General features: G+C 37.7%; 4 protein-coding genes and 1 pseudogene across 8 annotated transcripts in view; all 5 read right to left on the reverse strand.

Moving 5' to 3' along the window:
* Positions 1–51,446: 51,446 nt before the first annotated feature.
* Positions 51,447–162,190, reverse strand: LOC137005405 (NACHT, LRR and PYD domains-containing protein 12-like). 2 transcript variants are annotated; one of them, XM_067366277.1, is made up of 21 exons: positions 162,036–162,190; positions 154,373–154,469; positions 149,233–149,346; positions 146,376–146,489; positions 144,976–145,086; positions 142,343–142,456; positions 139,929–139,997; positions 135,761–135,850; positions 133,534–135,261; positions 130,716–130,805; positions 128,280–128,453; positions 126,258–126,428; positions 125,354–125,527; positions 122,308–122,481; positions 119,785–119,958; positions 118,932–119,105; positions 66,866–67,039; positions 65,851–66,024; positions 64,129–64,302; positions 56,110–56,283; positions 51,447–55,664 (listed from the first exon to the last, which is right to left on the reverse strand). In XM_067366277.1, exons 2-21 carry the CDS (start codon positions 154,420–154,422, stop codon positions 55,643–55,645), a joined length of 4,239 nt encoding a protein of 1,412 aa, XP_067222378.1. In that variant the 5' UTR covers positions 154,423–154,469; positions 162,036–162,190; the 3' UTR covers positions 51,447–55,642. The 2 variants fall into 2 exon arrangements, with proteins under 2 accessions (XP_067222378.1, XP_067222379.1); XM_067366278.1 differs by lacking the exons at positions 51,447–55,664; positions 56,110–56,283; positions 64,129–64,302; positions 65,851–66,024; positions 66,866–67,039 and adding an exon at positions 115,724–117,286.
* Positions 162,191–169,677: 7,487 nt separating this feature from the next.
* On the reverse strand, positions 169,678–172,057 carry LOC137005419 (oocyte zinc finger protein XlCOF6-like). The gene is made up of 4 exons (XM_067366312.1): positions 171,921–172,057; positions 171,176–171,314; positions 170,929–170,977; positions 169,678–170,825 (listed from the first exon to the last, which is right to left on the reverse strand). Exon 4 carries the CDS (start codon positions 170,818–170,820, stop codon positions 169,690–169,692), a length of 1,131 nt encoding a protein of 376 aa, XP_067222413.1. The 5' UTR covers positions 170,821–170,825; positions 170,929–170,977; positions 171,176–171,314; positions 171,921–172,057; the 3' UTR covers positions 169,678–169,689.
* An 807-nt stretch (positions 172,058–172,864) lies between these two features.
* Positions 172,865–179,997, reverse strand: LOC137005170 (NACHT, LRR and PYD domains-containing protein 3-like; annotated as a pseudogene).
* A 4,451-nt stretch (positions 179,998–184,448) lies between these two features.
* On the reverse strand, positions 184,449–185,418 carry LOC137005171 (zinc finger protein 501-like). The gene is made up of 2 exons (XM_067365992.1): positions 184,697–185,418; positions 184,449–184,602 (listed from the first exon to the last, which is right to left on the reverse strand). The coding sequence occupies exons 1-2, from the start codon at positions 185,416–185,418 to the stop codon at positions 184,449–184,451; spliced, it is 876 nt and encodes a 291-aa protein (XP_067222093.1).
* A 10,001-nt stretch (positions 185,419–195,419) lies between these two features.
* LOC137005406 (NACHT, LRR and PYD domains-containing protein 12-like) overlaps positions 195,420–288,358 on the reverse strand; it is a 98,561-nt gene continuing 5,622 nt past the window's right edge. Inside the window, exons 3-17 of one of the 4 annotated variants that reach the window (XM_067366280.1) lie at positions 284,547–284,660; positions 284,351–284,446; positions 278,762–278,875; positions 267,288–267,413; positions 266,946–267,041; positions 265,015–266,745; positions 261,519–261,599; positions 252,427–252,600; positions 249,462–249,635; positions 237,673–237,846; positions 215,561–215,734; positions 213,965–214,138; positions 202,835–203,008; positions 196,506–196,679; positions 195,420–195,968 (exon numbers count right to left, since the gene is read on the reverse strand). In XM_067366280.1, the coding sequence (XP_067222381.1) occupies positions 195,959–195,968; positions 196,506–196,679; positions 202,835–203,008; positions 213,965–214,138; positions 215,561–215,734; positions 237,673–237,846; positions 249,462–249,635; positions 252,427–252,600; positions 261,519–261,599; positions 265,015–266,745; positions 266,946–267,041; positions 267,288–267,413; positions 278,762–278,875; positions 284,351–284,446; positions 284,547–284,660 (3,586 nt within the window). In that variant the 3' untranslated portion in view covers positions 195,420–195,958. Of the gene's footprint in view, positions 195,969–196,505; positions 196,680–202,834; positions 203,009–213,964; positions 214,139–215,560; positions 215,735–237,672; positions 237,847–249,461; positions 249,636–252,426; positions 252,601–261,518; positions 261,600–265,014; positions 266,746–266,945; positions 267,042–267,287; positions 267,414–267,651; positions 267,745–270,288; positions 270,399–278,761; positions 278,876–284,350; positions 284,447–284,546; positions 284,661–288,358 lie in introns of those variants that run through there. The other 3 variants (XM_067366281.1, XM_067366282.1, XM_067366283.1) reach the window with 3 other exon arrangements.

The following is a 288,358-nucleotide window of genomic DNA, read 5'->3' on the forward strand; positions in this document are numbered from 1 at the left end:
TTCCAAGTTATTTAGAAAATTATTTTTATATGGTGAGACAACAGCATTCTTATGGTACTAGGGGTAGAAATTTTAATATTTGTCCATGTAATTTTAAAAGTTTGGTAGGGAAGAATACTTTTTTATATACTAGTGCTATTGAATGGAATAAATTACCAGCGTTATTAAAGGGAGTAAAAGATTTTGGGAGATTTAAAAGTTTGGTAAAAAGATGGCTGTTTGGTGATATAAGCTAGCTTTTTTTTTTTTTTGGGAGATACTGTTGCTCTGTCACTTCTGTATGTAGCCTCTATTCTTTATATTAAAATCGAGGGCCGCAATGGAAATAAGCCAGTGGCTTTATTGTGTTTTATCCTCAACAGATTTGTGAAGTGTATGGGATACTTGTTATTTTGTACAATTTTTATAAAAGGCTTGCAAATAAAATAAAATCAAATCAAACAGTTAGTTCAACCTCCACAACATTTAGTCATTTGTGCACATCATAGTAGCAGTTTCTCATTCCTTCGAACGAATTGCAAATGCTTTTGGACATGCATCAATTGCTTTCATACAACTCTCTGCTGTTTTTTTTAACATTATCATTTGCTTATGTCATGTCAGTCAAAATTAACTATACTTGTGAATGCTGAATAGTTATTCCATATAAAACTAATAGTCCTCATTTCATTGCTTGAGTCATTACATACAAAAATGTTGAACTAGTTGTCAAAATCTGTCAAGCAAATTTTACACATTTTTTTAAATCTTTTTTTTCCTGAAGAAGGGGAAAAAAAGATGTAAAAAGATGAGGAAGAAGAGGCCAAGTACATAGGCAGATCCCTGATGAAATCAGGGCTACAATTGTGGATCATGTTGTCAATCACGGCCTTACAATGGCTGAGGCTGGTCGAAGGGTGCAGCCAAATGTTGGGAGAACCACTGTAAATTCAAATATTCAAACATTTCGTCGGGAGAACAGATGTGTATAAATGGACAGTAATTCAGCACTAAACAATCTGCACTGCTCTACTGTCATTGTGTCATACACGAAGTAGTGGGACAAGAACTTGTCACTGTACATTTTACATTTAGTGTATTGTAGTGTACAGTAGAGTTACAGTGGATTTGCCATATGTTCTGCAATATTGTGCACAGTATTGTGTACAGTTGTGCACAGCTCTACCCAAAGGGAGTTTATGTTTGTTGTAAATAAGGGTGTATTTTTTCTTTTGCACAATGCTGTGAACAAATTAGAATTGCAAAGAGCATATGCAGTAAAAATTTGAAACATAAATATTCAGTGTCTTGTACTCAGTTACCTCATTAAATACAGTAATGTGTAACGTTACTGTATTTTTCAAATGTATATAGTGCTGTCTTGAGCATTTTCAGGTAGTGTCACCAAGATCTCACTTTATTGTTGGAAAACACTGACAGAGTAAACTGTCATAATGAAAACATGACAAAGCCATTTGACCATCTTGTTCATAAACAATGGTGCCAGGACTTTTCATCTTGATGACACTGACACTTTCATTGACACGAATACTTGCTTTTGAGGAATGACCTATCCATTTTGAGCAAGTGATATGCTTTTGCAGGTTGCACTATAGTGTTAATAATGCATTATTCATTCGTTCCTGTGTAGTTATTCATTAATGAAGGATCAGTATTCTAAAGTGTTACCGTATTTCAGCAATGTGCACTGCACTCTAATATGGTATGCATGCTATAATCTTAATATTACAGTAGCATCTTTACACTTACAGTATAGTAGGCTAAATTAACTTTATACATACTATACACATGAATACATATATACAGTGTATGTATATAGTCTTGTCTTTTTTTATCACAAGGACATTTTACAGTGATTTGTTGACAGACCAACAGTAAATACAAAACTGTGAATCCTGTCCAGTCTTTTGCAATCAATCTCCCATATACAGTAATTTGTCCATTTGTACTGTTAAAATTGATATATGCCAAACAGACAAAGTGCAGTTTCAATCACTGTCATATTTCACGACACTGTTATATTGACAACATGGCTAAGCATATTGACTATCTTGTTCGAGAACAATGACACAAGGACTTGTCATTTTGATGGCACTGATATGTTCATTGACATAAATACTTGCTTTTGAGAGATGAACTAAGGATTTTGAGCAAGTTAAAGGCTTTTGCAGGTAATCCAATGTGTTGTGATGTTTGTACGAATTGTTTCGAGAAATGAACATACTGTTTTGCAAATTTTAAGGATGATTCGAGAAATGTACCAAAGCAACTGAGAAAAACTGTAACAGCATAATTAATTGTGTTTGTCGCCCAGAATCTCATACCATATGTGTTAGTTGTTGGAACATTCAAGTCACCGTGAAATCAAAATGGACATTTCTTGATTTTTATGGAAGATTTCAGTGTTTATTCATAAAAATAATAATTTATCGGTGCACATCATTGTTTCAAATTCGTGTGGCTCGTAATCTTGAATCAGAATAACTTTCCCTGCCTCTTTGTAACAGTTAATTGTTCCCGGAAGGAATAGGCGGGACCCGGCGAACGTTTCCCAAAACGTTAAATCATATAAAATAAACCAACAACAAAATGAAAGTAAGAGCATGTGTATGTGTGTGTGTGATTAGGTTTTGCACCTCCTGCAGTGAATATCTGTTTCGCTCGTCTTTCTGTCTGTGATCACTCCACTGTAATCTCTCATTTTATTGGATGGGTAAATGTGTCTGAACTCAAACCGCTGTGACAATTTTCACAGTCTATCATAGAGACGCTGCTGCTATTCCTGTCTGAGCTTTACAAACATCCTTACAAGCTTTATAAAGAGAGAGAGAGTGAAAGAAAAAAAGTGTCTCAAAGTATCATAGAAAGGAGGTGCTAAAGCTTCAAATGTTGTTCAATATGTTTTTCATTTATTTGTATCTGCTTCCAAACATTTTATGTGCTGTCAATGTGATTTTTTTTCATGATATCACTTGATTACTTTTTGTTTATTTGTTTCTTTTGCACAATTTCTTATCGCATGCAGCTAAATTGCAAATATTCTGGGGGGGAAAAATGCAGTTTCTGTCATGCCAGTGAAGCACATTAAACCGAAACTGAGACAGAAAGAGTGACAGACAGTGACAGAAACTAATGTGTGAATCTGAGGTGTTGACAGAGATGTTTCTATCAGATTGTTATTGTACCTTCCTCCAAGTGTTTTTAACAGGTTCAGATCCCGAGAACCCTACAGCTCAACCACATTAGTTATTGAATGTATAACCTTGAAAAGCAAATGTAATGAAGAAATGGTTCTAAATGACTTGTTTCATATTTTGAAAGGTTCTATTTGTGACCTTAATGCTTCCTCTAATTGAATCTAAAGTTCTATATGGAACCTTAACTGGAAGTCTTTCATTTGCTCTCTGTTGGTTCATGAGGTCAGAGCTCTGGAGACGGACAGGTGAGCAGCTCAGATCAGAGTGCAGAAGAACCTGCTGTTGTAGATTCAGAGTTTAGCCCTCACTCTGGGTCGTAATGCTGAGACAACGTGTGCTTGACTCGCCCTCAGGCTCTCATAGAGAACAAGAGACAGGACAGGTGAGAAGATTCCAGAATAGGTGTGTAAACCAACGCCTGTGAAGTTAATACTTGTCAACAGGTGATGTCGCTGACAGACCTTGAACTTTTATCCTTTTGTTCTAGAATATCTCAGCCAACAAAAATATGCTTTAAAAACATTATGAAAGTTTTCTCTAAATGTTCAGAATGTCCAGTTTTTAAATGTTTTAAAAACTTTTTTGGTTATGTGAACATTAAGGGAACATTCCATTTGATCATTTTTTTAAACATTATGTTACATTTGAATGTTCTCTCAAACTAATTGTAACATTTAAAAATGTTAAGTGACCATCCATCTAAAACTGAATGTTGTGATTTCCTGTAAACAACAAACTCTGGCCTTATTTACATCTACACCAGCAGTCTGTTTGATTATTACATTGGTTCAATCGTGTTTAACAAAAATGTTGTTGTTTTTTTACCACCATATTTTCATTTTATTCACTTTAAGCTAGAACACAAAATATTCAAATCAAATACAGCAGACCTCAAACAATTTTCACTCAGAAATTGCTAATAAATTTCACAAAGAATTTCAAAGCAACAGCAAATTCTGAATTTTTGAAGTAAAATACTCCAAAAATCTTTTATTTACTTTATTAACTTCTTTAAAATCATTTTACAGTGTTGAGTGATTAAAACTGCAGAACTCAACATATTTACTCTGATAATGATCACTGTAATTATGAGCATAATAATCACAGCATTCTGTTTACATGATCTGCAGCCTTAATCACATTATAAGGGCGCATCGACACAAACTCTAACTTCAGATGCAGTGGCTGTTTTCATCTTACATCAAACTCTTCATAATTGCACGAGCGAAGAAGCTACAGTCTTTTAGATGCATCTCTAACTTTCCTTCGGAATGTGCAACAGAGCTGATGGATTCGTGAGCCTGCTTTCAACTCTCTGAAGCATTACAGATGAGAATGACAGTCCTCATTCAATTATTTCAAAATGTGAGTTCAAAACAATGTGAAATGCCACACAGGGGCTTCTGGGAACATTATTGAGTGATATCTCAAATTAAACGATTTGAATCGGTTCAGTGAGAGAAGAGATTTGATTTACTGAAATGAATCGGACCTCAAAGTGATACTTTAGAGAGTAAGAGAAGGAGGGAGGAGGTGAAAGAAATTATTTGTTATTATGAGCATGAAGATAAAAGTATTCACAATTTTGCAAATGTCATTATCCTGAACGGTAAATTCTTAATCAGAAATTTTGTCTCTTAAAGTTGTGAAAAATGTAAAAGGTAAATCTATTGTCACATTATGAGTCGGAATTTGGCGGCTTGTGAATGTCTTTTCACAAAAAAGAAGAAGGAGGGAGGAGAGCCAGGGCATTCTGGAAGAGAGTATTTGAGTGTTTCTTCGGTTCACTCGTGTGCACAACAATGTGACAAAAACAACATGTGGCATTTTGTCTCGCTACACTGCTACTTGTTGAGAAAAATAAACTGCATGGAAAAGATACATCGTTTCATTTATTTGAAAGATGAGCACTATCACACTTCTGAAAAAAAAAAAAAAAAAATTATTATATTATTATCAGAATCACAGCCTGTGCTAGCCAATCAGAAAATGCCAAAGATTTTTTTTTTTTTAAGGAGACAGAATTAACATCCTTTTTTTTTTTTTTTTTTTTTTAAATAAGAAATCTTTAAAAGGCTTCTTTGAAAAGTTTTAGTGAAAAATGTTTCAACGCCAATTTTTCCAGCCGGGAAAGAGCAGATCATTTCCCACAATTCATTACCTGTTGAACTGCAATTCAGTAAATACCTCTACCCAGGGCTCGATTTGAGGGGTGATGGCATCTCCCTCGTTGAAAAAAATGACAAAAAGCATCCCCTCTGTAAAGCCACCATCCCCTTTAGATTAACAGTGTTATGTACTGTATATTTTGTGAATCTTATGTAAATGAAATGTTAAAATTCTCTGTATGATAATTAAACTATAAATAACAGCGATTGACCAATCAGGACTCAGAGCTTTCGTCATTTTTTGCACTTGTTCAAAAGGATCAGGAGAACAGTGCACATCTTTTGATGCTCTTTAAAAAGAAGAGAACAGAAGGCATGATATTACTTTGATGAGTGTTTTAAGAACACTCCCCTGACACACAAAAAACGAACATAGCTAAAGTGACATACGGGCTTGTTGTCAAGGTGAATTATTGACAGTCATCAACGAGATGATAATGCACACATGCATGTAGGCTATGTTAACTACATATATGTGTGTTTATTTATTTTATTTAATCAACAACTATGGGCTCTGATCCTACTCCACTGTTTAAAACTGCATGAACCATCCATTCAAGACACAGCAAATAAAGAGCACAAACAAAAATCAATTCGAATATTGAAGATTAAAAAAAAAACAAAAAACAAACACAAAGCAGTGACAATGACAAACACGGACATGAGCGATCATTATATGAATCTCAGCAATAGTGACAACAAAATATTCAGATCAACTCTGCACATCACAAAAAGCTACTAAAAGACAGAACAAAAACCACAGCAAACAATAAAAGCAAATAGTTAGAATTAAAGATAATAATAGGGCAATTCAGCTGCATACTTTATTCATGCTGTGATGCATGCTGGGAGTTTTGTACTGGGAGTTGTTCCCAGCATGCATTGCAGCATGAGACTTTTGATTGTCATCTTTGTTGAGATTCATGTGCTGATTCTTGATGTCTTTGTGTGTCATCTTTTCTTTTTTTTTTACTCCATTATAACTTTTCAGTGATGGTCAGTTTTGTTCCTTTACAAGATTTTAGTGATGGTCGGATTTGTTCGGTTACAAGATTTCAAAGACAGTCAGTCTTGTTTTGTTAAGAGATCTCAATGACAGTCAGTTTTGTCCTGTTACAAGACTTAAGTGACCTTTTTTTTCCATTACGACATCTCAATAATGATCACTTTTGTTTCATTACAAGATTTTAATGACGGCCGGTTTTGTTTCATTACAAGAGTTCAGTGATGGTTGGTTTTATTTCTTCATAAGACCTCAATGATGGCAGGTTTTGATCCTTTGTTCCTTTACAAGATTTCAAAGACGGTCAGTTTTGTTTCTTTACGAAATTTCAATGAAGGTTGATTTTGGTCCTTTACTAGATCTCAATAGCAGTCAGTTTCTTTCCTTTACGAGATCTCAATGGTTGACAGTTACAAGATTTCAATGACTGTCGGTTTTGTTCCTTTGCACAATTTTAATGATGGCCTGTTTTTTTTTGTTTTTTTTCCATTATGAAATTTAAATGATGATTGCTTTTCATTGTCAGTCAGTCAAATTTTTATTTGTTCAGTTACAAGATCTCAATTAGCTATGTTTCGTTCTTTTACAAGATTTTAATGACAGTCAGGTTTTTTTTTTTTTTTTTTATCTTCTGATCAGTTTTGTTCTGTTAAAACATCTCAGTGATGGTCAGTTTTTTTCCTTTACAGGATTTTAGTGATGGTCGAATTTGTTCGGTTACAAGATTTCAAAGACAGTCAGTCTTGTTTTGTTAAGAGATCTCAATGACAGTCAGTTTTGTCCTGATACAAGACTTCAGTGACCTTTTTTGTTCCATTACGACATTTCAATAATGATCGGTTTTGTTTCATTACAAGATTTTAATGACGGCTGGTTTTGTTTCATTACAAGAGTTCAGTGATGGTTGGTTTTATTTCTTCATAAGACCTCAATGATGGCAGGTTTTGATCCTTTGTTCCTTTACAAGATTTCAAAGACGGTCAGTTTTGTTTCTTTACAAAATTTCAATGATGGCTGATTTTGGTCCTTTACTAGATCTCAATAGCAGTCAGTTTCTTTCCTTTACGAGATCTCAATGGTTGACAGTTACAAGATTTCAATGACTGTCGGTTTTGTTCCTTTGCACAATTTTAATGATGGCCTGTTTTTCTCTATTACAAAATTTAAATGATGATCGGTTTTCATTGTCAGTCAGTCAAATTTTTATTTGTTCGTGTACAGGATTTTAGTGATGGTCGAATTTGTTTGGTTACAAGATTTCAAAGACAGTCAGTCTTGTTTTGTTAAGAGATTTTAATGACAGTCAGTTTTTTTTTTTTTTATCTTCTGATCAGTTTTGTTCTGTTATAACATCTCAGTGATGGTCAGTTTCGTTCCTTTACAGGATATTAGTGATGGTCGGATTTGTTTGGTTACGAGATTTCAATGACTGTCAGTTTTGTTTCGTTACGAGACTTCAGTGATGGTTGGTTTTATTTTATTTAGGAGATCTCAGTAATTGCAGGTGTTGTTCCTTTGTTCCTTTACGAGATGGTCAGTTTTGTTTCTTTTACGAAATTTCGATGATTTAAAATTTAAATTTTTGGTCCTTTAATAGATCTCAGTGGTTGACGGTTTTGTTTTGTTATGAGATTTCAATGCGGTTTTGTTTTTGTTATTTTATGAGATTTCAAAGATATTCGGTTTTGTTTCGTCACGAGATTTCAATGATGGTCGATTTTGTTGGAACTCATTTGTAGAGTTATTTTTTATTATAAATATTTTTTTGATAACGATCAAACACATCAGTGCTCTCCATAGGCACCATTTTAGGTAGCCTATATAAAGGGATGTATTGTGGGTGTGATAGAGAGAGTCACCATCACCCTTGATTTTTTTTTTTTTTTTTTTTTACAATTTGACTTCTGCTTCTACATCTCATTTGTGTTGTGGCCAGTTCATTTCATATTCACACTTATGAACTCATCAATTCTGAATTTTGTACAACCCTAGATGTGAGTTTGGGCGGTTTGCTTAAACAGTGGGGGAGAGTTTGAGGATCATATATTCACAGAAATTACTTACAGCAGCTGACCTGAGGGATCAGCTAATGTCTCATTCGTTTGTCATTACTATCACATGCTCTTTTCAGATCCTACAGATCTTCCGGCACTGTACGTTTGAAGGGTTATCGGAGCGGCCCAGTATTCATCAGTCTGTTGAGAAGTAAAGAGAGAGAGGACGAGGAAGGCTGAACCGATAAGACAGGGATGAGTGATCCAATTTCTTCAGCAGCGGAAGCGTGTCGCCTTGATAGCCTTCACTTACCACACACACACCTGATGCCCCTCCTGGGGGCAAACGGCAGGACGCCCCATTAGAGAGGCATGTAGAAATGTCACGGGCACAGCAGACATCTATATACGAGTCTGCAGATCACAAATACCTAAAGAATGCTGTTTAAAAAGATGCTGATCTGACTGTTTATAGATTAATTTACAATTTATTTACTATTTCCACATGATCTAATCCAGAAATGCCTTTGTTGTAATTGATTCAGTCCTATTAACCCTTTGATACGCAAATTTCTAAATGATCAACATGATTAAAATGCTCCTGAAAAAGCACACACCTACAGTCCTTCTGTCGTCTGATTGATTTTTAGCAAGTAAAAGGCCTTTTAGTATAATTGTACAAACCTGCACCTTCAGCTCAAGTCTTTTTGCTGTTAAATCTTTACTGTTTTATGAAGTACACGTAAGAATAACTTTGATATTGTATTTCAAAATGAACACTTATTGGGTTAAAGCAACTGTGGTTTACTTGATTATCCATACATATTTTTTGTGAAAAATCATGAGTATCAAATATAATCATTAAGCTTTTGAGGAAAGTTTATTTGTTCATCTCTTAATTGTCATTGTACTGCATTGCATTATATGTTCTAAAACTATAGAGCTTTGATCATAAAACTAAGCAGTTAAATATAATATAATATAATATAATTTTTCAAAGACATATTATTGGCAGATATAGAGTGACAAATTATGTTTATATGAATTTTAAGTAAGAATATGCTATATTGTCATATAGATCTCTCTCATTTACATTACAAGCATGAGAATTGAATCATATTTTTTGTTATAAATATCAGCCTCTGCACCAAACCGCATATTTTTGCTCAGTTTGAATAAAATTGAGCTGTTTTTACTACATATTCTCTTTATATCATACAATATGGGCCCTAAAAGCCTGATATATCAAATATGATACTCAACAAAAAAAATGAATTGATCCATTTAAAAAAATCTGATTTATATACAAATCCTTCTTCTACGCAGCCATTATGTTGTAATTGATGCAGTATGTGGTCTGGCATTGTCATGTTGGAAAATGCAAGGACTTCCCTGAAAGAGACGACGTCTGGATGGGAGCATATGTTGTTCTAGAACTTGGATATACCTTTCAGCATTGATGGTGCCTTTCCAGATGTGTAAGCTGCCCATGCCACACGCACTCATGCAACCCCATACCATCAGAGATGCAGGCTTCTGAACTGAGCGCTGATAACAACTTGGGTTGTCCTTGTCCTCTTTAGTCCGGATGACATGGCGTCCCAGTTTTCCAAAAAGAACTGACCACAGAACAGTTTTCCACTTTGCCACAGTCCATTTTAAATGAGCCTTGGCCCAGAGAAAATGCCTGCACTTCTGGATCAAGTTTAGATATGGCTTCTATCTAATATCATCTTTGGATGATATTATAGATGATGATTAACTCTGAGAAACTCCTTTCTGATATTGCTCCACTATTTTTTGCCACAGCATTGGGGGAATTGGTGATCCTCTGCCCATCTTGACTTCTGAGAGACACTGCCACTCTGAGAGGCTCTTGTTATACCCAATCATGTTGCCATTTGACCTAATAAGTTGCAAATTGGTCCTTCAGCTGTTCCTTATATGTACATTTAACTTTTCCGGCCTCTTATTGCTACCTGTCCCAACTTTTTTGGAATGTGTAGCTCTCATGAAATCCAAAATGAGCCAATATTTGGCATGATATTTCAAAGTGTCTCACTTTTAACATTTGATATGTTATCTATATTCTATTGTGAATAAAATATAAGGTTATGAGATTTGTAAATTTATTCCTTTTTTATTCACAATTTGTACAATGTCCCAACTTTTTTGGAATCGGGTTTGTATATCAAGCTTTACAGGGTTAAATCATATTTTTGACAATTTTTATTTTTTTTATTTTTTGATGCTATTGGTAGTATTGAACTTTAAGTGGAAAGCATTAGGCTACTTAGTGGCTCTTTTTACATACATTCGCTGCAGTGTTTGATAAAGTGGCTTATCAGCGTGGCGCTCATTTTAAAATGCTGCCGAGAGCGTGGTTATTGATTGGGATGGTACTAAACAAGGAGGCAGAAATTGATAGCTTACACATCCAATCTCTGGTGTCAAACGAGTCATTGTGCCGGAGCTCCGCAGCCCCCGGCAGGCGGGATCCTCATTAGCAGCAAATGAGCTTTTGAAAGGGTGTTGAGCGCGATGAGTTGATTGGATTTACTCACTGATGTGTTCTTTTATATTTGCAGTCTCGGAGGGAGAGTGGTTGGCAAACAGCCTGGTTCAGATATGCTGGCAGGTAAAGTTTTGTGCCTGAATGTGTTGGCGTTTTTTTGCACTGCTTTGGCAAGCTGATGGTCCTGTTCTCAGAGCAATTAGCAGTGAGTCACACAAACGGAAGGTCCTGTCTGTTAAAGAGCTCAGCGCTGCCACATCATTAAAGAGTGTGATTTCTGTGACTTTACCGATGAAGCCCATTTCCGCCTCAGAAGACAACAACAACAAAAAAATCATACCTTTCATAATTTCTACTTTTTATGTCATTTTTTAATATAATAATTATGACTCTTTTTGAGTCACAATTTTGTCTTAGTTTGTTATAATTTCAACTTTTCATCTAATAAATATTAATGTGTCGTAATTTCACCTTTTTTGTCACAATTTCAACTTTTTAATATAGCTGACTTCTGACTTTTTCAGCCGGAATTTCCACTTTTCATGAACTTTTAATCATCAACTTTTTATCTCACAATTATGACGTAGTATGTCATAATTTTGACTTTTTAGTATAATAATTGACTTTTTAAGCCAGAATTTTGACTTTTCATCTCACAAATGACTTGATATGTCATAATTTCGATTTTTTTTTGTCCTAATTATGACCTTTAACACCAGAATTTCAACTTTTTTTTCAACATTTATTTAATAAAATTAATTTTTCAGTTCATAATTTCCACTTTTCATCTCATAAATATGACATAGTATGTCATAATTTTGACTGTCATAATAATGACCTTTTTCACCAGAATTTCAACTCATCTTAATTTCAACTTTTTAATATCATAACTGACTTGAAGTTATGTTATATTTTGACTTAGTTTGTAATAATTATGACTTAAGCCAGGATTTCAACTTTATGTCAATTATGAGTCACAAATGCATGTTTTGTTTGTTTGTTTGTTTTTTGTTTTGCCTTTTTTTTTTAGCTTTAATACATTAGCACCAATAAACAAAATAACCAATAATAGATGTCCCAAATACTCCACCGCTTTTTGTCATTGGTCAGACAAACCAATATCCCCACCCCAAACTCACAACATTGGTTGAGTTAGTGTTCAAACAAACAGATTTATGTTTTGAAAGTGCCACAGAATCACGTTACAGAAGTCAGTGTTGGGTTGTAGTTTTACTAATTTATATTTTATGTAACATTGGTTATTGATAAAGAACCATAGAGATAAGCAAGAGAGACCAATCACAGATCAGTTTAACAATATAGACAAGCAAGTCAATCGCAAATTATTTGCATATAGTCCAATGATGTCCTCACTGTCTGTCAAACAATATCAAAGAGAGATTTTTAAATATTAATTTCTTAAAAACCTATGAAATAATCAGAATGTCTCAGAATGTAGTCTGTGTGTGAAGAAGCTTTAAACTGAATTAATTGCACATGTTGAATCATTAAAGCCGGATGTTTGAGGAACATCAATACTGTAATTAAACACATAAAGAGGGTTATGGGAAGGTCAGACAGGTCTGGAGAAAAGGATTTTCTTCTGTCTCACTCTCTCTCTCTGTTTAGTGTGGGAGAGATGAAACTCAGACGGCATCAGATGTGAGAGCACGTCAGTAAACAGCAGCTCCTCCAGGATGCCGTCAGCCTCTCTGCTCATTTCTTGGCTCTTTATGGGCTGTTGAACCTCTGGAGGATGGCGGCCGCTTTCTGCAGCTCAGTGTGACTGTCAAAGTCACTCCTCAACAATCACAATACTACAGACGGTTGCAAAGAGATTTCACCCGAATATAACGCTTGCCGCTCTATCTGTTCCTCCATTTATCCTCCATTAACCCATGCCTGTCTTTTTCTCTGCTTTTCTGCTTTTTAGTTCCTCACTGTGCTTTTCAATTAAATATGTTTGTTTTTTTTGTTTTGTTTTTTCCGTTGACTTTTTTATTGACCATTCTTTCACAATCTGAGCCTGACAAATCTTGACATTGTCACCTTGGAATATGGCCATGATGTGTTTTCCTACATGGTTGTTTAAGGAATGAAAAGCTACACACTCCATCAACTGAGGTTAGAAGAACTGTTCCCAAACATATAATGTAACACCTGGTGTCAAAATAAAATCTTACAAAATAAACAATTCAGGATATTTGATTCAATAGGTTTTGTTCAATAAACTCTGTTCAGTACATTCAGTTTGGTGAATTCAATTCAAAAAGGTTTGGTTCAATGCATTCAGTGCGAGAGTCTCATTTCAGTAAATTCACTGCAAAAGATTCAACTCGGAAAAGATTGATTTTGCAGTTTGATTCAGTACTCTCAGTTCAAAAAGATTCAGTTTGTTAAATTCGACTCCTTAGATTTAGTTAAAATAACTTGATTCCTAAGCATTCAGTTAATTACTATTGGCAAGCGAACAACATTTCAGGAAGTGTGTGCACCCTTGTTCGCGTTTTATCCTGGATGGGGACTCACATGAAATGTGTGTTGTTTGTATGGGAGTGCAGCATGCCCAGGCAGTGAGAACTGAGAACGCTGCGCTCTCGCCGGGCTCTCTTCAAGGAGAGTGGCTCGGTTCGCGCTCCCCAGGGCTCAGGTCCCACTTCTGTTGAGGCAGGGCGGCGCCTTATGTCCTGGGGTTCGCAGATGGATGTAGCAGAGGGGTTAGAGACGGGCCATGCCTTATCTCTGCCCTCACCTGCTGCATCCGGTAGTGTATCCATTCGGAGGCAGGAAGCACGCATTGCGGTTTCTTCCGCTCCGGTGGATACAGACACGTTAATGGCGTCTAGTTTTGAGGAGCTAGATGTGTTAGCGTAGCAACGGGAGAATCTGAAGATTCGCCACTTCAGTCTCCCGCGAGCGAGGAGCTCATGGAGGTGCTTTCTCATGCTGTTGCCAAGTTGAACATGGATTGGCCAGCCGAAAAGCAAGAGCAGCGGAGGAGACGCTTGCAAGCCATCTCTCTCCGCAGGGGGCATCGTCCATCAAAGCCCCGACGTTGCCCACTAAGCCGCTCAAGACCACTTCAACGCTAGTGGGCAAAGCGTACTCGGCAGCAGGTCAGGCTGCTGCATGCTTGCACACCTTGTCTATCATACAAGCATACCAAGCCGACCTGCTGAAGGATTTGGGGGAAAGTGACGAAGTGTGGGCGGATCTCATCCAAGAGTTGCGTCTCACTGCCAATCTCGCTGTCCGTGCCACTAAGGAGATGGCCAAGTCAGTGGGCCGTTCTATGGCAGCCCTTGTGGCTACGGAGCGGCACTTATGGCTTTATCTCACCGAGATTAAGGATAAGGACAAGACGTTTCTCTTGGACACCCCACTCGATCCTTCCAACCTGTTCGGTGATGCTATCTCCACCGTCACCGACAGGTTCCAAGAGGTCAAGAAACAGTCTGCAGCCTTGCAGCAGTTTCTTCCTCGAAGGGCCCAAATCCCCTCTGCTGCTGGGCAAGAGCAGCAGAGACCATGGTGCGCTCTCTCTGCTGCCACGCCAGTTGTTCCCTGCCGGTCCGCTGCTTCAGGGCACTGTGCTGGCTGCTCATGTTCCACCAGAGGCCAGCCTCGAGAGGCTGGTTCCCTTAGTAGATTTTTTGTCAGAGTGGAAAAATCTGTCAAAAGTATCTCAGTGGGTCCTGTGAACTATAAAAGAGGGGTATGCGATTCAGTTCAGAACACGCCCACCCCGATTCAACAGGGTTTTAACCACGGTGGTAAACCCCGAGCAGGCTCTGGTGCTGGCACAGGAAGTGCCGACACTCTTGCGAAAGGAGGCTATAGAAAGGGTCCCTCCTCCCAGCAGGGAGTCAGAGAAAGACGGGGGATTGCGTCCAATTTTAGATCTGCGACAATTAAATCGAACTGTAGCAAGGCTCAAGTTCAAAATGCTGACAATAAAGCATGTCGTGTCACAAATCAGATCCGAGGACTGGTTTGTGACGATAGATCTAAAGGACGCATACTTCCATGTATCAATCCTCCCGCATCACAGAGAATTCCTGAGGTTTGCTTTCGGGGGGGAAGCATACCAATATCGGGTTCTCCCCTTTGGCCTAGCGCTGTCACCCCGCACTTTCACCAAATGTGTAGACGCGGCTCTGACGCCCTTGCGTATGCAGGGCATCCGCATTCTGAACTACATAGATGACTGGTTGATTCTCGCTCAATCAGAGCAGATGGCGGTTCAACATTGAGACGTTGTTCTCGCTCACATGAGAAAGTTGGGGTTGAGACTAAACGCAAAGAAAAGTGTGCTTTCTCCAGCTCAGAAAACCACTTATCTAGGAGTGGTATGGAATTCTGTGATTATGAGAGCCCGTTTATCTCCGGCTCGAATAACATCAATCCTCAATACCATCTCGGACATAAAGCTAGGCCAGTCACTCACTGTGAAACAGTTTCAGAGACTGTTAGGTCTGATGGCAGCAGCGTCCAACGTGATACCTTTTGGCCTGCTGAACATGAGACCACTGCAGTGGTGGCTCAAAACCAAGGGGTTCTCACCGAGAGGGAATTTATTTCGTATGATCAAAGTCACGTGGCGCTGCTTACGTGCTCTGAACATATGGAAGCAACCTCGGTTTCTATCCCAGGGACCTGTGCTGGGGGCTCTCAGTCGTTGCGTCAGGCTAACGACAGATGCATCCATCACGGGCTGGGGGGCGATCATGAGTGGTCGGTCGACATGGGGTCTGTGGCAGGAACATCATCTCACATGGCACATAAATTGTCTAGAAATGAAGCCGGTATTTCTAGCACTGAGATACTTCCTCCCAGATCTCAGAGACCAACATGTGTTAGTTCAATCAGACAACACATCGGTAGTCTCATATATAAATCACCAGGGGGGTCTGAGATCACGCTCGCTCTACAAGCTGGCGAATCAGATTCTCCTGTGGTCCCAAGGGAAACTGCTGTCCCTAAGAGCAGTATATATCCCAGGGTACCTGAATGTGGGAGCAGACATCCTGTCGAGGCAGGGGCCAAGGCCCGGAGAATGGAGACTTCATCCGAATGGGGTGAAGCTCCTATGGGAGAACTACGGCGAAGCCCAAGTGGATCTGTTTGCGTCTCGAGAGACGACTCACTGTCCACTGTGGTTCTCAATGACAAACCCAGCACCTCTTGGGCTGGATGCTATGGTACAGCCGTGGCCAAGGCTACCGCTGTACGCATTTCCCCCGATCGCTCTGCTCCCAGGAGTTCTGCAGAGAGAGTTCGCCGGGACGGGGCCTGTCTCTTATTAGTAGCCCCGTACTGGCCGGCCCAAGTATGGTTCTCGGACCTGGTCTCTCTCCTCGACGGGTCTCCGATGGAGATTCCGATCAGGGAGGACCTTCTCTCTCAGGCGGGCGGGGATGCAGTATTAGATCGAGTTATGGAAGCTGTGGGCGTGGCCTCTGAGGGGGCACGTCTCATAGATTCCGGTCTCTCAACTGAGGTTGTTGAGACCATACTCCAGTCCAGAGCTCCGTCTACGAGGAAACTTGAACTATGCCTTGAAGTGGAAATTATTCACTTCTTGGTGTGAAAATCATCAGTGGGATCCAGTTAACCGCCCAGTTAGTGCGGTGCTGGAGTTCCTACAGGATAGATTTTCTGCAGGGTTATCCCCCTCCATGCTGAAGGTGCACGTGGCGGCCTTAGCTGCTTACCACGCTCCTTTAAATGGGGTATCTTTGGGGAGACACCCGCTCATTACGCGTTTCCTTCGTGGCACTTTGAGGCTTAGACCTGCAGTATGCACGAGAGTTCCGACATGGGTTTTGGCCATTGTATTACAGGGCCTATCTATGGCCCCCTTCAAGCCCATCGAAGAGGTGGCAGAGAAATTTCTAACACTAAAGACAGTGTTTCTTCTTATCATCTCGTCTCTCAAAAGAATTGGGGACATTCAAGCACTGTCGGTTGCTCCATTGTGCTTGGAATTTGCGCCTGGCAATGTGAAGGTGTTTTTACATCCTAAGCCTGGATATGTTCCTAAGGTTCCCACTAATACTGCGAGACCTATAGTACTGCAGGCCTTCTGTCCTCCTCCATTTACATCATCGGACCAGGAAAAGCTTAATCTGCTATGTCCAGTATGGGCATTGGATGCGTATGTCCACAGAGCTGCCATGTGGAGAAAAGCTGAACAGCTATTTGTATGTTTTGGAAATGGTCGAGCACCTACAGATAAACAAGATATTCTCCATTTGTTTTAACCAATACAAAATTACGAACTTCAGACAGGACTTTCTTCTCACGTTAATATTTTACTTAATGCGGGCGTTATTATGTTGAAAAATGTCGAAAGCGCATCAAATGCGCGAGCAATCTCTCCACTCACAGGCGGATTCCCTTGCACAAAACTGGACGCGCGCGCTCTTCGTCAGATATCACATGTGCGCGCTCAAACTTTGTCTTCCTGCATGTGCAGCCGTGAATCTAGAATCGTCTTCTCTCCAGGATTTAATGTCGCCATAAGCGCAACATTATAGTGTGGGCACCCACCGGCAGAAACATTAATCGACGCATATGCCAAGTTTGCCAACAAATGTAAATCAATATTTACATAGTGTAATAGTTGTAAATTTATCTGTCTCATGTGTCCCGCATTGTCCCACAAAATCACATCTACTGTCCTGCAACAGATCAATAGTCAGGTTGTCACCCTAGTCTAAAGTCACAATGAACACTTTTCCTCTTTTATTTACAATTTCCTCACTCGCGGCGGCACTCATTTTCTGCTTACCAGTCGTCGGTTACTGAAGAGGAATCCAGCAGACCAGCACGAGAAAACGATATGGCGCAACCAAAATTGATACTGTTACATGATTGGCTGTTGGTATGTCACTCCCTACGTTGCTAGGTTACCAGAGAACCTTGTTAAGTGCCTTTGTTAATGCAACCAAACTTGCTTCGCAACCTCTGTTTTCTTCCGACGAAGAATAAAAAAGTTTTATCGAACACATTTTTTATTGATATCGATCACGTGTCTATCGCGATACATATCGTTATCGTTTTATCGCCCAGCCCTAGTCGTCGCGTTCAGATAGACTACACCACTGTATCAGTGTCCAGTTTGCACATATAATTCATTTGAAATTTTCATCGACTTGATGAAATATGTGTGCATAACTACACCATGCTGGTTAATGTTTGGTGCAGGGGAATGTGTGAAATAAATACTTTAAACACGGATACTTTATTCTGTATGAGCTATGAGCCACGTGGCTAGTGTTGTTAAACTCATCTCGGAGCTCCGTGCTGAAACCGCATATGATACTTCCTCATGCATAATACCGCAATTATAATCTTATGCATACTACAGCGCAGTGATTGGATTAAATGAGCTTTATGTCATGAATATATGTCGAGAATCGCTCAAAACGGTCTAAGTCAGCATGTTCGACCATGCCCACACTTGGGCTAAAAGTACACGATTACGTCAGATTTTGTGACGTTGCTCCGACTCAGCTTTTCAAACCGGAAGACAGAAATTGCTCTGAAAAATGCAAAAATAACTATTTTTCACTTATGAATAACATTAATGAGTACCTTTAGTGTTTTCAATGATGTGCGGCCTATACATATCGGTTTACATCTCAAAAAAAGTGTTTTGGGGTTTCATGACCCTTTAAATGGCACTTTCAAAGTACTTACGCTAATTAAACAAAGTAACTCATCATCATCATCATCATCATTATCATTGTCATCATCACACAATATGAACATTTAGGACTCATATACATGTTACTATTTACTTCTTTTAACTTAAAATACACAAAAACTCGTAAGTATCATATTGCTAAAGAACGTAACACATCTAATTACATATACAACCATTTATACACATTGCAAAATGTGTAGTACTCACCAAAATACAAAGAAATAAACACATAGATATACGTATTTTATCCTCTTTAACTCCTTTTACTTTTCTTTCTCAGAGTTATGCTGCTGCTCATATCATTAATCTCATGGAGGAGCTAAGATGGCTCTCCCCATTAGCAACTAAAGTGGTGGGGCGGGACTTCTACTTAGACTTAACTTGATTGGACAATCACTGGGATGTCTATCAATTTATTTGAATCCAGTTTATTTAAATTTTATAATTTTATCACATTATTCAGTTCTGATTATTATTCAGTTCAGTTTGTGTTTTTAGTATCATAATTGACTTTTCAAGTCATAATTTCAACTTTGTATGTCATATTTTCAACTTCATCATAAATATGATATAGTGTCAATTTTGACTTTGTTATAATTGACTTTTTAAGTTTTACTTTTCATCTCATAAATATGACAATTTGTCTTTTTTGTAATTTTCATCTAATAAATGACAGTATTTCATAATTTTTGCTTTTTATGTCATAATTAATTTTTTAAAGTGAGAATTTCAACTTTTCATCTCATAAATGACATAAATGTCATAATTATGAGTTTTATGTCATAATTATGACTTTTTTTAAACAAGAATTTTGACTTTTCATTTTATAAATATGATAGTATGTCCGAATTTCCACTTTTTATCTCATAAATATGATGTAGCGTGTCAAGATGTTTTTATGTCATAATTTGAACTTTTTAATATCATTTTTTACTTTTTAAGTCAGAATTTCAATTTTTCATGTCATAATTTTTGTCATAATTTCGACTTTTACTACAATAATTATTTTTAAGGTACTTTTTAGATCTGCAAAATTGTAGTAAATATGCAACATGAATATATAATATTCACTTTAACCAAAGTTTTGAAATGGACAACAAAAGTCAAATGAACTACAAGAATAGTGCAACACCATTTGACTCCACTGACACCGCTGGAATATGAATAATAACTTGGGCCTGTCCCTCATTAAATGTAGTGCACACATCATATGGATACTGGTATGGTGTCTTTGGTCATGTTTAGAAATCATTTTTGTATGGAAAAGAGCTGCTTGAAGATTCATAATCACATCATGCTATTGTTTTGAGAACAGAGAACTTTGAATGAATGTCACTGGAAGAATGTTTGTTCATAACTTTGCTAGAATCTTATGAGAACATTCCCTGTTAGCTGGGTCCCCAGCTTCCCAGATGTTTCTAGTGAGAAAAAGACCCCTAAAATCTCTTATGTGTCTCCTTTACATGCCCAAGAGATTTTAACATCTCACGACAGTCTAGATACCACAGTCAAACGGATGCATTTTAGACCTCTTTGCGTGGATAATCTTCATTTAAGATAACAGGCTGTGACAGGACTAGGACAGTCTTTGCAGACAGACAGGCAATTCTCATCCAGTTTTCTGCCCTTTAGGGAGGGAAATTCTCTTTGCTTGTGATTTATAAACAGCATCTGAATTGTGGAACTCTGCAGCTCATCTTGTCGTTCTGGGAAACAAACTCGTTCTCATTACCTGTCAAGCACATGCCTTCAAGATGCTATAAAAACCAATATACATTTCCAAAGCTTCCCCTCCGGTCCTTTCCTCACGTCGCAAAGCCGGACGTGTGGCATTTCATCAAGCTGCTTGTTATGAAGAACCAGTAAATGTGTGGAAATGCTGTTCACAGGCCTTTGACCTAAAGTTCTTTCACTTGAAGCTACATGATCACATGTCTGTGAACACTGTATGGACCGAGCCCGATTATGCTTGACCTTATCAGTGGGCTGCACACATGTGGCCTTAACTGACTTAATTAACCATGGTGTGATGGATTTACCTGTCACGCATGGCTTCAGGCATGGAGAAAGTTTATCTGTGCCCTTATGAGAGACTTTATTGCTCTGGTTAAATTTAGGAAGTGGAACGACTCTTTCAGGTAATGAAGCATTGAGAATGAAGAGCAAGAAATCACAAAGATCTGCTCCAAAACCTAGTGAAAAGGTACCAAGCAGGGTTATTATGGTTAACTAAAATTTAATTCCAGTTAAACACTAAAATAACACTGGTATTAAGATATCTAATACTGGCCAAATTCTCATGTGTTTTTTTAAAAGCAATCCCAGATTGCATTGAGATGAGAAGAAAAAAAACATCCAAGATGGCAATCAAGATTAGAGAAATTTAAAAATATATAGTTCAATTTCATTTAAAATGGACGATTTAACTTAATGTTTGTGTGTGCTGAGTATTTTATTGCTTTTTTAGAGTATGATTAATTAAGTCAGTTAAGCAATCCCTTAAACGTTATGTGACAAATTGCTTGTGATGTTCCTCATTTATAAGTTGCTTTGGATGAAAGCTTCTTCTAAATGATTTAAAATGTAAATGCACCTTAAAGGAGGAATCATGTAAAAATAGTGGTTGTGTGGCATATTTTACAAATTCTTAGAAGAATTAAGTTATTCTGGAAACACTGACCGATGCATAGGGTAAAAAATAAGCTAATAATCTAGTAAACATGTTTACAAACCTACTATGAGCTACAAGGATGTTAATCAATAGTATTTGCTTCTGTTGAAGCAGTCAGCCTGCATTATTTCATCTTATTTTTGTAATAATCTTGTTTAACAGCTGAATTCCTAGTGAGAAACTACATTACCCATGATGCTGTACAGAAAATTACACCAATCAGAGAGTAGCAAGAAACAACATGAGCCAAAATAGCTCTTTAGCTCGGCCCACTCCTATAAAGCACTGCAAATGACGTAATCGATCTTACACTCTCAAAAAAATTCTGCTTTGTGCTATGCAAAGAAATCCTATTCGTGCATTTCCAAGTTTGTTTGGCTTGAGTATATGACAAAAACGCAGAATATAATAGCCATTTTCTCCAATGTCAAATATAAAACTAACTTAACTGAAGTGCCTTACAAAACTCACTCCCGCTAAATGTTTACTCTTTGAATTCTTGGGAACACCACAAGTCAACATCATTATAATTAAAAGTTTACTAAGAAGTATTTCCTACTTAAGCAAGGTGGTATTTGACTCTGGTAAGCCTATCCATAGCAGACTGGTGGAAGTGGCCTTGGATGGCAACAGGCCCAGTGCATTACAGGTGTTGATGTTTTCCTACCTATTTGGCAAAAGGGAAGACAACAGCCTCTTTCTCTGTTTTCTCTAGTCAGATAGTAGCACCGATTTCACAGCCTTTCTACTGTATAGGCAGCCAAGTTTTTTTCCTGAAAGCCCATTTTGCCAGAGGTGAAGTACTCCTTTTAAATGTTTTTTTTTTTTTTTTTTCCATATGATTTAATATTTCTTAATCAACCTAAATACATAACAAAATATATATTTTTAAATGAAGTAAAACAAAACAAAACAAAAAAACATCTAGAATTGTAGTTTTTTTTACAGTGCATGTTGACTATAGGCAGCAATATAACTGCAGCTGCATACAGTAAGTGCATTCTTCAGGGGGTTCAAGTGGTTGAATTTGTTTCATCATGTGTGTGTGTGTGTTGGCAGAATTTTATAAGCGCACAGTATTTTTGAGCAAAAGCATTCAGAGGACTGAAGTGGCTCCCAGTCTCCCACCAGCTGTCCTTCAGAGCTTCAGGAGACTTCAGGACTCACGGGTTCAGCAAAGACAATCATTTACAGACTCTAATTGGACGTGAGTGAATTACGCAGAGTAGAAACAGAAAACTCTGTGTGATTCTATTTGTAGATTTTCAGCAGTGTCGTGAAACCTGATTACAAGGCTCTAAGAACAGAGAAGTTTATGAGCTCTTGCCAGCTTTAGTAATATACAGCGTTTGCAAAATTACAGTGTATTGGGATCTTCTGTTTCAGATGATGAATGAAGTCAACATGAAATCAGAACTGACTCTGTTTGCTTCCTTAATGCACATTATTGTGAATGATACACTGGTGCATGCTATTTTTAAGTTTGTTGTCATGGTTTTTCATCAAAAATAACTTGCTCAGTTTCAGACTTTTTCAATGGCCTCCCATCCAACATTTTAATTTGTTTATTCAGTATTTATCCTGAATATTCTCATTCACTTGAAAATATTACCTGTGTGTGTGTGTGTGTGTGTGTGTGTGTGTGTGTGTGTGTGTGTGTGTGTGTGTGTGTGTGTGTGTGTGTGTGTGTGTGTGTGTGTGTGAAAATGCAATTGATTGCAAATTACAGTACTTTGATTTTATCGTCAGATTGAAAGCTTGTATGTTTTATTTTTCATTTGGTTGAATGCAAAAAGACATTATAGCTGTCACGGATGCACAAAGACAAGATGTTAGGATCAAAGCGTAGCATTTATTGTAAGGTAATCCAAACACGTAATCCAGGACACAGGCAAAGGTCAAACTCCACAGAAACAGTCCATAAAACAGAAAGCCAGAGATATAAAGTACATGTAACAAAATATAACAAACCACAACCAAGGACAGAAACAACGGAGTATAAATAGACAGACACTAATGAACAAACACAAAACAGCTGAGTGCAATGAAAGGAGGATAATGAGTCCAGGAGGTGAATTGTGGGTAATGAAGTCCAGACAGGTGACAAAAGTCCATGTTGGTGACTAGACAGGGCACTCCAACTCATGATCATGACAGTACCCCCTCCTTATGGAGCGGCTACCAGACGCTCCATGAAACAAAAATAAAACTCTCAGGAGGGAGGTGGACTGGAGGAGGACCAGGGGGAGGGATGGTGGGCCAGGACCAGAGCCCCTGACTGAAGGCCAGGGAGGAGCTGGAGGAACAGACCATGGGGGCTCTAAGGGTGCTTTCACACTTGGTTCGATTGCCTGGACCGAACCCGAGTTCGATTACTCCCCCCTCCCCCTGCGCCCACTGGACTGTGTTCACATTATATTATTTGGGTCCGACTTGCGGTTCGTTTGCGTCATCAAACCAGCAGCTGTTTACTACGTTGCTTAGTAACGGTGGCACAGGAGAAGGCGGCAAAATGCATAACATTGCTCTCCTCACTTTTATATTTTTGTTTTTGAACCGTTGGTTTTGTTCATAACGGCTCTTGCGTCTATCTGCCGCGAATGTGGAATGCTGAAGGCGAGCAAAAATGAAAAAAGCTACGCTACAGCTCTCTGTTTGCAGCACGTCAGTTACTCTCGTTGGGAAAGTGAGTGAAAAACACACACAAACACACATTATCAAATTATACGGCATTAATAATAGTTCACTTCCGCAATTTGGTACGTTTGCATTCATATCAGAAGCGAACCGTACTGGAGTTCACTTGAACCGCACCCCAGACCACCCTTTTTAAATGGACTCAGGTATGGTTCGCGGGTGCGCACCCGAGTTCAGAAGACCGTGTTCACATCATCCAAACATACTGAACTCTGACGTCAATCGAACCCGGGTGCGCACCAAAAGTGCTAATGTGAAAGCACCCTAAGAAGGTCGGGGTCCTGGCTGAATGCCAGGGCGGCGCTGGAGGAACTGACCAGGTGGGTTCCAGCGGGTCTGGAGTCCTGGCTGAATGCCAAGGCGGCGCTGGAGGAACTGACCAGGTGGGTTCCAGCGGGTCTGGAGTCCTGGCTGAGTGCCAGGGCGGCGCTGGAGGAACAGACCAGGCAGGTTCCAGCAGGTCTGGAGTGGATGGCGGCGGCAGGACAGATGGCCTGTGTGACGGCGGCAAGGCTGGCGGCCTGGGCGGCGGCAGCAGGGCTGGCCAAGGGTGCTCCGTGGCCGTATCAGGGAGAGCAGGGAATGGCCCTGAATCACTCACGCACGTCTCTCCCGGACGTCACAGCGACCGCGCTGCCATCATGGACCACCATCTTCCAGCGAAACTAACTCTCAAGTCCTCAATTCAAACCTTCCCGCGGAACGGAAGAAGCCAACGAACTGCACCAGCGCTAAACTGAAATTCGACACGCACAACCAATGCAAGTATACTGCCGTTTCTCAATCTTAGATAATGAAACTGATTTCCGTGCTGGCTCCAAGGACTGTTTTGTAAGTTTTGCTACTTGCCTTCTCTCTTTCCTTCTCTGCTTCCACTCTTGTACATGTGTGTGCATATTCTTGTATATATATTTAGAAGTATAACCTCTGTAGTCGTAGTTTGCATATATTAAAAACGTTATTCACGCTCGATTGTTCTGTTTGTTATTTCAACTGAAGACCAAGTCACTTTAACGTTTTTCAATCGTTTTATGCTATAATAGGAATTTATTCTCATGGCCAGAGAATAACTCCAATCATAATATTCTATGAGAAGCAACGGTTTGCTGGACAAGCTGGTAGTTTCTCTAAATAATTATTGAACCTATACTAATCATATATGTAATTAATTATAATTCGTTGTAATGGATTCACAATATATGTTTAATTCCCCCTTGGGTTGGTATATGCGTCATCATAAATCATAAAGATTTATGATTTATCATATTCATATATCTAACTCATAAATTGATTAATAACTGTACGAACCGCTACATCATTACAGGGCTCTGGAGCGGACTCCCTGGCTGGAGCGGACTCACTGGCTGGAGCGGACTCACTGGCTGGAGCGGACTCTGGAGTGGACTCCGGGTCTTGAGGGATGGAAGCCTTCCTCCTCCTCTTCCTCTTTTCATGTGTGAGAAGCGGAGATGTGCCCACCTCCTCTATGGCCTCTGGAGCGGATTCACGGGCTGGAGCGGCCTCTGGCTGAGCAGGTATTGCCCAATGGATTCTACGGGTGAGATATCTAACAAAGTCCCAAATATCCAGGTGTTGAAGCCCTTCCATCTCCCATTGAGGCAGCGGGTCCCTTAGGCACCCATTAAACAAATCCTTAAGGACCGCTTAATTATACTCAAGCCCCACCGCCATGGTCCAAAAGTACTGTGCGAAGCAGCCTACCTCCCATTCCCCCTGCCACAAGGCCCTCACCGTCCCAAGCAAAGCCACACGCTTCCTGCTCATGGCTGGCCGACGAACCCTGAAGCTCATGCTGCTGGATCCTTGCAAAGGTGGTTTGTTCTGTCACGGATGCACAAAGACAAGATGTTAGGATCCAAGCGCAGCATTTATTGTAAGGTAATCCAAACACATAATCCAGGACACAGGCAAAGGTCAAACTCTACAGAAAGTCCATAAAACAGAAAGCCAGAGATATAAAGTGCACGTAACAAACCACAACCAAGGACAGACACTAATGAACAAACACAAAACAGCTGAGTGTAATGAAATGAGGATAATGAGTCCAGGAGGTGAATTGTGGGTAATGAAGTCTAGACAGATGACAAAAGTCCATGTTGGAGTGCCCTTTGGTGACTAAACGGGGCACTCCAACTCATGATCATGACAATAGCACCTAACAAAAAAATATTCTAAGAACATTTGGTAACATTCACATATGAAAATGTTATTTCTGAATGTTTATTTTTTATGTATTTAGAATGTTTCTTCTTGGTTATGTTGAACATTCCATTTTATCATTTTGAAACCTTAATGAGAATGTTATTTTTGAATGTTCTCTCAATGTTTAAATCACCCATTTTTAATATTTTAACAATGTTTTGTTCTAATATTTACATTGCCTTTAAAAATTGTTAGAGTACGTTATGGGAATGTTTCCTTGCTGGGATCAATCTGTATATGATATTTAACCTGCCTTGTTTAGAATATTAATACCAAAGGAGAATTATATAGAGAATTAGATTTCAGCACATTCAGATATTGGATACGTTCAGCTTATGGATCAATAAGGCACATTTATTTACAATAAATTTTACCACAGACAACAAAAGTAAATAAATGTGCCTTATTGATCCAGAGACAACAAAAGTAACACTCGGTTTCATATAATCCCCATTTCTGCTTGACTTTTGAGTGCTTCATTGAATTCACCTTCTGAGTCTAATAGCATGAGTTGTGTCAGTGTATGAAGACACATACCCAGGAAAATAAGTGAGCCGTTAATTAATTTAATCAGTGTGTAGGAGCCATGGGGAGTCATTAACTTAAACCAGTGCAGAGAGAGAGAATGAAAGAAACAGAGGAGGCAGAGATAGTGTTGTCTGACAATCTCATCTTCTCAGCTGAGCTCTTAAGAGCCGGAGATGTGAAAGGTGGTGTCCGTGACACCTGCGTCTCACCTGAGACTCAGTGTTTGTATTATCTGCTGCTCTCTCCTGAATGTCATCCAGCAGTAGGCAGATCAATGCATTGCAGTGAGTTGAATTTATTGAACCTTGATTGAGCTGGTAACAAACTTCAGTAGAGCTTCCAGAAGTTGTTCAGGTTGCATGTTTACTTAATTTTAACCAACTTTGTTAACACTTTACAATAAGGTTAAAATGCACTAACAATGAACAGCTGTATATTTATTAACTAACATTAACAAAGATTAATAAATACTGTAACATATTGCTCACTGTTAGATAATGAACTCTAATTCCAAATTCAAACTGTTGCTTTGCCATGACAGTAGTTGACCAGAGATTGTTTCCTTTTTGGAAATTCTACTGTTGCTTAGCAACAATCCAAATGAACATTCCAAATGGAGTTATGCTTTCTTAATTTTAATGCTATATGCTACATTATTTTTTGTTGCTGTTTAATTGCAGCGAACATTAACAGGAATGTACAGTGACAATACAGAATGACATATAATAATTAGAATAGTAAAAAAAAAAAAAAAGAAAAGGGCCAGTATATAAAAGAAAATAAATTTTAAAAATATATATTAAAAAAAGAGCCCAAAAGCTAAATTAATTGTAACAGTTCTCAAAAGTTTCTTAGTAGGAGGGACTGAAATCACATTCTGGTACATTTCCATTTCTTTTAAAAAGACATTTCTTTTTTCTTTTCTTTTTTTATGTAAAATTTGCATACTATTATTTGATTTTGTTAGAATGTTCAACAAATTTATGGTAGTGTCACTGTAAATTTGCATGTGTTATGTATTTATTTAAATACCAAATTGTCTTTATTAATTTCTGCATCTATTGTATACTGTTGAATGAATCAGTAGAAAAATGTATGTAATAAATTTTGCCTGCACATTTTATATGTCTGGGGTCTTTCTTCAGGCATCAGCAAATACAATTCTAGTTATTTTTGCCCTTTCATCTGCTGTCGCTGCACAGACCTTCTACAACGGGTCATTTTGTTCTTTTTGTATCTGTGCAGGAAGTGTTGTCTGGACTCGCCAGTGGTTTTACAGGGTAGAAAAACATAATTCTTACAGGACTAAAGTTGGACAGTCATTTGCTGTGACTTTTCCCTCCACGTCTGCATGAGAAGTGACTAAATGGAGCCCCTGTTGTGCTGAAGGAAAGTCAGATAGAAAAGCTTTATCGACAATAAGACAGAACAAAATGGATGGTAAGATGATGTATTCACTCCAAAACAGTGAATTGTGTGCCAGAGCAAGAACGAATTATTGAAATATTGTATTGTTGTAGACAATATTGTGTGGTTCTTTATTAGCTCAAAATATAGTTTTTATATTTAAAAGTCAACTGTGATGAGTTCATGGATAAAACCTGAATTCTAAAGAAATCCTGGGTCATTGGTGTGTGTGTGTGTGTGTTTGTGTGTGTTTGTAGTTTTTGTGTTCCCATTCATTCAGTCTGTCCGACATATATCTAGATGTAACCCAGCGGCTGAGTTAGTTATCACAGGCTTTTTGGATCCTCCTCAGGAGACAGCAGTTCTCAGCACCATTGAATTGGTGCATTTCATTGGTAAAACACAGGTTTGTGTTATCTATAAAATCATTACTGCGCCATATTTACCCAGCCCTTGTGCTAAACACAACCCAAATTGGGTTGTTTTAACCCAGTGCGCAGAAAGTCTGAATATTGTATCATGAGTGCATGTAAAGATAATATATGAAGTAGCAGCCTGTTTTTATTTGTGTTAAAGATAGAAATAACAGCCTTGTTAACCAGATAGAGGAGCTGAAATACTTCCCTTTAAAAGCTAAAAGTTTGCATGAATCATCAGTCTTTAGAAGCTCGACTGTGATTCACTTTCTCTGGGGCCACTTAAATGATGCATCCCATTATTCAGAGAAAACACCACCAACAACAGACAGCATTGCAAACTGATGACTCAAACTAAAAATGGATGGTTTTGTTACACAAGCATCTGGTGTTTGGGTTAGTTTGTACAGAACTAGTTGATTTTTTTTTTTTTTTTTTTTTTTTAACAAAGTGCAGTTTTTCCACATTTGTCTAGTTAAGCTGTCCACAGTTCGCAGGTGGTGGATGAAGTTCCTTGTATGATCTGTTGCTTGTGAGTCGTTGCTAATTCATTACGCGCCATCTGTCCACAGAGCGTTTTGTTTGAATAAACAGAAATTTAAGGCAGCAAAACTTGCATCTCTTTGTTTCTCATTAGCAGGAGTCTAATAAATGGTTGCTAATTTCTTAGCAGTATGCATCAAACACATGTATGATGCATCTGCCCTGCAGCAAAAACCTGAAAATAATTTTAATTACACCCCAGAGACTTGTCGTGCGTTAAAAAAAAAAAAAAAAAGGGAGGAATGCTCTGGGCGACGAAAAATTTATTTAAATTCACACAATAGAGTCTTGTGTGATCTGAAGTGAACCTGGGTTGTCAGTATTAGTGGATGTTTATTTTTGTCAAAACTCAGTGAATACAAAAAAAAAAAAAAAAAAAAAAAAAAAGTGTATTCATTTACTGACCCAAAAAAGTTCCAAATACACAGCTAACAAAAATATATGTTCTAACGTTTTGCTAACATTCCCATTAGGTTATTAAAATGAATGTTCAAAACGTAAAGTTTTTTAAATGTTTAAAAACTATTTTTAATTAAACATTCCATTTCGTGGAATGCAAATATTACACAAATGTCATTTTTGACTGTTCTCACAACGTTCTGAAACATTAGTAGTAACATTTAAAAAACGTTACATGAACGTCCAACTGGAACGCTTTATACATAAATAACATTTTTGTGCCAACTGTCACGTCGTTGCTGGTAAACAGACGAGGAAGACGAAGATACAATCCAACACGTAGTGTAATGAACAGATGATGACAAGCTCCCTGAAGCACAGATGTAGCATGCACGATGGTGGCGCAGACCTCCCCAGTTATGACAGTCCATGGAAAATTTGAGGATGGGAGGATGGGAGTAGAGTAGAGTAGCCAATGAACTCCCGCAACATCGCTGGCTCTGGAGATTTCGGCGATGTCACGGTGACAACTTTCGAAGACAGAGCCAGAGTACCAAAGGGCTGAGACAGAGCCGGTGTGATGGAGGACAAAGGTGACACCGAGGGCAAGGAGGAACCCGCTGCAGCCGTAGGGGTGGAGAGCCGGAGGGCAACGTACAGCTTACAAGTCCGTCGCAGAAGTGGTGTGACAACTGACCAAGGAGGAGCCGGCATGACGACGGAACCCAGAGGAGCCGTAAGTCCGAGGGTCTCCGGTGGAGCTGAAAGTGGGAGGAGGCAAGACGGAGCCGACAAGTCAACAGGCTGAGATGTTACGTGCTGCGCGTGTTTTCGATGTTTTTTTTCTCCTGCCTCTGTTTTCTGTCCTCTGTGCTGTCTTGCTCTCAGGTCCACGCTGATTGGAGTAGGTGACTGTCACTCTTCATTACGGTGTCGTCTCTGCAGCCAATCAAGTGCCGCCCTGGAAGTTTAAAAGTCTCCCGGCGTGTCCTGTTCAGCAGTGCAGTTTGTGTGTGTCTCAGGCGTTTTAGTTAGAGCCTGTTATACTCTGTATGTTTTGTTCCTTTTGGCGTGTGAATCCGACACTTGATTTTGTCTATGTTAGAATGTCGAGAGTTAAGAGTAACTGATTACCTTTTGGGGAAACAGTGAACAGGTAAGCAGGTCGCGCGACATACATATTGCCCGCAGTTATCAAGTGTTAGAAACACCAGGTAAGAGGTGAGCGCCCTTTCTTGTATTTTGGTTTTTATTTAAGGGTAGGTATAGTTATGGCGTCGGGTGCGCCGAAGATCTCGGGTTTTCTTTTCACATTTTTCTTTGGTTAGTAAGTTAGAGGGTTTGAGAATTTAGTTTATGAATTGTTTTGTTTTATTCCTTTCTTTATTTTGGCGCCACCCTAGTTCCTTTTCCCCCAGTAGTTAATTGTAAATTTCTTTATCCATTTTTCTATATAAATGCATTGTATTATAGCGCACTCACACTGATTAGTGGCTTCGGCTTGACGTACCAACATTAAACAAATTAATTGTACCCGCTTTGTGTGCCTGGTCTTTTCTGCTGCCCGCTCCATTACAGCAATGTTAAAAACTAAATGTTGCGTTTCTACCCTAGGCCTTTAAAAGTTCGTAACATTTAATGGGGGCTCGTCCGGGATAAATATCTCCCGTGATATTAAACATTGCTGGAGTGGGAAGTAGAATGGCCATGGCTCTTTGTAATTTGTTTGAAGGGCGACTGGTTAACCGGGTTTGTTTCGGCGTGGCAATGGCCGATTTTGATTTGGATAACTTTCGTTAGAACGCCGTCTGTTGAGCGGCTTAACAAGTGCCGAAAAGATGATTTGCTATGCATCGCTGCTCATTATAAAATTGCGGTTACGAAGCAACAGCTTAAGAGAGATATTAAGAGCATTATCGTACAGAGGTTGGTGGAACTGGGTGTTTTGGTTTGCCTGCTGGAGCAGACGAAGATTCTCTCAGCACCGACGTTCACTCAAATGTGTCTGGTGATGAGGAGCAGGGTGGAACGGCTGAGGTGGAGGGGTCTGAGACCAAGGCTGTTCTGCCGCCCTTTGAACCTTTTTCTCCGATCTCTGTTGGGTCGGTAGGTGATGCCCAGCTGAAAGTCTCGTTTGGCGCGTGTCCAAATGGAAGCGCAGGAACGGGCAGAGAGTCGTCGGGCTGAGATGAAGTTACGACTTGAAGTTCGCAGGTTAGAAATTGAGGCGGAAAAGCAGGTTAAACTGCGTGAACTGGAGCTGAACGCAGCTAAAATTTCACCTGCCCCAGTTGTTCCACCGGTGCAGGCTGCTGGCGCTCCGTCAGGGGCTGGGTTAGCAGTAACCACCTTTGACGTGAGTAAGCATATCTCTCTCGTACCGCAATTTCGAGAAGCAGAAGTCGACTCATATTTTGGTGTGTTTGAGCGTATCGCGTCCGCACTAAATTGGTCTAGGGAAGTGTGGCCTTTACTGTTGCAGTGCAAATTAACTGGTAAGGCACAGGAGATATGTGCAACTCTATCTTTAGAAGATAGTTTAAATTACGACATGATGAAAGCTGCAATCTTGCGCGCTTATGAGTTAGTACCAGAAGCTTATAGGCAACGGTTTAGAGGCCACAAAAAAAATTCCAGTCAATCGTTCGTTGAATTCGCCAGAGAGAAAGGTGTTTTATTTGACAAGTGGTGCCGTCGAGTAAAGTTACAGATTTTAAGACGCTACGAGAACTTATTCTTTTAGAAGAATTTAAGAACTGTATTCCCGAACGTGTCGTTGTTTATTTAAATGAACAAAAGGTGACTTCTTTATCTCATGCGTCTGTCCTGGCAGATGAATTCGTGTTAACACATAAGAACGTATTTACCACCGTCCGTTCTGATAAACCCACGTCCGTTCCTTTGATTAACCAGTCACGACCGAAAGCAGGTGCTCCGAAGTCAAAAGAGGATCGAGAATGCTTTTATTGTCATAAGTCTGGTCATTTAATTGCTGACTGTTCTGTGCTGAAACGAAAGCAGCAGGGCTCTGCGACCAAGAGCGTTGGTTTTGTAAAGGCTGTTGATGTTGCAAATGTTGAGCGTGATGGTAGGCCAGATTCTAGTTATGAACCGTTCTTGACGGAAGGGTTAATTTCTATTACGGGTAAGTCTACAGAACAGGTAAGAATTAAAATGCTCCGCGACACTGGTACTACTCAATCCTTTGTGGTTGCCGGTGTACTGCCGTTCTCTGAGCAGACCTTTTGTGGCAGTAATGTGTTGGTACAGGGCATAGAGATGGGGTCTCCTTAAAGTGCCGTTACATCAGGTGCATTTGCAGTCTGAGCTGTGTACAGGTTTTGTAAAAGTAGGAGTTCGTGAATGTTTGCCTGTGAAAGGGGTACAATTTATCCTCGGCAATGATCTAGCTGGTGGGAAGGTTTTTCCCGTGTTGGAGGTTTTTGATAACCCTGTGTTAGATCAGGCCGATGAGGTGTCCGAGATGTATACTGAAATTTTTCGGCTTGCGCCGTTACGCGAGCCCAGGCTCGTAAGAAAGATGTGTTCGATTTGTCGTCCTCTTTTATTGCACCTATGCTTGCCGATGACATTTTACCGCCGGTGGTAGGTAAGACTGTTGAAGAATTCTCTCCTATCAGTTCGCACTGTTTGAAGTTGCCCGTGACGCGTGAAAAAATTATTTCTGCACAAACAGCTGACTTGACTTTGCGAAAATGTTTCTCTGCGGTTGTTCCTTTGGAGGAAGCACAACAGAGAAAATCTGCTTATTTCGTTGAAAATGGCTTATTGATGCGTAAGTGGTGTTCTGATGTTAAGGATGATTCGGAATGGAATGTGGTGTACCAAATTGTGATTCCCTCATGTTATCGTCAGCAAGTTCTATTCTTAGCTCATGATCATGATTTATCAGGACATTTAGGAATTAAGAAAACATATAATCGAATTCTGAGGCATTTCTTTTGGCCTCGCCAAAAACTGATGTCGCTCATTTCTGCCGCACTTGTCACACTTGTCAGGTTACTGGCAAACCGAATCAGGTAATTCCCCCTGCGCCGCTCGTCCCTATTCCAGTGGTAGGAGAACTGCTTGAGCACGTAATCGTTGATTGCGTAGGACCTCTACCTAAAACTGAAAACGGTAATCAATTTCTTTTAACAATCATGTGTAGTGCTACGCGTTTTCCTGAGGCGATTCCATTGAGAAAAATCACAGCTCCGGTAATCATTAAAGCGCTTGTGAAATTCTTTTCTACGCTTTGGCTTACCGAAGGTCGTGCAAAGCGATCAAGGTACTAACTTTCTTTCTAAACTTTTTTCACAAGTTTTGACTACCTTGAATATTTCTCATAGAGTTGCAAGCGCCTATCACCCAGAGACTCAAGGGGCTCTCGAACGCTTCCATCAAACGTTGAAAGCGATGCTCAGGAAGTACTGCATGGATACAGGTAAGGATTGGGACGAGGGGGTACCGTTGGTTTTGTTTGCGGCTAGAGAGGCTGTGCAGGAAAGCCTTGGTTTTAGTCCCGCTGAGCTTCGTGTTCGGACATACTGTCCGAGGTCCTTTAAAAATGCTCAAGGAAAATATTCTGTCTCTTGATTCCAGCCCAAAAACGAATGTTTTGGATTACGTTAGTAAATTCCGTGAGCGGTTGCATAAAGTTTGTTCTATGGCGAGAGATTCATTGACTGTTGCTCAGGAAAAGATGAAACGTCAGTTTGATCATAAATCGGTTCAGCGCTGTTTTCAAGAAGGAGATCAGGTGTTGGTGTTACTCCCTGTTGTTGGCTCTGCTTTATCTGCACGTTTCTCAGGTCCTTACCAAGTGTCAAAGAAGTTGAGTGACACCGATTATGTGGTTTGTACTCCCGACAGAAAGAGAAAGTCTCGCGTGTGCCATGTGAACATGTTAAAAGCATATCACAGTAGGGAATCTCCCCAAACAGAAGTTTCTGCTGTTTCTGCTGTTTCTGATGTTCCAGCTCATGGTCCAGCTCCTGTAGCTATAGCCTGTGGTGGAGTGACTGCCGCTTGTGATGCTGATGCTGAGGATGATGGTATAGGGTCCCGTCATGCATATCAACAATGTGCTAGACTTAAGAATTCTGAGGTATTAAGCGAACTACCATCTCACTTAAAACATCTATCTGAAGAACAACGAAGTGATATTATGCATCTGATTAACGATTTCCCTTCTCTGTTTAATGACGTTCCTTCTCGCACTTCAGTTCTGCAGCATGATATTAATGTAGGTGATGCCACTCCGTTAAAGCAGCATGCGTACCGTGTGAATGCCACAAAGAGAGCTGTCATGCGAGATGAGGTTGAGTACTTATTGAGGCATGAACTTGCTAAGTTTAGTTGTAGTCCTTGGAGTTCACCATGCCTATTAGTCCCGAAGAGTGATGGCACCGCTCGATTCTGTACTGACTATCGGAAGGTAAATGCAGTTACCATTCCAGACTGTTTTCCCCTGCCGCGCATGGAAGATTGCGTGGATAATCTTGGTTCTGCTCGTTATGTCAGTAAATTAGATCTATTAAAGGGATACTGGCAAGTGCCCCTTACCTCTCGTGTTCTGATATCTCAGCTTTTGTGACTCCTGACAGTTTCTTACAATATTCTGTTATGGCTTTCGGGATGCGCAACGCTCCCGCTACTTTTCAACGACTCATCAATATCGTGCTTTCCGGGGTGCCAAATTGTAATGCTTATTTGGACGATCTAGTGGTGTATTCTACTGACTGGTCAGAACATGTATCACTGTTACGGACTGTATTTGAGCGTCTTGCTAAAGCTTCTCTGACCTTGAATTTGGCCAAGTGTGAGTTTGCTCAAGCAACCATTACTTATCTTGGTAAAAAAGTCGGTCAAGGTCAAGTGCGCCCGTTAGAAGCGAAAGTAACAGCCATAGCTGAATTTCCAACTCCAGCTACTCGACGGGAACTCCGCAGGTTCTTAGGAATGGCTGGCTATTATCGCAGTTTCTGTAAGAACTTTTCCATCATTGCGCAACCTTTAACGTCGCTCCTTAGTCCATCTTGTCAGTTTCGGTGGTCTGACGAATGTCAGCATGCGTTTACGTCGATTAAATCTCTTTTGTGTAGCGCTCCTGTTTTGATGGCTCCTAATCTTGATTCTGAGTTTAAATTGGAGGTGGATGCCAGCGCGGTTGGTGCCGGAGCCGTGCTGTTGCAGGAGGATGCGGATGGAATTGATCATCCCGTCTGCTACTTCTCGCGTAAGTTTAACAAACATCAAATTAATTATTCGACGACTGAGAAAGAGACGTTGGCACTGCTTATGGCCCTTCAATATTTCGACGTGTATGTTGGGTCTAACTGTCCAGTTACTGTATTTACGGATCATAACCCTCTAGTGTTTTTGTCGCGTATGTACAATCAGAATCAACGCTTAATGCGTTGGTCCCTAATTGTACAGAGTTACAATTTGGTCATAAAGCACAAGAGAGGTGCGGAAAACGTGTTCGCTGATGCCCTCTCTAGGGTGTAATTGTGCTACCTGTTTATTGCTGAAATAACAAATATATGCAATTTCATATAGTTTGTTCTTGTGGGCGGGAGTGTTACGTGCTGCGCGTGTTTTCGATGTTTTTTTTCTCCTGCCTCTGTTTTCTGTCCTCTGTGCTGTCTTGCTCTCAGGTCCACGCTGATTGGAGTAGGTGACTGTCACTCTTCATTACGGTGTCGTCTCTGCAGCCAATCAAGTGCCGCCCTGGAAGTTTAAAAGTCTCCCGGCGTGTCTTGTTCAGCAGTGCAGTTTGTGTGTGTCTCAGGCGTTTTAGTTAGAGCCTGTTATACTCTGTATGTTTTGTTCCTTTTGGCGTGTGAATCCGACACTTGATTTTGTCTATGTTAGAATGTCGAGAGTTAAGAGTAACTGATTACCTTTTGGGGAAACAGTGAACAGGTAAGCAGGTCGCGCGACATACATATTGCCCGCAGTTATCAAGTGTTAGAAACACCAGGTAAGAGGTGAGCGCCCTTTCTTGTATTTTGGTTTTTATTTAAGGGTAGGTATAGTTATGGCGTCGGGTGCGCCGAAGATCTCGGGTTTTCTTTTCACATTTTTCTTTGGTTAGTAAGTTAGAGGGTTTGAGAATTTAGTTTATGAATTGTTTTGTTTTATTCCTTTCTTTATTTTGGCGCCACCCTAGTTCCTTTTCCCCAGTAGTTAATTGTAAATTTCTTTATCCATTTTTCTATATAAATGCATTGTATTATAGCGCACTCACACTGATTAGTGGCTTCGGCTTGACGTACCAACATTAAACAAATTAATTGTACCCGCTTTTGTGTGCCTGGTCTTTTCTGCTGCCCGCTCCATTACAGCAATGTTAAAAACTAAATGTTGCGTTCTACCCTAGGCCTTTAAAAGTTCGTAACAAGCAAAGAGGTCAATGGTGGGAGGCGGAGCCACAGGATCTTCTGGATGCTCAAAGAGCGGCTCAATGTCACAGGGACTCCCCAGAGATGGAGCAGGGCTGTGGAGTGGTGGGGCTGGGCGGTGACATCAGAGTGGACAGAGCAATGGTAAGGATGACAGAGTTCATGCAGGTTACTGCAAAGAGGATATCATAGTCCATGTGGTCAATGGTACAGTTCATAAATGGTGATGATGATGATGATGATGATGATGACACCGGGTGGGAGTTGTTATTTCGTAGCTGAAGTCCATCAGCCTGTCCTCATTCTCTGTAGTCGTTTCTCCCTCGTGCGCTGATGTCGTGGGCACATGCTTCTGGTCAGACATGTGATGAAGTTCCACTTCTGGGGTGAGGGGCACCTCTGTCCTCTTTGTCTCGGGCTCTGGCTGATGCGTCTGCGGGGGCTCGCATGAGTACTCTACAGTCGATGGAGGTGATTCGGGCTCGAGGTCTGGTTGTGTTCTGTACCTGGATGTGACGCTCTCCAGACACCGGATGATTGACTTCAGGGTCTCGTCATCATAGGGGCAGGATGTGGCGAGGGAGAAAAACTCAGTGGTGAAACTTTAAAAATTGTGGCTTTTCTGAGCCACTGATGCAAGCTTATTTGCATAGTCCATCTTATTGGTTAAGTATTCTGTCACGTATCGTTGCTGGTAAACAGACGAGGAAGGCGAAGATACAATCCAACAAGTAGTTTAACGAACAGACAGGCGAGCGGGCAGCAACACATACTCTTAACATAGATGATAACAGATCATGAATTTAACTCGGGCAGGAACTTAAATACACAAAGATAAATGACAAGCAGCTGTGAGGATCATTAGTGTCCATGGTGACTGATGAGCGGCAGTAATATGGAACAGGGAACACGAGGCATGAGTGACAACAAACTGAAAGTCCTGGAACTGAACATAATGGTGACACTAATGTTTTGAGAACATTATTAAAAACCAGGTCATTCTAAATGAACATTTATTCTATCTATTAATATTACCAGAATGTTTGTTCATAACTTTGCCAGAATGTTAGCCAAAGTCCTGAGAACTTTCCCTGTTAACTGGGTGAACTAGTTATGAAAGAACAGGCTTGACCAAGTCCAAAAAGTCATATTACATAAAGGTTCACCACACTGTGTTTTAAACAAGCATGTTTTTTGCTGCATTTTCTGTCTAAAAGTGGTTTAAAATCATCGCACCACCTTCTGTTTGGCAAAAGGAAATGAAGGTTGATTGTACCAATTCTGATAAATGGTTTTAGCAATCATCTCTCGTCCCTGAGGTTCATTCACTCACACGGGAGAGAACACAAAAACTAGTGTGAATAAGTAAAGAGACTTTAAATGATGGAATATTTTGAAGCACATAATATTCAAAGACACGTGCCACTGATGAGGAATTTAAAACGTAAAACCAGCAGCGGCAGAATCCACTGAGGCCTCCACAACGGAAAAACTCTAGAGATCGAGATGACAACAAGGTTGGGATGGAGGAGAGGTGAAAAAGCAGAAGAAAGAGCGAGAGGACCAATGAAGGACTGAAGCTCAAAGCCTGAAACACATGAAACAACAACAAAGACACAATCCCGTTCCAGAGGGAGCACAAACTTTCCTGACTGAAATTTTGCCTCATTGTTTGTATTTTGAAACTCTTGATTTATGATTTTTATGCTGGTTTTGGTTGTGTTAGTGATTCACTAAGTTATGTAAGCGATGATAACTTGAAATGGAGAGACTACGGAGCCCCTAAAGGGACATCATGATGGAAAAAAATACGAGATGCTAATTATAATGCTATTTATGAAATAAAAACATTAGTCTGATGTATTTTATCCATTCATACCATTTTTGTGGTTTTTACTGATGTTGATTGTTAGAAAAATCATATCTAAAGGTACGGTAGCCAACACACAAAATATACATGACCGTTAGTAGTCATTATATATAGATATTTGAGCACAAAATCAATCACTTTAAAATCAGGTGAAGCTTATGAAAACTGTAAAGAAAAATATGAAATAGTTTGCATAAATGAAGCTTGTTTTAGAACCATTAAGGCCTTTTGCATTTTTTAAATATTTTTAATGCAAAATATAATGTTATTTATTTATTTATTTATTTGGGATGAAATATGACCTGGACCTTTTTATGAGATGCACCTTTATTAGGGGTCACATTTACTGCAGCATGAAATTGTGTTTTTGAAATCGATTACTGGCAATAAAAAAGGTTCAGGTTAATGAACTAAGAGTTCAGGGTTTAAGTTAACCTTGCTTTCTGGAATACTACACTAAACACTCGAGGCTGAAATGAAAGGGAGTATGTTTCTAAATTAGTCGAGAAGCTTATGCTTGTGTGTGTGTGTGTAAGTGTGTGTTAGTGTGTGTGTGTGTGTGTGTGTGTGTGTGTGTGTGTGTGTGCTTTTGTTTATATTACATTGTGGGGACCAAATGTCCCCATGATGTAATATAAACCTGAGTTCACCTACATCGTGGGGACCAGCCAGCGGTCCCCACAATGTAAATGGGTTTATAAATCATATAGAATGAGTTTTTGTGAAAAAGTAAAAGTTTGCACAGTTTCCTGTGAGGGTTAGGTTTAGGGGTAGGGGCAGGGTAGGGGGATAGAATGTACAGTTTGTTCAGTGTAAAATGCATTGAAGTCTATGGAAAGTCCCCACAATTCACAAAAACAAACATGTGTGTGTGTGTGTGTGTGTGTGTGTGTGTGTGTGTGTGTGTGTGTGTGTGTGTGTGTGTGTGTGTGTGTGTGTGTGTGTGTGTTTGAGTGTGAGGAGGACTGTGTAATTACTTGTTTATTAATCAAGATTACAGCTATGGATTTCTGCATTTTCCGATGTGTCACAGGTTTCTTTTTAAAACGTCTTTGTTGTAGGCTAATTGTGCATCTGAATGCATGATGAATCAAAGGCCTTAAAACAAGTCTATAAACAACAATTAGTCCTAATGAGGGAGTTTTAAGTATATTATGTGTTCAGAGTCACCCCACACTCAAAAATAAGCTTTAGAGCTGAAGTGGAAAGCATCTTTGGTAATTTTTAATTATGGTGGATTTGTTAGATGTCATGCTGATCTATAATCTGTCAGCAGAGTTTCAGCTAACAAAAATATGTTCTAATGTCTAAGAAAGTGTAGCTTATGTTCCCATTAAGTTATGAAAACGAAGATACAAAACATATAAATGTTTTAAGAATATAATTGTTGTTTTATTTCTTGGTTATACGAACGTTCCATTATTAAAGACAAGACAACTCTGAATGAACATTCTATTAAAGTTACTGCAAGAACATTTGTTCATAACTTTGAGAGATTATTGCCAGGAAATTAGCTAAAGTTCTGAGAAGGTTCCCCATTAGTTGGGAGGCCGTGTGCACTGCAGGAGAGAGACGTTGTACCTGTAAACATGTAAATTCAGCTCAAAAGCAGGCCTTTATAAAGATAATCCAATCTAATGTCTGCATGATGTATCTGCTGTTGCTGTTGTGCTGCTGTTCTACAGGATTGAGAAATATTTCATCAACAAATGAAGGAGCTGGAACCCTGCACAACAATTCAACCTTGATTTATGGGCAACAAACTTTAAAGGTAATTACCAGCACTAAACACACTGAAGATGTATGTGCGCAGCATATATATGTCTGTATGTGTGTGAGACCAACAGAGACTCTCTTTCTGTTTGTGTTCTTAAACAGAACAAGTTCATACACTCAACTTGTGTTTTAAGTAAAGTAAAGCAATCATGTTTCTGAAGTTCAGTGACTGTGACTGGCAAAGAATTTTGTTTAATAGTAACACATAAAAGATCATGATGATGGTGATGATGAAAAACATCCAAACTGAAACAATTAATGTTGACATTTTGTTTGTATTTGCATGTTTCTGTTCTTTTTGCTATCAGTTGTTCATAAGTCTCTTTTTTGTATTCATTCATTCTTCAGTTTGTTCACTCTTTATTTGTCCATTTTTTCATATTTTAAAGGTGCACTGTGTAACTTGTTTTGTTCAGAATTAACAACATATAAATAATTAGTCAATACATCATCAATCCTTCTTCCAGAACTTGTTTTTCCCTACTCTGATTCATTCACGCAGAGCTGAAGCACAACCAAAACAACGTTCTTCTGCAAAATGCATGCAGTTTTGTTTTTTAACCGCTAGAGGGCCAGAAGTTACATAATGTTCCTTTAAATTAATTTTCAGTTTCATTTATTTGTTATCTTGTTTTGTCATTTGTTCTTTTCTGTTTGTTCTTTCTATATGTTCATTCTTTTGTTCTCTTCTGTTTTTTTTGTTAATTAAATAGTTTTCTTTGATTCTTGTTTGTTCTTTTTATTTCTACTTTTAATTTTTGTTATTTATTCTATCTATGTTGTTTATTCTACAATTTGTTCATATTTTTGTTCATTCTCTTGTTCTTTTGTACTTTTCTGTTGTTTTTATTAAATCATTCTGGTGTTTATTTATACCAGTCCTTTTCTGTTTAATTTATTCTTTCATTTGTTTTTGTTTTTTGTTGTTTTTTCTTTCTGGTATTTTCTTTATTTGACCTTGTGTTCTCTTCTGTTCTTTTGTTAACTTGTTTCTTTTGTTTATTCTTCAAGTTGTGCACTCACTTGTTCATTCATTTTTAACATTTTTTGTTAAATCAATTTTTCTTTTTCTTTTTCATTTATTATGTTTTGTTTGTTCTTATTTTTTCTTCCATATATATTTTTTTTTTGTTTATATTTCAATGTATACTTTTTCGTTCATTCTCTTGTTCTTTCATAATTTTTATTTGTTCATTCTGGTGTTTATTTATTCCATTCTTGTCCCACAGGCTCAGCACCCTCCTACTTCCACTTCCTCTTAGGATATATATATATATAAAATATGGGTAACACTTTACATTAAGGTTCCCTTTGTAAAGGGTTTATAAAGGTGTTTGTTAATGAGTAATAAGTCATTTACAAATGCATTATAAATCATTAATAATGCAGTTATAACTGCATGAATAAAAAGGCGACTTTAATGCAATACCTGCCAAATAGTGAGCCGTTTTTAACTCACATGTTATAAATGCTTAATAAATGTATTTATTAACATATTTAACTCAAAACCAGATTTCTGGTTTATTTTATGATGCAGCAAAAATTGACTATCATAATTAGACTGAAGGTTGTTGTATTTGTGCTTTCTTATTAATATCTCATGACTGCCACTTGTCTTACTATGTTGCTTACCAGAAGTTTCTGTCTTACCCATGATACTCTCCAAAAAGGTCATGATGCCTATCCACAGAAGTGTATTAAAACAAAATTATTGTTTTTTAAAGATGAAATTCCTTTACTTTGAAAATAAAACAAAAGATAATAACCATTACTTGATTAGATATTAAAGTCTGCGTGAACCGGAAGTTGCAAACGACTCTTCTCCAGTGTTGTGACGTATTTTCAAGTGAAACAGAATATTGAAGAGAGGGCAGAGTTTTACTTTAGTGCTCCTCCTTTTCCATCTCTCGCACTCCTCCTCTCCATATCTCACTCATAGCAGACGAACGGTTGCAGAAGAGTGCTTTACACGTTTTCAACCCAAGCCGTCAAACTGACGTTATCAGAGAAGGAATGCCATTCCAGACCAGAAGTAACTTTTTCAGATTTTGATTAAAGATTACTGTGACAAACAAGTTTTTTCTGTGTTTTAACTTGCACGGATTAATTGTTCACCACAAGACCCGTAATATGACCAGTAATAATATTAATGTAAAGTGAAAACCTGTGAACCATTTATTAATGAGTTATGAACATTAACAACCTATGAAAGGGAACATTAATGTAAAGTGGAAACCCGTGAACCATTTATTAATGAGTTATGAACATTAACAACCTATGAAAAGGAACCTTAATGTAAAGTGAAAACCTGTTAACCATTTATTAATGAGTTATGAACATTAACAACCTATGAAAAGGAACCTTAATGTAAAGTGGAAACCTGTTAACCATTTATTAATGAGTTATGAACATTAACAACCTATGAAAAGGAACCTTAATGTAAAGTGAAAACCTGTTAACCATTTATTAATGAGTTATGAACATTAACAACCTATGAAAAGGAACCTTAATGTAAAGTGAAAACCTGTTAACCATTTATTAATGAGTTATGAACATTAACAACCTATGAAAAGGAACCTTAATGTAAAGTGGAAACCTGTTAACCATTTATTAATGAGTTATGAACATTAACAACCTATGAAAAGGAACCTTAATGTAAAGTGAAAACCTGTTAACCATTTATTAATGAGTTATGAACATTAACAACCTATGAAAAGGAACCTTAATGTAAAGTGAAAACCTGTTAACCATTTATTAATGAGTTATGAACATTAACAACCTATGAAAAGGAACCTTAATGTAAAGTGAAAACCTGTGAACCATTTATTAATGAGTTACGAATATTAATAACCTGTGTGAACCTTAATGTAGTGTGCATCGTGTTTATTAAAGCAGACGCAGATCTCTTTTGTTTTTTTCCTGGTGACATATTTTATTGTTAAAATATTAATAAGCAATTAATAATTATTCTTGATATCATGATAAAGGATACTGTAATTTTTTGGGAGTGCCAGAGCGGTTATTGATTTAATATAAAAAGCTAACACCGCGAATAAACATATAATATACAAACTAACACAGCGATTATTATATAAACACTTGAAAAACATAGTCTGCAATGTCACTTCAGTTAGCTTACCCATCAAATCAGTAACTTTAAACACAAATTTTACTTTAGAGCATGCCCTGGTAACTGCATGACTTCTTCTCATGATAGTGGCAAGGCTTTATTGGATGCTCACTAGCGCCAACTCCTGTCACACGCCAGAACACGCATGCTTAGTGATGTAACCCTGAAAGAGTATATAAGTATACAGAGTATATAAGTATATAAAGAGTATATATAAAGAGTATATATTAGTATAGCCTAATATATTATTGTCATGTCTAGTTTTCTATAACTTTCTTCATAATAAAAAAAAATGCTTCATCTGAATCCTGCTCCCTGACTGCTCTTTACACCAAATGTGACAATAATGTATAATGAGCAATGCATTCTTCTTCTATTTATAATTATTATTATTATTATTATTATTATACGCAGTAGTAGTAGGCTGTATACTTTATTATTCTCTTTTGGGTTCTCATCACTATGCGTGTTGATTCTGGCGTGTGACAGGAGTTGGCGCTAGTGAGCATTCAATAAAGCCTTGCCACTTTTGAGAAGAAGTTACACAGTACTGTTCCAACATGCGTTGAAGGGAATTTGTGTTTACTGATTTGATGGGTAAGCTAACTGAGGTGAAATCGCAGACTTTGTTTTTCTAGTGTTTATATTATATTAGTAATCGCTGTGTTAGTTTGTAGTTATCTTAAACAAATAACCGCTCCGGCGCACCCGCGCATGTACTGTACGGATGACCAAAGCCAAATAACGTACTCAAGTTACAGTGGCCTTTATCATATCAGAAATATCTATTAAATGCATATTAATATGCTGCTAATGTTCTGTAATGGTGCATTAGGTCATTGATTTAATGGTTTACACAACTGTTAATTAAAAAAATACATATTTAGGTGCCTTTATTCAGCTTGTATCAAATATGTTTGGCTTATAGGTGTGATGTTTATTATCTTTTCTGAATACTTGATTGTTTCTCTGAATGTTTTAATTTAAGTTTACCTGCATAAGCCACTTTTCATGAGAAGTCATGCTCTGTAACTTTGTGCTGTAAAAGATTTTTTATTTTTTTCAAGTTTAAAGTTGTGTTTACTGAGACATTCATCAAAAATAAAATATTTCATCTGAAAAAGATATTATCTTCTGTGTACATTAATAATTAATAAATACATGATTAACGTGTGTTCACACTACATTAAGGTTCACTTTAATAGGTAATTAATGTTTATAACTCATTAAATGAGTTCCACTTTACATTAAGGTTCCTTTTCGTAGGTTGTTAATGTTCATAACTGATTAATAAATGGTTCACAGGTTTCCACTTTACATTAAGGTTCCTTTTCATAGGTTGTTAATGTTCATAACTCATTAATAAATGGTTCACGGGTTTTCACTTTACATTAAGGTTCCTTTTCATAGGTTGTTAATGTTCATAACTCATTAATAAATGGTTCACAGGATTTCACTTTACATTAAGGTTCCTTTTCATAGGTTGTTAATGTTCATAACTGATTAATAAATGGTTAACAGGTTTCCACTTTACATTAAGGTTCCTTTTCATAGGTTGTTAATGTTCATAACTGATTAATAAATGGTTCACGGGTTTTCACTTTACATTAAGGTTCCTTTTCATAGGTTGTTAATGTTCATAACTGATTAATAAATGGTTAACAGGTTTCCACTTTACATTAAGGTTCCTTTTCATAGGTTGTTAATGTTCATAACTGATTAATAAATGGTTAACAGGTTTCCACTTTACATTAAGGTTCCTTTTCATAGGTTGTTAATGTTCATAACTGATTAATAAATGGTTCACGGGTTTCCACTTTACATTAAGGTTCCTTTTCATAGGTTGTTAATGTTCATAACTCATTAATAAATGGTTCACAGGATTTCACTTTACATTAAGGTTCCTTTTCATAGGTTGTTAATGTTCATAACTCATTAATAAATGGTTCACGGGTTTTCACTTTACATTAAGGTTCCTTTTCATAGGTTGTTAATGTTCATAACTGATTAATAAATGGTTCACGGGTTTCCACTTTACATTAAGGTTCCTTTTCATAGGTTGTTAATGTTCATAACTCATTAATAAATGGTTCACAGGATTTCACTTTACATTAAGGTTCCTTTTCATAGGTTGTTAATGTTCATAACTGATTAATAAATGGTTCACGGGTTTCCACTTTACATTAAGGTTCCTTTTCATAGGTTGTTAATGTTCATAACTCATTAATAAATGGTTCACGGGTTTTCACTTTACATTAAGGTTCCTTTTCATAGGTTGTTAATGTTCATAACTGATTAATAAATGGTTCACGGGTTTCCACTTTACATTAAGGTTCCTTTTCATAGGTTGTTAATGTTCATAACTCATTAATAAATGGTTCACGGGTTTTCACTTTACATTAAGGTTCCTTTTCATAGGTTGTTAATGTTCATAACTGATTAATAAATGGTTAACGGGTTTTCACTTTACATTAATGTTCCCTTTCATAGGTTGTTAATGTTCATAACTCATTAATAAATGGTTCACAGGTTTTCACTTTACATTAATATTATTACTGGTCATATTACGGGTCTTGTGGTGAACAATGAATCCGTGCAAGTTAAAAAACAGAAAAAACTTGTTTGCCGCAGTAATCTTTAATCAAAATCTGAAAAAGTTACTTCTGGTCTGGAATGGCATTCCTTCTCTGATAACGTCAGTTTGACGGCTTGGGTTGAAAACGTGTAAAGCACTCTTCTGCAACCGTTCGTCTGCTATGAGTGAGATATGGAGAGGAGGAGTGCGAGAGATGGAAAGGAGGAGCACTAAAGTAAAACTCTGCCCTCTATTCAATATTCTGTTTCACTTGGAAATACGTCACAACACTGGAGAAGAGTCGTTTGCAACTTCCGGTTCACGCAGACTTTAATATCTAATCAAGTTATGGTTATTATCTTTTGTTTTATTTTCAAAATAAAGTTGGAATTTTGTCTTTAAAAAACAATAATTTTGTTTTTATACACTGCTGTGGAGAGGCATCATGACCTTTTTGGAGAGTATCATGGGTAAGACAAAAACTTCTGGTAAGCAACATAGTAAGACAAGTGGCAGTCATGAGATATTAATAAGAAAGCACAAATACAACAACCTTCAGTCTAATTATGATAGTCAATTTTTGCTGCATCATAAAATAAACCAGAAATCTGTTTTTGAGTTAAATATGTTAATAAATACATTTATTAAGCATTTATAACATGTGAGTTAAAAACGGCTCACTATTTGGCAGGTATTGCATTAAAGTCGCCTTTTTATTCATGCAGTTATAACTGCATTATTAATGATTTATAATGCATTTGTAAATGACTTATTACTCATTAACAAACACCTTTATAAACCCTTTACAAAGGGAACCTTAATGTAAAGTGTTACCAAAATATGCTTTCACTTCCTTTAATCCCTCTAGCTTATGCTACACTAATCAATGTCTGAAACTTGTATTGTGAGCACTTCTTGTATCTATTTGCCTCTTCATGATGAATCACTTGTATTCCTCACTTGTAAGTTGCTTTGGATAAAAGCGTCTGCAAAATTAATAAATGTAAATCTAAATTGTATTTATTCTTTGGTTCTCTTCAGTTCTTTAGTTAATTCATTTTCTTTTGTTCTTATTTTATCTTTTATATATTATAGTTTTTTTTTTTTGTTTAAGTTCCAATTTGTTCAAACTTTCGTTCATTTTTTGCTCTTTCTTTTTCTGTTGCTTTTATTTGCTCATTGTTGAGTTTCATCTGCCCTTTTTCAGTTTGTTTTATCATATTATGTTTTTTTTTATCTTTTGTTAATTCAATTTCAGTTTTATCATTTCTTTTTGTTTGTTTGTTTGTTCTTATTTTTTAGTTAATTTGATGTTTCGCTTATGTATTCTTTTTCTTTTGTTGCTTATTTGTTCAGTCTTTTCTTTTTCTTCTGCTCTTATTCCATTCGTTTGTTAATTTGTTCTTTCTTTCATTTGTGCTCTTTAGTTTCTGTTTTATTATTTTTCATTTTGTTCAGATTCGCTCTTTCATTCATTCTTTTCATTTGTTCTCTCTTGTCATTTGTTTTGTCTTTTATCTTTCTGCAGAATGCTGACGAATGAATCCAGTGCTTTGATGTTTTTCCCTCTAATTTTTCACATTTGTGTTTTTCATGTTAATTATGTTGTGTAGTTTGTTCTTCACACAGAAACGGATGAAGAGCTAAACTCCCTTATTCTGGATCATTAGACTCTCACGTGCAGTAATCTAATGTGCTTAATGAGTTACACAGGTTGACCGCTGGTCATGTTGTGAGCATGAGATCAAAGCGTCTCTCTGACATCTTTATCAGACTTTCCTCAATGTCCATCATGCGACTTTCTAGGCAAACGTTCAGGATGGTAAAACACACACACACACACACACAGGTTTGTTTCGCTATCAAAGTGAGGACATTATGTGGGCCTCATAATAACATTCCCTGTGATGTTAATGTTAGTTGTTATAGAGAGCGTACCCCCCATATGTCTTTATTTTATTTTGTATTGTTCATTTTGATGGTTATGTTTTCTAAATGTATGATTAGGGTTAAAAATGTTGGTGCAAATGCATAAATCCTGCTTAAAGGTACAATATGTAGAATTTTTGCAGTAAAATATCCAAAAACCACTAGGCTAGAGTTATATATTTTGTCCAGCTGATTACAAACAATATCTCTAATGTTTTCAACTACTTGTAAATCATGAGAAAATTCCCATTCTAAACAGTGACACGGGGCAGTGCAGTCGCCTGTCATTGACGTCAGTTACCTTTGTTACCGCCTTTACTGACGTAGAAACCACATGACAACAGTGCCGTGGACAAATGTGGAAGTAGTGTCTAGCGTCCAGCAAACCACTAGCTTGCTTCAAGCAGTTCCTTATTTACTTCTTGCACGTTTTATGGTGGATTGTGTTACTTATTTATGGAACATAATTACTTTACCATCTGCCGCTGGTTCTGTCGACAAGGACAGCCCCCGTAAACTCATGACCGGAAAAGCGGAAGCGGCGCCGGCGACTGTGTCATAATAAAAGTCCCGCTGCTCGTGAGGCGTGTGTTGATCAATCGCTCCAGCTCCTCGTTCAGCTCCCGCAACACTCGGTCCTGCTCTGCTTCATACTACAGTAACGTTAATAATCGCATCCACGGACATGAGTTCTTCCAGACTCCAATCCCTATTCTTTTGCACCGTCCGTTGAGATGGAGACCACATGTCCCAAGTTTCCGCTCTAAAACTTGGCGTCATCAAACTACGCCTTTGTTTTGAATAGGCTTCTAGCGACCTCTAGCGGAAAAAATATCACAAATTGTACCTTTAATGTGAGTAATGCTCAAGCAGGCATGTTGTTTCAGTGATCAGACAGGAGAGGGCATCCGCGGAAGAAAGGTGCGGGCGTAAAGGACAAGCGAGAGAACTAGTTTTTGCACTGGTTGAAAAAGGCACGCAGAGATTTTGTAAACTATGAAGTGTAAGCATTAAACAACATTAAACAAACCCATCAAACCAAGCACGCCTGGAACTTCATTTATTTCGGCATGTAACAATTCGATAGGCGTAATGGTTTTTATACTGTACAAATTGTACATTCTTTCCCCCTACACTACCCCTAAACCTACCCAATCACAGGAAACATTCTGCATTTTTACATTTTTAATAAAACATTATTTAGCATGTTTTAAAGCTATTTTAAATATGAGGACTTGTGAAATGTCCTCATATTTCATGTCTACATCGTAATACCAGTGTAATACCATCATTATGTCATTATATAAATTTGTGTCCTCATAAATCACAAACACACACACACACACACACATGCACCATACTGCATCGCTGGGTCAGACTTTGAACTTTTTGAGTCCAGTGAATGTTTGTGTTTGTAGCAAATTGCTTTAGATCTCAACCATGATTGTTGTCTTACTCAAAACCCTGATTTTAGATGCTTCACAACAGAAAGTGCTGGAGAATCCTGCATATCCTAATTGGTATCATGTAAAATAGATTGTAGAGTATCTGTGTTTGTGTGATTGCAACAAAACGGTAAGGCAGTTCAGCAGCCGCCCTGCTGTTACAGTGACACCAAAGAGCTATAATTACTGACCCGTGTGTGTGTGTGTGTGTGTGTGTGTGTGTGTGTGTGTGTGTGTGTGTGTGTGTGTTCAAAGACCTGATTAAACCCATCTGCCTCTTTAATAACTGGTTTAAAGCACATTTTCTCTATGTGCAAATTAGCAACTAATACTAACAGTATACTTCTATACCAAGGGTGGCAAACTCTGGTCCTGGAGAGTCCTGCAGAGCTCCAACCCTAATCAAACACACCTGAACAAGCTAATCAAGGTCTGTAGGTTTCTAGAAAGCTATAGGTAGGTCAGTTTTATCAGGGTTGGAGCTAAACTCTGCAGGACTGAGGCTCTCCAGGACCGGAGTTTGCCACCCCTGTTCTATACTAACAGTATATCTATACCATCTTCAACAGTTCATATTAAATTCAGAATTTAAACCACAAGCACTAAACTCAACAAAGAGCAGATGAATGTGCACCACTGGAGCATCAGACAGAAATATTCTGAATGCCGAGTTACTCTTAGAGGGTTTGTGTGTTTGTTTGAGTGTGTTTGTGTGTTGAGATCCATGCATCAAATTCACAACTCTACAAATCCCATCACTACATGCATTCATATGAACACACACAAGCTTGCACACTCTTTGTTCAGTCTGAGGCTCTCTGGAGCCATCTGCTGTTAGTGAAGTTACACCACAACCACACTACATTTTGTGTAATGCCGCAATATTTTTCTGTAAAGCTGCTTTGAAACAATGTAAAGTTGTGTAAAGTGCTACATAAATGAAAACTGACTTGATTTGACTGTGTTTTCATATGATACCAGCCAAAGCATCATGATACCACTCATATTATTTCGTTCAGCAACTACCAGGCAGTGAGTTGAAACTGAAGTTGAAAATAACGTGACATGTAGCTAATTATAGTGCCCCATACTCAGATTTTATGCTCTAAATTTCACTCATCTAAGTGCACACACACAGCAGTTAGTATTGAACATAGAAGAAAGCGCTATTCATTCACTCAACCCACCTATATTTCCTGCCAGTACTGAGGATCAAACCCATGACCTTTGGGTTAATAGTCCAACTCTCTAACCATTAGGCCACAAGAGCCCTCAGTGCCACCTGAGATATTACAAAGTTGTGGAAATAATAATACTGCAAGGCAAATAATTTAAAGGTGCACAATGTAACTGTTTTGTTCAAAAATTAAATGAGTCAATATTTAGTCAATATTTACCATCAATTATTTTTCCAAAATGTGTTTTTGTCTTATCCCGATTCATTATGGTAAGCCTGTTATAAGTGTTTATATTTTAGACCAAGCTTTTTGCCCAAAATTGCACATTTATGTAACTCCATGCATGTTTCTCATCCTTGAACATGTAATCACAGCATTATGGCTTTATCTCGGTGCACATGGTTTAAATCTGAGAGCATTTGAGCATTTCAATCTGAGTCTTGTTAGGTCAGATGTAATCCCTATGGTAGAAATATCAAATCCAGTCCCGGATGCAGGATCTTGTCAAAAGATATTCATTTTGCCTGGTGTGCAACCCAGCAAACCTGTCAACAGAAAGTTTTGTCTGGTACCTCAAGACTCTATTAAGAGTCTTCTATCAGCCTGAGAGTTTGACTGAGAAAACCAGAGAAGAGCAGAAGCAGAAGACAAAGTGATGGTAATAAAAAAAGAGCAGTTTATTTAATAATCTTAGTTGTGTATGTTTCAATGGCCTGACTTCATCTGACCAGTACGATCCCAACAAGTGTTATTATACCAAGGGAAAAACAATGTAAAATTACTGCTTCACAACATCATCCTGTGACAATAGGTTTTACAACAATAGCATGCATTGCAAGAGCAATGAAATAAGTAAACTAAGTAATATAACATTTAAAATCATAAAATGACATAAATGAATAATAATGATAAAATGATTAAATGATAAAATTAATAAATTATAAAAAAAATCAAATAATAATATGAATAAATCGATAACACTTTACAATAAGGTTCATTAGTTAACAGTAATTAACTACATAAGTTAACATGAACTAATAATGCTTACATTTACATTTACACTACATTTATTAATACATTATTCAAATCTTGTTAACATTAGTTAATGCACTGTGAACTAACATGAACAAACAATGAACTGTATTTTCATGAACTAATGTTAACAAAGATTAGTAAATACAGTAACAAATGTATTGCTCATGGTTAGTTCATGTTAGTTAATACATTAACTAATGAACCTTATTGTAAAGTGTTACCAATAAATCAAATGACAACTATATAAATGAGTAATGATTATAAATGATTATGAAGCTAAAGGTGCAATGTGTAAATTTTTGTGGCATATAATGGTGAGGTTGCGAACTGCAACCAACGGCGCTCACCATTCTCTTCCAAAGCAAATAGAGAAGCTATGGTGGCCATCTGGCTGACACAAAACAAAGATGTCATCGTCTGAGACAGTAACTAGTAACTAGTCAAGCAATGAGGTTTTTTATTACTTCTAACAAAAAATTGTCTCTTCTTCTAATAAACCAGACGTCTACTGCTATTACTTCTTCTTTGTGTGTATTCAACGTAGTGATGATGCAATCTGGTTCTAAAAACACAAATTTAGAAGAACAACACAGTAACTAAACATGCTGTGTAGAGTGTATGTCCGTTTAGTTCTGCTGTAGAAACATGCTGGCGCATAATGGCAACTTCCCATGTAAGGCAGAGGTGTCCAACCCACGTCCTGGAGGGCTACCGCCCTGCAGATTTTAGCTCCAACCTGAATCAAACATACCTGAACCACCTAATCATGGTGTTTAGGGCTGCTTGATAATTACAGACAGGTGTGTTGGAGCAGGGTTGGAAACTGAAATCTGCAAGATGGTAGCCCTCCAGGAAAGGGGTTAGACTCCACTGATGTAAGGGGACCCGCGGTGCATGTAGATAGAAATGGCTCATTCTAAGGTAATAATAAAAAAAAAAAAAAAAACAGGTTTTTATACACCACTGAAAACATAGTTATGCATATTATATTGCATTTCTGTCAATAGATCCTCCCACATTTTACACAACGCACCTTTAAATATAAAAATAAAGACAAAAATCTTTAAAAATGATAAAGAAAATAAAACACCAATGTGCTTTCTTAAAGTAAAACAGGTTGTTATTGAAAACCTTTACATTCTTCAGTCTATTAGAGCATATTTTGTCTTCATTTTATTTCATGATGATTTCAACTTTTGCTTTTATATCGTTTGACACATATATAAATGTATATGAACATTTAGTCATGATCAAATTATTTGAAGACTTCAAGGTGTCTCTCCAAAATTTTCTCTCCATGTTTATAACTTATTTGTTTCTTTCTGGTCTGCGCTTTAATCAGCTGGCTAATAAAGTTTCTTTCAGAGATTTTCATTCACTCTTCTATATCTATGGCTCCAGTCCAGACTCATCACTACACTAGTGACTGATCTCCACCTGTCAAACGAACACAGAAGAATTTATTGAATTACAGTATTTATTATTGATGGACTTTGATGATGGATCCTCCCTCTCTCTGTGCTCAACAGATGCTGATCAATTGGGACCAGGTGACTCCCATGACCACTCGTCATTCTTTGTTAGTCTTGTTTGCGTCAAGCGTTTGCACATGTGTGTGTTGACCTACATGTACTGACCAGCCAATAAAATTGCGATATGAAATTAATGTGACATGGCGCTCAAACTTAAAACTGCTTACCTCAAGCTCTTTTCCCTTCCTCTTTCGCTGCTTCCTCTTTTTTCAGCACACATAAAAACTACAAGTGCCAAAGGTTGAATCCCAACTGGCACCCTAAACCCTCACGGGTCCACACTTTTGTGACGTAATTCTGCTTTGACTGCCAGGTAAAGTCCTCTGCTTAGCTCACAAACTTGCAGGCTCAGCTGACGTGAGCTAAAATTATTAATGGGACACACTGTGGTCTTGTGGACTTAACGGACATGCATAGATCGAACATGCCTAGAATTGTGCCATTTGGGATACAGCCAAAGTTTGATTCATCATGGTCTTTTTGTTTACCACTAGCGCATGCTGATGATGTTTTACTCTTCTATAGAAACTTGCATCGTAGCCTACTAGTCAACAGGTGTCATCATCGTACAGTCTACATGCATGTTGTACCCAAGTTTAATAGATCCATGTCACACACTGTAATTTGTAATGATCTTATATGATTGCTAAAATTGTGCAATGTGTCCTGTGCTTAAAGTAAAGGAAACTGTAGGGAGGTGGTGACATTTTCTTTGCTGAATGCTTTTTCATTGTGTTTCTGGATAGAAAGGGAGACAGGAAAGAATTATTCATTTGTTTTCATTTGAGTTGAGTCAGACCCTTCTTCCTAGGTAAGAAACCTATTTATTTCTTGTTTTGGTTTTGCCCCCTCCAGAAGATTTCTAGCTTTCCTAAATAAACTATTTTCCTTGTGTTTAAAACTCTGGGTTGTATTGTGGAGTTCTGAGACAGGTGATGGAACTCCACAATCTCTTTAATTACTCCCCTTAAACCCTAGACTTGTGAGGAAACATTAATATTCTCACAGTACTTTAATTGAGCCTTAAATCAACACTTTAAAAATTTTAGCCACCATTTATGATTAAAAATAAGATACTCAAGTTACACTCAAGTTTGCATTGTGTGTCTTCCAAAAGCGAGCTTGAATTTTCATAATCATGAAAAATAAATCTTTCATTAGTCTTTGTCTCCCTCTGCTGGTAAAATGCAAAGACTTATTCAAACTTATTCAAAAACATATTCAGGCTCTATATTTTCTCTAAATAATACTGTGTGTTTATTAGGGCTGCTACTAATATTTTGATAATTGATTTGTTGGCCGATTATTTCTTCAATTAATCTGATTAAATGCCCATTTTTATTGACAAAACACATTATTCCACATCCTGCCCAATGCTGTCCTTCAAACAAATGTGCCAACTGAATGCTAAGAAAACCTATATAGTGGATATATCTATATCAATGCTATACATTATATGAGTTATAAAGCAAAAGGACCGTTTAAATCTCTACATTAAAAGTGAAGATAATAATAAAAATAATAAAGAAAAACAACACATTCGTTCTTACTGTCATTTATCTTGTAAATTTAAGAAATTTCTTGCATTTATATTTAATTACATGCTGTTATTTACTAGCCTCATAAAATACTTCAATTACATGTAGACTTTTAATTGTCTCTCTCTCTCATGCATGTGTCAGCGCTCATTCATTTAAGTCTGAATTTTAACACAGACTGTCAGGACAAGCCTGCATGCAAAATGGATATACTCGTGTGAATTTGTAACACTTACAGATATATATTGCAGAGAGGAAACATATCACACATTAAACAGCACACGCATCTGTCAAAGTGCCTGACAGGGCAACCCATGTTAAACATTACGCTAATGCATTAGTTTGAAATAAAAAATTTGATCATGTACCTATCACTCTTTTACCTCAGCTATTTTAGATGCATTTTGTCCATAGGAATGCATTATTCTGTGCTTGTAATTTGATGAGACTGGAAATTAATTTGAAGTTTTCCATGCACAATCGGCAGGCGTGACTAATGGATAATGTCATTTGTTTTCTATGATCTTCATTATAGATTATTATAGATTTTATTGATAATTTGTTGCAGCCCTAGTGTTTAAACAAATAAAATGGTAATCTATGAATGAAAAACTGTCATTTGCTGCCCTGAAATCGGTATTAAGTCTTAATTTACTTAACACTGAAGTCACTGTATCTTCAGTCTCTGATGATTCTGTTGACCGTGCATCTCTGTAGTGGATCCCTTTTCACCGTCAGAAGATTATCAGAAGATCAGATGGTCTGATAGTCAGTCCTAAAATATAACACAGTCACATATGTGGTATGAGACATCACGTCTGTCACATCTTTTCATAAGCAAACTAAGCTCTAACTAGATAAGCTATTTCTATTCATTCACAAACATGATAATATAGCTTCTATCTGATGTTCATATTATACAATGTTTAAAGTTCAAAGACCTCCAGAAACTGAAGCTGAATTTAAGTCTCATTATCTGATGATCTCAGAGAAAATGTTCACACACATATGGTATTACTGAACCTGGTAAATTTCCTTTTATTTCTATTGAGTAAAACAGCCATTTGAACTTTTAACGAAAATATGATGGTGAAAATTGCTATATATTATATATTGCTATATATATATATATATATATATTATATATATATATATATATATATATATATATATATATATATATATATATATATATATATATTATATAATTAGAATATTACCATAGTAGCTGCAATTTATAATGTGGATTATTCTTCAGTTCAGAGAGCAGCTTCACTCCTGAGTTTCCTAGTTTATTCCCTTCCAGAACCAGTACTCTCAGGTGTGAGGGGTTTGATCTAATAGCTGAAGCCAGAGCAACACAACCTTCTTCTGTGATACCACAATCCATCAACCTGTAGAGAACAATGACACATTCTTCACTCTCTCAGATCAGCCACACAGATCAGATCAACAAGGACTTTCTCATGATCACATTCAAAGTGTCAAAGTGAGAGCAAATGAGAAAAAATGAATCAATTTATAAATGAATAAAGTCTGTTTCCTCTAAAATCATATTCTTCTTTTTGCCCCTGAACACAATATTCATACATCAAATTCTACTACAGATTAGTAGATTAAGAATAGTGATAAATATAGCTGCAAGCAGCAATTCGGGGCCAAGCCCCAGAAGGGGCAGTAGCGCAATACGGAGCAGGAAGAGCAAAAACAGCAGAAATTGAATGTACATGCAAAACAGCTGGTTCAGAAGGACAGGTGGAAATGAAATGAAAATCAATAGAAGTTCAGAGAATGAACAGGGAATGAACTAAAAACACTTGTATCTCATTCAAGAGGAATAAAGATTAGTACAATGCTTATTTGGATAAAAAAGGTATCAAAATGACTCATTACACACAATTGTATAAAGGAACCCCACACGGGATTCGAACCCATGACCTCCGAGTCCAGTGTCCATTTCTCATCTCATTGCACCACTGTGCAGGTGAATGTTGGCACACCTGCCGAAGTTCATTAGTTCATGTGAAAATGAACTCAAAATGAAGAATTTTTATAAAACTGCACTGAATGTTATATTTAATAACTACTTTAGATCATTCTGCAGCTCATCATGCTGTAGCGCAATACAGAGCAGGAAGAGGAAAAACAGCAGAAAATGAACAAACATGAAACAGCTGGTTCAGAATTATGGGCGAAAATGAACTCAGAATGTACATAAGCTTAGATGAAAATGAACACAGCATGAAACAAAAAGCATTTATTTCTAATCCAAGAGGCAGTAAAGGAATCAAAACACACTATTTCATAAAACCACTCCACCTGGGATTCGAACCCACTATCTTGGGGTGCAGAGCTCATCAGGTAACTGGCTTTACACATTGAGCTACTTGAGGATGCACATTCAACAATCTGTGGAAGAGAACTTTTAGTGTAAGAAAGAATTTACAAAAAAGCATTACTTAGCATGCTAACCATATTAGCATGCTAAGCTAACTTAATGCTAATGAAGCTCATGGTTAACTTGATAGCTGAAGAGCCACATTAAAGAGAATGACAACTGGTTAGCATGCTAAGCAATTAGCATGCTAAGCTAACTAGCATAAGACAACAAACACAAGCAAGGTCACATTCAGAGATGAATATCTTGGGAATGGTAGCGAATATCAAAAATCCGTTCAGTCATTTCTGTGCGGCTCGGTCCAAAGATCACCTGAGCTGATTTTGGACAAAATTGGACAAAAATTGTAGGAGGAGTAGTGAAAAAATTGAATACTGTACTTTTCAAAATGGCCACTACTGTACTAGGTGGAGTCTTAATGTAAGATATTGAATGTGATCAGTATGAAGAGAGGAATCGGTTGTATTGACATTCATTTTTCTGGAACAAAGGGTTCAAAAGTTATAACCTTTACAAAAGTGAATATTTGAACTGGTGGTGGCGCTATAGACTTAGTCCTAGATACTCCAAAGTTGGTCAAATTACTTTTAATTACTATCACTACAAGCATGCCAAATTTGATAATTTTCCTTCTTATGGTTCATTGATTACCATACAGGGGGAAGAAGAATAACTACGAATTTGGACATAAAGGAATTGCATGTGATAGCTTCAGATTAGACCAGTTTTAGGCAGAATGCCTAGAACAGACACAAGTCCTGCATCTTTTCCTGCCACAGTACCTCATGCGGTCTGGGCATGTGTCACACTGAGTTTCGAACCCACGATGCAGAACATTCGGGATTCGTGGCGTAACACATTGAGCTAATCAGCCATGCAAGTTCATCAGTATGCTAAGCAGAGGTTTCAGTGTGAGAAAGAGTTCACAAAAAAAAAAGCTTCATAGCATGTTAACCATATTAGTATGCAAAGTTATTTAATGCCAACTAAGTTTTGGTTAACCTGTTGACTGAAGACCACATTAGAAAGAATAGCAATAGTTTAGCATGCTAAGCAATTACTGTGCTAAGCTAACTTGTATAAGACAACAAACACAAGCAAGGTCACATTCAGAGATGAATATCTCGGGAATGGTAGCGAATATCAAAAATCCGTTCAGTCATTTCTGTGCGGCTCGGTCCAAAGATCATCTGAGCTGATTTTGGACAAAATTTACCAAAATTTGTGGGAGGAGTAGCGAAAAAACTGTTTTTGATTTAATTCAATATGGCAGACAGGTACATTTAAGGAAAATGACAAATGACACATTGTCGAAATCGGCATAAACCAGGGAATAAAATGACATAAAGCAGACAAATTTTGGATAATGTTTTCAAAAGTTATAAGCAATTTTGCAAAAATCATTATATCTGTAGAACACTAGGTGGCGCTGTGCTGAAACTTCTCATGTACCTTCAGGACACTCTGATGGTCATATGTACCAAATTTTGTGATGATATGTCAAATTGTTTAAAAGTTATTGCAATTTATGACAAAATTCAAAATGGCGGACACGTGGTTCATCCGATGTTGACGAATTCGATATCCTCGGATTCGGAATAGCACAGGGAATCCATAGACACCAAGATCTTGATTTTCTAATAAAGTGTTCAAAAGTTATTGGCCAAAATAGCCATTTTTCAGATCTCATGACCTGTAGGTGGTGCTGTTCCCAAGTTCGGCATAGACCCTCAGACCATGGTTCTGATGAAGGGTACCAATTTTTGTTTCGATTGCTCAAAGTTTGGCCGAGATACAGCCTCTATACTAATTTTGGGTCGACCTCGTTAACTTCGTGACATCATAACCTTTGAACAAAGATGAATAAAAAAAATCTGTTCAGTCATTTCTGTGCGGCTCAGTCCAAAGATAATCTGATCGAAGATTGGACAAAATTGGACAAATTTTGAAGGAGGAGAAGCGAAAAAAACAAATACTGTACTTTTCAAAATGGCCGCTACTGTAATGGGTGGAGACTTAATGTAAGAAGTTGAATAGCATCAGCATGAAGAGACGAATCAGATTAACTAAATTTAATTTTTCTATGACAAACCGTTCAAATGTTAAAACCGTTAGAATGTTGAAATTTTGAACTGGTGGTGGCGCTATAGAGTTGGTTCTAGAGACTCCAAATTTGGTCCAATCACTATTCATGAGCATCTCTACAACTGTGCCAAATTTCATCATTTTCTCATGTTCCGTTGATAGGGCTGCCATAGACTCCCATTCGGGAGGAAGAATAATAATAATAAAAGGGAAAACGTACAATTACAATAGGGGCTACAGCCCCTTCGGGGCTTGGCCCCTAAAAGAATAATTGATATTACATCTATAGCTCTCCTAGCAACACACTAAATGCATTTTTTGTGTATACATTTACTATACTTATGGGCTTAAAGTCTGTTAAGGAATTTTTAAATTAATCATAACTAACAATAATTTTTCTTGAAGGATTAACATTTGTATGCTTTTACAAGTAAATAAGTAAATATCCCCAACACTTGGGCCAAAATTAGTGTGTGTTGAATATAATAATAGAGGACACAAAAGTACATGAATGTTATTTCCATCAAAAGGTGCATCAATTTTTAGTAAAGATCTTGTGTTGACAGTCCAGTACTCTGTAAAGTCTCCTCCAGCACAATGGATTTAAAGTCTGTACTCAGAGGAGCCAATTCATGTGTGAAAATGGTTCTTCATGGGATTTCTAATGACAACAGACAGTCAGGACCTCGGTTTACGTCTAATCCGAAGGATGGTGCTTGTTACAGTACAGTGTCTCCGTCACTATACTGGGGCGTTAGGACCCACACAGACCACAGGATGAGCACCCCCTGCTGGCCTCACTAACACCTCTTCAAGCAGCTACCTGGTTTTCCCCCCAGGAGGTCTCCCAGCCAGGTACTAACCAGGTTCAGCCCTGCTTAGCTTCAGTGGGCAACCAGTCTTAGGCTACATGGTGACATGGCTGCTGACTTGTTCAAATCTATCGCGCAAATCTGACAATATATCACGCATAGAAAACACAGCAGCAGATGGCAGTTCATCACGGCTGCTGTTGGAACGCATCCTTCAAGCGTAGGTTAATTTGAGTTATCAGCATCTTCCTCAAATTTAAAGAATCATGCTACGATAAATTTCAGATTTCTGCTTATGATCTGTATATAGGCTAGCTCAGTGTTTCCCAGTCCTGGTCTTGGATAACCCCCAACACTGCAGATTTTAGATGTCTCCCTAATCAAACACACCTGATTCAAACACATCAGCTCATTAGTAGGAACTCCAAGGCAGGGGTGGGCAAACTCAGGCTCATTATTATGATTTATGGCTTATTAATATAAACACGATTAGTCAACTAATCGCTTAAATGAACTACTACTAGTCAACAGTCTTTAACAGTGAAATGTCTTTAAAGGTTAATATTTGCATTAGAGGTCATGAGTGGTAATTTTGATTTGTAAAAATCTGCTCAGCCATATGCATATTTCTTATAGCAGTTTGGAATTATCCTTTTAAAAAAATATTGTTGCAATGTTTTCCTAGTATATAATATTCAAAAACATTTTTTAAAAAAGACAGGGATCCCCGTCATTCAGCAGTAGTTCAGGGCTGTGGCTAGATGTTCCCATTCAGTCAGTCACTTTCAATGTTTGGTCAGACTGATGTTATGGGGTCCCCATGGAAAGTGCTAAATCTTGTACAGATATGTTCAACCCTTGAAGCAAAGCGTAGGAATGGTCTGCATTGTGATAAAATTGAGACACAAAAGTATGCATCCTTCAAGTCGATCGCTGCAAACCAATCCTGGGGTGAACACGCATGAGGAAGTGTTTCTGCATTAGCATCTTCAACAGGAGCTTGTAAAAGGTACAATCCCAGACAAACAGATCCAAGATTGGCCTTAACCCACCTCTATCTTGAGTACAATGAAGGATAGGCCTTATTAATATGAGATGGGAAAATTGAGAAAATGCACTTTGTCGATATCTCGCATCTCTGCAAAGTTTAGCCCTCATGCAGTTGGCTCCATCATGACAGTTCCCTCAAGATATATTACACGCAATACCTGACAATCATGTTGACACATGCTCAGCTAGAATTTGAAATAGCCGGCTATGCATGCAGTTTTACAGAGGACTCAAATGTGAAAATATTTATAGTGAGAGGGACTTGCACTTATATCAGAAAACCACTTCGCACTTGACAGAAGTGCATTGAAGTTTATATACAGTGGGTACAGAAAGTATTCAGACCCCCTTAAATTTTTCACTCTTTGTTATATTGCAGCCATTTGCTAAAATCATTTAAGTTTTTTTTTCCTCAATGTACACACAGTACCCCATATTGAAAGAAAAACAAAGAATTGTTGACATTTTTGCAGATTTATTAAAAAAGAAAAACTGAAATATCACATGGTCCTAAGTATTCAGACCCTTTGCTCAGTTTTTAGTAGAAGCACCCTTTTGATCTGATACAGCCATGAGTCTTTTTCGGAAAGATGCAACAAGTTTTTCACACCTGGATTTGGGGATCCTCTGCCAATCCTCCTTGCAGATCCTCTCCAGTTCTGTCAGGTTGAATGGTAAACGTTGGTGGACAGCCATTTTTAAGTCTCTCCAGAGATGCTCAATTACGTTTAAGTCAGGGCTCTGGCTGGCCCATTCAAGAACAGTCATGAAGTTGTTGTGAAGCCACTCCTTCGTTATTTTAGCTGTGTGCTTTGGGTCATTGTCTTGTTGGAAGGTAAACCTTCGTCCCAGTCTGAGGTCCTGAGCACTCTGGAGAAGGTTTTCGTCCAGGATATCCCTGTACTTGGCCGCATTCATCTTTCCCTCAATTGCAACCAGTCGTCCTGTCCCTGCAGCTGAAAAACACCCCCACAGCATGATGCTGCCACCACCATGCTTCACTGTTGGGACTGTATTGGACAGGTGATGAGCAGTGCCTGGTTTTCTCCACACATACTGCTTAGAATTAAGGCCAAAAAGTTCTATCTTGGTATCATCAGACAAGAGAATCTTATTTCTCACCATCTTAGCAAACTCCATTCGGGCTTTCATGTGTCTTGCACTGAGGAGAGGCTTCCGTCGGGCCACTCTGCCATAAAGCCCCGACTGGTGGAGGGCTGCAGTGATGGTTGACTTTCTACAACTTTCTCCCATCTCCCGACTTCATCTCTGGAGCTCAGCCACAGTGATCTTTGGGTTCTTCTTTACCTCTCTCACCAAGACTCTTCTCCCCCAATAGCTCAGTTTGGCCGGACAGCCAGCTCTAGGAAGGGTTCTGGTTATCCCAAAAGTCTTCCATTTAAGGATTATGGCTCTGAAAGTGGAAGGATCCACTGTGCTCTTAGGAACCTTAAGTGCAGCAGAAATGTTTTCGTAACCTTGGACAGATCTGTAACTTGCCACAATTATGTCTCTGAGCTCTTCAGGCAGTTCCTTTGACCTCATGATTCTCATTTGCTCTGACATGCACTGTGAGCTGTAAGGTCTTATATAGACAGGTGTGTGGCTTTCCTAATTAAGTCCAATCAGTATAATCAAACACAGCTGGACTCAAATGAAGGTATAGAACCATCTCAAGGATGATCAGAAGAAATGGACAGCACCTGAGTTAAATATATGAGTGTCACAGCAAAGGGTCTGAATACTTAGGACCATGTGATATTTCAGTTTTTCTTTTTAATAAATCTGCACAATTGTCAACAATTCTGTGTTTTTCTGTCAATATGGGGTGCTGTGTGTACATTAATGAGGAAAAAATGAACTTAAATGATTTTAGCAAATGGCTGCAATATAACAAAGAGTGAAAAATTTAAGGGGTCTGTATACTTTCTGTACCCGCTGTATATTTTATACGCTGTTTAACCCTCTGGAGTCTGAGGCTGATTTGGGGCCTGGAGAAGTTTTGACATGCTCTGACATTTGTGCTTTTTTCAGTTCTTCATAAACATATTAATGGAAAAAGTGTCATTACACTGTATTCAGCACAAACTAGGCTACAATAATATGTGAGGAACATGTATGTACATGTTTGTGTTTTTGAAGGAATAACATTTATGCATGGTTATTGAAAAAACAAAAAACTTAAAGTCACTGAAATAAGGCCAAAAAAAGTATGGTAAATCTGTGTTCACAAGACTTTTGGGTATTGGAGGTTGTAGACTAGAATTTTTGCTTCAGAATTATGTAAAAATTATGCTGCCTACTCCTTCATATAAAACAATATATTCATTTAGTTTTTGTAAGACACTTTTTGCCAAGAAACACAGTATGCGAGGAGGCGTGAATCACCACTGAAAATGGGCCATTCTCACCTGAGAAGACAAAAGAATTGGATAGTAATGAGCTGAAATGACTTGCATGAAATGCGAACAGAGGTAAAATCCAATAAATCATCACCAAAACATGGCATGAATTTATTTTATACATTTAACATAGCACATATTTACAACATTTTCATTATTTTACTTCTTTTTTCTGAACTGTGTACATAAGTCATAACATAAAGTGGTGTATGAGATAGAGGATCCTCCAAATTAAGTGCTGGGTCATGCTTGTTCTGGCCCAAATTAAGGCCTGGGTCTCGCAATATACTGGTATTGACAATAACCACAATATTTAAAATGAATAGTAGACATATGATAATATGACAAATAAATAAATAATCCAGCACTAGTATCTGATTCACAACCCAAAGTACAGTAGGTGGCAGTATTGCACCTTAACACTGTGTTTTTCAAGCCATCTCGTAAAAGCCATCCTAATTCACTTTGTCCTTATGGTAGAGATGATCTTACCTCAAATTCTCCAATTTAAAGTGAGGGATCTCCAGTACAGCAGAAAGCAGCTTCACTCCTGAGTTTCCTATATTATTCCCATCCAGACCCAGTTCTCTCAGGTGTGAGGGGTTTGATGTCAGAGCTGAAGCCAGAGCAGCACAACCTTCTTCTGTGACACCACAATCCTTCAACCTGTAGAGAACAATGACACTCTTCACTCTCTCTGTAGCCCATATTATTGTCTAATTGATACCTAGTAACGTAATTGATTCCTGTACTGCGTCACACAGCCCTAACCCCCCTTCCGGAGATATCTTATCTATGCAACAGCGTTCAAATTTCCCCTTTGGAAATGTCCCCTCTGGAAAGTGTCCTGACTGTAATCCAGAGATATCTTCACCATGCACCACAGCTCAAATTTCCCCATGGTTTGTCCCCTTATCCAAATTTACCAAATTTTAACCTAATCACAAATGCTTTCTTCCTAATTCTCCCAGCTCTCTCCCTGCTTTATTTTTCCAAGTAGGTCTAACAATAGTATTCAGGTAAGAAACTAAATAAAGAAACCAAGTAATCAAATGTAAAATAACAAAATTAATCTTCATTGTAAAAATCAAATAAAGATTCATCCATTAGTTACACAAGTTAATCAGTCAGTAGAAGTAACTGATTTTTTTTTTGTTTGATTAAAATTAACAGCACAGAGAACAACATGTTTATTCAGCTACTGTCTTTTCAAGACCTGATGCACGCACAGACACATTCTTCCTTAAATGTGTTTACATTAATACTCACAAAGATAGGCATTGTGATATTGTTTGAGTGTATTTGACAATTAATAAGCCTCAAAAAAGAGCTCATTCTGGCACATGTAAGTTAAAGTCAGCTTTATTATGTGTGCGCTTCAGACACAAAATTCATGGGAGGAGAGTATTTAAATGAATCATGCATGGTGATTTACTAAGGCAGTGGTTCTCAAACCTGTCCTAGGGACCCCCAACCACTGCACATTTTGCATGTCACCCTCATCTAACACACCTGATTCAAGTCATCAGCTAATTAGTAGAGACTGCAAGAGTTGAATTGGGTGTTAGAGATGAGGGAGACATGCAAAATGTGCAGTGGTGGGGGGTCCCTAGGACAGGTTTGAGAACCACTGCACTAGGGTTTGTGCTTGCCAATTTTCTGGTGTTTATTATTTACCGCCCAAAAAAAGCATGTCTTAAACCAGACGCTAACTGGTAAATTGCATTGGTATTTATGGAAATTATCACACACAGAGCTTTCCACTCCCATCTGCATTTTTTTGGAATTTTGCTCTCACGCTAATGGAGACAGACACTGAGAAAAGATTAATTTGATCAAAATAAATGTAAATTAAAGACAGCTAGAGATCACTTATTCAAAACAATAACAAAGGCACAGCTTGATGATGCTGTGAATGAGCAAGGATGTATTAAATTTTTATTAATGTTACTGTGGTAGGAAGCAGGGTGGGGCCAAGTGTTGAAAAGTTGAAAGATGTGTTGAAAGTTTTTGTTATTACTCTGCGTTCACTCGGAGGCTGGTATGAGACAGTTGTTGCACATTGCAGTAATCTTATTAATAAAAGATCATATTAATAAAAGCTGAATGACTTGCAGAATGACCTCCCCCCTTCTCCCCAATTTGGAATTTGGTCTGACTATAAACTATTTAAAATATGTCTCTCTGAGCACCAGATCAGAGAAATAATCTTACTTCAGTGCCTCCAGTTTACAATAAGGACTCTTCAGTCCAGCAGAGAGTAGTTTCACCCCTGAGTCTCCAAGTTTATTCTCAGTCAGTTTTAGTTTTCTTAGGTGGGAGGGGTTTGATCTCAGAGCTGAAGCCAGAGCAACACAACTTTCATCAGTGACACCACACTGTCTCAACCTGTAGAGAAAAATGACATTACAGATGACAAATATGACACATTCTACACCCAGGTGAAAAATAGTACATTTCTATAATATACTTAAAGTGATCTATTTTTTTGCACTAATATTATACTTTATATACTAAAAATTATTCTTTAGTACTTCTTCAGATAATCTTTAGAACATCTAAGTGTACTCAACTGTGCTATTTTGAGACAGCACAAAATATGAACTAAAACGTGTTTTTAATACATTTAAAAAATGTATTTAGATACAACTTATGATACATTTGAACCCAAAGTTTTAAATACAGAGATAGTGTATCTAAAGCACATTTTAGTTCATATTTCATGCTGTCTCAAAATAGCACAGTTGAGTACACTTAGATGTTCTTAAGATAATCTTAGGAAGTACTAAAGAATAATTTTTAGTATATTAAGTACAAAATTAGTGCACGAAAATAGAGCAATTTAAATATATTATAGATATGTACTTTTTTCAGCTGGGCACCCTTTTCACATCCCATTTATGTTTTAAAGACTACTAATAAAGCATATTTTATATAAGTAGCTATTCATCTAATCATGTTAACACTATTAGTGTTATAGCTGGAGACAGACACAAAATATGACCGAAACTAACTAAATTAGATTCTTTGTCAGTTAATAGAAATTAATATATTCTGAATCATCATGTTTATTGTTAGTGTTTGTTTGTTTTTATACCATTTTTATTTCTATTATATACTGTGTATTTGTGTATATATTTACTATTAGTTTAGTTGTAATCCGATGATAAACTATTTAAAATGTCTCCCTGAGCACCAGATAATATTCCTATCAGAGAGATGATCTTACCTCAAAGTCTCCAGTTTACAGTAAGGGTTTGCCAATCCAGCAGAGAGCAGATTCACTCCTGAGTCTCCTATATTATTAAAATTCAGATCCAGATCTCTCAGGAGTGAGGCAGCTGATCTCAGAGCTGAAGCCAGAGCAGCACAACCTTCAGCTGTGATACCACAATTACTCAACCTGTAGAGAACAATGACACACTCTTCACTCTCTAGGATCAAATCATGCAGCACCACATTTCCCAAAAGCAACAAAAAACATAAATCTAAGTAACATAACTCTTAGAAACAGTTGTATGAATCATCCTAAAATTACAGTCAGTTCCCTAAAACCAGTGGTGTAAAATATTTATATGTAATTAGTAACTGTACTTAAGTTTTTGTTTTTTTGTTTTTTGGCTACTTTGTAGTTTTACTGAGTATCAAAAAAAAGATAAGATATATAAGGATATTGATGTACTTTTGAGCACACTGAGCTTTACTGAGACTTGAGTGTTTGTAGATGTTTAAGAGGCTGTTGTACTGACCTTAATTTGCATGGTATGTCTCTTATTGGTTGATAACTAGTGCATATTTGAGCCTACATTCAGTCTGAGTAAAATACTTAAGTACAGATACCCATATCCCCAGTTTTACAGACCAGGCTTAAGCCTAGTCCCAGAGTAAAATGCCTGTTACAACTGTTTTAACTGAATGTAACTTGCACTGACCAATTTTAAGATATTCTGTCCACTGTTTTGTCTAAACATGTACACCAGTAATGGTTTATTTTTAAGGCATGTTTATACAATAATTGAACTGAGGCTTAATTCTGCAGCCTTTGCAGGAAGGCTTTGCACTAACTCACTCACTCACTCACTCACTCAGACAGTTAAGACAGTTACTTGCTGCCACCTACTGGCTGTTTAGTTTTATATTTAAAGTACATTTTAATTAAAACGTTTAAATTAGAAAAAAATCCATATTTAAATACTGAATTAAATTTATGTAGACAAATTGTAAATGCTGTGTAAATATATTAATGCTACTTCTCATTCTGTCACCTCTGTATTGCAAAGATTGTGAATTCTTTTGGCCACAATAACCATGATTTGTAAAATCTAATATTGTGACATTCCTAAGTGATAGACAGCTGTCTTTCCTCATTGAACAGGTGTTTGGATTTCATGTGCTTTCTCATTGTGGTGGTGATATTATAATAACTTGGTTTCATTAATTCACTTGATCAAAAGTAATTCCATTTTGTAAGAACATGTAGTAAGATCATTTTCATCTAAGTAATTACAAATTTTGCGAGGTAGACATAGACCTTATGTTATCGTACAATAAGATTGTGTGGTCTACAGTTTCAAATGCCTTCTGAAGGTCCAGCATAACCATTCCACAAAATGTGACTGTCAACTAGGGTTGTAACGGTATGAGATTTCCACGGTATGATAACCGTCTGAGTAAATGTCACGGTTTCACGGTATCACAGTATACGGTATTAAACAATCAATAATTATTTATACCATCAATTAAAATGACCAATAATTTAATTAAAATGTTTGTTTTCTTTATTCAGATTTCAATAATCAAAAACAATCAAATACATTTAATAAATTATTATGGATTAGAAGATCTTTTATTAATAATTAAAATTCAAAATTCTGCTTTGACTTCATTCTTCTTTATTTTTTAATACAAATATTATCAAAAATTATGTAAATGAAATTAACTTTTTTATTATTATTTTGAGAAGTACATTCTATTTAACAATTATAATAAATTTCAGTTTCGAGTTAAAAACTTCGGGTTAAAAGCGGTCTTTTATTTTGACGGGATGTAATGAAGAGCTTTGAGTTTCAGTGTATTTGACAATGGTTTTTCTCAAATAAAATGATGAAATGCTCATTAAGCGCTATCTCAGAGCAATCTTGAATATGTTTGTGTTCATGTCCTCTGATAACGAGACTTCAAACACTGAAAAAACAATAAGAGCGTCGCGCATACTTAAGTATGTAGTACAGGAAACTGCGCAGCTCATTCACACAGGCAGACACGCAAAACAAACGGATATATTTATACAGCAGTCTTTTTACGCTTTAATATTCACAGATACCACCTAGGCCATTTGATTTATAGTACAGCTCTGCTTTCGTTTTATTCATCAGTCCAACAAATCGCGCGTTTTTACCTGACATTGCTGCGTTATACTGTACATTCCATTTTCATGACTGGATCCCGGGATTCCCTCTCCATCACGCACATCATACGACCTAAGTTATAAACGGAACATACCTGCATCTACACGGATGGTGTTCTCGAATATTGGTGAACATGTTCGATGTGTTTCCTCCTTTTGCAGGTAGGCCTACTTTGCGCCCGCATTGTTTTTGGATATCTACACTCGAGGACAGCCCCGTGTTTGTTTAAAGTATTCCCGTACTACAAATTGTAACTTATTTTTCAACGGGGCATAGAGAGGTAGCAACTTCTGTCTCTGACATTGTCTGCTGTATGTGTGGGTGTGGAGCAAGTTTAGAGTAGTGAAGTGGAAAGTTGTTGTCTATGCGCAAGTGAAATTCTGCGTCTTATTATTATTGTTTTTTTTTACAATACCGTAAATAAGCAAATGTACACGATATGATAATCGTACGTGTTCATACCGTGATATATCGTCATACCGGTATATCGTTACAACCCTACTGTCAACAGCTTTCCTTCTTTTGTCAGTCATATATAATATACACGTCTCAATGGAATGTAAAGGCTTAAAACCTGACTGAAAATCATACAAAATATTTTATGTTTTTCAACATTTTGACATTTTTTCTTTTTAAGAAAAAATTGACTGTCATAGACTGATCACAGTCAATAATTTTCAATATCTTAGACAACACATCTAAGACAGAAACAGGCCTATAATTAACCAGGCCTACCTTAACTCCTTTTATATAATGGTATAACTCAATTTTAAACTAACTTGGCATTTTTTGTTATTGTTGTTCTTCAATTGATACATTTAACATATGTGATACAAAAGAAACAATCTTTAAAGTCATAAAAAAATTAGCAAGAATATTATCGATCCCAGGTGCCTTATTTATTTTTACTTATTTTTACTTATTTTTACTAATACATTTAAAAACTTCACCCTTGGTAACTGGTTTTAACCTAATGAATTATGAACAAATCCACATTGCTCATAAAAAGATTGCACTTGCTTTTCATTGTAGATATCAGGCCACCCTGGAAGTTGATTATATAATTTATTGTCCAACAATATGAAATAATGATTAAAAGCCTTAGCAACCACCTCTGGATTAGAATTTAAGTTCCATTCCACGTTTAGGTAAATTTTTGAAGCCTTCACATTTGCAGCATCCGAATAACCTAAATTCTTTAGCACTCCCCAAAGATTTTTTGGTTCATGTCTATTTATGTTTATATTATCCTTGAAATAATTCACTTTTGTTCTCTTATCGTATCCCTAACCTCATTTCTTCTTGATTTATAAAGCTCAAAACTAATAATCTTTTATATATATATATATATATATATATATATATATATATATATATATATATATATATATATATTAACTACTTTATCTTTCCTAAACATTTTAAATCTACCACTCCTTAATTTAAGCTGCCGTAGTATATCAAATGCAATCCAAGGTTTAGATTTTTAAGTCTTACTCTCTTATATGGTGCTTCCCTATCTAAAACCTTAACCAAATACTGTAATTCCTTAAAACAAACTAAAGCTTTATCAATGTCTTTACAACCTAATACATATGAACAATCAACTTTATTCAATTCATCACAACATCACAAAAAAATCTCATTTTAAGTAACAAATGTTAAAGGTAAGTAAGTTTTAAATCAGTGATGATTGATTCCAGCGTTACTTACACAACTGATCTAGTTGCTGTAACCACAGGCAGCATCTTCTGTAGAACTTCATCTGGTGTATTTTGTGCATTCACGTTGACAAATGCATAACTATTAAAAAAGTAAATTATTAAATGCAAACGTAAATTATTAATGCTAATAAACATAATTTTATATATATATATATATATATATATATATATATATATATATATATATATAATATTCATATTCATAATATTTTAGACTGCTAATAAGCTAACAATAATATTTAAAATAATAATATAAGTATATAATATAGGTATATAATATCCATATTCATAATAATATTTTAGACTGTAATGATTGTACAGAATGTTACTTACTTATTTTTTTCTCCAATTAATCTGTTCAACTCAAGTTGATACTTCCCCCACTCTGAGGTCATCAACACAAAAACTACAGCTGACCACTGAGATGAGGAACGTTTCACTTTACTCAACCCTCCATAGCCCAAATTAAGGAAAGTTTCGTTCACAAGTGAAAGATCACCCAGTTCATCCAGACAGTGAAACAGATTGATGTATTTATCTGGAGAGGGATTCTCACTGATCTTTTCTTTAATATAGGGAACAGTTTTCTCATTGTTGTGAGAGCGGTTTCCTGTCTGTGAGATTAGTTCTTGTAAGAGACTCTGATTAGACTTAACTGACAGACCCAGAAGGAAACGAAGGAAAAGATCCAGATGCCCATTTTTGCTGTCTAAAGCCTCATCCACAGCTCTCTGATGGAGATCTGATAGTGAAACTTTGGTGTTCTGGTCAAACACATTGATGTTATTGTTTATGAAGGAGAGATGCACATATAGAGCTGCTAGATGTTCCTGAATGCTCAGATGACCAAAGCAGAAGACTTTCCCTTGATACAAGCCCAACTCCTCTCTGAAGATCTGAGGGCACAATCCTGAGTACACTGATGCTTCTGTCACATCAATGCCACACTCTCTCAGGTCTTCCGCATAGAAGATCAGGTTTCCTTTCACAAGGTGCTGATAGGCCAGTTTCCCCAGTTTTAAGATCATGTCTTCATCTTTCAATTTATTCTCATTGTCCTTCTCATGTTTGATGTTGGTCTGAAGTATCAGGAAGTGTGTGTACATTTGAGTGAGAGTCTTGGGAATCTCTCCACTCGCTGCTTCACTCAACATCTTCTCTAGAACAGTGGCTGTGATACAACAGAACATTGGGATATGACACATAGCAAAGAGGCTCCTTGATGACTTCAGGTCTCTGATGGTCCTTTTGGCCAGACTCTGATCACTGATTCTCTTCCTGAAGTATTCCTCCTTCTGTGGGTCACTGAAGCCTCGTACCTCTGTCACTCGATGGACACACTCAAAGGGGACGAGATCAGCTGCTGCTGGTCTGGAGGTGATCCAAATGAGAGCAGAGGGAAGCAGATTCCCCGCAATGAGGTTCATCAGCAGCACATCCACTGAGGCTGATTCAGTCACATCACACAACCTCACATCACTTTGAAAATCCAGAGACAGGCGATACTCATCCAGACCATCAAAGATGAACAACACTTTATATTTATCACTGGATATTTCCATTTCTTTTGTTTCAGGGAAATAGACATGAAGAAGATCTGAAAGACTGAGTGTTTTGTCCTTCATCAAGTTGAGCTCTCTGAAAGGAAGTGGAAATATGAGCTGGACGTCCTGATTCTCTTTCCCTTCAGCCCAGTCCAGGATGAACTTCTGCACAGAGACTGTTTTTTCAATGCCAGCGACTCCCTTTGTCAGCACAGTTCTGATGGGTTTGTCTTGTCCAGGTAAAGGTCTAAAGATGTCATTGCATTTGATCGGTGTGTCCTTTGTTTCTAATCTCCTGGACTGTGTCTCAATCTGTCTCACCTCATGCTCATTATTGATCTCTCCCGTTTCACTTTCTGTGATGTAGAGCTCTGTGTAGATTTTATTCAGGAGTGTTGTGTTTCCCTGCTTTGATATTCCCTCATACAAACACTCAAACTTCTTCCTCAGATTTGATTTCAATGTGTTGAAGGCTTCAGCAAGTTTAGAGTCATGGCTGTAAGAATAAAACCAGATTATTACACAAGTTAGAGAAGTAAATAGATATAAATTACAAAATGGATATATAGTTTGTGTTTCTGGTGTAGTATCAAACATTATTTATCTTAATTTACTGTAGTATGTTGTGCAGTGGAAGATGTTGAAGGCAAACAAAAAAACCTATAAGATACATAAAAGAGGAAAGATCCATTCTCGCTCAGCATCACCTATTGTGCACATGACTTCGATACGATACCCAACGATACGATACCGATACTTAAACTATACTATGGCAAAAAAACCTAAAACAGCAGGAAAAGTAAATAAATAACATATGACAGAACTTCCTTCTTCACCAGTGTGCAGGTTGATAATTCTGGATTTGAGCTTCATTGCTGTGAAGTTAGAGTTAGATTTAATATCATTTTTAATGTTTGTTATTTTCATGCTCAATAAAATTGTAAATTATTTGCTGTTATGCTTTTTTTATACATTAAGGTGTTTTTGACAGTAAGATTATTGTAAAAATTATATTACTGTAAATAATTAGAGCAATGTTATTAAAGCATAAATTGGTTTAAAATAACTGTATATACCCTTCACATATTTATGTATTTTTAAATTAAATTATTTAAATGAAGAAGCTTTTGCCGGCTACCATTTTAACAATAATAATAATAACTACGGTCTTGCGTGATATCGCGTTGTTTCCTTGTCACAACTCACGTGTGTTTGGTTGTGAAACGTAGTTTGCATGCCAGATAGAGTTGTCGGCGATTCTTCCTATTGTAAAGTCATGCAGTGTGAAACCTTCTGTTGCCGATCCATCATGCATGTATAACTTTTGGCAATATTATTGGGTTTGATTCATGTTTTTTTGTAAAATTAAAAAAAATATATACATAGATAAAATAGGCCATGTTTGGTACCAAAATAACTGTTTTAATTTCTGTTTAAATAATGTTGAAATATAGTATTATAGTAATCCGCACAGTATTATTGCTATAAAGGATGAGTTCTAAAATTGACTCACAATTTATGACATGCAAATTGTCTTGAAGACAAAGAACCTCTTTGCCACCTAAAATTGTCAGTAGCAGGATTGAATCTGAGTGACCCACTTAGTGACTGTTGTTCACCTTTCATTGAAAACCCAAAGACTAATGTGTTTTTGTGACGGCTGGTAAAAGAGGAGGAAGCAATTGCAGGCAATCAGAAGAAGTTTATTGAAATCAGAGTCCAGAATGTAGGTAATGGCAACGAAGGTCTACGGTGGCGTGAGAAGAGCTGGAAGGTGAAGTCGCAGGTGAAGATGAAGACGGTCAATGGATGAAACCAGGAACAGACCGGAACACTGACACGAAGACGACAACACGAATACAATCCAGCACACGAACACGGAAGACGGTAAACCAACTAGGCAGTGGAGACATGAATGAGGATCTGACAACAGACAGAGAGATGAGTGAGTATATGTAGCTGAGTGGAGATGAGGATCAGCTGGAGCGAGACAATCAACACACAGGTGACAACAATCAACCAAACGAGCACATGGAGACTACGTGAGTACAACAACAACACAAAACATGACACGGAGGAAACAATGGATTTCCTACCGTGACAGTACCCCCTCCCCTAGGACGTCACCTGACGTTCCCAGCCTGCTTTACCTGTAGATTGTAATCATCAATAAGGCGGTGATCCAGTATGTCCCGAGCAGGAACCCACCTTCTCTCCTCCGGACCGTAACCTTCCCAATCCACCAAGTACTGAAATCCGCGTCCCCTCCGTCTAGAGTCCAGAATACGATTAACCAAATATGTGGTTTCCCCATTAACGATACGAGGCGGGGGGGGGAACCGGGGCAGGCGGGTTAAGACGGGAAAAAATCACCGGTTTAATTTTGGACACATGGAACACGGGATGGACCCTCCTGTACGCCGGAGGAAGGCTAAAACGCACTGTTACCGGATTAATGATTTTGGTAACAGAAAACGGGCCAATAAATTTGGGAGCAAGCTTATTCGAAACGGAACGCATCTGAATATTCTGGGTAGAAAGCCACACTCTTTGACCGACGACGTAACGGGGAGGCTTCGACCGGTGGCGATCGGCCTTAGCCTTGGTGCGCGACCTAGCCTGGAGCAGAGCTCTGCGAGCTCTGGTCCAGGTGCGGTGACACCTCTGGACTAGTGCGTGTGCGGAGGGGACCGAAACCTCGGATTCCGTACTGACAAAATTAGGTGGTTGGTACCCTAAACTACACTTAAATGGAGACATGCCCGTAGATGACACTGGTAAAGAATTGTGTGCGTACTCCACAATTGAGAGTTGCTGACACCAGGACGAAGGATTATTGGAAGCCAAACATCGCAAAACCCTTTCGACATCCTGATTGGCTCGCTCGGTTTGACCATTGCTCTGGGGATGGAACCCGGAAGAAAGACTAACAGTCGCTCCTAACAATTTACAAAATTCTCGCCAAAATTTGGACACAAATTGGGGACCCCTGTCAGAAACCACGTCTGTCGGAAGGCCATGTATACGGAAGACGTGGTCAATGACAGCTACCGCTGTTTCCTTGGCTGATGGTAATTTGGGCAAGGGAATAAAATGAGTCGCCTTCGAGAACCGGTCCACTACGGTTAAAATCACCGTATTGCCCTTAGAGGGCGGGAGGGCGGTAATGAAATCTAGCGAAATGTGGGACCAGGGTCTCGAAGGGACAGACAGCGGTAAGAGTAACCCATCTGGAGGTCGATTGGAAGTCTTACCAATAGCGCAAACTGAACAAGCCAAGACGAAGTCGTGGACGTCACGAGCCATACCAGGCCACCAAAATCGTTGCTTGACTAGAAACCTCGTTCTACTAACCCCTGGGTGACAAGCAACACTGGAACAATGACCCCACTGGAGAACGTCTGACCGTAACCCCTCCGGCACAAACAATCGGTTCGGTGGGCAACGAGTCGGGGGCGTTACCCCTTCTAAGGCAGTCAACACCTTCGATTCGACCTCCCATCTGAGCGCGGAGATAATGATGGTCCCCGGTAAAATGGGCTCGGGAGTAGCAGTACGATCGGAACGCTCAAAAAGACGGGATAAAGCATCGGGTTTGATGTTTTTGGAACCCGGCCGGTAAGAAAGTGTAAAATCGAAACGACCGAAAAACAATGCCCACCGAGCCTGCCTGGAGTTAAGTCTTTTGGCGGTTCTAATGTATTCGAGATTCTTATGGTCCGTCCATACAATGAAAGGTACACCCGACCCTTCAAGCCAGTGATGCCATTCTTCCAGTGCAAGTTTGACTGCCAACAACTCTCGATTGCCAATGTCATAATTAACCTCTGCAGGAGATAAACGGTGAGAATAATACGCGCAAGGATGCACCTTTCCGTCTGAGGATGCGCGTTGGGACAACACTGCTCCTACCCCCACCTCTGATGCGTCGACCTCCACTATGAATTGACGTGAGCGATCAGGGGTGACGAGAATGGGAGCTGAAACAAAGCAGCTTTTCAGTTTGGCAAACGCAGCCTCGGCTGCGCTTGACCACCTGAACGTCAAACTAGGGGAGGTCAAGGCGGTCAGAGGAGCGGCTAGTTGGCTGAAATTGCGAATGAAACGCCGGTAAAAATTGGCGAACCCCAGAAATCTCTGCAGGGCCTTGCGAGACTCTGGGGATGGCCAATCTACCACAGCCTTAACCTTCTCAGGATCCATGCGAACACCCTCAGTCGAAATGATGTGTCCTAGAAAGGAAACAGACTGTGCATGAAAAACGCATTTCTCCGCCTTGACAAACAATCCATTCTCTAGCAACCGCAGAAGCACTCGTCGTACGTGTTGCACGTGTTCCTGGAGAGACGAAGAAAAAATCAATATGTCATCCAGGTAAACATATATGAACAGATCGACCATGTCTCGCAACACGTCATTGACGAGTGCTTGGAAGACTGCCGGCGAGTTCGTTAGCCCGAAAGGCATCACGCAGTACTCAAAATGGCCTCTAGGGGTGTTAAAGGCAGTCTTCCACTCATCCCCCTCCCTGATACGGACCAAATGATAAGCATTACGTAAGTCCAATTTAGTGAAAACGGACGCTCCCTGCAACCTCTCAAAAGCTGAAGACATAAGCGGCAAAGGATAGGTATTCTTTACCGTTATGTTGTTCAGCCCTCGGTAGTCAATGCAAGGTCGCAAGGATCCGTCCTTCTTTCCCACACAAAAGAACCCCGCCCCCGCTGGAGAAGAAGAAGGGCGGATGAACCCCGTTGCTAGAGAACTGGATATATATTTCTCCATGGCCGCCGTCTCTGGAATAGACAAAGAATATAACTTGCCCTTAGGCGGAGAAGTTCCTGGCAATAACTCTATCGCACAGTCATAGGGACGACGAGGAGGAAGAGAATCAGCCCGAGACTTACTGAACACCTCCTTCAGGTCGTGGTACTCCGCGGGCACGTTAGCCAAATCCACTGCTTCCCCCTGAAACACAGACTCAGAAACATTAACACCAGCAGACAAAAGACAAGACAAATGACACTCCTCGCTCCAGCTAACCACCGATCCGAGGCGCCAATCGATCCTGGGGTTGTGTTTCTGGAGCCAGGTGTGACCTAGAACAATGGGGGATTGAGGTGAGTCCGTGATGTAAAATGAAATCTCCTCCGTATGGTTGCCAGATGTGATGAGAGAAACCGGTACAGTGGTCTGTGTGATGACTGGCAGTCTGTGTCCGTTGAGTGCAAAAGGTGCAATGGGGTGTTTGAGGGAGGTGAGAGGAATGTTGAGTTTAGTAGCCAACTTACAGTCCATAAAACTACCCTCTGCCCCAGAATCCAACAAAGCGTGATGATCAAGTGCGTGGGTGGACCACCGTAGACTCACCGGAAGGAGTGTCGATGTAGATGAGGTCTTCCTGGCAGAGATCCCACCCGATAGTAGCCTCCGTTTTACTATCGGGCTTGGTCTTTTACCGGACAGCGCTGGATGTGATGTTCTTGGCTGCCGCAGTATAAACATAGTCCCAGGGATCTCCGCCTGATCCTCTCCTCCCGGGAGAGCCGAGCTCGCCCCACCTGCATGGGTTCAAGATCTCCCGGTGGGCTGACCGCAACCTCTGAGCGCTGACGCTGAGCCTCCGGTCTGGTCGCGAGAACTGCTCTCCCCCTCCGTCTGGCGGCTTGGTCGAGTCGGTTGTCTACTCTGATGGTGAGGTCGATCAGGCCATTGAGAGAAGTGGGGAGCTCGACGGCGCGGATCTCCTGTTGGATGCGGTCAGCCAACCCATGCAGGAAGTGATCCCACTGCGCCTCTTCGTTCCACTTACACTCCGCCGCCAGGGTGCGGAACTCAATAGAATAGTCGGCTACGGACCTGTCTTCCTGACGTAGGTCCGTGAGAAGTCTAGCCGCCTCCCTCCCGGCGACGGAGCGGTCGAAGACCCGTCTCATCTCCTCCGAAAGGGCGTGGAACGAGGCACAGCAGCTGTCTTGGTTCTCCCACACCGCCGTCCCCCAGAGGGCAGCCCTCCCCGTCAGTAGTGACAAGACGAATGCCACCTTCATTTCCTCGGTGTGAAACGTGCGGGGCTGCAGGGCGAAGTGCAGAGAACAATGAGACAGAAATGATCGACAAAACTTTGGCTCACCCGCATATTTCTCAGGGATGGGGAGGCGTGGTTTGGACTGGGAAATCCCTCCGGAGACGATCGGCGGTGTGGGTGGCGTGGGAGGCGCAGCGGGTGGCGGTTGTTGTTGTCGCTGTGCCTGGAGAGCGAGCTCGGACACCTTCGTCACCATTGCTTGGAAAGCTCGACCCATCTCATCTATCGCCTTGTCTTGGTGATCCATGCGATCAACGGCTCTCTGCAAAAACTCCTCTAGATGAGATGGGGAGCGATCGCCTGCTGCTTCCATGATGGTCAGATCCTACTGTGACGGCTGGTAAAAGAGGAGGAAGCAATTGCAGGCAATCAGAAGAAGTTTATTGAAATCAGAGTCCAGAATGTAGGTAATGGCAACGAAGGTCTACGGTGGCGTGAGAAGAGCTGGAAGGTGAAGTCGCAGGTGAAGGTGAAGACGGTCAATGGATGAAACCAGGAACAGACCGGAACACTGACACGAAGACGACAACACGAATACAATCCAGCACACGAACACGGAAGACGGTAAACCAACTAGGCAGTGGAGACATGAATGAGGATCTGACAACAGACAGAGAGATGAGTGAGTATATGTAGCTGAGTGGAGATGAGGATCAGCTGGAGCGAGACAATCAACACACAGGTGACAACAATCAACCAAACGAGCACATGGAGACTACGTGAGTACAACAACAACACAAAACATGACACGGAGGAAACAATGGATTTCCTACCGTGACAGTTTTGCATTTTGTTAGTGTGTCTTAGTCAGTAAAGTTTTGTTGCAAGTTTTGCTTATAATGTGCATTTGAAAAAGCAACACGCGTCAAACATCTTCCCAAACTTGCAATGTGAAGCATCCCTAAACCAGTTGTCAAACATAAGACAACATGGTACGACGTGGCAGTCGTGTGTATATTGTCTTCATGTTTAATCATTCAAAGCATTTCTATCTTCTTTTTATTCAGCTACAGTCAGCGATAACTGTATAATGTATTTCTTGGTATGTCATATTACTTCTCCAAGGCAAATTTGTAGTTTCTGCAAGAGTGCGCACTCTAGCTTCCAGTATGGATGAAACAGATGTGTGTTTAGCACTCGGTTATGGTCACTCCATCCTATTTTGCGTTAAAAAAAAGGAAAAATAATTCTTCTCTCTAAAGAAATATAAATAATCCAAGTCTTCCCCATGCATAATCAGAATCAGAAATCAGAAAGAGCTTTATTGCCAAGTATGTTTGCATACATAAGGATTTTTTTTTTTTTCCGTAACAGAAGAAGCTCTCAGTAAACAGAGACAACAACAGTACACGGATAGTAAAATAATACATAGAGATTAAAGATATAATCAATAATATACATACCTTCTGGGAAAAAAAAAAATATTATTGTCAATTTGTTATAATAATATATTTTTATAATAAATCCTTAGACCTTTATAGTCATAGGCTGCATGTTAACAGGTAACCCTCAATTTTTTTGTAAAACATGTTTTCTGCAAATTATTATTACTTTCTTTTTTATATATTGTTATACTTATTATTAAATACTTTATTTGTAATAGTGAAAGTGTTATTATAATAGTAATATTTCTATTTAGAAATAATAATAATCATAATAATCACAAAACCTAAATTGGGAGTTCCACAAAGACTTCATTGTCAAAAAAGCCCAGCAGAGACTGTACTTCCTTTGTCAGCTGAGGAAGTTCAACCTGCCACAGAAGCTGCTGATAGAGTTGTTCTCTGCAAACACTGAGTCTGTCCTCTGCATTTCTATAACAAATCAGATCTCAAAAGATTATAGTGGACAGTGCGGAGCGAATCACTGGTACAACCCTCTCCACTCTCCAAGAACTGTACTCACCCAGAGTGAGTAAAAGGCCTGGCAAAATCATCCTGGACCCCTCACACCTAGGCCACTTCCTCCTCTTTGAATTGCTGCTGTTCGATAGTGCAGAGCACTGAGGACCGGAACAGCAAGGCAAGTTTATTTCCTCAAGCAATACATCTCATGAATGAAAACTTCCATGCAGGTGTGTAGGAATTGAACATGTACCCCCGGTTTCTCAGACAAGGCTTAAGCTAGTCCTAGACTAAAATGCATGTTTTGTCATGGTACGGAGAATTCAAAGAGGTGAGGATCTAAATGCAGAGAGATTTTAATGGAAATAAACAATCAGGAACAAAATAACACTGAGAAAAACACAGAAAGCACAGGGAATCACAAATACCTTTAGGACATCAAACAATGACCGACAGAGAACCAGTGGCCTGTTGCACAAAGCAGGTTATACTGAAAACATTTTAGAGACAAAATTGCACATCTTTTGCTGCTGTTTATTTATTATATTTGTATTATATGAATTAACTATGTATTATTCATACAATAGTATATTAATAATTATATTAATTGACAATATTAAACTTTGTTTTTAAATTGATATAATGCATGCATCGATACATAAAGCTTTTAAACAAATTAAGCTTATGTGTATTCATTTGAGCTCTTTGTTAAACTAATATATTATATTAGAAAATAATTAGGCTTAATTCTTTGATTCACATGCATTGATATAGTCAGATTTTCTTTCGCTGCCTTTTACTACAGCAGTGTTTATTCCTGCCTTATTCCTTATTCCTGGCTCTCTCACGAGAAGTGAATCAAATGGATGCTCTGCATGTCCTGTGTGATTGGCTGTTTGCTGAATGTGTCACATTTTCAGGTGCACCTGCTTCAGAGTTAATCGCAAACTCAGAGAAAGTTTATACCGAGTGTTGTGCAACAGCTGATCCTGATCCAAACCAGGTTGGATTTATCTGAATTTGTCAACTCTAAACCTACTCTAAAACTCAGAATTTGTTCAACTAGATTCATGCAACAGGCCACAGAGAATACAAGGGCTATTTATACAGAGGGGTTAGTGAGCTAAACAAGGGAAACTGAAATCTAGAGCAGACTAATGAAAATGGAAAAAGAATTACAAAACTATAACCTGGCAACAGGACACAGGATGGGAAAGAACACAAATTAGGCACAGAGAAACTTCAACATAAAAGTCCCACAGAGCACAAGACAGAAGCAGATCTGACATGTTTGAGCTGTTTTAACTGAAAGCGACTTTAAAATACGTCAGTGCCACTGTTTTGCCACTTAAGATGCATGCCAGTAAGGTTTTTTTTTTTTTTTTTTTTTTTACCCCTAGGGTATGTTTATAAAAGATACTATAAGGGTTAGTTCACCCAAAAATGTGGAACGACATGAGGGTGAGTACTTATTGACAGAAGTTTCAGTTTTGGGTGAACTAACACTTTAAAGGCCCTAATTGAACTAAGGCTTAATCCAGGCTTAGTCTAAGTCCTGTCTGTGAAATTGGGCAGTAGAGGAATAAACACCTTTGAGCTATGGCCATTACTATAAACTATAGCATCAAGTCCCAGGTCAGGTGATTATGCCGGCGACTACAACTCAATAGGTTTGTTTCAGATGCAGTGGAGAGAATATGACCCTTATGCTTCTGAATCGCTCTCGTGGTACTTTGATGCCATACACCAATCGGTCTGTGCAGTGCCAATGCATCTCAAACAAGCCTAATGTATGATCAATGCCAGCATTATCAGGAGGGTGCTTCTTTCTTTTTTTTAAATTGTCCATCTACTAAAGGAGCAATGTGCTCTGCAAGCACTGATGGATGCAACACATGGGCTCTGTGTAAAGTATGACATTTTTGCTCATGTTCATGTCTCTTGCACTTCAAGAAATCTGTCAAATGATTTTAGGAAATTCCTAAGAAACATTACTAAAACAAGATGCATTTTTAAGAATGTAGAAAAATAGATGCTTTATTCAAAAAGTTTTTAATGTATCTAATTACAGTCAGAAACAATACAAATCAAACACAAATAAGCATGCAAACAAAGCAACAGAGAAATTATATGATAGATGCACCATTGTTTGAAACTGTGCTAGAGAAATCATGTATGTCAGGTGCTTTAACAAACAAGCATCAATTAGACTCCTGAGAAGTGCACATGCAAAACCAAAATGGGCATTTACCAATCAGTGGCCAATTTCAAACTACAATTTTTCAACAGAATTGCTAAAATCATGAGGGTGAATTACACTTTAAAAATTGAAATGTCAATCTCAACCAAAATCATGGTTTGGGTCAAAACTCAACATTGATCAATGTCACCATGCTATCTGGGATATTACTACAAACCAGTGGTGGACATTTTTAAGTACTAAAGCATTTTTAAGTACTAAAGTACTTAAAGTATCTGTACTTTACTTGAGTATTTTTATTTTGAGCAACTTTTACTTCACTACATTCCAAAGCATGAGATCATACTTTTTACTCTACTACATTTCATAAAACATATATACTTACTCCTTATTTTAAAATGAAGAAATCTTCACATGCTCAGAGATGCAAAAGCGGTCTGATTTGTGCACGAGCTGATTCTTTTCAATCATCCTGTTAAATCGGTTCACAAATCACATCAACAATATATGTTTGAATTGGACTGATCGTATTGCAGCTGTTCTCGAGTCAACAACTCACTGATTCAATGGTCCGTTCAGAGCGACTCTCCAGTGAATTAATTCACAAGCCAAGAACTGGGTGATCCTCTGAGTGCGCGCACGACTGATGGTGAAAAGCAAGTCAGCCTACTAATGTTGAATTTTAGGATGAATTATTGTAACTGAAAATCATATTTAGGTTAGTTGTTTTTGAACTAAATCTGCTGTAAAGGGCGATCTGTTTAAGCCCACTGAAATGCTTTAATGCGACACGTCTACATCAATAAGTCTACAGATCTCGATTCAAACAGATCAAATAACATTTTAAAACTAACTTGCCACTTCAAATAACGGTTGTATCAATTACATTTTTATGCCACAAGGAGGCAACAAGTGACTGTTAAAATGTATTTGACATTGAATGATTCATTCAAAAGATTAGTTCAAAAACATTGATTCATCCAGTAATGAAACAAGTGAAATAGTTATGAATGAGTCATTAAATCATTCATTCAAACCCATTTTTTAAAATTAATTAATTAAATATTTTTAAATAGACTGCAGCAATTAATATTTTGTCCTCTGGTAAATAATAATATGTTATTTTGTCTATTCAGATTCATCGGAGAATCATGATTTCTATTTGAAAGTTACAAAGATCTTGATTCTCATTTTATCCAGGATCGTGCAACTCTAACACCAATTAAAATAACACATGCACTTTCATCTTCCCCGCTGCTGGAGCAATTTTTTTTTTATGTTATGTATTTGGTCTGTTTTTATATTGTTTGTCAACACACATAACATTATGTATCTGCATCCACTAATCTTCCATCCATACTGACTAGTGCTGGCTATTTGACAATTCATAATCATTCATAATTATTTTGAGCAATAGGATTATATAAAATATCTCATATAAAATTTAATATGTGGCCTCTATATAATTACAAAATAAACATTCATCAATCTGTACTTTTTTTACTCAAGTACATTAAAAATCAAGTACTTTTGTACTTTCACTCAAGTAAAATTGAAAGGGAGCACTAAATACTTTCACCTGAGTAATATTTTATGATACGTATCTGTACCTTTACTCAAGTTCTTGATTTGTGTACTTCGTCCACCACTGCTATAAACAAATTCATCAAATTTTATGAACTTTTTATTTAATATTTCATGTTGATAAAAGGACATTATGCAAGTTTCACCGCTAGAGGTCATTTATTTAAAACAATAACAAAAGGCATAGCTTGATGATTCTGTGAATGAGCGTGGAATCAGGGAAGTTGTGGTCTCAGAAATCATGTTCATGGATGTATTAAAAATGTATGTTTATAAATGTTACTGTGGTATGGTACATTTTACTCTGTTGTTTTTATTATGCCTTTATGCTGCAGTCGGCCACTGCCACTCCTTTCATTTTGTTGATTATGTTTATTTTAAGATTATAGTAATGTATCTTGAAGCATGTGTGATATCAGACCAATGGAACATCATAGGTGGGTGACATCATGACGAGAAAGCTATAATGTGCCCTCAGACCAAATGTTTGTTTGTCAAACAGCACTGTCCCTCCATGCCCTCACTACATTATAGGGATGGACGATTAATCGAAAAGTAATCGAAACCGAAATTCAGAACCTCTAACCAATGTAATTTTCCCATGTCGGTTATTTCGTTTTTTTAATCTTGTTAATACTAAAAACATACTACCGCGTGTGTAGCCATGTGACTCGGTGAGTGGTAAGCCTTGCGTCTTCACTAAACTTTGTCAGTTGTACAACTTTATTTGTTTTAGGGTTTGCCAGTTTGGACATTCAAGTGATTTTAGACAATCAGATGTGCATTATTATATCGAGCTACCATGCTCGCGCAGCTGCATTGTGGCACGAACACTACAAACAATAGCTCCACAAAACGTGAAGATCGCGTGCACTGACAGTAGCAGAACTAGTTGTCAGTGCTGTCCTGTGATTTGAGTGGGTGAGTGGGGATTCACGTGATTTATGTGTTGTTTGTTTGGGAGCGAAGCATGCACGTCAGTTTACCAGGGAAAAGTATGCACTATCAGGAGTTTTTAGCTCTGCTCCTGTTGGCTTTCTTCTTGAAGGAAGAAAGTCTTTTGCAAAGTGGCTCAAATTACAGAACTGCAATAAAGAATCTAGTGGCTCGGATCTTGCAAAACGTAGATTACAGGTCTGCAATTTATATTTATAATGCAGAAGGAACTAAGCAGACGGGTGTTTCCTTTTTTTCTCTTGTTCCTATACAAACTAATTATGTGTGTTTGCAAGCTATAATTTTATGATTCTTTTTGTATTTGAGACTATTGTAATATGAATATTCAGCCTGTCATTTAGACTGTGTACTTGTCAGGTTGTTTCTTGGCTGCATTTAATTTTGTGAAATTAAATGAAATATTTTTCTGGCTTTGAGAATTTAGATGCCTGCATGAAAATTGTATGGTTTATCTTTGGCTGCCTTTATTTTGAGTAATTAAAGGATAAATACCATTTTTACTTGTCTGGTTGATATTTGGCCGCATTTAATTCTGAGGTTATGACTGTAACCTTGGTTCCATGAAAAGGGAATGAGACGCTGTGTCATCCTGCCATACTTCCACACTGCCTGGGATCGAATTGCTTCAGCCTATCAGAAGCTGACATTGTTTGGTCTGATGGCACTTTATAGCTTTCTGGTCATGATGACACCCACCTATGATGTTCCGTCCCGCCATTTGAATGATTTCACACATGCTTCAAGACGCAATCACGCAGAGGCATTCCCACAGCGCCATTCTCGACACAGCATCTCATTCCCTTTTCAGGGAACCAAGGTTGCAGTCGTAACCGAGATCATTTAAAAATTGTTAGAAACATTTTGGATAATGTAAGTACATAAGTCAACAAAATATAACATTATTTTAGTGTTTTTTTGGAAATTTAATCCAAAAATCTTGCATATTGTGCCTTTAAAACAAAAAACAAAACAAAACAAAAATATAGCTGCAAGCAGCAATTCGGGGCCAAGCCCCAGAAGGGGCAGTAGCGCAATACGGAGCAGGAAGAGCAAAAACAGCAGAAATTGAATGTACATGCAAAACAGCTGGTTCAGAAGGACAGGTGGAAATGAAATGAAAATCAATAGAAGTTCAGAGAATGAACAGGGAATGAACTAAAAACACTTGTATCTCATTCAAGAGGAATAAAGATTAGTACAATGCTTATTTGGATAAAAAAGGTATCAAAATGACTCATTACACACAATTGTATAAAGGAACCCCACACGGGATTCGAACCCACGACCTCCGAGTCCAGTGTCCATTCCTCATCTCATTGCACCACTGTGCAGGTGAATGTTGGCACACCTGCCGAAGTTCATTAGTTCATGTGAAAATGAACTCAAAATGAAGAATTTTTATAAAACTGCACTGAATGTTATATTTAATAACTACTTTAGATCATTCTGCAGCTCATCATGCTGTAGCGCAATACAGAACAGGAAGAGGAAAAACAGCAGAAAATGAACAAACATGAAACAGCTGGTTCAGAATTACGGGCGAAAATGAACTCAGAATGTACATAAGCTTAGATGAAAATGAACACAGCATGAAACAAAAAGCATTTATTTCTAATCCAAGAGGCAGTAAAGGAATCAAAACACACTATTTCATAAAACCGCTCCACCTGGGATTCGAACCCACTATCTTGGGGTGCAGAGCTCATCAGGTAACTGGCTTTACACATTGAGCTACTTGAGGATGCACATTCAACAATCTGTGGAAGAGAACTTTTAGTGTAAGAAAGAATTTACAAAAAAGCATTACTTAGCAAGCTAACCATATTAGCATGCTAAGCTAACTTAATGCTAATGAAGCTCATGGTTAACTTGATAGCTGAAGAGCCACATTAAAGAGAATGACAACTGGTTAGCATGCTAAGCAATTAGCATGCTTAGCTAACTAGCATAAGACAACAAACACAAGCAAGGTCACATTCAGAGATGAATATCTTGGGAATGGTAGCGAATATCAAAAATCCGTTCAGTCATTTCTGTGCGGATCGGTCCAAAGATCACCTGAGCTGATTTTGGACAAAATTGGACAAAAATTGTAGGAGGAGTAGTGAAAAAATGGAATACTGTACTTTTCAAAATGGCCACTACTGTACTGGGTGGAGTCTTAATGTAAGATATTGAATGTGATCAGTATGAAGAGAGGAATCAGTTGTATTGACATTCATTTTTCTGGAACAAAGGGTTCAAAAGTTATAACCTTTACAAAAGTGAATATTTGAACTGGTGGTGGCGCTATAGACTTAGTCCTAGATACTCCAAAGTTGGTCAAATTACTTTTAATTACTATCACTACAAGCATGCCAAATTTGATAATTTTCCTTCTTATGGTTCATTGATTACCATACAGGGGGAAGAAGAATAACTACGAATTTGGACATAAAGGAATTGCATGTGATAGCTTCAGATTAGACCAGTTTTAGGCAGAATGCCTAGAACAGACACAAGTTCTGCATCTTTTCCTGCCACAGTACCTCATGCGGTCTGGGCATGTGTCACACTGAGTTTCGAACCCACGATGCAGAGCATTCGGGATCCGTGGCGTAACACATTGAGCTAATCAGCCATGCAAGTTCATCAGTATGCTAAGCAGAGGTTTCAGTGTGAGAAAGAGTTCACAAAAAAAAAAGCTTCATAGCATGTTAACCATATTAGTATGCAAAGTTATTTAATGCCAACTAAGTTTTGGTTAACCTGTTGACTGAAGACCACATTAGAAAGAATAGCAATAGTTTAGCATGCTAAGCAATTACTGTGCTAAGCTAACTAGTATAAGACAACAAACACAAGCAAGGTCACATTCAGAGATGAATATCTCGGGAATGGTAGCGAATATCAAAAATCCGTTCAGTCATTTCTGTGCGGCTCGGTCCAAAGATCATCTGAGCTGATTTTGGACAAAATTGACCAAAATTTGTGGGAGGAGTAGCGAAAAAACTGTTTTTGATTTAATTCAATATGGCAGACAGGTATATTTAAGGAAAATGACAAATGACACATTGTCGGAATCGGCATAAACCAGGGAATAAAATGACATAAAGCAGACAAATTTTGGATAATGTTTTCAAAAGTTATAAGCAATTTTGCAAAAATCATTATATCTGTGGAACACTAGGTGGCGCTGTGCTGAAACTTCTCATGTACCTTCAGGACACTCTGATGGTCATATGTCCCAAATTTTGTGATGATATGTCAAATTGTTTAAAAGTTATTGCAATTTATGACAAAATTCAAAATGGCGGACACGTGGTTCATCCGATGTTGACGAATTCGATATCCTCGGATTCGGCATGGCACAGGGAATCCATAGACACCAAGATCTTGATTTTCTAATAAAGTGTTCAAAAGTTATTGGCCAAAATAGCCATTTTTCAGATCTCATGACCTGTAGGTGGCGCTGTTCCCAAATTTGGCATGGAACCTCAGATCATGGTCTTGATCAAGTGTACCAATTTTAGTTTTGATTGCTCAAAGTTTGGCCGAGATACAGCCTCTATAGCAATTTTGGGTCAACCTCGTTAACTTCGTGACATAACTTTTGAACAAAGATGAATAAAAAAAATCTGTTCAGTCATTTCTGTGCGGCTCAGACCAAAGATCACCTGATCAAAGTTTGGACAAAATTGGACAAATTTTGAAGGAGGAGTAGCGAAAAAACGGAATACTGTACTTTTCAAAATGGCCACTACTGTACTGGGTGGAGACTTAATGTAAGATATTGAATGTGATCAGTATGAAGAGAGGAATCAGTTGTATTGACATTCATTTTTCTGGAACAAAGGGTTCAAAAGTTATAACCTTTACAAAAGTGAATATTTGAACTGGTGGTGGCGCTATAGACTTAGTCCTAGATACTCCAAAGTTGGTCAAATTACTTTTAATTACTATCACTACAAGCATGCCAAATTTGATAATTTTCCTTCTTATGGTTCATTGATTACCATACAGGGGGAAGAAGAATAACTACGAATTTGGACATAAAGGAATTGCATGTGATAGCTTCAGATTAGACCAGTTTTAGGCAGAATGCCTAGAACAGACACAAGTTCTGCATCTTTTGTAACACATTGAGCTAATCAGCCATGCAAGTTCATCAGTATGCTAAGCAGAGGTTTCAGTGTGAGAAAGAGTTCACAAAAAAAAAAAGCTTCATAGCATGTTAACCATATTAGTATGCAAAGTTATTTAATGCCAACTAAGTTTTGGTTAACCTGTTGACTGAAGACCACATTAGAAAGAATAGCAATAGTTTAGCATGCTAAGCAATTACTGTGCTAAGCTAACTAGCATAAGACAACAAACACAAGCAGCTGCCATGGTTCTGATGAAGGGTACCAATTTTTGTTTCGATTGCTCAAAGTTTGGCCGAGATACAGCCTCTATACTAATTTTGGGTCGACCTCGTTAACTTCGTGACATCATAACCTTTGAACAAAGATGAATAAAAAAAATCTGTTCAGTCATTTCTGTGCGGCTCAGTCCAAAGATAATCTGATCAAAGATTGGACAAAATTGGACAAATTTTGAAGGAGGAGAAGTGAAAAAAACAAATACTGTACTTTCAAAATGGCCGCTACTGTAATGGGTGGAGACTTAATGTAAGAAGTTGAATAGCATCAGCATGAAGAGACGAATCAGATGAACTAAATTTAATTTTTCTATGACAAACAGTTCAAATGTTAAAACCGTTAGAATGTTGAAATTTTGAACTGGTGGTGGCGCTATAGAGTTGGTTCTAGAGACTCCAAATTTGGTCCAATCACTATTCATGAGCATCTCTACAACTGTGCCAAATTTCATCATTTTCTCATGTTCCGTTGATAGGGCTGCCATAGACTCCCATTCGGGAGGAAGAATAATAATAATAAAAGGGAAAACGTACAATTACAATAGGGGCTACAGCCCCTTCGGGGCTTGGCCCCTAAAAAGAAGAAAAAAAGCATGCAGACTTTTTTTTTTTTTTGTGATCAGTAGGAGGGGAAAATAACTGTGATCTTTTTCTGTGATGTGATACAATATTTGTTGAAAGTACCTGCATCTGGATCCTTGTGAATCAGCCATGATGAAGCTGCAGGTGAATCCAATGAGTTCTATCTCCTCCACTGACTCTGCATGAAAAAACATTTAGACACAGAATTAAATGATTAAGTGAAACAACCTACATAACTTTTAGCTGAACATATCATGCGACTGCGTTAACGCAAGCTCAGTCACACGTTTACACATATGCATATGATGTTAAACTTCTAAAGAATCACAGACATCACATAATACAAAAGAAACCCTGAAGTCAAGATGAAAGAAACCCTTTATTAAATATTTTATATTAAATAAACAATCACTTAAAATGTCCTCCAGAGGTTCACATTAATATGAGGAAGCCACCACAACTATTACAAGATACAGCTTCTCAAATCCTCCTGTCTCAGATCAAGCTTACAAATAGGCAATATACACAACAAGCTTACGTTATAAATATCTTTTAGCAGAAAACAAACAATATGTGTAAACTAAAATGTAAAAAAAGCATTTAAGCTCAAGCAGAGCGAACAGGGAAAAAAAAGCAATAATAAAGCAGACTGCGCCAATTATTGTACAGAATGTACATATCATATGGTTATCGTGTTTATATTGCTTCACATGTTCATGTTGAGAAAAACAATAACATCCACATCCTCAGGTGAAAGTTGGCTCCACAGTCTGAAAACATTATAAGGCCGGCTGCAGAGAAAACATGCCACTCACTGCTTTTGACTGAATAACGTGTAGCTTTAATAAAAATTCATGTAGATTTTAATGCAGTTAGAACTGTGAAGTGTTTGATAACTGCTTTGACTCTGGATATTTCATACCCATTAGATCAAATATATACTATTTTTATGTTGTGTCTACAATTGGAGATTAAATATTACAATATAAAAATATAGTAAAATTTGATGTTAGGTGCGATTAATCGAGATTAATTACAGAAAAATGTGATTAATTTGTTATTTTTTTTAATCAATTGACAGCAGCAATATTTTAATGATTCAATATCTGCACCCCATTCCACTACTGCGAGGCATTTAACACATAATGTTTAACACATTTTTTACATTTATCCTCCATATTACTTATCGGTATAATTATCACTTCCTTCCTTCTCCCATAATAATGTTCATTCTTATAATTTTCCTTTCCTCTTAGAGTCTCCATATTTTTTTATTTGATGTTTTCTCTGTGTAACGAAGCGGGACTGAGGCAGAGATCCATGTGCAGCTTTTATTAAAGTGAGAGTGGTCGTACAGGCAGGGTCAAACAGGAGCAAACAGGAACAGCAAGGGACAGGCAGAATCGTGGTCAAGGAACAAGCAAAGGACAGGCAGATATCACTCACAGGTCGGTATACAAAGCAAGGGTCAGGACAGGCAGCAACGGGTCAGTAAACAGTAAACAGGCAGGATCAGTAACAGTAAACAGGCAGACAATAAACACAGGGAAACGCTCGGAAATGATACACTGGGTAATCAAGACTTCGCGGTGAGGTGGTGTGTGTGAAGGTCCTTTATAGTCCTGGTAATGAGCTGCAGCTGGGTGTGGTGATCAGTGATTAGTGTGAAGTGTGTGCAGGTGAGTGGCAGAGAGGATGATGGGAGATGTAGTCCGGGAACAGTGACAGGAACAGACGTGATCGTGACATAACGCCCCCCTCCCGGAAGGCGCGTCCTCACGGCGTAAATGAAACAGCTAGGGAGGGGGGGTGGGTGCATTGGAGATCTAATGGTAGACGGGAACGGATCTCCAATGCAGGTTCCAGAGACTTGGGCAACCACGGAGGGTCAGGAGCCTCGGGCAGCCACGGCGGGTCAGGAGCCTCGGGCAGCCACGGAGGGTCAGGAGCCTCGGGCAGCCACGGCGGGTCAGGGGTGTAAGGAAGCCATGGCGAGTCCAATGGCTCAGGCAGCCACGGCAGGTCAGGTGGCTCAGGCAGCCACGGCAGGTCAGGGTCCATAGGTGACCCCAGCGGATCATAGTCCATAGGTGACCCCAGCGGATCATAGTCCATAGGAGACCCCAGCAGGTCAGAGTCCATAAATGACCCCAGCGGGTCAGAGTCCATAAGTGACCCTAGCGGGTCAGAGTCCATTGATGGCCGTAACAGTTCAAAGGCCCATAACGGCCATGGTCGAGCAGGGTCCCCACCCACAAGCTCCCCACCCTCAGGTACACTGCCCCCCCCCAAAAAGTTCTTGGGGATTTCAGTGGAGCCCGTAGCGGGTTTGTGGGCAAGGAGTTCGGGTGGTTCCGGCAGGGCAAGGTGTTTGAGTGGCGCCGGCAGGGCTGGAAGCTTGGATGGCGCTGGCAGGGCTGGAAGCTTGGGTGCTTCTGGCAGGGCTGGAAGCGTGGATGACGCTGGCAGCGCAAGGAGCTTGAGCGGTGCTGGCAGAGCAAGGAGCTTGGGTGGCGCCGGCAGGGCGAGGAGCTCAGGTGGCGCCGGCAGGGCGAGGAGCTCAGGTGGCGCCGGCAGGGCGAGGAACTCAGGTGGCGCCGGCAGATTGAGGAGCTCAGGTGGCGCCGCCAGAGCGAGAAGCACAGGTGGTGCCGGCAGGGCAAGAAGCACAGGTGGTGCCGGCAGGGCAAGAAGCACAGGTGGCGCCGGCAGAGCGAGACGTTTGGGCGGAGCAGGAGAGACCTCTGGAATGGTCCCCAGGCCCACAGCGGCCTCTTGAGGAGAGGAGGACGCCTTCTTCCTCCTCCTCCTCTTTTTCCGAGGGTGAGTCGATGATTCACCGGTTGGAACGGGTTCAGGAGCAGACTCACTGGCTGAAGCGGGTTCTGGAGCGGACTTAATGGCTAGAACGTCCCCTACCTCTGTGAGCACCGAAAGGGCGGCCATCTTGCCCGTAGGCACTGGCAAAGCGGCCATCTTGTCCATCGCGTCCAGGGCGCTTGAGAGCGTTGCAACAGGCGAGCTTGAGAGCGTAGCGTCCGGCGAGCTTGAGAGCGTAGCGTCCGGCGAGCTTGAGAGCGTAGCGTCCGGCGAGCTTGAGAGCGTAGCGTCCGGCGAGCTTGAGAGCGTAGCGACCGGCGGGCTTGAGTGCGAAGCGACCGTCGGGCTTGAGTGCGAAGTGGCTGGTGGATGCTTAGGAATGCCAGCCGCTCGAGCTGAAGTCATCGGTGGATCTGCCACATTGCAACGCAGTCCTCTCCGCTCCCTGACTGATCTAGAGACGTGACGTGACTCTGGACGATCAGTGGCGACGTGACTTTGCTCTGGGCGATCAGCGAAGGCGTGACGTTGCTCTGGCAGATCAGCGAAGGCGTGACGTTGCTCTGGCAGATCAGCGAAGGCGTGACGTTGCTCTGGGAGATCAAATGTGGCTTGACTTTGTGTTGTTGTTGTGACCGCCATTTTGTGAGTGTCCTTTGGCGCGGCAGCCATTACATGATTAAGCGTGGTGTCGCATTCCTCCGCGACACCCACAGTAAACAGAGAGCCAACAGTCAATAAAGCATAATCCAGGAAATGACTAAGTGAAGCACGGGGTCCCTCACGAATCAACTGTGACTTGAGTGGCTGATTAACGCCTTCACAGAAAAAGTCTATGAGCACACAGTCCGGCAGGTCTGAACAATATGCAATATTGAGGTATTCTGTGATGTAATCCTCCAGTGAACGTGTGCCCTGCGTACTCCATAGCAACAATTGATCAATGTCCATACCGTAAACATGTCCTCCGGGGAAGCTGCTGGATCGAGGTGGCAGCGAAGTCTTCTGTAACGAAGCGGGACTGAGGCAGAGATCCATGTGCAGCTTTTATTAAAGTGAGAGTGGTCGTACAGGCAGGGTCAAACAGGAGCAAACAGGAACAGCAAGGGACAGGCAGAATCGTGGTCAAGGAACAAGCAAAGATCAGGACAGGCAGATATCACTCACAGGTCGGTATGTAAAGCAAGGGTCAGGACAGGCAGCAACGGGTCAGTAAACAGTAAACAGGCAGGATCAGTAACAGTAAACAGGCAGACAATAAACACAGGGAAACGCTCGGAAATGATACACTGGGTAATCAAGACTTCGCGGTGAGGTGGTGTGTGTGAAGGTCCTTTATAGTCCTGGTAATGAGCTGCAGCTGGGTGTGGTGATCAGTGATTAGTTTGAAGTGTGTGCAGGTGAGTGGCAGAGAGGATGATGGGAGATGTAGTCCGGGAACAGTGACAGGAACAGACGTGATCGTGACACTCTGCCTTTTCTTCCGTACTCTGACAAATAATATATCATAAATCACTATTCCTGCAACCTAGAGTTTTTTTGTTATGTTTGATAAGCTATTTTTTGCATGGATTTGGAAGGATTACATGTACAATATTTAATAACAACACATGAATTATTAAAAATACATGATCTGGTTATTTATTGATATTCACTTTGATCAATTAACTACAGTATTTTCCATTTGACTGCAGGCCATTTTGAGATAATATTGAGTTCCATGTTCATTTTGTAACAAATACTAAAAGACAAAGTGTATGGATATATGCAAATATACTTTTTATTCAAAAAATTCAAAATAAACATTAACATGTGCAACATACTTCATGTAAAAAGACAATGGTATCACTTTACAATAAGGTTTCATTTGTTTCATTAGTTAACTACATTACTTAAAGAGATAGTTTACCCAAAAATTCTGTCATTATTTACTCACCCTCAAGTTATTCTAAACCTATATGAGTTTCTTTGTTCTGCTAAACACAATAGAAGATATTTTGAAGAATGTTTGTAACCAAACCGTTTATGGTCCCCATTGACTTCCATATTTATTTATTTTTTTCATAAGTAATTGTAGAATGCTTATGCACGTTGTTTGTATGTGTTGTTCTTGTATCATCGAAACTGAAAATTAATTATTTGTTCTGTCCAAATTGATATGTAAAAGAATAGTACTTTAATTTATAATTTATCAGAGGAGGAAAGGAAATGCAGAGAGAATACCAACTCATTAATATAATACTCAACTATTGTTATGTTTGTTTGTTTTTTACAAATTTCCCATATGATCCCTCCCACATCTAGCACATCTTCTGTTTCAAATTCTTGCAGTTATATCATCTTACAGGCTTAGTAATGTACTCCCTTATTTTATGATTAATGAACCCAAAGTATAACTCCTTAGGTGGATCACTTGAGTCAAATTCAATCAAAATGGACTCCCTCTTCCTTTTCTCAATTCTCCCTGTCATTCTTTTGGCATTTTTTTTAACCAATTTATTTCGCACCCTCAAATTCTCTACTGTTTCTTTCATATTGATTGTAAGAGAAACTCCAGATAAACTCCCTTCCACTTGTACCACTGTTGCTACTTTTTTGCTACCTAGACTATCTGTATCATTTTTCTATCTCTGACATGTAGCTGTCTTCTTTATTGTATTCCCTTCATCACATCCTCCCATTCTCTTTCCTTTCCTCCCATTCAGTTTCCCTTCTCTCACCGCTATTTTCACCCTCTTGATCCCTAAATTCCATGCAGTTATTATCATCTCCTGACTAACTTCCTTGTTGATGTAGGGGAGAAGTAGCACTACCAGACCAATACAGGGTGTTTAAAATTTCTGCTCCTATTTTAACTTCAATAGATCTTCCTATTAGAAAGTCCATGAGAAAACTTTCCCTCCTATTCCCGTCTTGTGAAGTTTAATCATTACCCCATCTCTCCATAACATAGCATATGCCTTTTCCACATTAAGAAATACTGCCACCACACACTGTAAAAAATCCAACTTGCAAAAAGTTGTAATAACTATCATCTATTAGTTAACTGGACAATAAAACTAAAAAAAAGTCGACTTAACAAGTGGAAATAAGTTTGTTCAAAAATTGTCTGACCAACTTAATTTGAATTGTTGACTGGACATAAACATACAAGTTTACAAGCACACTTGTTGGTTTGGTGGTTGGACCATGCACGCTGTAACATGCAGACGTTGGAGCTCACGTGGAATAATAGCGCCATTTTGATCATCAGTCAAACCAGCAGCACGAGATCACGACAAACTTCATCTTTTAAAATAAGTATCTTTATTGTTTGGCCTGGTTTTGAAACTAAAGTCATAAGTAAGTAATGTAGTGTCACCGGGCATTCTTATTTTGAATCAATCTTGCACGAGCTCATCAAGGAGAAAATATGTTGTAATCAAGGTTTTTATATCTTGCACATCTAACGTCATGTTTTGCAATACTGGCTATATTTATCAGTTATCTGAAATAATGTGCGATTTTTCACAGACTTGACTTAAAATATAATCCTATTACGTCACAGAAAACGCCGTTGGAGCTCACATGGACAGATAGCGCCGAGATCACGACAAACTTTATCTTTTTAAAATTAATCTTTTAAAGTAAGTATCTTTATTCATTTTATTATATTCATTAGATTGTTAAAATGTTTGTAAAACATCAGCTTGACTATTAAGCCTTGTTTGTGACATGTAATCTAACATCTAGCAAATCTAATTTCATGTTTTGCAATCCTGGCTATTTTTATCAGTTATCAGAAATAATGTGTAGATTTGTCATAAAGACGTGACTCCGAATGTAATCGTGTTGTTTATTACATCACAGAAAAACGCCGTTGGAGCTCACATGGAATGATAGCGCAATTTTTGATCGTCAGTCAAACATGCAGCACGAGATCACGACAAACGTCATCTTTTAAAGTAAGTATCTTTATTGTTTGGCCTGGTTTTGAAACTAAAGTCATAATTAAGTAATGTAGTGTCACTGGGCATGCTTATTTTAAATCAATTTTGCACGAGCTCATCAAGAAGAAAATATGTTGTAATCCCGGTTTTATATCTTGCACATCTAACTTCATGTTTTGCAATCCTGGCTATATTTATCAGTTATCGGAAATAACATGCAATTTTTCAAAGACTTGACATAAAATATAATCCTATTACATCACAGAAAACACCGTTGGAGCTCACATGGACAGATAAGTTAGCACCATACAGTACGAGATCAAGACAAACTTCATCTTTTAAAAATTCATCTTTTAAAGTAAGTATCTTTATTCATTTTAATTTAATCATATTTATTGTTTGCGACATGTAATCTAACATGCAATCTAGCAAATCTTATCTAATATTGCAATTCTGGCTATTTATCATGGTTATTGGAAATAATGTGTGATTTGTCATTATTTAATTCAATATATAATTGTGTTGTTTATCAGTATCTTTATTCGTTTTATTATATTCATTAGATTGTTAAAATGTTCGTAAAACATCAGTTTGATCATTAAGCATTGTTTGCCACATGCAATCTAGGAAATCTAACTTAATGTTTTGCAGTCCTGGCTATTTTTATCAGCTATCGGAAATATTTAAATTTGTCATATAGACTTAACTCAAAATATTATTGTTTATTACATCACAGAAAACACTGTTGGAGCTCACGTGGAATGATAGCACCATTTTGATTGTCAGACAAACGTGCTGCACGAGATCACGACAAACTTCATCGTTTAAAGTAAGTATCTTTATTGTTTGTCCTGGTTTTGAAACTAAAGTCATAAGTAATGTAGTGTCACTGGGCATGCTTATTTTAAATAAATTTTGCATGAACATTCTCATCAAGAAGAAAATATGCTGTAATCAAGGTTTTTATATCTTGCACATCTAACTTCATGTTTTGCAATCCTGGTTATATTTATCAGTTATCGGAAATAATGTGTGATTTGTCATATAGATTTAATTCAACATATAATTGTGTTGTTTACCACATCACAGAAAACGCCGTTGGAGCTCACATGGAATGATAGCGCCATACAGTACGAGATCATGACAAGCTTAATCTTTTCAGACTTCATCATTTAAAGTAAGTATCTTTATTCATTTTATTATATTCATTAGATTGTTAAAATGTTTGTAAAACATCAGTTTCATCATTAAGCATTGTTTGCTACATGCAATCTAACAAATCTAACTTTGTTTTGCAGTCCTGGCTATTTTTATCAGCTATCAGAAATAATGTGCGATTTGTCATATAGACTTAACTCAAAATATTATTGTTTATTACATCACAGAAAACACTGTTGGAGCTCACGTGGAATGATAGCGCCATTTTGATTGTCACTCAAAAATGCAGCACAAGATCACGACAAACTTCATCTTTTAAAGTAAGTATCTTTATTGTTCGGCCTGGTTTTGAAACTAAAGTCATAAATAAGTTTGAGTCAATTCATTGGCTCATTAGTAGGTGTTTTATTATTTTACAAATGAAGCATGCATGTAAACCCATACAGCTCTGTGCTTTGGCACACAACGTGATACTACATAACCTATCTTTATCAATTGTTTTTATTTGGTACCTATTTTTCAGACCTCAAATATTGTGAATCACAGAAAGCAAGCAGTTCTGGAAGGTCTCCCTTTGTTTCTCCATGAAGATCCTTCTGCATTTTTCAGAAAATATCTGGTGAGTATGTTTCATTAATTCAAAACATTTATTAAAGGATTAGTTCACTTTTAAATGAAAATTAGCCCAAGCTTTACTCACCCTCAAGCTATCCTAAGTGTATATGACTTTCTTCTTTCTGATGAACATAATCGCAGAAAAATTAATAAATATCCTGATGCATTCGAGCTTTATAATAACAGTGATGGGGCTCAATGAGTACGAAGCAAAACGATGTGTTTGTGTTATAAAAATGCGGAATATGGAAGGCGGCCTGTGTAGAAGCTAGATATTTTACTTCATAACTTGTTAAATATGGATCTTTTCTTACACAAATGCATCGCTTCGCTTCAGAAGGCCTTTATTAACCCCCCGGAGCCGTGTGGAGCACATTTATGATGGATGTGGATTGAGACACTTTCTACAACTCATACTCATGAACCCTGTTCACTGTCATTAAGCTCAGATGCGTCAGGATATTTATTAATCAGAGAAATATTATGTTCATCAGAAAAAAAGGCATATACACCTAGGATTGATTGAGGGTGAGTAAAGCTTGGGCTAATTTTCATTTTAAAGTGAACTACAGTAATCCTTTTAACATATAAATGGACAGTTGAGTTTGTACATTGCATTTGTATCCACATCTTATCCACATGCATGATAAGCAAAGTGTGTACCCTGAAATTGTAAAAAAAAAAAAAAAAAAAAATCATAAACCATCCACACTAAAACTAATGTATTTGGTTGTTTATAATTAGTTGTTTTTCAGAAGAAAAAAAATTATAAAACTGAGATCAGCTGATAATGATGTATTTGTTTCATTAGGACACATCTAAAGCAGACCGACAGACCAGAGGGATGAAAATGGGAATTCTTGCTATAACTGAGGATGTCCACCCTAGTGCACTGCCTACCTTTACAAACTTTGCTGTTCTTTTGGAGGAGGCAATTGTTCTGATAGACATTTCAGACCTACAATCTGCTGTTTCTTACCTGTTTGGCCTTATCTTTGCCTTGGATTTTGAATACCCAAAAGAACTCAAATATACTTTTGAGGCAATTGAGAAGGTGTTTGTGGAAATGGGCACTCACTGCTCTGAAATATTACACTCCCTGAAAACTCTTGCTGTGAATGTTGAAATCTTGTGTGAGCATCTTTGAAGTTAAACAGACATTTCATGACTGTTTCATGTCATTATTACTTTTACTTTTAGTTTTTTTTTTTTTTGTTTTTTTTTAATGGAAATGGACACTTTCTGCTCTGCAAGGGTACAGTTCCTGAACAGTTCTTGCTGGGAATGTTGAAATTTTGGTGATCATCTTTAGAATTAAACAAATTTTAGCATCTTAATGTTTAAATGTTTATTAATCAAAGGGATTGTTAAACTTAGTTGATGAAATGTGAATATAATGTCTTACAATGTCATTTTTTATTTGTTTTTTTTATTTTCATCTTTTCAGTTTCTTTATTGTGACATTTGAATTTCATTTGTATTTGTACCATTTGTTTTTAGTTCAAAGCCTTTACACATTAAAAGGTTAAAAGTGAATCTTCATTTATCTTTTTTTTAATTGATATTTTCCAGTATTTTATTTATTTATTTTTATTTTATTGACTTTTTTCCTGTTTTGTTAGGAAGTATGGCTATTATTTGACCTTGTTTGTATTTCTTTCAACATTCAAGATAATAAAACTTGCATAAATAAAGCCTGCAGTTATAGTTTTATTTTATAACACTGTGTAAATGCCAACTAGAACAAAACATCTTTGTCCATAAAACTCACAGAAAAAAGTTCACAACATAATTTTTTGAGTCACATTGGAAAAGAATTAGTTAAGTCTTTTTAACTAACAAAACTGTGTTAGCTGAACAAAAAATAGACCTCTGACTTTACTCAGTGATTTGAGTTGAGTGAACAATTTAGTCGAAAGTTGAGTAAACTCAAAAAAGCTGTGCAGCGAGTTGCCTTGAAATTTTAAGTTAAGTCAACTTTTTATTTTTTACAGTGCAGACTTATGTACTTGGGCTTTTCTTCCTTCATCCTCTGAACACAACACTGCATCCATTGTGTCTCTTCCTCTCCTAAATCCAGATTCCGTTATCATGCCTCTTTTCTCCAAGAAATACATTATCCCTTATAACCCAAATAATACTGACCATTCTTTGGGGTTCAGCCCTAGTTTGTACATAAACCAATCATAACATTTTCATAAATTTGTGGTTATTGTTCAGCAGTGTATTGGATTTCTCTGCAAATTAATAGCAAGAGATCAGAAAAAAGAAAAAAGAAAAAAAAAAGATCAGAAAAAAATAGTATAACACTGACATTTCTGCCCCCCTCACTTCTGAAATGATGACTAAGCCCCTGCTTCCAGATCTCAGGGAGTTTCCCTTCTTCCCATACTTTATTAAGCAACTTCTTTTTAACCTCTCTATATTTAATTTTTTCAGCATAAAAAAAGTTGTTTTCCTACTTTTAGCTAATGCTCTTTTAAATTCTCCCTTAATAAAAGGGACATTTTGTTGTTCATCCTCTCCTCCGTATTTTTTTATTTGATGTTCTAACTTTTCTTACCTCCTCTGACAAATTATAAATCACTAATCATTTACATAATGAATACATTATAGCATTCACAATGACGTTTTGCTCACTTGTTAATGACAAAGGAGTCTGCGTGACTCATAATCTCTCTCGGGTGGATTTCTTATTAAAATGCTCGATTATTTCTTGATATGCAGATATCTAATCAATCTTAAACAATAAAGGAATAATATTTAACTCACCTTTCTCGAATGGACGCACACAGACTTTGATAACACCTCAAACACTGCAGCACGACTTCTCGAACAATCCTGCAGTGCAGAGCTCAAGTTGTGCAGCTGTTTGATAAAACGAGCCACAAGTTTTTCAGCCCACAGCTGCACACGTAACAGACTGGAAGTGAAAGTGAACCATATATGGTCATTTGGAGCAAAAGTCACAGTTACATCACTTACAGCTGCGCGCATGATGGTTGCAGAAAAATAGCCGTAACAAGGGGAGGAAAATGAGCAAAACATTTTTGGAGAAAAATGTCTTGTTGTGCCTTTGGATGCCAGATTCGGAATGCAAAATATATAGCCTTAATTTTTATAGATGTTTATATTGCAAATCAGTTGCCCAAAGTGCTTTACAATCACAAACTACATCAATACATAAAAATACATTAAAATAAATACATAAAAACACAAACATAAAACAGATACCAGAGATTCACACAGCGTTTGATTTTAACCTCAATTTAAAAGTGGTTTATTTAAAAAAAAACAATTTTAAAACATGATTAAAATCTACCTGCCTACCTGTCCAAAAGAAATATACTGCAACCATGGCATCACCTTTCAGACCCTTTGACTCCCACAGTTGTCTCCAGCATGAAAAAGCAAGGCCGATATTAATTCGTTTTAGCTCTCTAATGATCCAGCGTTTTTTTCGTTATAGCCCTTTCTTTTGGCCGATACTTTTCCAGGGGCACTTGTTGTCGGTTCAGAAGGAAAGTTAGGTGCTGTTCGCCTGTCATTCTCACCCTGACAGCATACAAGAAACGCACTGATGTTTGTCGAACGGTCCAATTGAATGAACATTTTATGGTCCTACGCCTTCATCAGTTGATAGACATTTATAAAAATAAATAAATAAAAAACATTTAGACCTCTTAACATAGTGATTGCTATCAGGATATGAGGAGACTTTCAACCAGCATAACAAAAAAAATGTTTCTAAAGACAACGGTTGCACCTTTAAATTGATCAAAAATGACAGTGACAATAAATAAATAAATAAATAAATAAATGCTGTTCTTGAAATTTATATTAATCAAAAATCCAGAAAGAATACAATTTTAAGCAACTGTTAATAAACTGAAATGTTTCTTGAGCAGCAAATCATCATATCAGAATGATTTCTGAAGGATCGTGTGATGCTGAAGACTGGAGTAATGATGCTGAAAATCAGTTTTGGTAACGGGGAATAAATTACATTTTAACATATATTCAAATAGAAAACATATTTTAATTTGTAATATTACTGTTTTTACTGTATATTGATTAAATAAATGCAGCCATGGCGAGCATAAGAGACTTCTTACAAAATCATTAAAAAGGTTGTAAATTAGCACTGCATTATTCATATAGGAAATGCCAGAGCCATATAGAGAGAGAGTTGCGACAACTCCATAGACTCCAATGGAACAGTTTTTTACAGCAATGGCGGCTCGTGGAGCCTCTCAATAGTTCCCAGAAGTAGCAGCCGCGCCGTAGAGTTACAGCAGAACAGAGTTTGTAATGCACTTTTAAATTATAAGATTTTATATTATCAGTACATCTGAATCAAATTAACTTGTGTATTAAAGCATACTAGCTGATATTGCTCACTAAATAAATAGTTTCAGGGGATGTTATCAGATAGTAGATTAGACAATTGTTTAAAACAGATTTATTCATTGTGCAATTGGAGGAAAAAGCTTCTAAACGGGGTTAAATATAACTTTGGGGCTTGTGGTGGGTGAAAGTGGTAAAATGAGAATATTCTTATTCCTTATTAAATGTACAACCCAGGTGAAAAAAAATACTATAGTAAATAGTATAGTGTCTTTGAACCATGCTGTAGTAAATTGTAGAATACTGTATATATCATAGTATTTACAATACTTTGTTAATGAATGCTACAACATACTGCAGTATAGTGAACTGATACTGTAATAAATACTGTAGTATACTTTAGTTTTTTACTACATTGTGATTCTGTTAACTGTCTATTATGTGTCAAGCTCAGCTGATTTTTGGACTGATGGGGAAAGGGAAGTTTATAAGTTTATAAGTGAGATTAAAAAACAATGCTTAAAAGCAGCAAAATAATAATAATAACAATAATATATATATATATATATATATATATATATATATATATATATATATATATATATATATATATACACTAGGCTAAATGGGAAATCATACTAAATACCAAAACTGTATATTATATACTATTACTGTATTTAATTTCTCCCGCTTTTGTCTCCTTTTATCTTGCTTTCAATACAAGCACAAGGGGATTCAGATCCTGAAGACTCCATGCAATGATGCTGTCGCCGCCAGTCTCTGCTCCTTGGATTTTGCAAGCTTTTTCTTGCACCTTATTTTTAATAAACCTTTAATAAACATAAAAGGTCCCAGTGTTGTTTTATTGTTAAAAAAGGCAGATACACCTATATATGATTAACACACAGCTTGGCGCACAATCTTTAGCTCTATTTAAATTGCTCCTGCTGAGTTGAACATAACTTTCTCCTTTCCGTGTCAGTGGGGAAATGCATTCATACTGCTTTCTCTGACTGACTGGATCATCCTCATGCAGTACTGCAAACGGGAGACTACAAAAACATGTCGGAAAGGACAGATGAAATGCTTGACATGCAGTTTATTACAAATTTATAAATCCATTGTACTAAATCAGTGCAAAAGTCAATGTGTGTGTATAATTATGTTTTGTCTTAGAATTGAATATATTGTGCAAGAATTTATATAGTAATAAGTGCATAAGAACTGTAAACATTAAGTTTAATTAAATTTTATATTTCACTTGTTTGCAATGGGTTTTTTTAAGGCAATCACCTGTCACCTGCAGGTCTCCTGTGAAACCATAGTGAACATGACATGATTGCCCTTCACTAACATACAAGTTTAAAAACATAAAAATACTACTTCAACACGGTCTTTAACAAGGTAATGTTAGCCAGAAATATGTTAACAAGGCAGGCAGCGCTGGTTGAAAACACTATATTAGCAGGTTTTTATCTTTTAAAAACAACATTGCTGTAACTAAACACATACTACAGTCACATGTCGGTGTATTACAAACATATTGTAAACCGATGCATTTATTGACTACAAATGACCAAAAATCACGGTTCTGTCTCTCTAACCCTATCATTTGAATTGCCGCCATAGCACTTCCTGGAACTATCTGAAGTCTACACGAATCATGTGACGATCAAACGTTTTGAACTTCCGTTGTCGCAACTCTCTCTCTCTCTATGGCTCTGGAGAATGCAAACCGACGTCATTTTTTTGTTGCATGTCGGGGCGGCGCCACCATTTTCACATGATCGCCCCCTATTACTTGCACTGAAGTTAATACTGATACATGCTTACCTTTTGTTTTGTTTTTGCCATTAAGTGGAACGTTCACATTTTTAATGGTATCATTTGCAGGGAATAGAAGCTATTTTATCGCATCACATGATCATTTTATTTTTTCCACTTAAGTTTTGTAGAATTTTGTTTACAATGTTGATCTGTTTACCATGTCGCAGCCATCATACTTGAATATCCAAATAAATCGATGTGTTCAACAAGCTGAGAGAAGTTGATTCAATTATTTGTTGTAAACGTTTAAATGACGCCCAAACAAGCGTATTGAGTAGGCCTACAACTGTTGTCATTGTAAATATTGCCCTTTTCCACGATCACAGAGGAGGAGAATCAGAGATTATGGTTCACATTCAGCGGACAGACACGAACACACTGTATTTTTATATTGATTTCAACAAAATAACAACCAAAATCAAAACCCTTAGGAGCTTGTGAACAGTTTAGTAGAGGCTCCCTGCAAGGGGACATTTTAAAAAGTGTACTAAGACAGTGATATTAAAAGATGTGCAGATGAGCCTTCAATATGAATGCAGCGCATTTAATTACAGCAATTTCCTCCCTTTATAAAACCGTTATGAAGAAATTGCTTAAAATGGTTTAGGCATTTTAAGTGACATTGAAAGTTTATCATTTGGTCTCATCTATTTTTCTGCACATATCAGTCTAAGTGCATTAAGCGTTTTCTTTACATGAGTGGAAACTGCTTAACATGTAAACATGTTATGTTTATATTTTGGGCTTATATCTGTATCTCCACACAGTATGCTTTAACAGATATGTATAGAATTTAGTGTTTGTCTCTGTGCATTAAGCCACATGAAGCGTTTTTCTTGTTAAGCATTTTAATGCCCCCATTCAAGTTCTGCTCATTCACGATCGGAGTGAGAGTCAGACTCACAAAAGGTAATAATGTTAATTATTAAACCAAACAAAATCAAAACTTTCAAAAACACTTAGCAATTTAATTTTTTTATTGAGTGATAAGCAGTGGGTTTAATCAGTGCCATTACTAAAAGATTTGCCATCCGGCGTATTCTCATCATCTCCTTGACCTGCTTCCCTTGGTGTTTTTATGCATAGAGAAGGCGAAACATTTTTCAGTGTCCAGTTTTCTCTCAGAACGACGATTTGAGTTACTATCACCATTATTGATTCAGCATTAATGACATACAATGGTGACATTTTTCACAATCATGAAATTCAAACAAATTACTGCACTAAACTCAATGACAGATGGCTGCGCGATCCTGTCAATATGGCGGATAAACAAAGAAGTTACCCAGAACTCAATGCGGCTTGATGTCAGATTCGTATTATCTATACTTTACTGTCAATAAATACCCTGAGATGGCTTGAAAACACACATAAACCATATCTTGTCACAGTCGTGTGTTTATTGTATTCACGTTTCATCAGTGAATACATTTCTGCATTTTATTTAGCTGCTGCTATGATGAATAGCTAAATTAGCTAAAACCATTTTGGACTTTCTGTGAGACAGCGTCCTCCAGCTTCAAGTATGAATGAAACATCTATTACACAAGAGTGAATGCTCCATTATGTATAGATTGCCTTTTTTTAAAAAAAGTTTTAGCCAAAAATACTTGTAGAAGCATCAGAATTTTTTAACTTGACTTCTACCATTCGGGGGCTAGTATCAACAAGCAAAACATAGTATCAACATTTAGAGTTTATTTTCCATTTTGTATGCACCAGCATGTACGCACATTTTCACAGCTGTTGAAAACTGATTCGCTCCCCCTGAAGCCATTTCCAGTTGATACTTAAATGTGTTTCACCAGAGGGGGACGCCAACGTTACAAATCCACCAATAAAAATAAACAGGAATATACATAAAATACAAGTAAGTATAAAAGTAAATTATACAAAAAGAATATAAACAAATAATGATCATGGTGGCCATAACAATACTCTTCAGATTGCTCTCAAACTTCTGGCTTTTTTTTCTTTGAGTTTGGCCCTTTATTATGTAATAAAGGGTGGAATTCCTTGTACGGGCACTTCCCCCGGACATCCATCAACGTGCTTCGTTTGGGTTACGGAAGTCGTCAATAGCCCTGTGTAGAACTTGCTCAAGAAAGATTTGTCATTTTGTTTTTAGACAACGAAATCAACAATGCCACCAAAGAACTGTTTTTGGTTGTGAGGGAAAGATAACCTTGTTTCCCAAAGGACCCAGCGTTAAGAGGAGCTGAGAGATTTGTGCTCACGCATTACATTGATGCGCTCTCGATAATTATCATTAAAATAACCATAGAAACCCCCTTAAATTAACTATCAAAATAAGGATAAAGTTTCATCTTAAAGTTGCAGTCAATTTTTTTATTGGTTAAAATAAATGGAGAATATCTCATTTTTCCGTGGATGCTTGAGCCCTCAGGAATGGCGCTTATGGTTTTATAAACAAGGCCCAGTTCTACACTGGATTTACAGATCATTTGAAACTAAAAAAGATGGAGCGGTCACAGCGATAATGATCCCAGTCATGAGTGGGAACCACAGGTGGTGAGTAAAATTGCTTTAAATTTCTGTTTTTGTTGGCAATAGGCACCTAAGTGCATATAATGTAAACAACACAAACGTAGTGAATTCATAAATTCATTATTCATCATTCACTATACATTATATTCATTATAGTGTTTCAAAAGATATTCATGGATAATGCGATGGTGTATTGTGTGTGTTTAAATACATTTGTTTAGATGCCCATTAATAGCTTGCAGACAATCACTATGCAAAAGATGCTCTTCAATCTTTAGCTTCACTCACACGCCTCCAGTAGCTCGGTTGTTTTCGGAAAGACTCTGTACAGCGTATGTATCTTTTATAAATATGATAAAACTAAAGACTTTTCAAGAGATATGAAGGATGCACTACTACTCTATAGGTACTTGAGATTAAAATGAGATTGGCAGAAACTGTGCGTGATTTATCATTTGAAATGAGTTATTTTTGTATTTTTCAGTGCGATTTCTGTCTTCCGGTTTGAAAAGCAAAGTAGGAGCAACGTCACAAAATCTGATGTCATCGTGTACTACCGGCAAGATCCGGAGTGCTGGCTGGCTCCAAGTATGGGCTGGTCTAACATGCTGACGTCAATGGTTTCTACATATATTCATGACTTAAAGCTCATTCAATCCAATCACTGCGCTGTAGTATGCATAAGATTATAATTGTGGTATTATGCATGAGGAAGTATCACTTCTCTCGCCTCGGTCTCTTGTCATTCAGAGACATATCATTGGTGCTCGAGCACCTCAATGCCTTTCCTGCGACGTGACCAGAGCAAAAGCTTGGGTGCATGTGGTTTGTTTTGCTGTAATCTACCAGCACAAATGGAAAATATGTTCACATAAGATCGCATTACAGCTGAGAATTTAAATGTCACAAAAGTGCTATTCATTCACCTCTGCGTTCGGACTATGTGAATATAATACTATAATGTATAGGCTGCACATCATTGAAAATAATACTAATGAAAGTATTATTAGCCCTTTTAAATATTCTTTCACATTTCTCCCTTGTGCTTGGGAGTTTGTCATTTTTCTCCGGGCTCATATATTAATATTCATTATTGTTTATAATGAGTGTGTTGTATGTCTCTGTTTCATTGGTTGTTCTCTCCCCTCTTTAGCCCCCACAGGGGGGTTTCATGACCCTTTAAAGTCATCTCTGTTTGAAAATAGACTTCTCGCATTTTACTGAAGGAACATTATTATTATAAACCCACTCATGCCGAATCCTCACTCGACTATACATTGAGCTCATATCTGACTTATTCCCACTTTAACCCTATTAAATCCAAATGATGCACTGCTGCTATAATCAGAATCCTTCTGGTTTGGACCTCATCTCAGACATTGCATTTAAAACCCCTGCTATAAAAGCAACTAACTTTTCTTCCAAAATCTTCCTCAATTCCTGCTGTTCACACGCAGGTGAAAAAGACATAGTATTAAATGTATTAAAAATATACTTAAGTAGTATGTTAATAATAAATTTGTTTTCCCAACATGCTTATTTGAAGTGCATTAAAAATATACTGAATTGCATTTTAATAAATTTCGAAAAATACATACTGTTACGCCCCAGGTTTAAGGTTTGTCTAGGGCAGGGGTTGGCAAGTTCGGTCGTAGAGAGCCACTGTCCTGCTGAGTTTAGCTCCAACCTAAATCAAACACACCTGAACAAGCTAATCAAGCTCTTCAGGATTACTAAGGCTATAGGCAGCTGAAAGTTTTTTTCAGGGTTAGGGCTAAACCCTGCAGTACAGCGGCTCTCTAGGACCGAACTTTCCTACCCCTGGTCTAGGGTAAGGGAGTAACAGTAAAAAAAATATGGAATGTTGGGGTGAGTAAGTGTGCCTGTCCCCTGCCCTGCACAGCAGACATAAAATTAAAGCTCAAAAGGTTTATTAACAAAAGATATTTTAGACAAAGTAAATCCAAGAGGAAGCAAAACTACAGGAGGGTAATTCCAAAAAAATAAACAAAAAGTACCCTCTGACTAGTTAAGGAGTAAAAACTACTTAAACTACCAAAGAAAACAAGAGAAATGTACACCAACTCCCCAACTAGCCAAAAACAGGAGAAAAGTTAATACAAAAATTAAATAGGCACCCACCTCCCTACAGCTTCCAGCACATTTGAGCATGAAGATGATAACAATGAGCTGATGGTAAAACTCATTAGGCTACTGTTGTGAATTCTCTCCTTTTAAGTTTAAGTTCATTATGTGTGTGATGTTTTAAATTATGGCTTACGTAAGTAACGTAGTGCAGTGTTTCCTGCATGTACAAGTTCAGCGTATCTGCCTATTCACTATCACTCCAGCGGAGCAGTCAGATCGCACGCTCTCACTAAAGTGCAGTGTTTATGCACAAGAGAAAGTTAATGCCAAGTAAGTTAATTCAATGTATATTGTTATTAATGTAGATCGTTACACTGTATTGCAGCAGTATTAGTTTTAGTTCATTATATCCTTTATGCTTCACGAGCGGATTTGTCCTGCTAGCTTCGCGGCTAATATCGTTAATGTTTACTAAACTTATTTGCTCAAAGTTTAATGTTACTCAGTAAGATAATATAATTCTGTAGACGCCATTATTACTGCCTGTATTAATAATTTCCCTATATCATTCATATTTTGTGGGTTTTGTATTCTTTATTACATTGCAGCTTAATATTGCTGACTCATGCTGATATTACTGTCATATTTATATATCAGTTCATTATGTAAAGTTGTTCATCATTCAGTTTGTAATTGTTAAATTGTTGATTATATTTATGGTCTGTATAGACAGTGATGGGATGACTGCTACCACCAACATAAACTTCAAAGTGTTGCAAAGCTAACACCAGGGCTAGGGCTTCCTTCTCAATCGTACTGTACTTTTGCTGAGGACTGGTTAACTTTTTAGAAAAGTAACTTTCAGGATGTTCAATGCCACAAGCATCTTCCTGCAGTAACACTGCTCTGGCACCTGAGGAACTGGCGTCTACCTGCAGCTTAAACAGGAGAGTGAAACAAGGAGCAAAAAGTACAGGAGCACTACTTAAGAGATGTTTGACAGTGTTAAAGGCAGACTCACTTTCATGGGACCAAAAAAATTCTTGGCTGTACCAAATAGGCCAGTCAAAGGAGTGACCACTGTAGCAAAGTTCCTACAGAAGCTCCGGTAGTATCCTACCATTCCCAGGAAATCGCCGCAACTCTTTTATTACGGGGTGGAGAAAATTCCAAGATAGCTGCTACCTTAGCTTCCACAGGTTTAACCCTCAGGGGTCTGAGGATTTTTGGGGCCCTGGAGAAGTTTTGACATGCCCTGACATTTGTGCTTTTTTCAGTTGTTCATAAACATATTAATGGAAAAAGTGTCATTACACTGTATTCAGCACAAACTAGGATACAATAATATGTGAGGAACATGTATGTACATGTTTGTGTTTTTGAAGGAATAACGTTTATGCGTGGTTATTGAAAAAACAAAAAACTTAAGTCACTGAAATAAGGCAAAAAAATATATATTAAAACTGTGTTCACAAGGATTCTGGGTATTGGAGGTTGTAGACTAGAGTTTTTGCTTCAAAATGAAGTAAAAATGATCCTTCCTACTCCTTCATATAAAACAATAGATAGATTTAAATTTTCTAAGACACTTTTGGTCAAGAAACACAGTATGCATGGAGGCGTGAATCCTCATGTATAATGGGTGATTCTCACCTGAGAAGACAAAAGAAATGAATAATAATGACCTGAAATGACTTGCATATTAATGAGGCCTTTCAGCCAGGTAGGCTGTGAAAAATCCTCTGTGATCATGCTGATAACAGGATTAAAGTCCACTCAGGACAAAAAAAATAAATAAAAAATTTTGCACATGATATGAAGAAAATTTTGTATAGGTCTATGTTAAATTACAGTACCAGTCAAAAGATTGAACACATTGCCATTATAATGTTTTTAAAAGAAGTCTCAAGTCTCTAACCAAATAATGGTTTTCTATTTTAATATACTTTAAAATATAATGTATTTCTGTGATGCAAAGCGTCTGAACATTCCTACCTCTAGGGCATTTCATATAGGCTACTATATTTGTTATATTATTGAGCCTAAATGTTGATGTGCAGTTGACAAACTATACTGTACATCATTAAAAAGATCTAAGACTCAAGCTTCACATTTTGACTCTTGACACTGCCCTACCTTTTTACCTAAATAGGTAACAACTGCTTTAGCAAACTCACATTTAAGCAGGATAAGGGTTAGTGAAGCATTGGCCAATGCATTAAACACTTTATCAAGGCTACTAAGATGCTCTTCCCAAGTGTCAGAGTAAATTACATCAAGTAGGCTTCACAATTGGGGATTTCTGACAACACTCGTTGCATCAACCTTTGGAATGTTGTGGGACCATTGCGCATCCCGAAGACCATAACAGAATACTGCAGCAGATTATCAGGAGTCACGAAGGCAGAGATCTCAGAGGGACAGGTAGTTAATGGCACTTTCCAATAACTTTTCAGTGGGTCAAGCTTGGTCACAAAGTGTGCACTACCAATTCTATCTACACAATCAAGGCTTTGTCACACTATTTACTTTGCGATAGTCTGTGCAAAAACAGAATGTCAAGTCTTGTTTAGGCACTAATAAGCAAGGAGAGCTCCAAGGACTATGGCTAGGTGTGGCAAGACCATGCTTCAAAAGATACTTAACCTCCTTTCTCATTACTTCACGTTTTTGAGGGTTAACACGGTACAGGTGTTCCTTTATAGGGGGTTAATACCTACATCAACATCATGTTTTATTATAGAGGTTCTGCCAGGAGCATCAGAAGAGAGCAAGGGGTACTTATTAATCAACTGAATAAGAGCTTCTTTTTGACCCTGAGGCAGGTATGCAATGTAGTCATCAAGTTCTCAACATGGTTGAATTCTGGAAGCGTTCAACAGGTAATTTTCCCACATCCGGGTCATCAACAGGAGAGCAAAGAGCAGCAGGCACCACAGCAGCAGGATTAACAGACACATCTTCCCTATTAGATGTAACTTCTGCTTCACACTTACCTACATAAGATTTTAACATATTAATGTGACAAACTCTGCTCTTTCTCCAACGATCTGTGGTAGAAATGACATTGTCTCACTTAGCTTTTTCTCAACATTGTAGGGACCAGCAAACATCAGCAAAGGCAAACCTTCTGCCCAGTCCTTGCCAGTACTTACACAGTATGTACGGAACATAGACTTTAGATTCTGGTGGAAACGCTCTAATGCCCCTTGTGACTCTGGGTGATATGCGCTAGACATTTGGTGAGAAACTTCTAATTCTTTCAAAACTTGAGCAATCAGCTTTGAGGTGAAATTGGAGCCCTGGTGAGTTTGAATGGCCTTTGGTAGTCCAAACGTCGAACAGAACTTGATTATCTCTTTGACTATGACATTAGCTTTTAGAGAACGCAAGGGAACAGCTTCTGGGAACTGTGTGGCAGCACACAGAGTTAGAATATACTCATGCCCCGATTTTGACATGGGCAAGGGTCCAACACAATCCAAAAAAAGTATCAAGCCTTCAAATGGCTCACTCATCACTGGTATAAGATGAAGAGGAGCAGAGGGAACAGTCTGGTTAGGCTTACCTGAAATTTGGCATTCAAGGCAAGCTCGACAGTACTTCACTACACAGTTCTTCAGCCCAGGCTAGAAGTAGTACTTTAGTCAAGTCAAGTCAAATTTATCTATATAGCGCTTTTACAATTGGTAATTGTTTCAAAGCAGCTTTACATATTAGAAGCACAGAAAAAAGGGAAGTGGTTAAAAATAAACTGTACAAACAAGCGTGGTAATATGTAACTTTAAGATGCGCTTATAGGTTTTGGTAATGCCAAGGTGACCAGACAGGGGGTGCTCATGCGCCAGCTTCAGCACCTGAGGGCGGTAAATAGAAGGCAGAACAAACTGATGCACGGCTAACACAATTAACATTCACTTGTGGTCGCCAACATCTCATGAGTATACCATCATCTCAATAATAAGTAACTGGACCACCAGGGGCTTTTTCCAGATTGACAGCAGCATCTAGACAGAATGACAAAGATGGATCAGCCTTTTGTGCAGCAGTTAAACTCTTCTTTCCAGCTTCTATGGAAGTTGTGGCCGATTCAGAGTTAGCATTTTCATAAGAGGAAGACAATTCAGATTTAATGAACAGTGCGCACTCTGAAACATCTGACACAGGGTTCATAAATGAATCAGTGAGGTTCCCAACATCATCCCACTTTTGAGCTTGTGCTGTTACTCAAGCACACGCAGGGAAAGCAGCAGGGAAATGAGCAGCAACATCTGGCTGTCCTGACACATCAGGCCAAGGGAACACTTTATCTCCAGCCAGGGCATTTCCAAGGATGAGACTTATGCCTTCCACTGGCAGACCTTACTCCAATGTGATCAGGACCTGTGACCAAGTCAGATTTCAAGCAGACAGTATCTAACAGTACTTTAACAGTTTTGGGTGAGAAAGGTAAGGTGTCTGCTAGAATAAATTACTGAGCTGTCCCCGTATCTCGCAAGATGGATACAGGTCGGCCAGGTAAGTCAGCTGAAAGAGACACAGAGCCAATTAACAGGAAGGGTTGGTAACCAGAATTCTGGAGCTGTGGAAATGAGTGGTCAGAGACAGAACCAGCTTGAGCAAAAGCTACACTTTTCTGCAGCAAACTTCTGTTTCCACGCTTTGCAGTCAGATATCAGGTGACCTAGATCTAGGCAATAAAAACAGACACGTTTGCCATCTGAGCGTTTCAGCATTGGCTTCTCTTTCTCTTTCTCTGTTTTCTCTGAGGAAAGAACAGGTGACATCATTCTTTCTGTTTGCTCACTCCCAAAATTCCGACATCTAAACTGACGGGTCGAAGAAAATACTGACTTCTGTGTAAGTGCAAACTCATCAGCTACCACTGTGGCTTCAGAGAGAGAACTTATCTTTTGCTGATGATTATTGAAGTTCAGATGAACTACAATATTCTCAGGAAGGCAGTTTTTAAACTCTTCAAGCAAAATGAGTTCTTGCAGTTGTTCAAAACTGGTAACCTTACTAGCCAGATGTCACTTCTCAAACAAGACTCTCTACTCTCATGCAAACTCAAATGTTATTTTGGCTGTTTTTGTTGTATCTCGAAAACACTGACAATATGCTTCGGGGGACCAGTTCGTATGCACGCAATACTGCAGCTTTTATGATGTCATAATCCAAGGACTGTTCAATTGGTAACGCAGAGCATACCTCCTGGGCCTTACCCACAAAATTACACTAAAGCAGTAAGCCCCACATATCTTTTGGCCATCCTAGTTTTGAAGCAATGCACTCAAAGGCTATGAAGTAAGCATCTACCTCAGCTTCTCGAAATGGTTTGACATACTTCGCTACATCAAAGTTAGTCTGAGCATCATTTACACCATCAAAATTAACTGGTGTGAACAATAATCTCTTTCTCTTTCTCTCTCCAGCACCTGGTAGAGCAGCAGAGAGATACACAGAGAAAAGGGGAAAAAAACAGCACACAGAACAGAATACACACTACCATATTGCACAATCATGGAACATAACAATACTAGAAGTATATTGATAATAAATATATGCCTAATTACACTTTTAAGAAATATGCTAAACATTGGCACACTTTTAATATATTTCTAAACAGTATAACAGAAGTACATTGTTAATAAATATATGCTTAGTTACACTTACACAGCTAAACACGAGCATACTTTTAGTAAAGTTAGTCTATTTACAGAAAATATATATTTATGTTACTCTTAAAGTATATTTTATGTGTACTTTAAGAACATAGCAAAATGATAAAGTTTTTAGTGGGTTTAAATGTACTTTATAACCATGTGTAAATCTTTTGAAATATATTTTATATATTTTGAAAAACATTTTAACATTTACAATGTACCAACTTATAATGTATTATAAACATTTGTCAACTATTAAGTATTGCCATAAACATACTTAAAATGAATGTAATTCAGTTTTTTACTGTATTTGTAAAAGGTTATGCTACTTAAAAGGCTGTTGTCCATTACATGATAAGTTCATTGTAATAGGCTACTACTAAAATTCCCACAAGGATTTCAACGACATATTATTTAAAATGCATCATAAAACATTTTTCCACAGATGCTTAAAAAATCCCTAGTTGTGTTGCTCTTTATTAGCTCAAAATACAGAATTTATATATTTAAAAGTAAACTGTGATGAGGTCATGGATATCTTAATGCCTTAAACCTGCACTCTAAAAAACATCCTGGATTATTTTTTCAACCCAAATGGTTGTTGACCCTGTTGGGTCATTTTTTGTGTCTGTGTGTGTGTTTGGGTAGTTTTTGTGTTCCCATTCAGTCGGTCTGTCTGACATACACTACCAGTCAAAAGTTTGGAATCTGTATGATTTTTAATATTTTTAAAATAAGTTTCGTCTGCTCACCAAGGCTGCATTTATTTATTTTTATAAAAATACAGTGTCACATGATCCTTCAGAAATCATTCTAATATGCTGATTTGCTGCTCAAGAAACATTTATGATTATTATCAATGTTGAAAACAGTTGTGTACTTTTTTCAGGATTCCTTGATGAATAGAAAGTTCAAAAGAACAGCATTTATCTGAAATACAAAGCTTTTGTAACATTATACACTACTGTTCAAAAGTTTGGGGTCAGTTAGATTTTTTATTGAAATTAATACTTTTATTCAGCAAGGATGCATTAAATCGATCAAAAGTGACAGTGAAGACATTTATAATGTTACAATATATATATATATATATATATATATATATATATATTTACATATTTACATTTATGTACACATACATACATATATACACACATTCATTCAATCTGAACATGAACAAACACAAACAGTGAAGCAGGTAATGAAAACAATTGTGAAAATTGTCTTGTGCAACAAAAATACGAACAGTGCAAATGACTTTAACAAACTATAAGTATTTACATAAACACACCAATCTGGGCACAGGGGTGGGACTAAGCATCAACAATTGTTCCTGTTTGGCTCAGAGGAAGAACCCAAGTTTTTTGACAAATCAATGCTGATCAAAACAATCACATTCACTATGGAGCCGTTGAATGTCAGACAAACGAGATACCTCAGAAAAGTTGGGAATCTCCTCTTTAAGACTTTTTACATTTACATTTATGCATTTAGCAGACACTTTTATCCAAAGCGACTTACATTGCATTATACTATACATTTTTATCTGAGTATGTGCAATCCCTGGGATTGAACCCACGACCTTGGCATTGCTAGTACCATGCTCTAACCACTGAGCTACAGGAAAGCTCAGTGAAATCATACAGATTTTTAAATCATACAGATTGGATTAGTGGTTCAAATGTTATTAAACATTTAATAACAATAGTTATTTTTGACGTAGACGGCTGTCTCTGTCTTTAAGGGTTAAAGCTACAAAAGTTGAAAATAATTTCAAAATTTTAAAGTTCAAAAGCATTTGCACAAATACTAGTGTACAAAAGTAACACTAGCCAAAGGATGAAAGAAAAAACAGATGCTGCATTAATTGTATTAAAAATATTTAATGCAATTAAGTTAAACGGAAAAAAAATTAATAGCATGCATTAACAAGTTATTTCTGACAGCCCTATTAAAAACACAATGTATACACTTAAGTTTCCATGTGTGAGCTTGAACTGACATTTTTTCTTTCTTAATCATGAAAAATGAATCATTCATTAGTCTTTGTCACCCTCTGCTGGTACAACACAAACATATTCAGGGTCTATATTTACTCTCTAACAAAACTCCAACTTTTCTGAATTTATACTGTGTGTTTGTACAAATAAAATGGTAAATCTGTGAATGAAAAACTGTAATTCACTGCCACCTCATCAGGTCTGTCACAGGATTGTTGAAATTTATATAAAGTCTTAATTTATGTGAAGCCACTGCATCTTCAGTCGCTGTTAATTCTGTTGACTGGGAGTATCTGTAGTGGATCCCTATTCACCATCAGATGATCATGAGAAGATCGGACTGTTATTTAATACTTGTCCTAAAATAAAACAGACAAACAGTCACATGTGCAGTAATGAACATTACGTCTGTCACATCTTTTCAAAAGAATATTTAGCACTAACTAGATGAGCTATATTAATTAATTCTCAAACATGATAATATTGCTTCTATCTGATGTTCAAAGTTACTCTACAAAATCAAAAGGACATGAAAGGTAACTTTCACACAACAGACAGCTGATACAGAACCAGCAGAAATGATTATACTACTCCACTACAAATTTGTTATCAGTTAATGACAAACAGCCCAAATCTCAGATTATCACACATATCCAGGCATTTAAAGGGGTAAAAGCTGAAAATGACATTAAAGGGGGGGTATAATGCTATTTCATGTATTCTGACTTATTTACACTGTTAAAGAGTTGGATTCTCATGTTAAACATGGCCAAAGTTTCAAAACATGAGTTGGACGTATGACGGAGTATCTATGTTCCAAAAATTCTCTTCCAAATCGTCACAGCTTTCGGATTTTGTTTTACGAGCATCGGTCTGAGTGACATAAACGGGGGCGGAATTCCTTGTACAGGCACTTCTCCCGGAAGGGCGCGCGCACAAATGTCGACCAGAGCGAGAGAGCAAGGGCACGCCTATCAACGCGTGTTCGGGTTTATGGAAGTCGTCGGCAGCACTGCGCAGGTCACAGGACTGCGCAAAATCAACAATGTCACCAAAGAAGTGTGTTTTTGGTTGTTAGGGAAAGATAATCTTGTTTCCCAAAGAACCCAGTGTTAAGTGGAGCTGATAGTTTTGTACTCATGCAATACATTGATGTGCTCTCAACATTTGTTATTGAAATAACCATAGAAACTGATAGTTACAATCACTTTTTTATTGGTTAAAATGAATGGAGAATATTTTGTGTTTTTCCATGGCTGCTCCAGTCCTCAGGATCGTCGCTTATGGTTTCATAAACAAGGCCCAGTTCCACACTGGATTTACAGATCATTTGAAACTGAAAGATGGAGCAGTCACAGCAATAATGATCCCGGTCGAAACAGCAGGTGCTTCAAATGTCTGTTTTGTTGGCAATAGGTGCCTGAGTGCTTATAATGTAAACAACACGAACGTAGTGAATTAATAAATCATTATTCATCATTCATTCGCTATATTCATTATAGTGATTCAAAAGTTATCCAGGGATAATGCGATGGTGTATTGTGTGTTTAAATACAATTGTTTAGCTGACCAATGAAGCTTGTAGACTATCCCTACACAAAAGTGTACACGTGATAGCTCGTCATTCTATCTCTGCTCACAATGACACGCCTCCAGGCACTCGGCTGTTTTCGAAAATACTCTGTACAGCATATGTATCTTTTATAAATATGATTAAGACTTCTACTCTATAGGTACTCAAGATTAACATGAGATTGGCGGAAACTGTGTGTGATACCTCCCCTTTAATATTATTTTCACAGTCACAACACTGTGAAGAATTAAACTTGCATCAAACAGTTTAAATTCAGAGATCTTAAAGAAACTGAAGCTGAATTTAACACTCATTATCTGATCTCAGACAAAATATTCACATACATTTTCTGTACAATTTCCTTTTATTTCTAACACAGCCATCTAAACTGAAAATGAAAATATGTGAATTGTTATTGTTGCTGATGTTACCATAGTGTCTCCAGTTTATAATGTGGATCATCCTTCAGATCAGAGAGCAGCTTCATTCCTGAGTCTCCTAGTTTATTCCCAGCCAGATCCAGTTTTCTCAGGTGTGAGGGGTTTGATTTCAGAGCTGAAGCCAGAGCAATACAACCTTCATCTGTGACACCACAAATATACAACCTGTAGAAAACAATGTCACACTCTTCACTCTCTCAGATCAGATACACAGATCAGATCAACAAGGACCTCTCATGATTATATTCAAAATAACAGTGATAAGGTAAGAGAGACATGAATAAAATGAATAAATTTATAGATAAATTAATTTACTCTGAAATAATATTCTGCTTTTTGCCCCCTGAACAGATACTGACATCAAATTCTACTACAGATTTATTATAGTGATTAAGAATATTTGATATTACATCTATAGCTCTCTTAGAAACACACTGGTGTGAGAATCACTCTAAATACATTTTTCTACAAACAGAACATTTACTATACTCCCTCCATTATCCCCCAATAAAGTATGGCCTTATGACCAGATCATGTGACTCTCAGAGGCCCAATTTACACCCGTTTTAAGATGCGTTTGACGATGATGTTTTTCTTTCATATTGCAATTATTAATTTCTTGGTATTTCTGGAAATTATTACATTTTAGTTTACTAATTGATTTTAATGAGTGTTTTGATTGGGGTGAGATATATATATATAATATATATATTCAGATGAACCACACACCACATTTCTATTGCAGTTATACAATTTGAGGCAATGCTCATGCTTTTGGACTGTTTGCACGGGCATTATAAGGTCATTTTATTGACACCAAACATTTGTGCTTTTTTTTTCTTACCACAGTTCCTCCAGTTTACAGTGTGGATTCTCCAGTCCATTAGAGAGCAGCTTCACTCCTGTGTCTCCTAGATTATTATATGACAGTTTCAGTTCTCTCAGGTGTGAGGGGTTTGATCTCATTGCTGAAGCCAGAGCAGCACAACCATCATCTGTGACACCACAATCCAACAACCTGTAGAGGACAATGACACACTCTTCACTCTCTCAGATCAACAGACTTCATTATCAAAGAGAAACCAATAACATAAGCTCAAATCACCATGTTAGATAGATCTTGGTTTGTCACAGAGCACAAAACATTATCATAACACACATGCTTCTATTTATTCAGCTACAGTTATAGCATGATGCCAATAGTGATTTCCTGGAACTACGTGCATTACATCTGCTGGGCAAATTTGGAGTTTCAGATGGAGTTCTCAGGTTTTAGATGAAGCAGCATTTAGCCGTTCTTCACTGACAAGCTGCACATTTAAATAATAATAATAATAATAATAATAATAAAGCCTATAAAAAGCCATTTGTGGTAATTTACATAAACCAAAATTTTAAAAGGCTTTAAAAGTATTGTTAGGCCAAGTTATGTTAACTAGTGTTGGATACTGTTAATGGCTACACAAACTACACAACTACACAAACACTATTACAGTGTTCCAGGTACATAACATACAATGCTTCAATGGATGGACTACCCTAGAATATCATGCACTTTTCCAACTAATCCTAAACTAACTTTTCTTAATGGAATAGTAAGAAAAGCCCTCTTTGTTCTCTTAAATTATAATATTTTTGAACAAAGTGTCTTATGCTTATTAAGGCTGCATTTATTTAATAATAAAAACTGAAAAAACAATAATATTGTGAAATATTATTACAATTTAAAATGATGGTTTTAATATACTTTAAAATATGATTTATTACTGTGATGCAAAGCTGAATTTTCAGCATCATTACTCCAGTCTTCAGTGTCACATGATCCTTCAGAAATCATTCTAATATGCTGATTTGATACTTAGTTATTATCAATGTTAAAAACAGTTGTGCTGCTTAATAATTTTTTTGGAAGCTGTGATAGTTTTTTCAGGATTCATTGATGAATAAAAGGTTAAAAAGAACAGCATTTATTCAAAATATAAATCTTTTCTAACATTATAAATCTTTACTATCACTTATTAAATTGTATTAATATTTCACAGTATTATTGTTTTTTCTGTATTTTTGAAATAAATGCACTCTTACTGAGCATAAGACACTTCGTTCAAAAACATTGAAAATAGTAATGTTTCCAAACTTTTGACTGGTAGTGTATTTCAGTGTTGTTAATGTTGTTTCAGCAGTTTCCTTTGCACATTCAGTTTAACAACATTAAGTTCATAATTTCATTTATCATTCATTGGAACTGTGCAGTTAGACAGTTACATTATGTTTTCTCCATCCATGCAATAAATGAGCACCCTTGAATAAGCAGGGATTTACTTCAACAGGTAATGAATGATATGACCGTAAAATTTCCGGAAAACATCAGTATATTATCTTGTAAAAAATAACTGTGACGTTTCCACGCAATAAAAGCATTTTATTTCAACAGTAGTGACCACACAATGACTTGGCAGCTTTATCAATGGCTTGAACGGTTTGACTCTTGACAACTGCTGTCATCTGCTCATGTGAATAGCAGTGGCCATCCTGAGGACAGTTAAAATGTGGGCTGATGAGAGCTACGGATGGAGCATGACCACAATAGTGAAAGGCAGTAAAGAGTGCAGCGCGAAGGAGAGCTGTAAGGGCGCGAATGACGGTGCAACATCTCCACCAGTTAACATTTAATGTTTATATATTTTAAAGCACTGAATCACTATAGAATTGTGATTAATCCAATTCTTAGCATTTTACATTGATTACTGACCGAAATTAATGATTCACAATTCAAAAAACATGTTTTAAGATCAATGCATATGCATCGTCATGTAATCAATGCATCGAGAAAACAAGTAAATAATTATAACCCAAATCACAGCCTATTGCTAAATCGTATTCAGTTTAATTTTGATTAATCGTGCAGCCCTAATCCCAGGTGCTGTCGTCTTAGTGCTGCTCTTGTCGATTTCACAAAAGACAGGCATTTGTGATTATGGTGGCATGGGTATAAACATTCCCACAGTGTCAATTCTCGACACAGCGTTAGTTCCCTTGAAAGGGAACTTCTAGGTTATGACTGTAACCTTGATTCTCTGAAAAGGTTAAACTTCCTTCTTAAATTACATTCTATCATAGAGTTGCTTGGTTTGCGCCATTGGACTGATCACACGTGCTTCACAATGCAATCACACAGTGTTTCCACAGCATAAAGTTTCATTCCTTTTTCAAGTGACCAAGGTTACAGTCAAAACCAAGACCATTTGCTTGTAATAAATGTAATATTTTGTTTCCCCTGCATTTTATTCTATTTTGATGGAGAGATTATTGAAACTGCAAAATTCACAGAAACTTAGTTTCATGTGTGAGTCTCATATAACCTTACCACAGTCTTTCCACTTTGCAGTCAGGATTCCCCAGTACATCAAAGAGCGGCTTCACTCCTGAGTCTCCTAGATTATTCATAGCCAGATACAGTTGTCTCAGATGTGAGGGGTTTAATCTCAGAGCTGAAGCCAGAGCAGCACAACTTTCATGTGTGACACCACACTTCATCAACCTGTAGAGAACAATGACATATATTTTAAAGATGACTAATAAATCATCTCTGTATAATATAATGTAGCTAATATTCATTGAATCACGTTCACACTAACAGTTATAGATAGAGACAGACACTGAGAAAAGATGAATTTGATCAATATAAATGTGAAATAAAAGGCACAGTAAGTGTAAGTTCCACCCACTGGTCCAACAATGGTGTCCAATGATCTGATTGAAGATATTCTGTGTGTATGTCTTTTCTGGTGCTTCTGTAAAAATCAACTTAATTTAATAAAATTTTGGTTGCTAAATTAATTGATAATTAACTCCATGAATAATTTAATCTGACTCCAAATTTAAATGACTTCTAATTTTATGATGTTTCCAATGTAACAGCTGATCATAAGATTAGTTGTGATTTAATTTGGATTTTTGATTATTCTGGGTATCTCATATTTTCAAAAATGTGTTCATTATGGACTTGATATCACATAGAAAATTCACATCAGCCTAATGTGTTCTCACAGACACAAGCTTATCAGTTCTGATCCTTAGTGAGAGGGTGCAGAGTTTATTAATGTATTTGAGTTGAACCGCTCCAAGCTTGTTCATACAAAACCAGTTTTCTTAGTCACGATACTGCAACTTGCTAAGATAGTGATAGACAGAAATCAAGAGGTCCCACATGCTTAGGGTTGGGAATCGTGAGAAATCTTTTGATTCTGAATGAGGTTCTACTTAATGATTCCTGTTCCATTAAAATAATTAAACAACTAATAAAAAATTGTAGAAAGGGAAAAATGCACAACACTCAACTTAACCAGCCCTTTTTGTGTTTATTATTCTTGTAAAATGAATTTAACAGACTGTTAACTATATTAACATGAACTAATAATGAACTGCGTTTCTACAGCATTTTTAAAAAAATCTTTGTTAATGCTAATTTTTACATTTACTAATACATTATTAAAGTCAAAAGTTGTATTTGTTAACATTAGTAAATGCACTGTGAAGTAACAAACTATGAACGGCTGTATTTTTATTAACTGTGTTCAAGCATTTTTTGATTCATAAAGACTTGTTTCTAAAAGAATGATTCAGTGATAGACACATTTTTAACAGTAAATCTGTTGCCACCAAGTGGCGTAACAATGCAATCGAAACAGTTGTTACTTGAAGTCCAGTTACTTTCAGAAGGTAATTTACTATACATAAACATTAGTTTCTATGTGAATAATAAACTTATGTATTCTTCTGTTATAATTGGAACAGGCCTATTTGTCACACAGAAATAATAATACTGTGCATTTGAAAAGATCGTTTGTGAAGCTGCTTATATCTACACGATAACTCTTTAGATCAATGGCAGCGCAAATGCAGATTTGAATAGAGATGATATTGAGCCAGATGTTATCCTGTGCTATTTCTCGTACATTCTCTCTTAAGATTAGTGAATTTTGTTTTATTACAGGATAGGAATCTTGAATTCATTCTTGGTAAAATCCATCCCTACATTTGTTTCAAGAGGTCAAAATGAATACTGATTGAGAGACACCTGTGCAACACACTTGTACATAATAGTCTCATGAAATAGCTTCGGAGCTTTTATTATGCTTATATGCCACAGTCGGCCACTGCCGCTCCTCTCTTTTTATGTTTTTTTTTTTTTTTTAATTATGATTAAAGTTGCGTTTAACAGCCACCTCTTTCTTCCCTGGAACTTGATCTTTGTTAGTTACGTTTGATCACTTAAAATCACATAATTTTATTTAATTCTAATGAAATAGCTGCAAGTGCTGGAATTTGTTGCTTTTTGGACATTCGTCGAATGCGTAAGGCTGTCACACTTGAAGCTTGTTATTTTATTTAATAAAGGTTTAAATAAGGATACTTATTTTACACAAACACATTGACTCATTAAAGACCTTTAATAAATCCCTGGAGTTGTAAGGATTAATTTTTTTTATGAATGGATGCATTTCTTCTTTCTTCAGAATTTGGGCTACCATTCACAGCAATTATAAACCTTGGAGGACTAAGAACATTTTTAAATTATATCTCTGATTGTGTTAGTCTGAAAGAAAATAATCATACACCTAGGATGGCTTAAGGGTGAGTAATTCATGGAATAATTTTTGGGCGAACTATCGCATTAACACATAAGAATAATTGTACTTTGACAATTGGGAATGGGTTGGGTGCAGATATCTAAATAAGAGAAAATTATAGCTGTGGGTGGGTGGCAGATGGATTTGTTTTTGGCTGCAGATTTGAGTAATGTTACAGCTGAACCTTGCATCCACTCATCAGACTTTTTGTCCAGGGCTGAGTTGTGCACGCTCATAAATCATCTCATTATAACAAAGTGTAGACACTATGTAAATATCAAATTCACTGTGCAGTGTGGAGAGCTTCACTGATTTGTAATTACTTTGTGAGATCATGATCGTGATGAACAAAGATGAGTGGCAGCTTTTTAGTGATTATAGGGGAACACACACTTTCTAGGGAATATATAATCCATTCAGAATTTGAATAAATTTATTTACTGCAAAGTTTTGAGAGAAGCATCTGCTAAATTCATGTATTTGAGCAATTATTATTGTCATTTATGCATGATTTTTCTCCTTTCTTACAAATAAATAATTTTGTGTCTCATTTGATTGAGTGGAGCAATCCTACCACTGATGTGATAAGCTAAAACTGATTTAATTAGTTTTCACTCTTAAGATATCATACACATTAACGGTGAATATGTTAAATGTGATTCAGGCAAAATCATTATTAATTACAAACGCAAACACTCTGACTTGGTATCACTATAAACTACGTAAAAAAAATGTCTCTCTGAACACCAAATTATGTGACTATCAGAGAGATAATCTTACCTCAAAATCTCCACTTTACAATCAGGATTCCCCAGTTCATCAAAGAGCGGTTTTACTCCTGAGTCTTCTAATTTATTCCCAGACAGATCCAGTTCTCTCAGGTGTGAAGGGTTTGATCTCAGAGCTGAAGCCAGAGCAGCACATCCTTTATCTGTGACACCACAATAACTCAACCTGTAAAGAAAAGTAAAAACACTCTTCACTCTATCTGTAACCCATATATATATTAAAGATTACTAATAAAGCATTTCTGTATGATAAATGCAGTTGATATTTATCTAATCATGTTCACGCTGTCATAGACACCAAGAAAAGATGAGTATAACCAATATAAATGTGAATTAAATGAGGTTACTCTTCAGTTATCAGAAATTAATATTCTTAATTTTGCTTATCTTTCTGAACCTATTTTTTCCATCATGTTTGTTGTTGGTGTTTATTTGTGTACTATTTTTTAATTTCAATAGTTTAGTTGGCAACACTTTACAATAAGGTCTCATTTGTTAAAACTAGTTAATGCATTAACAAACTAACAATTATAAATATATTTGTACAACATTTATTAGCCTTAGTTAATGTTAGTTAATAATAATGTTTGTTCATGTAGTTCACAGTGCATTAACTAATGTTAACAGATACAACTTTGTGTTTTAATAATGTATTAGAAAATGCTGAGATGAACAATATCTTTCATAAGATCTTATCATAAGATTTCTAAGTATTAAGTATTGTTCATTCTTAATTCATGTTAACTAACATTGTTAAATAATAATTAACAATATAGTTAATTAACAAATTAAATCCTATTGTAAAGAGTTACTGTTTAGTGTTGGTGTGACTATAAACTATTTAAAAATGTCTCTCTGAGCACCAGATCATGTGACTAACAAAGAGAGGATCTTACCTCAAAATCTTCAGTTTGCAGTGAGGATTTTTCAGTCCATCAGAGAGCAGCGTTACTCCTTTGTCTAGTTTATTATCTGACAGTACTAGTTCTATCAGGAGTGAGGGGTTTGATCCCAGAGCTGAAGCCAGAGCCTCACAACATCCATCCGTAATACCACACTTCCACAACCTGTAAAGAAAAATGACACTCTTTTCACTCTCTCAATATCCCATATATGTTTTAAAGATTACTAACAAAGCATCTATATATGATATAATGTAGTTGATATTCATCTAATCATTTTGTGACGTCTCGGGGACATATAATATGTAGGGATACACCCTAATAGTCGACTAACAATTAGTCGATGAGAACTTTACAAATAAGCTCGCTCTAACGTTAACCTTAATATTATTTGGCACAAGTGTTCGTGTGGAGAGCGCGCTTACTGCATGACATGAGACGCTGGTGCGATCACTTGCATTCAACTTAACATACTCTGTCATTTTTGGTTATACAGAGACAATTATGACAAGCTTAGCCTATTTCTTCAAAATATCTTCAGCACCAACTTCAAGATCCTGCAGATCTATGTGTTCCAGACTGTCTGAATCTGCACTAACTTCAGAATCTAAGGATCCTTCTGTCTGCGTGTTCTAGAGAAAAAGGATTGTCTGCACAGACATCAGAACTTTAAACTTCAAGGCTTCTTCTTCTGCGTGTTCCAGGAAAAGGACCTTCTCTGTGCTTCAGAAATTCAACATTCACAAGTACTTTGTGTTCAAGGGTGTGAAACAGATTCCAACTCCTTCCCACTGCAGCTCAACAAGTGGAAGACATCTCCACTCAGACTCAGCACATCACCAGACAGAACGTAAATATCACTTACCAAACCTCTTTCCAGAGACCTTGGCATTAGTGTATATTGTCAGCATATGATTATCTAATTTGCATTAGATCTTGCATAGCTGATATCAGTTGATAACAAATAATTTCTTGATTTTTTTGTTGAATTCAGAATAAGGTTTACCTTATTTCTTCTAGAGAGAAAACTGTTTTTCCTTGTGTTGATAATACAGTAAAAGGCTCTACAAATTAACAACATTTCACAAATCCTTCCTCCAATTTATATAATTGTAATTCAGTCAACAATCTTCCATGATTGATTTTTATTGTAAAGGTAAGATTCCTTGGCTGTTGCCCCAAAATATTGTAAGGAATTATCTGATGCTTTCACACTCACTTTAGGTGATGTGTGACCAAAAACTCAATATTAATATTTATGACCATAAATGACTACATTTGTGGTGCCCAGTTTAAATCATTGGTTTTCAACTCCAGTCTTCAGAACCCACTGCTCTGCACATTTTGTATGTCTCTCTTATCTGACAGTTTAGTTCATGAGCTTTTTCGTAAAGAGATTATCTGAATCGGGTGTTAACCCCTGGAGTCGGGGGTATCGCCGGCGATACCACCTTGCTTTTTTCTTATCAGTATGAAAGAGACTCAAAATACTCTGCCAATTTTGCAAATACAATTAAAATTTATACTCCATTTTAATCTGTGAAATATCTTCTTTTATTTGTGTACACTCAGAGTAAAAACAAAATGTTGTGCTTTTAGTAAAATAAAGAAAACTAACATGATGCGTGATCTTTAGTCTCCCTCTGAATGAAGTCCATTCTGAAAATTAACTGTAACTTAGTAAATACTAATCACAAAAAAATGAGACTTATGTCTAAAGAAATGTTGAAATGTCAGGTTCAGACATACATTATATACATTATATTTTAAAATATTTTTTTTAATACTTTTAACACTGAAAAAAACAAGAATTTGATCAATATAAATGTGAATTAAATGAAATTACTCTTCAGTTATCAGAAATTTATAAACTTCATTTTGCTCATCTTGCTGTACCTATTTTTTTTCCATCAACATGTTAGTGTTTGTATAATTTTTTATTTCATTAATTTAGTTATTGGTCTGACTATAAACTGATTGTCACAAATCATGTGACTATCAGAGAAATTATCTTACCTAAAAGTCTCCAATTTACAGTGAGGATTCTCCAGTACAACAGAGAGAGACTTCACTCCTGAGTCTCCTACTTTATTCTCAGACAGATCCAGTTGCCTCAGGTGTGAGGGGTTTGATTTCAGAGCTGAAGCCAGAGCATCACAACCTTTGTGTGTGATACCACACTTACTCAACCTGTAGAGAACAATGACACACTTTACTCTTTTAGATCAAAACACACAGGGCCACATTTACCCAAAGCATCATAAACCTAAGTAGACTCTGGAAACAATTTTATGAATCATCCTAAAATGAATGAAAAGGACATGAAAACTTATGCATCTTGAAAATGGACAGCAAGCAAGCCTCTTGACAACTGTGCAACACCACAGATCCCCTTTGAAAAAAATTATAAGCTCTGCATGCGTTCTTAATTCAACTCGCCTTCAGTGGACATTGTTACACCAAAATGACGTGTTTTTCATGAGTCTCAGTCCTCAAGTCCAAGACAAGTCTCGAGCCACTCATTCATGAGTCCAAGTCAAGTCGTAAGGTAGATGAAGAATTGCAGGTGTTTCATAAATTATATGAGGATGTGACTGTAGCCGAAACCAGAATGTCCAGTGCAAGTAGGCTTTTTGAAGACTTATATTGAATACATTTTTCGAAGGATACTTTTTGGCATAAAAGAAAAATCGATAATTTGACCCATACAACGTATTGTTGGTCTTGTGGTCCAGGGTCACATATAGATGTAACATTTTCTTCATTCTATTTATTTTTATTTATTTATTTATTTATTTATTTTCATTTAACTTTTTCATTCACAATGCCCTGTTGCAACTTAATGGGCTGCACTTTGTTCTGCACTGTGTTCCGCCACTTTAAAACAAAAAGGATTTTTTGTGTTTTCATATTCAAGAGATTATAAGCTAGATGCAGCTTTTTTGGGTTTGCATCGAATGTTCTTCGACTTCTATATATAATAAATGTGCTTATGAATAGAGATTGATCTGTTGAAAGCAATTATTTTGAGTTAGATGCCAAATGTTCTCCTCCTATTCAAATTTGACAATGAAAGGATGCTTACAACATATTTGCCCACCTGCAACTAAAAAAAAAGAACCTGGGGAAAAAACAAGCAGAACATGTTCACATGGGACATTATTAACACAACTATATGCATGAAACCATTTAAAAAATGTGGGCACAAATGGGTTAAGCCGCAAAAACACTGTTTAAATATGAATCCTGCATGTTCTGTGTCTCTGTGTGAATGATTATTGGCTTTTCCTAATTTTGTTTTTTTAAATCGACTGAAATATGTAATAAATACTGAAATAAAATGTGTTAGCAACATATTGAATATAAAAAATAAGATACATAAAATGTCATAGCAATATGAATGTTTAGACAATATTTCTGTTGACCTGTTTTGAACAGATTATGAAGAGTTTACTGTAAAATAGCATATAATGCCACATCAAAGACACTTTTGTTCGCAAGGAATGATGAAAGCTTTGCATCACAGAAATAAATTATATTTTAAAGTATAAAAATAGAAAACCATTATTTAAAATTGTAATCATATTTCATACTATTGCCATTTTTTTCTGTATTTTTGATCAAATAAATACAGGCTTGATGAGCATGAGACTTTTTTCAAAAACATTATAAATAGTAAGGTGTCAAATCATTTGACTGGTACTGTAATTTAAAATATAGGCCTATACAAAATTTATTAACAATGTGCATATGTGCATGCATGAGATCACAAAAATCATGTTTTCTGTTAAGAGAGGACATTACATTACATTAATACAATAGCTGATATGATCCTGTATTAGCATGCTCACAGAGGGTTTTTTTTTTCCTTTTATCTCACAGACTTGAGAACCATAGTAACCATATATTGGCACACATTGGACTGCATGAATATGATACTGTGATCACTGACGGGAAAGTGTTTTTTTCTTTCTTTCTTTTTTTTCCCTCCAGTGCAGAAACACCAAATGCCAGGTAAGTCATGTTCACATATATCTTTGAACAGGATGGGCTCCCTAACCAAAAACTGTCTTAGAAATTTAAAATCAATACATTGTTTTATGTGTTCGAGTAGGCAGAATGATTTTTACATCATTGTGAAGGTGTGAAGAAAAATTCTAGGCTAAAATATACAGTTTCCAAAAGTCTTGTGAAACAATATTAAGTATGTGTTTTGAGGCCTTATTTAAGTGACTTATTTTTTTAGTTTTTCAAAAAACACGTATATACGTAATTCTCTCAAACATACAAACATGTACATTCTTCTTGCTCACATAATATTGTAGCCTAGTTTCTGCTGAATACAGTGCAATTAGAATTTGTAATTAATATCTTTATAAGCAACTGAAAAACCCTAAATCAGCCTCAGACTCCAGAGGGTTAACAGTGATGATTGTTCTCAGTGTTACTTACTCAGCTGATCTAGTTGCTGTAACCACAGGCAGCAGCTTTTGAAGAACATCATCTGCTGTATTTTCTGCTTTCCGGGTGACATATCCATCACTATTTGGAAATATAAAATAAAGTTATTTAAAGTTAATTATTAATACTAATAATCATTATTTATTATTTAATTATAATTATATAATTAAAGCTGCAAGCAGTGAACAGTGGGCAATAGGGCTGTCAAAAAGGCACATTCGAATGTAAAGCCCATGCATGCAAATTTTTGCTGTGTCAAGAGGAGCGCAAGCCATGATGACGTAACTGATGCAACTTGTTTATTGTTAGGTTATCCAGTACAGTGCGGTGCGGGGTGCATTACTGTGATAAATATAATGGAGGAGTCAAAAAGTGAGTGTGCCGCCAAGGGCAACCAGTTCGACGGCGTATGCAGTCAGACCCTAAGCAGAGCTGAAGAAGGCATCAGGCCTTTAGAGGATGAGATGGATATATGAACAAGAAGCTATGCTACCCGCTGACAAAAACCCTCTCAGTTGGTGGCAAAAACCATGCGGTATGTTTCCACATATTGCACAGCTGGCAAAGACATACTTGACCATAACTGGCACATAGGTTAGGGGTGCGTTTCCCAAAGCGAACTATGGTCGCAAGTTCCGTCATTACCAATAGAGTTCAATGGGACTTATGACCATAGTTGATTATCGATCCTTTCGGGAAACACGCCCCAGAGTTGACCACATGTTTTCATCAGCTGGAAACATTGTCAAAAAAAAAACAAAACAAAAAAAAAACACACCATCTAGTGTTTTGCTGAGCAATATGTAGATGTGTAGTGAGCAGATTGTTTCTGAATGGCAGGTTGCTATTTTGTGTTCATGTAGTACAAACATTACACTGTTAAAGCGTGTTTTCTCAGGTTACTAATGTACTTACACAGTTTTTATGCACTTTTTTGTTACCTTGCATGCACATTGACATATTTTATTTAAAAGCAGTTGTTTGAAAAAAAAAAAAGTGAATGTCATTTAATTTCAATAAAAGATGCAATGCTTGATTTGGTGTATATTTGCTTATTGCGCTCACTTGCGCTCTCTTGTGGGCATAGCAGTACTTTTTTTCCCTCTGATATTAAGTATAGCACCTGAGTTTAGCACCTAAACTCTGGAACAATCTTCCTAGCATTGTTCGGGAAGCAGACACACTCTGTCAGTTTAAATCTAGACTAAAAACACATCTCTTTGCTCTTGCATACACATAACACATTATCAATACATTAACATTTTTTCAAATCCGTTAAAGGATTGTTACGCTGCAATAATTAGGTCGGCCGGAACCGAGAACATTTCCTATAACACTAGATATACCTGTACATCAGAATAAGAATGGCATCTACGCTAATATCTGTCTCTCTGCTTATCCTGAGGTTTGCCGGGTGCTGGATCCAGGCCGTATCCAGATCAGATGGAGAACCTGTGTCTGGACCTGACTACAACGTAGCCCAGGAGACAATGGGCCTACAGATCCAGTTCTGGCTGCATCTATCGTTCAGATTTTTAATCCCTGTATCCGCTTACATATATTTATATATAATCTATTTTTAATTTCTATAATAAAAATGTATAATTCAGATTTTGATCTCCATATCCATTTACATATATTATATATATCTTCCAAGGGGTTTTTTCCCTCCTAGGACTTTTTTCCCAGTGCTAGCACGCTGGGTTTTTCTCCTAGGGGTTTTTTTCCACCCCTGGGAGTCAGCCGACATTGGCTTAATGTAGCGCCATCTTGTATATGTTACATATTACCACGCTTGTTTGTACAGCTTATTTTTAACCACTTCCCTTTTTTTCTGTGCTTCTAATATGTAAAGCTGCTTTGAAACAATTACCAATTGTAAAAGCGCTATATAAATAAATTTGACTTGACTTGACTTGACTATTGCCTTTAGATTTTGAATATAATTCGAATTTTGCAAATATTTCAGAAAGAATTTCGAATTTAGATTTTCAGGCATTTTGACAGCTCTAGTGGACGATATTCATTTCAGCAGATAATAAATAGAGAAGAAATATGGCAAAGTCATTTTGATGCACCACACTTCCTGCTGCCAGCAGGTGGCACTTTGACTATAACTGAAGACTGCCATGTAGATGTCTTCAGGACAGGACTATTATCAAATGTGAAGTTACAACAGCTTTTTCTTTCATGGTGAACCATCAGATTTTGTCAGGCCGCCACGGACATGCCCTTCAGCAAAAGCTCAAGATCTTCGCAATTTAACATCGCTACGGCCTTAAGATTAGACAAACCAAATATGATGTTGATCTGGTTAAATCTCTATGAGGAGTTAATCACAGTGTAAAACATGTCATTTCTTTTTGCCTGCAGGTGGCACTATGACTGTGACTGAATATTGGCATTTAGACGTCTTCAGGCCAGCACTCTAATAAAACATGTGAAGTTTGGGGCAGATTGGGCATTGTATGCCTGAGTTACAACAACTTCTTGTTTCATGGCGAAACATCAAACTTTGTCAGGCTGCCATCTCAAACAGAAGCCTGCATCCTAGTGAAGTTGTCTTTCCTAAAAATGATTTGAATTAAGGATGCAAAACGAAACTGAGATGGCTTTCAGAAGCGATTGATGACATGGCAGTAGAGATATGCAGCCTTACTAGGACACAGCCTCAGTTTGAGAAGCACCCACAAATTACGTAAAATATCCCAGAAATCAATTTTTGCCCCGTGATTTAAAAACCTCTGATCTCTTTGTTTCTCTTTTTTCATGATGTTTTACACTAACAACTGTACTGAGTGTTACTTACTCATCATGTTCTGCTCCGATTAAGCTCCTCAGGTTAAACTCATCCATTGCCTCATCTGAGGTCATCAACACAAAAACTAAAGCTGACCACTGAGATGAGGAGAGTTTTAGATTACGTAATCCTCCCTGTCTCATGCGAGGTTGAGCTTCGTTCACTAGTGAAAGATCACCCAGTTCATTCAGACAGTGAAACAGATTGATGTATTTATCTGGAGAGGGATTCTCACTGATCTTCTCTTTAATATAGTCAACTGTTTTATCATTGTTGTAAGAGCCGTTTCCTCTTTGTGTCATTAGTTCTTGTAAGAGACTCTGATTAGACTCCACTGACAGACCCAGAAGGAAACGAAGGAAAAGGTCCAGATGCCCGTTTTTACTGTCTAAAGCCTTATCCACAGCTCTCTGATGGAGATCAGATAGTGAAACTTTGTCTCCATTAGTTGGTTTGGTAATCTGGTCAAACACATTGATGTTATTATTTATAAAGGAGAGATGCACATATAGAGCTGCTAGATGTTCCTGAATGCTCAGATGAACAAAGCAGAAGACTTTCCCCTGATACAAGCCCAACTCCTCTCTGAAGATCTGAGTGCACAATCCTGAGTATACTGATGCTTCTGTCACATCAATGCCACACTCTCTCAGGTCTTCCTCATAGAAGATCAGGTTTCCTTTCTCAAGCTGCTGATAAGCCAGTTTCCCCAGTTTGAGGATCATGTCTTCATCTTTCACTTTCTTCTCATAGTCCTTCTCATGTTTGATGTTGGTCTGAATGAGCAGGAAGTGTGTGTACATTTGAGTGAGAGTCTTGGGAATCTCTCCACTCTCTGCTTCACTCAACATCTTCTCTAGAACAGTGGCTGAGATCCAGCAGAACACTGGGATTTGACACATAATAAAGAGGCTCCTTGATGACTTCAGGTGTGAGATGATCCTGTCGGCCAGACTCTGATCACTGATTTTCTTCCTGAAGTATTCATCCTTCTGTGGCTCACTGAAGCCTCGTACCTCTGTCACTCGATGGACATACTTAGAGGGGATGAGATCAGCTGCTGCTGGTCTGGAGGTGATCCAGATGAGAGCAGAGGGAAGCAGATTCCCCACAATGAGGTTCGTCAGCAGCACGTCCACTGAGGCTGATTTAGTCACATCACACAACCTCACATCACTTTGAAAATCCAGAGACAGACGACACTCATCCAGACCATCGAAGATAAATGAAACTTTATATTCATCACTGGATATTTCCATTTCTTTTGTTTCAGGAAAAAAAACATGAAGAAAATCTGAAAGACTGAGTGTTTTTCCCTTCAACAAGTTGAGCTCTCTGAAAGGAAGTGGAAATATGAGCTGGATGTCCTGATTCTCTTTCCTTTCAGCCCAGTCCAGGATGAACTTCTGCACAGAGACTGTTTTTCCAATGCCAGCGACTCCCTTTGTCAGCACAGTTCTGATGGGTTTGTCTTGTCCAGGTAAAGGTCTAAAGATGTCACTGCATTTGATCGGTGTGTCCTCTGTTTCTGCTCTCCTGGACTGTGTCTCAATCTGTCTCACCTCATGCTCATTACTGATCTCTCCACTTTCACTCTCTGTGATGTAGAGCTCTGTGTAGATCTCATTCAGGAGTGTTGGGTTTCCCTGTTGTGCTGTTCCCTCAGACAAACACTCAAACTTCTTCCTCAGATTTGATCTCAATGTGTTGAGGACTTCAGCAGGTTCGCAGGCATGGCTGCAAGATTAACATACCAGATTATTAAACAAGTTAGTGAAGTAAATAGACAAAAAATACAAAATGAATTATTTGTTTGCTGTATTATGGGACACGAACATCATTAGGTTTCTGAAATGTTTCAATTATTAATCATGTGTTTGAGCAATGTGTGATGTGCATGGCAACACCTAAAATTAAACAACAACACAAAAAGTCGTGTGCAGAATGGAAGGAGACTACTGGAGGAATAAAATGTGCTACTTCCTACACCAGTCTTGACTGTGATTAAGATAAGAACATTATAAATACCAACAGCTTTTAAGCGTATGAATTTATTAACAATACAATACATATAGCACTGCACAAGGGCACAATGGTAATGAGTAATAGACTGAAACTAGCAGGATCTGAACTTCAAATATTTTGGTTCAAATCATTACACAGCGATGCTGTATATTAATAACAATTTCATAAAAATAACAAATACCATAAGCATAACTTATATAAAATAATATACCTGAGATCAGGCTGTGTGTCTTCACTCTGTGGTAGCTCAGAGCTGGACTCTGGTTTTGATCTCTTCTGCTGTACTGAACTGGTTTGAAAACTAAAAATTAAAAAAAACATACAAAATTATATATGTTGTGCACTTTTACTGGACACCTCTTAGGAAAGACAAGGGAGCGTTGTAACACTTTTGCTTTAATATGCTATTTTAAAGATTCCTCATTTTATTTAGAGGTCTCCTACAACAGATTTACATACATCAAATATTTTTATTTTTATTTTCTCATAATATAGATTGAACATCACCACTAAACTCACTGAAGGGTATGTTTTTGTACTCAAGAGTTTTAATCTTAAATCTCTAAGCAGTCTGTGTCTATACGCCATTTATTCTTCAAGCTGGTAAACATGCTAAATCCCCACTTTTCATTTCGAGAATGATTTGCTGGCTTGTGTGGGTGCAGTCAGTTTTGACCGTGAAAGATTAGGTAATTTGACTGTTGTGTATTTAGGGCATTTTTACTGCTAGAAATACTTGATCAATTTTAATATAATTTTGAGGTGAAGTAGAATTAAATGAAAAGCAAATCATTTTGTTCACGTACTTCAGTTTGAGAGCCACTGCAGGATATCAGCCTACACTTTGGTCGCAGATTTAGTCAGCAAATGAGCAGTGCAATATAGACTGACTGAATGACACTTTAAGTAGAAAATCTCAAATGAAGATTGCTGAACTCCAGCATCAATGAACATTTTGTCATAGTTTTCGTTAACAAAATTTACTGCTATTTTTTGAAACCGGTTCCAGAGTTGAAAACGACACCCTTGTGTTTTCATGTGTACAGCCAATCTGTATAATTTTGTGAAAAGATGATGTTATTACCCCACATCTCGACCCTAGTCAGACACCGCTACATCATGTAACAGCAACAACAACAATCGCAGATTATATGCTTGTGTTCGTGCTGCAGAAGATACTGAGCCTATAGACCATTTCAAGGAAGTAAACAAAAACAAACGCGCTACAATGCTACTGCGTATGTCTGGTCCTTAAGCATTTCCGGTGGCGCCATTTTTAAATCATAAAGCTGTCAAAACAAAATGACTAGTGCATATTTTTTAAGTCTAGCTAAAACAGAACAGTTAAGATATTTACAAAAACTAAAAATAGATAACGTGGAATTACCGGACCCTTTAAATCAAACACTGAAGCGACAACTTTTCACTCAGAACATTAAACGTTTACCTGAAGTAACTTATCCAGACGTGTATCATTATCTAGTTGAGAAAGAAGCAGTAAAGGCATATCGTAGTCTGGATGCTTACAATTACTTCCTTAGCGGAAAAGTTGGAAACATTTGTTCCTAAATGTTAGGACATCGTTTTTGTCTGGTGTTTGGTGAAGTCGGGGCTAGTCAAACGTTGTCGAAAACATACTCTGCGTGGTTCGTTGCTAAGGTGACCGGGGAGGTTATTAGTGGGCATTGCACCTGCATGGCCGGGTAAGTTTGTACGTCTGTGCAAAAAACAAGACGTACTGAATTCTAGTAGTAAACTAATTGTTGTGTTCCATTATTACCTATTACATACGTAATTATTTCATACGTTTCGAAATGTTTGTGGTTAGGTTAGGTGAAGTGTGTAGCCATGTTGCTGCTATTCTCGTTGCTGTGGAACAGTGTGTGAGAGAGGGTTTTAATGCTCCATCTGTGACATCTGAGCCCTGCATGTGGTCACGAATAAACAAGAAGGTGCATGCAATTCAATGCTGGCTAACGTGTTTTTTATTCTAATTTTTATTAAATTCTAATTCATCACATCCTTTGCGAAAATTAACCATGGTTTTACTACAACAGCAAAAAAGTATAATCCCACTTTGTTTTAGATTGATCCAAAACCAGTGGCAGACATTGACTTTTCCAAGCCTGTCAGACAAAGGCCAGTTCAGAGTAGGGAGCCAGTCACATCTACCGTAGTCACACCAGTCTCACCAAGCATGCTTTTTAGGTCCTTGAAGGTAAGGAAACATTTGCAGAAACCTGACAAATTACAATATGTGCAAAACACACGACACTAGTACCGTCTGCGTTAACTGTTGTTTATAATATGCGATCTGAAATTATTGAGTATTAAATAAAAAAACACACACACCCACACTACGTGATGTAACGTTAGTCTATTAGGTTAGACTAGTGCGCTTTTATTGTATATTGTTGTATATATCTTTATTGAAAATTGTCTTTAGAGTGCACGCTTTCACTGTGTGATATAGTCCATTTAAACATTTATAATGCACCCAAATATTCAATATTGTTTTTCGGAAATCTAAATGCTTTAATTTCAGAAAGCAAGTTAGTTCCCGACCTGAGAGAGCATCCAACCACCGAACAACACGATCCTAATTTTAATTTGGACATTTTATTATCTGTAAATTGTCGCAGTATCACCGAACTGAAGCGCCTCCCGCCAATGTTTAGAATGTGCACGCTAACTAACCGGAAACTTCCGAGGACCAAAGACGTCACTTCCTTACTTCGACGAATAGCAGTTGAAATGGTCTATTAGCTTTACGAAAGTAAAGCTTTATTATTACGCTTTACTAAAGTTTGTATAGTGTGCAAGGTTTATGCGCATACTCCAAATATTCTCCATTTGGAATCCCAAGTCTGCCAAAATTAAAAATAAATAAATACACAAAGAAATGTAAAAAAGCTAAAATAAATGAATACATAAATAAATATACATAAAAAGCAAAAAAATAAAAATAATTTATACATTTATTTCCTTATATATTTATTTATTTTGTTTCCACATTTATTTATTATTTTTTCTTTATTTATACATTTATTCATTTCGATTTGTATTTATTTCCACATTTATTAATTTATGTATTTATTTCCACATTTGTTCATTTTCACATTAATTCATTTCTACATTTTTTTATTTTTACATTCATGTATTTTTTTTTTTTTTTTACATTTCTTTGTCCGTAGGGTAATGAGGGTAGGCGAGGGCGAAGCATTGAGGCCACAGTGACACCTTGTGGTGTGCCCGAAATACAAGAAGTGTAGCCTACTGACGTTGATACTGGGATGAAAATGCTTTAAGTGTTATTAAATGCTTTTTTGTACATAGTATACTTTATTATTATGATGTTTAGTGAGTTTGGTCTGTTAATATCACTGTCTTAGTACATTAAGCCACATTAAGCATTTTTTAATCTTTGAAATACGCGTAGTATTTTAAGCGTTTGTCACATGTTGTGCATGCAAAGGAGGAAATATGAATGTGACGTGAATTTGTGGTCTCGTTTCAAATGCAATGATCAATATGCTTGCATTGAGTTCACTGTAGCCTATATGTGTGCTGGTTTGATTCCTTCCATGTTCTGACTGATGCCGGAATCTCAATCAAATGATTAATAATGGGAAATAACACGCAATTCCATTTCAGAGTCCCTGTTATCAGATCTGTTGAAGATGTTGCTGTTCATGTTTGCCAGTGCAGGACGTTTTACAAATCCAGACCAGATGATGTTCTACGGCCATGTCCAGAATAAAGAGTAGCCTATCCATGTACAGTTAGGGTGATATTACTTAACCCGTGATAAAAGATTTTGGCCATATGGAAATAAATACATAAATAAATGTGGAAATAAAAAAGTAAACGTATACAAAAGGACATACATTTTTGTTTTTGCTTTTCTATGTATATTTATATATTTATTTACTTTTGCTTTTTTACATTTCTTTGTATATTTCTTTATGTATTTATTTATATTTTTTTAAATTTTGACAGACTTGGGATTCCATACGTTTTTAGTGTACCTCTGTGGCAGAATTACAGCTTCACATACTGGTCTGGCATGTATACTACATCGTTTTGAGCCGGTTTCAGTGGTTTCGTGTGAACACTGATATTGAGGCAACGCCATGTTTACGGAATTTTTTTCTTAATAAATTAAAAGATTGAAAGATTGGATAGGGAAAGCTCTTGTTTCGTGTGGATGTGGGCTGAATATTTTCGAAAAATCCATACAATTACACACATACTCCATTATATAAAGGTGAAACAACTCTCAGCTTACATTTACATGATGTAATTTCTAGTATTAGACTGACTGACAGATAAATTGATTTTTTTCAAAAATTATACACTGAAATTCAAAAATGATATACCTGGGATTAGGCCGTTTGACTCCACTCTTAAACGGTTGTGGCTCGGGTTGTGAGCTCTTTTCCTCAAACCTAAAGAACAATGAAAAACAAAATGACCTAAAATTAAGCTTGTTTTAACACACAACATCATCTCATTAATAGTATCCTGCTGAGCAAACTCTAAGTCACCATGTAATGCAGGGGTGTCAAACTCAGTTCCTGGAGGGCCACTGTTCTGCAGAGTTTAGCTCCAACCAGCTCAAAAACACCAGCCCAGATGTTTATAATATTCAATGTAGAGTTTGACACCCCTGGAAGTTATGGCCGACTTGACTTCTGTATTGTGACATATTTCTGAGTGAAACAACTTTTCTAATGTGAAAAACCATAGAGTGGGACTTGACTGTATCCATCAAAATAAATTGAACCAGTAACAAGATGTAATCATCTGAAAAAACAGATCTGTTCTCTCTACATTTTCATCTGTGTATTTTGTTTTTTTGTTTTTTTTATGACAGGTGGTTTCAGGATAGATGCCATATTGAATGTTATGCAGATGTGAACGAGGTGGTGAGGGACAGACCTAGAGTCCTTACAATGGCATGCAGTGTGTATTACATTCATAGATCAAAATAACTTTTAACTGTTTTATGGAGTTTTTGGAAAGATGTTTTGTCAGCTGAGCCATTTTTTATGCATTTATTGTTAACACACTAAATAATTGGCAGTTTATTGTATGGATCTATGTTTTCAAACAGATGAATATTTTGTTAAGACTCTTCCCAACCTGCCTGTATATACAATCCACACCTGCATAAACCATATTTCAATGCATGAACGTAAATGTACTATAGTATAAAGCTGTAGCAATAATCAGTATCTAAATAAAAGAAAAGGAAATATTGTTTTTCACAGTGTGGACATGGACTCAAGGCTCAACATTAAGTTTTTCCAGGTAGGTCTATACTAATGAAATAATACAGACATTTAATAAAATAATCAAATATAAAAATAAAACACTGTGAACATTAAATATGAATTGATTCTTAATAAAGCTACCAAGTTCAGTCAAAAGCAGTAAGTGATTTTCGCTTTGTCTTTTGTTGTTTGATTAACAAAAATGACAGACAGCAGCAGCCTGGCTATATTAAGCAACATTTTATATAAATTTTATTCTTAATACCCAAGATTACGCTGAGCGTTTCCTCTCCGAAACATTTTTTTTGGCGAATCCATAGATCTGTCACTTTTCAAAGACACACAGCTGGACACTGGGTTTGGGCTCTTCTGCTGGAATGAACTGCAACAGAGAACACATTCAGTTTAATCCTTTAGATTTGTTAATTCTTTATGATAGGAACCACTGTAGCAAATCAATGTAATAAAGCATCAGCATGTCTTATTGCTCTTTAACAATTTAAAATCACTTGAACGTTTAAACTGACAAAAATTAAAAACATGCATATGATAGATTTTCATGAAGATGCAGTACTGACAAAGTACTGAGTCCCAAAAGCTCGAGTCCAAGTCAAGTCTGAGTAAAAGTGCAAGTCCATAAAAAATTGGACTCAAGTCTGAGCTCGAGAACCCCAACTCTAAAATCTTCCTTATATTCTAATACAAAAATCACATCTTTTATATAAGTGTTATTCTGAGTACCCGAGATCAGGCCGTGTCTCTCCACTCCCAAACTTTTCAGGCGAATCCATAGATCTGTCACTCTTCATAGACACACAGCTGAACTCTGGTTTTGAGCGCTTTTCCTCAAACCTAAAGAACAATGAAAAACAAAATAACCTCAAATTAGGCTTGTTTTAACCATGTGTTTGGTCTCACATCATCTCATCAATAGTATCCTGCTGAGCAAACTCTAAGTCACCATGTAATGCAGGGGTGTCAAACTCAGTTCCTGGAGGGCCACTGTCCTGCAGAGTTTAGCTACATTAATACACTACATTATTGGCAGTTTATTGTATGGATCTATGTTTTCAAACGGATGAATATTTTGTAAAGGCTCTTCCCTACCTGCCTGTATATACAATCCACACATGCATAAACCATATTTCAATGCATGAATGTAAATTTACAATAGTATAAAGCTGTAGCAATAATCAGTATTTAAATAAAAGAAAAGGAAATTTTGTTTTTCACAGTGTGGGCATGGACTCCAGGCTCAACAGTTTTTCCAGGTAGGTCTATACTAATAAAATATTACAGACATTTAATAAAATAATCAAATATAAAAATAAAACATTGCACATTCTACACTGTGAACATTAAATATGAATTGATTCTTATTAAAGCTACCAAGTTATTCAGTCAAGAGCAGTAAAGTGATTTTCTCTTTGTCTTTTGTTGTTTGATTAACAAAAATGACAGACAGCAGCAGGTTGGCTATATTAAGCAACATTTTATAGAAATGTTACTCTGAATACCCAAGATTACACCGTGTGTTTCCTCTCCGAAACTTTTCTGGCGAATCCATAGATCTGTCACTCTTCAAAGACACACAGCTGGACACTGGGTTTGGGCTCTTCTGCTGGAATGAACTGCAACAGAGAACACATTCAGTTTAATCCTTTAGATTACTGTGTTCATTCTTTATGATAGGAACCTTTGTTGCAACTCAATGTAATAAAGCATCAGCGTGTCTTATTGCTCTTTAACAATTTAAAATCACTTGAACATTTTAAACTGACATTTAAAAACATGCATATGATAGATTTTCATGAAGATGCGGTACTGATACAATCGGGCCAGTGACATTTCCATCATCTGTCCTGAGTGAATTTCACAGACAGCGCTGGACTCGGTTGTTCTATGAAATATTTTTTTAAGTCCAAAAGGCTCGAGTCCAAGTCAAGTTTGTGTAAAAATTAGTGGTGGGCATAGATTAATTTTTTTAATCTAGATTAATCTAGATTAATTTTGGAATTAATCTAGATTAATCTAGATTAAAATGGCTCATTTGAATTCTGCCGAAGACATTCAAAATATGTGAGATACCCAAATTGTCCCTGCGCCCCAATGTCCGTACTATCCATCCTAAATAGTATGTGAGATTAAAATAAGTGTGTCCCAAAGCATAGTATGTTGAAAAGAGTATGCCAAAAGTCCCCGGATGGTCTACTACTTCCGGCAGATTTTCGAAGTGTGGATCCGTGCACACTATAAAGGCTAATATTGCCCACAACCCATTGCGCATTGTACGAGGATTCAGTTCAGAACTACAAACACGAGTAAAAAGTGTTAAAAACTACAAAACATGGCGAATATGCACGATCGACGAGGAGAGGTTGTTTGAGTGACTAATAATCAGTTCAAACTGATAGAAAATATTTATTTAATGTTATATGTGTTATTTTTCATCTGCAAATACCAATGTGGACTTTTATAAAGATCTGATTGGCCATTAACTTTTAAATGCCTCATTATGCATTAATATGAGGTGAGTTCTCCACATGAAAGACTCGCGACTGCAGATCAACGTGCTGCATTTCTCTCCGATACGGTAGGAAATTAGCTAAATGAAATGTGGAGGATGTAAGATGATTGACAGGCCAGTTTACGGTGACGGGATGCGACAGAGAGCAAAGACGCAATTGTATGACGTGATAGTATGTCCCAAAGCTTGTCTACTCTTTTGCTACACACTCAAAAGTAAGTACTTTTTGTTCACAGAAAGAGTACATACTTTTAGGGCGTAGTATAAGTAGGCGAATTGGGACACAGCAAATGACTAAAAGTAATCCGCCATTTTGTCCGACAAAGCAGATAGGAGTTAGAAGATTAACCTCAGTGGAGTTAAACTTTTGTATATTATATTTTGTAAATTGACATCTTTCCGCGTTTGAAACAACATTGATTCTCATGTTCATTCATGTTTATTTGATGCTATAAATGGACTCGTAGTAAGAGATGATCGGTTTACGAGCCTCTTGAGCTGAGGCGCTAAAGCAATCTGTCACGACCATGGTCATGACACATTAAAGAGCAACAAAACAGTTTTTATTGTTTGAATTTCTTAAAAAACTACACAGTTTTAAAGCTGGGACTTTGTTTAATATCATAAGTAACCTGCTCTGTCTTGTCTGTCGACGTGTTGTCAGTGTCCTCTTTGCTCCGCGATGCATTTATCACGGTGTGTAGCGTGACAGCGCCACGGCTTGTCGGACAAAGCAACAGTAACTAAGGGGGGGCGGGTCTTTGCGAAGGGTCAGTTCGGCTAGGTATACATCCGCGCTAAAATATCAAGGTGAAAGTCATCATAGCTTGCGTAGTATAGACTCAGCTCCCAACCCAACTTTGAGAATAGATTAACGGCGATATTTTTTTAATCGCCCGATAAGAGTCTCACGTTAACGCAGCACATTAACGCCGTTAACGGCCCACCACTAGTAAAAATGCATCTGAATCCATGACAAATGCAAGTCCATTAAAATTGGACTCAAGTCTGAGCTCGATAACCCCAACTCTAAAATCTTTCTTATATTCTAATACAAAAATCTAATACTACACTGTGTGCAGAATTATTAGGCAAGTTGATTTTCTGATCATATTTTTTTTCCAAGCACATTTTACCAATTCTAATCCACATCAATCTTAATGACTACTATTAATATTGTTTTTAATCATTTATAAGTAATATATAATTGTTCATGAAGGCTGGAAATGAAAAATGCCTTATATTCAGGTGTGCAGAATTATTTGGCAGGTTTTCTTTTACAGGCAAAATGAGCCAAAAAAGAGATTTAACTCAGACTGAAAAGTCAAAATTTATTAAATACTCATGAGAAGGACGCACTAATGCAATACTAGAAATTGCAAAGTTAAAGCATGACCAAGGGACAGCAAAATGCTCATTGGGTCAGCGGGGTCATACAAAAACAGCTGGAGAAGAAAAGACACATGTTAACTGCAAAAGAATTAAGAATTAAGGTGAAGAATTAAGCTGTCTGGAATTGGTAAAATGTGCTTGGAAAAAAAATATGATCAGAAAATCAACTTGCCTAATAATTCTGCACACAGTGTATAAGCACATCTTTTATATAAGTGTTATTCTGAGTACCCGAGATCAGGCCGTGTCTCTCCACTCCCAAACTTTTCAGGCGAATCCATAGATCTGTCACTCTTCATAGACACACAGCTGGACTCTGGGTTTGAGCTCTTTTCCTCAAACCTAAAGAACAATGAAAAACAAAATAACCTCAAATTAGGCTTGTTTTAACCATGTGTTTGGTCTCACATCATCTCATCAATAGTATCCTGCTGAGCAAACTCTAAGTCACCATGTAATGCAGGGGTGTCAAACTCAGTTCCTGGAGGGCCACTGTCCTGCAGAGTTTAGCTACATTAACACGCTAAATTATTGGCAGTTTATTGTATGGATCTATGTTTTCAAACAGATGAATATTTTGTTTTGGCTCTTCCCTACCTGCCTGTATATACAATCCATGCCTGCATAAACCATATTTCAATGCATGTATGTAAATTTACCATAGTATAAAGCTGTAGCAATAATCAGTATTTAAATAAAAGGCTCAACATTAAGTTTTTACTATCCCCACCAGAAAAAAAAAAAAAAAAAAAAAATTATATATATATATATATATATATATATATATATATATATATATATATATTGTTTTGTCATTTGTATGTCAACTACTGCTTCCAAGAAGTTAGAAACATTTTTTTTTCCAGGTAGGTCTATACTAATGAAATACAGACATTTAATAAAATAATCAAATATAAAATAATAACATTCTACACTGTGAACATTAAATATGAATTGATTCTTATTAAAGCTACCAAGTTATTCAGTCAAGAGCAGTAAGTGATTTTCTCTTTGTCTTTTTTTGTTTGATTAACAATAATGACAGACAGCAGCAGGTTGGCTACATTAGGCTGCTGTCACTTTAAGACCTGTATTTTAAACCAAGGACTATACCGAGACAACGTTTGGGTTTGGCCCATCCAAAGAACCGGATTCCTAAACATCAGAGGAGTAATATTGTGTATGAATTTAAGTGCAGTGAGGAATGTGAGGATCTGAATATAGGGGGTACAAAACAGCCACTTTATCGATGCATGGCTCAGCATAGATGACGCTGTATGGACAGGTCAGAGTGCTCTACCTCAGGAGGAGGAACGGTACCACCGTAAGTGGTGAGGAATACCATGGGTTCTTCTAAATATCCCTCCTCATTTCCTCGCCCCTCCAAAACCGGGCCAGTGACATTTCCATCATCTGTCCCGAGTGAATTTCACAGACAGTGCTGGACTCGGTTATACTCTAAAATATTTTTTGAGTCCCAAAATTCATCTGAGTCTGTGACAAGTGCAAATCCATTAAAAATTGGACTGGAGTCCGAGCTCAAGTACCCCAGCTCTAAAACCTTCCCTATATTCGAATACAAAAATCTAATACTATAAGCACATCTTTTACAGAAATGTTATTCCGAGTACCCAAGTTTGCGCCGTGCGTTTCCTCTCCGAAACTTTTCTGGTGAATCCATAGATCTGTCACTCTTCATAGACACACAGCTGGACACTGGGTTTGGGCTCTTCTGCTGGAATGAACTGCAACAGTGAACACATTTAGTTTAATCCTTTAGATTGGTTCATTCGTTATGATAGGAACCTTTGTAGCAAATCAATGTAATAAAGCATCAGCGTGCAAGTACCGAATTCAGTTCTCTTTCGTGTCTTATTGCTCTATAATAGTGTTTCTCAACGGGGGCGGTACCGCCCCCCAGGGGGCGTTCAGAGAACAACGGGGGGCGTTGGAAGCAAGATTTTTAAAAGGGGGCGTTCTGGTGTTCTTGGGGGGCGTTCACGAGTTTACACCAAAGATCCAGGCAAGACAAGATTAAACTTGTAATTACTTGCAAAAGAATTGCCTTTCTAAAATCTGCCAGTTTCACGCAACATGTAAGCTAGGCTATGTGTCGTTTCTTTTGCAACGATTATTTTTCCAGTCATAGACCAGCGCTCAAGCGCTGACAAGAATTCACGTGCACAAAAATGTGTTTCGCGCTGACAACAATCCGGTGGCGGCTTGAATCAGCGCTGAACCACGCAGCGGAGGAATGGAAAGTTGACAAGCCATTAAAAAAGTATTGACTTAAGAACCACTTATATTTTCAAATATTTTCAATAAATCATGTTCCCATTCACTCCGGTGACGAATTTTAAAATGAATGAAACTAAATTCTATTTATAAGGTAAAACTTTTACATTTTTAATGCCTAATGACAAAAAGTTTTATTTGTTCACAAAGTAATTTACTGGGCACATTGATGTCCTAAGACACGAAACGATCGGTTTGTACGAGAAACCGAACAGTATTTATATCATTTTTTACCTCTAATACACCACTATGTCCAACTTCGTTCAGCATCCTGTTAGTGAGGTCAAAAACGCGTTCTGATGACGCAAGTGATGTCTCGCCCATATACTTCAATGAGCGCGAGACATCACTGCCGCTGTCAGAGCGCGATCAGACCTCACTAACCGGAAGCTGAACGAAGTTGGACATAGTGGTGTATTAGAGGTAAAAAATGATATAAATACTGTTCGGTTTCTCACACAAACCGATCGTTTCGTGTCTTAGGACATCAATGTGTCGTCACGAGCCGCAGGGTTTAATTTGGATTTGTCTATGGAAGTTTTTTCGACTCTTATTGTTCAAGTTCCCAATCACTCCTATTATTTGACTGACAGACGGCAGCGGTTGCAGTTAAAAATCATAATTTGCGTTCGACTGAAGAAAAAAAGTCACCTACATCTTGGATGCCCTGGGGGTAAGCAGATAAACATCAAATTTTCATTTTTGGGTGAACTATCCCTTTAACAAAGCGAAAGAAAAAAACTGTGCCCAATAGTAGCCTATATACTGCTGAGTTTGATTTATTTTTGTGAGGCGCGGCGCTCCACAAACAAGTTCAAGGAAAGGAAACTGAGATGGCAAAAAGCGCATCCTGTTTTCTTTATTTTGCAAAAGCATAATGTTCTGTTTTTAGTGTGAGTGTATAAAAGTAAACTTCGCAGTATCGAATAATGTCGTATTCATATCTGTAAATTACGGAGTATTTTTGTTTCTGCTGGTATAAGGAAACAGTTGAAGTGATCGCGCCGGCGCCTCGCGTGCACACTCAACATATTCATTGCAAACTTGACATCGCAGCCTGTTTATTATCAAAACAAAATACCGTCAGCCAATTATATAAAAAATTGCACTGCTCATTTTACATACTCCGTAGTAGCCTATCCTATCTGTGCCGTTCAGCGTTACCACCGCTGAAACTGGTCCTGCCAAACACATTTTTGCTCATGTGAAGAGGATGATTGTTTTCATTGATATTGAAACGGGAGTGAAGAACAAATCCTATCTGACATAATAAATAAAAGTTCAGCATCCAAATACATTGCTAATATGGAAACATTTGAATACGTGCCGAACGAGAGGCTGCTTGACAACACCGGTTTTTAAATTAATTTGTTTGGGCTTGTTTATGGCTACTAAAGTTTTTATTCTTGTTCTGTACATGTATATTATATATTTTAGTACTCTTATGCTTGGCTTAACTTGGTTTGGTCGCGTAAATAAAAAAAACAAAAAAAAAACAAGTCGTTCTTTAAAAAAACGGCCACTGCTTTATATGTTGCTTATGTGTCGGAAAACACAAAACACGGCATGGACCACTTTTGGTGTTAAATGAGAGGGGGATCCCCAAATGAGGTGCCGGATCAGATTTCGGAGGTTCCGGTTCCAGCATGTCCCGGCACAAATTAAGGGCTTCCTGCCGCTGTTCAGTCAAATCAAATCTGTTATTTGGCTTTCAGTGACATGCTTTTTAATTATGAAAGCTGCAGTCCGTAACTTTTGAAACTCTAGCGGTAAATAAACTAAAGGACCTGGATAATGGATAGGGGGCGCTGGCCCAAAAAAGGTTGAGAACCACTGCTCTATAACAATTTAAAATCACTTGAACGTTTAAACTGACAAAAATTAAAAACACATGCATATGATAGATTTTCATGAAGATGCGGTACTAACACAATCGGGCCAGTGACATTTCCATCATCTGTCCTGAGCGAATTTCACAGACAGCACTGGACTCAGTTGTACTCTGAAATATTTTTTTGAGTCCCAAAGGCTCGAGTCCAAGTCAAGTCTGAGTAAAAATGCATCTGAATCCATGACAAGTGCAAGTCCATTAAAAATTGGACTCAAGTCTGAGCTTGAGAACCCTTCCTTATATTCTAATACAAAAATCTAATACTATAAGCACATCTTTTATATAAGTGTTATTCTGAGTACCTGAGATCAGGCCATGTCTCTCCACTCCCAAACTTTTCTGGCGTATCCATAGATCTGTCACTCCTCATAGACACACAGCTGGACTCTGGGTTTGGGCTCTTCTGTTGGACTGAACTGTAACAGAGAACAGATTCAGTTTAATCCTTTAGATTAATGTGATCATTCTTTATGATAGGAACCACTGTAGCAACTCATAATGTAATAAAGCATCAGCATGCAAGTACCGAATTCAGTTCTCTTTCGCGTCTTATTGCTCTTTAACAATGTAACCTCTGTGCATCCTTATGGACATTTTTGTCTTTTTCAGTTGTGTTTTTTTTATCTTGTTGCTTGTGTTAATGGCAACTGCATATCTTTTTGTGCTTGTAAAATTTGTGAGAGAAAAACTCTACTGCAAATCACAAATGCAACCGGTGTGTTCACCAGTGGAGCTTTGCTGGCATCTAATGGGGATGCGCCCAAACAAAATTTTACTGAAAGCTCTTTTTTCTTTTTTTTAGATATCAACCTCAAATTTGAAACACAACTTGTTTAGATTTATGGCTTTGTTTTTTTAGCAGTTTTAGGGTTCAAAATGTTTATATAAAATTTAATATCACTTTTTTTATAAACTTAAACATCTCTAACTTTTTTTTGGATTCACATTTTTACTTCAACAATAATCTGCCAAGGGTCTTCTTAAAATTGAGACCAAACTTAAGTCAGTGCTCCCGAGATTCAAATTATGACATTTTTTTTGACATGGACATTTTTGTCCACTATCCACCTATGTGTAACTTTTTTTTAATTGATGCACAAGGGTTAAAATTACTAAACTGACAACAATTAAAAACACACGCATATAATAGATTTTCATGACGATGCGGTGCTGAAACAATCAGGCCATTATATTATGCTTGATTTATACCACCCCTTGCAACAAAAACTGGGTGTGATTTGCACCTTACAACATCGAGCGGAGAGTATACCCACATTTCCTGAGGCCACAGAACAAGAGAATAACTACATTGAACATGCACTGAAGGACTGTGGTTATCCAGATTGAGCATTTATAAAAAACCCATACAAGACGGAAAAGGAAGATGAAACAATCAAGGGAAAAGGTTTGGTCCACAAAAACCATGTGGTTATTCTGTATGTGGCTGGAGTATCTGAGATGTTCAGAAGGATTTTCTCCAAGCAACATTCCTGTGTATTTTAAACTAAGGACTACACTGAGACATTGTTTGGTTCATCCAAAGGACCGGATTCCTAAACAGATTAGTAATATTGTGTATGAAGTTAAGTGCAGTGAGGAATGTGAGGATCTGTATATAATGGAAACAAAACAGCCACTTTATCAACGCATGGCTCAGCATAGATGAGCTAGATCTTCGGGGCAGGACTCAGCAGTTTACATGCACCTACAACAAAATAAACAACTTACATCACCATGAGGTGAGGATTCTGGACAGAGAAGATATATGGTTTGAATAAGGCATAAAGGAGGTGATTTATGTGAAGGCGGAGCGTCCCTCATTGAATAGAGGAGGGGTTTGAGACATCTTCTGTTCCACGAATATAATGCTGTCTTAGAAACGAAGCCACGTCACTGTATGGACAGGTCAGAATGCTCCACCTCAGAAGGAGGAGTGGTACCACCATAAGTGGTGAGGAATACCATCTACACTGGCAAGCATATTATGTGGTTAACTTAAGTCATGTTACTTGTACTTGTGTGCTGATCATGTGACTGTAGTAGGTGTATATTTGCCACAGGAGTTACTTCCTGTGTTTTTACAACTGAGCACAGTGTTTGGATGAACACCGCAACGTCTTGTCAACTTGTTTTTATGTAGACCAGTGACTTTTAATAAAGAGTTTGTTTGAAACTGGGCCAGTGACTTTCCATCATCTGTCCCGAGCAAATTTCACAGACAGTGCTGGACTTGTATGCACAATAATTTTCGAGACCCAAAGGCTCGAGAAAAAATTGTAATTTCTCAAATGTGTGTACGTGTGATGTTGAAAAAAGAACGTATGCACAAAAAAAAACGTGTATATGCCTCTTTCACATGTGAAATCTACAAAACTCAAATGATCTTGAAATTGTGCGCAGCTGAATGGTTTCAGATCTCCACCTTGTAAACGCCCCCTAATTAATATCATTAGCATATAAAAGAGCACCATTCAACATCCAAATTCTTTACTTGAGAATGGCGAGTGGCAATAAGTGGCAAGAACTGCCTGTTGGCAGAAGTGGAGGTTCGCTTTTTGGGAGCTTCTCTATGGAATTTAACTTTAATGCCATGCAATTAAAAATCATGCAGACTATATATTAGGGTAGCATAGGGTATTCTTTTAATTTATTAATTTGTAAAGTTCTTATTTCATGCTATTTTAAAATATTTGCTGCATGGTTAAGGTACACTAAATATCAGTCAAAACTGTGTTGAGAAAAAAACCCAGAACCTGCTGGTTTACTTTTATTTGTGTACACTCATAATAAAAACTAAATACTGTGCACAGATATTATTTTTTGGCAGATACCGATATTAACAAACAATTATTGGTCGATACAGATACCAATATGTGTCACTTCCTCTCTTTTTTGAAATTTTGTCATCAAAATAGATATAAAATAATTTGATCATATTTTAAATAAGGTTTATTGCTGCATCATCAAATAATTTTTAATAAACATGGATTGGATCCATTTAACATTCAGCAGGCATACATATAAAGACAACAGAACAAAGATATATATGAAATAAACAGTGCTTTTTAGGTAGGTTTAATAGTTTTCAGGTACAGAAATAAAGTAAACAAATGTAAAATAACACTGCATATTCTTCACTGTTTAAAATATAAACATATTAATCCTTTATTGTAACAGCCTTTATTGTGATTAATCTTCTAATTTGTTTTTGTATACATTAACATTTTTTGTAAGTTTAAATATGTATGAGATCTGCACCATCTCCTTTACTAAGGCGGGACTCTTATTTTGACGGGTGTTCTAGTCTACCGTCTGATGAGAACACACAGTTCTTCTGCAGATTTAAATTTTGTCAGTTTATTTAGCATCCCCCGAAAAGGCATAAGATCTGTATTTGCTAACTATTAGTTGTAATAAGTGTAATAAGTTTGAGTAATGTTGATGATGAGAGAGAGAGTTTATTGCGCACTTCTTGTGCTCTGTATTGTTTAGCTTTTGTGGTGATTTGTTTGGAGTGAAAACGGACGCAATAAACTTTATAAAACATCAGTAAAGGTTTGGTCATCATTCGGATGGGGTGCATCCCTACTATAATGTAAAACAATGCCCTCTGTCTCCCTTCTTCTGATGCATCTCTGATCAATCTGTTATACAGTCAGTGACTGTTTATTTTTCCTTGTACTCTGTCCTGCTCTGTGTACACAAATTTCTCTATATCTGTATTATATCTGTATCTGTATCTGTATCTCTCTCTCTCTCTCTCTCTCTCTCTCACTGGTTACAGGGACTCTCCATAGGCATAATTATTTTTATACTGTACAAACTGTATATTCTATCCCCCACACTAACCCTACCCCTAAACCTACTTATCACAGAAAACTTTCTGAATTTTTACATTTTATAAAAATATAATTTCAGATGATGTATAAGCTGTTTTCCTCATGGGGCCCAAAAAAACAAAAAGGTCTAACATTACTGGTATTACCATCATTGTTGGGACATTTTTTTTCACAATACAGTGTTTACCAGAACCACACACACTTTGAAATTTGTGGTCAACATCTAAGATAAATTGCGTATAATTCATTACATTTGATTATCCATATCAGAAATTGCAAATAAGTTCTATAGAATCTATGCCTATAGAATCAATATTTATAGAAATCTATAGATGTACCAAATGATTCATGAATTAACCATTAAGTTCAGTTGTATTAAATAATAGACAAGTGTATTAAACTGAATGAAAAGGGATGCAAATCAAAAGTTTGATAATAGTATTATGAAAGGCAGTAACTGTGAATGAAACATTTATACAAATGAAACACTTATTTTGTGTAGTAAAAAGGATACTTTGTGATTTTGTGTTTTGTACTAAAACAATTAAAACATGCTGAAAAGTTTGAAAAAAAAGCACTTTTGATGATCTGTTGTGATATTAGTACTAAGAGTTTGAAAATTTACAAGTTGCTTGTAAAAATTGCATTAAAGCAATTAAAAAAAACTAACTGCACATAATGTAATAGGCTATTGCATGAGAAATGTATTACATTATGATTACGACTTGTAATGTAATCACAGTTCATAAGGTAATACCAGCACATAATGCATTGGTGAAACAACTATACACTGGCATTGCAATTACAATTATGGCATTGCATAGGTTGTAATTTCAGATTAAAGGTGCAAAAGTTCTTATTTTATTTATCTATCTTTCTTTCTTATTTCACAAAACTAAGCTGTTAACAGGGGGTGTAGAATTTTTATAAACACTGTACATGATTGTAAATTGTACTGTATTTTTCAACATGCCCTCTGATGTACATTCAGATTTTGTTTTTCTGTAACTTGCATTAAAGTGAAGAAATGTTTGCTTAACTTGTGCTCCGTGCTGCTGTTGGTTGAAGCAGATAAACTATCTCTCTCACACACTCACACACACACACCCTTCATTGCTATATTGATACTGTGAGGGTTTTGTTTTGTTTTTGTTTGTTACTGCATTTGTACACAGTGTTGGTATTTAACACTGTCATTTAACAATATGTCTACCTTATGTAAACAAGTAGTTGTTGTAATAATAATAGTAGTCAGTAATCTGGTGGATTTCGTTGGCAGGTTAAGACTGGATTTAGATATTTTGGAAAGGTAGGCTACTATAAAAGGAATTCCGACACTTTATGTTTAATAAAAGAAAACTATAATAAAAATAATGACATAAAATTTAAATCTGTTGCATTTCGCTGGTAGTTTAAGAATGGATTTAGATTTTTTAAAATGTAATTTAAGGAAATACTAAAATTGTTTTATGTTTTTAAATAAAAAAAAAAATGTAAACTGTTTCTGTGATCAGAAGGGGAGAAAAAAATCTGTGATCTTTTTCTGTGATGTAATATAATATTTAACAGTATTATGTAATACAATATTCTTTGTTGAAAGTACCTGCATCCTGGAGAAAAATCTTCTTCTACAGATCCTTGTGAATCAGCCATGATGAAGCTTCACGTCAATCTGATTAGTTTGATCTCTTCCACTGACTCTGAATCAACAAAACATTCAGACACAAAATTACATGATTAAATTAATTAAACAACATTCATAATTTAGCTGAACATATCTCGAGAGGGAGAAAAAGGATCATGTGACTGTTAACTCAAGATCAGTCATGTTTACACATATGCTGTTAAACTTCTGAAGAATCACAGACATCACCAAACACAGAAGAAGCCTTGAAGTGAAAAAAACCTTTATTAAAGATTTTACATCTAACAAACAATCCCTTAAAATGTCTTCCAGAGATTCATATTAATATGAAGAAGTCACACTCGCCTCGATCAAACTATTACAAGAAACAGCTCAAATCCTCCAGCTTTAAAATCATAAAGACATATGGAAATTCCTGCATAAACTCTGATGCTCTGTTTTCTGTATTGTATTCATATTTCATCAGCCTAAAATGGTGACATGAGAACTTACTTTCACTTTTAATATGAGTGAGAGAGAGAAAGAACTCTGGTGAGAGATAAAACAGTCTGATCCAAACACAGACCCAGAAGCTCATCACCAATAACATGCTAGTATTAGCAAATAAATTTGAATATTATAATATAAGACAGTATAACAGTAAATAGGCATGTGTCACTGTAGTGTGTACATTGCCCTCTGCTGACAGAAAACAAGTGAAGAACAATGATCATGTTTGTTCTGCAGAACTGGGCAGGGCTGCACGTGTCACTCCACATGATATGAAATATGTTCGTAATCGGTGATGGATGTAGTAGATGATCAGGAAAATCTGTGCAGTTTCACAAAGGCTTCATTATAATACTCAGAAGAAAAAAATAAACATTAGATTGTATCTCGCAATGTCCCTGAAATTATTGTTTTGCTAAATTAAACTGGTCTTTAGGCTAATGCACAAACAACCCCACAGCATTTAAACTAAAATGTATTGGTTGATTGTCCACAGCAGGGAGGTCAGGTCTGAATTATGAATTAAATGATGAAATGTGATTAGGCCTACTTCATATCACCATAGTATGAGAAAGGAAATGAGAAGTAGGCCTGTATCAGTCTTGTTTTAATTTAAAGGTCCCGTTCTTCGTGATCCCATGTTTCAAACTTTAGTTAGTGTGTAATGTTGTTGTTAGAGTATAAATAAAATCTGTAAAATTTTAAAGCTCAAAGTTCAATGCCAAGCGAGATATTTTATTTAACAGAAGTCGCCTACATCGAACGGCCAGTTTGGACTACATCCCTTTACTTCCTTCTTTAATGACGTCACTAAAACAGTTTCTTGACTAACCTCCACCCACAGGAATACACAAAAAGGGGGCGTGGTCTTGTTGCGCTCCCACGGAGAATAGCAAGAGTTGCGTTTGTAGAGTGTGTTTGTCGCCATGTCGTCGAAACGCTGTTATTTTCATCCCGCAGTCCAATCACCTTTGTTTGGCCTTCCCTGGGACGCTTTACTTAGAGGTCAATGGTTACAATTTATGTAGTGATGGCAAAATGAAGCTTTGTGAAGCACCGAGGCTTTCCCCTCAAGTGTATAGTAAAAAGGTTCATTACTCGAAGCTTTTCAACATAGTGCACGCTAACAACATCTTGTGGTCAAAAGGTGGAAAAACTGCCTTTGTGTCCTAGACGACAGCTATTTTTGGACTGTTTCATGTAATAAATCAGTTATATGTGTTATGAAAAGCGTATAAAACAATGTAAATTATTATTATACATAAAAAAAGTCTTTCACGTGTCATTTCACTTACACAATTTGAATAAATGAGTCTGAATAAAATTTGGGGGGAGAAATAGGCAAGCTTTGGCATATATTATCAAAATAAATGATTGTCATAGAATGAAGTATGAACTGGGAATAAATACAAACTGAACACATGTAAATATTTATTCGTATTATGGCATATTCTTTTGCTAAAAAGCAAATGACACTTCACATCTGCGCAAAGGTTCATGTTATGTGAATCAGAATACAAAGCAGTCACGTGGTTGTGTGCGAAAACGAAGCTTCGGACGTCACCGATCACGTGGTTATGGCAAAACGAATCAAGCTCCGATACAGTGCTTCCACTGTGAGATGTTTGTTTCGTTTTTCTGATACAAGCTTCGAAGCCTCTGTGTCAAACGTCACATCACTAAATTTATGTTTAACTCGGTTCCCGAAAATTATAATCCACATGTAAAACTATGTGCAGCACTGAGCACTTGCATCTCCACGTTATGGTAAGAGGCGTGACCTTTCCGGGCAAGGTTCGCTAAGCTGCTGTCGAATCACAACACAGGAACCGCTGGCACAATCAGAACTCGTTACGTATTTCTGAAGGAGGGACTTCATAGAACAAGGAAGTCATCAGCCCGTTTTTATGACAGTGGAAACAGTGGTATACAGATAAGTAAATTATGTGAAAAATACTGTGTTTTTTTACACGCGAAACATGAACACATGTTATATTGCACACTATAAACACAATCAAAGCTTCAAAAAAACACGAAAAACGGGACCTTTAAAGAACATGGCAATACACACTTATTTCACAGAAGCCATGTCGGGTACAGTTGTATGTTTAAATAACACTGCAACAGACCAATAGACTGTCTGCCTTGTAAAGTTTTATGAACATGCTGTTCCATGTTATTTTAAAGTAACGAAATAGAAATGATCTCCGAAACCCAATAGTGATGTCTGTTTTGTGAGGGAATCATGTTAGCCGATTCTATTAGATGAACATGTTCACAATAACATTGAATGGTTCATTTGTGAATTCGATGATCAAACATGCAGCAGTTAAAAGCGAGTCAATGTTATCCCACTCAAATGAGCCAAGATCCTAGAGAAATATGATATTCTCAGATCAAGTGTCCTAATAGTTAGTTAGATACTTTATTTATCCCAGTGGGAAAATCGCAATTTAATAAGTCATAATAATGTCAGACTGAGTACTAACCTATTTTAGGTCTATCTTTCTTGTGTTGCATTAGAAAAGTCTCTTTTACTGGAGGTAATATTTTATTAGTGTTTCTCTACTTTAACTTACAGATTTTTGTTAACTTTAAAGGATCAGTTCTGATCCACACTGTGAGCGTAACCGTTCTTTATGGCTCTTTAACCGATCAAAAGGCTTATAAAAACGCTGCAAAATAAGTCTCAAAGGTTATCAAAGATGCAACAGTGTGTTCGCATTCAATGCAGAGAACAAAATGTGAATGGCTGTGCATTTATTTGTGTATTAAATTACAGCAAACACCATGTGTATATTGTGTTGCATGTAATAGTAATTTGCAGTGTGCGTTTGTTGGAAGCTTTTTTTATGCTTTTAACAAGAGCAAAATAAAACTGAAACAAAAGCTGTTGCTGTGCTGTCAGTCTCACTGGACAGCTTAACCACGCCCACTTCTGTAGCATTTTTCAAAACTGTGGTGGAAACTGACTGTTGCTGAAACAGGCCGTTTCCTTTAAGAGTGAGTCAAGAGAACAAACATTTTATCTGGTCTTGTCCCACTCAAATGAGCCAAGATCCTAGAGAAATAAGATATTCTCAGATCAAGTGTCCTAATAGTTAGTTAGATAGTTAGTTACTTTATTTATCCCAGTGGGAAAATCACAATTTAATAACTCATAATAATGTCAGACTGAGTACTAAACTATTTTAGGTCTGTCTTTCTTGTGTTGCATTAGAAAAGTCTCTTTTACTGGAGTAATATTTTATTAGTGTTTCTCTACTTTAACGTGTTTGTTTTTGCTTTGTAAGAGTTTCTGCGCCGCACAAATTCTCTTCAATATCAATGTCTTCGACACAAATGCGATTCATCCATATTGTGAGCGTAACCGTTCTTTACGGCTCTTTAACTGATCAAACGGCTTACAAAAACGCCGCAACATAAGTCTCAAAAGTTATCAAAGATGCAACAGCGTGTTCGTAATCGATGCAGTGAACAAAATGTGAATGGCTGTGCATTTATTTGTGTACTAAATTACAGCAAATATGTGTATATTGTGTTGCATGTAATAGTAATTTGCAGTGTGCATTTGTTGGAAGCTTTTATTATGCTTTTAATGAGAAAAAAATAAAACAGTTTGAATCAGAAGCCATTGCTGTGTTGTCAGTCTCCACTCTTCCCCCTCCACTCCACAGCTTAACCACGCCCACTTCTGTAGCATTTTTCAAAACTGTGGTGAAAACTGACTGTTGCTGATACAGGTGGTTTCCTTTAAAAGCAAGTCAGGAGAACAAACATTTTATCCGTCTTGTTGCACTCAAATGAGTCAAGATCCTAGAGAGATAAGATATTCTCAGATCAAGTGTCATAATAAGTCATAATAATGTCAGACTGCGTACTTTAACTTAAAGATTTTTGTTAACTTTAAAGGATCAGTTCTGATCCATTAATGAATTGTATTACCACATTCAGTGTTTTGAAATCGGCCACTATATAAGTCGTTATTTTGTTTTTTTGGTGCACCAAAAATATTCTCTTGGCTTTATAATATTAATATTGAACCACTGTACTCACATGAACTGATTTAAATATGTTTTTACTACATTAATGGATCTTGAGAGAGGAAATGTTATTGCTAGCCTTACTGAGCTATATCGGATTTCAACAAAAATATCTTAATTTGTGTTCTGAAGATTAACGAAGGTCTTACCGGTGTGGAACGGCATGAGGGTGAGTAATAAATGACAAATTTTCATTTTTGGGTGAATTAACCCTTTAAGAGTAATGCATGAATTTACATTGATTCATAAATAAATAAATAAAAAATGTGCCTCCTCATTTCAGAACACCACTGCTGTCTGGGTAACAACTATTCAAATTGTTTTACACCTGAAAGAGTTTTTGTAGGCCTAAAGACGTCACCCTTTAATGTCAGAGAATACAGTTTATGGATAATAGCACTTTATACTGTAAAATCGCATAACTATAGTTGATTTTATAGCATGGGCGAGGCTAGCCCCTTTTTAGGGGTGCTGCAGCACCCCTAAAAAGGAGCTCAGCACCCCTAAAACCTGGAGTAAGAAATGTTGTTATTCTAAAATTTGTTCCGATTCCGAAACCATATCGGTGAGTACTGGAGTCAGTATCCTGAATCACCATGGTACACCTATAATAAGTGTTTATTTTCGGACTATTTTAGTCCAGCGGGTCGCCACCGCTGTGGAGTAGCACAGGACCTGGGTGACTCGTCCATAGTCATAAACAGAGAGAAGTAGCGCCGGTTACAATGTTCTTCCGCAAGACACATGCAGTTCTGTTTATTAACTGCTAGAGCGTGAAACAAAAAAAGCAGCGCAACAAATAAACTGCGTACCTGTGTAGTGTGTACGTGTGTCTCTGTTGTTAAATTTTATCATTAATTTGATACTTATTTTATAGGGCTGTAACAATATGCGATATGAAACCGAAATCGCGATACGCAGGTCCACGAACCTGTATCGCGATGTGAGAAGGCAGAATCGCGACACACCCCTTCCAACTCCCCGAGTTATCCTTCCTGTCCAGATCCAATGCTACCACATTTTTAAATTACTATAGGTATTAGGGGTGTAACGATTTATCGTAGATGGTGTGTCTCAATCAGCTCTCTAGTTCAGTAAGTGTTTCGGGCACACACTGAATCTTGCAAGCAGGTTTAAACGTTTCTCATGTCAGTCTCTTGCATGGTTGCGTGAGAAAAGTCGTGGCTTTCTTTCACCGCAGTGCACAGCAACAGCTGTGCTCACAGAAAAGCAAAAGACGCTTGCGATGCTTTGCTTTAAGAAGTTCTGTGGGGCCGTTCACATATTGCGTCTTTTGTCAAGTCAGTCATTATTTTCAAATGTAGCCGCGCGGCAGGCACGCTCATAATGGGATCGACGCGCATGCAATTCTCAACTTCTCAGAATGCCGCAAGCGCACCGCAGGTCGTGTGACAAGAATCAACCAATCAGCTATGGCCTTTCCGTAACAAAACATCAAAAGCTCAGCCGAACAGCTGATCATAGCTGTACATGGTGGTTTTTATATCTTATCTCCATCAATATATCTCGTAGTAAAACTAATGCAAGGGCTAGAAATCATTTATCCTTTGCAGAAACATCCTGATCCTCTTGGAGAGCTCAGTTCATGGTTGCATAGCAACGACCGATGCCACGGGAGCGCAAGCGCTTTGGAAAGAAGGAGAAGCGGTGCGGCCGCGCCTTCCACGCGGTTTTAGACGCGATATGTGAACGGCCCCTATTCATAATTCTAGAGAACATTGCACTAGTGCAGACTTATATACTGAGGTTTTAATTACATTATTTTAATATAGTCAGCTGTGAATTAAAGTGGGCCGGTCTAAGGCATGAAACTCCAGGGCTGAAAATGAGTCCCAATCCGGCCCTGGTGAAAACAAACGACATATCACTGTATACCACCAGTGAGTATGTGTGAAAACACTCACTGTGGCTTTGTAAATGAATTGTTATTCATTCCTAGATTTATATCTGTTATTTTTCAGTTGTGGCTGACTATCAAACTAGACAATAAAAGAAAGTTTAATGTTTTTCTTCTGTATGCAACCAGATATGTTAGAGATAGCCATTTGTAAATAATTTACAGAAGATTAATTACATTTTGTTGTCCAAATACCTGTTACTTTGTTCAATGACAATAAAGTTGAATCTAATCTAACCAATCTGATGACTGTTTTTACAAAAGGAGGCACTTGGAGTTAATAGTCAGGAAAACCAGCTGAGTGAAGAAGGTTTTGTTTGTTACAGGGGGCGGTCTGTGTGAACTCTCAAAATTAAGCTGGTGTTCTGAAAAGGTCTCAGAGAAAAAAAAAAAAAAAAAAAAAAAAAAACTGGATTTGGAGTTAGTTGAATCAATGTTAAAATGATAAAGTTATTTTTCAATAAACATATTTTTAGTTTTTGTGTGAAAAGAGGGTGGGTGGTGGTAGTGGGGCTCATTGGGTGCTCAGCACCCCTAAAGCTCGAACCTGCTAAAGTACATCATAACTAGAGATGAAATGGTTTGAAAATTTCATTTCGTGATTACAGTGACCAAAATGCACACAATTATCATGGTATCATCAAAACGTGCTGCTATTACACAATTCAATTCACCATTTTATCATTATATGTCGAAAACGAAAATGAAAATGTAAACCAACTCTGTCAACAGCTTCGCTTGCAGAACAGCAGGAATTCCATCGCGAAACAGGGTATTTTCTAAGAAATCATCCTTTATGAAAGGTGGCACATTTCACAAAGACACGGCATTAAAAGCATCATTTGTCACTAAACCACACTCCACCAATTCATTTGCCTTTTCTACAGTAACGTTACTCAAAAAACATACGGCATTGTTCATTAGAGATCACAGAATCAAAATCTGTCGCTAAACATCAGTAACCAAAGTCTACAGATCTATAGATATTATACTGAAAGGGACTTTGACTCTTCTATTCTCACCGCAGACGCCACTTTCACTTCATGACGCAGTATTAAAAAGCTCCGGATGTTTTCGGGAAAAATGGGAAAAGGGACTGCCGCTCAAAAGACAACAACACTTGACTTCAAGACTATATCTATTCTTAGTAAAGAAAAGTTTGCAAACACACCTGCACACTCTCTCTCACACAGCCAAACGAGGACGGAGGAATCGAAAGAATGTAGTGTTCTTCACTTCATCCTTCAAGCAGGGCCAAGTAAGGCTCGCTGCAGCCTGGGGTGAACGTCCAACCCCGCCCACGTCCAGCCGGATCATTTACTGACTCGGTTCTTTGAATCACGTTCATCAAAACGAACGAATCTTTTTTCAAGACATTTCGTTCATTTCATCAGAATATAATTAAAATGTTACGTGATAATAGCCAAATTCCCCAACACATCAACTTGCGCGACGTTTATCACATTTAGAATAAGAAAATAAACTGCAATGCAAGGCCAAATAATGAAAAACATAAACGATTGCTTGGTCTGTCAGTTCAGCACTGGCTCTGGCTGATCAGGAAATACGTCACCTCCACGTGAATACTTTACCTTTTTTTTAATCATTCAAACAACAATAACATACAGTATGTCATGAAACATTGAATAATTTTACCTCAGCATTGCAACACTGGCAGACTGACGCTGTGGCTAGCATAGATGTTTATATTTTGATGGCTTGTGTTATAATAACGTAGTGAGGCAAAAAAAAAAAATATAATAAAAAAATAAAATTATTTGTGTTTTACTAACGTCTACACCTACCCCAACCCTGAACCTACCCTTAAAACAATGCAAATACAGTAATTAAAGGGACAGTTCACCCAAAAAAGAAAATTCTATCATTTACTCACCCTCACCTTGTTCAAAATTTGTATAATTTTCTTTGTTCTGTTGACCACAAAGGAAGATATTTTGAAGAATGTGTTAAACTGAACAGTTTTGAGCCACCATTGACTTCCATAGTAGTTTTTTTTCCTACTCTGGAAGTCAATGGTGCCCCAAAGTGGTTACACACTTTATTCAAAATATCTTTCTTTGTGATACCAGTTAAATAAAAAGATATGGGGAAATAAAACTAACAAATACTTTCTTTGAAAAACTAAAGTCTGAATGTTTATTGTACTGAAATCCTATTGATATGTCACTTGCATAATAATTGCAATATATTTTGATCATTCAAAATCAGCGCTCCATTCCACTCCTGCGAGGCACCTCATAATGTTTAACACTTTTTTTCCATTTATCCTCCACATTTCTAATGTGTGTTCTCCATGTTAATCGTGAGTCAAACCACACCCCTAAAAACTTTCAACTTTTTCCTAAATTGTGTTTAGAGGAGCGAAGGCTCGTGGTCACAGAGAGGCACAAAATCACTCTCCAGGACATTCTCGTTCTTTGTTTCTTGCTGGTGGAACAATCTTCCTGCCTTCATCCGGAATGCAGAATCCCTGGCATTATTCAAAAGTCAGCTGAAAACTCATCTCTTTCGTGAGCACTTAACCTCATCTTAAAAAAACAAAAAAAAAAAAAAACTTCTTATTTCTATCCCTTTCACTTCCTCTAATCCCTTTCTATTGTAGCTTATATACTCTGAGCACTGCATAAAACTTGTATTGTGAGCACTTCTTGTGTCTATATGCCTCGTCATGAAGACTCGCTTGTTGTTTTCCTTACTTGTTAGTCGCTTTGGATAAAAGCGTCTGCCAAATGAGTAAATGTAAATGTAAATAGAGGATAAAGGAAGGAAAGCCCATATACATAAAGAGTCTGTGGTGGCAGTATTTTTTGAAATGGAGAAGGCATACATGTTATGGAGATAACTAATAATTAAACTTTATGGCTTATGGGCTAATGATTGAACTTCACAAGATGGGAAAAAGAGGGAATGGGAATATATACTTTCTAAAAGGAAGATCTATTCCAATTAAAATAGGAACAGAAATTTCAAAAAGGAATTTCGAAAAGGGGAGAATGTGAAATATGTAGGTAAGAAATTGTAAGAAGGAATACAACAGGTTGAAAGGTGAGGGATGGAATGGGAGTTTCAGTTTTCTGTGAAATAATAATAATAATAAAAAAAAAAAAAAGATTTTCTCATGAAAGTAAGGCAGAGATAGTTATATGGAAGTAACCTCTTCTATTCTCACCACGGATGCCACTTTCACTCCATGAAGCAACATCAAAGACCTCTGAATGTTTCTGAAAACAGAAAATGGCGCGCTACACAAAATACAACAATACTTTAAACTAGACTATGCTATCTAATTTTAGTACATAAAAATGGGATAGAAAAGTTTGAAAACACACCTGCACACACTCTCTCTTCTCACAGCCACGATCCACTTGCCCCGCCACACTCGCGCCTGCGCACAGACAGAGAGAGAGAACAGGTCCAAGTACACCTGCTGGCTTGTTTGTTTTGTTTTTCATATCTTTATACTACTGGTATCAGTCTCAGGCAGGTTTGTTAAATAGTTTGTCAGGTCTTAAATGGAGAACCTACTTAAAGAACTTGTTCCACATTATTATTTCTCATGCAATATGGGGAGGAAGAAAGATCTTTCTGAAGATTTAAAAAAACAAAATGAAATGATGCAATGTTATGCAATGAAAACAACTATTATTTTGCAAAAACTGAATGGAGATTATCAAACTATTATAAGATTTGTGAGTGAGTGAGAGCACAGAAGAACTTGGTCGGATAAAGGCTTACAATGGAATGTTTCTGTCAAAAAATGAATTGTTATACAAAAGCCATTGTTGAGCAGCAAACACTCAAAGTGAAAATGAAAGTTCCAACAAGACTGTGACATCTCTGTGGGTGTCAAAATGACTTCTGCAGGGTATGTGGAGTTTATTACTGACTATTTTCTGCTATGGTATAAAAAGATGGATACTAACTTCTGAAATAAAAGTTAACTAACTTCATGCACAACTGTCAGCCTGCATGAAGAAGTTCTTAAAACTCCAGAGACGCCTGTATCTTCAAATATCTGTTTGCTGCACAACACTGGCTTTTTTCATAGCTGTCCTTTTAATACAATTCATGTTTTGACAGAAACTTTCCTTAATAAGCCTTTATCTGACCAAGTTCTCCTGTGCTGTAAATTACTCACAAATCAATCATCTCCATTCAGTTTTCACACAATATTAGTTAGTTTCATGCCTTTTGCATAATAAAATCTTACTCCCCATATTGCATGAGAACTCTGACTTGACCTGGAAAACTAACAAACATGTCTGAGACTGATACCAGTTATCTAAAAAGATATGGAGAAATAAAACAAACACTTTTCTTTTTTTTCTTTTTTTTTGAAAAACTAAAATCTGAATGTTTATTGTACTGAAATCCTAATGTGTCACATGCTTAATAATTTGGAACAAAGTGCATATTTTAAGGATTCAAAATCAGCGCTCCATTCCACTCCTGCAAGGCACCTCATAATGTTTAACATTTTTTTCCATTTATCCTCCACATTTCTAATGCGTGTTCTCCATGTTAACCGCGAATCAAACCACAACCCTAAAAAATGAAAACTTTCATCTTTTTCCAAATTATTTCCACACAACTGTCTGCCTTGAATAGATCTTCCTTACAGAAAGCCCATAATCCAGTTAAAAACTTTCCCTCCTATTCTCATCTTGGGAAGTTTAAACATTAGTCCATAGCCTATAAAGTTTAATCATTAGTTATCTCCATAACATATCATATGCCTTCTACACTCAGAAAATACTGCCACAACAGACTCTTTACGTATTTGGGCTTTCCTTCCTTCATCCTGTGAACACAACACTGCATCTATTGTGTCCCTTCCTCTCCTATATCCACTTTGAGATTGCGTTATCACGCCTCTCATTGATCATTCTTTCCACAAGTTTACACATATGCAAAGTCAATGCTTTCCTGGTTTATCTGAATAATTATTGTTCTTATCTTCCAGCTCTCACAGAGTTTTCTCGTGATCACAGAAGCACCAATGACACCACTTCTGCCATCCATGGCAGGCCAACTTCTGCAGCAATCAGGGAGTCCTGCTTCCCTGTATATAAACCGCAGCTACTTACTGTTTCGTCATTCTCACTCTCTTCCCCGTGGAAGGTTTTCGGAAGCTGTTCTCAGACTTTGGGGATTATTCGCTAAACAGTTTTCAGACGGAGCCACAAGGTAATGTCCCAAATGCAGTACATTCTTGACATTTGTTGAGTGACTTTATCACTTAAGGGTGCAATAACTACCGTGTTAAAGTGAGTTTTCTGCTCTTAAGTTTTCTATTTATTTTCCAATTTTTGGGTGATCACCACGCACCGAAAATAAGGAAAAAGTCACAGCACAGCTCCGTACTCCCTTACGAAAATTTAAATATATTGTGTTCCCTTTCGATACTTCACTCGTACTGCGTATGGGGAAAGGTCTCCTTTTTCCCCGTTACTGAAGCCTTTTTCAATAACGCAGTGTAACTGCATCGTCATTGGTTCACTCATAGACAAGTTGTTGAACCAATGATGGCGCTGCAGAGCAACAGAGCGACAGAGCGCGCGAATATTTCTGCCGAAATGGGCGGGGTTTAGGGCTATATAAGCGGGCGTTTCGCCATAGGATTTCAGTTCTCTCTCCTTCAGCGACGACTTCACATCGCTCCTCGCTGATCTCCGGCTGAAGACACTACTCTGCTTTATTAATTTATCCAGTGTAAAACTTGGACACCACCACACAAATGTGGCTTTTTGGTCTGTCTCCCCAGAAAGCCAGCAGCTCAGCCTCACCCAAGCCATCTGAATTTCAGACCCTCAGGGAGAGGAGGACATTCGGACTATCAGCCTTCCCGTCCCGCTCCACCACAACAGCCAAAAACGTGGCCCCTCGGTCAAAGTCCAGTTTTGTTAAACCGAAACAGTCTTTCACAGCCGCAGCAGCGAAACACCAGTTGGCTGCCCCCCAGTGGAGCAAGAAGATGTGGTCGACCTTCGACGCTGGTTTGGCATCAGGAAAGGTTTGGAGACAGCACTCAGGGTTTCTCTGTCCCATCTCTCCAGAATGATTCCTCTCTACCTCCCGCAGGGAAAAGGAGAAGGAATTTAAATGTGAAACCTAGTCATGTGGACAGTTCAAAGTCCAATGTGTATGGCGGGAATATAGTCCATGTTCCTCAGGTGCCCCGCAAAGATTTGTCTCCCCCTCCACCTATGAAGTTTGTTCTGAGGGAGGAAAGACAAAAGTTCATAAGCAAAAAAAATTAAACATTCACAAATAGAAACGAATGTCTCCTTCACTGGAGCTGTATTCACAACCTTTGCCACTAGCGTGTGTTGTAGCACCGCTAGTGAGCGAAGACGGGAAGGGCATACTGTGCATACACAGTTTATCCCTGGATTTTAACCACCCCTATCTATGCTATCTCGGCATGTCATGTTGGTCTTAACTTGGGTACTATTGGCCAATACCCTCTCGTATGTCGATTTATGAGAGGTGCAAGTAGGCTACATCCAGTATCGAAACCAACTCAAGAAAGTGGTACTAAATGCACTGTCTAAAGCGCCTTTTGAGCCCATTGATAACACTGCCTTGAAGCTGCGTGACAGAACCCTCTCTGGCACACTAAGTTCAAGGAGTGAGTAGTCAGGTGGTCTGGATGGAAATGACAAACAAACAATAATTCAGCTGAACGGATCCTGAGAGTCAGAGTAACAGGATCATGAGACGTGGCGTTCACTCAAACACAGTCATATATTATTAAAGAGAAAACAAAGAGAAAAAAACCCCACAGACAACACAAAACACCAATGACACCACGTTAATTTGAAATAAAATGAAAAATATCTTTGAAAAATATATTTAAAAAATTATTTATGTCCTTCACAGAAAATATTATTACGGAAAACGAAAGTCACCTGTAAAGCGTCTCGAGACCTGAACACTCACCTTGATCAACATAAAGATTAAAAATCTCCTCCACCTTAGTTTTTCTAAAGGTTACTATAAACATTTGATTCTCTAAATACAATCAATTCTGGCTCTTTAAATGGCGAAACATGAACTCTGAACATTTACTTTTATTTGTGAAGTGCTTGATCTCAAGCCTTTTAATGTTTACAGTCATTTGCTTCATATAATGTTAGGATATACAGTAGAGCAGGGCAAATTTGAAGTGCAGTAAAGTTATTTTAGTTTCAACAATTGCTTATGGTGTGTGAGGGACCGTCTGTAAACTCCACACACAGTGCAAAAACAGTAGCGATGTCCTATCGCTCAATTCAAATAACTTGTAAGTTTTAACATAGAGAATATAGCTGCAAGAGGACTTCACTGGGTTTCAAGCACCAAAGGCTCATGTAGATGATACCGTAATATTGTTGTAAGGTAATATGGGTTATTAAGTGTTTCTTTATGGGAATATTCTTAGTGGGCTATTAAAAGAGACAATGTTGTCTCTTAATTTTATTTTTGGTAGGCCAAACATTTAATAATCTTTAAGCATTTTGGAGATCACAGATTTCCGTGCAAACCAATTAAATTTTGTGAAACTATAGGCCTAATGAATTTCTATGCATTTATGTAGTTTTTTTGTGACGTTTGGACACAACTACATATAATTGTGTGCACAAAGTCCAGATGTAACAAAAATAAAAAGTATATTAAAAATGCATAGAAATTGTTTGTGGTTTTTCATGACAGTGCAGATGAGGATTTATCCTGTCTGCAAAACTCTTTCCACACCTTGAATGATAAAAGAAAATATTATGTTCATGGTTTTTTTCTCCACATGAGGGCATGTGTGAGGCTTCTTTCTGAGTTGAATAAAGTCGTTCTTTTGTTTGTTTGTTTTTTCGCACGAAAAGTATTATCGTCGCTTGAGAAACGTACGGTTGAGCCACTGTAGTGGCATGGACTATTTAAACATTTTCTTCACTGACTTTCTGGACGGACAAGTTTGGGCCCCCTTAAAGCCAATGGAGGAGTATTCCACCGCTCATATTTAATCACAAAAATATTAATTTGTGATCCGAAGATGAAAGACAGACTTACATGGTTGTATCAACATGAGGGTGAGTAATTACTGACAGAATTTTCATTTTTGGGTGAACTATCCCTTTAATGCAGCATTTCTGTGTGAAACATTTTCGCAGGTGGCTTTTTATTTTTATCCTGTATAATTTTTAAGGCTCTGCACTTTATTTTTTTTTTGTTAGTGATTTCTTTTGGGGTTTTTTTTTTGGGTGGGGGGTACTGATATTACTTAAAAAAAAGATTTACACATCCCACACAGATCTTCTCACTTTCTTTCTTCAATGTGATAAATGTATGTTTTTGAACCCCCCTTACGAAACATGATGAAGATTTGTCTTTATTTAGCTCACCTTTGGTTTATTTGTTTTTAGTTTGGTAGTTTAGTTTTAACTTCACATCAATCACTATCAGACTAAAATAAAGTTTTAAAATTGGCAGTGCACAGATTTCTCACAGATTATTAATGTATTTCTTTGTTCACATCTTAACAATGAGGCTTTTCGGTTAAAGAAATATGTAGAATAAACGCAAGAATAAAAAAAACATAAATGTAAGAATGTAATGCAATACTTCTGTTTTGCTGCTCCCCAAAATTAAAGAAAAACATCTCTACAAATTCTGATATTTCATAGAAACTGTATTTGAACAAAGTAAAAACAACTTTATCTGAACAATAAAGTAAAAACAACTTTTTCTGAACAACAGAGTGAAAACAACTTTTCCAAACAATAAATTCAAAACATTTTCATTTTCAGAATCTCCGATTATGTATTTGATCAATGAGAGTGACTTGATGTTTGCGGCTCCTCATCACTATGAATATGTATGTGTTTGTTTAAGTGGCTTTTTTGTGTGAAACTTTTTCCACACTGCGAGCAGCTGAACGGTTTTTCTCCAGTGTGAATTCTTTGGTGATTTGTCAGTTGACTCACTGATGTAAAGCTCTTCCCACACTCGAAACACATGTGATCCCGTACAACATCATGCAGTTTTTGGTGCTGTTTCAGATTGTCCGGTCGTGAAAAACTCTTTTCACACAAAGAGCACTTATGGAGCTTCTCGTCTGTATGCACCATCAGGTGCCTTTTTAGAATTGATGACGATGTAAATTTCTTCCCACACTGATTACAATTATATGTTTTTTCTCCAGAGTGACGATGCATATGATAACGGAGACCCGACAACTGTATGAAGCTCTTCCCACACTGATGGCATGTGTGCGGCTTCTCTCCAGTGTGAATCCTCATGTGTTTGTTCAGGTGGACTTTCTCTTTGAATCCATATCCACACTGAGCGCATGTGAACGGTCTTTCTTCAGAATGACTTTTCAGATGCTTTCTGAGATTTTCATGTGTAACAAAGGTCTTGCCACACTCCACACAAGCATGAGTTTTCACAGAATGGATCTTTTGGTGCTTTTTGCAATTGGCCAGCCGTGAAAAACTCTTTCCACACACTGGACACAAGTACGGCTTCTTGACTGCGTGAACTGTCAGGTGTTTGTTGAGATATGATGAGGATCTAAACTCCTTGCCACACTCATCACAGCTGAATGGTTTTTCATGACAGCGCACATGACGACTGAGATGAATCTTTTGTGAAAATCTCTTTCCACACTGTTGACATGCGTAAGGTTTCTCTCCAGTGTGTATTCTCATGTGTCTGTTAAGGTGGCTTTTGAGCATGAAACTCTTTCCACACTGAGGACACGTGTGAAGCTTCTCGCCAGTATGAATTAGTTGGTGCTTTTTAAAGCTTCCTTTTAGTGTGAAACTCTTTCCACACTCGCAGCAAGTGAAAGACTTGTTGGTCTTTGTAGTTCTTCTGTTTTTGGATAAATTCTTTTTTGTGACATTATCATGGTTCTTCTCTTCATTCAGCTCTTGACTTTGCACTAGGACATCCATTTGGTCTAAAATAAACAGATTAAGAATTTTGAATCAGTTAAAAAGATCAAGAGAAAGCAACAGAGGTCAAGTATTAGTTTGAGCATCAAGTATCAGGTCTGCCATTACCTTGTTAATACAATCAAATCTGGATATCAGCTGCGATACAATGGGTAACCTGTGAACCAGAACCACAGACATGATAATAACATCAACACTGTAAACATAAAATACCCAGCCTTTTCATTTTAGTGTATCACTAATCATTTAGATGTATTATCTGTAATGTGTTATTTAATCATTCCAATATGCATTGAGTTCAGTATGCTTGTAAAAAAATACATTTAAAAAAATTAAATATATATTTTTATTATACCTCTAGTCGGGTCATTCAGTTGGTGTTGGACTGGACAGCATCTGCTGGGAATTTTGGGATCCCCAAAATTGATGTTGGAGTCTGTGGCTTCACTGCTGGTGTGAAATAATGTGGCTAAAAGCACCAGATCTGGCAAAATCTAAATAGAAACACATAGTATTTTATTAGGTCATTTGTGTGTTTACTTTGATAAATGCATGTGCTAAATAATAACACTTTTTATGTTCTATATTAATATTACTAATATTGTATGATCCACATTGTCTATGCAAAAAGTTTAAATATATGATACTCTATAAACGGCATATAGTTAGTTCACAATTGTAAAGCAGAACAGGATAAAATCATTGGATAATAAAGATAAATATAGATAGTGAAGAAAAACAAAAGCAGGTCAGTATGTTCTGCAGGAACATGTTACTGTCATTTATTTTTCCTGACTCTTTAAAATCCCATAAATAAATGAATGTGCAAAATCTGGTTATTCAACAACGAATATTTATTAAAATGCGTATTTATTACGCTCAGTCAGTAGATTACTGTTATGATAAACGTTTGTGAAATGAAAATATTCGCATGACGTTAAATTAATTTACAAAATATAGTGTAAAGTTATCTCTCAAGGCATAAAACGCTAGAATTGTCTGTTTTTTTATCAGAACATGACACGATAACGGGACTAGCGGGCTTTGGACAGAGTGGCACGTGAAAACTGCGAAATTGATCTACTGAACAGAAAATTTACCTCCACGTGTGAATCTGCATCCGCCATTTGTCGACGACGCTCCACAATTCACACTCTTTACAGCCTCATCAGCGTCAATATTAACGACCATTTTCAGCTTGAACCGGTCAGAATCTCAGCACTGACTCTCCTGTCGCCTCTTGCACCGCTTTCGAGGCGTGGCTACATGAATCGCTCCGCCCACAACTACTCTCATAAGCTCGTCATCTTTCAGTCATGTGCTCGTAGTTTGTGTAGGTCAGAGCATTGAATGATGATGAGCAAATTAATTCTTTTATGTCGCCCATAGAGCCATCAATAACGCACGGAAAAATATTAGTTCAGGAATCGTAGCCTATTTTGCTATTAGGTCTTTGAGAAGGTGTCGATATCTTCAGTTAAAACATAATGACAGACTGTTTTTTTCTATAATGTAGGCCCTAGCGGAGTAAAAAGTCGGATATTATGCTGTGGATGCAGTGAAAATAATAAGATTCTTTAGATTTTTCTTTCCAGTGTCATTTGGTTCTCATGTAACTGTACAGTGTACACCAACATAGCCAGATACAACAATGCAATATATACCAGACAATATATGGAAATTTAACCATTTAGATGGTTTCTTTTACAGAAGGCAGTTCTTTTCCTTTTAATATAAAGTGAGGAATTAAATAAGAGTCACTGTCGTATCACTGCTGTTTGATGTTGGCTTTAGAAATACTTTCCATCAAGAGGATTAAGTTCATATAGCAGTAATTAACTGTTCAGAGGCAGGAGGAAAAAAAAAAGAAAAAAAGTAAAAGAATGTGAAGATTTAGATGTAAACTTTAATAGATCATCATATACAAAAATAAACCATACAAAATATTTTACAGAAATAAATGTTCAGTGAAATTATTTGCGTAATCTTTGTCGCCGCTCTGCTGGTAGACAAATTTACAACATCTGTCTCCTCTGTAGTCAGACTCTTTAATAAATCTTTTTTTCAACACTGTCTGTATTCTAATGTAGCTCCTTTTCCACCACCAGCTGATCCTGAGGAAACTTAACTGACGTTCAAATACAGAAAGTCCTACAATAAAACACACAGACAGTCACATATGAGTATGAGACATTACTGTGTCACATCACATCACGAGATCATTTCAGAAAAAACACAACAGAGATGTTATATATTCATATTACAGCCAGAGATATGAATGAAAAACTGCTAATAGATGAATAACAGTAAATGATCAACACATCTTAATCACTTACACACAGAGACACTGTAAGAGATAAAAACACTCATATATTCATAGATCATATTCACATCACAGAAATAAACGTATTAAAACAGTTTACATAGACTAAAGTGGAGCTGAATTATTATCTTATATTCTCCACACATAAGAGGCTGTTACTGAACTTCAATTTAAAGGCTTTACATAAAAATATACTCACAATAGTATAATGTCTCCAGTTTATAATGTTGATCATCCTTCAGATCAGAGAGCAATTTCTTTACTGATTCTCCTAGATTATTCCATATCAGATCCAGTTCTTTCAGGTGTGAGGGGTTTGATCTCAGAGCTGAAACCAGAGCAGCACAACCTTCATCTGTGACGCCACAATCGTTCAACCTGTAGAGAACAATGACACAGTTTGAATTGTAGTTCAAGTGTCTGTAGTTTGTTATTCACTCTGGTCTCAGATCAGGAGAGGAGATATAATGATAAGCATTGCCACATACTGAAACTGTCATGTGCTTCAGGACTGAACAAACACAGAGTTGAATGTGAGATATTGTTTCATAGTGATATAAGGATGGTTCTGACTGGAGAAACAGTCTCTTGCACCTCTAATACAATCCTTCAGGAGGACATTTGTTTCACAGGATCCACGTGTTTCCAATACATATCATTTATTATCTCTAGTGATCAAACACATAAAGAAAGAAATGTGAATATCAGAGAGATGATCTTACCTCAGTATCTCCAGTTTACAGTGAGGATCCTCCAGTACATCAGACAGCAGATTCACTGATTTTCCTATTTTATTCTCAGACAGACTCAGATGTCTCAGGTGTGAGGAGGGGTTTGATCTCAGAGCTGAAGCTAGAGCAGCACAACCTTCTTCTGTGACACCACAATATCTCAACCTGTAGAGAACAATGACACACTCTTCACTCTCTCAGTTCAGATCAGATCAGTTTAGCAGTGAATCCATTATTAAAGAGAAAGTACAAACTTAAAGCACAAATTAATGTTTGATGGATCATTAGACTGATCTAAATAGTAATGTACTTAGATCTATAATGTACTTAAAGTGCTCTATTTTCTTGCACTAATTTTGTACTTAATATACTAAAAGTCATCTTTAGTACTTCTTAAGATCATGTAAGTTTACTCAACTGTGCTATTTTGAGACAGAATGAAATATGAACTAAAATGTGCTTTTAACATAATATCTCTATTTAAAAAAAATGTATTTAGTTACCACTTGTAGTACACTATGGGTTGTACTATAATGTACTATAAGTAGTATCTAAATACATTTTTTAAATACTGAGATAGTATAATAAAAGCACAGTTTAGTTCATACTGTCTCAAAATAGCACAGTTGAGTACACTTAGATGTTCTTAAGAAGTACTAAAGATGACTTTTTAGTATATTAATAGAGCACTTTAAGTACATTATTGAAACGTACATTTTTTCACGTGAGAATGAGTAGATCATGTGTTCAATCATTTACAGCTCAATCAGCAGCAGAAAGAGGCTGAACACTTCAAATATACACAATTACATTGTGATTCATGTGATTGTCAAATATGACCTTACCACAGTATCTTCAGTTTACAGTGAGGATCCTGTAGTACATCAGACAGCAGATTCACTGATTTTCCTATTTTATTCCATGACAGATCCAGTTCTCTCATGTGTGAGGGGTTTGATCTCAGAGCTGAAGTCAGAGCAGCACAACCTTCATCTGTGACGCCACAATCACTCAACCCGAAGAGAGATGAAAATCAAATAGCATAATAAATAGTTAAACACAATCAAATAGCTATCCAACAACTTTCAATTCTTAGAAACTTAATTGTTCATCTCACAGTAAAGTTGAAATGTTAAGTTTTAGTCAAATTTAGGCTAAAGATCAAGTAAATGTTTAATCGTCCATCTGACTAATAGTATTAACATGTGTGACTCTTCAATGTTAACCACACATCAAATGTTTTAGGAGATTTGAGTTACTTGATAAATGAGCTGTTTCTCCAATTCTGTTTGGTCTTCGTTTCTTTTATGTCATTTATTTAAAAACAAATATTTAAATATTTAAATTCCTTCTTTATGTGCAAAAACATTCAACTGCTAAACCTGAATTATTTATTCATACACAAATTCTCTGACTTTGTTTGAATGTCTGAAGGAATTTTACATTGTCACGGTTTAGAAAACGCGTAAAAATACTGACCACTAAACTCTGGACAACATCTGCAGCACTGAAGATTTATGAACTTTTATCTTCTTAATGTTTTAACAGTGAAGTAATTGTTCTCAGTGATACTTACTGAACTGATCTGGATTCTTTCATCACGGGCAACAGCTTCTGAAAAACCTTTAGTTTTTCAGTTTTATTGTTTCTTACAACAAAATCATTAAGATCAAACTCATCCAGCTTCTTCTCTGATGTCAACAACACAAAAACTACAGCTGACCACTGAGATGAAGAGAGGTTGGCTTCTCTTATTCTTCCAGATGTCAGATACTGTTGTATTTCCTCCACTAGTGAATGATCACCCAGTTCATTCAGACAGTGGAACAGATTGATGGATTTCTCTGGAGAGTCAATGGTGCTGATCTTCTTCTTGATGAACTCAATGGTTTCCTCATTGCGGTCAGATCTGCTTCTTGTCTGTGTCATTAGTCCTTGTAGGAGAATCTGATGAGACTCCACTGACAGACCCAGAAGAAACCGCAGGAAAAGGTCCAGATGTCCATTTTTACACTGTAGAGCCTCATTCACAGCTCTCTGATGTAAGTCAGATAAAGTATATGTGAAAAACATTGAGAGGTCAGAGGACACACTAGACAAAACCTGTGAATAGTTCTTTATAAAAAAAGAGTTGCACATATAGAGCTGCTAGATGTTCCTGAATGCTCAGATGAACAAAGCAGAAGACTTTCCCCTGATACAAGCCCAACTCCTCTCTGAAGATCTGAGTGAACAATCCTGAGTACACTGATGCTTCTGTCACATCAATGCCACACTCTCTCAGGTCTTCCTCACAGAAGATCAGGTTTCCTTTCACAAGCTGCTGAAAAGCCACTTTCCCCAGTTTGAGGATCATGTCCTCATCTTTCACGTTCTTCTCATTGTCCTTCTCATGTTTGATGTTAGTCTGAATGAGCAGGAAGTGTGTGTACATTTGAGTGAGAGTCTTGGGAATCTCTCCACTCTCTGCTTCACTCAACATCTTCTCTAGAACAGTGGCTGAGATCCAGCAGAACACTGGGATGTGACACATAATAAAGAGGCTCCTTGATGACTTCAGGTGTGAGATGATCCTGTCGGCCAGACTCTGATCACTGATTCTCTTCCTGAAGTATTCCTCCTTCTGTGGGTCACTGAAGCCTCGTACCTCTGTCACTCGATGGACACACTCAGAGGGGACGAGATCAGCTGCTGCTGGTCTGGAGGTGATCCAGATGAGAGCAGAGGGAAGCAGATTCCCCACAATGAGGTTCGTCAGCAGCTCGTCCACTGAGGCTGATTCAGTCACATCACACAACTTCACATCGCTCTGAAAATCCAGAGACAGACGACACTCATCCAGACCATCAAAGATGAACAACACTTTATATCTGTCACTGGATATTTCCATTTCTTTTGTTTCAGGGAAAAAGACATGAAGAAGATCTGAAAGACTGAGTGTTTTGTCCTTCATCAAGTTGAGCTCTCTGAAAGGAAGTGGAAATATGAGCTGGACGTCCTGATTCTCTTTCCCTTCAGCCCAGTCCAGGATGAACTTCTGCACAGAGACTGTTTTTCCAATGCCAGCGACTCCATTTGTCAGCACAGTTCTGATGGGTTTGTCTTGTCCAGGTAAAGGTCTAAAGATGTCACTGCATTTGATCGGTGTGTCCTCTGTTTCTGCTCTCCTGGACTGTGTCTCAATCTGTCTCACCTCATGCTCATTATTGATCTCTCCACTTTCACTCTCTGTGATGTAGAGCTCTGTGTAGATCTCATTCAGGAGTGTTGGGTTTCCCTGCTTTGATATTCCCTCATACAAACACTCAAACTTCTTCCTCAGATTTGATCTCAATGTGTTGAGGACTTCATGGCTGTAAAATCAGAATACCACATTATTACATTCTGTATTATAAGACACTAAGCATATGTTTGGATTTATGAAATGTGTCAGTTACTAATAATATATTTGAGGAATATGTGATGATGCTCTGCAACAAAATCAACAAATTAAAACCCTACAATTTACCTGACACCAGGATACCTGCTTTCATCAAAGTCCTGTAGTTTATTCATAGACTGGTCATTCTTCTTACAGACAGGTTTTGTTACAGCTGATCTGGGTGGCAGGATTGGCCTTAAACATCATGAGTATCAGAGAATCAGGAATCAGACACTATGATATTATCGTAATAATTTTGGCAACAGTTGTTAATTAACTTTTTAACATTGCACTGTAATAAAAACAAACAACATTTTACTTTGTGGTCAATATCTGCTTGCTGTTTATAATTGAATAATTTTAATTTAATGTAAAGAAAAGCTTTACCTGAACATTATTGGATGATCCATAGACACGTCACTCTTCACAGACACACAGCTGGACTCTGGTTCTGATCTCTTCTGATGAATTGAACTATAACAGAGAAAGAAATAAGTGAATCCTTTGAATTACTAATATTCATTTATCATTAAAAAGACTTATGATATTTGTGTTTACGCCACGTTGATAAAAAACCTGAACTGAACTAAGCAATTTCATGTGTCTCTGCTTAATATCTAATATGAATACATCAGCATGAATGTATACAGTGTTACATTATAATTGTAACGAAGCGGGAGTCATGGTAAGATCCAAATGCAAGCTTTATTAAGAATGTCGTACAGGCAGGGTCAATCAGGAGCAGACGAGAACAGCAAGGGACAGGCAGAATCGTAATCAGGAAACAGGCAATGGTCAGGACAGGCAGCAACAGGTCAAGAAACAGGAACAGGCAGTGGCAGTAACGGTAACAGACAGGCAGACAGGAATAGTAATGCTCGGAAATGACACACGGGGTAATCAAGACTTCGCGATTGGATGGTGTGAGTGAGAGTCCTTTTATAGTCCAGGTAACAAGCTGCAGCTGGGTGTAGTGATTAGTGAGGAGTGTGTGCATGGCTGTATGTGGCGACAGGTTATTGGTGTAGAGTGAACATGTGACTGGCAGGGAGGATTGTGGGAAGTGTAGTCCGGGAACTGACAGGAACAGACGGTGATCGTGACATAATTTCCCCCTCCCGGAAGGCGCGTCCTCGCGCTGTAGATGGCACAACTGGGGAGGGGGGGTGGGTGCCCTGGAGACCTACAGGCAGGAGATACTGGATATGCAGGCGAGTATGGAGGTCTTCAGGGAAGGTCCAGGAACTCAAGCAGCCATGGCGGGTCAGGGGCCTCGGGAGGCCACGGCGGGTCAGGAGCCTCGGGCGGCCACGGCGGGTCAGGAGCCTCGGGCGGCCACGGCGGGTCAGGAAGCCATGGCGGGTCAGATGGCCTGGGCAGCCACGGTAGGTCGGGTGGTTCGGGCGGCCACGGTAGATCAGGTGGCTCGGGCGGCCACGGCAGGTCAGGTGGCTCGGGCAACCACGGCAGGTCAGGTGGCTCGGGCAACCACGGCAGGTCAGGTGGCTCGGGCAACCACGGCAGGTCAGGTGGCTCGGGCAACCACGGCAGGTCAGGTGGCTCGGGCAACCACGGCAGGTCAGGTGGCTCGGGCAACCACGGCAGGTCAGGTGGCTCGGGCAGCCGCAGCAATGAGTCCATAAATGGCCCTAGTGGGCTACAGTCCATAAATGGCCCTGACAGCAGTGGCTGGACAGGGTCCCCACCCACCAGCTCCCCACCCCTAGGTATACTGCCCCCCCCCCCAAAAAGTTCTTGGGGATTTCAGCGGGGCCCGTTGCAGGTTCGTGGGCAAGGAGTTCGGGTGGCACCGGCAGGGCCAGGCGTGTGGGTGAAGCTGGCAGGGCAAGACGCCTGAATGGCGCTGGCAGCGCAAGGAGTTTGAGCGGCGCTGGCAGGGCTGGAAGCTTGGGTGGCGCTGGCAGGGCTGGAAGCGTGGGTGGCGCTGGCAGGGCTGGAAGCGTGGGTGGCGCTGGCAGGGCTGGAAGCGTGGGTGGCGCTGGCAGGGCTGGAAGCGTGGGTGGCGCTGGCAGGGCTGGAAGCGTGGGTGGCGCTGGCAGGGCTGGAAGCGTGGGTGGCGCTGGCAGGGCTGGAAGCCTGGGTGGCGCTGGCAGGGCTGGAAGCCTGGGTGGCGCTGGCAGGGCTGGAAGCCTGGGTGGCGCTGGCAGGGCTGGAAGCCTGGGTGGCGCTGGCAGGGCTGGAAGCCTGGGTGGCGCTGGCAGGGCTGGAAGCCTGGGTGGCGCTGGCAGGGCTGGAAGCCTGGGTGGCGCTGGCAGGGCTGGAAGCCTGGGTGGCGCTGGCAGGGCTGGAAGCCTGGGTGGCGCTGGCAGGGCTGGAAGCTTGGGTGGCGCTGGCAGGGCGAGGAGCTCGGGTGGCGCCGGCAGGGCGAGGAGCTCAGGTGGCGCCGGCAGAGCATGATGCTTGGGCGGAGCAGGAGAGACCTCTGGAGTGGTCTTCAGGCCCACAGCGGCCTCTTGAACGGCGTCTGTGTCTTGAGGAGAGGAGGACGCCTTCTTCCTCCTCCTCCTCCTCTTCCTCCTCTGAGGGTGAGGCGATGGTTCACTGGTTGGAGTGGGTTCTGGAGTGGACTCAGTGGCTGGAACGCCCCCTGCATCCTTATGCATCGCAGGGGTGGCCATCTTGCCCGTGGGCACTGGCAAAGCAGCCATTTCGTCCATTGCGTCCAGAACGCTCGAGTCCATGGCTACCGGCGAACTTGAGGGCGTTGAAACAGATGCACTTGAGAGCGTTGCAACCGGCGCACTTGAGAGCGTTGAGAGCGTTGCAACCGGCGCACTTGAGAGCGTTGAGAGCGTTGCAACCGGCGGACTTGAGAGCGTTGCAACCGGCGGACTTGAGAGCGTTGCAACCGGCGGACTTGAGAGCGTTGCAACCGGCGGACTTGAGAGCGTTGCAACCGGCGGACTTGAGAGCGTTGCAACCGGCGGACTTGAGAGCGTTGCAACCGGCGGACTTGAGAGCGTTGCAACCGGCGGACTTGAGAGCGTTGCAACCGGCGGACTTGAGAGCGTTGCAACCGGCGGACTTGAGAGCGTTGCAACCGGCGGACTTGAGAGCGTTGCAACCGGCGGACTTGAGAGCGTTGCAACCGGCGGACTTGAGAGCGTTGCAACCGGCGGACTTGAGAGCGTTGCAACCGGCGGTGTTGAGAGCGTTGCAACCGGCGGACTTGAGAGCGTTGCAACCGGCGGACTTGAGAGCGTTGCAACCGGCGGACTTGAGAGCGTTGCAACCGGCGGACTTGAGAGCGTTGCAACCGGCGGACTTGAGAGCGTTGCAACCGGCGGGCTTGAGAGCGTTGCAACCGGCGGGCTTGAGAGCGTTGCAACCGGCGGGCTTGAGAGCGTTGCAACCGGCGGGCTTGAGAGCGTTGCAACCGGCGGGCTTGAGAGCGTTGCAACCGGCGGGCTTGAGAGCGTTGCAACCGGCGGGCTTGAGAGCGTTGCAACCGGCGGGCTTGAGAGCGTTGCAACCGGCGGGCTTGAGAGCGTTGCAACCGGCGGGCTTGAGAGCGTTGCAACCGGCGGGCTTGAGAGCGTTGCAACCGGCGGGCTTGAGAGCGTTGCAACCGGCGGGCTTGAGAGCGTTGCAACCGGCGGGCTTGAGAGCGTTGCAACCGGCGGGCTTGAGAGCGTTGCAACCGGCGGGCTTGAGAGCGTTGCAACCGGCGGGCTTGAGAGCGTTGCAACCGGCGGGCTTGAGGGTGAGGCGGCCTTGAGGGCGAGGCGGCCGGCGGGCTTGAGGGCGAGGCGGCCGGCGGGCTTGAGTGTGAAGCGGCCGGCTGATGCTTGGGAATTCCAGCCACTCGCGCCGACATCAGCTGTGAATCAGCCACACTGGAACGCAACCCTCTCCACTCCCAGACAGATCCAGAGCTGTGACGTGATTCAGCGGCGACGTGACTTTGCTCTGGGCGATCAACGAAGGCGTGACGTTGCTCTGGGCGATCAGCGGCGACGTGACATTGCTCTGGGTGATCAACGAAGGCGTGACGTTGCTCTGGGCTATCAGCGGCGACATGAACTGTTGCTGTTGTGATGATAGCCGCCATCTTGTGCGTGTTACCTGGCGTGGCGGCCATTACGGGACTCACCATTGTGTCGCATTCCTCCACGACACCCACAGTAAATGGAGAGCCAACAGTCAACAATGCATAGTCCATAAAGCTGCTAAGTGATGAACGCGGTCCCTCTCGTCTTAATTTATTCTGGAGAGGCTGGTTGACGCCATCACAAAAAAAGTCAATCAGTGCATAGTCCGGAAGATCAGAGAGGTAAGCAATGTTTAGATACTCCTGCACATATTCCTCCAACGATCGCGTGCCTTGCGAACTCCAAAATAGCAATTGATTAATGTCCATACCGTAATGAGATCCTCCGGGAAAGCTGCTGGATCTTGGTGGCGGCGAAGTCTTCTGTAACGAAGCGGGAGTCATGGTAAGATCCAAATGCAAGCTTTATTAAGAATGTCGTACAGGCAGGGTCAATCAGGAGCAGACGAGAACAGCAAGGGACAGGCAGAATCGTAATCAGGAAACAGGCAATGGTCAGGACAGGCAGCAACGGGTCAAGAAACAGGAACAGGCAGTGGCAGTAACGGTAACGGTAACGGTAACAGACAGGCAGACAGGAATAGTAATGCTCGGAAATGACACACAGGGTAATCAAGACTTCGCGATTGGATGGTGTGAGTGAGAGTCCTTTTATAGTCCAGGTAAAAAGCTGCAGCTGGGTGTAGTGATTAGTGAGGAGTGTGTGCATGGCTGTATGTGGCAACAGGTTATTGGTGTAGAGTGAACATGTGACTGGCAGGGAGGATTGTGGGAAGTGTAGTCTGGGAACTGACAGGAACAGACGGTGATCGTGACAATAATATCTGAGCTCTGGTTCTGAACTTCTGCTGAAATAATGTAACTGTAACAGAACAGATTTAATCCTTTATGAAGATCATTTTTTTATAATGTCCTAAAAATTGTTCATGAAAAAAAAAAAAAAAAAACCTTAATGAAGATCCTTTATGGTCTTACTGTTTTAATAAAATTCTCACTTTTAACTTTAAAACACACAAACACAAACAAAACTCTTTCTCTGGAGACTTTCGTCTCAAAGTACCTGCATCCTGGAGAAAAATCTTCATCTCTGGATGTTTGTTTGTCATCCATGATGAATCTGAACAGCTGAAACAGAATCTGATCTTCACTGACTCTGGATGGAAATGACAAACAAACAATAATTCAGCTGAACGGATCCTGAGAGTCAGACTAACAGGATCATGAGATGCGGCATTCAATTAACACAAAATGTTAGTCATATATTATTACCACAAAGAGAGAAAAAAACATGAAATAACAATGAAACCATGTTAATTTAAAATAAAAAGTAAAATATCAAATATATTTCAAATAATTACTTACCTCCTTTAGAGAAAATATTAATACGGAAAACGAAAAAAAAGCGTCTCGAGACCTGAACACTCACCTTGATCAACATAAAGATTAAAAAACCTCCTCCACCTTTTCTTTCAAGTAGCTACAAGTTAAATCATTGCTTAGCTTTTCTAAAGGTTACAATAAACATTTAATTCTTCATATAGAATCGATTCTGGCTGTTTAAATGGCGAGACATGAACTCTGAACATTTACTTTTATTTGTGAAGCACTCAGTCTCAAGCCTGTTAATGATTACAGTCATTCGCTTGATCATTCAAATCAATCATTCAAATGACTTTTGTTTTAACATAGAGAATAGCTGCAAGAGGACTTTACCGGGTTTCAAGCACCAAAGGTTCATGTAGATGATACGGTAATATTGTTGTAATGTAATATGGGTTATTAAGTGCTTCTTTATGGAAATATTCTTGGTGGGCTATTAATAGAGACAATGTCGTCTCTTAATTTTATTTTGGACAGCAAAGCAGTACATTCAATCATGTTGTTCAATCTCATTATGGTGTAAGAAAATGAAGGTAGACTAAACATTTAATGATCTTTAAGTATTCTGGTGATCACAGATTTCTGTGCAAACCAAATATATTTTGTGAAACTATAGGCCTAATGAATTTCTATGCATTTATGTAGTTTTTTTGTGATGCTTGGACACAACTACATATATCTTATGTGCACAAAGTCCAGATGTCACAAAAATAAAAAGTATATTAAAAATGCATAGAAATTGTTTGTCTTCTTGCCACACTGATCACAGCTGAATGGTTTTTCATGACAGTGCAGATGAGGATTTATCCTGTCTGCAATACTCTTTCCACACCTTGAATGATAAAAGAAAATATTTTGTTCATGGTTTTTTTTTCTCCACATGAGGACATGTGTGAGGCTTCTTTTTGAGTGCTGTGGGGCTTAATGCAGCATTTCTGTGTGAAACATTTTCACAAGTGGCTTTTTAGGCTTTTTAAGGCTTTGCACTTTAATTTTTTTTTTTTTTTTTGTTAGTGATTTCTTTTTCTTTTCTGAGGAGGATGTACACATCCCAGACAGATCTTCTCACTTTCTTTCTTCAATGTGATAAATGTATGTTTTTGAACCCTCCTTATGAAACATGATGAAGATTTGTCTTTATTTAGCTCATCTTTAGTTTATTTGTTTTTAGTTTGGTAGTTTAGTTTTAACTTCACATCACTATTTATTAGACTAAAATAAAGTTTTAAAATTGGCAGTGCACAGATTTCTTACAGATTATTAATGTATTTCTTTGTTCACATCTTAACAATGAGGCTTTTCGGTTAAAGAAATATGTAGAATAAACGCAAGAATAAAAAAAACAAATGTATGAATGTAATGCAATACTTGTTTTGCTGCTCCCCAAAATGAAAGGAAAATATCTCTTCTAATTCTGATATCTCATAACTGTAAAAACAACTTTATCTGAACAATAAAGTAAAAACAACTTTTTCTGAACAACAGAGAGAAAACAACTTTTCCAAACAATAGTTGAAAACATTTTCATTTTCAGAATCTCAGATTATGTATTTTATCAATGAGAGTGACTCGATGTTTGCGGCTCCTCATCACTATGAATATGTATGTGTTTGTTTAAGTGGCTCTTTTGTGTGAAACTCTTTCTGCGAGCAGCTGAATGGTTTTTCTCCAGTGTGAATTCTTTGGTGATTTGTCAATTGACTAACTGATGTAAAGCTCTTCCCACACTTGAAACACGTGATCCCGTACAACATCATGCAGTTTTTGGTGCTGTTTCAGATTGTCCGGTCGTGAAAAACTCTTTTCACACAAAGAGCACTTGTGGAGCCTCTCGTCCGTATGCACCATCAGGTGCCTTTTTAGAATTGACAACGATGTAAATTTCTTCCCACACTGATCACAATTATATGTTTTTTCTCCAGAGTGACGGTGCATATGATAACGGAGACCTGACAACTGTATGAAGCTCTTCCCACACTGATGGCATGTGTGCGGCTTCTCTCCAGTGTGAATCCTCATGTTTGTTCAGGTGGACTTTCTCTTTGAATCCATATCCACACTGAGCGCATGTGAACGGTCTTTCTTCAGAGTGACTTTTCAGATGCTTTCTGAGATTTTCATGTGTAACGAAGGTCTTGCCACACTCCACACAAGCATGAGCTTTCACAGAATGGATCTTCTGGTGCTTTCTGCAATTGGCCAGCTGTGAAAAACTCTTTCCACACACCGGACACAAGTACGGCCTCTCGACTGTGTGAACTGTCAGGTGTTTGTTGAGATATGATGAGGATCTAAACTCCTTGCCACACTCATCACAGCTGAATGGTTTTTCATGACAGCGCAGATGACGACTGAGATGAATCTTTTGTGAAAAACTCTTTCCACACTGTTGACATGCATAAGGTTTCTCTCTAGTGTGTATTCTCATGTGTCTGTTAAGGTGGCTTTTGAGCATGAAACTCTTTCCACACGGAGGACACGTGTGAAGCTTCTCACCAGTATGAATTAGTTGGTGCTTTTTAAAGCTTCCTTTTAGTGTGAAACTCTTTCCACACTCGCAGCAAGTGAAAGACTTGTTGCTCTTTGTAGTTCTTCTGTTTTGTGATAAATTCTTTTTTGCGACATTATCATGATTCTTCTCTTCTTTAAGACTTTGCACTTGGACATCCATTTGGTCTAAAATAAACAGATTAAGAATTTTGAATCATTTAAAAAGATCAAGAGAAAGCAACAGAGGTCAAGTATTTGTTTGAGGCCATCAACTATCAGGTCTGCCATTCCCTTGTTAATACAATTAAATCTGGATATCAGCTGCGATACAATGGGTAACCTGTGAACCAGAACCACAGACATGATAACACTGTAACATCAACACTGTAAACATAATATACCCAGAATTTTCCATTGTAGCCTTTTCATGTTAGTGCATCACTAATCTCATTTAGATGTATTATCTGTAATATGTTATTTAATCATTCATATATGCATTGAATGAAACATTTGCTCACTGATCTGTTTTTAACTTGCACTTGTTCAGTATGCTTGTAAAAAATATATATAAAAAAAATAAATATATTTTTATTACACATCTGGTCTGGTCATTCAGTTGGTGTTGTACTGGACAGCATCTGCTAGGGATTTTGGGATCCCTAAAATTAATGTTGGAGTCTGTGGCTTCACTGCTGGTGTGAAATAATGTGGTTAAAAGCACCAGATCAGGCAAAATCTAAATAGAAACACATAGTATTTTATTAGGTTATTATATTATACATTAGTAGCATTTGTGTGTTTACTTTGATAAATGAATGTGCTAAATAATAATACTTTTTTATTTTCTATATTGATATTACTAATATTGTATGATCCACATTGTGTTTGCAAAATGTTTTAATATATGATACTATATAAACTGAATATAGTTAGTTTACAAATGTAAAGCAGAACAGGATCAAATCATTGGATAATAAAGATAAATATAGATAATAATGAAACAAAAGCACAATCAAGTGTAAAGTGTAAACAAGTGTAAACAGATCAGAATGTTCTGCAGGAACATGTTACTGTAATTTATTTTTCCTGAATCTTTAAAATCCCATAACCGTTATCTACTGTTCTTATAAAAAATAAAATTTAATGTGCAAATCTGGTTTGCTCAACAATGAATATTTATTAAAATTCATATTTAGACTAAGTTATTGCACTTAGTTGCTTACTGTTATTATACACTTTTGATAAATGAAAATATTTGCATGAATTTATATTATTTGCAAAATATAGAGTAAAATATAAGTTATCTCTCTGGGCTTTGAGTCACTGTTGTATCACCGCCGTTTGTTGTTGGCTTTAGAAAGACTTTCTTTCAAGAGCAATAAGTGTCAACATATATCAGTAACTAACTGATATATGAAGGGGAAAAACAAAAAAGAGAAAAAACAAGAAACCAGTAAAAGAATGTGAAGATTTAAATGGAAACTTTAATAGATCATCATATACACAAATAAATAATAAAAAATATTTTACAGAAAGAAATGTACAGTGAAATTATTTGCATAATTTTTGTCACCCCTCTGCTGGTAGACAAAATAACAACATCTGTCTCTGTAGTCAGACTCTTTAATAAATCTTGTAAAAACTTTTCCCAACACTGTATTGCACAATAAATCTGTCTATGACCTGTTTTTTTCACTTTTCACAATCTACATTATAATAAATATCTAACAAATTTGAAACAATTCAAAGTTGCTTTTTTCAGCACTCATTTTCATGAGTCATTACTAAATAATTCAAGCACAGATGTCAGTGTGATCGCTGTGTGTCTCTGTGTCTTCATCTCTGTAGCGGCTCCTTATTCACCATCAGATGACCCTGAGGAAACTGAATTGACGTCTAAATACTGAGAGTCCTACAATAAAACACACAGACAGTCACATATGAGTATGAGACATTACTGCTGTCACATCATATCAGGACATTTCAGAAAAAACACAGCAGAGATATTATATATTCATATTACAGAGATATTATACACACTGTAAGATATGGTGGCCCAGTAGTGCACAACACAACGAAATGAAAAAAGCAAACATAAGTTCACAGCACAACGAAATAAATCCACAACACAACGGAAATACGCCTGACCACTAGGGGACACTCAGAGCTTGGTAAAGCTAGTTTTCTTTTCCACCGTTCTATAAAGTCGACAGTCTTACAAAGATATCAATACCATGATTAGTTTTTAAGTATGTAAACATTGTATATCGACATGAAATATTAATTCAAAATCAACTATGTGCTCAATACTTTAAGTCTTTGGTTCTTTTAATTGTGATGATTTTGGCTAACATTTGACAAAAACCCACCAATTCACTATCTCAATAAATTAGAATATGGTGACATGCCAATCAGCTGAATAGTCCACTATTGACTGCCTTGTTGTATCGCCCTCCTAAACACAATGCAGACTTCTTAAATGAGTTTGCAGATTTGCTGGGTGAATTTGTTAGCCTGACTACGTCAGACTTCCTACTTCCGCTCAATTTCATTTCGCTTCTGTACTCAGTCTGATACAGCGTCAGAGCTTTCTGTTTGCCACCGGTCTGGAAACAGCCGGGCCAATCAACGAACAGAGGGCGGGCTGAGAGCCGTGACGTAGATGCTAAGCGCCGAGTTTTACATTGTAGGTTAGAGAAATCGAAAACCGAAACGACCGCGGAAATGGGAAACGAGACACGGGATGCAATTCGCTCTGTTATGGAGAACATTCAACTCTTTTTCAAACTGCAAAAGTCGTTTACAGCCATGTTCACTCCGGTATTTCACTCGCATCATCATGTGTTTACAACAGGTTTACAGTGGAAGTTCAATCATAGATTTGAGTTCGATGCATGATGTCTGTGCTTCGATGCCGCTGTACAGGCGCATAACATAACTAGTCATAACTAAACGTGTCTGAGTGGCTTACGGGTAACCAATGATTTTAAACTTCAGACAAGCGCCCCCTAGCGAGAGAGAAAACACTTCTCTATTATGCCATTCCAGACTCTGTCTACGAAGCAAAGTGAAGTAGCAGAATCTGGTATTACCAGGCTATGAATTTGTACCAATGTATGATAAATTGTTAATTTTTGGAAATTTTAACATACATGTGTTGCACAGTAGTCTCTTTAGCCAAAGAGTTTATTACATTGATAAATGTCTTTGATCTAGATCATCATGTAAATGTTCCTACCCATAAAGGTGGACATACTCTTGATCTTGTGTTATCATATGATATTTCTCTTTATGATCTGGAGATAGTGGATAATGTGTTTTCTGATCATAAATGTGTTATGTTTTCTATTCCTACATCATCAAACTCCTTGCAATTCAAAAGGCCAGTCCGTAAATCACGATTAATTAACTCTGCTACTAGTACAGTTTTCTCATCAGCTTTCTGTGATACTATGCAAGCTATGGATGCAAACCAGTATGAATTAAGTGCAGAGGACCTTTTGTCTGAGTTCAATTCTACATGCGTGAATGTTTTAAACACAGTGGCTTCTGTAAAGACCTTAAAATCTAAACAAAGAGCTGACCCATGGAGTGGTGACAATATACGCTCCTTGAGGCAGTTCTGCAGAAGAGCAGAGTGTAGATGGAAGAAAGATAAGCTTTATGTTTCTTTTGAAATATTAAGGGAGTCATTGTTAAAATACCTAAAGGCTTTGAGAGCAGCAAGATCCAGTTATTTTACAAAACTCATTACTAAAATTTACCATAGACCAAGAACTCTTTTTACTGTGTTTAACTCTGTTTAATCCACCTGTTTATGAGTACCCTGCAGTATCAAAGACTCTGTGTGATGATTTTCTTACTTTTTTGTGAATAAGATCAGTGACATTAGATTGGGGATATCTTGTTCTTCTTTTGATCCTTCTATCTCCATGGCTTGTATTGCAGAGTTCAAGCAATTTGAACCTATTTCTCTTTCTCATCTTCAAGAAATATTGGGTCAATTAAAGCCATCAGGCTCCTCTATGGATGCCATCCCTCCATTTCAATTGAAACAAGTTTTAGATGCAGTGGGACCGTGTCTTTTTCAAACATTATAAATCGATGTCTGGAAACATGCATGGGACCAGAAGTAGTAAAACAGGCTATAGTTCGGCCGTTGTTAAAGAAACCAAACTTAGACTTAAATGTTTTGGCTAATTTCAGACCCGTTTCTAATTTGCCTTTTATTTCAAACTACTACTACTACTACTACTACTACAATCAGGTTTTAAAAAATATCATTCAACAGAGACTGCACTCCAAGGTATTAAACGATGTGTTAATAGCTGCTGATTCTGGGGTTTGTACCATACTTGTACTGCTAGATCTGAGTGCGAATTTTGATATGGTAGATCATTCCATTCTTCTTGCTCGCTTGGAGCTTTGTGCTGGTATCAAAGGAGCTGCCCTTGAATGGTTTAAGTCGTATCTTACAAATAGGAAGTTCAGTGTTAATATTGGGGAATATTCGTCAGAGGCTGCTGTTCTATCTTTTGGTGTTCATCAGGGATCCATTTAAGCTCCCATTCTTTTCAGATTATATATGCCCCCATTAGGGTCTATTTTTTTTTTTTTTAGGAAACATGGGTTGTCGTTCCATTGCTATGTGGATGACACTCAAGTTTATTTACCCCTAAAACCTAATATTGATGGGTTGGAAACACTTAGGGTCTGCATATCTGACGTGAAAGCTTGGTTATCTTTAAATTTTCTCAGTTTAAATGAAAATAAAATTGAAATCATAGTTTTTGGTTCATCTGACTCTCCTAGTCAAATAACCCTAGGTAATTTAACACTTTCTGCAAAGCCTTTGGTAAAGAACTTGGGATTTGTTTTTGATGACGGTCTAAAATATGACAAGCAGATAAATTCAGAAATCAAATCCTGCTTTTTTCAGCTTTGTTGTTTAGCTAAAGTAAAACGTGTTCTATCTTTTAAAAACTTTGAAAGAATAATTCATGTATTCATTTTCCAGCAGGATATGGCACCTACCCAGGTGACTGGCAAGCAAACTCACCAGACCTGAACCCCATAGAGAATCAAAGCAACCTGGGCTTATTAAATAATATATACACAGTGGGTACGGAAAGTATTCAGATCCCCTTCAATTTTTCACTCTTTGTTATATTGCAGCCATTTGTTAAAATCATTTAAGTTCATTTTTTCCCTCATTAATGTACACACAGCACCCCATATTGACAGGAAAACAGAATTGTTGACATTTTTGCAGATTTATTAAAAAAGAAAAACTGAAATATCACATGGTCCTAAGTATTCAGACCCTTTGCTATGACACTCATATATTTAACTCAGGTGCTGTGCATTTCTTCTGATCATCCTTGAGATGGTTCTACACCTTCATTTGAGTCCAGCTGTGTTTGATTATACTGATTGGACTTGATTAGGAAAGCCACACGCCTGTCTATATAAGACCTTACAGCTCACAGTGCATGTCAGAGCAAATGAGAATCATGAGATCAAAGGAACTGCCTGAAGAGCTCAGAGACAGAATTGTGGCAAGGCACAGATCTGGCCAAGGTTGCAAAGAAAAATTCTGCTGCACTTAAGGTACCTAAGAGCACAGTGGCCTCCATAATCCTTAAATGGAAGACATTTGGGATGACCAAAACCCTTCCTAGAGCTGGCCGTCCAGCCAAACTGAGCTATTGGGGGAAAAGAGCCTTGGTGAGAGGGGTAAAGAAGAACCCAAAGATCACTGTGGCTGAGCTCAAGAGATGCAGTCGGGAGATGGGAGAAAGTTGTAGAAAGTCAACCATCACTGCAGCCCTCCACCAGTCAGGGCTTTATGGTAGAGTGGCCCGACGGAAGCCTCTCCTCCGTGCAAGACACATGAAAGCCCAAGATAGAACTTTTTGGCTTTAATTCTAAGCGGTATGTGTGGAGAAAACCAGGCACTGCTCATCACCTGTCCAATACAGTCCCAACAGTGAAGCATGGTGGTGGCAGCATCATGCTGTGGGGGTGTTTTTCAGCTGCAGGGACAGGACGACTGGTTGCAATCGAGGGAAAGATGAATGCGGCCAAGTACAGGGATATCCTGGACGAAAAACTTCTCCAGAGTGCTCAGGACCTCAGACTGGGCCGAAGGTTTACCTTCCAACAAGACAATGACCCTAAGCATACAGCAAAAATAACGAAGGAGTGGCTTCACAACAACTCTGTGACTGTTCTTGAATGGCCCAGCCAGAGCCCTGACTTAAACCCAATTGAGCATCTCTGGAGAGACATAATATGGCTGTCCACCAACGTTTACCATCCAACCTGACAGAACTGGAGAGGATCTGCAAGGAGGCAGAGGATCCCCAAATCCAGGTGTGAAAAACTTGTTGCATCTTTCCCAAAAAGACTCATGGCTGCATTAGATCAAAAGGGTGCATCTACTAAATACTGAGCAAAGGGTCTGAATACTTAGGACCATGTGATATTTCAGTTTTTCTTTTTTAATAAATCTGCAAAAATGTCAACAATTCTGTGTTTTTCTGTCAATATGGGGTGCTGTGTGTACATTAATGAGGAAAAAAATTAACTTAAATGATTTTAGCAAATGGCTGCAATATAACAAAGAGTGAAAAATTTAGGGGGGTCTGAATACTTTCCGTACCCACTGTACTGTATATATATACACAAAGTTCAGTCATGAAACTCTAACCGAGCGCTGATTGGTTCTTTCTGCGTCGTGGCATCAGCCAATCAGAAGTAATTCCAAATCCACACAACTATATATATCATACCCTAGCCTGCGATCAACAAGCTGCGCAATGTGAAGCACTGTTATCCCTCCTCCTCCCCAGCGCCACCTGTAGAGATCTGCTACGGGGGTTCTACCATTCTTGCAGCAGCCTTTTCCTTGTTGTTTTATATGACTAAGCTGAATAAATTTGTATTTGCTCAGCAGCAGCAGCAGTAACTGCAGCAGCAGTAGCAACAGCAGATAGATAGATAGATAGATAGATAGATAGATAGATAGATAGATAGATAGATAGATAGATAGATAGATAGATAGATAGATAGATAGATAGAGACTACCGCTCAAAAGTTTGGGATCGGTAAGATTTTTAATGCTTTTAAAAGAAGTTTTGTCTGCTCAGCAAGGCTTAATTTATTTAATTAAAAATATAGTAAAAACAGTAATATTGTGAAAAATTATTACAATTTAAAATAACTGTTTTCTATTTGAATATATTTTAAAAAGTAATTTATTCTCATGTTGGAAAAGCTGAATTTTCAGCATCATTACTCCAGTCTTCAGTGTCACATGATCCTTCAGAAATCATTCTAATATGATGATTAGTTCCTCAAGAAATATTTGTTATTATTATCAATGTTGAAAACAGTTGTGCACTTTTTTTTTCAGGATTCCTTGATGAATAGAAAGTTCAAAAGAACAGCATTTATCTAAAATACAAAGCTTTTCTAACATTTTACACTACCGTTCAAAAGACTGGGGTCAGTAAGGATTTTTATTTTTATTTTTTTGAAAAGAAATTAAAGAAATTAATACTTTTATTCAGCAAGGATGCATTAAATCAATCAAAAGTGACAGTAAAGACATTTATGTTACAAAAGATTAGATTTCAAATAAACACTGTTCTTTTGAACTTTCTATTCATCAAAGAATCCTAAAAAAAAAAATATTGTACACAAATATTTTGTACAATTGTAAACAATAAATGTTTCTTGAGCAGCAAATTGACATGATTTCTGAAGGATCATTTGACACTGAAGACTGGATTAACGATGCTGAAAATTCAGCTTTGCCAACACAAAAATATAAAAATACAATACAAAACATATAAAACATACAAATACAAAAATATTACATTTTAAAATATTTTCAAATAGAAAACAGTCATTTCAAATTGTAATAATATTTCACAATATTACTGTTTTTACTGTATTTTTAATTAAGTAAATGCACCCTTGGTGAGCAGACGAAACTTCTTTAAAAACATTAAAAATCTTACCGATCCCAAACTTTTGAGCGGTGGTGTATATATATTAACTTTAATTCACTTAAAGGTTTTTTTTTTTACTTATAGTAGTTTCAAAATTGTCAAAATGTCACCTGTATTAAAGGATTAGTCCACTTTTAAATACACTTTTCCTGATAAATTTACTCACCCCCATGTCATCCAAGATGTTCATGTCTTTCTTTCGTCAGTCGAAAAGAAATGAAGGTTTTTGAGGAAAACATTCCAGGATTTTTCTCCTTACAGTGGATTTCAATGGCTACCAACAGATTGAAGGTCAAAATTACAGTTTCAATGCAGCTTCAAGGGCTTTAAACGATACCAGATGAGTAATAAGGGTCCTATTCTACTTACGGAACGAACGTGGCGCCAGTTTCGTTTTTTTACGTAACTTGAATAGGGAAGGAGTAGGACATTCAGCGTAAGCGCTATGAAGAATGCGGAAGCGGAAAGTACGTTCAAGGCGATATTTTGTTTATAAAGCTTAAACGGTTGTATTTTTTTCGAAAATGACAGATCGAATCGCTAGATAAGACCCTTATTACTCATCTGGTATCGTTTAAAGCCCTTGAAGCTGCACTGAAACTGTAATTTTGACCTTCAACCTGTTGGTAGCCATTGAAATCCACTATAAGGAGAATAATCCTGGAATGTTTTCCTCAAAAAACTTCATTTCTTTTCGACTGACGAAAGAAAGACATGAACATCTTGGATGACATTGGGGTGAGTAAATTTATCAGGAAAAGTGTATTTAGAAGTGGACTAATCCTTTAAGTAAGCAAGAGGGCCAGGGACGGCTAAACGAACCACGCCCATGCACGGAAGGAGCGATCACACTTGTCAAACAAACTGGGCTTTGGGGGTCAAATGTGCTCAGGCACGGTTCAGAGCACCTAGTGTGAGTACACCCTGAAATTATTTGGCCCGCCCCGCACCACTGTATCCATTTTTACAACCCGCGGGGCAGCCGCAACCATTAAATAGACATACTAGGCATTGTAATGTAATTAAAAGAACCTTTATTTCATCCTGAAAGCGCTTGGAAACATCGCCCTGTAGACTGACAACAACATACAATTATGAATATGAACCATAAATCAGGTCATATTAATAACAAGATAATGCTAAACATTTTCAACATTTACAAAGCAGCGTTTGTATTAATCTAATAGCCTAGGCTAAAAAATTTTTTATTTCAGATTTGTATAGGCCAACAGTTTACAGCCAATGCTACATAACCACTGAACTTTTGTTTAACACACGGAAATGTTCATTTAGCGCTTTTATGTTCGCTGTGCAGAAAAAGAATGGCATCCACTGTACCGGGGTTTAATCTATTTCGCCTAGACTCCAGAAACCGGCCAGCAGAGCTGAATGTGCGGTCGCTAGATGCGCTTGTGGCCGGTATACATTGAATCATTTGAGACACCTTAGCAAGCACAGGAAAGGTGGTTGACTGCGACTGCCTGAAGCCTAGAATGTCCTCTCCGTCCCAGAAGAACTGGCTTTTTCTTTTGTTTAATTTCTCCGTTTTTGTTGTCGTGGCTGCTTGGCGCACCACCTTCGCAAGCAAGTTACGTTGCTATGGTCTTTGTATTGTAACCTTATCAAAGAACCTAATAAAATATGAAAATAGATATTCCCAAATATTTATTATTTTGCGTTGCGCTGTTTTTTTTTTTTAGGTCATCACATTGAAGCTCCACTGCTGAAAAGCAGTACTTGAAATACTTGAAATACAGAGTTCAGCTCCAACTCTAATCAAACACACCTGAACAAGCTTACCAAGGTCTGGAGGGTTCCTAGAAAGCTATAGGCAGGTGAGTTTTTTCAGGGTTGGAGCTAAACTCTGCAGGACTGGAGTTTGCCATTCCTGTTCTTTACAAACAGTATATCTTCAACAGTTCATATTAAATTCAGATTTTAAGCCACAAGCACTAAACTCAACAAAGAGCAGATGAATGTGGGCCAGTGGAGCATCAGACAGAAATATTCTGAAATCTGAGTTAGTCTTAGAGGGTTTTTGTTTGAGTAGTAGTAGTTAACTGTAGTTTTACCCATGAATAATGCAGACAATTATTATGACTGGATGGAATGTGTTAAACAGGACAGATGCAGTAAGCATATATCAGCACAGATTTCAATGATCACAGACTATTCTCTTATTGAAAAGATGAAACCTGTATGTTTTATACACAACATTAATTCAAAGTGTTTTTTTATTACTTAGAAGATTAATATTCACATGATACTGTAATTGAGCCTTAAATACCCACTTTAATAAATGCTACAACCATTTATGATTTATTAAAAGAAATATTTTATACAAGAATACAAATGATTACAGTCAAGTTTACATTGTGTCTCCTCTAAAAGTGAGTTTGAACTTTTTCCTTCTCCATAATCATGAAAAATGAATCTTTCATTAGTCTTTGCCTCCCTCTGCTGGTACAACACAAACATATTCAGGCTCTATATTTTGTCTTAATTTACACTGTGCATTTATACAGTTTCACTGCTGCCTCATCATTTCTGTAAGAGGATAATTGAAATCTAAATTAAGTCTTAATTTATAACAGTGAAGTCACTGTATCTTCAGTCTTTGTTGATTCTGTTGACTGTGAGACTCTGTAGTGGATCCTTATTCACCATCAGATGATCATCAGAAGATCAGACTGTCATCTAATACTATTCAGTCCTAAAATAAAACACACAAATAGTCACATATGCAGTAAGAGACATTATATCTGTCACATCTTTTCTTGATAAGCTATATCAATTCATTCTCAAACATAATATAGCTTAGCCCTATCTGATGCTGAAAGTCACTTTTCAAAATCAAATGGACATGAAAGGTCACTTTCACACAACAGACAGCTGATACAGAACCAGCTGAAATGATCATTACACTCCACTACAAATTTAATATCAGCTAATAACAAAAAACCCAAATCACAGATCATCACAGTTAAGGAGGTAAAACTGAAAATAACATTAATAATATTTATACAGTCAGTCACAACAATATGAGCAGAATTAACCTCCTATTAAACAGAGTTTAAAGTTCAGAGAGCCACAAAAACTGAAGCTGAATTTAAGACTTATTATCTGATGATCTTACACACTCATAGTGTTACTGAACCTTTACAATTTCCTTTTATTTTTAGTAAATAAAACAGCCATTTGAACTTTAAATTAAAACAGGATAATGAACATTGTTAAAAACTATTGTTACCACAGTATCTTCAGTTTATAATGTGGATTCTCCTGCAGATCATAGAGCAGCCTCATTCCTGGGTCTCCTAGATCATTCCGATCCAGATCCAGTTTTCTCAGGTGTGACGGGTTTGATCTCAGAGCTGAAGCCAGAGCAAAACAACCTACATCTGTGACATCACACTTCCTCAACCTGTAGAGAACAATGACACATTAACCCTTTAAAACCGGATGGAGCGCCAATGCTCCCTTTTGTGTGTCTCTCTTTAAGAGCCAATAAAAACTGAACCCATATAGGTAGCACAAAAGATATCATGTTGATCACAAGATATTACTTATGAAATTATTTAACATACTTGATTAACATACTAAAACATGTCTCTCATCTTTCCAGGATGCAGTGTGTATCCAATGATCCCATAGCCATCTATGTTCATTTTCCAATGTGGAATAACACAAAATAGCTATCATCTTAAAGCTTAGAGCTTAAGCTAATGCTATTGCCACAAAATTTGAACCAGAGTTCACACCACAGCTATATACAAACCTGATTCCAAAAAAGTTGGGACACTGTACAAATTGTGAATAAAAAAAGGAATGCAATAATTTACAAATCTCATAAACTTATATTTGATTCACAATAGAATATAGATAACATATCAAATGTGAGACATTTTGAAATGTCATGCCAAATATTGGCTCATTTTGGATTTCATGAGAGCTACACATACCAAAAAAGTTGGGACAGGTAGCAATAAGAGGCCGGAAAAGTTAAATGTACACATAAGGAACAGCTGGAGGACCAATTTGCAACTTATCAGGTCAATTGGCAACATGATTGGTATATAAAGAGCCTCTCAGAGTGGCAGTGTCTCTCAGAAATGAAGATGGGCAGAGGATCACCAATTCCCCCAATTTTGTGGAGAAAAATAGTGGAGCAATATCAGAAAGGAGTTTCTCAAAGAAAAATTGCAAAGAGTTTGAAGTTTTCAACATCTACAGTGCATAATATCATCCAAAGATTCAGAGAATCTGGTACATTCTCTGTGCGTAAGGGTCAAGGCCGGAAAACCATGCTGGATGCCCGTGATCTTCGGGCCCTTAGACGGCACTGCATCACATACAGGAATGCTACTGTAATGGAAATCACAACATGGTCTCAGGAATACTTCCAGAAAACATTGTCGGTGAACACAATCCACCGTGCCATTCGCCGTTGCCAGCTAAAACTCTATAGGGGCCAAAAAAGTAGCCATATCTAAACATGATCCAGAAGCGCAGGCGTTTTCTCTGGGCCAAGGCTCATTTAAAATGGACTGTGGCAAAGTGGAAAACTGTTCTGTGGTCAGACGAATCAAAATTTGAAGTTCTTTTTGGAAAATTGGGACGCCATGTCATCCGGACTAAAGAGGACAAGGACAACCCAAGTTGTTATCAGCGCTCAGTTCAGAAGCCTGCATCTCTGATGGTATGGGGTTGCATGAGTGCGTGTGGCATGGGCAGCTTACACATCTGGAAAGGCACCATCAATGCTGAAAGGTATATCCAAGTTCTAGAACAACATATGCTCCCATCCAGACGTCGTCTCTTTCAGGGAAGACCTTGCATTTTCCAACATGACAATGCCAGACCACATACTGCATCAATTACAACATCATGGCTACGTAGAAGGAGGATCCGGGTACTGAAATGGCCAGCCTACAGTCCAGATCTTTCACCCATAGAAAACATTTGGCGCATCATAAAGAGGAAGATGCGACAAAGAAGACCTAAGACAGTTGAGCAACTAGAAGCCTGTATTAGACAAGAATGGGACAACATTCCTATTCCTAAACTTGAGCAACTTGTCTCCTCAGTCCCCAGACGTTTGCAGACTGTTATAAAAAGAAGAGGGGATGCCACACAGTGGTAAACATGGCCTTGTCCCAACTTTAAGATGTGTTGATGCCATGAAATTTAAAATCAACTTATTTTTCCCTTAAAATGATACATTTTCTCAGTTTAAACATTTGATATGTCATCTATGTTGTATTCTGAATAAAATATTGAAATTTGAAACTTGCATTTTGCACATCATTGCATTCTGTTTTTATTCACAATTTGAACAGTGTCCCAACTTTTTTGGAATCGGGTTTGTATTTCAGAACAATCTGATGAATGATAAAGCCAGCTGCTGATAAACGATAAAAACATTGATAGCCAATCAGAATCTATCCTGCTGTAAGGAGTTCAAGCATTTAAAGTGGCAGACAAGCACGCTTAGAATGAACAGAATGATATCATCCACTTTTTTGGACACTAATATACACTGAACGAAAATATAAACTCAACACTTGTTTTTGCCACCATTTTTCATGAGCTGTCCTTTCCCTGTCCTTTTCATGAGATCCATGAAAACTAAGACAGGGAACAGCAGCAGCTTCTGGGGAAAACCTCCAATTTTTTGAACTGGGAGAGCAGCACAAAATTAAGAACAGAGCATGCATCAATGACAACAGAATGACACTGATTAAGTTAAACAAATTTAAGCAGGAGCTGGGGGAGGAGGTGAGTTGCAAGCAACATGCAGTAAAAGCAGCCAAGCAAGCAGACAGACATAAGTTGCTTGGCTGCTTATCCGACGGTTGCTGGTCGTATTGCAGCCTGCCTGACAGCCATTTCTGTCTGGATGAAGGACCACCACCTTCAAGTCAACCTTGCAAAAACGGAACTGCTTGTGGTCGGTGCCAACCCAACACTTCATCATAACCTTTCAATTCAACTTGGGTCGTCAACCATTACTCCTTCCAGGACAGCCAGGAACCTTGGAGTGGTGATGGATGATTGTTTAAGCTTCACAGATCATGTTGCTACAACGGCCGGGTCCTGCAGATTTGCCTTGTACAACATCAGGAAGATTAGACCCTTCCTATCGGAGCATTCCACACAAATTCTTGTCCAAGCTTTTATTCTATCCAGACTGGACTATTGTAATGCACTTTTGGCTGGCCTTCCAGCATGCACTGTCAAGCCTCTTCAACTGATCCAGAATGCTGCAGCAAGACTGGTCTTCAACGAACCGAAGAGAGCGCACGTCACTCCTCTCTTTATCAGTCTGCCTTTGCTGCCAGTAGCTGCTCGCATCCAATTCAAGGCTCTGACGTTTGCCTACAGAACGACCGCTGGCTCTGCACCGCTATACCTAAACTCACTACTTCAGACTTATGCGCCCTCCAGAAACTTGCGTTCTGCAAGTGAACGGCGCCTTGTGGTGCCATCACAAAGGGGCACAAAATCACTCTCACGAACCTTCTCCGGGTCTGTTCCTGGCTGGTAGAATGACCTGCCATGCTCTATCCGAGCAGCTGAATCTTTAGCCACTTTCAAAAAAAATGCTAAAGACGTATCTTTTTCGTCAGCACTTGACCCAGTAATAGTAGCACTTACCTTGATTTCTATTTTCATTCCATCTATTTCTGTATTAATAATAAAAAAAAAAAAAATCTTGCTACGAGCACGTTACTGTCATAACTGTGACTTCACACAGCACTTACTGTTGTTCTCATGTTGATTTGATTGATTCTACTGTTCTCATTTGTAAGTCGCTTTGGATAAAAGCGTCTGCTAAATGACTAAATGTAAATGTAAACGTAAATGTTAAGTAATGAGAGTTGCCATTTGAGTCCACAGGAATTGGATCAGCTGTGGATATTTTTTCTAATCAAACCATTTCCTGAATGGTATTCTTACAGAAGGAACGCATGAACAAACAATAAAATACTGATTCTTCATGAGTGAACCGATTGATTTTTTTAAAAAATTTCATTGTTATAGAGTGTTACAGTTATTTCAAACTACAAACCCGATTCCAAAAAAGTTGGGACACTGTACAAATTGTGAATAAAAACACAATGCAATGATGTGGAAGTTTCAAATTTCAATATTTTATTCAGAATACAACATAGATGACATATCAAATGTTTAAACTGAGAAAATGTATCATTTTAAGGGAAAAATAAGCATCAACACATCTCAAGAAAGTTGGGATAAGGCCATGTTTACCATCCCCTCTCCTTTTTATAACAGTCTGCAAATGTCTGTGGACTAAGGAGACAAGTTGCTCAAGTTTAGGAATAGGAATGTTGTCCCATTCTTGTCTAATACAGGCTTCTAGTTGCTCAACTGTCTTAGGTCTTCTTTAGCCCTATTCGGACGGGACTAGTTTTCCAAACGACGTTTGAGTAACAATTCTTATCAACCTACGTCTGTGATTTTATGTACGGATTCGGACGGGACTAACATCTCCGTGTTTATTACCGAGGTAGGAGTGTCTGTGTTTTACATGTGGGCATTTCAGAAGATCACGTGTTCAGAATGCACTTTGAAATATAAAGTAAAACATCCTAACACATTTAGTGTTTTGTAAACATTTTATAAAAATTGTAATGTGAAAAAACTAAACATACATTTATCATCATGATTTAATAGAACTGGGTTCTTATAATAAACCCACTGGAATAAAAAGTTTTAACATATAATTTACACGTTATGTAATTAAGTGCAGAAATGAAAGTAATCTTACCTGAAACTGATATTACAGTAGCCAGTCTTAACAGTTTACGTGATTTGGCTCTTCTTGTTGATTTATTTTTTTTATTTCTTCGCATACCAAACACATCTACATCCATTATCGGTGTGCAAAAAGCAGAAACTTGAATACCGGTGCGATAGCGAGAGATTGGTTCATGTTGACCAAAACACACAAGAAAAAGCGTTTTGGAAAAAACATTTTCGGAAATCACAGACATTCGCATTCGGACTGGATTAGATTTCTCTGAGGACCGCCGAGTTTGAAGAAAAACAGTAGGTAATTTGCTCTGGAATTTTTACAGAGGTCGTGTGAGAAAAAGACAGACATGGCAGATTCGGACGGGATTAAAATCTTAAAGTAGATCTGTGAAACAGAAATTTCTCTAACATCCCCCTGTGAAACTAGTCCCGTCCGAATAGGGCTTTTGTCACATCTTCCTCTTTATGATGCGCCAAATGTTTTCTATGGGTGAAAGAATCTGGACTGCAGACTGGCCATTTCAGTACCCAGATCCTTCTTCTACGCAGCCATGATGTTGTAATTGATGCAGTATGTGGTCTGGCATTGTCATGTTGGAAAATGCAAGGTCTTCCCTGAAAGAGACAACGTCTGGATGAGAGCATATGTTGTTCTAGAACTTGGATATACCTTTCAGCATTGATGGTGCCTTTCCAAATGTGTAAGCTGCCCATGCCACATGCAACCCCATACCATCAGAGATGCAGGCTTCTGAACTGAGCGCTAATAACAACTTGGGTTGTCCTTGTTCTCTATAGTCCAGATGACATGGCATCCCAGTTTTCCAAAAAGAACTTCAAATTTTGATTTGTCTGACCACAGAACAGTTTTCCACTTTGCCACAGTCCGTTTTAAATGAGCCTTGGCCCAGAGAAAACGCCTGCGCTTCTGGATCATGTTTAGATATGGCTTCTTTTTTGACCTATAGAGTTTTCGCCGGCAACGGCGAATGGCACGGTGGATTGTGTTCACCGACAATGTTTTCTGGAAGTCTTCCCGAGCCCATGTTGTGATTTCCATTACAGTAGCATTCCCGTCTAAGGGCCTGAAGATCACGGGCATCCAGTATGGTTTTCCGGCCTTGACCCTTACGCACAAAGATTGTTCTAGATTCTCTGAATCTTTGGATGATATTATGCACTGTAGATGATAACTTCAAACTCTTTTTTCTTTTTTCAAACGCAATTTTCTCTTAGAAACTCCTTTCTGATATTGCTCCACTATTTTTCGCCGCAGCATTGGGGGAACTGGTGATCCTCTGTCCATCTTGACTTCTGAGAGACACTGCCACTCTGAGAGGCTCTTTTTTATACCCAATCATGTGCCAATTGACCTAATAAGATGCAAATTGGTCCTCCAGCTGTTCCTTATATGTACATTTAACTTTTCCGGCCTCTTATTGCGACCTGTCCCAACTTTTTTGGAATGTGTAGCTCTCATGAAATCCAAAATGAGCCAAATATTTGGAATGACATTTCAAAATGAATGTTATCTATATGATATTGTGAAGAAAAAATATAAATTTATGAGATTTGTAAATTATTGCATTCCTTTTTATTCACAATTTGTACAGTGTCCCAACTTTTTTTTTTTGAGTCCACTCTTCACTCCTGCCTTCTACTGCCGACAGGATCTGAAGGTTCAAGAAGTAATCTGAAGCTGAACCACCTGATAGGGCTTCTGTTAAAGGATATTTTGTATGCACTATCTACATATTAATGCTTGTTTATTCTGAGACTTTATGGAAGAGATAATCTTACCACAGTTCCTCCAGTTTACACTGAGGATTCTTCAGTAAATCAGAGAGCTGCTTCACTCCTATGTCTCTTATTTTATTCTTAGACAGAGCCAGTTTTCTCAGGTGTAAGGGGTTTGCTCTCAGAGCTGAAGCCAGAGCAGCACAACCTTCATCTGTGACATCACAATCCATCAACCTGTAGAGAACAATGATACACATTAAGCCAATCTCCAAAGCTAAACATAACCATTTAAAAAAAAAAAAAAAAAAAAAAAACACTGTATATTTTACAGGTTAACTGTAAAAAAAAAAAAAAATCGAATTGTTCACTTCTCCACCCACAGTTCGGAATGTGCCATGGTTCATCCCAAATCTGATGAGGCATCTATAACATGGTTTGTTGAAAACAACATACAAAACAGACAGGATACTATTATCATCTCTGTGTAAACTTAGACATGAATCTGTGAAAATGTTGATGGCATGCGCAAATGTGACCAATCACGGAAAGTAGGGACACAAGTCGGCTCTGGGGCATTTTGAGTTATTCACAGATTCTGAAAGTGTAGTCTCCACGCTTTCCAACGATGTGTAACACATGGAAATCTGATAATATTTGGAGAAGTTGTGGCCATTTGAAGGTAGGCACTCAAAAAAGTTCTGAAGGAGAAAAATGGTCTCTAAGATGCAGTTCTCGCCTGTTCTCACCTGCTGGGAGTGACAATAGGGCTCATTTACATCTCATTTAGATAAGCCATACCCAAGCTGCATGGGTGCATAGCAACGACAGACGCAACGGGAAAAATCGGACCGCATACTATTAATAATAAAGGATAATGTGCATTGTAAATATCAGTAATTTACCTTTTTGACTTTTATAAAAATGATTTAATGATTTATGTTTTCTACATAAAACTTGGTGAATTGATTTCATTGTGTAGCATTAGGACTTTTTGAACAGGATTCTGTGACAACCGTGATCATTTTGGTCACTATAGTCCTGGTTTAGACCGTCGTTAGTGGTTAGACCTGGTTTGAGTCAAAGGATTAAAAAAATCCTGAACATTAAACTCTTCATAAATACTTTTACTTTTGACTTATAATGCACATTTTACGGCTACGGATACTTTATTCTTTTACTTAAGTATGAATTTAATCTGATACATTTACTATTACGTTAGTAAATCCTTTTTAAGAATATTAAGTAGCACTTCCTCCACCACTGGCTAAAATTATTAGCGTCACATTCAATTCAAGAATAGGCAGGTTTTCTGCTTTGCACACTCTGCTCCCGCCTGTCACTTTTCTGTGATCAGGCTAGCCTTCCTCATGGCTCTGGACCCGCTGCTGCCGAGGCAGCACAGAGAAATAGATCATGGGGTTCACAAATGGATCCCTCAGAGGCATTTGAGACGGGCGCTGTCCTTTCTCTGCCTTCACCTAGGGGATCCTCTGGTGTTGGAAGGCCCCGCTGGGGGAGAGAGCCCACCACTTCAGCTATCCAGCTCTGAAGAGGTGGATGTGTTGAGTGTAAGAGTGAGGGAAGAAGTCATCTCTTTCCCTAGCATATGTGGAGCTGGTGGAGGTGAACTCATGCTGTGTCTAAGTTGAATATTGAATGGCCAGCCGAGAAACAAGGTGCTCATCCTAAAAGTAAACTGGACGAGTGGTTTTTGTCATCAAGTATTGCACCTCCACCACAGGGCATTCCTTTTTTCCACCTGATCTCTATAACAAATTACAGAGATGGTGGAATAAGCCATACTTGTCCCATCTTTTCAGCCCCCAAGACAAGTGAAAGTGTATTCTGATATAAGGGGTTTGAAAGAGTATGAGTATAGTGGCTACGCTTGCCAGCTATGTGTCTCCCGGAACAACATCATCCATAAAAGCCCCATACGCTTCCCACTAAGCCATTAAAATCTACATCAGCACTAGTGACACAACAACACAATGTCAATACTGCAGGCATTTCAGGCTGATCTGCTGAGGGATTTGGATGAGAACTGTGTCGAGTCACAGATTTGTCTCTTAGGGCCACCAAGGAAACCGACAGAGCAGTTGGGTGGTCGATGGCAGACCTGGTGGCCACAGAGAGACATCTGATTTTATATATAAAGAAAGGGTCTTTCTTGTAGACACTCCGCTTTCGCCCCCTGGCCTCTTCAGCAACACTGTAAATATGGTCAACAAGAGGTTTCAGGAGGCAAGCAGAGGCGTTCAAACATTATCTCCCTCACAGTCACCAACCCTCTGGGACTGCTGGACATGAGCAGTCCCAGCCGTCGAGCTCCTCATATATAGCGCAACAAAAAGAGAGTGTCGCATCTCGTGCTTCACCTCTAAAATTCTGGGGGCCGGGACAACACACTCAACAAAGTCTTCCAAGCCAAAGCCAGCATGCCGAGCAGGATCTGGAGATGGAACAAGAAGTAAAGACACTGTTAACAAAAGCCATAGAATGGGTCCCTCCACCTGACAGAGAATCCGGGTTTTACAGCCGTTACTTCATTGTTCTGAAAAAGGATGGAGGGTTGCGTCCCATATTAGATTTATCAAAATCGTTTAATCAAAAGACTCAAGATCAAGATGTTGACATTAAGTCAGATTGTGACTCAAATCAGATCCGAGGATTCGGTTGTCACTATAGATATAAAAGACGCATTCTTCAATGTCTTCATTCTTCTACAACACAGGAAGTTCCTGAGGTTCGCTTTAGGGGGGTGAAGCTTACCAGTCTTGGTTTCTTCCATTCGGCCTAGCTTTTTCACCCCGCAAGTTCACGAAATGCATAGATGCAGTGCTGGCCCCCATGAGACTGCAGAATTGGGTTCTGAACTACATAGATGACTGGCTAATTCTAGCACAGTCAGAAAAGATGGCAGTCCAGCATCGAGATGTCATTCTCGCTCACATGCAGAAATTGGAGTTGAGTCTGAATGCCAAGAAAAATGTGTTTTCTCCATTACAGAGGTTCCTTGGTGTGGTATGGAATTCAGTAATAATGAGGGCCATCCTGTCACCCGCCCATATTGCGGTTATTCTATCAGTTGTGTTTTGTAAAGCAAGGCCAGTCACTCACTGTAAAACCGTTTCAGAGACTGTTGGGTCTGATGGCAGCTGTGTTCAATGTGATACCTTTTGCTGTACATGAGACCCTTACAGTGGTGGCTCAGGACCAAAGGGTTTTTTCCGAGGAGGAACCCACTCCAAACAATCAAGATTAAGGGGTGGTGTCTCTGCGCCTTGGTTATATAGATTAAATATTGGTTCCTGTCCCAGGATCCTGTATTAGGAGCTCAATGTCGTCGGGTCACTCTCATGACAGATGCTTCTCTCACAGGCTGGCGAGCAGTAATGGAAGGCCACTCAGCTCAAAGGCTGTGGAGGAGTCATCTTTTGTGGCACATAAATTGCAACAAAAGTATAAGCCTAAAATAAGCAACAAAATGGAAGAACTGGAGCTGGTAATCATGGAGCAAAAACTGGTGAAAAGACTGCTTGCTCACGATAATAGCTAAGATGTGGCTTCATACTAGGATCCCGGACGTAGCCACTGCACTACCAGGCCGACAAAAATAGAGACTCCGGTAAGAGCAGGGAAGGAGGGCTGTGCATTTACACTAATAATAAGTGGTGTACAAATGTTACCATCATGGACAGGTACTGCTCGCCACTTTTAGAGTATATAACATTAAGATGCCGGCATTTTTACTTACCACAGGAGTTCACAGTTGATATTGTTATGGCTGTGTACATCATACCAAGCACGGACACTAAGCTAGCACTGGATGTCTTGCTGTCAGCTACAAACAAATTACAGAATGTTTACCCTGATGCGATTTTTATCATATTGATTTTAAATCAAGCCAATTTGAAAACTGTCCTTCCCAAATTTTATCAATTTGATACATGTCCTACAAAAGTACAAAATGTTTTGGATCATGTATATAATAATATATGAGTATACAGTCACTACTCTCCCCCACCTGGGTCAGTCTGACCATTTATCCCTCTTTCTCATGCCTGCATATAAACCTCTCATCAGAAGAACTAAGCCTTCTGTGAGAACCATAGAAACCTGGCCAGAGGGGGCTTCTACCCAACTCCTGGACATTTTTGAGTGTACTCAAGTGGGATTTATTTGCACAAGAGAGTATAAATGGCTATACATCTACTGTCTTGGTATACCTGCAGTTCTGCATCAACAATGTTACTGTTGAGAAACACATCAGATGTTATCCTAATAATAAACCATAGATGACAAGACATTAGGCTTCTGCTGAGAGAGCGTGACTCAGCTTTCAGAGCTGGTGATGTTGAAGGTTATAGAACTAGGTCCAATCTGAAGAGGGCAATCAAGGAGGCAAAATCAACCTATAAACAGGAAATTGAAAGCCACTTCAGCACTGGGAAGCCCCAGGCTGCATGGCAAGGCATCCACCATCTCACAGGCAGTAAAGGTAGTAAAGCTTCAACAACCATCAGCAACTGTGATTCACTAGCAGAGGAATTCAATAATTTCTTTGCCCACTTCGAAGTCAAGAGGGATGAGACTGATCCTGTACAGCTACGATCCACAGACACCCTGGTACCCTATGTCAGCATAACTGATGTTAACACTCTGAGGTCTGAAAACGCGCCGGCGCGTTTTGCAGGTTTTTTTTCACATTGCAGCAAAACAGACTTAAAATACTCCGTCATTTTTTGTCATAGAGACATAAGTAATATATCAATTGAAACTATAGAATATCTTCTTTTATTTGTATACACTCAGAGTAAAAACAAAATGTTGTGCTTTTTGTAAAATAAAGAAAACTAACATGATGCGTGATTTCTCCTCTCCCTCTGAATGAAGTCCAATCTGATAGTTCTCAGAAAATGAACTGTAACTTAATGAATACTAATCACAGAAAAATTAAACTTATGTCTAAAAAAACGTTAAGATGTCAGGTTTTAAATCATGTAAGTCAAATCGAAAACAAACCTTCTGTGTTTATGTAATCTGTATGAAAAGAGAGCCATGTCAGAAGTCCGTGATTCAGCTCGTTATCCGCTAATGCGGCCACGCCCACGGAGCCAGCGCTATTCAGACGCAAATTCAGAGGCAATACATGCATTCATCGTCTCAATCGTGTATTTATTGTCTTGAAAAGTGTTTATCTGGATGTAAAAGTCATGGTTAGCGAGCTCTAGAAGACATGCAGTTAGTTCCTGTTTTCTTTTCTTCTATAGATGAATTTTAGATGAGTTTTTGTTTCTTTAGCGCCCTCCGGCTGCAGTATGAATTGGAAACTCCATTCATGGAATAGCCTCTTCTTCTTTTAGATGAATTTGTGGACTAAAAATGCACAGAGAGCGCCCTCCGACTTCAAGGATGAATTGAAAACACCAGCGCTCATAGTAATGACAATGAATATTAAATAAATATAACTCCTCTGTATAGAAAATTGACGTAAGCATATGAGAATCCAATATTTCTCCAAATGTGCATGCTTTTAAACTAAAAGCCTATATTCAGACTCTTTGCATCACAGAAATACATTATATTTTAAAGTATAATATAAAACCATTACTTTATATTGTAATAATATTTTTCTGTATGTTTCATATATCATGATGAGCTTGAGACATCACAGAAGGTTTTTTTCACAGCCTACCTGACTGAAATGCCTCATTAATATGCAAGTCATTTCAGCTCATTACTATGCAATTCTTTTGTCTTCTCAGGTGAGAATGGCCCATTATTCAGTGGTGATTCACGCCTCCACGCATACTGTGTTTCTTGGCAAAAAGTGTCTTACAAAAACTAAATCAATATATTGTTTTATATGAAGGAGTAGGCAGCATAATTTTTTACATAATTTTGACGCAAAAACTCTAGTTTACAACCTCCAATACCCTAAAGTATTGTAAACACAGATTTACTATACTTTTTTTGGCCTTATTTCAGTGACTTAAGTTTTTTGTTTTTTCAATAACCACGCATAAATGTTATTCCTTCAAAAACACAAACATGTACATACATATTCCTCACATATTATTGTAGCCTAGTTTGTGCTGAATAAAGTGTAATGACACTTTTTCCATTAATATGTTTATGAACAACTGAAAAAAGCACAAATGTCAGGGCATGTCAAAACTTCTCCAGGCCCCAAATCAGCCTCAGACTCCAGAGGGTTAAGAGAGTTTTTCAAAATGTCAATCCTAGGATGGCCACAGGCCCGGATGGTATTCCAGGGATGGTAATTAGGGATTGTGCGAATCAGCTGGATGAGGTTTTCTGCAACATCTTTAACCTCTCGCTGTCAACGTGCACTGTCCCTGATTGCCTCAAGTCTGCCAACATTGTGCCTGTCCCAAAGACAGCCATCAGCAGCTTTAACTATAGACCGGTAGCTCTTACCTGCACTGTGATGAAGTGTTTTGAGAGGATAGTGCTGAGGCAGATCAAATTGACACTCTCACTTGCACTGGATCAACATCAATTTAATTTCTTACAGAGCAAACAGATCTACCGTTGATGCTATCAACTCTGCTCTCTACTCTGCACTGAACCATCTGGAGTACCCAGGAACATACATAAGGATGTTTTTTCGTGGACTTTAGTTCTGCGTTCAACACAATTATCCCATCCAGAATGGCAACCAAACTGTTCGACTTGGGTGTCAATGACCACATGGATCAAAGATTTTTTAACAAAACGAACACAGACATTCAGACTGGGGACTCAGTACTCCTCCACTCTGACATTAGCACGGGAGCTCCACAAGGCTGTGTGCTGAGTCCTCTCCTTTATTCACTCTATACCCACGACTGCACACCAACTCATAGCAAAAACGCACTGATAAAGTTTGCTGATGATACCACTGTGGTGAGGCTGATATTGAATGGTGATGAGGCTGACTATAGGGAGGAGGTTGCTGAACTCTCAGAATGGTGTATCAACAACAACCTGTCACTCAATACCTCCAAGACAAAGGAGCTCATCATTAATTTCCATAAACAAGAGGAGGAACTTGCCCCCCTGTTTATCAGGGGAGTTATGGTGGAGAGGGTGACCACCTTTAAATTTCTTGCCACATTTATTTACCAGGAACTCTCATGGACTGTCAACATATTTTCCCTGTTGTAGAAGACACAGCAGTGGCTGTATTTCCTAAGGACACTGAGGAAGAACAAAGTGTCCCAGCAGCTGCTTGTGTCCTTCTACCATTGCTCTGTTAAAAGTGTTCTAACTTATGGCATCTTAGTGTGGTATGCTGGTTGTACTGTGGCAGAGAGAAAAGCGCTGCAGAGAGTCATCAACTCATCCCAGAGAATCTACAGAACCAGATGCCTACAGCATGCCAGAAATATAATAAAAGATCCATTTCACCCTGTCAATCATCGCTTCACTCTGCTGCCACCCGGAAGACGTTATCAATCTCTTAGGACATGCACCTGAAGATTCTTGAATAGTTTCTACCCACGTGCCATCAAGGAACTGAATTCTAGTTAAAAAATTTGAGGACTGTTTATTGTTATTATTATTATTATTATTATTATTATTATTATTATTATGCAGCTATGGGATTGTGCAATGTTTTAATTAATATAATTTTTTTTATTGAAACTTTGTTCTTCTTGTCTATATTTTGTTTGTATACATGTTTTTATGTTGATGTGCCACTGAGGAGAAGCACAAAATTTCTTTGCATAGCTTTGCAATGACAGCTAAATTCAGGGCTGTCACGGTTAAGGATTTTCCCTTGCGGTATTTTTGAGTGGCTCAATAGTATCTACATATATAATGTGTATAATCTATCTATCTATCTATTATATATATATATATATTACATTTTAAATAAATATAATTATATATAATATATAATTTGTGTAACATGGTCAATTTCAATAACAAAACTAAATAGAGTGTTGAAACAGGAAGTGAAGTACCAGAACAGAATGTCAAAATAAGGGTTTACATAACATAAACCTCACAGTAAGATCGTAGGGCTATTGTTATATGTATAATAGTTCGTTCCAATCCTCAAATCTGACAAAATCTACAGAGCCTCTGTACAAACTACCATGGTACACATTATGCTATCATTATTAACTTATTTAATATTTAGTATACATGCATGAAGTGTAAAACGTGAAAGACATAACCTTTCAAAAAATAAAAATGCAAATATCACGGTTGCTAGAGCTGAGTGAAAGATGTCCACTGCTCCGAAACAAAAGCCTAATGTATTGCACACAATACGATGCAATACGATCACTAGCCAACATGCATTGGCTCGTTCTGTTACCACATGAAGGTAATTGGGTTCTCAGGTGAGATCCAAATTCGTTAGTTGATAATTTGTATGCACTATCTACATATTAATCCTTATTCACTTAGAGTGTTAATGGTAGTGTTGGGTCCGAGTCCACCTTCGTCGAGTCCGAGTCGAGTCCAAGTCCTTAACCAATCAAGTCCGAGTCCAAGTCAGAGTCCAAAAAGGGCAGAGTTGGACTTGAGTCTGAGTCCTTAACATCCAAGTCTGAGTCGAGTCTGGCCGAGTCCAGAAAGATTTAAATTATTTGAAATTGCAACTGACCTTTTGCTAGTTACTGTTGCTACGTCTGATAAGCCATGTCGCTCACAAGCCATGTTCTCACACAGTGAAAAATACATTGTGAAGCAAAAAGGACACTGACAACTCAAGTTACTTGAGTAAATGAAAGTCTTATCTTTCTATTTTTAAGAAATTCAAACAATAAATGCGGTTTTGTTACAATTTTAATGTGTAGCTCAAGCCTCAGTTCAAGCAGCACATGAACTGATTATTGCTTCTAGTTATAACACAAATCTATCATGAATAAACATCAGGGCTGCACTCAGTCCCGACAAAAGGTTGCAAAACATTTTTTAAACAGAAACGGTGGTGCGTTGAACACTCTGGTCTGATGACACTAGAGTTGGCAGCTGATAAGGCCATTCTTTGTGTTCTTTTTTTAATTATTTTCTAAGCCTGCTTATTATTATTTTATAACCTGTGATACTTTTTCAGGATTCTTTGATGAATAAAAAATTAAATATATCAGAATATCAGCATTTATTTAAAATGGAAATCTTTTGTGTCAATATACACTAACGTTCAAAAGTTTGGTGTCAGTAATTTTTTTCTTTTTTTTTGAAAGAAATTAATACTTTTATTCAGCATGGATGTGATAAATTGATCAAAAGTGATAGTAAAGATTTATATTGTTAGAAAAGATTTATATTTTGAATAAATGCTGTTCCTTTTAACCTTTTATTCATTAATTAATCCTGAAAAAAGTATCACAGGTTCCAAAAAAATATTAAGCAACACAACTGTTTTCAGCATTGATAATAACTGAGTATCAAATCAGCATTTAGAATGATTGCTGAAGGATTATGTGACACTGGAGTAATGATGCTGAAAATGCAGCTTTGCATCACAGAAATAAATTATATTTAAAAGTATATTAAAACCATAAATTTTAAATTGTTTTTTTCTGTATTTTTTATGAAATAAATGCAGCCTTAATGAGCATAAGAGACTTCGTTCAAAACATTAAAAATAGTAATGTTTCCAAAATTTTGACTGGTAGTGTACATTAAAAGTTATTACATGCAACACTAAAAATGTCACATATTTAATCCAGTGTCCTTGTAAAAAAAAGTTTATGTTGTAGAAACATCTCGTCATTTAAGGGATTGCATAACAGAAAACAGGAGCTCCATCAAAAGAGGTGATATGACAAAACCAGTGGCAAAACATTTTAATGAAAATTAGAATGTGACTTCCTTTTTATCCTTTGGTATTGAACATATACAAATTCTAGCAAGTGGAGGTGACATTGACTTAATTAGAAAAAGAAGTGAGGCATTTTTGATTTTTTTTTTTTTATTTAAAAACTTTGTTTCCTACTGGGATCAATAAAGAATTGGTCTTAAAAGTATTTTTATAAAAATATTTCTATAAAAGTTATGGTGTGCAATAATGTGTGTTGTATATGCTTTTTTTTTTTTTTTTTTTTTTTTTTACAAGGGCATATTATATATATATATATATATATATATATATATATATATATATATATATATATATATATATATATATATATATATATATATATATTGTATACACTAAAAATATACATGTGATTGTTATTTGCAGACATTAAAAATCATTTATATAACTTTTTTTTTTTTGGCAGTGTCTAATGTAAGAAAACCATTGATTGATGCATGATTATTTGCCTTTTTTATTTGATTATTTGTAGTTGTGTGATTGGTGGATGATATTATACTTAATTTTTCCATTGGTTCTTTGCAAGTTTGAATTTTGTCTCTGTTTGCATTTAAAAGAACCTACACGCACCTGTAACCTTTTAGACATGATGAAGGCCTATGTGCCCCGAAATGCGGTGGCAAAATAAAATGTAAAACTTTTAGCTCCATCTTTTGTTTATTTTGAACTGTTGCTGGTATTGTTTTTATTCCATGCACATTGTTGAAGTTGCACCAGATTAACCATACAATATATGTAAAAGTAGGGCAAACAAAAAAAATCATAATTGTTGATTATTTCCCTTGATACTGTCATTGAGATTAATCATTTTGGTTAATAGGATTTAGATTAATGCATGTCATTACAATCTGTTGCCTTCATGTTTGTTAACAGCTTTGAGATGCAAATATGTTGCTATGGTTACTATATTAATTGTTGCAATTTCATGACTCACACAGAACAAAAATTTAGCGGATTCACTCCCACATATAAATGTAGTTATCACTCCTAAAAATTGCAGTGAATGTGACCACTAGTCCTCTAGCAACATGAAAACAAAACTATTATGCTGATTGTCAATAGCGTTCCCTATAAGCCATCATTTACTTACCATTCTGTATTCTCACAACACTTGTCATAAACAATGTAGTCGTCCACACTGACACTGCACAATGACTCTCTTATTTACATCTTATTTTCTGGTTATGAGGGGATATGCGAAAGTATAAAGCTTGTGTTGATTCTGAAAACATACATGTCCAAGTCTGACAAGTGTGACAAGATTGAGCTGATTAAAAATTGGACTCAAGTCCAGACTCGAGTCTGAGTACCTCATCTCTAGTTTATGGTAGAGATGAACTTACCTCAGTGTCTCCATTTTACAGTGAGGATTTTCCAGTCCAGCAGAGAGTAGCTTCACTCCTGAGTCTCCTAGATTATTCACAGTCAGATCCAGATATCTCAGGTGTGAGGGGTTTGATCTCAAAGCCAAAGCCAGAGCAGCACAACCTACATCTGTGACATCACAATTACTTAACCTGTAGAGAACAATGACACACTCTTCACTCTCTCAGATCAGACAAACTGATCAGATCAACAGACTTCATTATTTAAAAAAAAGCACAGATCACAATGTTTGATATAAGTGAGATTTACCATGTTATGTGTGTGTGCTTGTATATATATGATGTATATCATATTAAAATAACATGGAAAGATTATCACCAAAAAAGGGGTTTGGAATGGTCATAAAGGATAAATTCTTGTTCTTTTTGTTCTGACTGTGCTGAGATTGTGTTTAGAGTAGAGTGTTAAATGTTGATCCATAGGTGGAGTTTGGGGGGGGGGGGGGCACTGCCCTCCCAAACCAGAGACATTTATGATTTTGTGGGAGCTATGAATAAATTAAAATAAAACGATAGAATTCACATTTTCTCATTTTATTTGTCTTATTCTATTATTTTATTGAGTAGAAGGAGTAAATTCAGGCTGAATCATTTTAATACTATACTAAAAAAAAAACAAGAAACCCATTATCTCCCAAGTCAAAACTCGAAAATCATATCGCAGTGGTACGCGAGATGACTCTCTTCTCATTCTGTTCCCGCTATAGTTTAGGCTCAAGATAAATAGCAGTCAAACTAAACTAAATGGATGTTTATTCATTGTTTATTCATTGCTCTAACTCTGACGCTTCCACTATCAACATCTACGCAACTCGGAAAAGAAGCGGCTTCCTCAAATCAAAGATGGCGGGTCTTCCAGAAGACGAGTATGAATTCCAGTGCAATGCATTTGTTTTAAAGTAGCAGCTGAACATTAATATTTAATTGTTTTACAATAGGAATGCTCAAGAGTAATATCCAGGGATACAAGCAACTCAACTTATTTTTTAAAATGTCACCATTTTGAATGTAAAATATGGTATAATTTACAATTGATTCAATTGATTTATGTAACTCTTAACTGAATGTGACAAGACAAGAAACGTTTTGTATTTTCGACATATCAGATATCAGTGTGCATATTTTCAAAACAAAATATTATTTGCAAATAATTTAATTTAATTAGGCCTACTTCAAAACTGCAGTAGAACTTATTTTACAATTTTTACTTTAATTTATTCCCTTAATCCTTTTAATATTCAATAATTATTTAATTACTTTGAAACAACACCCATTCCCCCCCTCCCCAAGTACAAATGTGAAACTCTGCCTATGTGTTGATCATATCACCTTACTGAGGAGCAGCTAATGTGTTCAAACACCTCAATTCAAGAAAGAGAGATTGAACAGTTGAACAAAAATATTATTAAAGAGATGTTATTTTTTACAATTAATGATTTGCAATCATGTTGACTCCCAAATGGTTAAGGAATGCAATAGAATAGAATGTAAAAATAGATAAATTATAAAGTTCAAAGTGAAACAGTTTCATGTCAGAGTCACGTATGATCTTACCTCAATTCCTCCAGTTTACAGTGAGGATTCTCCAGTGCAGCAGAGAGCAGCGTCACTCCCGAGTCTCCTATATCATTCTCAGACAGATTCAGTTTTCTCAGGTGTGAGGGGTTTGATCTCAGAGCTGAAGCCAAATCAGCACAACCTTTATCAGTGACACCAGAATCACTAAACCTGTAGAGAACAATGACAGGCTTCACTCTCTTATATCAGATCAACAAGATCAACTTTCTAACAATCTGAATCAAACAGTATTGAGAGACAATGAGAAAAGTTTAATCAGTTTAAAGATAAAAACAGTGAACTTTTATTTATTTTTGCCCATGAACACAATATTCAGATACTGAAGCTTTGACATCAAATTCCACTACAGATTTATAATAGTGATTAAGAATAATTGATTACATCTATAGCTCTCCTAGAAATACACTGATATGACAATCATACTAAATACTTTTTGCACTTGGGGTAAGTCAGGTGAGAAGAGGGGGGAAAAAAAGCCACAGCAGAACTGTAACAAGCATCAGTGTTTCGTGAACAAATATGCAGCTTTCAAACCTTGATAATCAATGATTCAATGACCCATTCATAGACACAGCCACTTTCTTCATTGCTGAATGAATGACTCAATGTCTTACTCATTAAGACAGTGACTTACCACCACCTACTGGTGGTTTTAGCTTAATATTTAAAAGTATAACTTCGTTTTTATTGCAGATTTCTCTATTTTTTTTTTTTTTTAACTATTTAAAAATATTACTTATAAAGGTAAAAAGTCCACTGGAAAATCAATTTAATGGGCCAAACATCGTCCCTTACTGAAAAAGGTGTGACTGCAGTCTAAGTGGAAGAGAGAGGATATGTAGAAGGATGATAAATTCTTCAGAGAATACTTCACTCTAAAAAGTTTGGGAACCACTGAACGAAAAGTTTTGAAGCTAAGCTAGCCTGTTCGGCACAATCGTGTGCTGTGTGTTTACAATTATAATAATGCAGTTATGTGATATCAGCACCCTGTTCTGTCTGTGTTTATTCATGTCACTACGCTGCTATGCTGAGAATTATTTATGTCAAGTATATATGTCTAGTTCATTGCCAGTATATGGACACTTTCGTTTTCAATGTGCCGATTATTTTACATAAATGATAACAGCGCCATATTGCCTTGTATTGTTCCACTGGAAGCTGATTCTCTATACTGTAATTATGTATACTATAACATTATATACTGTAATGTTATGTACAGTGTGATTTCTTTTGATATAACAGTCAAGTCATATTATGCTTATTATTTATTTATTTATGTTTTATTGTAGAACCACACACCCACTTTGTGAGTGTTCAATAAACCCCTTTGATTGAATGTGACTTCCCTGATCCACTCCTGTGCTCTGATCGACACACCAAGAGGAAGGCTAAAGACATTAGAGCCACCTTAGAATACAATCCTAGTTCAACACCTTAACAACACTGGTATCTGCACACAAGCGAATGATTGTGCTGTTTCACCAGCATTCTTAGGTGCTCATGTGATTTTGTTAAGAGTTTATTCAATGTCAATCGTGTTTTAGTAATAATTGCTTTCCTCCACATTGATTTCTGTGAATGATCATGTTTTAGTTTACTGACTGACTTCAATCAGTGTTTTGATTACATTTTTATTTGTTCAGGCTGTGATATACCAGTATTGACGATAATCATGAAATTTAAATTGAAATATTATGTTATTTAGAGGGGTCAAAATTTGGCAATAACCATAATATTTAAAAATGAATAGTAGACATATGATAAAATGACACATAAATAAATAATCCAGCGCCAGTATCCAATTAACATCCCATCATACAGTAGGTGGCATTATTGAACCTTAACACTGAGATTTTTTAAGTCATCTAATGCAATAGCAATTAGTAATTTAAAATAGGTATTTAATGCAATAGCAATCAACATAGCTTTTATAACTGTATAGAACAGTGGTTCCCAACCTGTGGGCAGCGGCCCACTAGGGGGCCTCAGTGATCCTCCAGGTGGGCAGCGAGATAAATTAAAATTAATTTAGATATATTAATATAATTCCTTAATTAAATTATTAATACGTTACATTCAATAAATTAAATTAAATTAATTAAACATACATTTAAAACAAGGCACCACTTTCTGTGATTGTTTCAGTTTAGCCCAGTCTGTTTCTTATCATGCTGCTGTGAAATAAAGACTGAACGGTGACTCAAAATACAAACTCTCTCAGTTGGAAAAGGAAAACCTGTGTCGCTAAAAAGGTTTTGATGGATGACAATAGTAATGAAGGTAAAGACGATTATAGTGACATACAGCAGTCGTACATAAGGCATGCACGGGTCTGCAATTATTGATGCGCAAACAAACCGCGCATGTGCGCTCTTGACTCACTGATCGCTATAACATCGTATTTCTGCATGAACACAGTTCAATATATACACATAGGTGTCAAAATTAATGTATTGTGAGTGTTTTATAATGTATGCTTGCTGAACAAGCGTGTTTTGGAGAAGTTTGAGAGAATTAGTGGTGTTATATGTGTTATCACTCAGAGGTCGGAGGTCGAGCCAGTGATACCACCTTGCTTTTTTTCTTATCAGTAATGAAAGAGACTCAAAATACTCTGGCAATTTTGCACATACATTTAAGAGTTATACAACATTTTAACATGTGAAATACCTTCTTTTATTTGTGTACACACAGAGTAAAAACAAAACGTTGTGCTTTTTGCAAAATAAAGAAAACAAACATGATGCGTGGTCTGTTGTGTCCCTCTGGATGAAGTCCAATCTGAAAGTTCTTAGAAAATTAACTGTAACTTAGGGAATACTAAACACAAAAAAATTAGACTTATGTCTAAAGAAATGTTGAGATGTCAGGTTTCAAATTGTGTAAGTCAAATCGAAAACAAAAATTCTCTGTTTATGTAATCTGAATGAAAAGAGAGATGTTAGACCTCCGTGAGTCAGCTCATTATCTGCTAATGCGGCCACGCCCATAGCGAGCGCTATTCAGACACAAATTCTGAGACAATACATGTATACATCATCGCAATCGTGTATTTATTATCTTCAAAAATGTCTATCTGCATGTTATAGCCATGGTTAGCGATCTTTGGAAGCCTCTGTTAGTCCCTGGAATGTCATATGGTATGCCTCTACTTTATTAGGAGTCATTTTGTGGACTAAATGTGCACAGAGCACCCTCCAGCTGCAAGTATGAATTGAAAACAGTTTCCAGCGTTCATAGTGATGACAATAAATATTGAATAAATATCACTTCATTGCATAGAAAACTGACATAAACATATGAGAATCTATCAATATTTCTCCAAATGTGCATGCTTTTAAGCTAAAAGCCCTGATGGATATTGTTTTGTCAAAGGTAATGTTTTTCATATTCATAACTCCTGATGCATAGGCTATTAAACAATTATGGTCACTATAAGAGTAAAACAGAGGTCAAAATGTGAAGCTTGAGTCTTAGATAATTTTGATGATGTATATTTTGTCAACTGCACATTAACAAATTTAGGTTATATAATATAATAGTAACATGAATGTTCAAATGCTTTGCATCACATAAATACATTTTATTTTAAAGTATACTAAAACAAAACCATTATTTGGTAAGAGACTTGAGACTTTTTAAAAACATCATAATAGTAATGCATCCAATCTTTTCACTGGTACTGTAATAGGCCTATACAAAAATACAAAACAGGCCTACACTGTCATGAGCAAGATGTTAGAGTGGTGCAAAGGGTGTCAGTAGCATTGTTAGTGTCCAGTGTTGAGAACTGGTTAGGAGGAGGAAGTGTGGATGAGACCAAAGAGGATAGTTGAGATGGTGAGAGGGAGCGTAGGTTTCGCAGAAAAGTAACATGGTGGAGTGTGTGTTGAGTTAGGGGTCAGGTTGAGATTAAAAGTGATGAGAAAGTGGTCTGAGGTGTGTAGTGGAGTAACCAGTGCATTGTCAGTGGAGCCACAGTGTGTGTAGATAAGGTCCAATTGGTTACCCGATTTGTGGGTAGCTGAGGTGGCCACTCGCTTGAGATCAAATGAGGCAAGCAGAGTGTGGAAGTCAGCAGCCTGAGGTTTGTATAGATGGATGTTGAAATCTCCAAGAACTAGCAGAGGAGTACCATCTTCAGGGAAGGAAGAGAGTAACACATCTAATTCTTCCAAGAAGTTACCTAGCTGACCTAGGGGACGATAAACAACTACAACATGGATTTTAGCAGGGTAGGTGATGGTAATTGCATGCGATTCAAATGAGCCATTGTCACAGAGAGATGGTAAAAAATTGAACTTCCATTCACTGGACATAAGCAAACCAGTACCACCACCCCTCCCAATCTGGTGTGAGAGAAAGTGAAATTAGAGGAGAGGGCTGCTGGTGCAGCAGTGTCCTCTGGTTTGATCCATGTCTCAGTCAGAGCCATGAGATGGAGATCTGAATAAGTAGCAATAGCTGTAATGAAGTCTGATTTGTTTACAGCAGATTGACAATTCCAGAGCCCAATAGAAATAGAAAATAATGTACTAGATGACATGGGTAAACTACACAGGTTGTTATGGTTACACTGCCTCCAATGTGTAGTACGCGACTTAAGAGTGTTAGTAATAGTGGGAATTTGAAAGCACATATCTAAGACAGGTCAAAAGACAGACAAGAACACACTGTATAAAGAGGAAAGGAAAAAGAAAAGTGCAATAGTCAAGTGCCTTGTCGGTGTCCTTGCTCGGTGGAGTTGCACAGGTAGAGTCGCTGGTCTTCACACTCTTCGGTCTTCATACGAGGGCTGCAGCGTCCGCTACCGCGGTAGACTTACACATTTATACCAACTTGTTACAATGCTAGTTAGTTCAGCAGGCCACGCCTTACTGACTCAGAGTGAAACAAGAACAAACGCGATTTGCAACGCAACCAGAGTAAACAGACTTCCTAGCAACTACACAGCACTAAAATCAAACTAGAAACAACACAAAACACTTACAGTACGCAGATCCCCTTGTAGCTTGAATGATTCTTTGTCATTTCTCTATTGACTGGAAGGGCGTGTGACTGGGCTACGGCTGTCTGGGAGGCGGAGGCTGCCTGTTGTCAGAGTTTAGTTGCTTTTAAGGAGGAGATGACCAAGGTATTCGATCGATCCGTCTTTGGATGCGAGGCTTCTTGTCTGCTTGCTGTGCTACGTCAGGGGAAACGTTCTGTTCCTGACTACGCCATCGAATTCCGCACTCTCTCTGCGACATGTGAGTGGAATGAACTGGTTCTGACAGCACGTTTCCTGGAAGGGTTGAATCCAGATCTCAAGGATGAGATCTATGTGCGTGAAGTCCCCGCTTTATTTGATCAGCTGGTAGAATTAGCTATCAGACTGGACAAGTCACCACCAAGCTGACCTACAGCGCCATGCCCGCGATGTGTCATCTGTGCCACCCACTCCTCCTCCTGCTGCTGAGATTCCGTTCGAAGCTGCAGAGTTTCCTGAACCCATGCAGGTGGCGGGGATTCAGACTGCTCCTGCCGAACTCCAGCGGCGTGTTTTGCACAGGCCATGCACGTACTGCGGCTGTTCTGGCCCATTAAAAAAAAAAAGTGCTCTTCAGTAGATCGGGGAGTACTGTCGAGCGCAACATCACTTCCCCATCCAGCAAGAGTCCGCACCACTTTCTCCGTCACTCTCCGCTGGTCTGGTGCTGCCGCTTCCTGTTTGGCCTTCATCGATTCTAGATCGGAGGCTAACTTCATGGATGAAGCTTGAGCCCTTGAGAGAGACATTCCCTTACACGAGCTAGAGGATTCTACTCCTGTGTTCACACTAGATGGCAGCGAGCTGCCAAGGATTCGCCGGGCCACCGTACTGATGAGTCTCACCATCGCTGGCAATCATCAAGAGACTAATTATTTTAAAATTTTTTGTTCTACTATTGCACCTGTTATTTTGGGTCATCCTTGGCTTGTTCAGCATTAATCCACAGATTGACTAGGCTGAGGGAACCATTTTGTCATGGAAATTATCTTGTCATGTTCACTGCCTTATGTCTGCTGTTCCTGCCGTTTCTTCTGTTTCTGTGTTTCAGGAGGAGCTTTGTGATTTGTCTGGAGTGCCAGAGGAATACCACGATCTGCAGGCTGTGTTCAGTCGTTCCCGGGCTCCTTCTCTTCCTCCTCATCACCTGTACGACTGTAGCATTGAGCTTATTCTCGGTACTACCCCTCCTCACGGCTGGTTGTACTCTTTATCCGCACCTGAACACAAAGCTCTTGAGAAATTCCTCACTGAGAGTCTCGCTGCTGGTATTATTGTTACGTCATCCTTGCCCGCCGATGCGGGGTTCTTCTTTGTGAAAAATAAGGAGGGGGCTAAACGACATAACAGTCAAGAACAGTTATCCCTCGCCTCTTATGTCATCGGCTTTTGAGATCTTATAGGCAAGATAAGGCAATTTTATTTGTATAGCACATACATAATGGTAATTCAAAGTGCTTTACATAAAGAAGAAGAATGGAAATAAAACATAAGGAATAACAGTAAAAACAGAGAATTTTGCTATCTGGATGGAAGAGCTAGGAAGTCTTAGGGAGTTTTAAGAGGACAGGACCGCTCTCTAGCAACCTTTAAGGCACTTCAAACTGATAAACATAGTTTCAATCTCCTCTTTTGCCAAGACACCTTAAACTGCGCCACACAGCCCTAATCCCCCTTCTGGAGATATCTTATCTATACAGTTCAAATTTCCCCTTTGGAAATTTCCCCTTTGGAAAGTGTCCTGACTGTAATCCAGAGATATCTTAACCATGCACCACAGCTCAAATTTCCCCATGGTTTGTCCAAATTTACCAAATTTGAACCTAATCACAAATGCTTTCTTCCTAATTCTTTCTTTCTAAAACTCTTTCAACCAGACAGCAATATTTAAAATGCATTAAAAATCAGAAATAACAAGATGATAAATAAGTGATATAAAATACATTAAAATTAAATAAAAACAGGAAAATTGATTAAAAGAATAAAGAGATAATACATATAAAATAAAGTGCAATCAGTTCAGACATAGTACAGTGCTCAATCTGCAAATGCATAGATAAAAAGATGTGTTTTGAGTCTGGATTTGAATGTGACTACTGTTGGAGAACACCTGATCTCTTCTGGAAGCTGGTTCCAGCTGCGGCTGGCGTAACAGCTAAAAGCAGACTTTCCTTGCTTTGAGTGAACCCTGGGTATTACTAAGTGACATGATCCTGATGATCTGAGTGATCTGTTAGGTTTATATTCTGTGAGCATATCTGCAATGTATTGGGGTCCTAGGCCATTGAGTGTTTTATAAACAAGTAACAGTGCTTTAAAATCAATTCTAAATGCAACTGGAAGCCAGTGCAAGGACCTGAGGACAGGTGTGATGTGTTCATGTTTTCTGGTTCTGCTCAGAATCCTGGCAGCAGCGTTTTGTATGAGCTGCAGCTGTCTTATGGTATTTTTGGGAAGGCCAGTGAGGAGCCCATTACAATAATCCACCCTGCTGGTGATGAAAGCATGAACAAGTTTCTTTAAGTCTTGACTGGAGACAAAGCATGTAATTCTTGCAATATTTTTGAGATGATAATATGCTGATTTAGTTATTGTCTTTACATGGCTACTGAAACTCAGGTCTGACTCCAAAATCACACCAAGATTTCTGACCTGATTTTTAGTTGCTTGACCCCTAGGAGTGAAGATATGTGTTCACTTTGAGAACTTCATCTTTGTTTCCAAACGCAATGACTTCAGTTTTGTCTTTGTTTAACTGAAGGAAGTTTTGGCACATCCAATTTTTAATTTCATCAATGCATTGGCACAGGGAGTCAATAGGTGATAACGTCGTAAGGTGAGAGGGCGAGGTAAATCTGGGTGCCATCTGCATAACTGTGATATGCAATTTGGTTCTTTCTCATTATTTGGCTCAGTGGCAGCATATATAGGTTGAACAGGAGGGGTGCAAGTATTGAACCTTGAGGGACTCCGCATGTCATGGATGTCCACTCAGACTGGTCACCGATACTCACATAATAACCTCTCCCTTCTTAGTATGACCTGAACCATTTAAGGACCATCCCAGAAAGCCCAACCCAGTTTTCCAGCCTGTCAAGAAGAATGTTGTGATCGACAGTGTCAAACGCAACACTGAGGTCGAGTAGAACCAGCACTGATAATTTACCTGCATCTGTGTTTAGGCGAATATCATTTATTATCTTTATGAGCGCTGTCTCTGTGCTGTGATGCGGTCGGAAACCAGATCGAAAGTTGTCAAAGTATCCATTCAAGCTTCAGTGCAGCTCAAGGAGATGCTGATCACCTTTCTGATATTATTATTTTTCTCAGAGAAGAAGGAAGCAAACTCACAGCATTTGCTGTCTGAGAGCATTTCATTGGGAATCTGACTTGGGGGGTTTGTTAGTCTCTCTACAGTAGCAAAAAGAGTGTGGGTGTTGTTTAAATTTCTGTTTATAATATTAGAGAAGAAGGTCTGTCTAGCTTTCCCTAGTTCCACATTGAAAGCATGAAGGTTATCTTTATAGATGTTATAGTGGATTTCAAGTTTTGTCTTTCGCCACATGCGCTCAGCTTTTCTGCATTGTCTTTTCATATTTTGCACTGCTGTTGAGTTTCTCCACGGTGGTTTTTGTCTGCCACTCTTCTTCCTGACTTTCACAGGAGCAATGTTATCAATAACATTCTGTACTTTTGAGTTAAAAGAATCAAGAAGAAAATCAACAGAGTCTGCAGATATATAAACTGATGAATGACTGAACTTTTTGTCTTTTGAGCATTTCAAAAAGTTCATTGAAATCCCTTTTAACCCTTTAAGACCTGAAGGCTTTTTTAGAGTTTTTTTTTTTCTGAGCAACACACACAAAAGTAAAGACTCATAACTCCAAAACTCTAGCAAGGAGAGTCAAAAGGTAGGTATCATTTGATAGAAAACATTTTATATTTTAAGAAAATATAAATTACATTACATTTGGACATTTTCTTGCTGAGAAACAGCTGATAAAAGACAAAAAAATACATATAATTTTAAAAATATATTTTTTCTTTTTTTTTATTTGACATGGAATAACTAAGGAACGCAATACGATCGCTAAAAAATTCCTTTTTGGTGATGCTCTCTTATATGTGAGCTGCATCTGGTTCAAATTTCGTGGTGATAGCGTAAAGAATAGTTTGAAAAATTGTTGTTCATTTTTTCCGCAGCCAGGTGGCGCCAACGGGCGGTAAACTCCGGTTTAGCGGTGCTTCTCAGCACTCGTTAGGAGTTTTTCAAAAGGGTTAGATGCATTAAAAAGATGAGATTCTATGCTTTAAAATGATATCTATTTTGTGTTATTCCACGTTGGAAAACGAACATGGATAGGTCCGGGAACATTGGATACACACTGCATCCCGGAGAGATGAGAGACATGTTTTTAGCCAAGTATGTTAAATCATTCCGTGAGTAATATCTTGTGACCATCACAATATATTATATTGATTTTAAAATATTATCATCATTTTAATCTTGAGAATCTGCTTTAAATATTGATGTGCCATTTTTTATGATCTGTGCATTTTTCATGAAGTTATGAGCACATGAAATATACATACTTGTATTCAGTTAGCAGCTGGGATGTTTTTGTTGTAAACGCATATTTCTCAGACTCATTAGAGGGTAAAAACAACGCAACAGAAGCATGTTGGAGGCATGGGTAACACTTTATAATAACTGCACACTATGAAGCATTAGTTAAGCATTAGTTAATAGTTATTTCATCACTTATAAAGCATTAATAGACATTAGTAAGTAGTTTATAAATACAGCTATAATTGCTTTATTCTTGATTTATAAGCATATATATAATGTGTTTAATAATTGTATTTTCATACTTTATTAATAATCAATTTATCATTTCTAAATTATGTATTACATTATTTACAAACCAGTTATTTAGGAGTTGTCAGTAGTTCATTTAGGAAGTGTAAGTAAATGATTAATAAACTATCTAAACATTCATTTATACATCTTATTATTTAGACACATAGTAATAGTTACTTAGTTTGCTAATAAATGTTTTATTAACACATATTCCTACTGCAATTCATGATTAATTCAGGTAATTATAAAACATTTAGAAGTGGTCAGTTAACTATTTTTGTGAGCTCATCTAAAGTGAGGACTGTTTATGCTTTGTGAAGCTTTTATAAATGAGATTTAAAGGTTCAGTGATCTTCTGCACTGCTGTTCTCTAATGTTTTAAAGTTAGTACCGAGGTAGTTTTGACACTAGGAATGTTAATAAAGCATTTATTAACACACTGAGTAACTAATACTATATGTCTAAATAATAAGATGCATAAATGTACATTTAAATATTTTATTAATCATTTACTTACACTTCCTAAATGATCTTATGAACCACTGACAACTCCTAAATTACTGCTTTGTGAATAATGTAATACATAATTTAGAAATGATAAATTGATCATTAATAAAGTATGAAAATACAATTATTAAACTCATTATAGATATGCTTATAAATCAAGAACAAAGCATTTATAGCTGTATTTATAAATGGCTTACTAATGTCTATTAATGTTTTATAAATGATAAATTAACTATTTACTAATGCTTAACTAATGCTTCATAGCGTGAGTTATTCTAAAGTGTTACCGAGGCATGATATGAAAGTTTAAAGTCTCTGGATTTGTATACAAAAATAATTTTTGTGCTACCTATATGGATTCAAATTTTATTGGCTTTTAAAGAGAGACACGCAAATGGGAGCGCCGACGCTCCATCCGGTCTAAGGAGTTCTTTCTGACTGCTCCTTCCGAATATCATTCTTCCCCACATGGATGATTAGTCGGTTTGCAGTTTTATATTTCATCAGAATGCTCTTAAGTTCCCTGTTTACATCCGAAACTGTTGCTTGTGGAATGCAGCATGTAGTTGTATCCCTGCTGCTAATGTTTTTGATAATAGAGTCACCCACTATCAGAGTCCTGGGCTCGGCTGCTCTAAGAGCCGAGTGCCGCTGTCTGCTCGACCTTGAGCGGCAGTTAGCATCGGTGTTAGCTGCTGGCTGATTTGATCTGTGTCCGATCATGTTTGGGGATTCCTCACCCACATTCATCACGTCTGGAGATTCCTCACCCACATTCATTAACACTTCAAATCTGTTCTCCAGATGTATTGGCGGTGGTAGGGATCTAGTGTTTGGGGTAGAGGATGCTACTGCAAAATGTGATACACGTGACAATCTAATGTCTCGAGATATGCTTGGTGTTAAAGATATAGCCTTCATAAACAGTACACTAGTATTCTCATTTAAGCATCGCTTTTTGACCGAGATAGATCTAGCTTCAACAGTCGGAGAGATCAATATATCAAAGAAAATACAGAAATTATCAGATAGTGCTACATCCTTAATGACAATGGATGAAATGTTTAGACCCTTACTAATAATTAAATCTAGTGTATGTCCACGATTGTGTGTGGGTCCATGTACATGCTGAGTTAGATCAAAAGTATTCAAAACTGTTAGGATTTCTTTTGCCATATTGGATTATGCATTTTCTATGTGGATGTTAAAGTCTCCAGTAATAGCAAAACAGTCAAACTCTGAGGAAATTGCTGATAACAGTTCTGTAAAGTCCTCCACAAAGGCTGGAGAATATTTTGGAGGCCTGTAAATAACTATAAGTAGAATGCGAGGAGCACCTTTTAACACAATACCCAAATATTCGAAAGACAAGTAATCACCAAATGACACTTCCTTGCACTGATAGACATCTTTAAATAGAGCAGCTACACCTCCACCTCTCCTAACAGCTCTGCAGACACTCATACAAGTAAAGTTAGAAGGGGCTGTTTCATTCAGGATTGTAGAACTGCAACTGTCTTCAAGTCATGTTTCATTTAGAAGCATAAAATCTAGATTGTTTGTGGTTATTAAGTCATTGACTAGAAATTATTTATTTTTAAGTGAACGGATGTTTAAAAGTGCTAACTTAACAGTCTTACTTTCTGTGTCTACAGTAATCTTAGTTTGACGTGTTATAGGCAGCAGATTAAATGGGCTTGCCAAACGGTTTGAGAAAGCCTTTGGCTTTCTTTTATGTAATAAAACAGAAATAGAGAAATCAACAGGCACACTGGGTTCCCACTTGTTCTGTAAACATTTGACAAAGTCACTGTTATCATAGCGGGGACCCGACACACATCACTGAGAGCTGTTATCGGTTGTTTTTGATTCACCTAGAACAGATGGAGGAGGGTGAGGGCCCTGGCGTTGTGGCAGGGGCCGAAGAGCTCTCGCAGGAGGAGGGGGAGGCCGAGCTGGGCCCACAGGCTTTGGTGGTTGTGGGGCTTGTCGCTTTTTCGTTGATATCTGGGGGCTCGCAGCAAAAGAATGGCAGAGTTTGGTTCCAGCATACACCAGTTCCTCCATTTTCTCTGAGAAGCACAGAAGAGGTGATGATGGAGAGAAGGATAACGTGTCCGGTGAGAGAGGCTGTAGCTCTGGTGTTACCAGAGGCTGTAATATGTTGTCCTGGCTTTTCTGGCTGTTTTCCAGAAAGTCGTCCTTGGGTGCTGAATCTTGGACAACTTTTAATACATCACTGTCTATCGGTGAGCTCTGTGGGCAGGGCTCAGTTGGGATTGTGTCCGTGAGCAGTGGTTGTTGTGGCTGCATGGTGTTATCATTGTCTTTGTGGGATGTGTCAGCCGCATGTCCATTCAGCTGCTGAAATGAAGTCCTGTGGTCAGTTGTACTCAGTCCAGGTGTGTTTGTGCCATTCAGATTGAGTGGATGTACACACACTGCTGAAGGATGATGGAGGGAGAAGTAGATATTGTCCTTTAGCACTCTTGAGCCCAGTTTGTTTGGGTGCAGGCCATCATGTGTGAACAATTGTCTCTGACTCCAGAAAAGATTGAAGTTGTCAATGAAATTCAGTCCCTTTAAGTTGCAGGTTTTATGCAAATCTATTTGTTCCTCTTGCTGGGAATGGTCCACTGATGAATGACTGAACTTTTTGTCTTTTGAGCATTTCAAAACGTTCATTGAAATCCCTTTCAAGGAGTTCTGACTGCTCCTTCCGAATATCATTCTTCCCCACATGGATGATTAGTCAGTTTGCAGTTTTATATTTCATCAGAATGCTCTTAAGTTCCCTGTTTACATCCGAAACTGTTGCTTGTGGACGGCAGCATGTAGTTGTATCCCTGCTGCTAATGTTTCTGATAATAGAGTCACCCACTATCAGAGACCTGGGCTCGGCTGCTCTAAGAGCTGAGTGCCGCTGGCTGCTCGACCTTGAGCGGCAGTTAGCATCGGTGTTAGCTGCTGGCTGATTTGATCTGTGTCCGATCATGTTTGGGGATTCCTCACCCACATTCATCACGTCTGGAGATTCCTCACCCACATTCATTAACACTTCAAATCTGTTCTCCAGATGTACTGGCGGTGGTAGGGAGTTAGTGTTTGGGGTAGAGGATGCTACTGCAAAATGTGATACTCGTGACAATCTGATGTCTTGAGTGCCTTTGGGTCTCGCTCCCTGTTTGTGCCATCGATTAGTTTGTTGAGCAGTTATGGCACTCAGTATGGCCTGTTTAGGAGCATTAGATTCATAGGACTCACCGGTTGTGTGCTGAGGACGTCCATGTTCCGTCTGGTTTGGTAGTCCCGCAAGTAACTTTGTTTCAAGAACTGCAATCCTTTGTAGAAGTCTGTGGCAATTTGTGCAGAAGGTAGATTCTTCAACCAGAGGAGACATATTATTTCTAATCCTTTTGGATGTAGGCGGCTGTGTTTTCCTTTCTCCGGAATGTAAGCTGATGGCTGCCGTTAAGAACACAAAACCTGATGCTCTCTCTCACCAGTTAGGTACCTCGGAGTATCTTACCAGACGGGTGTGTGGTTGGGGGCGTTGCCTGGGGAATAGAGAGGCAGGTAAAGGCGGCGCTGTCCAATGAGTGTGTTCCTCGACATTGTCCCCAGTATCTGTTATTTGTTCCCAAGTCTGTTCGCTTTGTCCCCGGTATCTGTTATTTGTTCCCAAGTCTACTTTAGAATAGATGGAGCATGCTTCATGCAAAGGGCCTATACCAACCAGAAAGCCTTGAGTTAGTACACATACTAAAACTCCAAAACAGAGCGTAGATACTAATCTACAGTACACTACGAGAGGCCTAATATGGGGCCTACTCTTAACATTCTGGTCGGAGGTGGTATGAAAAATACAACTAACATCAAACTGTTCCAATATGTAGATCCGAACGGAGGCCTATCAAGGCCTAACACCACACGAAGCATCAGCTAGTGCAATTGTAAAAATAGTGATGATACACACATGTCCATATGTAAAAAGGAGGCCTATAGGGCCTACCCTTTTACTGACAAGACAAAGACCAAGCTCAGAGTGAAAGATCTCTAAACCCTACATTACAAACTGTGGGGCTATAACAACTGGCTAAAGAAACAGCCACACCAGCCAGCCGGCCACGTTTACTTAACGTAAAACACACCTCAGTTTCTTAAAAACAAAAAGGAGTGTAACTCCAAACTCTACAAGAGGCATAATAGGGCCTACTCGAGAGATGGGTGTGGCCAATGGCAGTGATAGAAACCTACACAATCTGAGCTAAGGTCTACACATCCCAGCAGGCAATGTCCCCTTTCTGATACTTATTTACCAATAAATGCCCAAGTGGTCTAAGGGAGGCCTGTCAAGGCCTAACACCTCAAATAGACACGAGCATAGAACCTGTGGTAGTGTAAAAAGTGTATCATAATGTGAGCAACTCAATCCACATCAACAGCACTCGTTTACAAAACAAGTTGCTAAACTAGAAGGAGGTTAAATTAGAGCTTACAACTCCAAGTTATATGCTAATATAATCATTGGGGAGATACCAAAGAAGGGAGCTAATAGAAACCAAACTGCAAAAGTGGTTCTAACGAGCTGTTAGAAAAGCTGAACGTAGTTGGAAGAAAACAAAACTAGAAGTTTTTCGCCTTTCGTGGAAAGAACAAATGATTGAGTACAGAACAGCCATAAGAAATGCTAGATCTACTTATTTTTCAAATCTCTTAATAGAAAACAAACATAATCCTAGGTATTTATTTGACACAGTGGCTAAATTAACTAGAAACAGAGATTCAACTGCTGACGTTTCCATAGAGCACAGCAGTAATGACTTTATGAACTTCTTTACTTGCAAGATTGATAATATTAGAGAGAAAATTATAAACATGCAACCGTCTACAGTTTCTCTTCAGACAGTGCACTGTAGTGTCCCTGAGGTAAAACTAGAATCATTCGCCGCTATAGGAGAGGAAGAATTATCTAAACTTATCAAATCATCAAAATCAACGACATGTATGTTAGACCCAATGCCGACTAAACTACTGAAAGAAATGCTTCCAGAGGTCGTAGGTCCACTTCTTGATATAATTAATTCATCTTTAACACTAGGACACGTGCCAAAAACCTTTAAGCAGGCTATTATCAAACCTCTTATTAAAAAACCTCAACTAGATCCGAGAGATTTAGTAAATTACAGGCCAATCTCGAATCTACCTTTTCTGTCAAAGATACTAGAAAAGGCAGTTTCAACACAACTGTGTTCCTTTTTAGAAAGAAATGGAATCTGTGAGGATTTCCAGTCAGGATTTAGACCATACCATAGTACTGAGACTGCTCTCGTTAGAGTTACAAACGATCTACTCCTATCATCCGATCGTGGCTGTATTTCTCTATTAGTGTTATTAGATCTCAGTGCTGCTTTTGACACTATCGATCATAACATTCTTTTAAAAAGACTTGAAAACTATATTGGCATTAGTGGAATTGCTTTGGCATGGTTCAAATCATACTTATCTGACCGTTATCAGTCTGTGGTAGTTAACCCTCTGGAGTCTGAGGCTGATTTGGGGCCTGGAGAAGTTTTGACATGCTCTGACATTTGTGCTTTTTTCAGTTCTTCATAAACATATTAATGGAAAAAGTGTCATTACACTGTATTCAGCACAAACTAGGCTACAATAATATGTGAGGAACATGTATGTACATGTTTGTGTTTTTGAAGGAATAACATTTATGCGTGGTTATTGAAAAAACAAAAAACTTAAGTCACTGAAATAAGGCCAAAAAAAGTATAGTAAATCTGTGTTCACAAGACTTTTGGGTATTGGAGGTTGTAGACTAGAATTTTTGCTTCAGAATTATGTAAAAATTATGCTGCCTACTCCTTCATATAAAACAATATATTGATTTAGTTTTTGTAAGACACTTTTTGCCAAGGAACACAGTATGCGAGGAGGCGTGAATCACCACTGAAAATGGGCCATTCTCACCTGAGAAGACAAAAGAATTGGATAGTAATGAGCTGAAATGACTTGCATATTAATGAGGCATTTCAGTCAGGTAGGCTGTGAAAAAAAACCTCCTGTGATGTCTCAAGCTCATTATGATATATGAAACATACAGAAAAATATTATTACAATATAAAGTAATGGTTTTATATTATACTTTAAAATATAATGTATTTCTGTGATGCAAAGAGTCTGAATATAGGCTTTTAGTTTAAAAGCATGCACATTTGTAGAAATATTGGATTCTCATATGCTTATGTCAATTTTCTATACAGAGGAGTTATTTTTATTTAATATTCACTGTCATTACTATGAGCGCTGGTGTTTTCAATTCATCCTTGAAGTCGGAGGGCGCTCTATGCATTTTTAGTCCACAAATTCATCTAAAAGAAGAAGAGGCTATTCCATGAATGGAGTTTCCAATTCATACAGCTGCAGGAGGGCGCTAAAGAAACAAAAACTCATCTAAAATTCATCCATAGAAGAAAAGTAAACAGGAACTAACTGTATGTCTTCTAGAGATCGCTAACCATGACTTTTACATCCAGATAAACACTTTTCAAGACAATAAATACACGATTGAGATGATGAATGCATGTATTGCCTCTGAATTTGCGTCTGAATAGCGCTGGCTCCGTGGGCGTGGCCGCATTAGCGGATAATGAGCTGAATCACAGTCTTCTGACATGGCTCTCTTTTCATACAGATTACATAAACACAGAAGGTTTGTTTTCGATTTGACTTACATGATTTAAAACCTGACATCTTAACGTTTTTTTAGACATAAGTTTAATTTTTCTGCGATTAGTATTCACTAAGTTACAGTTCATTTTCTGAGAATTATCAGATTGGATTTCGTTCAGAGGGAGAGGAGAGATCACGCATCATGTTAGTTTTCTTTATTTTACAAAAAGCACAACATTTTGTTTTTACTTTGAGTGTATATAAATAAAAGAAGACATTCTATAGTTTCAATTGATATATTACTTATGTCTCTATGACAAAAAATGACGGAGTATTTGAAGTCTGTTTTGCTGCAATGTGAAAAAAAAACTGCAAAACGCGCCGGCGCGTTTTTAGACCTCAGAGTGTTAATGAAGAGATGACGTATCGATCACAGGTTAAATATGGGGTACCACAAGGCTCAGTATTAGGACCGTTGCTTTTCACTCTGTACATGCTGCCCTTAGGAGAGATAATTAGGAAGCATGGTGTTAGTTTTCACTGCTACGCTGACGATACTCAGCTCTATATTTCCTCGCGCCCTGACGAAACCTACAAATTCACAAAACTAACAGAATGCATAGCTGACATTAAAAACTGGATGACAAGAAATTTCTTATTATTACATTCAGAAAAAACTGATTTCCTAATCTTTGGACCAAAAACTTCCTCACGAAAAAACCTTGAATACTCTCTAACACTTGACGGGTGCTCCATTAAACCTTCGTCCTCAGTTAGGAACCTGGGTGTGCTCTTTGATACCAATCTTTCATTTGAAAGTCATGTTTCTAGAATCTGTAAAACCGCCTTCTTCCATCTAAAAAATATATCTAAATTACGACATATGCTCTCAATGACAAATGCGGAACAGTTGGTTCATGCATTCATGACCTCAAGACTAGATTATTGTAACGCTCTACTGGGTGGTTGTTCTGCTCGGCTTTTAAACAAACTACAGTTGGTCCAAAATGCGGCAGCTAGAGTTCTTACTAGAACCAGAAAGTATGACCATATTAGCCCAGTTCTGTCAACATTACATTGGCTCCCTATTAAACATCGTATAGATTTTAAAATCTTGCTACTTACTTATAAAGCTCTAAATGGTTTAGCTCCCCAGTACCTAAGTGAGCTCTTAATGCATTATAGTCCTTCACGTTTATTGCGATCTCAGAATTTAGGCCAGTTGATAATACCCAGAATATCAAAATCAACTGAAGGCGGCAGATCCTTTTCCTATTTAGCACCTAAACTCTGAAACAATCTTCCTAGCATTGTTCGGGAAGCAGACACACTCTGTCAGTTTAAATCTAGACTAAAAACACATCTCTTTGCTCTTGCATACACATAACACATTATCAATACATTAACATTTTTCAAATCCGTTAAAGGATTGTTACGCTGCAATAATTAGGTCGGCCGGAACCGAGAACATTTCCTATAACACTAGATATACCTGTACATCAGAATAAGAATGGCATCTACGCTAATATCTGTCTCTCTGCTTATCCTGAGGTTTGCCGGGTGCTGGATCCAGGCCGTATCCAGATCAGATGGAGAACCTGCATCTGGACCTGACTACAACGTAGCCCAGGAGACAATGGGCCTAAAGATCCAATTCTGGCTGCATCTATAATTCAGATTTTTAATCCCCGTATCCGCTTACATATATTTATATATAATCGATTTTTAATCTCTATAATAAAAATGTACAATTCAGATTTTGATCTCCATATACATTTACATATATATATCTTCCAAGGGGTTTTTTCCCTCCTAGGACTTTTTTCCCAGTGCTAGCACGCTGGGTTTTTCTCCTAGGGGGGTTTTTCCACCCCTGGAAGTCAGCCGACATTGGCTTAATGTAGCACCATCTTGTATATGTTACATATTACCACGCTTGTTTGTACAGTTTTAACCACTTCCCTTTTTTTCTGTGCTTCTAATATGTAAAGCTGCTTTGAAACAATTACCAATTGTAAAAGCGCTATATAAATAAATTTGACTTGACTTGACTAACACTACCCTGAGTATGCAATCCAACAGGTGATGCACTCAGTGATGCAAAATAGACCCTAACTAGGGAGTATAATAGTCACCAAATTCTTAAATAGAGGCTGAATACAAGCCTACTATTATGAGAACAGGCGCTAACCTGTGGCAGCACTGGAGTAAAGCTCACATGACAAATGTAGGGCAAAGGTTTAGAACTTAAAGCAAACAAATGCTTAAACATGCCATCCTAAAAAGGATAAATTCACTTATCAAACAGATTTAGCAAATTTGTACTGAGCCCTAGAGGACAGAGGCTAAAAGGCTAGCATGGTCAACTCAATCTTGAATGAAAATCAAATGGCCCAGAATAGAGACAAAATCTAGACAATAATTCTAGAAAGTGGGGCCTGACTACACAACATAACTTTATTTGTGCACAGATAACCTACCACCTGAGAAACAGCATCAGGGAGGCTATTAACCCTGGCTATTAAGGGAGGCTGATTTGGGGCTTGGAGAAGTTTTGACATGCCCTGACATTTGTGCTTTTTTCAGTTGTTCATAAACATATAAATGACAAAAGTGTCATTACACTGTATTCAGCACAAACTAAGCTACAATAATATGTGAGGAACATGTACGTACATGTTTGTATTTTTGAAGGAATAATGTTTATGCATGGTTATTGAAAAAACAAAAAACTTAAGTCACTGAAAAAAGGCCAAAAAAAGTATATTAAATCTGTGTTCACAAGACTTCTGGGTATTGGAGGTTGTAGACTAAAGTTTTTGCTTCAGAATTCTGTAAAAATTATGCTGCCTACTCCTTCATATAAAACAATATATTGATTTAATTTTTGTAAGACACTTTTTGTCAAGAAACACAGTATGCGTGGAGGCGTGAATCATCATGAATAATGGGTCATTTACACCTGAGAAGACAAAAGATTTGCATAAAGAACCTCTAATGGTGCTGCATAATAATGAGGCATTTCAGTCAGGTAGGCTGTGAAAAAAACCTTCTGTGATGTCTCAAGCTCATCATGGTGTATATGAAACAAACAGAAAAATACAAAATTACAATATAAAATAATGGTTTTATATTATATACTTTAAAATATAATGTATTTCTGTGATGCAAAGAGTCTGAATATAGGCTTTTAGTTTAAAAGCATGCACATTTGGAGAAATATTGGATTCTCATATGTTTATGTCAATTTTCTATACAGAGGAGTTATATTTATTTAATATTCATTGTCATCACTATGAGCGCTGGTGTTTTCAATTCATACTTGCAGCCGGAGGGCGCTCTGTGCACATTTAGTCCACAAATTATCCGAAAGAAGAACAAGGATCTAACGGCATGTCTTCCAGAGGTCACTTACCATGGCTTTTACATACAGATAAACACTTTTCAAGACAATAAATACATGATTGAGATGATGTATGCATGTGTTGCCTCAGAATGTGTGTCTGAATAGCGCTCGCTCCGTGGCCATGGCCGCATTAGCAGATAATGAGCTGAATCACGGACTTCTGACATGTATCTCTTTTCATACAGATTACATAAACACAGAATTTTTGTTTTTGATATTTAAAACCTTACATTTCAACATTTCTTTAGACATAAGTCTAATTTTTTTTGTGATTAGTATTCACTAAGTTACAGTTCATTTCCTGAGAACTATCAGATTAAACTTTGTTCAGAGGGAGAGGACAGATCATGCATCATTTTAGTTTTCTTTATTTTGCAAAAAGCACAGCATTTTGTTTTTACTCCGAGTGTATACAAATAAAAGAAGATATTCTATAGTTTCAATTGATATATTACTTATGTCTCTATGACAAAAAATGACGGAGTATTTTAAGTCTGTTTTGCTGCAATGTGAAAAAAACACTGCAAAACGCGCCGACACGTTATCAGACCTCAGGGGGTTAAGCTCTAAAGAATGTCTGCAAAGTAGGTTTGCAAAAATAACTAGTTTCTTCTTTAAAGAAAAAATAACATGGAGTTGAAAAGTAATAACATTAAAAAACAAATGTTTTGGTGAATTAAAAAAAAGGGGGGGGGGTGTAATGGTCCGTGCCATGTTGAACCCAAGAGGAGGTGGGCCTTGGCATAAAAAAGGTTGGGAACCAATGGCATAGAATACTATAAAATAATATAAATTCTACCTCATTCAGTTCACAGAAGGAAGTTATTTCAATTTGATTGCCATTAAGTGTAATTGTTCCTTTTGTATGCAATGGTGTGATTCTTCAAAATCTGCATTGTAAAAAGCACTATATAAATAAAGGTGACTTGACTGCTGACTGTTTCAATATATTTACATCCCTCTGGGCTTTCCCTGATATTTTATCACTGCATAGAATACTATAAATTAATATAATTTTTGTCTCATTCTGTGATAAGAAGCCACATCAGTTCACAGAAGGAAGTTATTTCAAACTGGTTACCATTAAGTGTAATTTTTCCTTTTGTGTGCAATGGTTTGATTCTTTAAAAAACAAACAAAATGAAGATAAATTTGACAGAGCATTATTTTTTTTTTTCAAGATTTCTATAGATATTGCAATATATTTTTATTGTGAATTATTTTGGCCTCAATAATCATGTAATGAAAAATCTGATTAGGTGACAGTCCAGGTTCAGGTGAACCACACACCACTTCCCCCTTTTCAGTTGCAGCTACACATTTGTAGGCAATGTTCATGGTTTTGCAAGGGTGGTCTGTTTGCACAAGCGTCACAAGATAAATTGATTTACACAAAAACATTTGTGATAAAAAGCCTATTCCCTATAACCTACGTCTGTTGTCTGATTTGTACTTTGGTTGGTTTCACTGTTAGTTTTACTTACTTTTTGAGGATAATATTTAGATCTAAACCGCCAGATGGGGCTCACGCCAAAGGATATTTTTATGCATTATCTACATAATAATCCTTATTCACGTTTTGGTAGAAATGATCTTACCCCAGTTCCTCCAGTTTACAGTGAGGATTTTCTAGTCCAGCAGAGAGTAGCTTCACTCCTGAGTCTCCTAGATTATTTATAGACAGATCCAGTTCTCTCAGGTGTAAGGGGTTTGATCTCAGAACCGAAGCCAGAGCAGCACAACCTTCATCTGTGACACCACACTTACTTAACCTGTAGAGAACAATGACACTCTTCAATCTCTCAGATCAGATCAACAAGGACTTTCTCATGATCACATTTAAACAGTGATAAATGTGAGACAATAAAAAAAAAATAATCAGTTCAAAGATTATTATAAAACAGAAGGTTCCTACAATAGATTCTGATTGATTAACAGCCGATATAACCACAGACAATGCTGCACACTGGTGTAAATTTAAAACATGAATGAAAAATATCTTGGCTGTATGATATTCCATATTATTATTATTATTACTGAGTAGAAGGTCTATATTTTACTGTAAAATAGTGATATATTTTTCATAATTGATGAACTTTTATTTTGATGGTTTGTTGTGAAAATCTTTGAGTTTTAGTTTGTGTGTATTTGACAGTAGTTTTTCTTAAATTAAACGGTAAAAAGCATGTGATGTGACTCTCAAAGCAGCTCTGAAGATGAAGTTTATGCGTTCTTTCCTCATATATTGAGACAGCAGATGCTCAATATATAACACTGTGAGCCTCACGTGTGAGTTTGTGTATCAGGAGAAACTGTGCCATTCAATCACACAGAGACATGCAGAAATAACTTATTTGCGACATTCACTGACTGGCTGTTGTCGTGTTTATTTCTGCTGTGTGATTAGGGCTTGCATAGACTAGTCAAGTAGTCAAGAGATCGACTACTTCAACGTGCGTGCATTAACCATAAATTAATTTTAAAAAAGAGAGATATGTCACAGTATTGTAAATCTTTCTGCTTTAAACCAAGAAGGGGAGCCAATGGATATCACACAAGAAGCAACGTGCAAACTTTGCACAAGAGTTATGCCGGTCAGTAGGCTATTCAAAGTGAAAGTAAAAAGTGATGGCGCTGTCTGATGCTGCATTAACGGAGCATATTCTCTCGGAGACGGAATATGCTAATAATGGTATAAAACGGTCTTAATTTATTCCATTATTTTTCTTGTGGCCTGTATATAGTGAAACAAATGAGAATAATATTATTTCGTGTTAAACAGGTTGTATTTTTTAAGTCGGTGCTTGAAGTAGCTCTTAATTTTCATTGATGACTGTGGTCAGTGTTAGGAAATACTATAGACTATTAATAATTTTAATTACATTGGTGGTCAGAATTATTGGCACCCTTGGTAAGTATGATCAAAGATGACTAAAAATAAATCTGCATTGTTTATCCTTTTGATCTTTAATTCACAAAATTAGCAAAAATCTTAACCTATCATTGAAGAAAATTGAAAAGTAGGGGGAAAGTCACATTATGAAGTACATGTTTATATCCAAAACACATTGGCCACAATTATTGGCACCCTTTTATTCAATAGTTTCTGCGATTTCATTTTTCCAAGAACACAACTCTGACTCTTCTATAATGCCTGATGAGTTTGGAGAACACCTGACAAGAGATCAGAGACCATTCCTTCATGCAGAATCTCTCCAGATCCTTCAGATTCCATCTCTATGTTGGTGCATCTTCTCTTCTATTCACTCCACTCATTCTCTTTAGGGTTCAGGTCAGGAGACTGGGATGGGCATGGCAGAAGCTTCATTTAGTGCTAAGTGACACATTTTTTTGTTGGTTTTGATGTTTGTTTTGGATCATTGTCCTGATGGAAGATCCAACCACAGCCCATTATTGGATTTCTAGCAGAAGCGGTCAGGTTTTGATTTTTTATCTGTTGATATTTGGTAGAATTCATGATACCATATATCTGAACAAGATGTCCAGGACTTCCAGCTGAAAAATAGGCCCACAACATTAACCTGTTAACTGTCATGGGCCCACCGGTGGGCCCACAGCCATTACATATCTAAAACAGTAATATTCTATACTAAACCTAAACTAATCTTGACAAACTATATATCATTTGAAAGCTTAGAATCTGTAGTTTACATATTTGGTGACTGATTTTCAAAATAAATTACAGAGGAGCAGTAATTTATCAATTTGCAACAAGCATATTTTCATACTCATAAGGCATGTTCAGACCTTTATTTTGAAATAGCGATGAAAATGAAAAATCATTAAAGATTGGTTGAAACATGTTTGTTTTCATGCCAAAAGATAACATCCATTCAATTTTTTGAGAAAAAAAGGTCTGAAATTTTTTTTAATAGAAAAAAAAAATACATTTATGATTGTGGCGGCGATCTATAACCCACATTCATGTTATTTTTATGTTTATTAGAGGCTGAATTCATATCAATTTTCTGCCAAACTTCCCATAATACATCTATATAGGATGTCTACTTCATAAATTGTATGAAAATGATGGAAATATATGGTTCAGATCACTAAAACCATATATAGAAATGGAGGCGCCTTTATATAGTCACCAATGGAGCTTGGTTGTCATCTAGTGAAAAAGTGTGGTACTGCGCCCAAACAAAATCTTACTGAAAGCTCATTTTTTGAGATATCAACCTGAAATTTGGAACAAAACTTGAGTTTTTTGGCTTTGATTTCCTTGCAGTTTTAGAGTAAAACTTGTTTTGTAAAATATATATTTTATATAAAATATTAAATATTATATTTTTACATTTTACATTTTCATAAACTTAAACTTCTATAACTTTTTTTCTGTTTCACTTACATAAGTTATTTCACTTCTACAATAATCTGCCAAATTTCATCTTTAAAACAAGACCAGCCTTATGTCTATACTCCAAAGTATTCTTGAATTACATCCATTTAAGTTTGGATAGTGCATTTTCTTGTCTAAAAAAAAAAGTGGGGGTGACAGTTAACAGGTTAAAGATCCAGCAGTATATTTAACCGTGGGCATGGGATACTTTTTATCCATGTGTGCACCAAACCCATCTGGTGGGCTTGATGCCAAAAAGCTCTTGTTTTAGTTTCATCTGACCATAGAAGCCGGTCCTATTTGAAGTTCCAGCCTTGTCTGACAACTGAATATACTGGAGATTGTATCTGGATGAGAGCAGAGGATTTTTCTTGAAAACCTCCCGAACAACTTGTGGTGATATAGGTGCTGTTTGATCTTTTTTTTTTAAGCTCTCTGAGACTCAAGACTCAACTAATCTCTGCAATCTCCAACTGTGATCCTTGGAGAGTCTTTAGCCATTTAATCTCTCCTCCTCACCACACATTTGGACATTTTAGACATGTCCTCTTCCAGGCAGATTTGTAAAATCTTTAGTTGATTGGAACTTCTTAATTATTGCCCTGATGGTGGAAATGGGGATTTTCAATGCTTTAACTATTTTCTTATAGCCACTTTTTAATTTTGTGAAGCTCAACAATCTTTTGCTGCACATCAGAACTATATTCTTTGGTTTTACTCATTGTGATGAATGATTAAGAGAATTTGGCCTTTGTGTTTCCTCATGTTTACACACCTGTGGAACAAGAAGTCATGCCTGGAAAATTTCATGTTCATGATCACCCTGGTGAGCTAAAAAAATGTAAATATGAATGGGAATATACTTCAGAGATATTTTACTCATAAAAAAATCTAGGGGTGCCAATAATTGTGGCCAACATGTTTTGAAGAAAAACATTTATTTCATAATGTGATTTCCCCCCACTTTCAGTTCTTTTTCTTCAATGAATGGTTAGATTTTTGCTCATTTTATGAATTAAAGATCAAAAGGATAAAGCAGATTTTACAGTCATCTTTGATCGTATTTACCAAGGGTGCCAATAAGTCTGACCACCACTGTATTAGGCCTATAATTAATTATATAATAGACCTAAAAAAATGTTTAAAACATTTTCAAAGATGAGCTAATAGTCTAATCTTTTATTATCCTCACAGCACGCCAGTTATGTAATTGTTTGTAATTGTTGCATTAGGCTATTAATAAACATTTATTGATAAGAACTATTTCATGTCTTTTCATCTACAGTAGTATGAACCACGAGTAGTCGAGTAACTCGAGTATTGTTTTGATAAGAAATCGACTAGCAGAAATCAGTAATAGTGAAACCTCTATGTGTGATAAGCTATTACATTAATCTATATAGAGTAAAAATGCCCAGAGCTTATCATCATCTACGTGAATTTTATCAATCTCGATATATCGTTTATCGCCCAGTCCCACCTTCCACACACCTGAACATATGATTTTCTCTGATTTATATATCCGCTAGTGAAGTGTCGTTCTTGAACGATTCGTTCATTTTGAACGAATCTTTAATGTGACTCGGGAAGAACGAGTCATCTCGGGGGGTGATTCGTTCAGTCGCGCATGCGCAATATTCTATAGGTTCTGTACTGCTAGTAGTAGTTCACCTGTTTCAGTCAATGCAGTCTGAGCCGGAAAGAGAATTGATTAGTTCTTTTCATGAGTCTTTCGGTGTTTTGAGTCGTTCCTTAATCATGTGACAGACCCATACGCTAAACCAATGCAGTCTGAGCCGGAAAGAGAATTGATTAGTTCTTTTCATGAGTCTTTCGGGGTTTTGAGTCGTTCTTTAATCATGTGACAGACCCATACGCTAAACCAATGCAGTCAATACAGTCAGGCTGTGTGACCAAAGCACATTATATTTCTAAGTAAATAACTTTAACTCTCTAGTTTTGTTTCAGTTTCGGTTGTAAAAAGCTGAAGTTATCATAACCTAAATGTTTTAAACATTAATAATTCAAATTCAAAATGTTATTTGCTTTTAATTTATGTCAATATGCCATTTTTGAGCAATCTTCTTATATGTCAAGTCTGCCTAGGAAAAGCAATTATTATACCAGCAAACTCAAAATTGGAGTAAAAATGAACAAACTAGGCTATAAATACTTTGTATTAGGCTTGGATTATTATATTATTATATAGCCTAGAGTTTATTTACAGATAGACAGTAAAAAAGACAAATTAATCAATATTTTATTTATAACAGGGCTTTATGTATTTATAAATAATAATACACCACAGATCCTCAAGAAACAGTAACAAAAACAGTGACAGAAATGTCAGAAATAGCATATGGGTCTATCACGTGATTAAGGAACGACTCAAAAACCAGAAAGACTCATGAAAAGAACTAATCAATTCTCTTTCCGGCTCAGACTGCATTGGTTTAGCGTATGGGTCTGTCACATGATTAAGGAACGACTCAAAACACCGAAAGACTCATGAAAAGAACTAATCAATTCTCTTTCCGGCTCAGACTGCATTGACTGAAACAGGTGAACTACTACTAGCAGTACAGAACCTATAGAATATTGCGCATGCGCGACTGAACGAATCACCCCCCGAGATGACTCGACTCAAAAACCTGAAAGACTCATTGAATAAACGAATCAATTCTCTTTGCGGTTCAGACTGCATTGGTTTAGCATATGGGGATGCTTGTCATGTGATTAAGGGATGACTTAAACCCGAAGACTTGTCAGACAAGAGGTGAGGTGAGCTAAATCAGCTTATCACAAACTGAAGACCCAGGTAAAGAATTAATTAATCTTTTCTGTATCTTATAGCATTGTAGTTTTGTATTGTTTGTAGTAAGATCAACGTTTGCATAAGTAGTAGATGTGTTGGGGAAGTAACACGTAACATTTTAATTACATTTTGCTAAAATGAACGAAATTAACGAAATGACTAGAAAAAAGATTCTTTCATTTTGCTGAACGTCGGTAAAATGATCCGAACTTCCCATCACTGATATACGCACCCAATCGTCACATTTTACAATTATTTAGAATGTCAGTGTTAAGCGTGATGATATGGTAACCAATAACACTCAAGTAGGATGTTTTTAAATGAACATTTACATAAAAGTAAAGTTTTTCTTTGGCAAAATTACATTTACTTAATAGCCTAATCACAGGCTTTAAACCCTTCAGACTTATCTTTATTGCAACTTCCCAAATACACTCACAAGAAATTAAATACATTCAGCCAAAGCAAAGGCTAGATATTGGCTTTATTTATTTACTGTCATATACATATAGTGCTTCACAGATATTTCAAATCACATACCCAGCACTTGATTGGTCCTGGTTAACTAGAAACTTCACTAAAATGCTCCCACTGTATTTTTCTTTCCTTTCTAATGTTCTGTTTTTTAATCCTCCTTTTTGAAATTTCTCTCAGATCTGCTTTGCCTCCATTGCTACTTAAACAAGTTAACCTGCAACTGCGCAGCTTAATGAGAGTCTGCAAATTAATGTCTGATGATAAATGAGGCTTTAAAAATATCAATATTTCTATCATGTTGTAAAACATCTCTGGTTACAAATGTAACTTAAAGAACATGTCTTATTTGTCTGAAGGGACCATGCAGGCAGCCCTGAAACATGGAAACGAGATGCAGTGTCTCATTCTCCTACTCAGCGAACCAAGGTAAAATTTGTAACCCAAGATTTTCCTTTTTGAATGGGAACTCACATCCTAGAATGCTATTAGGGAACAAATGCCCACGCTGCCAAGCTAAAGGGAATGCATGCCGAAATGGCTATGACTGAGCAAAATAAAATTAACTCAATGGTCTAAAATGCCAGAGTTAATCTCCCCCAAAGGTACACACCGGTATTTAAACTACTCCCTGCGGCCACTGCCCAAGCTATATGCCTCAGGGAGGAAGTACCTTCACAAGGTCAAAAAACAGAAGGACTTGACTCAGGGCCAAGCTCAAAGGCTTGAAACCTTGTAAATATGGCCAAAGACACAGGAACCCTGGCCTATCACTTTCAAGGGGGACATAAATGTCAACCCCCACACCCACCAGGGAGGCTAACTTGTTATCTTTAACTTAGCCTACAACCTGTCTGTTCTATTAAAAGAGTCTCTATAATAAGTAGGGGTGTGACGAGACAGGTAGCTCACGCGACGAGACTCGAGATTGAGTTCACGAGAACGAGACGAGATTTTTACACACTATTTTTAATAAATCCTCAATGGCGAAATACATGACTAGAAAAAATATTCTGCAGGTGTATTTGAAATGTTTTAACTAATCATCTTGTAATGAATGTCATTTCAGTTCTACTTTCTGAGTATGAATTATCATATGCAGTAAAAGACAACAATACACAAGTAAAAGGTTTTGACTAACTCAACTGACTGACTTCTCTTCTGTATAATTTCAGAGCTTCTACAACTTTTGACCTCCTAACTGAACTCCTTTCCACAAACTGATCATAGAAATAAAAACAGTATAAATAAAAATGGTAAAACTTTACAATAAGGTCTCATTTATTAATATTAATGTATTAACCAACATCAACTAACAATGAGCAATTTGCTACAGTATTTATTCATCTTTGTTTATGTCAGTTAATAAAAATCATTGTTAGTTCATGATAATTCACAGTGCATTAAATAATGTTAACAAATTAAACCTTACTGTTTGTGCTTAATAAGATTAAGAGAAAACTGTTTTTAATTTTTACAACATAACATAACATATATGGTAACATAAAAATTACCATAAATCGCACTCTCTCAATAGGCTATTCAAAGTGAAAATAAGACCAAATTTTTCTTTGATACAGAGCTAAGAGATGGTTACAACTACACTGCCCAGCCTAACATAGCTTTCATATTGAGAGATATTTGCATTCATCATGGAGCCACTTTCAAAAAGGGGGTTATTGACATTGCGTTTGAATATGCGCTCGCGTTTACTTTCACTATCGTACTATGACATTGTGCATACTCTGTAAATATGGAGCGGCGGCAACCGTTATCCAACTGAATTAAATGTTTTTTGTTTAAATACAAAGCAAAACAACAGTGGAGGCGTAATGTAAACTTAGCGGTGGCATACCTATTCTTTCCTATTCATCCTAACACTCTGTCATGGCAACATCAGGAGACTACTTTTCGCCTCAGTGAGAAATCTCGTCACATTTTAGTCTCGCGAGATCTCGTGACACGAGATCTCGTCACACCCCTAATAATAAGGTATTGGAAAACGAGCAAAAAACACTACTCAACATACTGACCGTCCAATGAGGCGAGTGACAGGTCTTATCAGGGAGTCTCATTAGAGTCCTTCAACCTGATACCACCTTGCTTATAGAGATGTCATAGGGAGGCCAACTGTAATCCAGCCTCAGGAAGTGAAGTACTCTGCACATCGACCCTTTCAAACAAGGGGAACACTAAATAGGCTCAACCACAAAGCTTTTTTACAGAGGAGCAAAGTATTCTGTATACTACCCTCTCAACTAAGGGGAGAACTAGCAAAGCTCTAGAAGTAGTATCAAGGAGGCTCCTGAGGAGCCCTACAATGTGATACAATGTCCTAAATTGTGGAACGATCTCCCAGTCGCGATTAGATCCATCAAATCTTTACCTGTTTTTAAAGCTATGTTGAAATCACATTTGCTTAACTCTGAATGCAAGTTCTAATGATTGGGAGTGATGTTTAATGTGTGTTATGTGTGTGATTTGTATTGTTTTATTTATTTATTTTTTTCTACTTTTGTTCTTTCTTGGCACTGTGAAGCACTCTGGACAACTAACGTTGTATTAAATTGGTGCTATATAAATAAAATACAAATACCGGTCAGCAACGCTCTAGGGAGCTGTTAGAGGAGCTGTTAGACAAAAGTCTAACACAAGCTTCTGTGTAGCTTCTTGGTATAGTTCATGTACCAAGTACCCAGGAGCAACGTACTCAACATAATGACCCATTAAGCCTCAGGGGTCTGAGGATTTTTGGGACCCTGGAGAAGTTTTGACATGCCCTGACATTTGTGCTTTTTTCAGTTGTTCATAAACATATTAATGGAAAAAGTGTCATTACACTGTATTCAGCACAAACTAGGCTACAATAATATGTGAGGAACATGTATGTACATGTTTGTGTTTTTGAAGGAATAACGTTTATGCGTGGTTATTGAAAAAACAAAAAACTTAAGTCACTGAAATAAAGCCAAAACATATATATTAAATCTTTGTTCACAAGACTTCTGGGTATTTGAGGTTGTAGACTAGAGTTTTTGCTTCAAAATGAGGTAAAAATTATGCTGCCTGCTTGTTCATATAAAACAATAGAGAGATTTAAATTTTCTAAAACATCTTTGGTCAAGAAACACAGTATGCGTGGAGGCGTGAATCCTCATGTATAATGGGTGATTCTCACCTGAGAAGACAAAACAATCACATAATAATGACCTGAAATGACTTGCATATTAATGAGGCCTTTCAGTCAGGTAGGCTGTGACAAAACCCTTTGTGATCATGATTCAAATCGCATCATGGTGTAAATCAAACATACATAAAAAACAGCAATACTGTGAAATATTATTACAATTTAAAATAATGGTATTCTATTATATTCTTTAAAATATAATGTATTTCTGTGATGCAAAGTGTCTGAACAATTATGTTACCTCTATGGCATTTCATATAGGCTTTTAGCTTAAAGGTGCCCTAGATTGTTTTTTTACAAGATGTAATATAATCCTAGGTGTCTCCTGAATGTGTCTGTGAAGTTTCAGCTCAAAATACCCCATAGATTTTTTTTTACCCCATAGAAATTTTTTTAGCTGCCTATTTTGGGGCATCATTAACTATGCACTGATTTTTTCAGCACGGCCCCTTTAAGAGATGCGTTCCCTCTGCCCCACAAGCTCTCGACTATAATACAGTGCATTTACAAAGTTCACACAGCTAATATAACCCTCAAATGGATCTTTACAAGATGTTCGTCATGCATGCTGTATGCATGCTTCGAATTATGTGAGTATAGTATTTATTTAGATGGTTACGTTTGATTCTGTGTGAGTTTGAGGCTATTCTCTGTGGCTAACGGCTAATGCTACACTGTTGGAGAGATTTAAAAAGAATGAAGTTGTGTTTATGCATTATACAGACTGCACGTGTTTAAAAATGAAAATAGCAACGACTCTCGTCTCTGTGAATACAGTAAGAAACGATGGTAACTTTATAAAAAAATAAAAAATATCATGATATCATGGATCATATCAGTTATTATTGCTCCATCTGCCATTTTTCGCTGTTGTTCTTGCTTGCTTACCTTATCTGTGCACAGATCCAGCCGTTAATACTGCCTTTCCTTGTCTAATGCGTCGAATGGGCTGGCATTATGCAAATATTGGGGTCATACATATTAATGATCCCGACTGTTATGTAACAGTCGGTGTTATGTTGAGATCCGAGTGTTTTCTGGAAGTCTTTTAAACAAATGAGATTTACATAAGAAGGAGGAAACAATGGGGTTTGAAACTCAGTGTATGTCTTTTCCATGTATTGAACTCTTGTTATTCAACTATGCCGAGGTAAATTCAAATTCTGATTCTAGGGCACCTTTAAAAGCATGCACATTTGGAGAAATATTGATGGATTCTCATATGTTTGTCAATTTTCTATATCGAAGAGTAATATTTATTCAGGATTTATTGTCATTACTATGAGTGCTGGATACTGTTTTTTCAATTCATACTTGCAGCCGGAGGGCGCTCTGTACACCTTTAGTCCACAAATGTCTGAGCACTAAAGAAGAATAGGCAATCCAGGAACTAACCGAACTAACAGAGGACAGAGATCGCTAACTATGGCTATTCAAAACACTTTTCAGGACAATAAATACACGATTGAGACGATGAATGCATGTATTGCCTCTGAATTTGCATCTGAATAGCACTCCCTCCGTGGGCGTGGCCGCATTAGCGGATAATGAGCTGAATCACGGATTTCTGACATGGCTCTCTTTTCATACAGATTACATAAACACAGAATGTTTGTTTTCGATTTGACTTACACAATTTAAAACCTGGCATTTTTTTAGACACAAGTCTAATTTTTTTGTGATTAGTATTCACTAAGTTACAGTTCATTTTCTGAGAACTATCAGATTGGACTTCCTTCAGAGGGAGACGAGAGATCATGCATCATGTTAGTTTTCTTTATTTTACAAAAAGCACAACATTTTGTTTTTACTCTGAGTGTACACAAATAAAATAAGATATTCCACAGATTAAAATGGTGTATAACTCTTAATTGTATGTGCAACATTAACGGAGTATTTTGAGTCTCTTTCACACTGGTAAGAAAAAAACCGCGGTGGTATCGATATCTTTTTATCAGTGCAAGTACATTGACATTGAGTAGCAGCTCTCAAAACTAAATAAACAGTTACCCATGAAATACATATACATACAAATTAAAAAGAAAACCAAAAAAGTTTATTGCACATTATTAAAAATAATAATAATAAAAAAGTTATGGTGCATATATTGAATGTCAGTCAACATTTAAAAGCACAAACATTCCTCAGTCTTTGATAGTTACAAAGAAATACGGAGTTAATCTAGAAAATAAAAGAGTTGTGGGGGAGTGGGAAGTCTAAGGGCAGCTACAGCTTTGGCAAAAAAACTGTGCTTTAACCCATTTGTCATGGACATAATGGCCCTGTACCTCTTCCCAGAGAGTAATGGGAAAAACATTATGTATCCTGGATGGGTGGGATCCATAATGATGCTACTGGTCTTTGTGTGTAAACGACTTGCATAAACAGTATCCAAACTCGGGAGCTCAGTGCCTTTGATATTTTGAAACTTTAATATGGAGTTGGAAGAATGGATTTATACAAGTTTCACTCATAACAGATTGTGTAGCTTTGAAAGGCGCTGAACAAACAAACCAATTACTTAATAAACTCATTTTGCTGATCTTACTTTAGTTCCTCTAGTTTGCAGTGAGGATTCTCCAGTCCAGCAGAGAGCAGCTTCATTCCAGGGTCTCCTAACGTATTATATGACAGATTCAGATATCTCAGGTGTGAGTGGTTTGATCTCAGAGCTGAAGCCAGAGCATCACAACCTTCATCTGTGACACCACACTCCCTCAACCTGTAGAGAACAATGATACTTTCTTCACTCTCTCAGATCAACAAAGACTTCAGTATCAATCAGAGAAACCAAAACATAAGCTCAAATCATCTTTTTAGATGGATCCGTGTCATAGAGCAAAAAACATTATCATAACACACCTGTAGTCAAATTCAAGGAGGATTTTTTTTTTCTTAATTCTATGTTCATAATTTGTGCAATATCACTAACACGGTTAAAGGATCAGGGAAAAAGGAAGTGGGAACCAGCGAATGTTTTGCAACATTAATGATATAAAATAAACAAACAAAAAAACAAACGTAGAGTTAGCAGCCCCTTACGGACGACTGCCGCACACACATAAACAAAACATAACATAAAATCCAGGTCTGGCCCTCTCTCGACCTTCACTGTCGTCGCTCCACCTTTTATGTTTCCGAAGCTCCTCCGTAAGAGATAAGAGACCAGGGGTGTGTTTCCCAAAAGCATCATAAGCCTAAGTTGATCATAGCTCCACTGGTTTCAATGGAGCTACGATCAACTTAAGCTTACGATACTTTTGGGAAACGCTGCCAGAGTGCAGTGCGCAGTGATTCTCATTATCAATCACGACAGTGGCCTCGCGCTGTTCTCTCATGGCTCTCTGCCTCGCCCTGCTTACAACAATCTCTTAATTTTAAACAATTAATTCAACATGTCACTGTGTTTTACTGTTATTCGTAAAGATTGTCTCTGTGAGAGAGAACGATTGAATGAAAAATCATAAAACAAATTAAAAATATATATCATATAAAAATATTGAAAAATGTAAATAAAATAGAAAAGATTAATGTATTGAACAATAAAGAGTCATTGAAGAGTCAGCTCAAGTCTACCTTACAATCATTCTGAAAAATCAACTTATCACGTCCTGATATTGCTGAGTTAGATGCGTTCCTGGGTCAACATATTTTGTTGATCCTGGAACAACATTCTAGTCTGAAAATTTAGTCTTAACCCTTTTCCTACCCCTAAACCTAACCCTACCCATAAGTTATCCCAAACATCAGATGGAAATGATAGATGAATAACACTGACTTAGAAGTACCAATTCATGATTTTAAGCCTAAACTTGACATAATCTGTAAACTTCAAATCTGATTGGTTGATTTGAATGTTGTTCCAGGGTCAACAAAGATGTTGACCCAGGAACATGTTGAACTCAGCAATATCAGGTTGGGCGGTGTGGACGGCTGTGAGAAGGAAGTGAGTGGTGGGGCAGGGCAAGGCTTGAAACGGCAGAAAGAGGGGTATGAGCACCTGTCGTCTGTCAGCGGCCCATGTCGGCTCTCACTAAATATTGGGTAAAGTGTTGGATTTTTATAGCTGACAAAGTTAGATTCCAACAAAATACATTGAATACTATCTGTTTTTCCCTTTAAGGCTAATTAAACATAAGAGGCTAAGACTAAATAAGCGTGAGAGCGCAATTCCACAAATGTGGCGATGGGAGTGGCAAGTTTTGTGCATGATCAACTGCTGCGCATAATCAAATTAAAGAACACAGACGCAGTCAAATTCATTTACATAATGACCAATACAATCCAGCAAGAGCGGCACAAATAGGGACGCAAATAAGCAGAGCTGATGCTTTCATCAGGTGCGGATCGACAAAGGCTCAACTTGTTACATGTAATCTGGCAAACATGTACACATGTTAGTACATTGGAATGCCGAAGAAAGACTTTAGCCGAACATATAATTTGCCAAGTAATATAATATATGGTGTGTTAATACACTACAGTTAATATGTCATAATATATGACATTGACACAATTTCGATTTTAACCCTGGATAAAACCTCTACATTATCCAATTTTCTCCTACAATTAAAATTATTGGGCTGTGTTAATGCTGACTGTGCTGAGATTGAGTATTTAAAGTAAAAAATGTTCAAGGTTAATCATGATTTAAAGTGTGTTTTTCAGTGTGACTATCAGTACTGCAGTATCTCCTTCATGAGAAACAACTCATGTTTACTAATCTACATATCAATCACATGAACACAACAGCAGGAGAAAGTATACACAGTAACATGATGTTTGCTTACAGAACGACAGCTGGCTCTGCACCGCTATACCTTAACACACTACTTCAGACTTACGCGCCCTCCAGAAACCTGCGTTCTGCAAGTGAACGGCGCCTTGTGGTGCCATCACATAGGGGCACAAAATCACTCTCACGGACCTTCTCCGGGACTGTTCCTGGCTGGTGGAATGACCTACCACGCTCTATCCGAGCAGCCGAGTCTCTAGCCATTTTCAAAAAAATGCTAAAGACGTATCTTTTTCGTCAGCACTTGACCCAGTAGTAGTAGCACTTACCTTGACTAATATTCTTCTCCTATCTGTGTATTTATTTATTTAAAAAAAAAAAAAAAAAAAAAAAATTCGCTATGAGCACTTTACTGACATAACTGTGACTTCACTCAGCACTTACATACTGTTGTTCTCATGTTGATTTAATTGATTCTACTACTCTCATTTGTAAGTCGCTTTGGATAAAAGCGTCTGCTAAATGACTAAATGTAAATGTAAATGTAGTAACATATAAAATATATAAAACAGTAACATATTACTTCTCTTATAGCAAATGAACAGATATGATATTAAATTGATAAATGGCAATTTAATTGTTTCAATATTTTTGCTTGTAATGAATGTAATATTTAGTTTTCCCTGCATTTTATTGTATTTTGATGTTACTTTATGAATTATTGAAATCGCAAAATTCACAGTCACTCGTTTCACGTGAGAGTCACATATGATCTTACCCCAGTTCCTCCAGTTTACAGTGAGGATTATCCAGTCCAGCAGAGAGCAACTTCACTCCTGAGTCTCTTATTTTATTCTCAGACAGAGACAGTTCTCTCAGGTCTGAGGGCTTTGATCTCAGAGCTGATGCCAAAGCAGCACAACCTTCATTTGTGAGACCACAATCAATCAACCTGTAGAGAGGTGACAGACACAGTGACACACTCTTCACTTTCTCAGATCAAAACATAAAGGGCCGCATTTCCAAAAACCATCATCAATCTAATTAGATTGTAGGTACAATTGTATGAATCCTAAAGTTACAGACTGTAATTTGACTTTTACTGAATGTCAAAGATGTTAGTAACTGCGATTTATTAGTTAATACATTTTCATATAAGCTAGAGCTATATATAAAAATATATAGATATATATTTTTTTAATATACTGCAATATATGCATTGACTATGTATGGCTATATATTGATGCATATAAAATATTCAGAAATGAAGACAAAAAGAGCATTACATGTAATATTCATAAACTTTTATCCTTTACTGTGTACATATATTGCACAAACATGTTCCAATATAAATGTGAATTTGTATTGTATTGTACACGCATATTAGGGGTGCAACAGTTCAAATTGCTCACGGTTCGGTTTGTATCACGGTTTTAGGTTCACGGTTTCGGTACGGTTCGGTATGTGCTATGTTTAGGGAAAATAGAACTACTATCAAATAAAAAAAAAGAAAATAAGAACAAACAATCAAACTACAAGCAACATCACAAATAAGTACAATAAAGCAAATATTAAAATAAAATAAATGGTGCTTTTCAGGTTTTGCAGGTATCTAACAGTAGTTTTCAGGTACAGAAAATGGATAAAGTAATCAAATATAAAATAACACTGCATATCTTTACTGTATAAAATAAATAAAGATTAATCATTATTGAAGTTACAAATACTATTCAGTCAAGAGCAGTGAGTGATTTCTTTGTTATTTGTTGTTTGATTTAACATTAAAAACAGGCAGCAGGAGTAGTTTTTTTTCCCCCTTTTAAGACATGCACAATCCAGTATACTGTTACACATGCGCTGTCTTTCTTGACTAATATAAGTTCACTTGAGACATAACAGACTATGTTTGCAAGGATACTCGCCAAGACGGGCATGTTGACATAATTTTTGCATGAATTTGTCCGCTGAAGTGCAAGACTTGAAAGAGAACTCAGTATTTGCGCACTGATTGAAATAAGCGTGTGCGCGCTTCGGATGAGCACACACAAATCTTCTCACAGCGTGTGCGAGTTCTCTTACTCTTGAAGGTTTAAATCAGCAATGCTTAAATGAGTTTAGTTTAAACACTGATAGCAACGTGTGCTGTTCAGGTCTCACCTGCGCTCGCACGCTATCAACAACAGAGCGATGACGGCGTAAATGACTGGACATTAGAGCATACAGCACTCGCAGTTAACAGTTTACAAAGGGTGACTGTTTTGTCCATGCTTTTTGATTATCGTTGTTGTAACGTTTTGCGCATACATCGACTGAAACATACATTATCTGAACTCTGTCTGTCTGTTTTCAACATTGCTATTTTAAACAAACCATATTAACCAATAGATGCGTCATCATTCGAGATGGACCGCAGTGCAAGTGCGTACCAAACCGTAAGTGGAGAATGCGAATCCGTTGCACCCCTAACACATATATACACATTTGACCGAGTTACAATCAGTGTTTACAAGTGACTTCTAGTTCCCAGCGAGCTTTGCTTCTGACCGGTAAATGAGACTAAATGTTAATTATGTGTTTTGCTCAATATTAATATAGGGAGAGATCTGTTAGTGTTTAATGTTGTATTATTTTGGAAGCCATGGCCTCATCAGCCTCCGGAGCACCCACCCTCTCACCCCTGTGGATGTAATACAGCATGAGGATGTGCCTTCCGTGAGGAATTTAATTTTTTCTGCAGCAAGTTAGTTTTGCTACAAAAGTAGTAATATTACCATGACAATCATTTTGAGTTTGTGTTCTGTTTGGGTGGGTTATGTATTATGTTTCAGTAATGTGTCATTTTGCATTCGGACAGGATTAGGTTTCTCAGAGGACCATTGAGTTTGCCGAAAAACAGTAGATAATTTGCCCTGGAATTTCTACTGAGGTTGTGTGAGATAAACACATTCATGGCAGATTCAGATGTGATTAAAATCACAAAGTACATCTGTGAAACACAAATTTCTCTATCATTCTCATGGAAAACTAGTCCTGTCCGAATAGGGCTTTAGTTTTCAGTCATTTCCCTGCGTTTCAGTTAGTTTCCTCGGTTACTCATTGTTTCAGTTGTCTCAGCTGAATCTCATTTCTTTGATTCCGGTGACTTCTGCTCGTTAGAACAGTGTAAATGCAAAAACTCAGGCCAAACATGCACAAAAACGTCTCCGGTTACGGATGTAACCATAGTTCCCTGAGAACAGGGAACGAGACTCTGCGTTTACCGCTTTGGGGGAATGACAGTCGTGAACCGACGTCCGAAAGCTAAGAATCAAACCACTCCAATAGCATTTAGCCAGCGACAACCTATGACGTCATCATAGCGCAACCCGGAAGTATATAAGGAGCGCATAGAGAATCAGTCAGTACCTTATCGTAGGACTGTCTCGTTCCCTGTACTAAGGGAACCATGGCTACATACATAACTTGAGACATTCCCTTTCGAAGGGAAATTCAATTCTGCGTTTACCACTTTGGGGAGCGATATACCCATGCTGCCATGCTCGAGGAGAGTGCATGCCAAAGATTACTAGACAAACGTCCGGCAGTTTCGAAAGAAATGCCATAAGCAACTCACCCTCGGGTCACGCAAGGCTGTCAGTGACAACATTCTCTACAGACAACAGCCCAAGCTGAGCCTCAAAGAGGCCTTCTGCAGAAAGCCTACCAAGGCTGCTCAGAGCTTCTGGGACCAACATTTCCGAGGAAAAGTGGTTCCTTAAAGGGAATGTGACCGGGGAACCGAAAGGAACTCCAGCCAGTCACTAGAGTGGAACGAAGTCACCCCCAATGCCACCAGGGAGGCCGACCTGGTCTGAGGAAGGACAAACTTAGCCTTGGCCAACCCTGTCGGAATACAGAATATTAATAACGCATTTTTCAGAGAAGATAGCAGGTAAGAGCAACTGCGAGAAGGGCAGCAAGCAACTCAAACCCACGTGTAGAGACAGGCATCCTGGAGAGCATAACTCACCTGAGTGCTATAAACCCTCATATTGAGGGGAGTATAATCCACTCATTTCTAGGATCTACTCAGCGCCTGATTATTTGCACCTCAGTCAGACACGTGGCACCAGCTTGTGGCAGCGTTTTCAATCTCCAGGCAGGACAAATAACCAAACTACCAAGGAGGTTAATAAGTCACCTGGAGGACCTGGCCAACCAGCAGCATATTTCCTCTACTCTTAGCAAGGAAACATATATTACAACATGCCAGCATGTTCCTAAAGAAGGCCCAGAGGGCCTACCTGTCACACACGGTGCCAGCTAGTGGCCACTAAAGTTCTAGGAGCAAGAATAGAACCAAGTTACTAACGAGGTAACTACTTAGCTCAACTAGAGCTAAAGGAGAGACCATGCTCAAGGAAGCAAATGCAGAGCGGTTTAACACAAGAACTCACCCTGAGAGGCAAGCCACTCAGAATCATACTCAGTAAAAGCACGTTTTACTCTCCAAAGTGAGAGGAGTACACAACCAAAACAAAACTGTGCCAACATGCAATCTGAAAGTAGGCCTTGGTGAGGCCTTCAACTCCAATAGCACATGGCATCCGCCAGTGGTAGTTTCATGACCGAACCAGCCAGCAGGCCAAGTAATCAGTAAAACCACCTTTACTGGGGGTACACACTCTGCCACAGTACTCAATGAGAGGCCTGACCTAGGGCCTACTCTTAACAGAGGTGGGTGTGGCCGATGGCAGTGATAGTAACCACTGAAATGCTAACATGGTCTAAGGGAGGCCTACAAGGCCTACAACCTCAACCGGACACAAGCATAAACCTATGGCAGTGCTAACGTACGTGAGCAAAACTCATGACCATACACCAACAGCGCCCATAAACACAAGCTGCAACTAGAAGGAGGCTAAACAACAAAGAGCCAACAACTTCTGCAGTTATATGAAATATTGCTGCTGTGGCAATGATCACATACATGTAGGGCAAAGCTTAGAACCCAAAGCAAACAAATGCTTTGTAAATACATTCCATCCGTTAAAAAGGATAAATGTTCTCACCAAACAGAACTTATAGATCTGTACTGAGCCCTAGAGGACAGAAGTTAAAAAGCTAGCACCGTAGCTCAAACTTGAATGAAATTCAAGGAGCTCAGGGGGAACAAAATCATAGCATGATTAAAGTTCTAGAAAGTGGGGCCTAGCATGCACTGCATAAACTTATCAATGCAAAGATAAGGTCCTACCACCTGGGAAACAGCACAAAGGAGGCTAATAACAGCCTGCTTCCTTAGCTGTTAACCTCAGCCATTGCACCTACATAAACAAGGGGAAAAATGGGCATACGGCCTAACAACTCCCTCAGGAGTAGGCCAGAACTAGGAACTATACAACCTAACAAGGGAAAGTAATACAAATGGTGGTTTCTAACAATAAACACCTAAACCTAGTCCTAGCCTGTGCCACTAAGCTGTGGGCCTAAAGGCTTCACCTCTGAATCTCCATAGATAAGAGGAAATAAAGCGAAGCTCAACAAGCAAACAATGTCAGGCGGCTGATTAAGGGCGACCTACACATAGATACTAACTGAAGTGACGAGTGCTAACTCAAACTACAGCAGATGAGAAGCTACTATAAACAACAGGTGGCTAAAAGGCAGCCATTTTGTGGCCTGCACAATATAACGTTCTAGCCAACCTATCAAACTTCAGTTTGCCCAAGAACCCCTCTTTCTTTTTCCGATTCTGATACATACTCAAGAAAAACTATACAGGAACACAAGGTCAACATATTTAGAAATATAAATATAGACCCAGCTCCCTTTCCTGCGGCTCGAAGACCAAAGACGACTCCTTCCATTTTCTTTAACAAGGAGGGATGGAATCTAGGGTTCTTTAAAGCCTAAAAAATATTATCAAAGGCCCAGCCATCTGACTGTTAAAGAAGCACCCGAGTATGTAAAATTAAATCAAAACCCAGGAGGCGGAGGAAGAAGGGGCAACGGCAGATGTAAAGTCGCCCTCACAATGAGGGAATTGATTACGGATGCTACTGGCGTATGTGATCGATCACCTCCTTCAAAACCTGCTTCTTCCTCCTCAAGTCCATCCGTCTCTGTGCCTTGCTCCGAAAAGGAGGCGGCGGCCCGAGCGGCCATACTGGTCCTCTGGCCCTGTCTCTTAGCCTCAGCTCGAGATGAACCAGCCTCCTGACATGCTCAGAAAAACTACACAGGAAAAACAAGGTCTTATTTTAAAACATAAAATATAGACCCAGCTTCCTTTTCTCTACATGAAAGCATGAAATCTCGGGTTCTTTTAAGCCTAAAAGATCCTCTCATTATTAAACCGAAAAAGCGGGCCGGCAGAAAAATAATCACTATGGGCCCAGCCATCAGTCTGACCAGAAGAAGCATCTGGGCATGATATATTATACATATATATATACAGTGAGGAAAATAAGTATTTGAACACCCTGCTATTTTGCAAGTTCTCCCACTTAGAAATCATGGAGGGGTCTGAAATTGTCATCGTAGGTGCATGTCCACTGTGAGAGACATAATCTAAAAAAAAAAATCCAGAAATCACAATGTATGATTTTTTAACTATTTATTTGTATGATACAGCTGCAAATAAGTATTTGAACACCTGTCTATCAGCTAGAATTCTGACCCTCAAAGACCTGTTAGTCTGCCTTTAAAATGTCCACCTCCACTCCATTTATTATCCTAAATTAGATGCACCTGTTTGAGGTCGTTAGCTGCATAAAGACACCTGTCCACCCCATACAATCAGTAAGAATCCAACTACTAACATGGCCAAGACCAAAGAGCTGTCCAAAGACACTAGAGACAAAATTGTACACCTCCACAAGGCTGGAAAGGGCTACGAGGAAATTGCCAAGCAGCTTGGTGAAAAAAGGTCCACTGTTGGAGCAATCATTAGAAAATGGAAGAAGCTAAACATGACTGTCAATCTCCCTCGGACTGGGGCTCCACGTAAGATCTCACCTCGTGGGGTCTCAATGATCCTAAGAAAGGTGAGAAATCAGCCCAGAACTACACGGGAGGAGCTGGTCAATGACCTGAAAAGAGCTGGGACCACCGTTTCCAAGGTTACTGTTGGTAATACACTAAGACGTCATGGTTTGAAATCATGCATGGCACGGAAGGTTCCCCTGCTTAAACCAGCACATGTCCAGGCCCGTCTTAAGTTTGCCAATGACCATTTGGATGATCCAGAGGAGTCATGGGAGAAAGTCATGTGGTCAGATGAGACCAAAATAGAACTTTTTGGTCATAATTCCACTAAACGTGTTTGGAGGAAGAAGAATGATGAGTACCATCCCAAGAACACCATCCCTACTGTGAAGCATGGGGGTGGTAGCATCATGCTTTGGGGGTGTTTTTCTGCACATGGGACAGGGCGACTGCACTGTATTAAGGAGAGGATGACCGGGGCCATGTATTGCGAGATTTTGGGGAACAACCTCCTTCCCTCAGTTAGAGCATTGAAGATGGGTCGAGGCTGGGTCTTCCAACATGACAATGACCCGAAGCACACAGCCAGGATAACCAAGGAGTGGCTCTGTAAGAAGCATATCAAGGTTCTGGCATGGCCTAGCCAGTCTCCAGACCTAAACCCAATAGAGAATCTTTGGAGGGAGCTCAAACTCCGTGTTTCTCAGCGACAAGCCAGAAATCTGACTGATCTAGAGAAGATCTGTGTGGAGGAGTGGGCCAAAATCCCTCCTGCAGTGTGTGCAAACCTGGTGAAAAACTACAGGAAACGTTTGACCTCTGTAATTGCAAACAAAGGCTACTGTACCAAATATTAACATTGATTTTCTCAGGTGTTCAAATACTTATTTGCAGCTGTATCATACAAATAAATAGTTAAAAAATCATACATTGTGATTTCTGGATTTTTTTTTTTAGATTATGTCTCTCACAGTGGACATGCACCTACGATGACAATTTCAGACCCCTCCATGATTTCTAAGTGGGAGAACTTGCAAAATAGCAGGGTGTTCAAATACTTATTTTCCTCACTGTATATATATTATACATGCATGAATATTTTTAACCATACATATTTACAATCAATCACCCATCTCACTCTCGCTTCTTTCCCCTCCCGTCTGTCTGGGCTCAGATACAAATCTGAACGGCTAGGGGTTTTTCCATGCCCTTCTGATCTCAAACATGGAGATCAGGAAGGAATGGAAAAGGTTATGGGAGCTGCAGAGCTTATGGAAAGAAAGGAACCGCATGTCGAGCCATCCGTGTGTGGCCCTTTTCTTAACGTGCCCTCGTGGCAGCTGCAGCCTGCCAAAAAGCACGTCCCAAAAACACCAGCAGCTCCGCATACACAGCAGCCAGAGGAGCGCGCTCTGCCGGACGCGATGATGTCAAACATGGACGTCATCGTCATCTAACAATTCATCCTCATCAGCTCCGGGGGAGCTAAGAGAGAATACAACTACCCAACAAGCTCACCTGCAAGCCCCATGATTGCAGCCGCCATTTTGCATTAGCACAAACGGGGCCAGAATCACCACAGATGCGGACACCTTTTCCCTCAAGAAGAGTGCCAAACGAGAATGGAGCATCCCGATAGGGAGATGCTCACAGTAAATAACAGAAAAACACAGACAGCGCCCTCAAGCACTGTCTATGCACGCTCCTCTCCCAGACAGAAAACACCCAGAAAAGTGTATATCAAGTGTCAAAACCTGGGACACGGATGAACACACTCTCTTGAATGTTTGTAAGGCATAATATAGATTCCCTTACCGGATACGATAAAATAGCGATCAGATAGAACAGGCCCGAAAAGACGAAAGATACTGACTGATTCTCTAGGTGCTCCTTATATACTTCCGGGTCGCGCTTTTATGACGTCATAGGCTGTCGCCGGCCAAATGCTATTGAAGTGGTTTGATTCTTAGCTTTCGGACATCGGTTCACGAGTGACGTTTCCCTCAAAGCAGTAAACGCAGAGTTGAAGTTCCCTTCGAAAGGGAACACCTGTTACAAACCCATTGCAAATGTTTTATTGAAACTAAAATATTAAAATTCAATCAACTAATCATCTAATATGATTAAATATCAAGTATTTGTATAAATGTGTTTTTATCAATTTTTAGGGATTGTTTTGTTTGTTCCATGGATGGTTCCGCTAAACAGGCAAATAAGAGAATTATTATTATTTTAATTACATTAATGTCTAATTTATATGTCTACAAATGTATAAAACTAATCAGAGATCATGTAAAGACCACAGACACTGGTTCTCTACCCACTAGGGATGATCTCAGTGAATTTGCATAATTAATGAGATCAAAGAGATCATCGCCCTCCAGAGTTGAACCATTGAAATTTTGAAACATTTAAAAACAGTTATGACGTAATGAAGCCTTGTTTACTGAAATCGTGTAACTTTGGCAGTTTGATACACACTCCGAACCACTGATTCAAAACAAAAAATGTAAAGGCTTTGAAGCTTCATGAAGCAGTGTTTTGAAATTGACCATGACTAGCAATTAGATCGAGCTCTTTATTGTTTTATCTGCAGCCAATGCTAAAAATTGCCATCTACAAGGTATAAAAGGTACTATATCTTGAGCGCTTTGCCTTTACTTACCGAAACTTGTCAACAAGGCTGCTTTATGTGGAATTTTTATCATGTCTCAGTTTGTAAAAATGAACAAACAAACATTTACAGTAATGCTCTTACAACAGAAGCCAAACAGGTCAGATAGGTGGAGGGTTTAAAAGCTTAAGTCTGACACTCATATGTTTGTTAAACCATTAATTTATAATTTAAGTAAAAAATGTAATAAAATTTTAACAGTCATGATTTTTATCAGTGTTACTTACTGGGCTGATCTAGTTGCTGTAACCACAGGCAGCAGCTTCTGAAGAACTTCATCTGCTGTATTTTGTGCTTTCTGGTTGACACTATTTAAAAATAAAAAATAAGTTAATGATTAATGATAATAAAAGCAGTAATAAATACTGTAAGCACATAATACATTAAATTCCTTTCTTAAATTCTCTCAAATAGTTTTTAATTAAATAAACACAGCTTTAAAAAGGACATGTGAAAAAGTTTTAGTATTGAACTATATAAGCTACTAAATGTATTCAGTCAACAGATTCAGTTTTCGTCTTTTTCTTGTCAATGTTGCTGTTGCAGGTCTATTAGTCTGCATTTACACTACAACAATTAGTTTTGACATATCAGATTTTTTGTCCCATTCATTGCTATGGTTATCCCTGTCAATCATCACAATTTCAGGAGTAACTCACAGATCAATAATTTAGTGGATTCACTCCCATAATCAGGCATCCCACCTCTCCCAGAAGTTCTAGGAGTCTCCCACATATTGATATTGGGTGCTTCTCAAACAGAAGGCTGCATCCTAGTGAGATTGTGTCTGTCCTAGTCCAGTCTTTCTGAGGCTTGTAGACTTGAATCCTCCTCAGCATTAAACACTACAATGAGACACTCTAGTAAGTACGCATAGCTACGTCACAGTTCCTGGCCCCTCGGTTATAGCATGAAAATACTATTAAAGGGGACCTATTATGCAAAATTCACTTTTGCATAGTGTTTGGACATAAATGTGTGTTGACAGTGTGTGTACACAACCACCCTATAGTGATAAAAATCCACCCACTCCTTTTTTTTTAATCCCCATAAATCTTAAGCAGTGTCTCAGAATAAGCCGTTTCCAGATCCCTGGCAGTGTGAGGTCACAAAAGCCACAGGCCCCGCCCACAAATGTTGACAGACACTGCCATTTGAACATAGAACCGCCCTGAGCGAGTTCACAGTGAGTCCGCCATTGCTGGACTGACGAGAATGTCTCCAAAGCATTTTAGGTGTAGCTGGATGGATTAATCCACATAGCTCTCTCCAATTACTCCAATATCAATATCAATACAAAGGGACAATACAAAACTCTAAAAATGTGCTACTCAAGGATATACAAGTAAAAACTTTTGTGATCCTGCTTGGAGTCTCCAGAGTGATACTATATAGCAGTAATGAAGTTGAGGGCACTTTATTACAGTTCATCGGAGTTGATTTACGGATATAAAGTTTACCAGTTTATTAAGCCCCACCCGAAAAGGCATAAGGTCTTTATATATTTGTTTACGCATTATATGCGTTTCTTTGTTCTTTCCTATGTACATGTATGTTAGAGATAATACAAGGGAAAGAGAGAGTGTTTATGGATAACATTTTAATGCACACTTGCAGTGTTTTATTAAGCTCTTATAGTGACTTTCTAGATAGAAAACGGACTCTTTATCTTTTGTGTAAAGTACAATAAATACTCATCTGTATAGTTTTGGCCATCATTCGGACAGTACAACAGGCTTGTAGCAATATAGTGGACAAAAACAAAAAGGCAATATAAGTTACAACCGTAATTGAAATAAACTATACCTGTTCTATCTCCATGCAGCATATATTTGCAGTTTCTGACATTATAGCGCGTCCTGACTGAATCCTGAGAGGGGAGAACGAGCTCTTGAAGCTCCGCCCTCTTAGTCCAGCGCAGCAACTCATTTGCATTTAAAGGGAAACATTTAATTTTGGAAACATACTTTGTATTACAGTTTTTCTCAATTGCTTTGGCTCAATTCTCAAATGAGAATTTTTTTCTCTCTGAAAAAATTCTCATTTGAGAATTCTCCTTGAACAATTATTTTACTGTTTATATCAGACTTGAATTTCTTATTGATTAAAGCAAATTGCATTTGTTTTGGCACATGTGCAAAAGAGTAAGTACAACTGTCTACAATTTGCACAATTACTGAATGCACAAGGCTTGTTGATCAAAACTGTTGAGTGTGACTAAACCTACTTTCATCGTGTGAGCCATCACATGCACAATGATCCATTCAGTGATCAAAATCTGTCAGACGTGATCTATTCCATAAATATTTTGATATGGAATGTTTGTGAATGTAAATGGGTAAGCCGTTGTAATGAAATAGGAATCACAAACTTAATCAAGTTTGGAAATATGTTTGCTGACAGCGCAATCACCACTGTTTTTTGAACATGAAGGAACTTCACAACCATAAATAAAATTGTATTTATACAGTATACATTTATTTTTGTAGAAATGTGTTACATGTAAACTGAAAATTCTTGTCATGAAAGAGCAATAGGAAGATATGTAAGTGTTAGAGAAAGACAGAGTGTGTAAATGACTGTAGCAACTGAGTAACTGAGACTTTTCAGTTTACATGCACCATTTCTGTACAAATAAATGTACTGTATAAATACAAATGTTAATTTTTTTTTCTGTACTACAGTATTGACTTTTCCAAGTAAATTTTTACATATTGTCTAAATCTGTATTTAAAATACTCAGTGTGAAACGCAAGAGCATTCAGACAGAACTGTCATTCTTGTAAAAAAATAGAGAGCAGTTAGTGTGAACAAAAGGGGGGGGGGGATTTCCATAGTGAAAAAACATCTAAACATTCAGTTTAGTGTTCAGTGATTAATTTACACAAAAACAAAATATGATACGCATGCCTTCATCTCTGAAAACATTATTTTTGTCTTACATTTTTAATGCACTCAGATTAGACTCGTTTTTCTTCAGGTCTTTTTTGTAAGTTGGAATGTGTGCAAAGGATTGTGGGTGATTGAAGGACATGAAGGATACACATGATGCATCCTTCAAAATTAGCTGAATTAAAACAAAGTCTGCCTTTAAAGGATCCTTGAAATAGAGACAGCCTTCCACAGTGCTTGACGATATTGCGGCCGAGATATGCAGTCGTACTAGGACACAGCCTCCATTTGAGAAGTACCCGCAAATCATGTATAATATCCCAGAAATCAATCTGTGCCCCATGATTTAAATCACCTCTGATTTATTTGTTTCTCTATAATGTTTTAGGGGCCGTTCACACAGAACACGTTTTTGCGTCTAAAATAACGACAATAACGGAAATAATGGAATTAATAGAAATAGGCAAACTGCAGAATTTATAAGATAATAATGAAAATAAGATAATAATGAGCGCCATGTTGCCATTATATAAAACAGTTGTCATGCCAACTCGCAACGCTTGCCCCACCTCCAAGTTCTTCTGATTGGTCCACTGTTTTGGAACTGACATTAATGAAATTCTTTTAACTTGACACGGCGTCTTAAAAATGCGGCGCTCATGTGTGAGGCGCTGCTAAAGACGCGAGACGCGAGCGTAACGGTCATGCACGTCCGCCAAGCGCGTGTTTACATAGAAAAACAATGGGAAAGTAGCACATTGGAATAGAAAAACGCGTTCTGTGTGAACGGCCCCTTAGACTGTACTGATGTTTGTATTTAGTGTTACTTACTAATACTTTTCTTTTCCAATCAAGCTGTTCAGGTTAAATTCCTGCATCGTCTGCTTTGAGGTCAACAACACAAAAACTATAGCTGACCACTGAGATGAAGAGAGTTTCACTTTACGTAATCCTCCATTGCTCATATGAGGTTTAGCTTTGTTGACTAGTGAAAGATCACCCAGTTCATCCAGACAGTGAAACAGATTGATGTATTTATCAGGAGAGGGGTTCTCACTAATCTTTTCTTTAATATAGTTAACTGTTTTCTGATTGTTGTGAGATCTGTTTCCTGTCTGTGTCATTAGTTCTTGTAAGAGACTCTGATCAGTCTCCATTGACAGACCCAGAAGGAAACGAAGGAAAAGGTCCAGATGCCCATTTTTACTGTCTAAAGCCTCATCCACAGCTCTCTGATGGAGATCAGATAGTGAAACTTTGTCTCCATTAGTTGGTTTGGTAATCTGGTCAAACACATTGATGTTCTTGTTTATAAAGGACAGATGCACATATAGAGCTGCTAGATGTTCCTGAATACTCAGATGAACAAAGCTGAAGACTTTCCCCTGATACAAGCCCAACTCCTCTCTGAAGATCTGAGTGCACAATCCTGAGTACACTGATGCTTCTGTCACATCAATGCCACACTCTCTCAGGTCTTCCTCATAGAAGATCAGGTGTCCTTTCACAAGCTGCTGATAAGCCAGTTTCCCCAGTTTTAGGATAATGTCTTCATGTTTCACGTTCTTCTCATAGTCCTTCTCATGTTTGATGATGGTCTGAATATTCAGGAAGTGTGTGTACATTTGAGTGAGAGTCTTGGGGAGTTTTCTTCTTTTCCATGATGTCCTCATCATCTTCTCTAGAACAGTGGCTGAGATCCAGCAGAACACTGGGATTTTACACATAATAAAGAGGCTCCTTGATGACTTCAGGTGTGAGATGATCTGGCCGGCCAGTCTCTGATCACTGATTCTCTTCCTGAAGTATTCCTCCTTCTGTGGCTCACTAAATCCTCGTACCTCTGTCACTCGATGGACACACTCAAAGGGGACGAGATCAGCTGCTGCTGGTCTGGAGGTGATCCAGATGAGAGCAGAGGGAAGCAGATTCCCCGCAATGAGGTTCATCAGCAGCTCGTCCACTGAGGCTGATTCAGTCACATCACACAACCTCACATCGCTCTGAAAATCCAGAGACAGACGACACTCATCCAGACCATCAAAGATGAACAACACTTTATATCTGTCACTGGATATTTCCATTTCTTTTGTTTCAGGGAAAAAGACATGAAGAAGATCTGAAAGACTGAGTGTTTTGTCCTTCATCAAGTTGAGCTCTTTGAAAGGAAGTGGAAAAATGAGCTGGACATCCTGATTCTCTTTCCCGTCAGCCCAGTCCAGGATGAACTTCTGCACAGACACTGTTTTTCCAATGCCAGCAACTCCCTTTGTCAGCACAGTTCTGATGTGTTTGTCTTGTCCAGGTAAAGGTCTAAAGATGTCACTGCATTTGATCTGTGTGTCCTCTGTTTCTGCTCTCCTGGACTGTGTCTCAATCTGTCTCACCTCATGCTCATTACTGATCTCTCCACTTTCACTCTCTGTGATGTAGAGCTCTGTGTAGATTTCATTCAGGAGTGTTGGGTTTCCCTGCTTTGATATTCCCTCATACAAACACTCAAACTTCTTCCTCAGATTTGATCTCAATTTGTTGAGGACTTCAGCAGGTTTAGAGTCATGGCTGTAAGATTAAAATAATAGATTAATACACAAGTTAGAGAAGTAAATAGCCATACATTACAAAATGAATTATTTGTTTATTGTATTATGGGACACAGAACATGAGTATGTTTCAATTATAAATCATGTGTTTGTGTGATGTGCAGCACCTAAAATTAAACAACAACAACAACAACAACAACAAAAAGTTCTATATTTTACCTGAAACCAGGATTCATGCTTTCATTAAAGTATGTTGGTTGAATCACAGGTGTGAAAAGAGTTTTGGTTTTAACTGGTCTGGATAGAAGATTTGACCTTAAATCAGAAAGAAGAGAGTAATGAATCAGACACACTGATATTGATGTAACTGTGTCATTAACTGAGTAACAGACCAACAGCTTTACAGTGTGTATGTATTAATACAATACATAGAGCTTTGCACAAAGGCACAATAGTTTAATTTTAGACGGCAACTTGCTTAACTCATTGAACTGATGTATATTAATAACAATTTCATGAAAATCGTATACTATAAGCATAACTTTTATAGAAATTGTATACCTGACATCAGGCTGTTTGTCTCCACGCTTACACTGTGGTGGCTCAGTCATAGACCAGTCACTCTTCATAGACACACAGTTGGACTCTAGTTTTGGTTTCTTCTGCTGGACTGAACTGGTTTTAAAACTAAGAAAAATAAAAAGCATACAGACTTATATATGTTGTGCACATTTAGTAGAAACTTCTGTCTAAGGAAAGACCAGGGAGTGTTGCAAAACTTTTGCTTTAACATTTGTAATTTGCACCTTGATTCAAACTTTGATTACAATATATCCACATTTACTTGCTACAAATTGTACTTGCATTGAAATGCATCCCTAAACAGGAAAAATTAGGGTCAAGTGCAAAAAAAAAAATGCCTTACACTCCAAACTTCTTTCTCCCCACTCCCGGGATGAGTTGTAAAAGCAGGAGGGAAAGGTTTTAAAGGTTCAGAAGACCATGTAAATTGTGTGCATTCATTTATTGTAGCTTTAAAACTTTTACAACATAGGAAATTATTCCCTGATTCCCTCTCCTAACCGTGATCACATGATTGTTTCAATGGCGCAATCGAGGACGAAGGCTCAACCAAATGTTTTGCTGTCCTTTAAAGATGGTGTGCAAAACAAAAGCTTGTGTTATTATTTTATGATAACAGTCTATTGCAAATCATTTCATTTGTACTTCCAATTCAGCCTAAGCTTTTCCGAGTCAGTATGTCTACCTTGGGTTGTTTCGCCAAGTGTATAATGTAAATGTAAATTTTGAGTCCCCCTCTCGTCTCAGTGCTTTGGTCCACTGCCTGCTTTCCCCCTTTACCTACACACTAGTGATGGGGGAAACTAAGCTTTTCAAAGCTATGAATCAACTGGTGCTGAAAAGGCGTGGACTAAGTTGTTTTTGCGGATGACCTCATTGCATATGCATATGTAGGAGTTTCCCCTTTCAGACGCAAAATTTATGAGAGAAGGGTATTTAAATCAATCATGCACATCTTACAAATCTTTGTGGTTGTCAATTTACTGGCATTTGCGCCATTATTTATTGCCCCCAAAAAAACATGGCACAGAGAGCATGTGGCAGAAGGAAGAAAATATTTTCCACTCATATTAATTTCTTTGAAATGCCAGAGGGTACATATTATATATATACACACACGCATATATACAGGCCTACATGGCTTGGCAAACAATATAAGGCCTACGTGTTTGTCAGATTACATGTAACAAGTTGCGCCTGTGTCGACCTGCACCTGATGAGAGCATCAGCTCTGCTTATTTGCGTCCCAACGCTAATTTGTGCTGCTCTTATTAGATTGCGTTGGTCATTATGTAAATAAATGTGACTGCATCTGTGTTATTTAATTTGAGCGAAAGCAGTAGATTGCGTTTAAAGGAGTTGTATGTAAGAAATCTATTTCAGTTAATCATAAAATGGCCCTGATGTGTCACTAGACATTAAGAAATCATGTTCATTTCAAATACTTATATCACTGACAAAAGTAGTTTGGCCAGGATATTGTCATTTAAAAAGTGGACTTGCAGCCCTCAACTGATGTTGATGTTGTCATTTTGTGTTTTGGCCTGACGCGCCTCCCTCCACCTATCTACCAATCACGAAGTCAGTAGTGTTTCGGGATCCGTGTTGCCAGCTTTGCTGTAACCTACCCTAACTCCAGTCGGATAAAAATGTCTAATGTTACTAAATCAAAAAGACCTCGTTATAATTCAGAAATTCAACAAAGTCCGAAATAAAACCAGAATTTGTATTGGAGATGCTTTTGAAAGATGGAGACGGCTGAAAACGGAGAAGAATTTGAACACAGACGCCAACGTTGCTAATTTTCTCCTGGACAGATAAGATTCACCTATGCTTGGCTAACTTGTACTTGATGTCAATGGACATTTCATATATTCATGACAGTCGAACAAAGTTATGCATGTTTGTGCAAAGTAACATAACGTTAGCTCACATGGACGTATGCTCTGTCATTATGCTGAGACGCTGAGGAAAACAACAGTAGCAAGCCCATTATGGCAATTTGAAACGTAATTGAGACAGTAGCCTAATGTTACCTCAGTAAAAATGATTCGTCATTTGTTCTTCACGTATATCGTGGACAAAGTTACACATGCTGCAAGTTGACCTGTATGACCATTGCTAATGTAATTTAGTTACACTAACAATATTTTCTGATGGAACTGAAAACAACCCTGTGATAGCCATTGGTGACATTGAATTTGTCCCGCATTATAATTGCTGTGGCAAATGTTTTGGTTATTTGTTAGCCTACTTATGACAAAAACTTTAGTACTTGTAAATCGATTTTTTTTTTTTTTCGTATTGAAAAATAAGGAATTTTTATTTTGTTGTTTATTTTTGTTTTGTTTTACTATTATCCTTTTTTTTCTCAGATTTTTTTTTTATTTATATGTTCAAAACATTATATGTACTATGTTAGTGATGGTTTGGAAGCACTACAGTAGGTGCAATTCCAAGGAAAAATAACTTTTTCTAATGTCCATAACACTAATGAAAAGCACAGTGTAGCCTGTGATGTGAAACATTTGGGCCATTTGTAACGTTTTGTAGCCTACTTGTTTTTCATGCAAGTTCTACAGCCAAAAATAATAGAATGTCATGTAATCTTTCACATCACATATTTTAGCGTTATGGACGTGTGCTGCAGGGTAAGTAAAAAAATACAGCTGGCCACTTTCACTTATAGCATCAGCTAAATGAATAGCTGTATCTTTGATATTGGTTACACAGTGACATAGGCTTGTGCTTGTACTTACATTAATGACAGATAAATAACGTTACAAGTTAGACTAACAGTTACCGATCTGTCTGTCACGTACGAGCATAAATCTTTACGATTATACTGTCACATACGAGCATAAATCTTTACGATTATATTTAACTAATGACAATTAGTACATTTTTAGATACATAATTACTTATCAAAATATCTCTCATGAAGCATAAACAGAATTAACAGAAAAAAAAAAAAACTTACTGTGTACGTCTGTTCGTCACTTGCCATTGGAAGCTCATTGAAGCAGCCTACGTTTCTGCTGAATCCTGCAGCTCATCTGGCAACCTCGAGTCAGGGGGTAGGGGGAGGAGATACACCGCTCTACAGTATTTTTATAGTGATTGCAGTACCAGTTTAGGCCACAATCCTACATACAGCTCCTTTAAAACTTGCCACTCCCATCGGCGCATTTGCCACGTTTATTAGGGGACTGCACAAATAGTTGAATAATCGAACTGTTAATGTTGTTTTGAATATTAACATGTTAATTGAAAAAATAAAAATACTATTCAAATTTTACTATGTTGCTTTGCTGGCCGTAAATGCAGTGAATCCATGATAAATCCTAAGCACTAAAACTCGCAGTTATAGCTAAATGCACTGGGTGGCGCTGTGGAGCATGTTTAACAAGTTTATTGTATTTGATCGTCACATAATGTTGTGACTGCGGGTAAGCGCAGCTGTACCTCACGTGAGCCGAGAACATAATTTATCAGACAGCAAAATGCTTCCTTTGTATTTTCTGTTCGTAAATATGTCTCCCTTGACGAAACTTAAATTTCTGCTGTTAGAAGCTTAGCACACCCTGATGTATAATATCTTTGGGTCTCTGCAACGTCTGTCAGCACAGCGCATTTTCTCACCCAAGCATGTGGATATTATTGCATTTCAATAAATGTGAAACAAAATGAAAACGATAACCGTATTCTATAACCAAATTTTTGTTTTTGTTTTGACGTTTAATAAGATATTAACATTAATATTATTTCAAGTAACAGTCCCCCTCCAGCCCCGAAACATGATAATTCACTGATGATTTAAACATGCTTTCGCACTTTGGCTGGCGAAAAACAAAACAAAAACAAAACGCTTTGTTTGGCATAGCCAAGAGACAGATGCACTTAGGCCCAATCCCATTTCTACCCCTTACCCCTTACCCTTCGTTATGCGCGTTCACATGAAGGGCTAGGGGTGTCTCAATTCCCTTTTGGCTGGAGTGGTAGGGGTAAAGGGAAGGGCCAGAAAGCCCTTCAAACGAAGATTTTTTTTTGGAGCCACACTTCAAACAAAGGGGTATGAGAAACTTCCCTGCATACAACAACTACCGTGCTGCTAGAATCAGGGATACAATCACGTCAGGGGTGAAAAAGTTGAGAAAGATACGAGACAATCTTTATTTGAAGCTTAAGATCTGTTAGTTTCACCAGTCATTTACTCATTTTGATCGCTGCTGCAATGTCAGTTTATATCTGGCCAGGGTCTGCTAAAATTTGTCAGATGTGCATTATTGTTGCGAGGTGGTTCTTTCCATTTTACACTTGGGTTAGTTAGATCACATTATTATGTTTCTTCTTGGTTCTGTGCTAATCCATTCAAAGCAAACAAACCAGCGCGCCTTTATTTGTTGCTTAGTGATGGTTCAATTCAGCTATATTTAATATTCATATTGACTCATGAGTTGAGTATGTGTGCTAAATCTGCGCAGATTACATAAACTTTGCCAGCAAATCAAGTATATTTGAAATATAAATTGAGTTTCGGGTGTTCATTTCAAACCCTGTAATTATGAAATTGCACAGAACATCTTGTGTGTAAAAGCAAACCGTTTCATATTTACATCGTATCGTCTGTAAACTCTTGCATTACCAAGGCAACAACTGACTAGGGATGGGCGATATTATCGTTTGTAAACTATCTGAAGACATAGTTGGGATCGTTACTTTTTGATACAGTTAGGGCTGTGGCGGTCGGCAATGACAACCGCACCACCGCAGTCGTGTGACATTTATTTATATCTCAGAGGTCGCGTTAACAGTTTTTTTTTTTTAGCAATGACGGAAAAAATATGAAGGCCGTCCGTCATTTTGACAGATTACTGAGGCTGATGTAGCTTGTAAATGTAATTCCCACCCCTGTCCAGTTGGTGGCGAGTGCGCTCCAGTGTGGCAGCAGAACGCGAGTTCAGTCTCCACAATAAAATGATGCTTGAAAAAATGAAAAATTGTTTGCAACACTGACTAAACTGACGATTTCGGTAAGCTACTGTGTCTTTCAACATATTTTCATGTATTTCGTTCTGCAAAGAGGAAAGGATGATCAAGCTGTTCAAGATGAAAACTGAGAAGTGACACAGTCTTTGTTCAAAATTATATGTATTATATAAAAAGAGCTCCTTTATCGCAGCACCACAGTAGAAAACGAAACCATATTCTTACCGGCCGGTTCGGCACGAAACGCAGCGGTTAAACAAACAGCTTGGCAGAATGGAAAAGTGGTTTCACCAGTCTTGGGAAACTCGAAGGCTCATATGTTTTTGAACTGAAACTGAGCACCGTCCAAAATACAGCGCAAAACAATGTTGGGAGTGAGTAATCTGTTAAAGTGGAGATGAAATCAAAATTGACCCTGTTTACTTTGTTAGTGCATATTACTAGTCCTGTGGTGAACAATTAATCTGTGCACACTATTACACAGAAAAAAGATGTTTGTCGTGGTAATCTTTAATAAAAATCAAAGGCTTAAACCACTCCTCTCCAACCGTTAGTCTGCTATGAGCGAAAGATGGAGAGGAGGAGCGCTAAAGTAAAAGCTTGCCCTCTATATAATATTCAGTTTCAACTGGAAATATGTCACAACACTGGAGAAAAGTCGTTTGCAACTTCCGGTTCAAAGGGACTTTAAACATGCTCGCGCCTGATTTGTGTTGATATGCGCACTTCATTGCTGTTCATACTGGTTAAACGTTACAGGACACTAATAAAAGAAACTAGGTATGATGATTACATGTGTAATTGTGTAGTAGCGGTGTCCCATTTCTTAGGGGAATGTTTTCACCCCTACACCTCGCCACTCTGTTTCAAGGGGCAAGGGGAAGGGTGAAGGGGTAGAAAATAGAATTGGGATTGGACCTTAATGCTCTTCATATAGGCTATCACAACTATTCAGTGTTTTCAGACACGTTTATTTGAGGATACCTTGACAAAGTGGTGAATAAACAAGCCTATATGCTTCAGTGAGTGTGCAGTTGTTACCCTTTTATTAGACTTATTTGAGGTCTCAAACATAGCTTTTTTTTTTACAGTCCTTAATTTTTAATGTCTAAGAAAAAAAAAGTAGTTTTGTAGTTCCCTTCAGTCGTTTACTTTCGACATACGTCAGAAGTGACCGACGAATTGGTATGTCGCCAGAGAGCCCTATCAGCTATCAGTAATTTGTTCTGGCCCTCTTCCTGTTCGTCGGAGTGATGAGATAGTTAGCAGGTTATCATCACTCAATGGCTGGCTGTCTAAGTGGTGTGCGCAGAATAATATAGGTTTCATAGACAATTGGAAAAGCTTTTGGGGCAGACCTGATCTGTTGAAAAGAGATGGTATTCATCCCTCCCGGGATGGTGCTGCTCTTCTCTCTAGAAATTTGGCAAATAGTCTTAGAGCTGAAACATGACAAACCAGGGCCCAGATCAGGACGCAGACAAACTGGCTAAACCGACCGTCTGCTAGCCGCCTCACGTCACAGAACTCAGATAATTCACAGCACATAGAAACACTTTCACCTAGATATTATCACATAGAGACTGTGTCTGTACCGCGAACTAGTAAATACAAAAAACTTCCGAAACCTTTTAAGGGTAAAAATTTAATTGATGTTCAAAAAATGAAAATCACAGATAAATCAGATAAACAAATGATAAAGCTTGGGTTACTGAATATTAGATCTATTTCTTCAAAAGCACTTATTGTAAATGAAATTATCATAGACAATAAACTAGACTTGCTGTGTTTGACAGAAACCTGGCTAAAACCAGATGATTACATTACTTTAAATTAATCTAGTCCTCAAGGTTATGATTATCGACACAATCCTCGACAGAAAGGCAAAGGGGGAGGTGTTGCTGTAATTTATAGTAATATATTCAGAATCATTCAAAAGAATTTCAAATATAATTCCTTTGAAGTGATGGTGCTTTATGTAACATTATGTAAGTTGACATTTGTGCTGGCTACTGTATACAGGCCACCAGGGCACCATACTGACTTTATCAAAGAATTTGCTGAGTTTCTATCAGAGTTAGTACTGGCTGCGGATAAAGTCCTTGTTGTTGTTGATTTTAATATCCATGTAGATAATAATAAAGACGCATTTGGATTGGCATTTGCAGATATTTTAAAATCTATTGGAGTTAGACAACACGTGTCAGGACCCACTCATTGTCGTAATCATACCCTAGATCTAATACTGTCACATGGAATAGATATTGATGCTTTTGAAATTCTACAGCAGAGCAATGATATATCAGATCATTATTTAGTCTCGTGTATAATACAATTAGCCAAGGCTACAAAACCACCACCCAGCCATAAATATTGTAGAACAATCACGTCTACCACTAAAGATTGCTTTATAAATAATCTCCCCGAGCAGTTTCATCGCCTTAGTATACCTGACAACTTAGAAGAACTCGATGCTGCAACAGAAACTATTGGCTCTCTCTTTTCCAGCACATTAGATGCAGTCGCTCCTTTACGTCTAAAGAAGATTAAGGAAACTAATCCAACGTCGTGGTATGATGAGCACACTTGGGCTCTAAAACGAGCTGTGAGAAAAGCTGAACGTAGTTGGAAGAAAACAAAACTAGAAGTTTTTCGCCTTTCGTGGAAAGAAAAAATGATTGAGTACAGAACAGCTATAAGAAATGCTAGATCTACTTATTTTTCAAATCTCTTAATAGAAAACAAACATAATCCTAGGTATTTATTTGACACAGTGGCTAAATTAACTAGAAACAGAGATTCAACTGCTGACGTTTCCATAGAGCACAGCAGTAATGACTTTATGAACTTCTTTACTTGCAAGATTGATAATATTAGAGAGAAAATTATAAACATGCAACCGTCTACAGTTTCGCTTCAGACAGTGCACTGTAGTGTCCCTGAGGTAAAACTAGAATCATTCGCCGCTATAGGAGAGGAAGAATTATCTAAACTTATCAAATCATCAAAATCAACGACATGTATGTTAGACCCAATGCCGACTAAACTACTGAAAGAAATGCTTCCAGAGGTCGTAGGTCCACTTCTTGATATAATTAATTCATCTTTAACACTAGGACATGTGCCAAAAACCTTTAAGCAGGCTATTATCAAACCTCTTATTAAAAAACCTCAACTACATCCGAGAGATTTAGTAAATTACAGGCCAATCTCGAATCTACCTTTTCTGTCAAAGATACTAGAAAAGGCAGTTTCAACACAACTGTGCTCCTTTTTAGAAAGAAATGGAATCTGTGAGGATTTCCAGTCAGGATTTAGACCATACCATAGTACTGAGACTGCTCTTGTTAGAGTTACAAACGATCTACTCCTATCATCCGATCGTGGCTGTATTTCTCTATTAGTGTTATTAGATCTCAGTGCTGCTTTTGACACTATCGATCATAACATTCTTTTAAAAAGACTTGAAAACTATATTGGCATTAGTGGAATTGCTTTGGCATGGTTCAAATCATACTTATCTGACCGTTATCAGTCTGTGGTAGTTAATGAAGAGATGTCGTATCGATCACAGGTTAAATATGGGGTACCACAAGGCTCAGTATTAGGGCCGTTGCTTTTCACTCTGTACATGCTGCCCTTAGGAGAGATAATTAGGAAGCATGGTGTTAATTTTCACTGCTACGCTGACGATACTCAGCTCTATATTTCCTCGCGCCCTGACGAAACCTACAAATTCACAAAACTAACAGAATCCATAGCTGACATTAAAAACTGGATGACAAGAAATTTCTTATTATTAAATTCAGAAAAAACTGATATCCTAATCTTTGGACCAAAAACTTCCTCACGAAAAAACCTTGAATACTCTCTAACACTTGACGGGTGCTCCATTAAACCTTCGTCCTCAGTTAGGAACCTGGGTGTGCTCTTTGATACCAATCTTTCATTTGAAAGTCATGTTTCTAGTATCTGTAAAACCGCCTTCTTCCATCTAAAAAATATATCTAAATTACGACATATGCTCTCAATGACAAATGCGGAACAGTTGGTTCATGCATTCATGACCTCAAGACTAGATTATTGTAACGCTCTACTGGGTGGTTGTTCTGCTCGGCTTTTAAACAAACTACAGTTGGTCCAAAATGCGGCAGCTAGAGTTCTTACTAGAACCAGAAAGTATGACCATATTAGCCCAGTTCTGTCAACATTACATTGGCTCCCTATTAAACATCGTATAGATTTTAAAATCTTGCTACTTACTTATAAAGCTCTAAATGGTTTAGCTCCCCAGTACCTAAGTGAGCTCTTAATGCATTATAGTCCTTCACGTTTATTGCGATCTCAGAATTTAGGCCAGTTGATAATACCCAGAATATCAAAAGCAACTGAAGGCGGCAGATCCTTTTCCTATTTAGCACCTAAACTCTGGAACAATCTTCCTAGCATTGTTCGGGAAGCAGACACACTCTGTCAGTTTAAATCTAGACTAAAAACACATCTCTTTGCTCTTGCATACACATAACACATTATCAATACATTAACATTTTTCAAATCCGTTAAAGGATTGTTACGCTGCAATAATTAGGTCGGCCGGAAACGAGAACATTTCCTATAACACTAGATATACCTGTACATCAGAATAAGAATGGCATCTACGCTAATATCTGTCTCTCTGCTTATCCTGAGGTTTGCCGGGTGCTGGATCCAGGCCGTATCCAGATCAGATGGAGAACCTGCGTCTGGACCTGACTACAACGTAGCCCAGGAGACAATGGGCCTAAAGATCCAATTCTGGCTGCATCTATAATTCAGATTTTTAATCCCCGTATCCGCTTACATATATTTATATATAATCTATTTTTAATCTCTATAATAAAAATGTATAATTCAGATTTTGATCTCCATATACATTAACATATATTATATATATCTTCCAAGGGGTTTTTTCCCTCCTAGGACTTTTTTCCCAGTGCTATCACGCTGGGTTTTTCTCCTAGGGGTTTTTTTCCACCCCTGGAAGTCAGCCGACATTGGCTTAATGTAGCACCATCTTGTATATGTTACATATTACCACGCTTGTTTGTACAGTTTATTTTTAACAACTTCCCTTTTTTCTGTGCTTCTAATATGTAAAGCTACTTTGAAACAATTACCAATTGTAAAAGCGCTATATAAATAAATTTGACTTGACTTGACTTGAGTGAAACTAAACAAGCCAATGGAATTGGCGTGCAATATTTGCATAATGCGCACTGCCCCTGCCAGGTGAGTATGAATACTGGGTACCATATGTTGTGACTACTCCAAGTGAGTGGTCCCATGTGTGTGTTTTCCACGGTCAAACTCCCCCACAGTGAGCCTGTGTCTTTCCCTTTGCAGAGCCACCACTGCTGTCACCTGTCAAATGAGTCTCCCCCTATCTCTGGGCTGAAGCCAACATGATTTTTGTGATCTCAAGCATGCACATATTATTGCACATATGATTTTCAGTTAATAATTAATCCTTCAGATAAAAATCAATAATTAATCAAATTTCAACATTAGGAGGGTGACTTACTTTTCACCATCAGTCGTGCGCACTCAGAGGATCCCCAGTTTGTGGCTAATGTTCAGTCAAACAGTGAAATTAATTCACTGGAGAGTGACTCTAAACAGATCACTGAATCGGTGAGTTGTTGATTCGAGAACAGCTGCAATACGATCAAGTCCAATTTGCGAATTAATTGTTGATGTGATTTGTGAACCGATTTTACAGGATGATTGAAAGAAATAGTTCGGACACCGCTTTTGTGTCTCAGACTATTTCTTCATTTTAAAATAATGAGTAACGATATGTTTTATGAAATGTGATGGAGTAAAAAGTACGATCTTATGCTTTGGAATGTAGTGAAGTAAAATTAAAAGTTACTCGAGATACTAAAAATACTTTGTTACTGTCCACCAATGTCCATGAGATTTACATAAGTAGAGTTGTAATTTGCTCATTAAAGCCCCTTTTCGTAATGGTACTCTTTTTTTTTTTTTTTTAGATATATTTATGGGCTTTTTGTGCCTTTATTTGGAGAGGACAGTAGAAAGCAGACAGGAAAACATTGGGCAGAGAGAGGGGGGCAAGATCGGCAAAGGACCTCGAGACTTGAACTCGGGTTGCCGTGAACACATTTGCGTCATATGTCGGCGCACTAACCACTATACTATCGGCGTCAACTCGTAATGGTACTCTTGATGTGAAACATCATTATTCTGACCAGACACTTTTAAAAAATCTGAACCAGCAGTTAGAAAAATCTGCTCAATTTTACACCAACTATATTATATAAAGGTAAAAAAAATAAGCTTATATTTACTTAGTCATTGCTAATGCTAGCATTAGACTGACTGACTGACTGACTGACTAATTAATTTAGCTTCTAATTCAAAAGTGTCATACTATAAGCATAAGATTTATAGAAATGATATACCTGAGATTAGGCCGTTTGTCTCCACTCTTAAACTTTAGTGGCGGATCCATAGAGCAGTCACTTTTCACAGACACACAGCTGGACTCTGGGTTTGAGCTCTTCTGCTGGACTGAACTGAAACAGAGAACACATTCAGTTTAATCCTTATCCAATATGATCAGAGACAGTGTAAACTCCACACAACAGTCTTAATATGTTAATACATGTTCATTTTAGTTTTTAACACAAATTAATATAAAAAGCGCATAACAACCTATACAATTATATAGCTACAGTATGTGGTGCAGCTATACTGCAAATTTCTCTCTTACTCTATTACATAAAAGGTGGACAAAAATCTCTATTACCATCAATCTCCATGACATTTCCTGATATCACTGACTGACTTTTTGATAAATGTTGATACTGTGACACTTTACCAGACATGAGGTTCTCAGAAGATGGAGTATTTTATCTATCCTATAGAAAACAATTGTAGAATTAGTTTGCTTATTATAAAAGCTAGAAGTGTTTGAGGCCTCTGGGCCTATGTAACTGTAAGGGTCAAACAAGTTTACTTGACCACTGAGCATATTTTCGCCACTGAGGGCGTTGATAAGTGTACGTCCTTTATCATACTTGACAGATAATGAAGAGTTATTATGTTGAAATAACGAGATATTATGTCGTTATAACGACTTAATATCTTGAAATAAGATATTGTGTCGTTATAACGACTTAATATCTTGAAATAACGAGATAACTTTAAACATAATAAGTCGGTATAACGACGTAAGTCGTTATAACGACATAATATCTTATTTCAAGATATTTAGTCGTTATAACGACATAATATCTCGTTATAACGACAAAATATCTCGTTATTTCAACATAATAACTCTTCATTATCTGTCAAGTATGATAAAGGACGTACACTTATCAACGTCCCCAGTGGCGCAACGTTAATGTATTGGAGCGCCAGTCTAGCTTTTACTGCGATCGCCGTGGTTTCAAATCCGCCTTTTGCCGAGTTCGTTCTTCTCTAGTTTCACATCACATATCAAAAAAGGCATTTATTTTCAATAAAAATTAAAACTATGTTATATAAGTGCAAATAACCTGCCTAACGAGTGTTTAATAACATTAAAAGTATTTATTGGGCAGGGTTAGCAACATGTTCGATATTACCCACTAGAGGGCAGAATAAGACAGGGTATCAATTAAAGAATGCAATAGTTATGTTGACCTACTGTTACAATTTGGTGCTCCAAAATCCCAGAGGTTTATCATGGGACTTTGCGTTCATCCCAGGCTAACCTTTATTGAGGTTAAATTTATTAGACCATAGTAAATAAAACAATTTACAGTGCAAATGTCAGGGGTGTCAAACTTACAGCCCGGTGTCCAATCTGATTTGAACTATAATAAAACATAGAGATGCACTAGTCCAGGGGCCAAAAACGTTTTTAAGCGTTTTTAATATTTTCTAAAGATATAAAAATCAAAATAGGTGCTAATATATTGAAATAATAGGACACGGAATGTCTATTTACAGTAAGTGCAAATAGCGTCCCTTGTTGACAAACACTCTTTACAGTATAGCTCCAATGTCTGGTTGGGCCACTGAAGTTTAAAAAGGGACAGTTGTAATTCGATGTATTCAGTGGCGTAACAATAGCATGTAGGGTTTCAGATTTTGGCTTTTACAGCGATCGCTGCAGGGTCGAATCAGCATTTTGCAGAGCTCACCCAATAATAGAGCTCACTCCTATTTTCTCATCATATACATTTTCAATAAAATGAAAATAATGTTCAAAAAGTGGAAATAAAATGTGAACAAGTGTTTAATAATATTAAAAGTGTTCATTGAGTAGGGTTGGTGGAAAGTGGAGGGGTTTTATTCTCCCAATAATGCAGCATCCATTTAAAAATTTTAATAAATATAATCACTCTATATGATATTATTGCATCCTGTACAAAAATACTGAGGTACAAATAGTATCTGCCAATACCAGCCTACAGCATCTAAATACTATTTACACTTCTTGCAAAGTGGTGTCAATAGAATATATCGCTATTTTCACCTAGTATAAATAGCATATCGTGAAAATGCTGCTATTGTCATTTAGTACAAATAGGATGTATCGGTATTTTCACTTAGTGTAAATAGCATCAACAGTAGGGGTGTCAAACTCATTTTAGTTTGAAGGACGGACTGGAAAGAAATTAACCATATGCGGGCCGAATTACCTTCTTCTTATAATAACTTTAGTGCGCTGATAGTTACATTAATATAAAACATATGAACAACAAATTAATTTGCAAGAAAACTGCATTGTTTTTTGTTTTGTTTTTTTTACAGTGAAAAGACTATTCGATTTTTACAATTATTTTTTATTTAATATTTTTTATTAGCATCTATTTTGATTTATCATGGCAAATTTCAATTTTTATAAGAAGCAAAACGTCTGATTCTGATACTGGTTGCAGATTTCTTTTAAAGCAAATTTATTTGTTGTTTATTTTTTCACAGGCCAAACTGGCCTTAAACAAATATCTCTTTGATATTAGAGGCAAACACTGGCATTTGCATATTAGAGGCATTTTTATCATAGTCAAAGATGTTATGCACATGAGCATGAGCAGTTGTTTTTAATTTAAATTACTGAATAATTTCAAGATTAACAGCAAAAACTAGGTCTGGTCTGACTTTAGCTTTGTGAAATGATGCTACATAACAAAACAAAATCAGCAGACGGACTGAATGAATATTACTACTTTATATGGAGATAAGAGGAAAAGCCATCAAAACTTTTCTTAAAAACAGTTGCCTTCGGAGATATATTCATATCAATCCCACTGTAATATTTATATTATTCTCCCTATTTTTCGCAAACAGTGAGCTTGTGCATGGTACAGTAGTTCCTCTGCTGGCGGGTCTGTTCTCTTTGTGTCTGTATTCAGCGTGTTAAAGTCCAGCTTACATACTTCGTAAATACACAGATTAAATTTTGGGAAAATATTACAAAGCAGTTTGTTTGCAAGCCCAGAATAATAATTAAAAAAAAAAACCCTGCTTAAAAACGTTTTTGGCCCCTGGACTAGTGCATCTCTATGTTTTATTATAGTTCAAATCAGATTGGACACCGGGCTGTAAGTTTGACACCCCTGACATTTGCATTGTAAATTGTTTTAATTACTATGGTCTAATAAATTTAACCTCAATAAAGGTTAGCCTGGGATGAACGCAAATTCTCATGATAAACCTCTGGGATTTTGGAGCACCAAATTGTAGCAGTAGTTCAACATAACTATTGCATTCTTTAATTGATTCCCTGTCTTATTCTGCCCTCTAGTGGGTAATATCGAACATGCTGCTAACCCTGCCCAATAAATACTTTTAATGTTATTAAACACTCGTTAGGCAGGTTATTTGCACTTTTATAACATAGTTTTAATTTTTATTGAAAATAAATGAAAATAAATATGTGATGTGAAACTAGAGAAGAACGAACTCGGCAAAAGGCGGATTCGAAACCGCGGCGATCGCAGTAAAAGCTAGACTGGCGGTCCAATACTTTAACGTTGCGCCGCTGAGAGCGTTGATAAGTGAACGTCCTTTATCATACTTGATAGATAATGAAGAGTTATTATGTTGAAATAACGACTTATTATGTTGAAATAACGAGATATTATGTTGTTATAATGAGATATTATGTTGAAATAACGAGATATTATGTCATTATAACGACGTATTATGTTGAAATAACGAGATATTATGTCGTTATAACGACTTATGTTGAAATAACGAGATATTATGTCGTTATAACGACTTATGTTGAAATAACGAGATAAGTTTTTTTTTTTCCTCCCCACCAAGTTTTTTTTTTTTTTCACCATGCGGTTCAGATCTTCCGTACTTTTATAATGTACTGTAAGAATATTTGTAATTTACACAACAATATATCATGCATTAAAGTTTTCTAAAAATCAAAGTGTGTATGTGTGTAAATACTGAAAAAAACTGCTTTATAATAGTGTAATGCTAAAACATTTCTAATGATCTGAAATTGTATTGATGCTTCAAATATATTCAAAATGTAATTCAAGAAGTATTAAAAGTACAAAAGTTAAATATATTTAAATGCACTTAAATTGCACAAAATGCACTTGCAAACTGATTTATTTGAACAAAATTTCAATGTATTTAATATATTGCAAATAGCTTAAAATTGAACTTAAGTGCATCTTTTAATACACTTATTATACTTAAAGTTTCAAAAGAAAACATTTATTAAGCACTTAGTGTAGTATAATTTTAATATTAAGTGCGTCTAAAAAAAGTATAATTTAAATATATTTCCTTTTCACCTGGGTATCCAAACAAGATACTATTACCAATTCACCTGCTTATTGTGGACTGTTTCAAAACAGTTTAACTTGGATATTCTATAATCTTTTCACTTTTACTTTGCTTCTGTCCCAACTTTTTTAAAGTGTGTTGCAGCCATCAAAATCCAAATTTGTTCATATATTTTATTAAATCAGAATTAACAAAATCACAGATTCTTGATCTTATTGCATTTTACAAAATGTCCCAACTTTTCTGGAAATGGAGTTGTATATATGGTTTGTGTTTCTAGTGTAGTACCAAACATTATTCATCTTAATTTACTGTTGTGTGTTGTGCAGTGGACAAGGTTAAAACCAAATGGAAAAACTTATGAGATGCATACACGAGGAAAAATCCATTCTCGGTCAGCGGCACCTATTGTGCAAGAGTGAATTAGCCGAAGGCAATCAAACATTTCACATTCAGAGTGAAAACAAACACTGTTTCTTGGCATTTCACTTCACTTTATCGCACCATGCTCAGTGTAAAAGGGGCTTAAGAATAAACCAGACCAAATTTTAATGACCCTGACATCAGTACATATAATGTTCCCTTGTTATAATCTATGAAATGTGTAGGTATAACTTTTGATAATGTGATTTGGTTTGATCCATGGTTCTTTAAAATTCTGTAAAATTAGTTGAATAATCTGTTTATTAAGTAGGCTATATTGTACCAAAGTAATTGTTTTAATTTCCTGAATGTTGAAATATAGTGTATTGGAGTAATCGGCACAGTATTATCATTATAAAGTATGAGTTCTAAAACTGACGCACAGTTTATGATATGAAAATGAGGTCAGACCTGAAGACAAAGAACCACTTTGCCACCTAAAACTGTCAGTGTGAGGATTGGCTGTGACTCGCAAGGATAGCCAATCTGAGTGACCCACTACGTGACCCCACCGCTGCTCACCTTTTATTAAACACCCAAAGACTAATGTGTTGTATTTCCTTTAAGTGTTTGTGTGTCTTAGAGTAGTCAGTAAAGTTTTGTTTGAATTCACATGATGATGTTTGCTGGTTTTATGTTCACAAATTGAGGTCACTGGTTCATTCTGATTCCGATTAATCAGAATTCTGATTAATGTTAAATTGTTACTGTTTATGGACCAAACAGATTTTAATATTTAATAATTTAATAGAATTGACAGATATTTAAAAAAAAAATTCTAATACTATAAGCACATCTTTTATAAAAAAATTTATTCTAAATACCTGAGATCAGTATGTGTCTCTCCACTCTTAAACTTTAGTGGTGGATCCATAGAGCAGTCACTCTTCATAGACACACAGCTGGACTCTGGGTTTGAACTGTAACAGATAACAGATTCAGTTTAATCCTTTAGATTACTGTGTTCGTGGTACAACTAGTCCCGCATTAGTTTTTGCCCCGCTCATTTTGCCCCTATACCTGAGATCAGGCCATTTGTCTCCACTCTTAAACTTTAGTGGCGGATCCATAGAGCAGTCACTCTTCATACACACACAGCTGGACTCTGGTTTTGAGCTCTTCTGCTGGACTGAACTGTAACATAGAACAGATTCAGTTTAATTCTTTAGGATTACTGTCTTAATTCTTTATATCATCACCTGATGTCACCTGTTGGAGTTTGGGTTCCTTGCCGCTGTCACCTTTGGCTTGCTTAGTTGGGGACACTTGACATTTGATATTCAACAGTGCTTTGATCTGCCTGCATTGACATAATTTTCTTTAAGAGCTGCTGTGCAGCCAAAATTATATACCAGTTATTACTGTAAAGCTGCTTTGACACAATCTGCATTGTAAAAAGCACTATATAAATAAAGGTGATTTGATTTGATTTGACTTGATAGGAACCATATTAATATAAACGCTTTCATCAAAAAGCACTTTGAAGAAACTTTATGATCTTAGTACTTAATTCACATCATTACTAAAGGCACTGTATGTAAGTTTTGCCGCTAGAGGTCACTTATTCAAAACAAAGGCGCAGCTTGATGATCCTGTGAATGATTGAGGAATCATGGGAGTATCATCTTCACCTCCACAAGTGTTGTTCATGAACAAGCAAATGTAATAAAGTTTTATTAACATTACTGTGGTATAAAGCAGGGTCAATACTTTAATTATTTTTACAATTAAAGTTAACGTATAACGTCTGCCTCCTAGCCTTGTTACAGTTACGTTTGATCACTTAATCATATTTCATTCTAATAAAATAGCTGCAAGTGCTGAACTACTACTTATACAGGTCACTTTATTTGACAAATTAAAATAGTGGGAAAACACAGTGATGTTTTACTTGGTCAAAACAATCATTCTATAAATGCATTTGAGTGTGTTGAAAGTGGTGTTATAATGTTACTCTGTTGCACATCACAGTAAGACAGATCCATATTAGAATATCATTTTAATAAAAGCTGGATGACTTGTGTTGCCAAACAGCATGTAATCATCTTTAAAATATATTGTATGACAGAGAAAATGCTGTTATACTGTTATTACAAATAAAGCTCTTTATGATAATGCTAAGTTAACCACTTGATAAAATGGTGTACAAACATGTAACTCATGGTAAACGAGATTCAAACAATGAGACTAGCCATGTTGAGCACTATAACAATGATTAGTTTCCTGTTGATAAAAGGTATTTAAACAGTTGCTCACATGTCTAATAAAACACAATATATTAAAGCGTCTTTGGAGTTTTCATGGTTTCTATAAAAGTAAAAATTGGAAATCAAGGGTAACACATATATGACGTCATTAGCCCCTTTCACAGTCTTTACTGGTAAATTACCAATGATGCTAAGAGAATGCAGAATGAAGATTACCAGTATGAGCATGTATGAGGTCAGAACACACTGACGTAAGAAATCTGCTTTGGGCCAATCAAGTTCTTATGCAGTTCTTCAAGTTCTTATGAAGATGACGTAATTACTCCACGCTGTTTACAGTAAGCTCTACTGTTTTTTAATAGTTTTTCTATGTAAATATATAAACACATTTTTGACTGTTGCGCCACATCTTACACTTTTTTTCGAACGTGTCGCTCTCGAGACCAGCCTTTTCATTTCACTGCGGCTCTGCAGTTGTATATTATGCATGTCTTTTTCTTTTTTTCTTCTTTTTTTTTGCAGAAAACTTGGCAATATAGTGTAGCTTTGATCATTGCAACAACAATTGAAGCGAAATTGAAGGATTTTGTACTCCGTCTTTCAAAAGGGAAAACTATTGATGATGCTGAAATGGCCCTCTTGGAGACAGAAAAGAATCACTCGAGATGTTCGTTCTCACATTCTAAATCAGCATTATTCAGTCCTTGGAAGAAAGAGGGGTTCTTGTTGATGCATTACATCAGGACAACAATGAGAACTTTCTAAAAGAAGTGCAACGGATAGCTAAATTTGATCCTGTTTTGAGAGATCATGTGAGACGAATTGAGAGTGGAGCACAGCATATCACATACTTGGGAAAAACTATCCAAAATGAGCTGATAAGCTGCGTTAGTGACAAAATAGTAGACAAAATGGTGGCATATTATGCCATAATGTTGGATTGCACACCAGATGTTAGCCATCAAGAACAGATGTCTGCCGTCATGCGCACTATAAGTCTTGGCAAAACACCAGATCAAGCAACACTTCTTTAGCCTGACGTGGTCATACTCAATTCTAGTAAGAATATGAGTCTGATACTGCTCCATTGGGCTTTGATTATGGGGGCGTATTTCAACCAATCCAGGAAAGACCTCAATTGGATAGACCTACAACCAATCAGAGCTACAGAGTAAGTGACGTATGATGAGCGCTGGCATAACCGCTGGTTATGTCTACCTCGTCGTGCACGCCGAGTTGCATTGCCGTGATGCCCATTTCGGTTGCTTCTTTCACTTGGTTCTCCATGAGTGCGACCAAAGGAGAAACCACAGTGACCACAGGGTTTTCATTGCGCTCCATCTTCTTAGCAACCATCGGGGCCAGCTGATAAATCAAACTTTTGCCGAATCCCATAGGAAGGACGGCAAAGACATCTTTCCCATTGACAAATGCCTTGATCGCGGTCCTCTGTTCCTCTTTTAATATTAATGCGCTGTCGATATCTTCTATAACGGACGCGATGGCGGAATCTACACATCTCAGTTCTTCAACAACAGCCATCATTGTTGTAAACTAATTCAACCCAAGCGCTCTTTGATGACGTGGCCGATTACGTTTCCGGTGATAATCTGTCAATCATCGCCCTGACAATCTGATTGGTCCGAACAGTTTCTGTTCGGGCATAATTACTCCTCCACGGATCGAGTCCAGACCGAACTTCCCGACCTAAAAATGTTGTGGGTGGGGCTAAGTTTGGCTGGCATCCAGGCTAACACTTCTTAGGATTTCAAATCTACTGGTCTAGGCTTGTCCACACTAATTCTTAACAGGTTTTAAGAACTGAACATCCCTTTCCAGGACTGCAGGGGACAATCGTATGACAATGGTGCAAACATGAAAGGCAGAAATAAAGGTGTGCAGGCTAGGCTGTTAGCAAAAAATTCACATGCTTTTTATGTGCCTTGTGGAGCACATACCTTAAATCTAATGGTTTCAGATTCTGCTAAAGCATCCAAGGATACCGCATTTTTTTTCTTTGGAAATGTGGAGAAACTTTACAGACTCTCCTCAAAGGTGGGCCATCTTGCAGAAATATGTGGATGTCACACTCAAGTCCTGGAGTGAAACGCGATGGGAGAGCCGGGTCAACAGGCAAGTTGACAGAAGCTTTGAACTTAGAAGTCAGGGAACAGGCTCATGACTTTATAATAAAATTTGAGGCACACTCTTTTGCTGAAGAAATTGGATCATTTAGATTTGGATCATTTGGATATGGCATTCCCTCCAGAATTAACACCACAATTAAGCTTCTTCAATCAACCAACAAGCAGCTTGATGACGCAGTGGGCCCCATTAAGAAAAACACAGACAATTTAGTCAGTTACAGAACAAATGGTTAAGGATTAGTTCACTTTCAAATTAAAATTTCCTGATAATTTACTCACCCCCATGTCATCCAAGATGTTCATGTCTTTATTTCTTCAGTCGAAAGGAAAATAAGGTTTTTGATAAACATTCCAGGATTTTTCTCCATATAGTGGACTTCACTGGCCTCTAAACGGTTGAAGGTCAAATTCACGTTTTTATTGCAGCTTTAAAGAACTCTACACGATCCCAGATAAAAAATAAGGGACTCATCTAGAG

Source organism: Chanodichthys erythropterus, chromosome 17 (genome assembly GCF_024489055.1).
Source record: "Chanodichthys erythropterus isolate Z2021 chromosome 17, ASM2448905v1, whole genome shotgun sequence".
NCBI classification, from domain to species: Eukaryota; Metazoa; Chordata; class Actinopteri; order Cypriniformes; family Xenocyprididae; genus Chanodichthys; species Chanodichthys erythropterus.

Excerpts from the sequence above, each read along its gene's own strand:
- LOC137005419 (XM_067366312.1), bottom strand. The coding sequence starts at position 170,820 with ATGGATGTCCTAGTGCAAAGTCAAGAGCTGAATGAAGAGAAGAACCAT.
- LOC137005171 (XM_067365992.1), bottom strand. The coding sequence starts at position 185,418 with ATGGATGTCCAAGTGCAAAGTCTTAAAGAAGAGAAGAATCATGATAAT. Across the intron at positions 184,603-184,696 it reads GAGCTTCATACAGTTGTCAG|GCACCTGATGGTGCATACGG; the intron begins GTCTCCGTTATC and ends AATTCTAAAAAG.
- LOC137005405 (XM_067366277.1), bottom strand. The coding sequence starts at position 154,422 with ATGGCTGATTCACAAGGATCTGTAGAAGAAGATTTTTCTCCAGGATGC. Across the intron at positions 146,490-149,232 it reads GAGACATGGCCTGATCTCAG|TTCATTCCAGCAGAAGAGCC; the intron begins GTACTCAGAATA and ends TCACTGTTGCAG. Across the intron at positions 142,457-144,975 it reads GAGACACGGCCTGATCTCGG|TTCATTCCAGCAGAAGAGCC; the intron begins GTACTCAGAATA and ends TCTCTGTTGCAG.